The sequence below is a fragment of the Ornithorhynchus anatinus genome, chromosome 11 (assembly GCF_004115215.2).
Source record: "Ornithorhynchus anatinus isolate Pmale09 chromosome 11, mOrnAna1.pri.v4, whole genome shotgun sequence".
Classification (NCBI taxonomy): domain Eukaryota; kingdom Metazoa; phylum Chordata; class Mammalia; order Monotremata; family Ornithorhynchidae; genus Ornithorhynchus; species Ornithorhynchus anatinus.
In genome coordinates, this window is record NC_041738.1 from 25,255,721 (window position 1) to 25,526,378 (window position 270,658).

A 270,658-nucleotide genomic window follows, 5' to 3' on the forward strand; every position below is an offset into this window, starting at 1 on the left:
AGATGAGGGAACTGAGACACAGAGAAGTGAAGTGACTTGCCCAGTCACACAGCTGCCAAGTGGCAGAGCCGGGATTCTAACCCATGACCTCTGACTCCCAAGCCCAGGCTCTTTCCACTAAGCCACGCTGCTTCCCATAATCCCAGCTCTGCCACATGTCTGCTGTGTGACCTTGGGCAAGTCACTTCACTTCTCTGTGCCTCAGTTCCCTCATCTGTAAAAATGAGGATTGAGACTGTGGGACTGGGATTGTGTCCAACCTGATTATCTTGTATTTACAGCAGCACTTAGAACAGTTCTTGACACATAGTAACCACGTAACAAATTCCATTATTATTAATAGGTGAACAAGATACTCATGAAAATCTTTTAATGAAATTCTTACATCTTTATCTTGAAAATTTATCATGAACATTTTATATTCTGAGCACGAGAGCTGGTGATTTGAACTTCGGGCACACACTTCCTGCTTTGTGATGTATAACAGACCCTTCTTAGGTTATCTATAAAATTAGGCTCTCGAAAGAGCAAGAAAATGAGTTAGTTATAAATTAATGTCTTTGAGGAGTCAAACTGAAAGGGGTTTCTCTTAAATAATTTTTCTTAGCTCTTACGAGGGAAATATTGAAATATTGAAGTAATATTTAAATCCCAAATTAATTATTTTGGCAGTGCCAAAGTGCATCATTCTAATTTTGTCTCTTGGAACCATTTTGAAGGGGTGGGGCTGGTACAGAATGGCTTCTGAGGGTCAGTAATAGAGGCAGTTGCATTTCACTAATGATAATTGTGGCATTTAAGTGCCTAAGTTCCAAGCACTGAACTAAACTCTGGGGAAGAGGCAGTATAAACAGATCAAACATAGTCCCTGTTCTGCGTGGCCTCACAGTCTAGGGGAAAGGAAGAATGGTTATCTTATCTCTGTTTTTACAGATGAGTAAACTGAGGTACAGAGAAGTCGTGACTTGCCCAAAGACATCCAGCAGGTAAGTGGCGGAGTCTGGATTGGGAATCCAGTTCTCCTGACTCCCAACCCCATGCTCCTTCCACTAGACCATGCTGCTTCTCAAATGCAATCTAGAGTATTTTTGGATGTTAGGGCTCCTTTAGGAATTGCAAAATAACATGATCCTAAAACAGGTCCGTTAAATGTTTATGTGATTCAAGATTTCTAGAGGCAGTACTAAGAACTGTAATGAACTGATTTGCGACTCTTACAGCTGGAAAGGATTTGAGGTAATTTAGCTCATCCCCTCCAACTTCACCCTGGACCACAGACAGCTCATCTCAGCAGGTAATGTTACAGTGGAAAGCCAATTATTTAAACTGAGCTGCCCAATTTTGCCTAGTTTATTTGACTTTTAAGTGCCTCAAAAGAGCCCAACCCAATCCTGCTTGGCTATATGAACTTTCAGATCTCTGAATTCGTTGTGGCCAGGAAATGTATCTATTTATTGTTATAGTGTCCTCTCCCAAGTGCTTAGCACAGTGTTTGGCACACAGTAAGCGCTCTGTAAGTACCAGGAAATGAATGAATGAAGTACTCATGGGCCTAATTAGTTAAGATAATTTGTTCTCTTCAATATATCCTATTTTTAGCTTCCTTTAGCAAAATTTCACAGTCTCCTTTCAGCAACCATCCCATTAGTAGTAGGAAGAGTATTGATTGAACTCTTACTGTGTACAAAATTGTGTACTAAGGGGAAAGAATGTGTAGGTAGGAATCAGACACAGTCGCTGGCCCTCAAGGCTTCAATCTAATAATAAAAGTGAGAGAGGAGACTTGCAACAGACAAGGAGAAACGAAAGCGTAAAATCACGAAAGCAATGTAAAAGGATAAGATTAAAACCAAAAACAATAGGGAACCAGGTTTAAAAAGGCAGAGGTTTGGGTATCTCATGGCTCAGAGCTCATCACCCACCTTGTTCACCCCCAACCCCACAGCCCTTAATGTATATATCTTTCAATTATACATTATAAATCATTTACACTAACATCTGTCTCCCCCTCTAGATCGTTACGGGCAGGGAAAGCGTCCACTAATTCTCTTGGATTGTACTGTCTCACGTGATTTGTCCAGGTTTGCCATAGTAAGCGCTCAATAAATACCAGTGATTGATTGATCACCACTGCTACAGCAGCCATTAGGGCTTTCCAAATATGCTAAATTTTGTGGAGATATGCTGAGGCTGTTTCGGTCCTCTCCGCTACAATGGTGCGAGGCAGGATGGGTTGGAGGCTGAGGCATGACATGAGTGTGGGAAGAATGACGCAGTTGCCTGATGGGTGGGAAGTGGTGCTCTGCACACAGTAAGCACCCAATAATTACGACTGATTGGTTGGTTGGCTGCCGCAGTGTCCGTCCTTATCATGGTGGTGCAAAGCGGGATGGGAACAAGGCCAGACGATGATGTGAGGGAGTGGTATTTAACACCCCTCAGTACGCTTTTTTGATTCTAACCTAAATACCCCAACTTGCAGTTGAAGCCCATCTCTTCTTGCTTTCAGAGGGAGAATGACTAGTTACATTCTCTTTGTCCCAAGACCCCTTCTCATACTTCATACAGCTGTTAAATCCCCCCTCAATCCTTCAGGCTAAATAATCCCAGGCCCTTACGGCCTTTCTCCTTAAGTCTTATTGTCCGACTTTTTAATCAACCCCATGGCTCAGAATCATTTCCAACTTCTCCACTTACTTTTCCAGTTGTGAAGCTCAGGACTGGATGCGATATTCTAGTATTAGCACAGAGCCTGTTTATCCCTCATCATGCCGTTATTGGGTGTTTTCACCTCCCTAGGCAAATTCCTAGGGAAGCAGCATGGCAGAGTGGAGTCAGAAAGTCGTGGGTTATAATCCCGGCTCTGCCTCTTGTCTATGTGACCTTGGGCAGGTCACTTCAATTTGCTGGGCCTCAGTGACCTCATCTGTAAAATGGGGATTGAGACTGTGAGCCCCACGTGGGACAGGGACTGTGTCCAACCCAATTTGCTTGTATTCACCCCAGCACTTAGTACAGTGCCTGACCCACCGTAATGGCTTAACAAATTCCACAATTATTATTATGCCCTTCTTTCTGTCCTTTACTTGTTTTGAGTTACTTCTATTTACTAGGGTCACAGGATCCTTTTTTATTTTCCTGGCTGTTGGTCATCTCCCAGCTGTTGGGTGTTCTCGGTTCACAGAGCTGTTTTATTGCAGAAACTGAGAGAGATCAACTTGCCTGCATTGATAGAGTATCATAACTTTTCATACAATTCAGAAGGTCAGTGTAGGACAACCATCTATTGGTATTGTTCCACTGCTACAAATTAGCCCCATGCGTTGTCAATTTTAATGGTGAAAATGAATGTACAAATTAGGGTTGATTTTTTGTTAAATTATTTTTTAATTAGAACTAAGAGGGTGGGGCTGTTGGTGTTAATTCTGCAATGTTGACGGGCCACTCCAAATCCCCATGAGTGACCAGTTGGCCAGAACAGCATCAGGGAGTTCATTCTGCTGATAAATGATCTAGAGCAGTTTAGTAGAAGGCACAAAAATAGAACTTCCTTTTAAGTCTTCTGTAGTAACTTGAATATGTTTCTGTTTACACAACTCTCTTCACATGATTACACAATCCCCAGGTATTTTACCAGCATTAATCAACTTGCCAAAAAGCCAGCTCAATTTACTACACTCCTGTCTGTGTCCCCCATGGTAAATGTGAAGACCACCCAAAAAGCCACTGGCAGAACTGAAAGTAGAGAACAGTGATCTTGGAGTCACAAGCTAAACATTCTTTTTTTTTTTTCCAGAACTGCTCAGCAGCTGCCTTACATGGTTTATTTTTTTCCTTAGGTCTAGAAAGGTGACGTGATATAGGGTGGCTAAAGTAAAGTAATTTACCAAATCAGTTCAACAAATACCTCAAACTCAACTCTAAGAAAAGTTGATTTGGACTGTTAAGTAGGAATCCCTGAGAAGAAGGGAAGAAGGAATAGGAAGAAGGTGTGGAGTAAACCACTCCCAAGAAGTGTAACTTTATGTAGTATTCATACTGGTTACTGAATTCCAGCTCAAAGAATTTCTGAGGGAGGTAACAAAGTATGTGTATGAACTTGAAACCTTTTTAAAGGTTTTATCTGCTGCCTGAAACTAGTTCCAGTTTGGCTCTACCACTTATCTGCTCTTTGATCTTGGGCAAGTCACTGCATTTCACTGTGCCTCAGTTACCTCATCTGTTAAATGGGGATTTAGACTGTGAGTCTTATATGTCGCATGGACTATATCCAACCTGATTAGCTTGTACCTACCCCAGTGCTTAGTACAGTACCTAGCACATAGTAATTGCTTAACAAATATCATTAAAATAAAGAAAAAAACCCCAACAACCCCAAAAAAAACTTGGGTATGATAATAAAATTAGATGGCTTGATAATTGGTCAATGAGTAATGCAAATATAAGCCATTTATTTAGGTTATAACTAGAAACAAATACCATAATATTAATAATATTAGACAGTGGGACTGAATTATAGAAATCATGCAGGAAACTTGTGTTCTAGTTTCCAATTCTACCACTCATCAGCTGTAAATATTATGGTATTTCTTAAACACATACTTTATTAGACTGTGAGCCCGTCACTGGGCAGGGATTGTCTCTATCTGTTGCCGAATTGTACATTCCAAGCGCTTAGTACAGTGCTCTGCACATAGTAAGCACTCAATAAATACTATTGAATAAATGAATGAAATGTCAAGCACTGTACAAAGAGCTGAGATAGATACAACCAGATCGGGCACAGTCCCTGTCCCTCATGGAGCTCACAGTCTAATTTTAAAGATGAGGTAAAAGGCACAGAGAAGTCAAATGACTTGACCAAGGTCACAGCAGGCAAGTGGCAGAACTGGGATTAGAACCCAGGTCCTCTGACCCCAAGGCTATTTTTACTAGGTCACAGCTGTCCTCAGTAAATGCAGTCTGGAGCACTTTTGGAAATTGCAACACAAAATGACCCTAAAACAGGTGTATTAATTGTTTACGTGTTTCAAGATTTCCAGAGGCAAAACCAAGAACTGTAAAACAAAACAAAACACAACTGATCAGAGACTCTTTAGCCAAATCCCTTCCAAAGTCACAGTGGACCACCCAGACAGGAAATACTACCCCCGTGACCATGGGCAAGCCACTTAACCATTTTGTGCCTCAGTTTCCTCACCTGGCAGCATGATGGGAGAGACCAGTTCTACACATACAATGGAAACAGGAGAAAAACCATGGATAAAATTGGTAGCAGCAAAAATACAGAAAATTTACCTTGTGTGAACAGGCATTTCACCTCAGTTCCTGCCAATCAACTAGACAGGGCTCAAAGGAGTTGAATGGTGATTATAAAAAAAAAAGTCACTTAAATAATTAATAGAAAGCCTGATTGTAATTTTGGTACAAAAAACACAGCAAGGTAAAATCTAAACATTGAGGAAATCTGTGGAAATTTGATCATAGGCTCTGGACAGTGAGGATGTCTGAGAAATTGCTCTCTAGCAGCTGGGTAGCCTGGTTTTTATGTTCCTGCCCTCATCCTTTCCTCCCTTCAACTTGTTACATCAAGATGCACATTTCAGGATTGGTTGAAGCAGCTTAGTATTTTCTCAGAGAACTTTCTCAGGTCAAGGAACAACTGAATTTTCAGGGCCCAACCTGGTCTGAGGTGAACGCACAATCCTGGGAATTTGGAGGTCGGCTCACCCTCCTGAACCGCAGCTCGGTCTGGCCGTCTTGTTTAGGGATGGTGGTTCCTTTGAGGGGCGGCTAGGTATCTCTGCTTGCTTGCTCACAAGACTGTGGTCCTCTCTGGGCTCCAGCTGATGTGACAGCACCTGTCGAGGCAGCAGGTATTGGTTCTTGATTCTGTTTTTCTCTCTGCTGTGAGACAGGTGAAATAGAGAAAAATTGCACTTACATTTCATCTCCTCTGCTCAGGCTATCAGCGGAGAAGTGGCGGGAGGAGAGGAAGGTGGCTCTAGCCTGCTGAACCTGTTTGACACTTGTGTTGACTCAAACTTTTTTTTTTACTGTATTTGTTAAGTCCCTAATATGTGCCAGGCAGTGCTTTAAGCACTGGGGGAGGTACAGGACAATTGGGTTAGACACAGTCCCTGTCCCACATGGGGCTCACAGTCTTCATTCCCATTCAACAGATGAGGTAACCGAGGCCTAGAGAAGTGAAGTGACTTTCCCAAGGTCACACAGCAGACTGGTGGCAGAACCAGGATTAGAGCCCAGGTTCTTCCGACTCCCAGGCCCATGCCCTATCCACTAGTCACACTCCTTCTCAATCTTGCCCCATTGACTCTGGCTTCATGAAATTTAAGATTGGATGTGATCCACCCAGGGCTTTAAGCCTGCATCTCTGGAGGTATTTACAAAGAGAAATATCCATACTAGTGTTGCTCCAATTGATCAATAGTATTTATTGAGTGTTTGCTGTGTGCAGAGCACTGTGCTAGGTGTTGAGGAGAATACAACACATCTCCTCTATGTGATTTTAGGAAGGCTTTGAAAGTGGGGAGAGTGATGGACTGTTGAATAAAAAGGGGGAGGGAAATCCAGGCCTGAGGGAGGATGTGAGCGGGGTGTCGGTGGTGGGATAGAAGATGTCGAAATACAGAGAGTAGGTTGGCATAGTAAGCGCTCAAATAATACTACTGAATGAATGTTAGAGGAGAAGGGCGTGCCGATTGGTCTATAGTAGGACATCAGGCTGTTTCTGCCCCAGGATAATGGATCATTGCTGGTGCGTGTTGTGCAGTGAAGTACTAAATGCTGTTCAGTGACTTCAGTGATTATAAGAGATAATGGCATAAATAGCCCCAGAAATGGCTTTTAAAAAGTAGCCCCAACCTGACTTTAATGAGGCTAATGGCACTGCCTGTCAAGTAGCGTATTCCAGACTACTCTGTCCTACTGTGAGTGGTTCTCTGATTGGGTATGGAATACTTCGGTTTCCCTTGCCCTACTGCTGCAGAATCTCCAGGGTAGCTATTTTCAGGTCTTGAAATGCAGCCTAAATCTTGATGGAGAGGTTTTTTTACCTTGACATAAAGGAGCAAAGGGAGTTGGGTGGAAAAAATTTCTATTGTGCCTCACCACCCGCTTCGGCCTTCCCCACCCGTCTAATCAGTCCTCCTGGGCAGATTTAAAATACTGATTCATGCCAAGGCCCTGACATGCCTGCATGAAGGCCTAGGCTCATTTTTATTGGATCCATTATCAGAAGAGTGAGTTTCAGGGCTCTTTTCTTCCATTATGCCATTAGCGGGTCATATTTCTTTGCTGAACCATTGCCCGGTTGTAGTTAAGTTATTAAGAATTTTAAAGCTCCTTCTGTGATGCATAGTGCTTTGAAATAATTCTGTTAGTGTGATGTGGGCTGGGAGGTGTGTTTTAGGAAATTGATTTCAGGAATAAATACTTGGTTGCATGTACCAGCAGCAGAGTGCTGGCTTATGAGGTAGTGTGGTCTAGTCGATAGACCATGGGCCTGGGAGTCAGAAGGACCTGAGTTCTAATTCCAGCTCTGCCACCTGTCTGCTGTGTGACCTTGGGCAAGTCACTTCACTTCCCTGTGCCTCAGTTCCCTCATCTGTAAAAATGGGGATTGAGACTGTGAGCCCCATGTGGGATAGGAACTGTGTCCAATCTAATTTGTTAAGCACTTACTATGTGCAGAGCACTGTTCTAAGCGCTGGGGTAGACACAGGAGAATCAGGTTGTGCCACGTGGGGCTCACAGTCTTAATCCCCATTTTACAGATGAGGTAACTGAGGCACAGAGAAGTTAAGTGACTTGCCCACAGTCACACAGCTGACAAGTGGCAGAGCCGGGATTCAAACCCATGACCTCTGACTCCAAAGCCCATGCTCTTTCCACTGACCCACACTGCTTCTCAATCTGACTTGTTTGTATCGATCCAAGCACTTAAAACAGTGCCTGGCACATAGTGAGCACTTAACGAGTATTATTATTATTCTCTGCCATCAGCCTGCCTGATCTCTGAGCTATCACCTGGCACTGGGGAAGGGGTAAAAATAAGTGGACTTTTGCATTTGCACAGTCACAGTGCGGAAGCTAGAAGACATTTCCTAGTGGAACGCCTATGATGTCACACACGTTTTTCTGGTCAGGCAGCATAACGTGATGCCCTCAAAGGCAGAGCGGGAGGCTGGGTGCTCCCGCTTCCAGCCTCTACTTGTGGAACCCAGGACAGAAATCCCCAGAAATGGGACATTATCCTTTCCCCCTTTTCCCCCCTGCAACTATGGCTCTCCCGACAGCCTGATGGGAAGATGGGTTCACTTTGGGTCACGTGACTGGCTGGACCAGTAACCCCTCCATCTTGAGCCTGAGGTCTGCCTCCTCCCTGAAATACCCCAGTGGTAGAAGTGATGGTTGTGTCATAGTGGGGATGGTTGTGGAAGTAGGGGAGGGAGCGAGGGGACTACCGTCTCCCCTCGCACCAGAAACCAGGCCTGGGGTGGAGGTCGGGGACTAGCATTGGGGGGAACTGGTTGGACTATGAGGGGGCATGCTGGGTGGATTGGGCTGTGCTGGGAGGCACTGTCTAATTCGGGCTCTAAAATTTGCCTGATCTGTGACTTTGGGAAATTGATTTAACTTCTCTGTGTCTCTTTTCTCATCTGTAAAAGGGGGTTAAAATGCCTGTTCTCCCTCCATCTGAGACGGTGAGTCCTGTGTAGGACAGGGACCGTGGCCCATCTGATACTCTGAAGCCCCCCGGGCAGGGGTGATGGTGTTGTCTGGGGAGAGCCAGGTTTCGGTGATGGTGAAGAGGAGCAGTAACTGGGTGAGGAACAGGTCTAGCATGAAGAAAAGCTTTCCCATGATTGGAATCCCAAATATTATTTTTATCGTCAGAAGATCAAGACTATCAGTATTAAACTTAGAATGTATCAGTTTATTGCTATATTCTCTCAAGCGCTTAGTACAGTGCTCTGCACACAGTAAGAGCTCAATAAATACAATTGAATGAATAGTGGGTTTGCATCCCTAGCGGCATTCCTTCTGGCCACCTCCCAAAGTGATGCCTGCCCACTAAGGGTCTCTGAACCTGCCTCCCCCTAGATCTCATCCCCCACGACCCGCAACCCCAGACCTGCAGGTTTCCCTTCCCTCTGGCGTTCGGCCAGACTGAACACCTCTCTGGCCTGGGGGCCGGCCCCATTGGCCAAAAGGGCCACTATGGCCACTGAACAATTTTCATAACCGAGACCATGGTTCTGAGATTTCTCTTTATACTGGACTTGAATTCCAGCCTCTTTTTTTTTTTTTTATGGTATGCATCAGAAACTGTACTAAGTGCTGGGATAGATACAAGCTAATCAGGTTGGACACAGTCCATGTTCATTCATTCAATAGTATTTATTGAACGCTTACTATATGCAGAACACTGTACTAAGCGCTTGGAATGTCCATGTGAGGCTCACAGTCTTAATCCCCATTGTATAGAGGAGGTAATGAGGCACAGAAAAATTAAGTGACTTGTCCAAGGTCACAGAACAGACAAGAGGCAGAGCTGGGATTAAAAGCCAGGTCTTTCCGACTCCACCTTACTTCCAGCACCGACAAGGCAGTCGGTTCAGTTCCCAGCAGCAACAAGTAAAGAAGTTAAACTCTCCTCTCTGACCCTCTCCCTTCCCTCTGCCACCTCTGGAGTTGCCAAGGAGTCAACACCAAAGATCTGATCCCACCCTTCTCTGGAAGCTGCCCTGAAGTGTTAGGGTAAGGCAATGAGAAATCCTGCATTAGATGGGACAGTGGGACACTAGGCGGGCCAGTCAACTTCACTCACTAGAGAAGCGGCATGGCCTAGTGGACAGAGCACAGGCTTGGGAGTCAGAGCTTGTGGGTTCTAATCCTGGCTCCGCACTTATCAGCTGTGTGACTTTGGGCAAGTCACTTAACTTCTCTGGGCCTCAGTTCCCTCATCTGTAAAATGGGGATTTAAGACTGTGAGCCCCACGTTGGACAACCTGATTACCTTATATCAACCCCAGCCCTTAGAACAGTGCTTGGCACATAGTAAGGGCTTAATAATAATAATAATAATGTTGGTATTTGTTAAGCGCTTAGTATGTGCAGAGCACTGTTCTAAGTGCTGGGGTAAATACAGGGTCATCAGAGACCATAATAATTATTATTGTTATTATTTGGGGTTCTGCCTACAGTCCTAAGGCTGGCTCCAGTTCACTTTTGGCCAGTTTGGGTGGCACTGGAGGGACAGGACAAAACACCTCAGCTATGGTGGTTATGGCAGCGACTGCTGTTACTACTGCTGAGAAAGAGGAGAGATTCTAATTTCCACCTGTGTGCTCTTTCCCAGCATTTACTTCAGTGTGCTTTGCCACAGCACATAATAAATTCCATTCTTTATTAATAATAAATTAATATTGATTACTTCTCTTCCTCTTTATTACTATCATTATTATTACTATTATAGTACTTGCTACCGGCTATGTGCCAAGCACTGCACTAAGCAATTGGGTAAATACAAGATAATCAGATTGGACACACCCCCGTTCCACACAGGGCTCAGTCAAAGTAGGAGGGAGGAGGATTTAATCCTCATTTTACAGATGAGGTTAACTGAAGCAGAGAGTAGTTAAGTGGCTGGCATAAGGTCACACAGCAGGCAAGTAGTAGAGCTGGAATTAGAACCCAGGTCCTCTGACTCCTAGGCCTTTATTCTCTCTCTCTTTCTTTTTCCCCCTCTCTACACACACACACACACACTTTCTGTCCCTGCTTCCTTCAAGGTCCACTTAGAGCTTCCAGCGTCTTGGTCACTTTGCATTAGGGTATCCGTGCCCCACCATTTTCAAGAGAAATTCCCCCTGTCATCTCAACCCTGGAAAATAATCTCTTGGTGAATCTCTCTGCACCTTTTCACCAGAGCTTATTCGGGTCTCTCAGCCATGAAAACTGTCTCAGTGAGTCTCTCTGCACCTTTGCACGAGAGCTTCTTCCAGTCTCTTAGCCATAAAAATAGTCTCTTGGTGAATCTCTGTCTGTCTCCCCCTTTTAGACTGTAAGCCCTTTGTTGGGCAGGAATTGTCTCTATCTGTTGCTGAATTGTACATTCCAAGCACTTAGTACAGTGCTCTGCACACAGTAAGGGCTCAATAAATACGACTGAATGAATGAATGAATTAGGGTAGGAATGTCAGAGCCAGGATATCGAACACGGTTTGCCTGTCAGGTTTATGAGCTGATGGCAGGGTCACTAAAGTAATTCCTCTAGACTCTAAGATCCTTGTGGACAGGAATCTCGTTTACCAACTCTGTTATATCCTACTCTCATAAGCACTTAATGCAGTGCTCTGCACACAGTAGGTGCTTAGTAATATGATTGAATGATTGGCAGGCTGAAGTGGATCTGGAGACCCAAGGTTCCAAAAGTATTGTTTCCGCAGCCCTCACTAATGTTAGTTTGGGGCCAAGAGTTAAGTTTGCCTCATGCAGATCTGGGGAAAAAATTGCATTTTTAATAGGGAAATTCCTTACAAAGAATGTGCTTGCCCTATCCAGACACATCTTCTAGAGTTTTAGGTCTCCAAGAGAGCTAGGGGTAGAGTTTATCTACAAAATGAACTAAAAACTGACCAGATCATTCTTTAGGGGCATGGGGATGTGTAAGATGGTGCGAGGGAAAGGGAAGCAGGGAGAGGAAGAGTTTCTGAAATAATTTCCTCTTCTGTTGCTAGGGGGCAATAAATTTCCAGAAAAGACAGAGATAAACTAGACAGATGCCATGAGGTTTGATAGGTTTTTTGATTATGGAGTCTTCAGGGCACGTTCACTTGCACTGGAAAAGGCACTCACCCATTTTTGCTTCATTTGAGGTTGGAGAAACTATTAACAGCATGCTTAATGACTTTCTGAGCTGAAATCAGAAGGAACATTCTGTTTTGTTCGCTAGCCTTGTCATGTCATGTTTCAAATAGTCCAGATCTCCTCATTACTGCCAATCAAACCTGCAAATGAAAAGAAAGGAGACTAATTTTCACATATCCAGGAAAAAAAAACCCAAAACAAAACACACCAAATCAGTAGCTTCAAGAACTCTTTTTAAGGTTGTGAAACTTTAAAAACTTCTAAGCTGTCCTTCACTGACTAGCAGTATTTCTAAAAACAACTGAATGTGCACACATTCTGATCCTGTTAATGGGGAAGACATCCCCCAGGCTTAGATTGCCTGATCTGGCAAGGAAGTGTTTGCCCAGAAAAAGGGGTCTTGTGTGCAGTTTGGCTGGAAAAAGACAACATAGTTGTGAGAAGTCAAGACAGCTCTTGCTAAGTCTGCTTCCATAATAAGATTGCAGTCTTATGTGCCTCTCTAAATATTTTCAAATTTTTCAAAATATTTTCTAGCATAAAGATAAAGAAAACCCAAGTGGTAGATTTGAACTTTTTGGCTGAATGTGGTTTCTCTCGATCTCATTTTCATCATCAGCAGTGGTATTTATTGAGCGCTTTCGGTATGCAGAGCACTGTACTAAGCGCTTGGGAGAGTACAATACAAAAGAGTTGGTAGACACATTCCCTGCCCACCACAGGCTTACAACCTAGAGGAGGAGACAGACATTAATATAAATAATTTATAATTTATGGAAAGGTACATAAGTGCCAGGGAGTTGAGAGTGGGGCGAATATCAAATGCCCAAAGTTCACAGATCCATGTGCATAGATGAAAAAGAAGGGAAAGGGAGAGGGAAAAGAGGGCTTAATTGGGGAAGGGCTCTTGGAGATGTGACCTTAATAATGCTTTGAAAGTGGGGAGAGTGGTGATCTGGTGTTCATTCATTCAATCATATTTATTGAGTGCTTACTGTATGCAGAACACTGTACGAAGCACTTGAGGAGGCGGAGGGAGCGCCAGGTTAGGGGGAGGATGTGGGAAAGACAGCAGCAAGATAGACATGATTGAGGCATAGTGAGTTATAGGGCGCTTAAGGAGTGAAGTTTTCGAGTTGGGCTACATTAGGAGATCAGTGAGGTGAGGAAGGAAGAGGAAATCTGTTTGAGTGCTTTAAAGCTAAGAATAATAATAATGATGATGGTATTCATTAAGCACTTACTATGTCCCAAGCACCGTTCTAAGTACTGGGATAGATACAAAGTAATCAGATTCTCCCAAACGAGGCTCCCAGTTTTAATCCCCATTATCAGATGAGGTAACTGAGGCACAGAGAAGTTAAGCGGCTTGCCCAAGGTCATGCAGCAGACGAGTGGCGAGTCAGAATTAGAACCCACGTCCTCTGACTCCCAAGCCCATGCTCTAAGCCACATCTGTTTGATGTGGAGGTTGAAGGGCAACCAGTGGAGGTTCTTGAGGACTGAGGAGATATGGCCTGAACATTTTTTAAGGGGAATAATCCATGCAGCAGAGTGAAGTATGGACCGGAGTGGGAGAGACAGGAGGCAGGGAAGACAGGAAAAAGGCAGATGCAGTAGTCAAGATGGGATAAGTTAAGTTCTTGGATCTTTGTGGTGGCAAGTTTGGATGGAGAGGAAAGGGCTGATTTTAATGAGTTTGTGAAGGTAGAGACAGGATTTTGTGACAGACTGAATATGTGGATGGAATGAAAGAGATGAGTTGAGGAGAATACCAAGGTTATGGGCTTGTGGGAAAGGGCGGATAAAGGTATTATCTACAGTGATCGGGAAGGCAGAGTTTGAGTGGGAAGGTAAGGTAATTTGTTTTGGACATATTTAGTTTGAGGTGTCAGTGGGACATCCAGTTAGAGATGTCCTGAAGCCAGGAGGAAATGTAAGACCGTAGAGAAGGAGAGAGAAAAGGGCTGGAGATGTAGATTTGGGAATCATGCAGATATAGGATAGTAGTTGGAACATGGGAGCGAATGAGTTTTCCAAAGGAGTGGGAGAAGAGGGAGAATAGAAGGCAAACAAGAACTGAGCCTTAGGGACCCTCACTGTCAGAGGATGGGAGGCAGGGGAGGAGCATGGAAAAGAAACTGAGAAGGAGCGATCAGGGACATAGGAAGAGAACCAAGAGAAGTAGCTCGGCCCAGTAGATAGAGTACGAGCCTAGGAGTCAGAAAGACCTGAGTTCTAATCCTGACTCCGCCACTTGTATGCCATGTGACCTTGGCCAATTCATTCCACTTCTCTGGGCTTCAGTTACCTCATCCATAAAATGGGGATTAAGGCTGTGAACTCCATGTGGGACATGGACTGTGTCCAATCTGTTTATCTTGTTTGTACCGCAGCATTTAGTACAGTGCCTGATATATAATAAGCTCTTGACAAATACTATTAAACAAAAGCCAAGAGAGTTCAGTGCCAGTGAACCAAAGTTGGATAAAATTTTAAGGAGAAGGGGGTGGTCTACAGTGTCAAAGGTAGTTGAGGGGTCTAAAAGGATTAGGATGGAATAGGGGCCATCAAGTTTGGCAAGAAGAGGTCATTGATGACCTCAGAGAGGGCTGAAACTATATTGGAAGGAATCAAACAATAGTATTTATTGAGCATTTACTATGTGTGGAACATTGTGCTGTTTGGGAGAGTACAGTACAGCAGAAATACCAGGTCCATTCTCTGCCCATAAAGAGCTCACAGTCAAGAATAAAGTGAGTATTGGAGAAGAGGAAATGGAATAAGTTTGGAAAGGAATGGTAGAAGGGAGTGGGGAAAATAAATGGAGGGAGCTGTGGGGTTGAGAGGTTTTGGGTTTTTTTAGGATAGGGGTTAAGTAAGCATGTTCGAAAAAAGTGGGGTAGAAGCCATTGGAAAGTGAACAACAAGTGAAGCTCGCAGTCAAAGAGGGAAAAAGGGAGGGGGCAAGTTTTTTTGAAAGGTATGAAGGGTGGGCTGGAAATGGTAGATATTCCAGGGAAAATAGGGAGTGTTGAAGAGGGCAGAGGAGATAGGAACGGGAGAGAAGCAGGGGAGATTTTAGAGAAATAATGCCTAATGGTTTCAGTTTTTTAATGGTATTTGTTCAGTGCTTCTATGTGTCAGGCACCGCACTAAGCGCTGGGATATTCATTCCTTCATTCATTCAATCGTATTAATTGAACTCTTACTTTTTGCAGAGCACTGTGCTAAGTGCTTGGGAGAGTACAATACAACTAACAAATTCCCTGCCCTCAACAAGCTTACAGTCTAGAGGTGGGGAAGACAGACATCAAAACAAATAAATAAATTACAGATATGTACCTTAAGTGCAGTGGGGCTGGGATGGGGGAAATAACCGATATAAGATAAGGCTGGAAGCAGGCCATGTCCCACATGGGATTCACAGTCTTAATCCCCATCATACAAATAGGTAACTGAGGCACAGAAAAGTTAAATGAATTGTTCAAGGTTACACAGCAGACAAGTTAATTTCATAAATGAAGTATGTGGCCAAGTCATTAGGGGAAAGAGATGGTGGGGGGTGGAGACAGGAGGATTGAGAAGGGAGTTAAATGTCTGGAACAGCTCATGGGGGTAATGGGCATTCATTCATTCAATCATATTTATAGAACCCTTACTGTGTGCAGAGCACTGTACTAAGCTCTTGGAAAGTACAATTCGGCAACAGAGACAATCCCTACCCAACAATGGGCTCACAGTCTAGAAGGGGGAGACAGACATCAAAACAAGTGAACAGGCATCAATATAAATAAATAGAATTATAGATATATACGTATCATTAATAAAATAAGTACAATAACAAATATGTACAAATATACACAAGTGCTGTGGGCGGGGAAGGGGGTAGAGCAGAGGGAGGGAGTAGGGGCGATGGGGAGGGGAGGAGGAGCAGAGAAAAGGGGGAGGCTCAGTCTGGGAAGGCCTCCTGGAGGAGGTGAGCTCTAAGTAGGTCTTTGAAGGGAGGAAGAGAGCTAGTTTGGCAGATGTGAGGAGGGAGAGCGTTCCAGGCCAGAGGTAGGATATGGGCCAGGGGTCGACGGCCGGACAGGCGAGAAGGAGGCACAGTGAGGAGGTTAGCGGCAGAAGAGCGGAGTGTGTGGGCTGGGCTGTAGAAGGAGAGAAGAGAGGTGAGGTAGGAGGGGGCAAGGGGATGGAGAGCTCTGAAGCCAAGAGTGAAGAGTTTTTGCTTCATGTGACGGTTGATAGGCAACCACTGGAGACTTTTGAGGAGGCAGGTGACATGCCCAGAGCGTTTCTGTAGAAAGATAATCGGGGCAGCAGAGTGAAGTATAGACTGAAGCGGGGAGAGACAGGAGGTCGGGAGATCAGAAAGGAGTATAGGAGTGGATTAGGAAGAAGTATTGTGGGTGAGAGGAAAGGGCTGAATAGAAGCAGGTAAGAATGAATATATGGAGAACAAGGTCAGACAGCTTGAGGAAGTGGCTGAGGGGAGGTGAGCAGGACAACGACACTGTCCTCCCGCCCTCCGTCGCTCCACAAAATGAGTCCCCGGCAGGCTGGCGAGACCAGGATGATCCAGGGCCTCCCCTTTTCTAGAGCAGAGCCGCCGCTCTCCTCTTAGTACCCACTACCTCCAGAGACCAGTCTGACTGTGGCCTGAGGTTTCCGGCAGCAGACAATGCTGCTGTGGTGACCGGAAAGTGGCAGCAGCAGGGAAGGCCTCAACCTGGGCCCCAGGGGACTCTGCAGTCTGTTGTGGCCTGGAACGCTCGCTCCAGAAACTGGCATCACCACTCCTTAGCACGGCTTATGTGATGTCGGCTTACTGTGACCTCATGAATTCAGCAGGTCATCGATCCAGGCCCCTTACAATCCTTTAACCCAGCCTGCACTCTTTGCTCCTCTAATGCCAACCTACTCACTGTACCTCCATCTCGTCTATCTCAGCGCCGATCTCGCTCCACCTTCAAAGACATGCGGAAGACACATTTCCTGCAGAGGCCTTCCCTGACTAAGCCTTCATTCTTCTTCTCCCACTCCCTTCTGTGTTGCCCTGACTTGCTTCCTTTATTCACCATCCCTGCTCCGGTCGCACAGCCCTTACGTACGTATCTGGAACATATTTATTTATGTTAATGTCCGTCTTCCCCTCTAAACTCTAAGTGTGTTTTGGGCAGGGAAAATATCTGTTATATTGTGTTGTATTCTCCCAAATATTTAGTACAGTGCCCTGCACACAGAAAGTGCTCAATAAGTACAATTGATTCAGCTAGCCCAGCTCCTATCCCATCCATTCCCCCCAACAGGCAAACGTTCTTCTCCCCCTTCTTGTCTTACCCTTCAGACCCTGGGAATATTCTTCATTCAATAGTATTTATTGAGCGCTTACTATGTGCAGAGCACTGTACTAAGCGCTTGGAATGAACAAGTCAGCAACAGATAGAGACAGTCCCTGCCGTTTGACGGGCTCTCCCACACTATTCCATATATTGAGAGCCATCTCTCACTTCAGCCAACTAAGTGTGTCCCCCCAAAGAAACAGCGTGGCTGAGTGGAAAGAGCACTACCTTGGGAGTCAGAAGTCATGGGTTCTAAACCTGGCCTCACCACTTAGCTGTGTGACTTTGGGCAAGTCACTTAACTTCTCTGTGCCTCACTGCACTTTTCAAATGGGGATTAAGATTGTGAGCCCCATGTGAAACAACCTGTTTACCTTGTTTCTACCCCAGCGCTTAGAACAGTGCTTGGCACACAGTAAGCGCTTAACAAATACCATCATTATTATTATTATTATTATAATTATTACTGTGGACAGAATATTCTCCTGGATGCCCCAGGAAGTAACAGAGGGAGAGCAAGACGTAGCGTGGCTTGACAGAAAGAGTACGGGCCTGGGGGCTAGAAGACCTGGGTTATAATCCAGGATCTGCCATTGGCCAGATGTGTGACCTTGGGCAAGTCACTTCATTTCTCGGTGCCTTAGTTTCTTCATCTGAAAAATGGGGATTAAATACCTGTTCTCCCTCAGTCTGTGAGTCCCATGTTGGACAGGGACTGTGTCCGACCTGATATTCTTGTTTCTACCTGAGTGCTTAGAACAATGCTTGGGCCATCTTAAGCACTTAACAAATGCCTCCATTATTATTGTTATCATTATCAAGACACTGCCCTGCCCTTGAGAAGCTTTTATTATTATTACTACTACTACTAATATGACGATGGTCATAGTTAAGTACTTGTGAGGTAAGAGCTAATCAATGTGCTAAAGGCTAAGGTAGATACAGGATAGTCAGATCTCACACAGACCCTATCCCACATGGTGTAAGGGAACGAGGAACATTCAGTCCAGTGATGAGACCTAGTACATGAACACCCAGGAAGACATAAAGCTTTTAGAGAAGCAGAGTGGCTCAGTGGAAAGAGCCCAGGTTTAGGAGTCAGAGGTCATGGGTTCTAATTCCGGCTCTACCGCCTGTCAGCTTTCTGACTTTGGGCAAGTCACTTGACTTCTCAGTGCCTCAGTTACCTCATCTGTAAAATGGGGATTAAGACTGTGATCCTCACATGGGACAACCTGATTACCCTGTAACTACCCCAGCGTTTAGAACGGTGCTCGGCGCATAGTAAGCGCTTAACAAATACCAATATTATTATTATTATTATTGTGACAGAGATACACTCCCATTCCTTATAATCACCACAAAAATATATCCTGGGTCACCCCATTTGCTCCTTTCATTTGAACTCTTCCAATCCCAGATTGCCAGATTTGACTCTTGGTGTATATATAGGAATTGCCCTTCGTTTTAGTATCCATTTCAAAGTGACCAAACTTGAGAAGCAGTGTTGTCTAGTGGAAAGAACACAGGCTTGGGATCAAAAGACCTGGGTTCTAATTCCAGCTCTGTCACTTGTCTGCTGTGTCACCTTGGGGCAACTCACTTCCTTCTTGTACCTCACTTAACCTCATCTGTAAAATGGGGAATTTAGACTGTGAGCCTCATGTGGGACATGGACTGTGTCCAACCTGATTATCTTATATCTACCCCAGCACTTAGAACAGTGCCTGGCACACAGTGATTAACAAATACCATAAAACGAACAAACTAGAAAAATTGGAAAGTAAAAATGAAAGCAAAATCAAGCACAGAGAAGGAAACCATAAAAAAGATTGTTAAACTGCCGGAAGAGTCCACCCTTCCAGCCCCCAACTGCCCACAGCCTCTTTCTCCCTCCCCACCCCCATCCCCTCTCGCTTTTTGTGACTCTGGAGCTGATAGGATCTGGGGAGCAAGCAAATAACTGGGAGACCAACCTCTTCCCTGAAACAAGGTTCAGAGTAAATATGAGTGAGCTCTTTCAGGCTGACTGGGAAACAGCGTGGTCTACTGGAAAGAGCACTGGCCTGGGAGTCAGAAGGACCTGGGTTTTAATCCCATCTCTGCCATTTGTCTGCTGTGTGACCTTGGGCAAGTCCCTTTGCTTCTCTGTGCCTTACATTCAGTTCCCTCATCTATAAAATGGGGATTAAGACTGTGAGCCCCATGTGGGATAGGGACTGTGTCCAAACCGATTATCTTGTATCTACCCCAGTGCTTAGAACAGTGCTTGGCACAGAGTAAGTGCTTAATAAATACCACAATTATTATTATTACCATTATTAACCTAAAGTGCACATGCACAATTGAGAGTCCAAGGTCAGAGGGCTCTTCACTTCTTCGTCTGTTCTCTGTATGTGAGAAACTGCAGTTCCCCCTCACGCCTACCCCTTCAGCTCCCTCCTTTCCTGCCTCTGTCCTTTAACAGAATGAATATCCTTAATCCTGCCCTGGTTTCACTCTCTTGAGCCAGAGGGTACATTGATATCATGCTTTTTCCATAGCTTTGGAAAGCCACAGTTGGGCAGCAGGCAACAGTACTCCTCAAGCAATGCAGAGATGTGAGACTCTCCCCCCTGGGATATATTTTTTAATTCCCTCTCAGAGAATCACCACCATTATCTCAACTTTGAACCCCAGGATCTAAGAACTGCAAGGATTGGTCAAATCAGGGGGCCCGGTGGGTGAGTGAGAGCTCTGAGTATTTATCAGTTGTTCTCCAAGTGGCCTGATTTTCCAAGGTATCAAAGGTCCAACTCGCTAAAAGCTTTGGCTGAAGGAGAGTGTGATTTGGGTTTGCTTGTGAAATCAGATTTAAAGATCTCTACCTGACAAACCTGAAAGCCTCTGGAACTCTCAGGTCAGGGATTTGCGTTGTACTCTCCTAAGTGCTTAGTACAGTTCTCTGTAGACAGTAAGCACTCAAATAAATTTCATTGATTGCTTGACAGATTGATGGTTGAAGCTGGGCACCTCTCCAGGGCTCTCTGAATCCATCACATGTGGTCTGGTGTTTTCAGAGATGACTTTCATTCAGTCGCATTTATCGAGCCCTTACTGTGTGCAAAGCACTGTACTAAGTGCTTGGGAGAGTACAGTATCACAATAAACAGACACATTCTCTCCCCACAAAAAGCTTACAGTCTTGCATGTTAGAATGTTAAACTCCATATCCAACCTTACCACCACTTTGTGTGTCCTGGTCTCAGGAGGTAGATAGTGAGACCATCTTAGTTTTAGGTATTTCCCTTTTTAGGCAAAAATATTTACCGCCAGCGTGACCTAGTGGAAAGAACACAGGACTGAGAGTCAGGAGACCTGAGTTCTAATCCCACAGCTGCCTCTTGCCTGCTGTGTGAGCCCAGGCAAGTCATTTTAGTTCTCGGTGCTTTAGTTTCCTCATTTGTAAAAAATGGAAATAAGATCCCCTCCCTCTTAGACTGGGGGGCCCATATGGAGGGACAGAGACCGTGTCTGATCTGTTTATAGTGCCTTTATCCCAGTGTTTAGTATGCTGCATGATACATAGTAATTGCTTACAAATGTCACATTTATTATTGTTATTCACTAATTAAAACAATTTCCTTTGAGTCTTAAGCAAATATTATACCCAAAATGCCTACCACATCCTGAGTCAATGTATTTATTGAGCGCTTACTTTGCAATGGGCTCTGTACCAACTGCTTGGGAGAGGACCATACAGTTGAGATTGACAGTCCTTGCCCTCAATCTCTCCTTATGCCCAGGGTTAACTCTCTTACGAATGGTAAATATCAATTACCTCAAAGTTACAGTTAATACAGTCATCTGGTTTCATGAACTTTCAAGTTTGCAGAAGATTTATTTTGAGATCTTTAAAACCTTTTTGTATGGCCATTGAAATTTACTGCTTCAGTAACAGCAGATGTTAGATAAAGTGGTTTAAAAGTTGTTCCTATTTAAAATCATCTTCAATTATACATCCCAATGTTTTGAATATAAAAAAAAAAGGATGGGCAACAGCCTTGCCGTTTACTGTAGAGATCACATGATTCTTTTCTTTAGAACAGGCTTGGGGTAAGTTCTCTTTGTGATCATAATGAATGAGCAGAGAGGAAACTACTGAAGGAAAAGACAGCTGTTTATTGTACAATGGTTAGAATCAGCTGAGCTTCTCATTAAAATTACCCAGGGCATGTGGCTGCCTTTCCTAGAGGAATGAAACTTGAAACTCAGTACTCTGTTTTTTAAAATCTGGTAAATGCTTTGGCAGTTTAGAAAAACGAACAGCTTGCCTGAAAAACAGTGTAAATTCTGGTATTTTTCTTCAGCATTCTCAGTTACGTGTGTCTGAGAAAGGATTCTTAACCACCCAAGAGGAAAGCAAGAAACACCCACTGTGACAAAAATGAGAAAGAAAAGGAATGGGAAGATGGGTTGCTTCTGTAATCCCACGCAGTAATAGTACTTATAGTAGGAGCAGGAATGGTGTTTATTGAGTGCCTACTTTATTGAGTGCTTAAGTTTACAGTGTTTAGTGTTTAGGAAAGTACCACAGAAGCCCATACTACATTCCCTGCCCGCAAGGAGTTTATACTCTAATGGAGAAGGCAGGCAGAAAAATATTTACAAATAGTAGGAGCAGTAGAAAGAATCAGATTGGGAGTAGAATGAATAGGCCAGGGTGAAATATCGGAATAAATAATTGAATGGACCATTGAGCATGTATGCATAGGCAAGTGCTGAGGATGGTATGAATACATAACTGCTAGGGGTGTTAATAAGCATACTTTACCGTAAAAGGAAACCGCCTCAGCAGAGTGGTCTAAGGGGAAGAGCACAGGCCTGCGTGTCAGAGGATCTGCATTTTAATCCCAGCTCTTTCACTTGTCCGACCTGGGGCAAGTCACTTAACTTCTCTGTGCCTCCATTTCTTCATCTGTAAACTGGGGATTCAATGCCTGTTCTTCTGCCTATTTAACAATAATAATGATAGTTTTTTGTTAAGCGCTTACTTTGTGCCAGGTGCCGTACTAAGCGCTGGGGTGGGAACAAGGAAATTGAGTTAGACTTTCACGGCACTTATGTATTTATCTGTAATTTGATTTATTTGTATTGATGTCTGTTTATTTGTATGGATGTATGTTTCCCCCTTCTAGACTGTGAGCTCGTTGTGGGCAGGGATTGTCACTCTTTATTGTTGTATTGTACTTTCCCAAGCACTTAGTACAGTGATCAGTACAAAGTAGTGCCTAATAAATAAGATTGAATGAATGAATGATTGAATGAATGAACCCCATGTGGAGCTGGGACCATGTCTCATCTGAAGATCTTATATCCACCCCAGAGTTTAATATAATGTTTGGCACATAGTAAAAACTTAACAAATGCAATAATAATAATCACAATTATTAGACATTACCACAGGTGAGGGGATATGAACTTGATTGGGTGTCCTGAGGAAAAACTGTGAATGGGTTAACAAAATTACTGGATTGGAAATGATCAGTTAACCAACATTTGTCAAGGGAAAATTCCTGGCCATTGTCCTATCTCATTTTGACATGGCAATGTCAGTTTCATTTTTTTAGTGGTATTTATTAAGTGCTTACTATGTGCCAGGTTCTGTACTAAGTGTTGGGGTAGATACAAGATACAAGGAAGATACAAGGTTGGACACCGTCCATGTCCCACATGTGGCTCACAGTCTTAATGTCCATTTTACAGATGAGGTAACTGAGGCATGGAGAAATTAAGTTACTCGCCCAAGGTCACACAGCAGACATGTAGCAGTCTTATTGAAGGCACATCTCCTCCAAGAGGCCTTTCCTAAGCCCCCTTTCTTCTTCACCCACTCCCTTCTGCGTCGCCCTGACTTGTTCCCTTTATTCATCCCCGTTCCCAGCCCCACGGCACTTATGTATAAATCTATATTTATTTATATTAATGTCTGTCTCCCTTTCTAGACTTTTAGCTCATTGTGGGCAAGGAATGTGTCTGTTTATTGTTTTATTGTACTCCCTCAAGCACTTAGTACAGTGGTCTGCCCACAGTAAATGCTCAATAAAATCAATTGAATGCATGAATAAACAATGGTCTGACATTTCAAAGTAAGGGATTCACGTTAGAAGCAAGGAAAAACTCATATATTTAGATTGGAATGACTGGCATAAGATGTCAGCAGAAATTGAGTCATCATTTTGAAGATCTTCATGACACCTGTCTGGAATGGTTAGGTGGAACCCGCTTAGAGTCAGAGGATGGATTTAATGACCTCTGTCATTCACTCATTCTTTCTGTTCCTTAGAAAACCTCATCATTCATGCAAACCATCTTGGATCTGTAATTCATTTAATCATACTTATTGAGCACTTACTGCATGCAGACCACTGTACTAAGTGCTTGGAAAGTACAACAGCAATAAAAAGAGACATGAAACAGATTTGTGTCCCAGGACGAAATTAGAGTGAGATGTGGATGTTTAGGGTTGATTGGACAAGCACCAATCCACACTCAACAAGGGGCTCTTAAACGCTTACTGTGTGTCAAACACTGTTCTAAGCACAAGAGTAGATACAAGCTAATCAGGTTGGACACAGTCCTCGTCCTACATGGGGCTCTCAGTCTTAATCCCCATTTTACAGATGAGATAACTGAGACACAGACAAACTAGGTGACTTGCCCAAGGTCACACAGCAGGCAAGTGTTAGAGACAGGATTAGAACTCAGGTCCTTCTGACTCCCAGGCCCGTGCTCTATCCACGAGGCCATGCTGCTTCACAATAATTGAGGTATGTATTAAGTGCTTATTATGTGCCAGGCACTGTACTAAGCACTGGGGTAGATACAAGCCAATCATTGGGACACAGTCCATGTCCCACATGAGGTTTGCAGTCTTAATCCCCATTTTATAGATGAGCCAACTGAAGCGCAGAGAAGTAAAGTGACTTGCGCAAGGTCACACAGCAGGCAAGTAGGGGAGTCTAATTTAGAACCCAGGTCCTTCTGACTCACCGGCCCATGCTCTATCCACTAGGCCATGCTGCCATCTATTGAGCACTTACTATGTGCTGACCAGTTTTCTAAGCGCAATGCAATGTAACAATATAACAGACACATTCCCTGACTTAAATGAGCTTATAGTGTAGATGGGGAGACAGACATTCCTATAAATAAATCAAAATTACAGATATGGACATAAGAGCTGTGGGGCTGGTAGGGGGGATGAATAAAGGGAGCAAGTCAGGGTGACATAGAAGGGAGTTGAAGAAAGGGAAAAGAGGCCTTAATCAAGGAAGGCCTCTTGGAGGAGTTGTGCCTTCAATAAGACTTTGAAGGAGGGGAGAGTAATTGTCAGTTATGAAGAGGGAGGGCATTCCAGGCCAGAGGCAGGACTTGGGCAAGAGGTTGGTGGTGAGATAGATGGGATCAATTCCAGGAAAAACAGCAATTCACCTTTCGGCATCTCTGCTCTCTCATCTAGAGAATGGGGGGAAATAGTACTGATTGGACACATGTGCTTGTGGATTGCACTTGGAAAATGAAGAGATCCCACTGCCAGTGCTGCTAACTGTTCTCCCTCTACTGGTCCTGCTTAGTAGCCAAGCAATTCTTAGAATTCTGCTGACTTCATGCTTAAAGCTGGGCCTGCTCTGTGTTTGCAGGTGTAGTTTACCCAGATACTTATTCTAACAGGTGCCATCTCAGAACTCCTTTTGAATCTCACCCAAACCCATGCTAATTTTAAGTCTCACCAAAATCCAAGCCAAATGTGTAGCCTCTGCTGACCATAGCAGAAAAATGGGGGTAGTAATCTTGAGTCTGAGCATTGGGCTGGGGGGTCAGAGGACCTGGTTTCTAATCCCTCCTCCTCTACTTGTCTGCTCTGTGACCTTGGGAAAGTCACTTCACTTCCCTGGGCCTCATTTACCTCATCTATAAAATGGGGGTGAAGACTGTGAGCTCTCTGTGGGACAGGGACTGTATCCGACCCAATTATCTTGTATCTACCCTAGTGCTTAAAACAGTGTCTGACATATAGCAAGAACTTAAATACCATTTAAAAAAAAGTTGGGGGGGATGCCTGGACCACTTAAGGACAAAGCGAAAACATTGGCATCTCTCCCCATGAACCCTCAGCAACTGGCTTTCCTGGAACAGGCTGAGAATGGCTATTTCCGGCGGTGTTAATTCACCAAACATTTATTTTTGCACCACCACCTCTGCTAGGTCCTCCTCTGGGCTGTGAAGTGCAGCTGAAAGCGATGAAGGGAGAATCCAAAAAGTAGGCGGGTGTCTAGAGGGAATCAACCACAAGCACACTTCACTATGTTTTCCTACAGAAAGGCTTTTAGTCTGAGCGGTTATGGAAGAGAAGGGGTCCTGGAGATTCGGGAGTTATCCCCAAAGACAGGTGAGTCACGGGAGAGTTTGTCTCCATGCTGTCCCCTCTTGTTTCCCAAAAGTTTGGAAGGCGTCAGGGCCAAGACTTTATCTGAAATGTCTCAGTGTAAGTCTAATTGTGAAGTTGGCAACTCATTAAGAAGCAGCTTTCAACATTGACTGGGCTATCTCCAAACTAGACACATGCTCCTTGTGTTACCAAGTAACAGAGCCGTCCCAGCTCACGCACTGCTGATGCATTTTGCTGCTAAATGTGGTTCAGGAGAGAAGGCTCAGGGACCCGGTCCAGGCTCCAAAGCAGAAAATAATATGTAACATCTATCGTTAGGGAAACAATGGTCTGTGTTCCTGATTTAAACTGGGGCTAGGAAATAAGATTCCCTGGGACAGTCCCGGCAAGAAGCGATTGTTTTGGGAGGTTCTGAGGGTGACGGTCTTCATAACCTCTGCCTCGGTTGGTCTGAGTGGACAATGGAGGTAACGATGTTTGCCCCCTGGAGCATTCCCCAAGCTAAAAACTCAGGCATTTTGTGAAGCATGGCTGGACGGTGGCATGTAAGTGCATGTGTTACTTGTTATTTTCCACAGTTTGGGTAGGAACGTTAGGAAATGAGGAAGGAAGATTGAGATGAGGCTGTTGAACAGGCTGATTTCTGTGGAACCAAAGCCAGATGGTCTCTCCCTCTCCCCTCCCCACCTCCTCTTCAAACTTTGAGCTTCAGTTGGCATTGTGTTTTGGCTTGTTTGGGGGGATCACATCAATGAGGCGATGCCCAAGGCTACTCTTTGACAGTCATCCTGGAGTTGCTAATTCCCCTGTGATTGCAAATCACTGGAAATGGATTGATTGGAGGCTGCTTTTTTTCAGGTGCTTGCTGAGGTGGTGTGTATTAACAAAAATTAGCTGAACTATATGGCCATGCAGTTGTGAAGGTACTCTGGGATAAGAGCTTAGAAAAGCTCACGTAATTCCAAGGCAACCTGTTTTTATGCTCCCCGTGGGCAGGGAATGTGTCTGTTAATTGTTATATTGTACTCTCTCAAGCACTTAATACAGCGCTCTGCACATAGTAAGTCCTCAATAAATACAACTGAATGAATAAATTAGAGCTACCACTCCTCAAGCATTTTCAATTCACTAGAGTCTAAAGAAAAGCGGAGCCATTTGCAGAGCTTCAGGCGGGTTGGCTCTCACTACAAATCTGCTAAGGGATTCCCTCAGAGCGGCTCTCTGTCATCTATCGTCTTTGCCGATGGACTTGAATCCACTGCCAGAAAATGTGATGCACCTTTTACAGCTGCAAAATTGGGTCAGGGGGTGTTCTGCTAGCCTTTCCCTCTGTCATGCCAGCTGTCTCTCTTTGGTGCATCAGTCTGGGGTTGCTCCTTAGAATCAAGTGCGTCATGGTCCATTTCCATCTTCAGAACTGCAGAAGTGCCGACCACTCGTTTTATTCTCTGGACAGTATATTTGAAAGGCAAGAGTATGGGACTGGCATGGGGTTCTAATCCAGGCCCACCACTCACCTGCTGTGTATCCTTGGGTAAGTCACTTGGATTCTCTGTGCTTCAGTTTCCTCATCTGTAAGATGGAAATCAGTTACCTGTTCATTCATTCATTCAATAGTATTTATTGAGCGCTTACTATGTGCAGAGCACTGTACTAAGCACTTGGAATGAACAAGTCGGCAACAGATAGAGACAGTCCATGCCGTTTGACGGGCTTTCAGTCTAATCGGGGGAGACGGACAGACAAGAACGATGGCAATAAATAGAGTCAAGGGGAAGAACATCTCGTAAAAACAATGGCAACTAAATAGAATCAAGGCGATGTACATTTCATTAACAAAATAAATAGGGTAATGAAAATATATACAGTTGAGCAGACGAGTGCAGTGCTGAGGGGATGGGAAGGGAGAGGGGGAGGAGCAGAGGGAGATGGGGGGAAAAGAGGGTTAAGCTGCGGAGAGGTGAAGGGGGGTGGTAGAGGGAGTAGAGGGAGAAGGGGAGCTCAGTCTGGGAAGGCCTCTTGGAGGAGGTGAATTTTAAGTAGGGTTTTGAAGAGGGGAAGAGAATCAGTTTGGCGGAAGTGAGGAGGGAGGGCGTTCCAGGACCGCGGGAGGACGTAGCCCGGGGGTCGACGGTGGGATGGGCGAGCCCGAGGGACGGTGAGGAGGTGCGCGGCGGAGGAGCGGAGCGTGCGGGGTGGGCGGTAGAAAGAGAGAAGGGAGGAGAGGTAGGAAGGGGCAAGGTGATGTAGAGCCTTGAAGCCTAGAGTGAGGAGTTTTTGTTTGGAGCGGAGGTTGATAGGCAACCACTGGAGGTGTTTAAGAAGGGGAGTGACATGCCCAGATGGTTTCTGCAGGAAGGTGAGCCGGGCAGCAGAGTGAAGAATGGACCGGAGCGGGGCGAGAGAGGAGGAAGGGAGATCGGAGAGAAGGCTGACACAGTAGTCTAGCCGGGATATAACGAGAGCCCGTAGCAGTAAGGTAGCCGTTTGGGTGGAGAGGAAAGGGCGGATCTTGGCGATATTATCCTTCTTGGACCATAAGTCCCATGTTGGGTTGGGACTGTGAGCTCGTCTTGGGCAGAGAACGGATCTGTCGACTCTGTTATACTCTCCCGAGCACTTAGTATGGTGCTCTGAACACAGTCAGTGCTCAATAGATAGGATTGGCTGTAACCAGTCTGATTATCTTGCTTCTGCCCTGGCATGAGCGACTACCCATTGAGTGCATTCATCATCATAGGTATTTGTGCCCCTACTGTGTACTATCTTTGAGTTCATTAGTCAGTCAAATAATGGAATTTATTGAGCACTTTTGTGTGCATAGCACTAAACTAAATGCTGGGGAAAGTACAACACAAAGTATAATAAAAACATTCCCTGTCTACGAAGAGCTTACAGTCTAGAGGGGGAGACAGACATTAATATAAATTACGAATGTATATATAAGTGCTGTGAAGGAGGAGTAAGGGGGTGACGCAGAATCAGGGTGATGCAGAAGAGAGTGGGAAAAGAGGAAATGAGGGCTTTGTCAGGGAAGGCCTATTGGAAGAGATGTGCCTTCAATAAGTCTTTGAAGGTGGGCAGAGTAATTGTCTATTGAATTTGAAAAGGGAGAGCGTTCCAAGACAGAGGTAGGAGGTGGGTGAGAGAGGTCAGCAGTGAGACAGATGAGATCGAGCTACAGTAAGTAGGTTGGCATTAGAGGAGCGGAGTGTGCAGGCTGGGTTGTAGAGTAGCGAGATGAGGCCGGAGGGGACTTTAAAGCCGATAATAAGGAGTTTCTGTTTGATGCAGAGGTGAATGGGCAACCACTGGAGGGTCTTAAAGAGTGGGGAAACATGGACAGAACATTTTTTGTGGAAGAATGATCTGGGCAGCAGTGTGAATCATGGACTGGAGTAGGGAGAGACAGGAGGCAATGAGGTCAACAAGGAGGCCGATGCAGTTATCAAGGCAGGATAGGATAAGTGCTTGGATTGCCACCTCTCTACTCCCCACCCCCTCACCTCCCCTTAGCTAAGCTCCCTTTCCCCCCCACTTTTCCCTCTGCTCCTCCCCCTCTCCCTTCCCCTTCCCTCAGCACTGTGCTCATCCGCTCAATTGTATATATTTTTATTACCCTATTTATTTTGTTAATGAGATGTACATCACCTTGATTCTCTTTACTGCTATTGTTTTAATGAGATGTATATCCCCTTGACTCTATTGCTGTTGTTTTTGTCTGTCTTCCCCTTTTAGACTGTAAGCCCATCAGTGGGCAGGGACTGTCTCTATCTGTTGCTGATTTGTACATTCCAAGTGCTTAGTACAGTGCTCTGCACATAGTAAGCGCTCAGTAAATACTATTGAATGAATGATTGAATGGATTAACGTGTTAGCAATTTGGATGGAGAAGAACGGATAGATTTTAGCAGTGTAGTGAAGTGATAGACTCACTATGTGAGTTGAAAGAGAGGAGTCAAGGATAACGCCAAGATTAAGGGCTTGTGAGATGGGAAGGATGGCGGTACCGTCTACAGTGATGGGAAAGTAAGGGGGAGGACAGGGTCTGGGTGGGAAGATAAGGAGCTCTGTTTTGGACATGTTAAGTTTGAGTGACGGCAGGACATCCACCTAGAGATGCCCTGAAGGGAGGAGGAAATGCAAGACTGCAGAGAGGGAGAGAGATTAGGGCTGGTGATCTTTATTCCTGGCCCAGAAACGCCCTGCTCTGCCAATCCACTTACCGTTCTGCTCTATCTGATTCATGCTAGAAACTGCCAGGGCAATAGGAACTATTAAGCCGATGCCAAAATCAGTTGAGAGTAGCTGTTCAGGCTTTAGTTCAAAGTCCCCATCCCTTGCAGGTCATTTTCTTAATTCAAGATGCTTCTCCCCAGTGGAGAAATGCAGAGGAGTGAGGAAAATAGGACAGAGAAATCTTCCCACCCCACCAGTAGGCAAATGACTTTTACAGCTGGCAGAGGCTGCGGCGTTCATGTGGCCACCATTCTCAGAGAAGGAATTTGCATTTCCATCACTGCTCCTCACCCACCTTCTTCTCTGAGGTGCCAATGGAAATTACAGGTTTGATTTCCAAGACCATTTCCCGGTTTCTCCTGGCGGGACGTCGACTCTGGTTTCATTAGCTATCTGGGCGGTCGGGCGTGGCAAGGTGATGGAATTTTCTTATAAATTAACAAGCCAACCTCTCCCTCTGCTCGGCTTTCCCACGAACCTCCCACAACTTCCCTCTCCTCAAACGGGTCTCAGGAAGGAATGCTGGGCCTCATTCCCCCCAAACCCTACCAGAAAATTCACTTTTGGTGTCTCCCCATCATTGCAGAACCAGGTCAACAGGTGATTTGAGCCCTCCAAAGAGAAATAGATTCCTGGTCCAGAGATCGGTTCCCGTATCACTGCTAACCTTCTCAATGTACCTCGATCTCGTCCATCTCACCGCCAGCCCCTCACCCACGTCCTCCCTCTGGCCTGGAAAAGCCCTCCCTTCTCAAATCTGACAGACAATTACTCTTTCCCACTTCAAAGCCTTATTGAAGGCACATCTCCTCCAAGAGGCCTTCCCTGGCTGAACCCACCTTGCCTCTCTTCCCACTCCCTTCTGCATTGCCCTGACTCGCTCCCTTTATTCATCCTCCCTCCCAGCCCTACAGCACTTATTAATTGGCTCTGTAATTTATATGATTTATCTGTAATTTATTTATTTACACTAATTTTCTCTCCCTCTAGACTATAAGCTCATTGCGGGCAAGGAATGTGTTTTGCTGTTATACTGTACTCTCCAAATTGCTTAGTACGACTGAATGAATGAATGAATCAGGCTGCAACACAACTCTAGGAAAAGAAAAAGTCCCAAAACAGTTGTTTAGTATGAAAATTCTATCGCTTAGGTGGTGGGCCTATGCTGGGGAGGGGTTATGGTGCCCTGCCCCAACAGCCCTTACCATCTCTTGATCACCAATAGGCGGTGAAGCAGTGTGGTCTAGTGGATAGAGCACAGGCCTGGGAGTCAGAAGGACCTGGGTTCTAATCCTGATGGCACTTGTCTGCTGTGTGACCTTGGACAAGTCATCTGACTTCTCTGGGCCTCAGTTACCTCATCTGTAAAATGGGAATTAAGACTATGAGCCCCATGTGGGACAGGGACTTTGTCCAACCTAATTAGTTTGTATCTACCCTGGTGCTTAGAACAGTGCTTGACATACAGTAAGCACTTAACAAATACCAACATTATTATTATTATTTTGATCACTAGCAGCTGGTGAAGCAGCTTGTCCTAGTGGATAGAGCATGAGCCTGGAAGTCAGAAGGACCTGGCTTCTAATCCCAGTTCTGTCACTTGTCTGCTGTGTGAACTTGGGGAAGTCACGAAGTCACTTTACTTGTCTACGCCTTAGTAACTCATCTGTAAAATGGGGATTAAGACTGTGAGCCCCATGTGGAACAGGGGCTGTGTCCAACCTGATTAGCTTGTATCTACCCCAGTGCTTAGTACAGTGGCTGGTGCATAGTAAGTGCTTAACAAATACCATAAAAAAAAAAAGATGGAAGCTGGAAATTTGCAGTAGTACGTGACCACCCCCCGGCCCAGAAAGCTGTAGGGGAGATTTGGACCCTTTTCCAGGGGTTGGCTAGCCCTGTGCCCATCTTCCCTCCCTTGCCGCAACATCTTCTCACTGCCATCTTTTTCACGAGCAACAGCACTCTAGTAAGAACATTGTTAACTTTCTTCCCACAATGATCCTGGGTATCAGAAGGAAAGGAGTTTCTCCCAGGTCAGGTTTCCTTATTAGTGTTTTTGGCTGTGTCAACTACTAATGTCTGTGTCTGGAATTTATTATTATTAATGATAATAATAATTGTGGTATTTGTCAAGCGCTTCCTATGTGCCAGGCAGGGTACTAAGGTCTGGGGTGGACACAAGGAAATCGGGTTGGACACAGCCCCATTCCCACATAGAGTGCCCATTCTCAATCCCCATTTTACAGATGAGGTAACTGAAGGCCGTAGATGTGAAGTGACTTGCCCAAGGTCACAGAGCAGACAAGTGGCAGAGGGGGATTAGAACCCATGACCTATTGACTCCCAGGCCCATGCTCTATCCAATGCGCCTTGCTGCTTCTCCTAATTTGAAGGATCCCATGGGCAGGCCGGCCTGAGCAGGTATTGAGCCAAATCCTAGAGGGGGAGGTAAGGTGGGATAAGTTGGGGTCTGGGAGATTCCTATGGAGAAAGTCACAAACAGAAAACCATGTCTCAGACCAACATCTGGCCTTCAGTGGACTCAGTGTTGCCTCCACACAGCCTGTAGCACAGGTGGGACCCTCAAGCCTGGATATTAGGAAGAAGAGGGCAGCATAAGTGGGTGGAAACCAGAAGTATGCAGATCTCTTGGAATCCAATCTCCTTTAATCTAATGTTCTCTGGATGGCTCTGATTTTTGACCTGCAGTGTGCATATATATATTATATAGGCATATTATGGTATTTGTTAAGCACTTACTATGTGCCAGGCTCTATACTAAACACTGGGAAAGATACAAGATTATCATCTTGAATCCCCATTTTACAGATAAGGGAACCCGGAGACACAGAAAAGTCAAAGTAATTCTTCCAAGGTCACACAGCAGTCATGTGGCAAAGCCAGGGTTAGGACCCAGGTCCTCTGACCTCTAGACTCTGCTGCTTCTGCGTTCATTCATCAGAATGAAAATCCTGCCGGTCATCCTTCAAGGTGATTGGATCTCCTGTTTTTCTGTCTTTGTGGGTTTTTTGCAGTGCTTTTGTCCAACAAGACACTGCTCTGCTTCCTCCCCGTCCCTGCCTCTTTTTCCTTAGCCAAGCCAAAATGGAATCTTAGTTGACTTGTGAAGAAGAAGAAATATTTTGTAAAACTGACTCCAAAATAGTCAACTGTGGGGAAAGTGCCAAGCATGAGGGTCTCTGTCTGTCCCTCTGGACTATAAACTCATTGTGGGTAGGGAATGTGTCTGTTCTATTGTTGTGTTGTACTCTCCCAAGCGCTTGATACAGTGCCCTGCACATTGTATGCACTTAATAAATCCAAATGAGTGATAAAATCAGATTAGTTTCACAGTCCCTCCGAGAACTCTGAGGGGTCTGGTGGTGTTCTGGACAGATTACAGCATAGCTCAGTGGAAAGACCCCGGGCTTGGGAGTCAGAGATCATGGGTTCATATCCCGACTCTGCCACTTGTCAGCTGTGTGACTGTGGGCAAGTCACTTAACTTTTCGGTGCCTCAGTTACCTCATCTGTAAAATGGAGATTAAGACTGTGAGCCTCATGTGGGACAAACTGATTCCCCTGTATCTACCCCAGCGCTTAAAACAGTGCTCTGCACATAGTAAACGCTTAACAAATAACCCATTATTAATACAGAGGAGGCTGGATTCTTACACTTGGCTGTTGTCTGATTCCCACTCATTGAGTGGGTAAAAGGAGAATGAAAAGGCATGATTCTTTTGGCCTTTGCTGACTTGATTGATTGATTGACCCTGGTTGGAAGGCATTTTAGATGCTGGAGCCCAGAGTGGAATCATTTTGTGCAGCAATGGATCGATAAACTGATAGAGTCAGTGGATTGAATCGACTCAGCGATACTGAACTGAATCCAGGGAATGGTGGTGGCCATCAATTTCACTTCTAGTTTGCAAGCTGGGTAAGGGGAAAGATCTAACCAGATAATAGGAAACTGAAACCTTCCGAGCCAAATTCTCGATCACAGTTCAGTGTTTCCCCGCCCCTTCCCTTTTGCCCAGGACTTTAGGATCACTGGGACCAAACGGAAGGTCAGTTCAATCAGTCAGTCAAACGTATTTATTGAGTGCTTATTCTGTGCAGAGCACTGTACTAAGCACTTGGGAAAGTACAGTATAGCGGAATTGACAGACATATTCTGACCCACAAGGAACTTAGAGGATAGAGAGGTATGCAAACAAAACAAATAACTGATATGTACAGAGTGCTTTGGGGCTTCCAGGGGCTCACTGTCTTAATCCCCATTTTACAGATGAGGGAACTGAGGCACAGAGAAGTGAAGTAACTTGCCCAAGGTCACACACCAGACAAGTGGTAGAGTCAGGATTAGAACCCGGGTCCTTCTGACTACTAGGCCTTTGCTCTTCCTGCTAGACCATGCTGCTTCTCATTTTTAACTGGGGATCACCAGCTCATCCAGTGAAGGAAAACATGATGGATGAAAAGGATTGGGGTTTGGGAGGTGGAGTTCTTCCCCAGATCAACTTGGACAGCTCTGATAACTTTGGCTTCATCTTATTTAAGAGATAGAGGTTGGCCCAGATCTGCTCTGAGGCTTTTGCTCAAGTGAATACAGAAACAACACAGTGGATTGTCTAGCATATTGCTCTATTTCTCAGTCACTCTCCATTCTTTTGTCCTCTAAATATACTGTAGAAGGGGTCTGGTTGGACCCTGAAGATTGGGGATTGACATTTGAGGTAACAGAGTAGGGTTTTTTTTTTTTAACTTTCCCTGGCAACAGATGCCATCTTAAAATCTGCATTCCAGAAAGAGATAATAATGTTGGTATTTGTTAAGTGCTTACTATGTGCAGAGCACTGTTCTAAGCACTGGGGTAGATACAGGGTCATCAGGTCATCCCACGTGAGGCTCACAGTTAACCCCCATTTTACAGCTGAGGTAACTGAGGCACAGAGAAGCTAAGTGACTTGCCCACAGTCACACAGCTGACAAGTGAATTCTGCCATCATATTTACTGATTTCAGAAAATACATTCAATGGAGCATCCAGGTGCAGAGGTGAATTGGCAGGGAGGGGAGAAGAGGGGGACTTGGTTTTCCTCTTGTTGTGGGAAAGAAACATGTCTGCCAACTCTGTACTGTCCCAAATGCTTAGTACAGTGCTCAGCACATAATAAATGCTCAACAAATACCACTGATGATGAATAAATAACAAAGTATAATTTAAGGGTGGTGATGACAGCCAGGTGTGTACACAGGTGAAACTGTTGTAACCAGACAGAAGTGCTAGGCCTCTATCTCATCTCAATAATGTCAGATTTATAAGGTGTTTGCTATGTGTTAAGTGCTGGGGTAAGTATAAGATAATCAGATTGGACAGTCTCTGTTCCACATGAGGCTCATAGTCTAAGAGGGAGAACAGATATTGAATCCCCAATATCCAGATGGTGGAACTGAGGCACAGAGAAATCAAGTGGATTGCCCAGCAGGCAAATGGCCAAGTTGGGATTGAAACCCAGGTAGGAGCTCTGACCTCCTCAGTTTGTGCTTTTTCCAGTCAGGATTAGAACTTTCATTCATTCACTCAATCATATTTATCGAGTACTTACTGAGTGCAAGGCACTGTACTAAGCGCTTGGGAGAGTACAATATAAAAATACAGACACATTCCCTGCTCACAACAAGCTTAAAGCTTAGAGGGGGAGACAATTATCTATTCATTTATTCAATCGTATTTATTGAGCGCTTACTTTGTACAGGGCGCTGTACTAAGTGCTTGGAAAGTACAATTTGGCAACATAATTTATATAAATAAATAAACTACAGACTAGGTATGTTAAGTGCCGTGGGACTGGGATGGGGAATGAATAGAGGGAGCAAGTCGGGGTGACTCAGGAGAGAGCGGGAGAAGAGAAAAGGAAGGTTTAATCAGGGAAGGCCTCTTGGAGAAGATGTGCCTTCAATTAGGCTTTGAAATGGGGGAGAGTAATTGTCTCTCGGATATGAGGAGGGAGGGAGTTCCAGGCCAGAGGCAGGATGTGGGTGAGGGGTTGGCAGAGAGAACCAAAGTCCTCTGACCCTGCCGGATTATGCTCTTTCCATTAGGCCACACTGCTCCTCTGCACCTCATTTGTTGGCTGATGGAGGTTTTTTCAGGCCAGTCTAGTGCCCTGGGAAGAAAGAGTTGTTTTCCCAGAGGGACATCACGAGCCAACGGCCCCCAAAGGGGTAACAGCTGCCTGGAGTGGGTGGTTTGGACTTGGCTGTCAGGCAGGGTGGGCCTCCATCCTGTGACTCGGCAGCATCACGCCTCACAGGGTCACAGGATTTGCTCTGGAGGCTCTTCGGAAGATTCCAGGCTTGGGCCTTGGTCTTCCGCGGTGTAACCGGAGCTGCTCTGTTGAGTCTGGATGTCGCTGCCGCTGCCTCCATCGGGGAAAGGTGGGTGTCAGTGAGGGTCACTTTACCGCCACATCCGTATTTAGCCTTCTCCCCCCTGCAGGGCTGGGGGCGGAGGGGGATGGGTGCCTGGTCCCAGGCTCCGGTCCAGATTTCCTTCAGCAGCATCCAATGAGACCATCTGTGGTTAAATAGGCAGCATGGTCTAGTGGATAGAGCATGGACTTGGGTGTCAGAAGAATCTGGGTTCTAATCCCAGCTTCACCACTTGTCCGCTGTGTGACCTTGGTCAAGTCACTTCACTTCTGTGGGCCTCAGCTTCCTCATCTGTAGAATGGGGATTAAGCCTGAAAGCCCCACATGGGACACGGACTGTGTCTAATCAGCCGGTATCTACACCAGCACTTAGTAATGCCTGCCACATAGTAAGCACTTAATAAATACCATAAATAATAAGGACAAACAACCCCGTGGAGGATTTTCTTCTGTTTCAATTGTGAGGGCTTTTAAAATTTCTGCAGATGGTTGTTTGAGACACCCAAGTAGTCCGAGCGCGACTCCCTTCAGCTTCCCTGGGCTTGTGAAGTACTGTACACAGACAACTTGGTAGCCAGTTCTCTGCCCCTCTGAAGGAAGAAGAATTAGGCCTAAGGAAGAGGGGAATTGGTTTAATGAAGATTGAGAGAGATCCCGAGGATCTCACTTTCTCTCTCTTTCTCCCTTTCTTTCTCTCTCTGTGTTTCTCAGAGTAATGCATCTGGTTCTTATCTGTTTTTGTTTCTCATGCATTGCCCCAATAATTTATCTCTGAAACCTGGGGTGGTTGGCAAGGGTGACCCTTAAGAATAAATGGCAGATTGCAGCCTTCTAATGTCATCAGCAGGGACAACGGAGATCTGAATACCAATTCTAGAGAGAAACAGGAAGTGCTGCCAAATAGAAGACCAAGGACAGAGTTCGAGCTGCCAAACAGAGCCAGACACAGGATCATTTGTACAGCAAATAATTTACTCCTTTAATTTAATGAGTTGCGGGTGTCATTGGACCTGCATGGATTGATTTGCATCACGCCAATCCATTTCTCTAACTACGAAAGAGAAGCAATGTGGCCTAATGGATAGAGTATAGGCCTGGGCGGCAGAAGGACTGAGTTCTAATTCTGGTTACTTCACTTGCTGCTATGTGACCTTAGGCAAGTGTTTCCCCTCTCTGTGCCTCAGTTACCTCATCTGTAAAACAGGGATTTAGACAGTGAGTCTAATGGGGGGCATGGACTGTGTCCAACCTGATTAGACTGTGTAACAATAATAATAATAATAATTCTGGCATTTGTTAAGCACTTACCATGTGCCAGGCACTGAATTAAATGCTGTATCTACTCCAGTGCTTAGTACAGCAACTGGCACATAGAGCTTAATAAATAGCATAGACAAGAAATTTAATGACGGTGTGGTCTTAAATCTAGACCAATCAAAGGCAGGTTAGGGCTATTGTGAATGGGTCTCTGGAGGTAGGGGGATGGGGAAACCTCGCTAGAACTTTGTGTTTTCTACCGAGTCTGTTTGACAAGCAGACTCCTTGACAGCAACTCCTATCAGCAGCACAGGAAGTAGGCTACAGGGAAACTGATAACACCCAACTCAGCCGATTAAAAAAAGTGCAACACTCGGAATGCCTAGCGTAAGGCTCGATAAGAGGCTTATCTTTCTGGCTGAATTCTCCTGTGCAACCTAGCCGAGCTCCGCTGCCTCATTCCAAAAACTCCAGGTTCTCCGGGTGGTGGCGGTCATCGGAGCAAAATAAATAACCCGCATCACCGCGGCAGGAATGAGAACTTTGTACCGGACACCGGCCACGCACCTGAGCCCAGGGAGACCCCGGGGATCCGATTACGCACAGAGGTTCACGGTAAGGGCAGCTTTTTTTCCCCCTCCCCCAAACCGGTTGGAAGACTCTGCGTGAGGGAAAACCAACCTAAATCACTACCCTCTGAAACTAGTCTGCACATCTTCTCTCTTTTTCCTTCCTAGGCCATCCTGTTAGGGCAAGGGAGGGCTAGGCGAATGACCTCTGACCCTGCTTTAGAGTGTCATCTCGGGCGTCTCACTGGGTTCTGCTTGGAGTTATTAAACTAACCGGGACAGACTAGTGGATTGGAGCCAGATTTGCTGAGGGGAGTGTGCTGGAGGGGGAGGCGAGGGGAGAGGGAGGAGAAAGCCAGGTCCTCCTGCCTCTCCAGACTGAGCTCCCTGGGTGCTGTGGGACATTGGCTAAGAAAGCCCCCACTCGTCTGCTCGGGAGACTTTGGAATTCCAGGTGTGAGGCACAGAAGAGCGAGCCCTTGAATGGACATTGGTATCAGTCAATTATATTTATTGAACACTTTCTGTGTGCAGAACACTGTATTAAGCAGTCGGGACAGTACAGCATAAGACTAATCAGACACATTCCCTGCCCACTATGAGTTGTAGTCTAGAAGGGGAGACAGACATTAATATAAATAAAATACAGATATGTACGTAAGCTCTGTGAGACTGGGTAGGGGGAGATGAATAAAGGGAGCAAGTCACGGTGATGCAGAAGGGAGTGGGAGAAGAGGAAAGGAGGGTCAGGGAAAGCCTCTTGGAGGAGATGTGCCTTCGATAAGGCTTTGAAGAGGGGAAGAGTAATTGTCTGTTGGATATGAGGAGGGAGAGCTTTCCAGGCCAGAGATAGGATGTCGGGGAGAGGTTGGCAGTGAGACAGATGAGATTGAGACACAGTGAGGTTAGCATTAGGGGACCTAAGTGTGACGGCTGGGTTTTCTTGGTTCAGGTAATGATAATTGTGGTATTTGTTAAGCACTTACTCTATGAGCTGAACACTGAACTAAACACTGGGTAGAAAGATAATCATGCCTGGCCCAGCCCCTGGTCCACATAAAGGTCACAGTCTAAGTAGGAGAGAGAACAGGTATTAAATCCCCATTGTAAAGATGGTGAAACGGAGGCACAGAGAAGTTAAGTGACTTGGTCATTGCTACAGAGCAGGCAGGTGGCAGAGCCACGATTAGAACCTGAAGCAGTGTGGCCTTGTAGGTAGGACCACTGTCTCGGGAGTTCAAAGAACCTGTGTTCTAATTCTGCTCCTCCACTTGTCTCCTGTGTAACCTTGGGCAAGTCACCTCACTTCTCTGTGCTTCAGTTACCGCACTGGAAAATGAGAATTAAGACCGAGACTCTTATGTAATAATAATAATGGTGTTTGTTAAGCTCTTACTATGTGCTGAGCACTGATCTAAGCGGTGATGCTATGTTCTAAGCGCTATGTGTGACAGAGACTGTGATCAAACATATTAACTTGTATCTACACCAACACTAAATGCCTCAGAAAAAAAAAAATCCAGGTCCTCTGACTCCCAAGCCCGTACTTTTTCCATTAGGGGGAACAGCCTGTCGACAAAGCTACAGGATACGGCTTGGAGGTTGGAAATCCTGTAGGCGGTGAAATGGTCTGGATTCATTTACTTTCCCAAAGCAGAATGAGAACCAGACTTGGTTTATAGAAGAGATAGTTGGTGCTGGTTTGCATGGTAGGCAGGCAAATTTCAACCTTGTTGCTAGGCAATTTTTCATGATTTTTTTTCTTGTCAAGTGAATGAGCTCTGGAAATCTCTCCCATATAATAATGATATTAATGCTGGCTGTGTGTAAAAGTGTTGTGTTAAGTGCTGGGGTAGATACAGGTTAATCAGAGCAGCCACGATCCCCGAGGAGGAGCTCGCCGTCTAAGAGGTAGGACGAGCAGGTATAATAATAATAATAATGTTGGTATTTGTTAAGCGCTTACTATGTGCCGAGCACTGTTCTAAGCGCTGGGGTAGACATAGGGGAATCAGGTTGTCCCACGTGGGGCTCACAGTCTTGATCCCCATTTTACAGATGAGGGAATTGAGGCACAGAGAAGTTAAGTGACTTGCCCACAGTCACACAGCCGACAAGTGGCAGAGCTGGGATTCGAACTCATGAGCCCTGACTCCAAAGCCCATGCTCTTTCCACTGAGCCATGCTGCTTCTCCAATCTTAACCCCATTGTGCAGGTGAGGAAACTGAGGCCCAGAGAGATGAAGTGAGTTGCCAAAGGTCACAGAGCAGGCTGGTGGTGGAACCAAAACTTGGGTCTTCTGACCTACATCTTCTCCATTGGGCCACCGGCTCACATAAGAGCTACACCACAATAGCTAAGCATATGGGAGTATCTGTGTTCATAAAGTTGTCTCTTGTATTTAAAGTTGATGCTGTTCACAGTAGAAGGCTTTTCATCAGTCAATCAACTGTATTTATCAAGTGCTTACTGTGCGCAGAGCACTATACTAAGTGCTTGGGAGAGTACGATATGACAGAGTTGGTAGACACGTTCCCTAGCCTCAGAGAGCTCAAAGACTAGAGGGGGAGATGGACATGGATAAATAAATTATGGATATATACATAAGTACTGTGGGACTGAGGGACGGGTGAATGAAGGGAGCAAATTAGAGAGACTTAAAAGGGAGTGGGAAAAGAGGAAATGATGGCTTAGTCAGGGAAGGCCTCTTGGAGGAGATGTGTCTTCAATAAAGCTTTGAAGCAGGGGAGAGTAATTGTCTCAGTTATGAAGAGGGAGGGCATTCCAGGCCAGAGGCAGGTTGGGAGTGAGATGTTGACAGCGAGATAGTCGAGTAGGTCGACATTAAAGGAGTAAAGTGAGCGGGCTGTGTTCAAGGTAAGGTAGGTAGGGGCAAGGTGAGGTAAGGTAAGGTAGGTAAGGTAGGAGGGGGCAAGGTAAAGTAAGATAGGTAAGGTAGGAGGGGGCAAGGTAAGGTAAGGTAGGTAAGGTAGGAGGGGGCAAGGTGATTGAGTGAAAGGGTGGCTTAGAAGATTGATGCCTGACTATCAGACTCTTCTGTGCCATGTGACCATGACGACTGCCCTTTGACCTCTGGTTGCAGCCATCATTTTCAGGGTCTGGTCTTGTTTCGGAATCTGCTCCTTCAGTTCCCGCTTGTTTGAAGTTTCTTCTGAATAGGGACCACTCCCGGAATGTCTGCAGTCCTGGAGTGGATGTTGGGGGAGGAGAAGGACATCCTCTAGGTCAGGAGCAAGGAATGGTCAAGTCCCTTCTTCTCCCTGGAAGATCCCACGCCCTCAGCCTCAGTGACTACTGCTGAATTAGCCTCCTCACTGATCTCCTTGCCTCCAGCCTCTCCTCTCTCCAGTTTATACTTCACTCTGTTGTCTAGATGATTTTTCCAAAAAAAAATTGTGCACACATCTCTCTCCTCCAAAACCTCTGACTGTGGTCTATTCATCTCTATATCAAACTGAAACTCCTCATTATCGGCTTTAAAGTACTCAGCCAGCTCCTCCTACCCTTCGCTCCTCTCCCTCTACAACCCAGCCCACACCCTTCGTGGCTTTTACACCAACCTACTCACTGTACCTCTATCTCATCTCTCTCACTTTCAATCCCTTGCTCATATCTCCACTAGGAATTCCCTCTCCCATCATATCGACAGACCAGCTTCCTCCCCGTTTTCAAAATCTTACTAAAATCATATCTCCTCCATGAAGCCTTCCCTGACTAACCTCTCATCTCACCTCCTTTTTCTCCCTCCTTTCTGCATCACCCCTGCACTTAAGACCATATTCCCCATATTCTGATGCTCCCCCCACCTCAACCCCATAGCACTTATGTTCATATCCTTAAACTCTGCTCCTTCCCTAGTCTGTAACTTATTTTACTCCTGTCTTTTTTATGGTACTTGTTGAGCGCTTACTATGTGCCAGATACTGTACTAAGCTCTGGAGTGGATACAAGCAAATTGAGTTGGACCCAGTCCCTGTCCCAAGTGGTGTTCACAGTCTCAATCCCTATTTCACAGATGAGGTAACTGAGTCACAGGGAAGTGAAGTGACTTGTCCAAGGTCACACAGCAGATTCCTTCTGAGTCCTGGACCCATGCTCTATCCACTACATCATGCTGCTTCTAGAGAAACCCTGTGGTGATGGAAGTCTGGGAAGGCTGCTGCTCTGCTTCTGGGAAACAATATTTGATCAATCATTGGCATTTATTGGGTGCTTATTATGTGCAGAGCACTGTCCTAAGCACTCGGGAGAGTACAATACAACAGAATTAGAAGAAATGTTCCCTGTCTATAATGAGCTTACAGACTAGAGGGGGAGAGAAATGCTAAAATGAATACATAATTCATTTACTTTATATTTTATTTAATTTATTTACTCAGCCACATCCCAAGAGAGAAATGTCCTCCTTGTTCCACTTGGGTGAAAGATCAGTTCCTGACCAAGGTGGCTTCCTGACTCCCAGTGACCTCCATCTGCCACTCAAATAGCCCTGCCAAGGGTTTGACTAATCTCAATGTCTTTAACGAACACCAACCAGTCAATCAGAACTACTGGGACATGAGGGTCCTATTCCCACAGGTTGAATTATATTTTGGGGTGCATAAGTTCGTAGTGGCCAGGGAATGGGTCTACTAACTCTACTGCATTCCTTCATTCATTCACTTGTGTTTATTTAGCACTTACTGTGTGTAAAACACTGTACTTAGCGCTTTGGAGAGTACAATAGAACAGACACTTTCCCTGCCCACAATGAGCTTACAGTCTAGAGGGGGAGACAGATGTTAATATAAATAAGTTACAGCTATTACACTCAAGTGCTTAGTACAGTTTTCTAGACTTTAAGCTCATTATGGGCAGAGAATGTGTTTGTTGAGGGAAGTGCTCTCCCAAACACTTAGTACAGTGCTTTGCACACAGCGCTCAATAAATATGATTGAATGAATGAAAATGCTCAATATATACCCTTGATAGCAAAGCAACCAGTCCTTGGGGGTGTCAGTTTGCTAGCCAAGGTGGGGCAAAGAAACGGTGCTTATGTTAGGGGAGGCCTGGCCCCTGGAGCAAGTGGAAACTCTCTTCATTTTTCATTCATTCATTTAATCATATTGAGCATTTACTGTGTTCGGAGAACAGTAATAATAACAGTGGTATTTGTTAAGTGCTTACTTTGAGCAAAGCACTGTTCTAAGCGCTGGGGGGATACAAGGTGATCAGGTTGTCCCAGATGGGGCTCACAGTTTTAATTCTCATTTTACAGATGAGGGAACTGAGACCCAGACAAGTGAAGTGACTTGCCCAAAGTCACACAGCTGGCAAGCGGTGGAGCCGGGGATTAGAACCCATGACCTCTGACTCCCAAGCCCGGGCTCTTTCTATTAAGCACTTGGGAGAGAACCATATAACAATAAGCAGACACATTCCTTGCCCACAATGAGCTTACAGTCTAGAGGAAGAGACAGATATTAATATAAAATGTTACAGCTATGTACATAAATTACAAGTTTGATGGACTCAGATGAACTTCCACAGAACGTTGTGCGTGACATCGTTCTGTTATGTTGCCTGCCCAGTGTATCATGTACTATGTCATATGTGTCTTGGGTTCTGTTATCCATAAGAGGTACTTGGATGTTCCGCCCACACCTTAAACCTAACGTCCACAACAGAACTCTTCATCTTCGCACCCATACCCTGTCCTCCCCTGACTTTCTTGTCACTGATCGGCACGGCCATCCTTCCTGTCTCACAAACCAGTAACCTTAGCATTATTCTCCACTCATCTCTCTCATTCAACCCATATATTGTTTTCATTTTGTCATTAAATCCTGTCAGTTCAACCTTCACATTGCTAAAATCCACGTTTTCCTCTCCAACCAAACTTCTACCACATTAGTCCTACCACTGACCTGGAATGCACTCCCACTTCACCTCCGCCCCACTAACTCTCTTCCCCTCTTCAAAGCCCTATTGAGAGCTCACCTCCTCCAGGAGGCCTTCCCAGACTGAGCCCTCTCTTTCCCTCTGCCCCTTCTTCCCTCCCCATTCCCCCAATCCCTCCCTCTGCTCTACCCCTTTCCACTTCCCACAGCACTTGTGTATATTTGTATATATTATTTATTACTCTGTTTTATTAATGATGTGTATAGATCTATGATTCTATTTATCTATTTTGATGGTATTGGTGCCTTAGACTGTGAGTCCATTGTTGGGCAGGGATTGTCTCTATCTGTTGCCAAATTGTACATTCTAAGTGCTTAGTACAGTGCTCTGCACACAGTAAGCGCTCAATAAATATGATTGAATGAATGAATAATCCAACCATTTATCCTATCCAGCTCTGAGTACTGCATCAGCCTCCTTGCTGACCTCCCTGCCTCCTGTCCCTCCCCACTCCATTTGTTATGAAAATGTTCAGTCCATGTTTCCCCACTCCTCAAGGAACTCCAGTTCTTGGTTGCCCAGCCACCTCCTCATCAAACAGAACCTCATCGGCTTTAAAGCACTCGATCACCTTGCCCCCTCCTACCTTACCTCGCTGCTCTCCCAATACGACCCACCTCACATACTTCGCTCCTCTAATGCTAACCTCCTCACTGTGTCTTGATCTTGTCTATCTCATCGCCGACCTCTCGCCCACATCCTGCCACTGGCCTGGAACGCCCTCCCTCTTCATATCTGATAGACGATCACTCTCCCTACCTTGAAAGATTTTTTGAAAGCACATCTACTTTGAGACCTCATTTCCTTTTCTCCCACTCCCTTCTGTGTCGCCCTTGCACTTGGATCTGCTCCCTTAATTCACAGCACTTACGTACATACCCGTAATTTATTTATACAAATGTCTCCCCCTCTAGACTGAATGCTCACTGTGAGCATGGAACGTGCCTACCAACTCTGTTATATTTCAACTCTCCCACCTACCCAGTACAGTGCTCAGCACACGGGAAGCACTCAATAAATATGATTGATTGGGCATTCCTGGCCACTCCATTGCTATTCCAAGCATCACTGCTTCTCCCTTCCCCCTCTGGATTATTTAAAAGAAGGTGAGGGGATGAACCATTTTTTAAAATGGTATTTATTAAGTGCTTACTGTATGGCAGGCACTGTACTAGGCACTGAGGTTGGACAGAGCCCTTGTCCCATGTGGGGCTCACAATCTTAATCCCCATTTTACAGATGAGGGAACTGAGGCACAGAGAAGCTGTGATTTGCCCAAAGTCACATAGCAAATGGCAGAGCTGGGATTGGAACCCAGGTCCTTCTGACTCCCACGCCCATGCTCTACCCTGTAAGCCACACTGCTTCTTCATTGAGAGATGTGGCCTCTGGTGTTCCATTAAACACCTCCTTGAATGCTCAGAGCACACATTCCCTAACATTTGCTGCCCTCATCCTGGGCAGAAATTAGCCATTAGCTCAGACCCAATTTCTTGGCAATCTAGAAGTAGGATGAAGGCCACAAAAGGTTCTGGGTTTTATCAAGACACCTTCACCCTAGCACATCAACCCATCAGTGCTAATGATTGAGCTGTTACTGTGTGCAGAGCACTGTATGAAGCGCTTGGGAGAGCGTGACACAAGAGAGTTAGTAGATGCATTCCTTGCCCACAAAGAGCTTACAGTTGAGGAGTAAAGAGACAGATATTAAAATAAATTATGGATAAGTACATAAGTGCTGTGGCGCTGAGGGTGGGGTGAATATCAAGTGCTTAGAGGGTACAAATCCAAGTACAAGGGTGATGCAGAAGGGAGAGAGAGTAGCAAGTTATTGACTTTCAGGAGGGATCATTTCGTCTGTCGTTTGCCTCAGTCAGACCGGATGTATTCTGTCTGGATAAATGGGCATGTAGATTCCCTGATAGACCCCCCAGGACCACCGTAGGAATTACCCACTCCAGTGTTAATACCCTGTTTGGGAGTTCTTCATTATGGCTAACTAAATATCCATTTTCTCTCAGCCTGTTCCCAGTGGAGACTATACTTCTGTGCATTATAAATCCTCTTGTATTTGAAGACCATTAAATTGCCTTTATCCTTTTTCTTCTTGAGGCTAAGTGATCCCCATTCCTTGGACTACTCCTCCTTGGCCTTAGATTGCAGCCTAATAATCTTCTCTGAAGCTTTCTCAATTATTCCATGTCTTTTTAAGTTCTGGAGTCCAGGTCTGGATGGAATCATCCCTGTTTCCACATGTGGAAATCTTAGGAATCTTGCGACTGTTTGCCTTTAAAAACAGTAGTGTTCAGTTACTTTCTCACTCTGTTCATTTACCCAGCTGGAGGAAAGCAGATTTTCTTCTTGCTCATCTGTTCTGTTGTTGTTGATAAGAGTTAGATCATACTCTTTATACCCAGTGACTATTTATTCATGACCCTCTCTAAGATACTTTACAGGATAATAATCATAATGACTGTGGAGTTTAAGTGCTTCCTATGTGCCAAGCTCTGCACTAAGCGCTGGAGTATCAACTGTATATATTTTCGTTACCCTATTTATTTTGTTAATGAATTGTACATCGCCTTGATTCTATTTAGTTGCCATTGTTTTTATGAGATGTTCTTCCCCTTGACGCTGTTTAGTGCCATTGTTCTTGTCTGTCCGTCTCCCCCGATTAGACTGTAAGCCCGTCAAACGGCAGGGACTGTCTCTATCTGTTGCCGACTTGTTCATCCCAAGCACTTAGTACGGTGCTCTGCACATAGTAAGCGCTCAATAAATACTATTGAATGAATGAATGAATGAGTAGTTACAAGATAATCAGGTCCCACATGGGGCTCACAGTCTAGGAGGGAAAGCAGGTATTGAATCCCCATTTTGTAGATGAGGAAACCGAGGCACAGAAAAGTACAGTGCTCTGCAAACAGTAAGCCCTCAATAAATACGATTGAATGAATAAGTGAAGTGATTGGCCCAAGCTCACGCAGCAGACATGTGGCGGAGCTGGGATTAGAACTCAGGTATTCTGACTCCCAGGCTTGTGCTTTTTCCACTAGGCTACACTGTTTCCTGGTCCTGGCTTTGAAGGCGCTGGTATGCAAATAAACTCCAGATTCCTAAGGCAGGAAGATGAACAAAATGGGAAATACAGAAGAAATTCAATGAATTAGATCTACTGAGTCAGTCAGACAATCTTATTTATTGAGCACTTACTATGTGCAGAGCACTGTACTAAATGTTTGGGAGAAAACAATGTAACAATAAACAGACACATTCCCTGCCCACAACAAGCTAACAGTCTAGAGCCCAGCAGTGGAAAGTGCCTCCCTGAAAAGCTACCAGAAAAGTCTGCATTTCTCCAAGGAATAGTATTCACTGATTCAATCGTATTTACTCAGCGCTTATTCTGTAAGGAGCACTGTACTAAGCTCTTCGGAGAATATACAACAATAAACAGACACATTCCCTGCCCACAGTGAGCCCATAGTCTAAAAGGAAGAGACAGACACCAATATGAATAAATAAATTACAGTTAGTACCACTGTCCTTTCCTCATTCTGAATTCTCTTATTCTGGGAAATACAGAGCATGAGGTTTGGGGGTTTGCTCTCTGGTCTTAGGGGGAATGTTGAGCCTGTCATCTTCTCACGTGCTCTGTGTGTACGTATGTGCATGTGTCTGTGTCTGTCTACAGCTGGATCTTTGGGTTTGTAGAAAGGAATCCTGTAAGCGATGACGTTACTACAGAACACAAAGGATAATTGTTGTGATGTTTATTAAGCATGTACTGTGTGCCGTATGCTGTACTAAGCTCTGGGGTAGATACAAGATCATCAGATTGGACCCAATCCCCGACCTACATGGTGCTTACACGCTAAGGGGGCGGGAGAACCGGTATTTAGCATCTATTCTGTGGATGAGGCAAATGAGGCAGAGCGTAGTTAAATGACTTGCCCAGAGTGACAAAGCAGGCAGGTGGCAGAGGTGCGATTAGACCTCAGGTCCTTTGACTCCCAGGCCTGTAATCTTTCCACTAGGCTTCAAGGCTCTCCATCACCTTGCCCCTTCCTACTTCTCCTCCCTTCTCTCTTTCTACTGCCCACCCCACACGCTCCGCTCCTCTGCCACCCACCTCCTCACTGTCCCCCGTTCTTGCCTATTCCGCCGTCAACCCCTGGGCCACATCCTCCCGCGGTCCTGGAATGCCCTCCCTCCTCACCTCTGCCAAACTAATTCTCTTCCCCTCTTCAAAACCCTACTTAAAGCTTACCTCCTCCAAGAGGCCTTCCCAGACTGAGCTCCCCTTTCACCTCTGCTCCCTCTACCCCTTCCCCCCACCTCTCCACAGCTAAACCCTCTTCTCCCCCCTTTCCCTCTGCTCCTCCCCCCTCCCATCCCCTCAGCACCGTACTCGTCCGCTCAACTCGTTATTTTCATTACCCTATTTATTTTGTTAATGAGATGTACATCACCCTGATTCTATTTATTTGCTATTGTTTTAATGAGATGTTCTTCCCCTTGATTCTATGTATTGCCATTGTTCTTTTCTGCCTGTCTCCCCCGATTAGACTGTAAGCCCATCAAAGGGCATGGACTGTCTCTATCTGTTACCGATTTGTACATTCCAAGCGCTTAATACAGTGCTCTGCACATAGTAAGCGCTCAATAAATACTATTGAATGAATGAAGGAACATAGAATCTTTAGGCTGAAGTCATTCCAAGAAGTCATCTAGACCATCCCCTTGACCTCTGGGTGAGAAAGACCCTAAACCGTCTTGGGCAGACATTTTACTACTTGCGATTCTGGCAGGTTGGGACACTGGGACTCTGGAGTGACAGGCGTGTTTGGGAGTCTGGAAGAAATCCTTTAGATTAGTTGAAGGGCATGGATTATGCAGAGAACAAAATAGGGCACGAATTGATGCAAGTTGGTTTCTGTGCTAGGGTTAGCTTGCTGGTAAACTCAATTAATACGAATAATTGATTGGGCTGAAATCTTAACAAGATGCCATTGCTGAGGTGCCTGGGTAAGGAGCCGGCCAGAGACTGCCACCTGTCTTCTGTGGGACCTTGGGCAAGTCGCTTCACTTCTCCTTGTCACAGTTCTGTCATCTGTAAAATGGAGATTCAGGCTGTGCCCAACCTGATTACCTTGAATCTACCCCAGCATTTAGAACAGCGTTTGACACATAGTAAGCGCTTAGCAAATACCATTATTGTAATAATAATAATTATTAGAGAGACCAGGAACGGACACTGTCTCCTCTGTTGGTGACGGCCATGAAGAAAGGAATAAGATTGCCCTGGATCACATTTCTGCAGAACATCTTAGATTGTGAGCCTCATGTGGGATAGGGACTGTGCGCAACCTGATTAACATGTTAATTACCTTGGGGACCAGTGTGGCCTAGTGGATAGAGCAAGGGCCTGGGAGTCAGAAGGATCTGGATTCTAATTCTGGCTCCGCCTCTTGTCTGCAATGTGACCTTGGGCAAGTCAATTAACTTCTCTGTACCTCAGTTACCTCATCTGTAAATTGGGGATTAAGACTGTGAGGCCCACATGGGACAGGGATTGTGTCCAGCTGGATTTGCTTAGTACAGTGTCTGGCACAAAGTAAGAGCTTAACAAAACACGTCCAAATTGACTAGCTGGTATCTACCTCAGTGCTTAGAACAGTGTTTGACACCTAGTAAATGCTTAACAAATGCCAAAATAATAAATAAATGCCCTTACACTTTGATTTGCACCCTTTATTCACCCCTTCCTCAGCCTCACAGCACTTATGTACATAGTCATAATTTATTTATACTATTGTTTGCCTCCGCTTCTAGATAAGCTCAGTGTGGGCAGGGAAAGTGCCTACCAACTCTGTTATATTGTACTCTCACAAGCACTTAGAACAGTGCTCTGAACACAGGAAGCACTCAATAAATATGATCGATTGATTGAAATAAAAAATTTATGGTACTTAAGTGCTTACTATGTGCCAAGGACTGTCCTAAGCACTAGGGTAAATACAAGATCATTAGGTCCCACATGGAACTCACAGTCTAAGAGGGAGAGAGTGAATATTGAATTCCTCATTTTACAGTTGAGATAATAGGCCCAGAGAAGTGAAGTGACTTGCCCAAGGTGATGCAGCAGAACTGTGGCAAAATGGAGATCAGAACCCAGGTTCTTCTGGCTCCCAAGCCCATGCTCTCTCCCTTAAGTCACTTTGATTGAATGTCACTGTCACCTGGACTTGGCAGCGTTATACCCAGGAGGCTCTGTGAATTTAACATTACCATTGCTGTTGAGAACCAGGTTGGACTTCATCCTTTCTCCTCCCCCCAATCTCTATGGGGGTGGAAAATCATAGGGGATGGGTTGGGGGATGTGAGATGGGGCAGGGAGTATAGAGAGGGATGGAGACACATGTCATGGGCCCAGATATTGGGAACTTAGCCTGTGAGCCTGGGCAGGGTTGATATTATTAATGTTAATGTCTGTCTTTCCCTCTAGACCGAAAGCTCTTTGTGGTCAGGGAACGTGTCTGTTATATTGTTATATTGTACTTTCCCAAGTGCTTTAATACAGTGTTCTGCACACCATAAGCGCTCAATAAATACAATTGACCGCCTGACTGACCTGAAGTCATCCCTGCAAGACGATTGCCTCTGGCACCTCCCTTCAGCATCCTAGGGAAGCCGCATAGATCCAGCTGTATCCCCCTTGTGGGGAAACTGAGGCCATGAGATTCTGCCTCCCACGGGACCCAGAAGTGTGCAGCCGATCCTTGGACACGCTGCACCTTGCTGACAAGAGGGAAGGCCAGAATGCCGGTTGACCCTGAGCTGACCCTGAATGTCCCATAGGGGAACAGGCATGGGGGAGGGAGGAGAGGGGCAGCCGAGGCATTCGCTGGCCCAAGGATGGTGGCATTTGGCGGCTGGGCCTGAGGGGACGGAGGCGGGGCGGGGGGGGGGGTGGCCTGGACTGTCCTCGGGATGGAATGCAGTGTGAGGTGTTGTGGTTTGTTTGCAGGTCCCTGGGCCAGAAAGGGATTTGGGGCCATTGTCATTGGATTCTATTTTTACCTTCAACTGACAAGCGGGGAGAGAGCAGAGGCAGCTTCTGGACCAAGCCCCAGACCCAGCTTGGGGAGGAGGGGGTCCTGGGGGGCGGGAGGGAGGTGCCATCTCGGAGCTGTGGCTTTCTGAGCCCAACGGGGACCGAATTGGGTGTCGTCACCCCTCTGCCCGGAGAGGGGAAATTTGGGGAAAAACGGTTTTCTCACTTTTACCGAGGGCAGTGGAAGATGGCGGGGGAGGTTTGTGCATGGGATGACCTCCTCCCCCACCCCCCACCGGGAGATGGCTGCGAGCCCTGTCGATTCGTGAGATGTTTGCCCATCAACAGCCTCTCGAGAAGGAATTTTAAATGTTGCCTTGACGTCAGAGGGCCCCCAAGTAAAGCCTACCCAGGCCAAGGGCCGCCCGCCACTTGCAAACTCCACGGCGCAGGCAGAGATAACTAACCCAGGGTCCCCTTCGCCCCCGCCTGGGGAACAATGTCCTGGGCTCCGGAGGGAGGTTTCATTCTCTAGGCACCGAGCTGGCCGAGGAATGCATTCCTCCTCCCAGGGGAGAGGGAGGCGATCAGGACGATGATCCTCCAGTGATCCGCCACTGCCTGATCTTCTCTCCCAAAACCCCAAGATCATCCGGTCTCCCTCCTACCACCGCCCCCTCCCCCCGAGCACGATGTCCACAGTCACCCAGGAACCCATGGGGCCGTGGGGGTCGCCGGTGGTCGGGGGGACCCCCCTGAACACCATGGACACCAAACTGAACCTCCTGAACGAGAAGGTGGACAAGCTCTTGACTTTTCAAGAAGACGTCACGGAGAAACTGGAGAGCGTGTACCGAGGCATCGGCGACTTAGAGAGAGGGATTTACAAGCTGACCGTGTCCCAGGCGGCCTTCGACCAGCCAGGGCTTGGCCAGCGGGGCCTACGGGCCGACGGGCCCGCTTCCCGGGCCGGCCCTTCGACCGGATGCCCTGAGATCCTGGAGCTGGTGAAAGCAGTACGCCAGGATTCCCTGGAACACGGAACCAAGTTGGATGGGCTGACCAGGATGGTCACCGCTGTGGACAGAGCCATCGCCTTAGTGGCGGCCACCTTCCAGAACTCAAAAATAGTGGATTTCATCGTCCACGGCCTCGTGCCCTGGAGGAAGGGCGGTCTGATGGACGGCCCTGAGGAGGTTGGTTTGGTTTCCACTTCTCCCCGATCCCCTTCTTCCTCAGAATAATTCAGAGGGAGGAAACGAGTTCCCGATGAGGGGGTGGGGGCTGGAACTAGACTGTAAGCTCCTTGTGGGCAGGGAGTGTGTCTGTTTATTGTTCTAGTGTACTCTCCCAAGTGCTTAGTACAGTGCTCTGTACACGATAAGTGCTCTGACAGAGCTTTCTCCCAGCAAGAGGTTTCGGAGGAGCCTTGTGTCTCAAAAATGAGGTTGGATCATCTCGGCAGGGATCCCTTATGTAGAGGTAGTCGGGAGGTGTATAAGAAGTTAAGGGCTGGTAGTTTGGGGATTGTGAGCAGGTAACGTGTCTTCCAACTCTGTTGCATTGTACTCTCCCAAGTGCTCTGCACACAGTAAACGTTCAATAAATAGCATTGATTGATTAGGGGTGCAGAGGTGGGGGCCACTGTCTGTTGAAGGATTCACCACTGATATCAGATCTGTGGCAGGGGAATTCTTGCCCTTCTTCACCTTGGGTGGTTTTGAACCTGCAGTGGGTTTTATTGAGGCCTGTTGAGTGCAAGGCGCTGTACTAAGCGCTTGGAAAAATAAAATAGAAGCACAACATATGTTCCTTGCCCTGTAGGAGCTAACATTCAAAGGGTTGGGGGAATGGCGGTGCGTAGGGACCAGGAGAGAAGAGCAATCAGTCTGTGATTGGAGGAAAACACATCCTTCACCACGTGAGTTCATGCTATTTTCAACCCAACAAGGTCGACCAAAGGAAGGTCAGGCTAGACGGGGTTTCTGGGGTCAGTAGTGGGGACCAAGCTGACAAGTCTTCCCTTAGCGGTCAGCTCAGAGGTTCCTGAGGCCCGCTTATTACCAGGAATATCCCCCTCCCTGGAAGCACCCCCCCATCCCGGGTCCCGATCCCCCGCCCCTGTCCCGGTTCTGTCCTTCCGCTCTGCCCCCCGGTCTGGGGAGCCTCAGCTGCTCGGAGATATCAGAGGGCATTCCCAAAATGGCCAGGTGTCAGGGTTAACGCTGCCCAGAGAGCCAGGCACGCTGCTCTGTTGTGTTCAAGTGTTGCACAATTGAAAACACTTGTTAGCCAAAGGGCCCGAGTTAGGTGGGGAGAGAGAGAGACTCTGCCACTTCACTTGGGACCAGCTAAGCGGTCTAATCGCCCACTTAAGAACACCCAGACTTTCTGGAGCCACAGGTTCAAATCCCCGCAGAGATACCTTCTCCCGTAGCAACGGATAAGTTGGCTCCAAGCCGGGCTTTGGAAGGAATCTTTATGGAAGCCCTTCAGACCTCCCAGAAGACACACAAGGATTTTTCCCCAGGGTTTGGCTCATTTCCCTTCTCTTTTGCCATCCCTCTCGTGGGTGCTAATTGTTTTTGTAGTTTCTGCTGCTCCACCACAGAGAAAGATGCCTGAACTTGGAATGGCCCTATCCACGTGTTAGTTGATAGAGCTGTTGAGGCAAGGTGTTACCCTGGACCTTTCGGTCCAGGAACTTAATGCTGGATTCTTTTGGAAGGAGGAAGTGTAAGATAAATCAATGACCTGCTGGCCAGTCTACCCCTGGTTTTAAATTTCTCCTCGCCTTTCAATTGGGCATTTCTCTTCCACCCACCATAATGTGGCTTTTCTTCCCTTGGGTACCACAATCATGGTCATTTCCCCACCACAAATTCCTCTCTAACTCAAGTGGCCCAAGTGCCAGTGTCTCGTGGTTGCAGAAACGAATCTTTGGGAGAGAAGCCTTCCAGAAGCCTGGGGAAGAATCGGACCCCAGGGCACTTCTGTCTGGAGGATGGGACTATTTTAGCCCCCTCCTGAGCTCCCTCTTGGCTAGAATATTTGGCTCTCGTGGTCTTCAGCTGCTCTGCCTTGTTTCCCCTTTGTCTGGCAGGAGAGCCCTTGGCATTTGAACAAGGCAGGAGATGTGGTTTTAGGTGTCGGAAACAAACTAAGTCCATTCTCTGCCTGGGCGTGTGGAGAGGTGATGGATACAGCCGAGTGTCCTTGCAGGAGGAAAGTCCCGGAGAGTTGTGGGATAGCTCCGAATGGGCCGTTTCCCTCTGGGTAGCCGCTGCCTTTGTTAGCCCAAAGTTAATGAGGTGACTGTAAGTCAGTCTACCAATCGTATTTATTGAGCTCCTCCTGAGTACAGAGCTCTGTACTAAGCGCTTGGGAGAGTACCGATATAACAGACACATCTCTTGCCCACAGTAAGCTTACAGTCCAGCAGCCGGGGACAGACATCAATATAAATAAATTACAGATCGGTACATAAGTGCTGTGTGAGCTCCTCCTCCAAACTGTAAACTTCATGTGGTCAGGGAACGTGGCTGTCAGTTCTGTTGTGTTGTGTTCTCCCAACTGTTTACCACATAGTTCTGCACACAGAGAGCGTTCAGTACATACCACTGGTCGATTGATTGGCTGCAGGTCCTGTGGCCTCCTGCTAGTGAGGTGGGTGATGGAGAAAGTGGCCTAGGAGAAGCTCCTGATCGGTAAACTGGTGTATGGCTTCATCAGCTAGTCAAGGCTGCTCTGAGTCAGCACAGAGAAAGGATCTGGCTTTATTCTCCCACCCAGCCCCTAGCACTTTGTCGACACGCAATAAATACTGACTGTCACAGTCCCTGGATTCTGAAGCACAACAGGAGAAATGAGCAGGGGAAAAAGGTTGGAGTTCAGGAATTCAGGAAGATGAGATTTCATTCTAACTCCCTTCTCCTAAAAGATCAGTTGCTCTTGAAAAATTCTGCCACGTGGAAAATTGTCACTTTGAAAAAAATCCATGCCAAAGGCTCAATTTTGTCTGGGTCTACTTTCTGGTGACATTTAGATGGCATCTCTCTCTTTCTTTCTCTCTCTCCCTCATTTCTTTGGCTCACATAGCTTAAGAAAGCTTTTTTCGTTTGGTTTTTGGGACAAGAAACTGAAATGTGGAATCCTTTGAATTGAAGCGATATGAGTGAGCATGTGGTGGAGTGTGTGTGGGTGTGTGTGCGCACGCCCGTGTGCCTGTGAGTCTTAATGACATTTTCAACCCAACAAGGTCTGCCTAAAGGGCAGCCAGCAACCGGAGTTCTCATAATTCTGGCCAGTGGTTGGAGAGGGTTGGGAACTGATGATAACTCCTGTTCTTACAGGGCTGAGCGCAGGTCAGGGAGGATCTTAGTGGGGGTAAGGTGGAGGGAGGAGGGTAGAATAAACAGGGGCACCACTCAGTGAGGCCACGAGGTCTTGGTGAAGCGCAGGTCGGCAAAGGAGCGAATCTCCAATGGGGCTTTCTGGGTTTGTGGAGGCCTTGTTGGGGGGCATTAGGGCCATGCTGCTTCTGGAGCAGGGGTCTGAGAGCAGTGAAGTGGGGTTCCCCCAACCCGCCAGGCCTGGGGGATCTCGGGGGACCCTAGACGGTCGGACTTTGAGGCTGTGTTTGCCAGTCGGGCAAGGCAAGACCAGCGGGAATATTTAGGAGAAAGGATAGGGGAGGGAAGATCTATGTGGATTTGGCACCTTGTAATTCTAATCACTTATAGTTTGGCAGTGATGATTTTTATAAGGGGGCTGCAGCCAAAGAGGTGGGTGGGAGATGAAATAACCTCGTCTCCCCCACCTTTGAGAGTGGCAGGTTGGAGATAGAGGGAAAGCCTGCTTTCCCCCCGACCCCTACAGGGGCAATAGCAAGATGCCCTGCTGACACCTACTCCGCGGTGGAGGCCTCTGGGGTCTGCCACGTCTTCCCCATCTTACCCCAGTCCTGCCCAGGATGCTGTTGTATTGTACCCTCCCGTGGCTCAGTGGAAAGAGCCCGGGCTTGGGAATCAGAGGTCATGCGTTCGAATCCCTGCTCTGCCACTTGTCAGCTGTGTGACTGTGGGCAAGTCACTTCACTTCTCTGTGCCTCACTTCCCTCATCTGTAAAACGGGGATTAAGACTGTGAGCCTCACGGGGGACAACCTGATCACCCTGTACCTACCCCAGCGATTAGAACAGTGCTCTGCACATAGTAAACCCTTAATAAATACCAACATTATTATTATTATTATTATTATTATTATTACAGTGCTCTGCACACAGTAAGTGCTCAAAAAATACCATCGATTGATTGACCCTGTCCTTTCCATGGAAGTGACCCTCCCTAGCTCACTCTGACCAATCAGAGTGTCTCTCCCAAGAGACTATGTCTGCAACTGGGGAGACTGGCAACTCACAAACTGGCAAGACAGTAACCAGCCATGAGGGAAAGAGAGTTTGGGACTGGAAGGCGTCCTTTGCCTAGAGAAGCAGCATGGCCTAGCAGCAAGAGCACGGACCTGGGAGGCAGAGTATCTGCGTTCGTTTATTCATTCAATCGTATTTATTGAGCGCTTACTGTGTGCAGAGAACTGTACTAAGTACAACAAGTAGAGACAATCCCTGCCCACAATGGGCTCACAGTCTAGAAGCGGGGGAGACGGGCATCAAAACAAGTAAACAGGCATCAATAGCCTCAATATAAATAAATAGAATTATAGATTTATACACATCATTAATATAAATAATTGGAACTATAAATATGTACATATATACACAAATGCTGTGGCGGGCAGAGGAAAAGGAGGGCTTAGTCTGGGAAGGCCTCTTGGAGGAGGTGAGCCCTCAGTTAAGCTTTGAAGCGGGGAAGTGTGATTGGCAGATTTGAGGAGGGAGGGCGTTCCAGACCAGAGGTAGGACGTAGGCCGGGGGTTGCCGGAGGGACAGGAGAGAACGAGGCACAGTGAGAAGGTTAGCAGAGAGAAATGGAGTGTGCGGGCTGGGATGTAGAAGGAGAGAAGGGAGGTATGGTAAGAAGGGGCAAGGTGATTGTCAGCTTTGAAGCCAATAGCGAGGAGGTTGATGGGCAACCACTGGAGATTTTTGAGGGGTGGGGGAGTTCTAATCCCAGCTCTGCCTGTCTGCTGTGTGATCTGGGGCTAATGATTTTGCTTCTCTGTACCTCATCTGTAAGATGGGGATTAGAGATTGTGAGCCCTGTGGGGGACAGGAATTGTGTCTAACCTGATTACCTTGTATCTACTCCCAGTGCTTAGTACAGTGTCTGGCACATAGTAAACATTTAACAAATACCATGTGGAAAAAAAAAAAGCGGGTTCTCTCTCTTCCGGTCGAGTCTGAGAATTTAGCAGCAGGAGGGAGGAATCATGATCCATCTGTCCTTCCCAGTAAGCTTGACCCCTGAGCTGAACAAACCTGGTGTCCGAGTCTCGAGGACCAAGCAATCCGATCATCCTCTACCTCTGAGCTTAACACGGTGCTTGGCACAGACTAAGTGTTTAATAAATTCCCTCGTTTCATGCGGTGAAGAAGCACACGAGACCTCCGCTGACCTGTTCCTCCCAAGTGAAAACAACCAGGAAAGGGGACTTAAAAACATCGGGTTGTTCAAAGCTTCCTGGGCTTGCCTGTCCCCATTGCCATTCATTCGATTGTATTTCTTGAGCGTTTACTGTGTGCAAAGCAGCATTGCCAGGCCCTAGTGATGATCCCCACTGCCCAATTCCCTGCTCAACCCATGGCCTCCCTCATACCTGACCCTCCCCACCCCCTAGCCCATTCTCCTGTGGAGAACACCTTCCTCAACCATCTCTAACTCTCATGAGTTAGAGGAGCAGCGTGGCTCAGTGGAAAGAGCACGGGCTTGGGAGTCAGAAGTCGTAGGTTCTAATCCCAGCTCCGTCACTTGTCAGCTGTGTGACTTTGGGCAGGTCACTTAACTTCTCTGTGCCTCAGTTCCCTCATCTGTAAAATGGGGATTAAGACTGTGAGCCCCACATGAGACAACCTGATTACCTTGTGTCTCTCCCAGTGCTTAGAACAGGGCTTGGCACATAGTAAGTGCTTAACAAATACCATCATCATTATTTTTATTATGAGTCTTCTCACCCTCTCACATCTCTCTCTTTCTCCCTATCCCCACTTTCTCTTTTCCCCCACTCTTTCTCTCTCCTTCCCTCTCTCTTTTCCCCTACTCTTTCTCTCCCTCTGCCATTCCTTTCTCTTTTTCTCTTTCTCCCTCTCTCTCCCCCACTCCCAATTTCTCCACTCCTCCACTCTTTTTTTTAGACCAAGGATAAAGCGGAAGAGAAGGAGGGAAAGGCCAAACACGCCCTCAGCACAAGGGGCGTGCAAGCAGAGATCAGAAGGTCACCAGAAGGTAAGCGAGAGGGTCTGCAGTTTGCAGGAAGCACCTCTGACCCAGTGACGTCTGGGGAGGCTGGGTTGAGGTCACCAGACCCCTCAAGGATCACCAGATAAACCACCCGCCAATCTCAGGGCTCCTCAATCAGTGTAGAGTTACCCCAAATGTTGAAAATCACAGAGCACTCCTCTACCAGAAATAAATAATAATAATAATAATAATGATGGCATTTGTTAAGCACTTACTATGTGCAAAGCACTGTTTTAAGCGCTAGGGGGATACAAGGTGATCAGGTTGTCCCATTTGGGGTTCACAGTTTTAATCCCCATTTTACAGATGAGGTAACTGAAGCACAGAGAAGTGAAGTGACTTGTCCAAAGTCACACAGCTGACAAGCGGCAGAGCTGGGATTAGAACTCATGACCTCTGACTCCCAAGCCCAGTCTCTTTCCATTGAGCCACGCTGCTTCTCTACATGGCGTAGTGAATAGACTACAGTCTGGGAGTTAGAAAGTCATGGGTTCTAATCCCAGCTCCTCCACTTTTCTGTTGTGTGACCTTGGTTAAGTCACTTCACTTCTCTGAGCTTCAGTTACCTCATCTATAAAATGGGAATTGAAATTGTGAGCCCACATGAGATGGGGACTGTGTCCAAACTGATAAACTTGTATCTATCCCTGCGCTTAGTACAGTACCTGGCACAGAGAAGCAGTATGGCGTAGTGGATAGAGCACGGGCCTGGGAGTCAGAAGGTCATGGGTTCTAATCCCAACTCTGTCACTTGTCTGCTGTGTGACCATGGACGAGTCACTTCACTTCTCTGTGCCTTAGTTACCTCATCTATAAAATGGGGATTGAGACTGTGAGCCCAAGTGGGACAAGGGACTTCATCCAACCCCATTTGCTTGTGTCCATCCCAGCTGTTAGTACAGTGCCTGGCACATAGTAAGCGCTTAGCAAATACCATAATGATAATAAGGATAGTAAGCGCTTAACAAATACCACAATTATAGTGGTTACTGGCAGGCAGAAAAATGTTGCTTTAATAATGTCTGTCTCCCGGTCTAGACCGTAACCTTGTTGTGGGCTGGGGATGTGTCTGTTAATTCTGTTGTACTGCACTCTCCCAAGCAATTAGTACAGTGCTCTGCACATATATTAAGCCCTCAATAAGTATGATTGATTGATCTGCACCCATATGAGAGAGAGAAAACAGGAGATATAGCGTCACCGCTGCCGCTCTTCTCCACCACTTAGTGCCGTAGCTGAAAGCAGGATCTTTGTGGGTCTTGCTGGTCCCCTCAGGACGCTTCCTTGCAGTGGTGGAAGCCGGGAGGAAGGAGAAAGCTTAACAGCTCCCATCTCCTAGGGTCATTTTGCAGCAGTCTGACTCCTCCAGGAAACAGATCCTCCCAGTCAATCCCTTTGGGGGAGTTAACTCCAAGCCAATCAGAGGGTTTGGATTCTGTGACCTAAGTGATTCCTTCTCTTTTAATACATATAAGTGTATAATATATGTATATTCTAGTGTATAATATATGTATATTCTCATAAACACATATGAGAAACAGCATGGCCTGGTGGCTAGAGGACGGGCCTGAGTGTCAAAAGGACCTGGGTTCTATTCCCAGTCCCACCACTTGCCTGCTGTGTGACCTTGGGCAAGTCACTTAACCTCTCTGTGACTCATTTACCTTATCTGTGAAATGAGATTGAAGACTGTGAGCCCCACGAGGGACATGGACTTAGTTCAGTGCCGAAAGATAGTAAGCACTTAACAAATACCATAAAAAAAAGGGCCTCAGAAGTGTTGTGTTGGATTCTCCCGGTATTAATTCTGGAGGCTGCATGGCCTAGTGGCTGGAGCACGAGGCTGGGAGTCAGAAGGACCTGGGTTCTAATCCCCCCGCCACTTTGCTGTGTGACCTTGGACAAGCCGCTTCACTTCTCTGTGCCTCAATTACCTCATCTGCAAAATGGGGATTAATACTGGGAGCCTCATGTGAGACAGGGATTGTGCCCAACCTGATAAGCTTGTATCTACCCCCAGGGTTTAGAACAGTGCTTGACACACAGTAATCGCATTAGAGAAGCAGCGTGGCTCAGTGGAAAGAGCCCAGGCTTGGAGGCAGAGGTCATCGGTTCGAATCCTGGCTCTGCCGCTTGGCAGCTATGTGACTGTGGGCAAGTCACTTCACTTCTCTGGGCCTCAGTTCCCTCATCTGTGAAATGGGGATGAAGGCTGTGAGCTCCACGTGGGACAACCTGATTGCCCTGTATCTACCCCAGCACTTAGAACAGTGCTCTGTACATAGTAAGCGCTTAACAAATACCAAAACTATAACAAATACTATCATAATTCTATAATTATTCCACTATGAGGGGAATCTTTAGTCGGTGATTTCTATATTGTATCTCAGCGTCCCCTGGTTTCCAGAACGTGATAATGCAGTTTACAAGGTCTTCACAACTATCCCCATCTCAGAGTCAAAACTGTTTAGACTCCTCTCAGTTTTCTGTGCTGAAGGAGGGGGAGAAGTGACCGCCCGAGAGCTGCTCTGGGCCCACGGGGAAGGAGTTCGGCTGTAAATCGGTCCCGCCGTCTGGGAGTGCTGCAGTGAGAGTGCTCATCGGTGAGGGTTGCCGAACTCGACCTCGATAAATCCACTCTGGCTGTTGCAGAAAGACCTGTGTCGACTCACTTTAGAGTAGCTTTTCTGGCTCAGAAAGGGAGCAGGCAAACACAGGTGAAAATTCCATGGGTTCCCTGAGGGTAACAGTAATAATAATGTTGGTATTTGTTAAGCGCTTACTATGTGCAGAAGCACTGTTCTATATTATTGTTGGTATTTGTTAAGCGCTTATTATGTGCAGAGCACTGTTCTAAGCGCTGGGGTAGACACAGGGGAATCAGGTTATCCCACGTGGGGCTCGCAGTCTTCATCCCCCTTTTCCAGATGAGGGAACTGAGGCCCAGAGAAGTGAAGTGACTTGCCCACAGTCACACAGCTGACAAGTGGCAGAGCTGGGATTCGAACTCATGACCTCTGACTCCAAAGCCCGTGCTCTTTCCACTGAGCCACGCTGCTTCTCTAAGCGCTGGGGTAGATACAGGGTAATCAGGTTGTCTTATGTGAGGCTCACGGTTAATTCCCATTTTACAGATGAGGTGACTGAGGCACCGAGAAGCTAAGTGACTTGCCCACAGTCACACGGCTGACAGGTGGCAGAGCCGGGAGTCAAACCCATGACCCCTGATTCCGAAGCCCAGGCTCTTTCCACTGAGCCACGCTGCTTCCCCCAGTAGTAGTAATAAGTATTTATTAAGCACTTGATTGAGCACTTAACTTGGGTAGACTGGCCACTCGGGGCTCACGGGCACCTTCTACTTCTGATTCGGAGGGAAAGAGGGTGGAGAGCCCGGTTAATAATAATGATAATGATTATGGTAGTTGTTAAACGCTTACTACGTGCCAAGCACTATTCTAAGCACTGGGGTAGATACAGGGTAATGAGGTCAGACACAGTCCCTGCCCCACGTGAGGCTCACTCTCTAAATCCCCATTTTATAGGTGATAAAGGGGAGCACCCGGCTCCGGACCCCGATGCGGCAGATGGAGAAGGGACCTCTCAGGAACAGACTGGGGAAACACCCACCGCCCCCGCGCGGCCCCCTAACTGCCCCCAACTCCCAGCGGAGGCCGACAGCGAAGACGGGAGGGAGGCCGGAGAGCTCTCCGTTCCTCAGCCTGGCGTGGCAGGGGAGCCGACCGGAGGCCTTGACGACGGCCCTGCTGGCCAGGAGGCGGGAGATGGAGCGGGTCCCGGCCGGGCGGTCCCTGAGCGGACGACATCGGAGGAGGAAGCAGCCCAGATGGAGCCCGGCCCCGGCCCCATCCCCGGGCCAGCCCCATCCGGACTCTCCGGTGGGACCGGAGCAGGCCGCGGAGGGGCCCCATCCAGGTAAGAGCCCCTCTGCACCCTCGGGGGTGGGAAGATGGAGGAAAAGGTGGGGGAAGTCAGCCAACACAAATGCCACTGCAGCCTAGTCAGTGGGGTCACTCAGCTCCTCATATCCTCTCTGGGCCTTAGGTGATGGGAGGGGGTCCAAAACAGACCCCTTTCCTGGCCTGGGAGAGGTCCTGGACCTCAGTCCAGCCCTGGACCCCCATGATCCAACCCCCGGTAGCATGACCTAGTGGAGACAACTTGGTCCTGGGAGTCAGAAGGACCTGGATTAATGTTGGTATTTGTTAAGCGCTTACTATGTGCAGAGCACTGTTCTAAGCGCTGGGGTAAACACAGGGGAATCAGGTTGTCCCACGTGGGGCTCACAGTCTTCATCCACATTTTACAGATGAGGGATGATGGATTCTAATCCTGGGTCCTCCATTTCTCTTCTGTGTGACCCTGGACAAGTCACTTCACTTCTCTGGGCTTCAGTTCCCTACACAAAGGGGATTCAATGTCTGGTCTCCCTCCTGCTTAGACTGTGAACCCCACATGCGGCCTGATTATCTTGTAGCTACCCCAGTGCCTAGTTCAGTGCTTGGCACATAGAAAGCATTTAATAAATACTGTATAAAAGCAAAATTACCACAAAATCTGCAGAGCGACAGGCAGGTTTTCTCCTGATCCTTCAGTGAATCGACCCTCAATCCGACCCACAGGAAGCAGCGTGGCCCAGTGGAAAGAGCCTGGGCTTGGGAGTCAGAGGACCTGGTTTCTAATCCTTTTTTTGCCAATTGCTTGTGTGACCTGGGGAAGTCACTTAACTTCTCTGTGCCTCAGTTTCCTCAACTGTAAAGTGGGGATTCAATACCTGTTCTCCACCTATTTAGGCTGTGAACCCCTTGGGGGACAGGGACTGTATCCAAGTTAACCTGTACCGATCCCAGTGCTTAGAATAGTGTTTGACACATAGCAAGTGCTTAACAAATAGCACAAAAAACCAAAATTCCTATATCCCAGCCCCCCTACCCTTTCCCAAGGTCCAGGACCTGTCCCAGGACATCAGGTAGGGACCGTGGCTCTCTCCTGGGCCTGAAGGATCCTTTCCTTTCCAGCGGCCAAGCTGGTCCTCACACTTTTCTCCAATTTGATGGACTTTTGGGTCTGACCCAGCCCTGAGCTCGAGTTCAGGTGTTTCCGTTGGCTGTCATTCGAGCCAGAGGGAAGCGTGGGGCCCCTGGCAGAGCAGCGAGTGAACCCGACCCGGCCCGGCTCCGCACACAGGCTGCTCTGCGGGCCCTGGGCCCCGAGAGCCCCGCCTTGGCTATCCCACACGGGGCTGGGCGTTTAGGAGGGTGGGAGAGGAACGGGGCCTTCCCAGGAATCTCACCCACCCCCTTCCCGAAGACCTGGAATGCCTCATAATTACGGAACCTCCAAGAGCTGCTGGGGTCCAGCGGTCCGTGACCTTGGCATTGGCAGGAGCGATGTCACTGGGGTTGTTTTTCAGGAAAGTCTGAGGGCATCTCGATTCCTCAGTAAGAACTAAGGGAAACAGTGTGGCCTAGTGGCAATAAGAAATGATAATTATTCATTCAATAGTATTTATTGAGCGCTTATTATGTGCAGAGCACTGTACTAAGCACTTGGAATGTACAAATTGGTAACAGATAGAGACAGTCCCTGCCCTATGATGGGCTTACAGTCTAATCGGGAGAGACAGACAGACAAGAACAATAGCAACTTCTTAAGCACTTATAATGTGCCAAGCACTGTTCTAAACACTGGGGTAGATGCAAGTTAATCAGGTTGGAAACAGACCCTGACCCACATAGGGCTCACACTCTTATCCCCATTTTGCAGATGATGTAACTGAGGCATGGAGAAGTGAAGTGACTTGCCCAAGGTCACACAGCAGACATGTGGGAGAACTGAGATTAGGTCCCAGGACCTTCTGACTCCCAGGCCTGGGCTCTATCCACTAAGTCACGCTGCTTCTCATGGACCTGGTAGTCGGAAGACCCTCTTTTAATCTGGACTCCATCAACTGCCTGCGGTGTGACCTTGGGCAAGTCACTTAACTGCTCTGTGCCTCGGTTTCCTTAACTATAAAATAGGGATTTAATTCCTGTTCTTCCTCTTAGTTTGTAAGCCCCATGTGGGACAGGGACTGTTTCTGACCTAATTAACTTGTATCTATCCCAGTGCTTAGAACGGTGTGTTTGATGCATAGAAGTGCTTACAAATATTATTATTATTCATAAGAAGAAGGAAAAGGGTGCTGTGCCATGCCCACTCTCCAAGACCCCAGAGGCCTTCAGATAGTAATAATGATAATAATAATAATAATCATGGTATAAATACATTATTTACAAATAATTTACAAATACATTATTCAAATACATTTACATATAATGTATTTACAAATACATTATTAAAATAATGTTGGTATTTGTTAAGCGCTTACTATGTGCAGAGCACTGTTCTAAGTGCTGGGGGAGATACAGGGGAATCAGGTTGTCCCATGGGAGGCTCACAGTTAATCCCCATTTTACAGATGAGGGAACTGAGGCACAGAGAAGTTAAGTGACTTGCCCACAGTCACACAGCTGACAAGTGGCAGAGCCGGGATTCGAACCCATGACCTCTGACTTCCAAGCCCCGGCTCTTTCCGCTGAGCCACGCTGCTTCTCTATTTGTCAAGTGCTTACTATGTGCCAGGCACTGTACTGAGCGATGGGGTGGTTACAAACAAATCGGGTTGGGCCCCATCCTTGTCTCACGCAGGGCTCACAGTCTCAATTCCCATTTTACAGATAAGGTCACTGAGGCACCCAGAAGTAAAATGACTTGGCCAAGGTCACCCAGCAGACAAGTGGCCAGGGAATAGAAAGGGAGACCTTCTGCCTCTCAGGCCCGGGCTCCCTCCACTATGCCATGCTGCTTCCCAGGGAAATAGATTTCCCTCACTGTACTCTCCAGAGCGCTTAGTACAGTGCTTTGGACGTAGTAAGCGCTCAAAAAATACGATTGAATGAACCAACCCTGCGCTGAACTCCCCTTGACTCTATTTATTGCCATTGTTCTCGTCTGTCCGTCTCCCCCGATTAGACTGTAAGCCCGTCAAACGGCAGGGACTGTCTCTATCTGTTGCCGACTTGTTCACTCCAAGCGCTTAGTCCAGTGCTCCGCACATAGTAAGCGCTCAACAAATACTATTGAATGAATGAATGAACGCAAGGGGTCTTTGGCCGAGGTGGTTTAGCAGCAGGGCCGCGGCTTGACCAGCAGAGGGCGCTGGGAAACCGGCCCTCAGGCAGACACTGTAGGAACATTAGGCTCCTCGGGAGCGTTCACTGGGTGCAGAACACTGTTCTAAGCGCTCGGGAGAGCACTCATTCATTCAGTAGTATTTATTGAGCGCTTACTAGGTGCAGAGCACTGAGCTAAGCGCTCGGAATGGACAAATCGGCAACAGATAGAGACAGTCCCTGTCCATTGACGGGCGTACAGTCGAATCGCCCTCCAGCAGAGTTGGAAGACACAAATAGTTTGGCCTGGTGGTTAGAGCACGGGCCTAAGCGGGTCAGACAGATCCAGGTTCTAATCCCAGCTCTGCCAGTTGTCTGCTGCGTGACTGGGGGCAGGCCACTTCACTTCTCTGTGCCTCAGTTACCTCATCTGTAAAATGGGGGTTAAGGCTGTGAGCCCCATGTGGGTCATGGACTGGGTCCAAACTATTTAGCTTGTTCTGCCCCAGTGCTTAGAACAGCCCGTCAAACGGCAGGGACTGTCACTATCTGTTGCCGACTTGTTCATTCCAAGCGCTTAGTACAGTGTTCTGCACATAGTAAGCGCTCAATAAATACTACTGAATGAATGAATGACGTGCTTAACAAATGAACAGTGCTCGGCACGCAGTAAGCACTTTGCAAATACCATCATTATTATCACTAGAGAAGCAGCGTGGCTCAGTGGAAAGAGCCCGGGCTTGGGAGTCAGAGTTCATGGGTTCGACTCCTGGCTCTGCCACTTGTCAGCTGTGTGACTGTGGGCGAGTCACTTCACTTCTCTGGGCCTCAGTTCCCTCAACTGTAAAATGGGGGTGAAGACTGTGAGCCTCACGTGGGACAACCTGATTCCCCTGTATCTACCCCAGCGCTTAGAACGGTGCTCTGCACATAGTAAGCTCTTAACAAATACCAACATTATTATTATTATTATTATTAATAAATGCCATTTAAAAAAATGCACAAAGGAGCTGACAATCTAGTCTGGGGCAATCCCCTGCCTCTGAGCAGGTTTGTTCTCTCTAGCCCTTCCCCCTTACTCCTTCTCTGGCCAGTTTCCCTTGCCTGATAGGCTTTAAAAGATAGCTAGGGCTATTTGCCAGCCTAGACAGAAAGTTCCTTGAGGGCAGGGATCGTGTCTATTGTTCATTCATTCAATTGTATTTATTAAGTGTGGTTGTATTGTACTCTCCCAAGCGCTTAGTATTCATTCATTCATTCAATAGTATTTATTGAGCGCTTACTATGTGCAGAACACTGTACTAAGCGCTTGGAATGTACAAATCGGTAGCAGATAGAGACAGTCCCTGCCCTTTGACGGGCTTACAGTCTAACCGGAGGAGACAGAAAGACAAAAACAATAGCAATAAACAGAATCAAGGGGATGTACATCTCATTAACAAAATAAATAGGGTAATGAAACTATATAGCGGACGAGTACAGTGCTGAGGGGAGGGGAAGGGAGGGGGGAGGAGCAGAGGGAAAGGGGGGAAAGGAGGGCTTAGCTGAAGGGACGTGAAAGGGGGGGTAGAGGGGGAGCAGAGAGAAAAGAGGGAGCTCAGTCTGGGAAGGCCTTTTGGAGGAGGTGAACTCTAAGTAGGGTTTAGTACAGTACTTTTTTCACACAGTAAGCACTCAATAAATACGATTAATGAATGAACGAATGTCCACCAACTCTACAGAATGGTACTCCCCCCAGATGCTTAGTTCAAGTGCTCTGCACACAGTAAGAACTCAATAGATGCTATGGATTGATCGATTTGGGGGGTGTGTATTCCCACTGGGAGGCTCCTTTGGTGGGCTGAGTCTGCGATAGGTGTGGTGGTGATAAAGGTGACAGAGTGGGGTATGGGTCACCCCTCAGCAGGCTCTCTGCCTTTATCCTGCAGGATTTCCATCTGCGTCCAAGAGACGGGGACTCCCGGGGAGATGCTGGTGACCAGAGGAGAAAGCCGGGGCCCTTCCACTGGACAAATCCTTCCCCCCAAACTCCCCTCCCTGCCCGTCTCAGCAGGGGAAGATGTTAGACATCTGCAGGGGCTGACGCCCCCATAGACCTTGTCCGCCACTCCCAGGACTGTGCCTGCTAAAGCAGTAGCCAACGAGAAGCGGGGGACTCCCCTGGTGGAACAAGCCCCCCTTGGTGGCCCTGGGTCTCCTCCGCTGGAGAAGAAGCTGTCGTCTCCACCCCAGAGGCCCCCGCCAACGTGCACGCAGGCCGGGGAGACACCAGGGTCTGAGGCCGAGCCTGAGGCGGACCCCGGCCCGAGGGGGAAAGGCGAGGAGAGGGGGCCTTCCCGGGTTCCGGTGAAGAGGGGGGAAGAGTCGGGAACTGCGGCCTCGGAGCCAGGGAAGGGTCGCCAAGCCGGGAGTGCCACGTCGGAAGCGGGGCCAGCCGGGGAGACGGAAAAGGAGCCCAGCCGGACCCTCGGAAGAACCCAGGAGAGCGTGGCTGCCACGGGGAGTGGGAGCAGCGTGGTTGTGGGTAAGCCAGACCCCCGGCTGGATCCAAGGGTGCACGCCATCCAGATAATTCAGACCCCAAAATGGGGCCTGCGTAGGCCAACTACAGCAGGACCATCAGCCTCTGGGGTGGCCAAATGTCCAGTCCACTGAATTCGAAGTGCAATTTTCAGCTCACAGTCTAGAAGGGGGGGAAACAGACATCAAAACAAGTAAACAGGCATCGATAGTATCAGTGTAAATAGAATTATAGATATATACACATCATTAATATGAATAATAAATATGTATATATATACACAAGTGCTGTGGGGTGGGGAGGGGGTAAAGCAAAGAGAGCGAGTTGAAGTGATGGGGGGAGCAGAGGAAAAAGGGAGTTTAGTGTGGGAAGGAAGTGAGCCTTCAGTAGGGCTGTCCGCCATAGAGCTCACAGTCTTAATCCCCATTTTACAGGTGAGAGAAGTGAGGCCCAGAGAAGTGAAGCGATTTGCCCAAGGTCACAAAGCAGCCAAGTGGCGGAGCGATATTAGAACCCATGGCCTTCTGACTCCCAGGCCCGTGCTCTAACCACTAGGGCGTGGACTTAGTACAGTGTTCTGCACACAGCTAGCGCTCAGTAAATACAATCGATTGATTGATCGACTGACTGCGGGTCCCAGTTCTGGGTCCCAGATGATCCTCGGAATTCTGCCGTCCTCGAAGGTGGGACTCGGGTCTGAGGAGACATTTCCATCTGGGCCACGGCCCAGGGAGATGCTCCGAGGGGCTGCCTACCCGATCGCCTGCCCGGGTGGAGAGTCGGTTGGTACAGAATGGCCTCTCTCTCCCTCCTTTAGATGACAGCCCCCCGCCTCCCGCTCCTTTCGAACATCGGATCGTGAGCGTCAAGGAAGCAGCCATTACGGCGGGCTACTCGGTGTGCCAGCACGAGGTCCTGGGAGGGTAGGTGCGGTTGGCCGCCTTGGCGGTGAGACGGGACGGAGGGAGATCCGAGGGTCATCCACAGTGGGCAGAGAGAGGGTACTCTCCCGAGCGCTTAGCATTGTGCTCTTTACCCAGTAAGCGCTCAGTAAATACCATTGAATTGAATGCATGAATGGCTTGAGTGGGTGGGCAGGGTGGGGGTGTGGAAAGTGGAGGGGGGTGAGGAGAGCAGGCTGCAGTGGGGGCTCAGTTTGCTACATTTGGTTTCTATCTGCAGGGGACGCTTTGGTCAAGTCCATAAATGCATGGAGAAGTCCAGTGGTCTTACGTTGGCAGCCAATGATCATCAAAGTGAAGACAGCCAAGGACAGGGTATAAAAGCCCCGGAGGGTTATCACTTGTCTTGCTCACCGCCACAAACCTCCCCTCCCCTGTGGAGTGGTTAGAGGCATGCCTGGGACTTCAGAAGGTCATGAGTTCTAATCCCAGCTCTGCCACTTGTCTTCCTTGGAAGCACTTGACAAATACCACAGTTATTATTATTACACCTCTTGCCCCAATTTGTTCCATTCTCCACCCCAACCTATCCCTCCACTAGACTGTGGGTCCCCATAGGGGAATTTGGACTGTGTCCAACCTGATTAGCTTGTATCTGCCTCAGCGCTCAGTACAGCACCTGGCATGCGGCAACTGAGGTAGAGAAGCAGCGTGGTGTAGCGGATGGAGCCCGGGCCTGACAGTCAGAAATTCAGGGGTTCTAATCCCAGCTCTTCCACTCATCTGCTGGGTGTCCTTGGCAAGTCACTTAACTCCTCTGTGCCTCAGTTACCTCATCTGCAAAATGGGGATTGAGACAGGGAGCACTTTGTGGGACAGGGACTGATTATCTCGTATCTAACCCAGCATTTAATACAGTGCCTGGCACATAGTAAATGCTTTAACAAATACCACAGTTTTTATTAATATCATAGTAAAAGAGCTCTTTCCTCCATGAAGTCTTCTCCGTTTAACTCTCCCTGGATCTACTCACACTCTAGTTCTACTCAGCACTTCCTAGAAAGCTCAGTTCATCTCTATAAATCATGCACCCATTTTGGTTGGTTGTTCTCTGATGATGCTTTATGGCTCTGTCACTTGTGTGTCACGGCTACTTGGATTTTTGTGCGTTGGAGACGTCCTGCCTCCCTGACTAGACAGTCCACTCCTCTAGAGCGAGAGCTTCATCAAGGGCTTTCTCAGTTACAAAAGCTTCTCCAAAACAAGCTCAGTGTCCTGTTCACAGGAGATTCTCAATTGAGGCTGCTGAAGATTGGCTGGAACTGGCCTGGGTGAAAACAAGCAGTTCCTGTCACCCAACTCTCTCCATATTCATCAGGAAACACTGAAGGGAATTTACCAGTCGAGGATTTTTTACCACCCTAAGCAGATAGAAAAAGGCTCCTTTTCAGGAAAACGGGACATACTGAAAGGTCTCTGAGTTTTCCTAGAATTTTCTTTTTTTTAATGGCATTTAAGTGCTTACTGTGTGAAGATACAAGATAATCAGGTTGGACACAGTCCATGTCCCACATGGCACTCACAGGCTTAATCCCCATCTTACAGTTGAGGTAACAGCTGCAGAAAAGTTGTGGCTCACGCAATCTTACAGCAGACAGGTGGAAGAGCCAGGATTAGGATCCAGGTCCTTCTGACTCGGAGGCATGGGCACTATCCACAAGGCCACAAGCCTGGGAGTCAGAAGGACCTGGTTCTAATCTTGACTCCAAGACTTCTAGAGTATCAATCATATTTATTGAACTCTTACTATGTGCAGAGCCCTGTACTTAGTGCTTGGGAGAATACAATATAACAGAGTTGGTAGACATATTCACTGCCCACAACAGACATGCAGTCTAGAGGATATCCAGAGCGGAAGGGACCACCATCCAGTCCATCCCCCTGGCCCCAGCGGTCCGTAGGATGGGGGCGGGTAAAGGGAGCACAGGGAGAAAACCGAAAGCTCCCCTTCCTCTAGAGATGGGAGTGTGAGGAACTCCTGGCTGGGCACTGTCTGATGCTGAGTCTGGAAATTCGCCCTCTCCTTAGGAGGAAGTGAAGAACGAAATCAACATCATGAACCAGTTGAGCCACGTGAACCTGATCCAACTGTATGATGCCTTTGAGAGCAAGAACAACTTCACCTTGGTCATGGAATAGTGAGTGTCCTGGAGGACGGGGTGTGGAGGTCGGGGAGGAAATGACTGTGGAGGTGGCGAGAAGGTATCAGAAATGCCCTGGCTATGATTGCTTCCCTGGACTCAGGACCTGTAGCTAGAACAGGGCTTGGCACATAGTAAGCGCTTAACAAATACCATAATAATATAATTAGTCCAGCATTTTGTCATATTGCATATGGTGGTCCAGTGAACTATCACCGAAGCCCTCCCTGCAAGTAGCAAATGAAGGGTCTGAGTCTTCTCCTCTCGTAACCTTGACCCACCCCGAGGTGACATTTCTAGCCATCAGTGAAATTCATTCATTCAATAGTATTTATTGAGTGCTTACTATGTGCAGAGCACTGTACTAAGCGCATGAAATGCATGGCTGTTGGTGGCGACTCATCTGGTTTTATACTGACAGTTCGAGTTTCAGCTACTCTGTTCCCCGTCCTGTATAGATATGGCCGTGAACACCTTCATACTAATAATTATGGTTCTTGTTAAGCGCTTACTGTGTGCCAAGCACTGTTCTAGGAGTTGGGATAGAGACAAGTTAATCAGGTTGGACGCAGTCCCTCCTCATTAGTAGGGGCTTATGAGGTGACTGAGGCACAGAGAAGTTAAGTGACTCGCCTAAGGTCACACAGCAGACGTGGCAGGGTCAGAATTAGAACCCAGGTCCTCTGGCTCTACCCCTAAGCTATGCTGCTTTTCCATTATCCGGTATTTGAATTTTCAGTGTCCAACCCCCTCTCCGCCTCTGCCTCTGCGAAATGCATGGCTGATGGACGGGCACTCGGCATGTCAAAGTGAGAAGCAGCGTGGCATAGTGGATAGAGCACGGAACTGGGTTCAGAAGGTCATGGGTTCTAATCCCGCTTCACCATTTGCTGTGTAACCTTGGGCAAGTCACTTAATTTCTCTGGGCCTCAGTTACCTCATCTGTGAAATGGGGATTGAGATTGTAAGCCCCACATGGGACAGGGGGTGTGTCCAACATGATTTGCTCGAATCCACCCCAGCGCTTAGTACAGTGCCTGGAAAATCGTGTTTTACAAGTACGACAATTATTGTTATTATTCTATCAACAGTCCGAGTTTCATCTGGTCTGTCCCCGGTTCTGTACAGATGTGGTCCCTGACACCTTTTATATGTGATATTTGAATTTTCAGCACCCACCCCCACTCTTCCTCAGCTTCTGCCGCTGAGTGCTCCAACTCAGAAGTGGAACCCGGGCTCACAAGGATTCAGGAAGGGAGAGCAGTGACTCTGGAGCCAGAAATGAGGAGGGGAGTCAAGGTCTCCTTGAGAAACTCTCCAGCTTCTGGGGACTCGACGGACTTCCGCAGAAAGTTTGAGAGTGTTATGCAATGGGCTAGGAGTATGGCGTGTGACGTCATGTGTGTCTGGGTTTTGGGATTATTGCGGCACAGATGGCATCGCTGCCGATCCATTCCTGAAACTATTGCAGACCACCACCACCAAAAATAGCATAGCCCACTTGGAGCTGATTTGGAATCATTCAGTCTTGAAGAATCCAAGCATTTGTGAATGGCCAAAAAAAAAATAATGTGGAGTCTTGTTACCTCACTGGATATTTCACACTGAGCATGTCCCAGAGGAATTCTGATTCAGAAGAGCCGGCGGTCATCAGCTGGGCAAGGGGCACAGAAATGAGGTCGCCCCAGCTCGGGGGTTCCAGGTTTCCTGGCGATGGGGGAACAAAGGGTAACTTCTCTCCCTTCCCCGACCAGAGCTCACCGTTTTGCCCGCTTTCCCCTTCTGATATCGCAGCGTCGACGGTGGTGAACTGTTTGACCGGATCACGGATGAAAAATACCATCTCACGGAACTGGATGTCATCCTGTTCACGAGGCAGATCTGTGAGGGCATCCACTATCTCCACCAGCACTACATCCTGCACCTGGACCTCAAGGTTGGTCTTGGAACACGGGGGACCCCTGAGGCTGAGGGGCGGCTGGCTGGGGCACTTTTCCTCGCCGACAAAAAATGATAATAATTGTGGTATTTGTTAAGTGCTTATTATGTGCCAAGCATTGCACTCAGGGTTTGGTAGATAATCAAGTTGGACCCAAACCCTAACTCATACGGCACTCACAGTCTAAGTAGGAGGGAGAAAAGACACTGTGAATCCCCATTTTACAGTTAAAGAAACTGTTTCCCAAGTCATATAGCAGACAGATGACAGAGTTGGGATTAGAACCCAAGTCCTCTGCCTCCCAGGCCTGTGCTTTTTCCTCTAGGCCAAACAAAAGGACTTGAAATTGAAAGTGGAAAATGTAATGGCCACTGTTCCCTGGCCTAAAGGGGTTTCAGCCCTGCCTTTTGAGCCCTTGCCCAAGAGGAGAAAGACTGAAACTTCATGAGCTCCTTCCCAAGTCTGTGCCCAGTGGCCCATTTGGAATTTAGTTTTTCTGGAGTCCATTTTTCCTTCTCCCCGACTGATGTCTGGCAAGGAGAGCCGGGGGCTCAGGTTGAAAGGGAAGTGGGGAGCCTCTCGGTTTCCCACAGTTGCCAATCCCCACTTGAAGGTAGCCAACCAGCGAAGGACCTGCTGCGGCCTTCCCTGACTGAGCCCTCATTTCCTCTTCTTCCTCTCCCTCTGCGTCACTCTTTGCGCTTGGATTTGCTCCCTTTCTCCACCCCTCCCTCAGTCCCAAAGCACTTCGTGTAGACCTCCATAAGTGATTTATTTATATAACATCTGTCTCCCCCAGTAGACGATAAGCTCGTTGTGGGCAGGAAACATATCTCCCAATTGTTATATGCTGTCTTCAAGTGCTTAGTTACAGTGCTCGGCACATGGTAAGCCCTCAAAAAATACCATCGATTAATGATGATTGAAGAGTAGGTGGCCCGGAGGAACAGAACGGACTGTGCTTGAGGGAACGGCTGCGGGAGAGCGGATGGGGACCTTCCAGGCTCCTAGCAGGGAGGCAGGAAGCATCCCTGGGAAGCAGAAATAGCCACTCCTGATTCTCCGGGAAATCCCATCCCTCCCCCGGCCACCGGACGGAATGACCAATCCACCGTCCCTGTCTTCTTCTTCTAGCCCGAGAACATCCTGTGTGTAAATCAGACTGGAAACCAAATTAAATAATGGACTTTGGGCTGGCCAGAAGGTAAGACCCTTTAACGCCGCAGCTTTTCCAAGCGCCTGGAGCTCCGAGCTGCCTCGCTCGGGTTTAAAGATGATGGGTGTGGCTCCGGGAGGATTTGGAAGCACACACATGAGCCAAGCTCTGGGCCTACACACAGATGTCAATTTACATATGCAGATCAGGACTGGGCCCACGACATGGTATTCTGAGAAGACGGTTTTGCAATGATGAGTTGCGTTTACCGCGCTCCTTGCCAATGGATTTACTGCACTTCCAACTCACCCCACACAAGCAAGCGGGGGAAGAAATGAGATTAATTAGGCAGGGCAGCTATGGAACACATAACTCTTTTTCTGTCCTTTCCTGCTCCTCTCCCTGTCCAGACTCTGGCTGGTAATGACTTACTATGTGTCAAAGCATGTTCTAAGCCCTGGGGTAGTACAAGATACTCAGAGTGACCCAATTCCCGTCCCACATGGGCTCACGGTCTTACTCTCCATTTGCAGGTGAGAGAACAGAGGCACAGAGAAGTTAAGTGACTTGTTCATTCATTCGTTCAATTCAATAGTATTTATTGAGCGCTTACTATGTGCAGAGCACTGTACTAAGTGCTAGGAATGAACAAGTCGGCAAACAGATAGAGACGGTCCCTGCCGTTTGGCGGGCTTACAGTCTAATCAGGGGAGACGGACAGACAAGAACGATGGCAATAAATAGAGTCGAGGGGAAGAACATCTCGTAAAAACAATGGCAACTAAATAGAATCGAGGCGATGTACAATTCATTAACAAAATAAATAGGGTAAAGAAAATATATGCAGTTGAGCAGACGAGTACAGTGCTGAGGGGATGGGAGGAGAGGGGAGAGCAGAGGGAAATGGGGGGAAAAGAGGGTTAAGCTGTGAGAGGTGAAGGGGGGGTGGTAGAGGAAGGTAGAGGGAGAAGGGGAGCTCAGTCTGGGGAGTTGGAGGAGGTGAGTTTTAAGTAGGGTTTTGAAGAGGGGAAGAGAATCAGTTTGGGCGGAGGTGAGGAGGGCGTTCCGGGACTGTGGGAGGGCGTGGCCAGGGGTCGACGGCGGGATAGGCGAGACCGAGGGACGGTGAGGAGGTGGGCGGCGGAAGGAGCGGAGCGTGCGGGGTGGGCAGTAGAAAAGAGAGAAGGGAGGAGAGTAGAAGGGGCAAGGTGATGTAGAGCCTTGAAGCTAGAGTGAGGAGTTTTTGTTTGGAGCGGAGGTTGATAGGCAACCACTGGAGTGTGATTAAGAAGGGGAGTGACATGCCGCAGATGGTTTCTGCAGGAAGATGAGCCGGGCAGCGGAGTGAAGAATGGACCGGAGCGGGGTGAGAGAGGAGGAAGGGAGATCAGAGAGAAGACTGACACAGTAGTCTACCAGGATTATAACGAGAGCCCGTAGCAGTAAGGTAGCCGTTTGGGTGGAGAGGAAGGGCGGATCTTGGCGATATTGTAAAGGTGAAACCGGCAGGTCTTGGTAACAGATAGGATGTGTGGGGTGAACGAGACTTGCCCAGTGTCACGCAGCAGACAAGTGGCAGAGGTGGGATTAGAACCCAGGTCCTTCCGACTTCCAGGCCCGTGCTCTAGTCACTAGCCACGCTGCTTCTCAAAGTGGTCTCGGAGGCAGGGGCTCAGACCAAATAATCTTTGGTGGTTCCTCCCTTTCTGGGAATTCTAGGTCCACAGGCCTGGGAGTCAGAAGGTCGTGGGTTCTAATCCCAGCTCTGCACGTGTCTGCTGTGTGACCTTGAAGAAGTCACTTCACTTCTCTGGGTCTCGGTTACCTCATCTGTAAAATGAGGATAGAGACTCCGAGCCCCGAGTGGAGCAGAGACTGTGTCCAACCCATATGCTTACATCTAGCCCGTGCTTAGTACAGTGCCTGGCACATAGTGAGCGTTTTATAAATACCACAGTTATTATTATTATTATTATTACTCTTTGGGGCTGCAGAGATCAGAGCTGATTAGTGGGATGGATGAGAAACACCTGAAGTCCTCTCTCTGATCTTGCTGGCAGAGAGATTCCTCTGGCTGGGAGCTTCCTCTCCCACTGGTGGGACTGGAAGTGATGATTGGAGCAGCCATATTCCCTCCTCTTAGGATCATCCCCTTGCTAGAGTTCACTGGTCCTCAGTCCAGGGCTGTTCTTCAACCTAACCCCACCTACGGCTGGGCGGCCCTTGAGAGGTCATCTAATCCATCCCCCTGCCTTCACGTGGGGCCACAACCAAAGCTATCTCAGGCAGGTGAACACGGGTCTCTTTTGAAAGATGGTCCGAGAGCATCCAGAGGGGTGACAGACTGGTCACCCCTTCCAATTTAAAAATAATTGTGGTATTTGTTAAGTCACTTAACTTCTCTGTGCCTCAGTTACCTCATCCGTAAAATGGGGATTAACTGTGAGCCTCACGTGGGACAACCTGATTACCCCGTATCTACCCTAGCGCTTAGAACAGTGCTCTGCACATAGTAAGTGCTTAACAAATACCAACATTATTATTATTAAGTGCTTAATATGTGCCAGGTACTGTACTAAGCACTGGGGTGGATAAAAGCAAATCGAGTTGGACATAGTCCCTGTTACATGTAGGTCTCACAGTCTCAATCTCCATTTTACAGATGAGGTAACTGAGACACAGAGAAGCGAAGCGACTTGCCCAAGGCCACACAGCAGACAAGTGGCGGAGTCGGGATTAGAACCCATGACTTTCTGACTCCCAGGCCCGGGCTCTATCCATTACGCCATGCTGCTTCACTGCGGCCAAGAAGTTTATCCCTCAGTCTAATCTAAATGCCCCATGCTGCATCTTCGATCCATCCTTTAAAGCCTCCCTATCCTGGACTCCTGGCCAGAGGGGTCCAGAACCGGTCAGGCAGTTGGGAGGGATAGCCGAGGGGATCGGGCTCTCCTGGGCCCGGCCGGGTGGACTGGAGAAGTGGATTTTGGAGGCCCACCCTCTCTCTCTCAGTTCCTGCTCCCCTGAGCGGATTTCTGGGTGACTCCTGCTAAGGGGACAACGTATTCTGAGGAAGCACTTCCGCAGCTGGTGTGGGCAGAGTTGCACCTAGGCAACGGTGGAGGGTGGGCTCAGCTCTGAGACTGCACTGCCCACAGGGTAAAAAGGAAAACTAAGATGATTGCAATTCAGTGCTGCCTACTGCACAACCCTCCTCTGCTTCTTTTTTTTTTAGTGGTATCTGTTAAGCGCTTACTATGTGCCAGGCACCGTACTAAACGCTGGGGTGCTTACGACGAAATAGGGCTGGACTCAGCCACGTGGGGCTCCCAGTCTTAAACGCCATTTTTACAGATGGGGTAACTGAGGCACAAAGAAGTGATGTGATTTGCCCAAGGCTACACACAGCAGACATGTGACAGAACCGGAATTAGAGCCCATGACCTTCTGATTCCCAGGCCCATGCTCTATCCACCAGGCCATGGTGCTTCCCTGATCATCCCCAGACCTTATTATAACCTGCAGCTACCCTCTCCTCTCCTACTTGGGAAGCCACAAGGTCTAGTGGAAAGAAGCACGGGCCTGGGAGTCCAGAGGATGTGAGTTCTAATCCCAGTTCTGCCATGTGTCTGCTGTGTGACTTTGGGCAAGTTGCTTCACTTCTTTGTGCCTTAGTTTCATCATCTATAAAATGGGGATTAAGATGGGGAGCCCCATGTGGGATAGGGACTGTGTTCAACCCAATAACCTTGTATTTATTCCAGTGCTTAGAACAGTCCTTGGCATACAGTAAGCGCTTAATAAACAACTGTATATATTTCCATTAGCCTATTTATTTTGTTAATGAATTGTACATCGCCTTGATTCTATTTAGTTGCCATTGTTTTACAAGATGTTCTTCCCCTCGACTCTATTATTGCCATTGTTCTGTCTGTCCGTCTCCCCCGATTAGACTGTACGTCCGTCATACGGCAGGGACTGTCTCTATCTGTTGCCGACTTGTTCATTCCAAGCGCTTAGTACAGTGCTCTGCACATAGTAAGCGCTCAATAAATACTATTGAATGAATGAATGAATAATAAACACTATTATTATTATTATTCTTAGAAGAAAATAGACCAACGTAAAATTTCTTCTCCTTTATTGTCACAGCCCTCCTTTGTCTTGTTTTATGCCGTCGAGTTGTTCCCGACCCATAGCGACACCACAGACACATCTATCCCAGAACACCCCGCTTTCCACCTGCAATTGTTCTGGGAGTGGATCCATAGAGTTTTCCTGGTAAAAATCAGGAAGTGGTTTACCATTGCCTTCTTGCACACCGGTAAACTCAAGTCTCTGCCTTCAAGTCTCTCCCATGCTGCTGCTGCCAGCAACGGGTGAGTTTTTGACTTGTGGCAGATGGCCTTTTACTCGTTAGCCACCGCTCAAGCTAGGAATGGAATGGGTAGGCCTCTGCTTGTCTCTCCCTCTGTAGTTCTTCTTTAGGGGAAGCTAATGGCTGTCAATCCAGTCAATGTGGAACAGGCAGGAAGAAAGGCACAGGAGAAACAGGGAACCAGTCATTTCCCTCCCCCACTGGAGGATAATTACCCTTGAGCTTCAGCCGAAGCCAGAGTTTGATTGGTATTGGATGAGCCTTTCTCACGGGCCTCTGTGGTCTTTTCTGTTTGCCGGCTCTAGGTACAAGCCTCGGGAGAAGCTGAAAGTGAACTTTGGCACTCCGGAATTCTTGGCCCCTGAAGTGGTGAATTATGATTTTGTCTCCTTCCCCACGGACATGTGGAGCGTGGGAGTCATCACGTACATGCTGTGAGTAAACGGGTGGGTTGGTTCCAAGTTGGTTCCCTGTTTAATACTCTCGTGTGGGCAGGAGGGGCATCTGTCTCCCCCCGCTAGACTGTAAGCCTCCTCTGGGGCAGGGACATGTGCTAATTCTGTTGCATCGTACTCTCCCGTGCACTTAGTACAGTGGTCTGCACCTGGTAAGCGCTCAGTAATCACCATTGATTGATTGAGCTGTCCCCCTGCCTTGCACTAGATGGAGGCGGCATGAGGGGCATTTGGGCTATATACGAAGTTGAATCAATTGATTGGCCATTTATTGAGCACTTACTGGTCTCCTGAACACTGTTCTAAGCACTTGGGAGAGTACAGTTAACAGTAGACACATTCCTTCTAGACTCCGAGCTCACTGTGGCAAGAATGTATCTCGTGGCTCAGTGGAAAGAGCCTGGGCTTCGGAGTCAGGGGTCATGGGTTCGACTCCCGGCTCTGCACTGTCAACTGTGTGACTGTGGGCAAGTCACTTAACTTCTCTGTACCTCAGTTACCTCATCTGTAAAGTGGGGATTAACTGTGAGCCTCGCGTGGGACAATCTGGATTAGCCTGTATCTCCCCCAGCGTTTAGAACAGTGCTCTTCACTATGTAAGCGCTTAACAAATACCACCATTGTTATTGTCATTATTATTATTATCTGTTTGTTGTATATTGTACTCTCCAAGTGCTAGTACAGTGCTTGGCACACAAAGTGCTCATAAATACGATTGAATGAATGAATGAAAATTCCCTTCCCACAAACGAGGCTTACAGTCTAGAGGGAGCTCCAATTTCTAAACTAATCACTGGTTTGTGCCATGGTCTTTCCACACTCTCCTGTTGCCTCCCGGAAAAAACTGGGAAGTAGTTCTTACTTATCTGCTGTGTGACTTTGGATACTTCTCTTTCTGTGCCTCAGTTACCTCATCTGTAAAATGGGGATTAGATTGCGAACCCCATGTAGGGCAGGGACTATGTCCAACCCTGATTAGCTTATATCTACCCCAATGCTTAGTTAAGCGCCCGACCCCGTAGTAAGCACTTAACAAATACCACTAAAAAGAAAAGAGAGAGCATATCACCTGCCGAGAAAAGCAGACCAATAATGTTGGTATTTGTTAAGCGCTTACTATGTGCAGAGCACTGTTCTAAGTGCTGGGGTAGATACAGGGTAATCAGGTTGTCCCGTGTGGGGCTCACAGTCTTAATCCCCATTTTACAGATGAGGTAACTGAGGCACAGAGAAGTTAAGTGACTTACAGTCACACAACTGACAAGTGGTGGAGCCGGGATTCGAACCCATGACCTCTGACTCCCAAGCCCGTGCTTTTTCCACTGAGCCACGCTGCTGTCGCTCTCCCTGAGCATCACTCCCACCAATGCTGAACCTAGTGACCCATTGTACTTTGGGGATTGTGTGCAGACAGGGGCTGCTTTATACCTCGCTGGTTGCTTCCCAGAAGTCACAAAAGTTTCACTGAAACACATCAATCACATTTATTGAGCCCTTCCACTATGCAGAGCGCTGTACTAAGCGCTTGGGAGAGTATAATACGCCAGAGTTGGTAGACATGTTCCCTGCCCACGACGAGCTTATATCACAACTAAGACAAGCTGGTGCTTGAAAATTAATTGGCTTCTCAGATTCCCTCTCCCTTCCCAGGGTCATTATTTGCACTCCTGGAACCGTGAACTCTTTCTAAATTCCATTCCGCTCCCCTCCACCTTTTCCCAGGGCCTCCGAGCTTTCTCCCCTCCAGAGGGCTGTGGATTGCTCTCTGAGAGCCTCACTTCTTCTCAGGCTTTCATTATTAGCCTATTGATTTCTCCTCTCCTGCCAGGCTGATGAGGTTGCAATCCTGTCTTCCCATCAAGCCAATGGACTCTTCTCTCCCCTGCCAGGCTCAGTGGCTTGTCCCCGTTCCTGGGGGAAACGGATGCCGAGACGATGAACTTCATCGTGAACTGCAGCTGGGATTTTTGATGCCGAAGCTTTTGAAGGGCTGTCCAGAAGAGGCCAAGGACTTTGTCTCCCGGCTCCTGGTGAAGGAGAAGAGGTACTAATCCCAAGGGGCACTGGTCAGCTCGCCAAGGGGTGGGTTATATGGCGGAAGTCCTGAGGAGACCTCTGGACATTCCACTGCACCGCTGAGGCAAAAATATGTCTTTCCTCCAGAGCAGTGTATGTTGTCTCATTAAATAATAATAATAATAGTAATGTTGGTATTTGTTAAGCGCTTACTATGTGCCGAGCACTGTTCTAAGTGCTGGGGTAGACACAGGGGAATCAAGTTGTCCCACGTGGGGCTCACAGTCTTAATCCCCATTTTACAGATGAGGTAACTGAGGCACAGAGAATGTTAAGCCCACAGTCACACAACTGACAGTGGCAGAAACAGAATCGAACCCAGGACCTCTGACTCCAAAGCCTGTGCTCTTTCCACTGAGCCACGCTGCTTCTCCCACTGAGCCACACTGCTTCTCAAAGAATCCTCTTCATCGGGTCCTCTGGACCACCAAGCACTGGAAAGGGAACAGGGAAATGGAGGAAAAAATTTCAAAACCAAAGGGACAGAGGGAAATAGTCGAGAGAACAGCTGTAGAGTGAATAAGCCACAAGTCAGCAGGCTGGTTCATAAGAAGCAGCATGGTGTAATAATAATAATAATGTTGGTATTTGTTAAGCGCTTACTATGTGCAGAGCACTGTTCGAAGCGCTGGGGTAGATGCAAGGTAATCAGGTTGTCCCATGTGGGCTCACAGTCTTAATCCCCATTTTACAGATGAGGTAACTGAGGCACAGAGAAGTTAAGCGACTTACCTAAAGTCACACAGCTGACAGGTGGCAGAGCCGGGATGAACCCATGACCTCTGACCTCTGACTCCTAAGCCCATGCTCTTTCCACTGAGCCATGCTGCTTCTCGTAGCAAGATAGATCATGGACCTGAGTCAGAAGGTCTCGGGTTCTAATCCTGGTTCCGCCACTTGCTTGCTGTGTGAACTTGGGGAAATCACTTCACTTCTCTGTGCCTCAGTTACCTCATCTGGAAAATGGGGGTTGAGACTGTGAGCCCTACATGGGATAGGGACTCTCCAAGCCCTTTCTGCTTGTATCCATCCCAGGGCTTAGTACAGTGCGTGGCACATAGTAAGCACTTAAAAAATTCCATTATTGTTATTATTATAGCTCTGTGCATTTGAATAGGCAAGGTGGGAACACATATTGCCATGACTGGGTCCTTGGGTGACCCAGGTTATGAATTCTAAAGTTTGATTGGGTCTCAATGTCTGCTACTTATAAAACAAAGGCAGTAGTTGAAGGAGGATGCTGTTAGATTTCATTTCACAGGCACAATCACTTGCCACCCTTTGGGGAGAAACATGGAACGATCACTCATTATTGCTGAGGGTGAGGGCAATTTTGCTGAAGCCCCCATTAGCGTCTCAGCCTTAGACTGTGAGCTCAGCTTGTCTCTAAACTGTGAGTTTATTGTGGGCCAGGAATGTGTCTGCTGTTTTATTGTACACTCATTCATTCATTCAATAGTATTTATTGAGCGCTTATTATGTGCAGAGCACTGTACTAAGCGCTTGGAATGGACAAATCCGTAACAGATAGAGACAGTCCCTGCCCTTTGATGGGTTTACAGTCTATTCAGGGGTGACAGACAGACAAGAACAAGGGCAATAAATAGAGTCGAGGGGAAGAACATCTCATTAAAACAATAGCAAATAAATGGAATCAAGGTGATGTACATCTCATTAACAAAATAAATAGGGTAATGAAGATAAATACAGTTGAGCGGACGAGTACACATTAACAAAATAAATAGGGTAATGAAGATAAATACAGTTGAGCGGACGAGTACAGTGCTGAGGGGATGGGATGGGAGAGGGGGAGGAGCAGAGGAAAGGGGGAGAAGAGGGTTAGCTGCAGAGAGGTGAAGGTGGGTAGAGGGAGCAGAGGGAAAAGGGGAGCTCGGTCTGGGAAGCCCTCTTGGAGGAGGTGAGCTTTAAGTAGGGTTTTGAAGAGTACAGTGCCTTGCACACAGTAAGCACTCAATAAATACGTTTGAATGAATGAATTTCAGATGGAACTTTTGCAGGTTGGGAAGGATCAGGAGGATGGTTGGGGAAAGACTCTCAAGGACAAGTGTAGGAGGCACTTTGGACCATAGCCTATCAATCAATCATATTTATTGAGTGCTTACTGTGTGCAGAGCACTGTACTAAGTGCTTGGGAGAGTATAATACAACAGTAAACAGACACATTCCCATCCCACAAAGAGCTTATAATATAGAGGGGGATGGACATTAATATAAATTCATTAATTATTCATTCAATAGTATTTATTGAGCACTTACTATGTGCAGAGCACTGTACTAAGCGCTTGGAATGTACAAATCGGCAACAGATAAAGACAGTCCCTGCCCTCTGATGGGCTTACAGATATATGCATAACTACTGTGGGACTGGGAATGGGGATGAATAAAGGGAGCAAGTCAGGGAGATGCGGCAGGGAGTGGGAGAAGAGGAAAGGAGGGTTTAGTCAGGGAGGCGGGCTTAATCAGGGAAGGAGCTTCTGTGCCTGCTTTTGGATTTTCCCCTACAGCTTTCTCTATTTTTGACGCCCTAGAGTGATCTCGAGCTGATTAGTTGGGATGGAAATTAGCCTTTGATGATTTCTAGCCAGAAACACAGGATTTGAGAAACCAGAGACGCCAGCCCCAGGTAACCTCTCATCTGCTGATTAACTTCACAGTTGTAGAACGAGTGCCACGCAGTGCCTGAAACATGACTGGCTGAATAATCTAGCCTCTAAAGCCATGAAATCCAAAGTTCGTCTCAAGTCTCAGCTCCTGCTACAGAAATACATGGCTCAGAGAAAATGGAAGGTAAGACTTTTCCTCGGTAATTATGGTATTTGTCAAGCGCCAAGCACTGTTCTAAGCTCTGGGGTAGATACAAGGTAATCAGACTGGACCCAATCCCTGTCCCACATGGGGCTCACAGTCTTTATCCCCATTTTCCAGATGAGGTAACTGAGACACAGAGAAGTGAAGTGACTTGCCCAAGAGATGATCTCGATGCCACCCTTTCCAAATAATGGTGTTTCTGTAGAAAGTGGCTTGACTAAATCTGAATTGAATAACTCTTTGAGCGCTGGTAGCTGAGTAATTCTTGGTATCGTCCACTTACGAAAAACTTAAATCAAAAATGCCCCTGTGAAGCAGAAACTCTAGATGCTAAAAATATTTGTGGCATGTAAAACAGTGGTTAGTATTTACCCAGGTACATACACGTTACAAATACCAACATCAGTTTTGAACATTAGAGACATCACATTCTGAAGAAGGCAGGCCTAATTGCCTGTGACATCTTTCCTCCAAAATTTGGGAGAAAAAATATGGTCTCCCCACCCTAGTCTAGCAAATACAGCAAGGAGCTTTGCTTCTAAGTAATGTATATGGGAGTATTCTATAATCCAAATTAAAAACCATTCTCTAAACAGCACAGCTCTAAGTCATCAAAAATGCCCCAGATAATATTTAATATGGAAGACACTAAAGGCTCCTGTGACCAAAGTCTTATGCTCATATTTTCTCACTTGCCACCAATCAGCATGTTTAATTACAACATAAGACAGTGAGCGATTTCTAAACCCGGAATCAACAGTTGTTTGAACTAACCATCTGAAGTAACCCCCCATCTGATTGTTTTGCTCTTTCCCCTTAGAAGTGAAAAGGTTGACCTAAAGTACAGTGCAAACTTTCTTTCTCTCTTTCTACTTTCCTGTCACCCCAAGAAACATTTCTACGTGGTAGCTGCTGCCAACAGGCTGAAGAAGTTTCCATCATCTCCTTAAATCTTAGCCTGGCTGCCGTGGACATCTGTAATAGTTACAAGCTAGAGATGAAGTGGAGATCGAGGACCCAAGGCGCTAGCCATCTGGCCCTTGGTGGGGAGTTCCATTTCCTCCCGTGAAATGTGTAAGTAGTTTTGGTTATGGCAGCCTCACTTGACATCTAGCACACGTACGGAAAAGAACCGGCAGAAAAAAGAGCGGCCTGAGCTTTTCTCTATCGTAGAAACCGAGGCTTAAAAAAAAATTATACTTATTTTTCAAAGTATCTACTATTTGGTGATCATGCTAGGCAGGCTTTAAGGAAATAAAATTGGTGTAACGTCCCTGCTACAGGTGTGACAATCTTATGCTTCTGCTAAAAACAATATCATGTTCCATCGGAGAACACTATTCAATACTGTATCTTCCCACAGGGAGGAGTGGGGATTTCAAAGTATTTTGGTCGATTCGGGTGTTAGCCACCGATTTACTATATCACCCCTCCTGGAAAACATTACACTGGAGTAAATAGGAGATTGGTACCTCAGAGGTGGTATGTGTGGAGGGAAGTGTGCGTATGTGTGTGCAAGAGGTGTGTTTTATATTTGCTTCCCAACAGATGGCTGTCGCCACATACCCAAATACATATCTAGAGATGATCTTATATTGACCTGCTACAAATAAATGCTACTCTCAGGGGTCTGTTTTGAGTTGAAATGTAACATCCCCCCGAAATGCTATTTAACTGGACAGTTTAAAATGAATACGGCTTTGAAAATACTAATGACCAATCTTTATTTCTAAGAAGTTAACTTGCAACACAATAAAAGGATGGCCATCCTCTAACTACAGTCACTCCTTTCTAGCTTCCCAGGACTTAACGCTGGCCATAAAGTTAGGCACCTTGGGAGCAGAATTAGCTCTTTCAGGTCACTGGAGGAAATGGCAAGGGGCCTCAGGGCACTCTAGAAATGTATACTTAATTTGCAGGATACACAACACTGCCTAGTAATACTGGTATTTATTAAGCCCTTTAATAGATGCCAGATTCTGTGCTAAAGACTGGGGTAAATCCAAGGAAATTAACACAGATGTGGACCCTGTAGTCCCACAATTGAAGAAGGAGCGGTTTGAGAGTTAAAACTTTTCCTACCAAAGTGCCTATTATTATTTATTATTTGGGCGTGCCTAAGTACTGGGAAAATTTGGTTCACTCTTATTTAGTGAGGCACCTGCAATGTGAGCAACTGATTTGTTTGCACTCTACAAAAAGTTTAATTTCCTCAAACACAAACTTTAAATATTTTTCACCTTCTTCCTCACACTGCACCTCAAGTTCACTTGCACCCCAACTATCAGTTTTAAACTAAGTTTTCTTTTTTGAAACATGATAGTTGGGGTGCAAGTGAACTTGAGGTGCAGTGTAAGGAAGAAGGTGAAAAATTTTTAAAGGTTTGTGTTTGAGGAAATTAAACTTTTTGTAGAGTGCAAACAAATCAATTGCTGACAAGGCTCACAGGACAGGAAGGAAAGAATAGTCTTAGTTGAAAAATCTAAAGGTTTGCATAATTTAGGAAAGAGCACACGCCTATGAATTTGAGAATATAATTGGGATATTTAATGTATGTTTTTATACTTTTCACATCTGAGAATATAGCTGAGTTTGAGGAAGTTGGTCTCAACTCTTTCCAACTGTTTATGTATTTCATTTTTTCAAGGTTTTACTAGTCCTCATTTAAAAAAAAAAATCAAACACGAGTTGGATGAATGAAATTTTTTATTGTATTTGAAAAGCTGTTATTCTGGATTGTGAAATATAGAATCTTTCTTACTCAAGAGATAGGGAATTGTGCCTCTTAACAGGAACATATTTTCAGGCTTTCCGTGAGGTTACGTAAAAGGCCAATTTTGCAGATTCTAAAGTTCATATAAACTCAGCTGACCTACACCGTCAATTGTTCAGCTTTGGCCCATCTTGAGCTATTTTCTTCCCTGCATTCATGTATTTCCCCCAAAATAGGGGGAAAAAAACTAGACTATATATGTTATGGGCAGAAAGCCTGACTACCAACTCTGTTATAGTGCATTCTCCAAAGCGCTGAATACAACGCTCGGCACACAGTAAGTGCTCAATAAATGCCATTTAGTTTTGATTGTATGGAGTTGACACACATCTAGACCCTTATAGCATATCTACTCTAAGTAAACAAAATTAAGTGAATTTTCTTTAAAATGGAGGTCACTATTTTATTTGTTTCTAACTCTATCCCTTTCTTGAAGGACAACTATAATAGCAATGTAGAATTCAAGTTAAGATTATCTCTAGCCCAGAGCCCCTTAGCAATTTCTCACCTTCTATGAAGGCCAAACGCCATAAGGATTTTCTTAAAATGAGTGTGCTTAAATACCATTATATGTCATTATGTATATTTTTGAAGCTTAAAGAAATGACCATACTTTATCTTAGGGCTATATTTATTTGTATTTTAACAACTCTTAATTCTCCAGTTCTCCATATGGTAGCTAAAACCTTTAATGGGAACTTTTAATTCTAGAAGATAAGCTCTCTTTAGACTGTCAGCTCACTGTGGGCAGGGAACGTGCCTGTTATATTGTACTCTCTCAAGAGCTTAGTTATGGTTCCGCACACAGTGCGCTCAATAAATACGACTGATGAACATATAGAAAAATCAACTCTGCTGTGGTGATTGTCATGGGAAGTGTTGATTATTATTATTAGGGTTTTTGTGTGGGTTTTTTTTTGGTTTAAGAGGAAATTTTCCAGCCATAGCAGCCAGAGCTACACTGAACAAGGAATGCAAACCTGGGTAACCATAAACAAAATAATTTATTTCAACGCCATCTTAGTTTCAGTTCAATCAGAAGTTTATGCAATAAAAAGACATCAGCTTTCACTCCTCTTCATTCACTATGTGGGGTATTTTAAGCACTAAAATAAGGAGAGTGACTCCCACCCGCCTGCTACTTCAGAAATGGGTAATGCACAGGGCCAAGATAATTAAATTATAAAAGAGTTCCAAATTCCCTTAAAAGTCAGAGATTCTGCTTTGTGCAGAGTGCTCTAAAGACACTGCAGCCAAAAGGTGGCTGTGGGGGCTCAGAAACCACTAAGGGGTGATTTTAGCCAAACCTGCTTTCACTCTCTCAGGACTTGGGACTTTGTACTTCTTGTAAAGCAGGCTGACTTCTTAAAATGGCAATTATCAGTTTTCAAATGCTTGGAAAGGAAGTTATGTCTGCCAAAAGCAACTTGAGATTCACTGTTTTTGAGCAGAGGGGCCCGACTCATCTAAAAAAACTGACCACTGCACATTTGCTACAACCATCCAAATCAAAATGCTGAATCTTCTTCAAACCCCTGTAGCTAAGAAATGACAGAGAGAGAGAGAGAGAACTGTAGTGCAGTTTGGAAGCCCAAGTCACTCGTTTTTCATCTTTTGTGCTTTAGTCGCATTTTCTAAAATTTTCCTTTTCCATTCTTCATAGTCCTGATTCAATTCTTCACTTTTCTGTTGCTTGCTTGGAAACACTGCTTCCTTTTGTGGTTCTACAAGAAAAAAGTCTCAAATAAGGGTCCAGGGAGGGAACTCAACTATTTCTTGTAAAAATTAGTGCGACAGCCACCTTGACACAAAAAATGAATTCTGAATTTCCCATTATTTCAACCTCTCAAAAGATTAATCCAAAACCCTGTAACAATCACTCTCTAGTTATAACCATGAGTACGTGGTAGAGGCTACTGAGTGGTAGCCTCTCCCACCTAAACACTCCAGTGCTGCTTAAAAATCTTGTAGGACAAACAATAATAGTAGTAATAATAATAGTGGAATCTGTTAAGTGCTTACTATGTGTCAAGCCCTGGGCTAAGTGCTGAGGTATGTATGTAGAAGCTAATTAGGTGCCTCATCGGGCTCCCAGTCTTAGTAAGAGGAAGAACAGGTAATGAATCCCCATTTTACAGATGAGGAAATTCATGCATGAAGAAGTGAAGTAACTTGACCAAGGTCACACAGCAGGCAAGTGGCAGAGCCGGGATTAGAACCCAGGTCCTTTGATTCTCAGGCCCGTGCCCTTTCCACTAGGCCACACTGCTTCTAGAAAGCAAAAAACAAAATGCCCGCACTTGATAAAGGTTCCCTAGAGTGTTCTGTTCAAAACAGGTAGTGAAAAACATATGTTGCAGGAGAACTGAGTATACTTGCGAAATGGTTCCAACAAGTACATCTGTCACCCTCACTGCCAGTTAACCACCGCAGAATCCACGAATCTTTAACTCTTCTGAGGCTGCTCTGTTCTGCCAGCTCAGAACCGGATCCATTGCCCAAACCCATTTCAAAATGGCCACATGTCCTCCTACCTTTTTCAGGTTGTTCCGCCAGGGTCTTCTGTCTCTTGGGAGGTGGGGAGTCTGATTGGTTGTGGTCAACTTTGAGAAATAAAAGAGAATATTCCAACTCAGTCTAGCATCCTCTGAATCTCTGAGTAGGCCGAGACAATATAAGACATTTAACACCTCAATCGCTTTTCAAAACGCCCCTCTGACAGGAAGGGGACACTGGAAAAGACTGCAGAGTCATTCTTTGGTTTGATTTCTCCTGCGAGGCAAGAGAGCATATAGCGTTTTCTAGTTAAGCTCCTCAAAGGCAAGGACCTTTTGCTTGTATTCTCTCAAGTACCCAGTATAGTTTTTGATACCCAGAAGAGGCTCAACAAATACTACTCAATGTCTGAGGAACCCAAGCTTTTAAACTGCAGAGGAGTAAAAAGATGAATGAACTGCAGTTCCCACCGCTTGGCCCGGATCTGCAGAACAACGCACACTTGTAACCCAGAACACTCACTAGTAATCTGCTGTCCGATTTTCTCTAGCTGGGTACAGAGCCGATCAAAAATGGGTTTCTTCACACCAGCTGTGGTTGCCAGTTTTTTCTTATCCAGTTTTAGCTTTAGAATCCTACGACAGAATTCAAATCCAGTGTCTTTGATCAGTTAGGTTCCTAAATAATTAGATCCAGTTCTTCTTTCCCACTAATAACAAACATAAGCTGTAAGAACACAGTTTATTCTGAGGGAAGGCTAGAACATCTTCTACCTGATTACCATGTATCTCCACTCAGCCCCACAGCACTTAATCCACACATTTATTTATATTAATGTCTGTCCCATCCTATACAGACTATTACAACTATTTGGTGTTTAAAACGTAAGTTTGAGTGCTGCTGGTTAGCAAATATGAAGGCTTTTACGGGACCCAGGATCAAACCATAGCTTAGTGAGGGAAACCTCATCCACGTCAAGATTCACGTGACTATCCCACCCAAGTTGAGGGCCTAGATGAATTTATGAATGTTAAAAAGGCACCATTACCTGCAAGCTGAATAAAGAGCTGCTGTTGTGAACAAGGGCCTGGATAGATCAAGATCCACTTGCTGTGTCTGGGGAAGGCTGGATTCATACCTAGGAAAAAAATAAGGTTTGCATTATCATCGGTTCAAAAGAGTTCCAAATCTGTGATAGCCAGACATGCTACATATATTCACATGTGAATACGTGATATGATATGCGAGGGCAGACCCAGCAGGAGGGTAACCTTGGAATCTAGAATTTTTTACATATAGCATAGTTATTTGCACTCACAAACTTTCAGAAAGTGCCCATGCCAAAGACGGTTCTCCCCCTTGGCAACAGGTTTTGAGGAAATTCAAATTTTACTTAAATGAGACCAAATGACAATTACAGTTGTAACGCAGAGAATGTGGATTACACTATTAGTTCCACCTTTCTTCAGGCGCATCCATATTTTAGCCTCTGTAATGGATTTTAAGCAAACGGGTTCTTCATACTTCATACATACCTCTGTAGTATTTTACAAGCTACATTCACTGCCTCTGTGCAGCTAAATTGTACGGCGAGGTCTCTTATTCCAAGATTTGAGTTCAGGCCCAGTAAACACTCAAAAGACTTCAGGCAACTCTGGTACGCCTTCTTGTTTAAACCTGATAGCTTAACTAAGTCAGTCTTCCAAAAAGAAAACAAAGAATAAGTCAAAATTCAATATTCCCTCCTAATGCTCGATTCAGCACTTTATCCTCAATAGAAGGGGGTGGGTGGGTGGAGAGGCCTCAAGAAGGTCATATATTTATGAATTTAAATGATGTACTAGAAGCAACCACAAAGTTGAATGGGAAAAAAGAAACATACCTCACCATTTTGCCTGAAAGTTATGTCAACCCATTTCCAAATACCAATATAGGCATAAAAGGTTTGACACATCTGACCCTTTAACTTTGTTTTATTCTACTAGATTGTAAATTCCTGGTGGGCAGGGACCTCATCATCATCATATCAATGGTATTAATTGAGCACTTATGTGCCCAGCACTGTACTAAGTGTTTGGGAGAGTTGCCAGGCACATTCCCTGCCCGCAATGAGCTCTAGATACCCAGAGCAATAAAAGGCTTCATGCATCCTTTAATAATAATAATGATAATCATGTTGGTATTTGTTAAGCGCTTACTATGTGCAGAGCACTGTTCTAAGCGCTGGGGTAGATACTGGGTAATCAGGTTGCCCCACATGAAGCTCACAGTTAATCCCCATTTTACAGATGAGGTAACTGAGGCACAGAGAAGTTAAGCGCCTTGCCCACAGTCACACAGCTGACAAGTGGTAGAGCCAGGATTCAAACCCATGACCTCTGACTCCAAAGCAAAGGCTCTTTCCACTAAGCCTCGCTGCTTTTTTAAACAATTCCTTTTAGGTTTCCCTAAATACCCAAACTGAGGGTTGGCTGAATTCCTCATTTTCATGTACAAATTTACAATTCTAAATTACAAAAGAAATCTTTGATAACCAATTTACGAGTTGGCTTTTTTCCACAAAGCTAAGCCCAGCGCTTTGCACACACTAAGTGCCCAATATATATTATGGGTTGATTGATTATTCTGGAGGGGGAGGGGAGAGGAAGGCACCCAGGCCTCTCCCCACTTCTGCAAATCACTTACCCTGTCCAGCGGACACTTCATGCAAGTAGCCGCGAGGTCCAAACACATCACTGCATCGCTCGTGGCCGTAGTGTGCGCCGACAGTCCGACGCACTTCACCTGAGAAAGCCGTAGATACTCCTCAGCTTTCCTGAAGAAGAAGAAGAAAACCGCCACACTTTTGGGTGAGTTTGGCTGGAGAGACCGATGAGGGAACAAGGCCTGAGGCACTAAACCTTCAAGGCCATCCAATCGGCCTTCTGGTGGGCGGCATCTAGTCCGCGCTCGAGGCTCTCCAGGTTAGGAGGTTTAACACAATCCCTGGTCCCCCATCGCCCCTTCTCAAAATCCAGGAATTTTTATCCTCATCCAACTTAAAGTCACTCTCGCCCAGCAGGGATATTTCCGTTCCCGCCAGCCCTCCCGCCCCCGGGACACTCGTGGGGTGGCCTAGTGGAAAGATCACGGGAAAAAAATGGGATGATTACTCAGTACTGCTGGTGGGAGGGCGATTTTGCTAAAACCACCCCCAACTCTCCTACCATTTCAAGCAGAACAGTGCTTGGCACATAGTAAGCGCTTAACAAATACCATTATTATTACTGTCAATAATAATAATGTTGGTATTTGTTAAGCGCTATTTGCAGAGCACTGTTCTAAGCGCTGGGGTAGATACAGGGTAATCAGGTTGTCCCACGTGAGGCTCCCAGTCTTCATCCTCATTTTACAGATGAGGGAACTGAGGCCCAGAGAAGTGAAGTGACTTGCCCACAGTCACACAGCTGACAGGTGGCAGAGCCGGGATTCGAACCTGTGACCTCTGACTCCCAAGCCCGGGCTCGTTCCACTGAGCCACGCCGCTTCTCTACTTAACTTCTCTGTGCCTCAGTTACCTTATCTGCAAAATGGCGATTAAGTCTGTGAGCCCCACGTGGGACGGCCTGATTATCTTGTATCTACCCCAGTGTTTAGAACAGTTCTTGGCACATACAAACAGGCTAAACCTGTTGCCAAGGGGAGAACCATCTTCGGCATTGGCACTTTCTGAAAGTTTATGAGTGCAAATAACTATTCTATAAGTAAAAAATTCTAGATTCCAAGGTTACCCATATATCACATATTCATATGTGAATATATGTAGCATACCTGCCCATCACAGATTTGGAACCCCTTGGCACATAGAAACCCCTCTTAACAAATACCATTATTATTATTCTATTAATGTCGGTTTCCCCTTCTAATAATAATGTTGGTATTTGTTAAGCGCTTCCTATGTGCAGAGGACTGTTCTGAGCACTGGGGGAGATACAGGGTCATCAGGTTGTCCGTCGTGAGGCTCACAATCTTAATCCCCATTTGACAGATGAGGGAACTGAGGCCCAGAGAAGTGAAGTGACTTGCCCACAGTCACAGAGCTGCCAAGTGGCAAAGCTGGGATTCGAACCCATTCATTCATTCATTCATTCATTCAATAGTATTTATTGAGCGCTTACTATGTGCAGAGCACTGTACTAAGCGCTTGGGATGAACAAGTCGGCAAACAGATAGAGACAGTCCCTGCCGTTTGACGGGCTTACGGTCTAATCGGGGGAGACGGACAGACGAGAACGATGGCAATAAATAGAGTCAGGGGGAAGAACATCTCGTAAAAACCGATGGCAACTAAATAGAATCGAGGCGATGTACAATTCATTAACAAAATAAATAGGGTAACGAAAATATATACAGTCGAGCGGACGAGTACAGTGCTGTGGGGATGGGAAGGGAGAGGGGGAGGAGCAGAGGGAAAAGGGGAAAAAGAGGGTTAAGCTGCGGAGAGGTAAAGGGGGATGGCAGAGGGAGTAGAGGGAGAAGAGGAGCTCAGTCTGGGAAGGCCTCTTGGAGGAGGTGAGTTTGAAGTAGGGTTTTGAAGAGGGGAAGAGAATCAGTTTGGCGGAGGTGAGGAGGGAGGGCGTTCCGGGACCGCGGGAGGACGTGGCCCGGGGGTCGACGGTGGGATGGGCGAGCCCGAGGGACGGTGACGAGGTGGGTGGCAGAGGAGCGGAGCGTGTGGGGTGGGCGGTGGAAAGAGAGAAGGTAGGAAGGGGCAAGGTGATGTAGAGCCTTGAAGCCTAGAGTGAGGAGTTTCTGTTTGGAGCGGAGGTCGATAGGCAACCACTGGAGTTGTTTAAGAAGGGGAGTGACAGGCCCAGATGGTTTCTGCAGGAAGATGAACCCATGACCTCTGACTCCCAAGCCCCTGCTCTTTCCTCTGAGCCACGCTGCTTCTCTTCTAGACTGTAAATTCACTGTGGGCAGGGAATATGTCTGTTACATCGCTATGTTGTACAATCCCAAGCGTTTAGTACAGTGCTCTCTGCCCAGAGAAGGCGCTCAATAAATAGGATTGACTGAATTCCCCTCTCCCTTGGTCCCTCCCCGGGTGACCCCGGCCTGGCTCCCCAAACCGTCATGGCCTAGGGGATAGAGTCCGGGCGTCGGAAGGTCTTGGGTTCTAATCCCGGCTCTGCCACTTGTCTCCGGTGTGACCTTGGGCAAGTCACTTGACTTCTCTGTGCCTCAGTTCCCTCATCTGTAAAATGGGGACTGAGACTGTGAGCCCGAAGTGGGGCAGTTACTATGTCCGACCCGATTTCTTTGTATCCACCCCAGCGCTTAGTACAGTGCCTGGCACATAGTAAGCGCTTAACACATGCCATAATCATTCATTCATTCTATTACTTTTACATCTTTTGCTCTCTCCCCTCTTCTAGACTGTGAGCCTGTTGTGGGCAGGGAATGTCTCTTTGTTGCTGAACTGTACTTTCCAAGCGTTTAACAATAACAATAATAATTACGGTATTTGTTGAGCGCTTAACTATGTGCCAGGTACTGTACTGAGCGCTGGGGCGGACACCAGCAGATCGGGTTGGGGGTGGCTCAGGGGAAAGAGCCTGGGCTTGGGAGTCAGAGGTCATGGGTTCGACTCCCAGCTCCGCCAAGCGTCAGCTGTGTGACTGGGGGCAAGTCACTTCGCTTCTCTGGGCCTCAGTTCCCCCATCTGTAAAATGGGGACGAACTGTGAGCCTCACGTGGGACAACCTGATGACCCTGTATCTACCCCCAGCGCTTAGAACAGTGCTCTGCACAGAGTCAGCGCTTAACAAATACCGACATTATTATTCCAGGGTGCGGGACCCTGCGCTGAGCGCTGGGAGAGTCCGAGGGGGGGAAGCCCCTGCCCCTCCTGCCCCCCCCCCGCCCCGCTCCGCTCACCTGAGCACGGGGGGGTCGGCGATGCCCGCGCGCAGCCCGAGGCGCGCGACCAGACCGCTCTCCATGGCACCGCCGACCGGCTCGCGCCCGCCGCGCGCGCGCGCGCGCTCCCACCGCTCCCGCCGACCAATCAGCTTCCGACCCCGCCCTCCAGCCCCGCCGCCATTGGCTGCCGCACAGCCCCGCCGCCATTGGCTGCCGCCCTCCCCCGCCGCTCCTCCCTCGGCGCCTGCGCACCTCGGGGCCCCAGGTTCGGCGTCCCCCCCCGTCCCCTTCGGCGATTGGCTGCGGCGGCCGTCCATCAGCCCCGAGGGCGGCGGCGCCGGCCAATGGGCGCGCGGGCTGGGCGCCGGCCAATGGGCGGCGCGTGGGGGGCGGGGCGGCGCGCGGGCCGCAGCGTCAGCTGACGGGCGCGGGGCTGGGGCCGCTTGCCGCAGGCTCCGGGGAGTCGCCATGGTGAGTGGCCCGCGGGGCGACCGGGGCGGAGGCCGAGGGGACACCGGACGACGACCGGGTCTCGCCCCGCACCAGGCCGGGCCTCCTCCCCGACTCCCGGCCTCCCCTCAGGCGGGGGGGGGGGGCGCCTTGAAACCCCACCCCCCCTCAGGCGGGGGGGGCGCCTTGAAACCCCACCCCCTCAGGCGGGGGGGGGCGCCTTGAAACCCCCACCCTCCCCCTCAGGCAGGGGGCGCCTTGAAACCCCCACCCTCTCCCTCAGGCAGGGGGCGCTTTGAAACCCCCACTTTTCCCCTCAGGCAGGGCGGCCGCCTTGAAACCTCCACTCTCCCCCTCAGGCAGGACGGGCTCCTTGAAACCCCCACTCTCTCCTCAGGTGTGTGTGGGGGGGGGGCTCCTTGAAACCCCGCACCCTCCCCTCAGGCGGGGGGCGTCTTGAAACCCCCATTCCCCCCTCAAGGCCCCCCCAACACTTCCCCTTTTATCCCATTGATAAATCCTATTTATTGAGCGCTTACTGTCTGCAGAGCACTGGACTAAGCGCTTCCCCCTTTTTTGGCGGAGGGATTCAGTCATTCATTCAATAGTATTTATTGAGCGCTTACTATGTGCAGAGCGCTCACCTAAGCGCTTCCCCCTTTTTGGGGGGAGGGATTCATTCAATAGTATTTATTGAGCGCTTACTGTGTGCAGAGCACTGTACTAAGCGCTTTCCCCTTTTTTGGAGGAGGGATTCATTCATTCAATAGTATTTATTGAGCGCTTTCTATGTGTAGAGCACTGTACTAAGCGCTTCCCCCTTTTTTGGAGGGATTCATTCAGTAGTATTTGTTGAGCGCTTCCTGTTTGCAGAGCACTGTACTAAGCGCTTCCCCCTTTTTTGGAGGGATTCATTCAGTAGTATTTGTTGAGCGCTTCCTGTTTGCAGAGCACTGTACTAAGCGCTTCCCCCTTTTTTGGAGGGGGGAATTGCATTCATTCAATAGTATTTATTGAGCGCTTCCTATGTGCAGAGCACTGTACTAAGCGCTTCCCCCTTTTTTGGAGGAGGGATTCAGTCATTCAATAGTATTTATTGAGCGCTTTCTATGTGTAGAGCACTGTACTAAGCGCTTCCCCCTATTTTGGAGGAGGGATTCAGTCATTCAATAGTATTTATAGAGCGCTTACTGTGTGCAGAGCACTGTACTAAGCGCTTCCCCCTTTTTTGAGGAGGGATTCAGCCATTCAATAGTATTTATTGAGCACTTAGTGTGCAGAGCACTGTACTGAGCGCTTGGAGTGGACAAATCGGTATGGTCCCGGAAGGACCGGCCCTGCTTTTTATATTCCTTTTCAAAAGAACAACCAAAAAATGGAGGTGAATAGGAAGGGCCCCGTAGCGATAAGCGCTCTAATGGATGGACCGATTCGACTGTAATAATAAAATTGATGTTGGTATTTGTTAAGCGCTTACTATGTGCAGAGCACAGTTCTAAGCGCTGGGGGAGAGACAGGGGAATCAGGTTGTCCCACGTGAGGCTCACGGTTAATCCCCATTTTACAGACGAGGTAACTGAGGCCCAGAGAAGTGAAGTGACTTGCCCAAGTCACACAGCTGACAAGTGGCAGAGCTGGGATATAAACCCGTCATTGGGCAGGGATGGTCCCTCTCTGTTGCCCAATTGTCCATTCCAAGCGCTTAGCACAGTGCTCTGCACATAGCGCTCAATAAATATTATTGAATGATGGAAGAGGCCCTGATCCGTGCGACTGGGCGTTTCTCTAATGCTACGGGTTTCTAGATCGATGCCCTTCTCTAATTCTACTTATTTATAATCATGTTGGTATTTGTTAAGCGCTGACTCTGTGCAGAGCACTGTTCTAAGTGCTGGGGGAGACACAGGGTGATCAGGTTGCCCCCCGTGAGGCTCACAGTTAATCCCCATTTGACAGATGAGCTCACTGAGGCCCAGAGAAGTGAAGTGACTCGCCCACAGCCACCCAGCTGCCAAGTGGCAGAGCCGGGATTCGAACCCATGACCTCGGACTCCCGTACCCAGGCTCTTTCCACTGAGCCATGCTGCTGCTTTATAGATCGATGCCTTTCTCTAATCCTACTTATTTATATATCGAGGCCTTTGGGCTGGTTTTGATGTCCTTTCTCCCTCCCAGTAGTGTCAGCCCGTTCATTCATTTAATCGTATTTATTGAGCGCTTGCTGTGTGCGGAGCACTGTACTAAGCGCTTGGAAAGTAGCATTCAGTGTAGTTTGGCTTTCTCTAATTCTACTTATTTATATATCGATGCCTGTTGGCTGGTTTTGTTGTCTTTCTCCCTCCCAGTAGTGTCGGCCCGTTCATTCAGTCGTATTGACTGAGCGCTTGCTGTGTGCGGAGCACTGTACTAAGCGCTTGGAAAGAAGCATTCACTGTTATGTGGTTTTCTGTAATTCTACTTATTTATATCGCCTCTTTGCTGGTTTTGATGTCTCCCTTCCAGACTGTCAGCCTGTTCATTCATTGAATCCTATTTACTGAGCGCTTTCTCTGGGCAGAGCACTGTACTAAGCGCTTGGAAAGTAGCATTCAGCGTTGTTTGGATTTCTCTAATTCTACTTATTTATATATCGATGGCTCTTTGCTGGTTTTGATGTCTTTCTCCCTCCCAGTAGTGTCGGCCCGTTCATTCAGTCAGATTGACTGAGCGCTTACCCTGTGCGGAGCACTGTACTAAGCGCTTGGAAAGTAGCCTTCAGCGTTGTGTGGCTTTCTGTAATTCTACTTATTTATATCGATGCCTCTTGCTGGTTTTGATGTCTCCCTCCCAGACTGTCAGCCTGTTCATTGAATCGTATTGACTGAGCGCTTACTCTGTGCGCAACATTGTACTAAGCGTTTGGAAAGTAGCCTTCAGCGTTGTGTGGATTTCTCTAATTCTGCTTATTTATATATCGATGCCTGTTGGCTGGTTTTGATGTCCTTCTCCCTCCCAGAGTGTCAGCCCGTTCATTTAATCGTATTTACTGAGCGCTTGCTGTGTGCGGAGCACTGTACTAAGCGCTTGGAAAGTAGCATTCAGCGTTGTTTGGATTTCCGTAATTCTGCTTATTTATATCAATGCCTGTTGACTGGTTTTGATGTCTCTCTTCCTTCCCTCCCCCCGGAGTGTCAGTCCGTTCATTCATTCAGTCGTATTTACTGAGCGCTTACTCTCTGCAGAGCACTGTACTAAGCGTTTGGAAAGTGCCGTTCAGCGTTGTTTGGATTTCTATAATTCTGCTTATTTATATTGATGCCTGTTTATTTGTTTTGATGTCTCTCTCTCCCCCCCCCCCCCGTAAGCCTCCTCATTCAGTCATATTTATTGAGCGCTTACCGTGTGCAGAGCACTGTACTAAGCGCTTGAAAAGTACCATACGGCATTGTTTGGATTTCTGTGATTCTACTTATTTATATCGATGCCTGTTTACTTGTTTTGATGTCTTTCCCCCCCAAGGCTGTAAACCCATTCACTCAGTCGTATTTACTGAACACTTGACTCTGTGCAGAGCACTGTACTAAGCGCTTGAAAAGTACCATTCAGCATTGTTTGGATTTCTGTAATTCTACTTATGTCGATACCTGTTTACTTTGATATCTGTCTCCCTCCCCACCCCCCTGCACCTGTAAGCCCATTCTTATATTCAGTCATGTTTATTGAGCACTTAGTGGGTGCAGAACACTGTACTAAGCGCTTGGAAAGTACCATTCAGCATTGTTTGGATTTCTATAATTCTCCTTATATCAAGGCCCGTTTACTTGTTTTGATGTCTCTCCCGCCTCCCCCCCAAACACTCCCAGACTGTAAGCCCGTTCATTCCTTCAGTCGTATTTACTGTGCACTTACTGTGTGCAGAGCATTGTACTAAGCGCTTGGAAAGTACCATTCAGTATTGTTTGGATTCCTGCAGTTCTACTTATTTATATCGATGCCTGTTTACTTGTTTTGATGTCCGTCTCTCTCCCCACCAGGCAGTAAGCCCCTTCATTCTTTCAATCGTATTTATTGAGCCCTTATTCTGTGCGGAGCTCTGTACTAAGCGCTTGGAAAGTACAATTCAGCAATAAAGAGACAATCCCCGCCTACACCGGGTTTAGTCTTGAAGAGGGGAGACAGACAACAAAACAAGTGAACAGGCATCGTTATAAATAAATAGAATTATAGATATATGCACTGCCGTTGTGGGCAGGGATTGTCTCTCTCTTTTTTTGCTGTATTGTACTTTCCAAGCGCTTAGTACGGTGCCGTGCACGCAGTAAGCGCTCAATAAATACGATTTTTGAATGAATGAGTGAATGTGAAGGAGGGGGAGTGTGGGTGTGTGAAAATCAAACAGCTACTGTCAGTCAATGGGAGGTGTTTAGGGAGCGCCTGCTGTTGGGGAGCGCCTTGCTAAATGTTTGAAAGAGCCCGGTGTAATTAGTAATCCTGCTGCCTGCCCTCAGGGAAACTGTAGTCTAGCAGGGGAGACAGTTATTAAAGGGAATTAAGAGTAGGAGAAAGCAATAAAGTAAGCAAGAGATGTGTGTGGCACAGGGGTGGTGAGTATTTAATTAGGTGACAGGAAAGTGTTGCTTAGAACGGAGATTAGAAATTAATTGGGAAAGGCCTCCAGGAGGAGGTGTGATTGTAGAAAGACGTTGAAGATGGGGAAATAATAATAATGTTGGTATTTGTTAAGCGCTTACTAGGTGCAGAGCACTGTTCTAAGCGCCGGGGGAGATACAGGGTAATCAGGTTGTCCCACGTGAGGCTCACAGTTAATCCCCATTTTACAGATGAGGTAACTGAGGCCCAGTGAAGTGACTTGCCCACAATCACACAGCTGACAAGTGACAGAGCCGGGAGTCGAACCCATGACCTCTGACTCCGAAGCCTAGGCTCTTTCCACTGAGCCCATTGGATAAGCGGCAGGGTGTGGTTGGTGGAGCACGGGCCTGGGAGTCAGAAGATCATGGTTGCATTCATTCAGTGGTATTTATTGAGCGCTCACTGTGTGCAGAGCACAGTACTAAGTGCTTAGAAAGTACGATTCAGCAACAGAGACAATCCCCGCCCACACAGGCTCACGGTCTAGAATGGGGGAGACAGACAACAATAGAAAAATACAGGACGCTTCACACATCTGTGTGTTATTCCAATTCCGGCTCCCCCACTTGCCTGCGGTGTGACCTTGGGCAAGTCACTTCACTTCTCCGGGCCTCAGTTCCCCCATCTATAAAATGGGGATTAAGACTGTGAGCCCCACGTGGGACCGGAACTGTGTCCAGCCTGATTGCCTTATATCTACCCCAGCTTTTAGAACAGTGCTTGGCACACAGTAAGCGTGTAACAAATATTACAATTATATAAATTCCATGCCCGGGGGCAAGTGGTTGTCAGTGAGAAAGAGGAAGGGGAGGCACAGCGAGTAAATTGGGTCGAGAGAAACGGAATGCAAGCTGTGATGTGGGGAAAAGAGTGGCCGAATAGAAGGGAAGAAGCCGATGGAGTTCCTTAAAACCAGTGGTTAGGAGTTTCTACCTGATGTGGAGAGGAATGGGCGAGCTTTGGCTCTCTTTGAGTAAGATTTGTGCAGAAGAGTTTTTGAGAAAAATGACCTGGGCAGCAGAATGAAGGGTGGATGGGGAGGGGGGAGAAACTGGAGGTGGGGCGATTAGCGAGGAGGCTGGGGCAGTAGTCGGGTGGGATATGGCAGATGCCTGGACCGGACTGTTGGAATGGAGAGGAAAGGATGGGTTGTGGGTAAAGAGCAAGGGCCTGGTAGTCAGAGCTCCTGGGTCTTAATCCCTGCTCCACCACCTACCTGCTGTGACCTTGGGCTAGTCAGTTAACTTTTCTGAGCCTCAGTGCCCTCATCTGCAGAATGGGAATTCAGTACCTGTTCTCCCTCCCCTTTAGCCCTACTTGGGACCCCCGAATATCTTGTTTCTACCCCGGTGCTAAGTACAGTGCTTGGCACATGGTAAGCGCTTAAATACCACTAGTATTATTATTGATAATACTACCAAAGGTTATTTGACCCACACTTGTTTCTCAGTAGTGCAGACACGAGAGAGACAATTAGGCGGGGAATTTCTGCCCATAATTAACCTACCCTCCCAAATTGAACCATTCTATAATGGGTCAGGTTTTGGTCCCACTCTGTTCAAATGACTTGTAGGCATAATTGAACATCATCAATAACTCAGTTCTCTTTTTCATGAAGTCCGCGCACCTTTACCTAGAAATAAGTTCCACTCTGAGTTGTTAGTGCTATGTCATTTTATTTTAATACTCTTTAATGTTATTTGACACTGTAATGTCTTTTTCTTATATGTCACAATGCACGTTGATAAACATGCTTCTGAAGGGACACAACCCGTAACGATCGAGATGAAGACTTTACAGTTTTGACTTTCTCGTTCTGTTGGTCACTTATGTATTAATATTTGACAAAACTCCCAATTGGCATATAGGATGTACATTAGAGTAGTTTTCTTTGGACTTTGAGATTAAGGATCACTTAATTATGGTATTTAAATGCTCACTTTGGGCCAAGCACTTTAACAAGTGCTGGGGAAGATACAAGATAACCACGTCCCACATGGGGCTCACAGTCTTAAGTAGGAGGAAGAACAGATATTGAATCTCCATTAGGCAGGTGAGGTAACTGAGGCCTAGAGAAGTTAAAGACTTTCCCAAGGTCACATAGGCAAGAAAGTGGATGAGTCAGGATTAGAACTCAGGTCCTCTAACTCCTGGGCCTGTGCTCTTTCCATTAGGCTAAACCGCTTCTCCAAGATCACTCGTAAAAAATAATTTGAAGAATTAGAGGTGTCTCTATTAACCCGAGCTGAAAAGTGGATTAGAATATTAATTTATCTTAATATTTCAGGGTGCGCATCATCTTCTAACTTAGTATGGTTAGAGGAAAATCAAGGATGCTCCTCACTCCCTGAGAAGTTAGTAACCATCTTATATTTTTAGTGAATGAAATGTTTAGATGTTGTTATTCTGTGAAATGCTCTGATGACAAGCGCTTCAGAAATACCAAGACAGAAGCTTAGAGCCAGATGGGCTGAGATTGTGCTGATGGAGTGATTATAGGATGCACAAGCATCTGTCCAGGGGAGAGCCTAAGAAAGACTTTCTCAGGCAGTCAGCTCTTCATCACCCTGCTTTCATGTGCTCATAAAACTTCCAGATGTCAGGAAATTGTCATTATCTCCAAAAATGTGATAGTATTGATTAAGCGCTCAATATGTGTAAAGTAATGTACTAAGCGCTGGGAAAAAATACACAGCTGGGAATAAGAGGAGAGCCCCTTGAAGGCTCCCAATCTAGGACTATAAGGGGGGAAGAGTGATCTGGAGACAGGTGTGTAATAAAGACAAAACTCAGAAATATTAATTATGGTATTTATTAAGCATTTACTGAGTACCAGGTACTGTACTAGGTGGATACAAGCTAATCGAGTTAGAGTCCCTGTTCCACGTGGGGCTCATGGTCTCAATCCCCGTTTTACAGATGAAGTAACTGAAGCACAGGGAAGTCAAGTGATTTGCCAAGGTCACATAGCAGACAAGTGGAGGAGCCTGGATTAGAACTCAGGTCCTCCTGACTCCCAGGCCCTTGCTCCATCCACTATGCCACGCTGCTATGGCTAGAGGAGTGACAATTCAGGCTTCTTGTGGGTCAGGGACCAAAGCACACCTGTGGATACAGCGGCTGCCAGCCTTCCTGAGGTTTCGCGGCGGCTTCGTGCCGCGGGTGCCTTTCTCTTTCCTGCCGGAGAGGTGCAGGACAGGGTGGGACGGCGTCTCCTCGGTGGCGCAGAGGAGAGCCGGGACGGGTTTCTGGGGAGGCGGGGCGGCTGCCCGTGAGGAGGGTGAGACGCTGGAGTCGCCGTTGTCCTGCACACCATAAGCCTGTCGGGAACAGGGGCCTCGGGGGGCTGCAGGCGGGAGGTGCCAGTTCCCATTTGGGTACAGTGGATAGGGGCTCAGGATGCTCAGTGGCTGTTTCTGTCCCTGCAAATGTGGATCATAAGCCGAGCGTCCTGGTTGTGTTCAGTCGATCTATCCATGGTATTTATTGGATGCTTAATAATGGTGTTTGTTAAGCACTTAGTATGTGCTAGGCACTGGGGAGCGTACAAGTAAATCGGGTTGGACAGTCCCTGTCCCACATGGGGCTCACAGTCTTAATCCCCATTTTACAGATGAGGTAACTGAAGCACAGAGAAGTTGACTGGCCCAGGGTCATACAGCAGACAAGCGATGGAGCTGGGATTAAAATTTATGACCTTCTGACTTCCAGACCCATTCTCTATCCACTACTCCAAAATAATAATAACTGTGGTATCTGTTAAGCACTTACTGTGTGGCACTGGATTACGCTGCTTACCGTGTGCAGAGCGCTGTACTAAAACTTGGGAGAGAACAGTAGAATAGAGTTGGTAGACACTTTCCCTGATCAACAGGAGCTTTTGGTGCAGAGGGTTGTATTGGTGAAAGCCATTATTCATTGTCTTTTAACAGTTATGGGGTATGGGTTATATAGGATCAGTAATCAAGCACTTACTATGTGCAAGGCACTGGGAAATTACAATAAACAGACATGGTCTCTGGCCTCAAGGAGTTTAATTGGACATTAAACTGATTTGGAATTTCAGAGACAATATGCTAGCTTTTTATGGCGAAGGCATGTTGAGAAGGGAATAGAGAGCAGAATGTGAAATTGTTTAAATACTTTTATCAATTTCATATTGGTAGCAATGATATGGATCCCAAGTATATAGTCTCTTGTCAATACGATCTATTTGACTCTTCTCCCTCTGTTTCATTCCTTTTCACAACTTTCTCTTTAGCTTTGAGTAGCAAAATCTGGAAAAAGGTAGCTAGACTCGTGGATTTGAACTCTGTCACGGAATTTCAGGAATATCAAAGGTCGCGCAATAATTTCCCGTGTGGCAAACCAGTGTGGGATAGCTGTTACTGGAACAATGGAATGGCGTTCCAAGAATAAAGAGAGCCACCTGGTTGAGCACACTAGAAAGTAATCCCCTTTCCCCCCGAATCTGGCTTTCCATGTGACCGTAGTTTATACTTCCAAACTAGCTGGGTAGAGCAAAGAAGTGTGTTTCTAGAATTTGCCGTGGAAATGATCAAGAAGCAGCTGTGTTGCCCTACCTAGGATCATTTTGTTCAAAACAGTTTGGCCCCAAAAGTTAATCGGGTGGGAACTTTTCTCCTTTCAAAATGTACCTAGTGTAAAATCGGATCTCAAATGATCCATGTCTTCGAACCATACAGAGTGACCTGTCTTTTTCCGTGGTCTGGATGAGGAAGGCTGTTTCCAAATGATCAATTTGCGTTAAGAATGATTCGAGTTGACAGGCTGGCCGTATTCTTATTAGAGCGAATGGCAGACGTGAACAATACCGGAGCCTGCTTCGGGGCGGATCTGCCGCAAGAATGTAGACTCAGTGTCTGAGAGAAATGCGTCTACCTGTGGATTTTACAGTTCTTCCTGAGCCATCTTAGTGCGGGTTTAAATCCAGGGAACGTTGGCGTAGCTTTGTGTCCAGGAGTTGTTGGCAAAGCGACAGTGCATAATGGGGATTACTCAGAGCATCGCGGCTGAGAATATCTAGATGAGGTGCTCAGGCTTGGAGAGAAATCTCTCTTGGACAAGAATCGAGTGATAAAGAAGATTTTTAATCTAGACACACTCTGCTTTTTTCAGCCTACAACACAGCAGTCGCCTCAGGATGAGCAAGAGAAGCTCCTGGATGAAGCCATTCAGGCTGTGAAGGTCCAGTCGTTCCAGATGAAACGATGCTTGGTAAGCTGTTTGGCGGAATACTGTTTTTTGCAGCTCTGATGTACCTGAGTTTAATCCGATTGTCCGTTTATCTAATGTTGCTGTTTCTGGTGCATCCGATCGATTCTGAAGGTGGGATTCTTCGGACTGTCCTGCCTTCCTCTGGGTTGGAAAGGCAGGATTCTAGCCAATAAAATGTTGTCAGATTGCTTTATTTACTTTTTGCTGGATAAATCCCAAAGTATTTTCTCGATTACAGTTGGGGATCTTGCAGATATTTTCATGTAAAAAGAATATCACCCCTCTCCTCAAAGATCTCCCCCGGTTACCTGTCAACCTCCGTATCAAACAAAAACTCCTCACTTTTGGCTTTAAAGCTCTCTGTCACCTTGCCCCTTCTCCCCTCACCTCCCTTCTCTCCTTCTACATCCCAGCCTGCACACTCTGCTTCTCAGGTGCTTACCTTCTCACTGTGCCTCCATCTCACCTGTCCCATGTCCTACCTCCTCAAATCCGCTAAACGATCATTCTTCCTCCCTTCAAAGCCCTACTGCAGGTGCATCTCCTCCAGGAGGCCTTCCAAGACTAAACCCCGTTTTCCTCGTTTCCTCTTCCTTTCTGGTCACCTCGACTCACTCCCTTTGTTCTCTCCCCCCCGCCCCCCAGCACTTATGTATATATTTATAATTCTGTTAATTTATATTGATGCCTGTTGACTTGTTTTAATGCCTGTCTCCCGCGCTCTAGAGTGTAAGCCTGGTGTGGGCAGGGATTGTCTCTATTGCTGAATTGTACTTTCCAAGTGCTTACTTAGTACAGTGCTCTGCCCATAGTAAGCGCTCAATAAATACGATTGAATGAATGTGTGTGTGTGTGAGATTTAGGATAATAATAATTGTGTATTTAAGCACTTACTATGTACCCAGCAATGTACTAAGTACTGGAGTTGATACAGGACAATCAGGTCTCCCCATGGAGTTCACAGTCTAACTAGAAGAACAAGTATTCCCCATTTTGGAGATGTAAGAACTGAAGCACAGAGGAGTTAAGTGACTCGCCCAAAGTCGTGCAGCAGTGAAGTCAGGGGGGCTGGGACTAGAACTCAGGTCCTCTGACTCTAAGGCCCCTGCCTCTGCTCTTTCAGCTGGCCAAGCTACTTCTCATGTATCCGTCAATCAGTCATTTATTGAGCACTTACTGTGTGCAGAGCATTGTACTAAGTGCTTGGGAGAGTACAATATGACAGTATAACAGATTTGGCAGACACAATCCATGCCCACAACAAGCTTACAGTCTAGCGGTAGTGAAAGCTGTAAATTGCTGAGAGCTGCGAAGGTGATTTTCTAGATCTCCAGTGAGAGAACATTGTACCCTTTTGACTTATCCTCATTTCTGCCTATTCGTTGCATAATCCTCAATTCCTACTTGTACAACACGCCATAGAATTTAATAAAATTATCTTAGTGTTACACACTCCACTTTTTTCTCCCATATGTCATGGTCTCTGCATTGCTGAGTCTCTTACATTTCAAGGGTACACCTGATTATAAAACAAAATTGGTAGGAGTGGGTTTCTTTTGGTGGTACTTCCTCTCCCCTTTATTTCTGTATAGGATCTGATAGAACTAGGTTTTTTAACCTCTCCAATGCTGCGATACTGCTCATAAGGTTTGAGGGGTGGAACTGAGTGTAGTAATTTCCACTGAGAGACTGGAATCTGCTGTAGGGCCACAGTGCTGTCTTTACTCTATCCCAAGTAAATGCACGAAGCATCTTATCAATATTCTTTTCTTGAAAATATAAAGTGTTGTTGATCAGTCAGTGGTATTAATTGAGCACATAGTGTGTGCAGAGCACTGTATTGAGCGCTTGAGAGCGTATCATACGGCAGAGTTGGTAGACATGTTTGTTTCCTGCCCACCTGCTGGTGTATTGTTCTTAGTTCTTAAATATTATTGGAGAAAGCTAGTTCACAGAGAGGGGGAAAAAAAGAATGCTTACATTCTATAAAATCTTTATCTTTTTCAAGTGAGTGACTTCTCATAAATTTGCTTAAATCGTTTGCGTCAGCTGCCAGTGCTTGTAGGAATGTATTTCCCTGAATTGTAACGTACAGTTGAAAAGCATAGAGCTGTTCTCTGATGCTGAGAGCTGTGAAGATGATTTTCTTGATCTCCGATGAGAGAGAATCCTACCTTTTGACAGGCCGTTTTAGGGCATCGCTTTGGAATAATTGATTTGTCAACTCTCTCTCGAGTGGAGGTAAAATGTGAATTGGAGGGCCCCTAGGGGTTAGGTAGATGAGGGTTAGAACAGGAAACTTGGGAGTACTTGGGTATATTTAAGAAGACCTCTTAATCTCTATAGCCCTCCTCAGGAATTTTGCATAAATTGTCCTGAGTAGAGATGGAGGAGCCGGAGCAAGATGTATTCCACCAGCAGGGGAAGAAGGCAAAATCATTTAAAATTAATTTAAACGGATTAAGAAAATGAGTCTTATTAATTTGTGTCAACGGTCCTCCTTTCAAGTAGTACATAAAATGTAATTACATAACTTCACACTTTGGAAGTGTAATTAAATTCACATTAGTCCTCACTATTGATTCTTCTCTTTTTTCACTCTAGGACAAGAACAAGCTCATGGATGCTCTAAAACATGCCTCTAATATGCTCGGTGAACTCCGGACTTCCATGTTGTCGCCAAAGAGCTATTATGAACTTTGTATCTTTTGAAAAGCTAATGGTTGAGTGATTGGGACCATAATTCCCATTTGACAAGACATCTCCATCTCCCTTGCATCTCTGCTCTTTCACTTTCCCAAAGTTAGGTTGATGGCCAATTTCTTATTCAAAAGGAAATTAGATATGTTAAGTGGAAAAGAAGTCACTAGTGCATTAGCGTCATTTCTGATTTCCAGACTTACCATATAAGTTCCAAAATTTTGTACTTATTTTTCAAGGTCTTAAAGCTATGTTCAATTTGGGAAATTCTTCCTTAGTAAGATTCTTAGTCTGTATTTATTAAGACATAAAGTTTCTTTAGAAATTGTGCACAGAGCTTTAACCCTACAGATCTCCTCTAACTGGCTTTTGTTTCTTAAACCTAGAATTACATTGAGGATCCTGTAATTTGATTTTTAAGTGAGGAAAGCCTAATCAAGGTAGCTTCATTAAGTCACGTTCTAATGTCGTCAAAACAGCTCCTGCCTAATGCTGGGATTGGGTTCTCTTTCTTTGTAATCCTTAATTATATGATAAAAGATATGGCTATTTCTGATGAACTGCACTACCTAGAGGTCTATTTGACAGATGAGTTTGCCAAAGGAAGGAAAGTGGCAGACCTCTATGAACTTGTTCAGTACGCTGGAAACATTATCCCAAGACTGTAAGTAAATAAGAATTGTAGAGGTTATTTTCAGAAAATGGCTCGCATCAGTTTCAGGTGTCACTTTGACCGTCTAGAGCACTTGTTGATGATAGTAATACGTACAGCTCTGGTATTCGTTAAGCAGCTGCTGTGTGTGTGCTTAATGAATACCAGAGCTGTACTTATTACTATCATTGAACACTGTTATAAGCACTGGGGTAGGTACAAGATGGGTCGATCCCAGTCCTTGTACCGCATGGAGCTTATAGTCAAAGTAGGAGGGAGAATAGGCATTAAACCCCCATTTTACTGTTGAGGAAACTGAGGCATAGACAAATTAGGTAACTTGGCCAGGGTCACACTGTAGGGGCATGGCAGAGCCGGGATTAGAACCCAAGTCCTCTGACTCCCCGGCCCATGGTTTTTCCACTAGGCCGTGCTGCTCCTCGGAAAGAAGGTCTCTCCTCATTGCTTTTAGCCCAGTAAGGTTATATAATTCAAATTAGTTTTGAGGATATCAGCATTATTGCTTTCCTAAGTTTTTGAAAATCCATTGAACTTGAGCATCTAATTATTGTTATTTTATACTGTAGTTATTCTCGAGAGGTCTTAACTTGCCAAAAGTACATTTTGGAAATAGTTAAACATTGATATGATGGTAATAGGCTTTTAATGCCATGAAAATTGCTTCTTTGGCAGAATAGTTCAAACTATGGCCAGCTAAATATTTCCTAGGGTTAACGTAAATCCAAGACCCATACTCTTTTATACCCAGTATTGTAAGAAAGCTAAACTTGACCCTCTCGGTTGCTTTGCGGTTACCTCTTTAAAAGGTCGATGCTCTCAAGTTTTCTCTTCCTTGAGTTTTGCCTGCTGTTTGGTGATTTGCCAAGGATCTGTGATGGTGACCTGTCCATTGGAATATTTGACAGCTAGTTTCTAAATGTTGAATAATTACATATTTTTTAAAAAAACATGAAATTGGGAAGGGAAACCTTTACTCAAAGCTTTGGTTCAATTTGTATTATTTAAAAGGAACATTTTAAAATTAGATATATATCATTGCTGACAGGTATCTGGGAATACTAGATGGAAATGAATTAAAATATGTGATAGAAGTGAAGTGCACTCCAGGATGCAATAATGCTATGATGTGATTAATGGCTACTTAGCCAAATACCTATCCGAAGCTTACTTTTTTTGGTAGTGTAGTGCTGTAGTCTTTCATTGAATTAACTTAGCATTCCGTGTCTATTTCATGATATGATTTCCTTTTCCTTTTACCTATTGGGCTGAAAAAATAAACTGCAGCACTAAATCCCCAAATCAGTGGTGGGAGATTGGTTTTCGGTCCTGTTTATCACTCCAGTATGACAAGGTTCCACCGTGGATGCTAATCAGTAAAAAGGCTGAGATTTAAAAATTCTTAATGTTGATTTTTAATCTTATCCATGTATTTTTCTCCTAGCTATCTGCTGATAACAGTAGGCGTTGTTTACGTCAAGTCATTTCCTCAGTCCAGGAAAGATATTTTGAAAGACTTGGTGGAAATGTGCCGCGGTGTACAGCATCCTTTAAGGGGTCTGTTTCTCCGAAACTACCTTCTTCAGTGTACCAGAAACATCTTGCCAGACGAAGGAGAACCTACCGAGTAAGAGAAACAAGTGTTTTTCTTGGAACTGTTTGTTTTCATTGCATTAAAGGGCCAGGTTCTGGAAAGGCTTTCCATTTGTCTGGTTGTCATCTTTATAGGATAATCTACCGAGAATAAACTGAGACTGTTAATAAAGAACTCTGTTCTCTCAGGGATTGAGATATGGACTTCCCAGAGGTGGAGAAGAGCCTCTGACTAGCCTTGCTGTGCTTTTTGCCGAGTTTCAGCCACTGAATTGCCTCGCTATCAGGAGATCCCTCAACTTTGGGGCAGCATAATCCTAAATCGGCTGCCCTGCTAGAGAGCGATGCACTCTCTGGGCTGGAAATGTCCATCAGTCAATCAGTGGTATTCTTTGAGCCCTTGCTCTGTGCAGAGCACTGTACTAAGCACTTGGAAGAGTACAATACAAGAGAATATGTGGTCACGTTCCCGGCCCAAAAATGAGCAGGAGCTAATTCCACCTTCCCTAGCCCTTTACCTGGGGTACAGGTGAAGAGGGCGCATATAGTCATCTCCTTTCCCCTGCTACAGGGTGATGGAAGATACCATCTGCACTGGGAGAGTGAACTCAAATGCCTTTCTTCTTTTTCCCCACTTCTGTCCTGCTTTGACTCTGTTGTCCCATCATTTGTAAGCTACTCGAGGGCAGGGAACGTATGTGCTGCTTCTGCTGAACTCTCTCAGTGCTTAGTTCCACGCTGAACAAATATCATAAATTGATGGCTTAAGAAACTCCCCCAAAGGCTGAAACTGCCAAACCAAGAAGTGGTTGATCCCTAACTTTTTTTTTTGGTGGGGGTCAGGAATTACAACCTGGACTACTCAGTGGGAAGGCCATCTTGTTACAATAGATCTTTGCTTTGAAACAGTACTGAGCATTTAATTCAGCCCTTCACATTTTTGCCCTTAAGGGATAGTAAAATTGACCCTGGCCATCTCTCAAGTGCCTGCTGAATTGTTTGTTTTTGCTAAGAACTGTGTGCTCTTTTGAATTACTAGCCTGTTTGAGTCTCTGGTCACTTCTCCCGAAAACTGCCATAGCTACTCAAAGTAATTTGAAAACCACATTAATTGGGAGGGGTGGGGCGGGGCGGGGGGGAATTGGAGAGAGAGAAAGAAAAGCATGGGGAGGGGTTTTAAAAGTGTATTGCTAACATCATTCAACTGTAAAGCTTTTTTACTATTTAATTTCAGTGAAGAGACAACTGGAGACATCAGTGATTCCATGGACTTTGTTCTGCTAAACTTTGCAGAAATGAATAAACTCTGGGTGCGAATGCAACACCAAGGACATAGTCGGGATCGAGAAAAGAGAGAGCGGGAAAGACAGGAGCTGAGAATTTTAGTGGGAACAAATTTGGTCCGCCTCAGCCAATTGGAAGGTGTAAATGTGGAGAGATACAAACAGGTTACATTTCTTTTTATTTTTCTACCTTTAAAATTGTATTTTATATAGGATGAAGTGTAAAATGCAGTCCCATCTTTTCCTTGAAAAGCACCTACATTGCAAAGCATGACAATTTATTTTTCTATAAATCTGAGATAGTTTGGTCTGTTCTCATTGTCTAGAAATCTTATGGGGGGGGGGAACTTGTTCTAGCTAGAAAGCCTGTGGAGTCTCACCTGTAAACTCCTCCTGGCTCACTCAGTAAAGCGTATGGGTGAGTTTTAAGAGGCAAGAATGGCTTCATTTCTGCCTGAAGCAATTGCTATGAATTCCAAATTTGAACCCCCCCCTCCCCAAGTTTGTTCAGTCGTATTTATTGAGCGCTTACTGTGTGCTAATACTAAGCGCTGGTAAAGTACAATTTAACAGTAGAGTCAGTCCCTGCCCACAACGGGCTTACAGGCTAGAAGCGGGGAGACAGGCATCAGTAGCGTTCAGTTCTGGGGCCCACAGCGGTTAGGAATTCCAGATGCATCCACAACCTACTCGGAGCTGGGTAGGGGCCGCCGGGGGCGAGCACTTCTGCCATTGGCTGGAGTTAATCATTTGGAGGATTGGGTCTGATCCCAGCCATATGCTTTCCCCGGGCTTAAAGAGAGCGAGGAAAAACATCTGGGCATTTTAGTGTTCATTTTTCATAAGATAGTTTGCGAGTTCTTGTTGATAGATTGCAGAGCTCCTAAGGATTTTGAAAGAAATGCCATAATGTCTTCTGTACCCTTCTCATCGCGTCAGATCGTCTTGACTGGCATTTTGGAGCAAGTTGTGAACTGCAGGGATGCTTTGGCTCAAGAATATCTCATGGAGTGCATTATCCAGGTGAGACGTAGGAACGTTGGAAGCTTGAAATTTGTCCCATCGACACCCTTCGGTAGTGACCATGATTTTATAGAAGAAATACTCTTTCCTTGCAGCGCTCTCCTAGTCTGGCTACTCCTCTTTAGTCCCTTTCACTGGCTTTTCTTCCCAGGTTACCCCCCCAACAGGATATCCAAGCCTCTGTTCTGGGACGTGCTTAAGAAGTTGATCCGCTAATGGCTTTAGATACGATCTCTTTGCAGATGACTCTGACCTCTCTTGCTAGCCTGGACCTCCTAACTCCTCTGCAGTCTGACATTTCTTCTTGCCTTCGGAAAACGTCTCCACACAGATGATATTTGTTTATTATGACAGTCAACACCACCATCTTTCCTGTCAAAGGCCACAGGCATATTAACCTTATCACCTCGCTCTCTGAAAGGACTCTCCTCCCGCACTGGTGTTCCCCAACACTCGGACTTGGAAGGCAGTCAGAGATGGGGTAGACGGATTTATTGGCCAGCTAGCGGGCCTTGGGGTTGAATGGAAGAAGCAGGCCGACCACATAAACTGCCCCCTCGGACCACCAGCAGCCAGCCAGCAGGATAGAAGAGCAGGCCCACCCAGAGAGCAGTTCACAACCTCAGTACCCCCCCGCCCCCCCCAACACCATCTTTGTTGTGCATGCAACACTTCACCTTCACATCTTGCCACTGAGCACATCCTCATCTCAGGTCTTCCTTCTGCAGGTAGGGTCTTAGTGATTTCAGGCATTAAGCCTCATTGTCCCCCTGTTAAGAGCTCTGCAAAGCAGTCTTTTACACCTTGTGTCTCCACTTGTGGAGATGAGTAGGCCTGGGCCTTCCCTCAGGCCAGGATTTGGGGAAGGGTCTCTCAACCCACCAGAGTGATCAGCTTCCTGTCGACTCTCAGCTCGGGCAGGTGTCCTCACAACATTCTGGACTGCCTGTGATGACTTCCTCAGGTATTAGCGAGGGCTTTTCTGAGTGTTCAGTTCCACCTTTGAGGTCTTCAAGGTCTTTTCCTGTGAGAAAATGGGCAGCGCGCGTGCGCGCGCACACACAGCCACTCACCCGTTCCCTTTGGGGATGGTCTACACTGTCTTTCAGATGTCACGTTCAGTCTGCTGCTAATCCTCTCTATTTTTCCTCTATAACATGCCTCGTTCAAATGGCGACCACCTGGTTCAGGCACTTGTCGTATTCCAGCCTCCTCACTGATCTCCCTATTTCAAGCTCTGCTCCTTTTCAGTCCTTACTTCAGTCTGCCTGCATGTCATTCAATTTTTACATTCATGTACATTTATGTATTTTTCTAGTTATATTTACCTGATGTCTGCTATTAATTACAGCAATCAATCATTGGTATTTCTTGAGCTCTTACTATGTGCAGAACACTGCACTAAGCGCTTCGGAGGGTACGATACGGTGTTTCATGCTCCCCTCATTCTGTCATATTTCTTTCATTCAGTCGTATTTATTGAGCACTTACTGTGTGCAGAGCACTGTACTAAGCGCCTGTGAACGGTTTGTGTCTGTCAATCTCCCGTGTTAGACTGTACACTCCCTGAGGGGAAGGGTGCTTACTCTTACTCTTAGTAGCAGTGACAGTTGTGGTGTTTGTTAAGCGCTTACTCTGTGTCAAGCACTGTTGTAAGCACTGGGTTAGATATAAGTTAATCGGGTTGGACGCAGTCCCTATCCCTTTCGGGGCTCACAGTCTAGGTGGGAGAATGGTTATCGAACCCCCATTTATCAGATGAGGAAACCAAGGCACAGAGGAATTGAAGTGATTTGCCCAAGGTCCCACAGCAACCAAGTAGCAGGGTGGGGATTAAAACCCAGGGCCTTTGATTCCCAGGTCTGTGCTCTTTCCACTAGGCCATGCTGAATTATCTACATTATTAACCTGAAATAGAGGTTGGTTGGGTCTGAAAGGTTTTTTGGAGATGAGTGATGGTTAGACTAGAGAAAGCTAAGGAAAGCCCTATAGTCAGAGTTGTCCCCAGCTCCTTGCCTCTCCCAAATTCTCCTGTGCTCCCTCCGGGCCACCGGAAGCCTTTTGCCTTGTAGATTTGGTAATCTTATGAGCCGTGATAAGTCTTATAAGGGATTCATCTCATTTTTGAGCTGCTTAGTAACGAAAGATCTGTGACTTTCAGGTTTTCCCTGATGAGTTTCACCTCCAGACCCTGAACCCTTTCCTGCGGGCCTGTGCCGAGTTGCATCAAAATGTAAATGTGAAAAACATCATCATTGCTTTAATTGATCGGTGAGTATGGTCATTATTCCAGTCACCTTTTTTCTGCATCGGAGAACCAGCTTCTCTGGATTTAGAACAATATCAGGTCTGCCCATACGATTGTGTTCTAAGTCCAGAAGGTAGAAAATGAATCAGTCCAAAGGAAATCTGGTTTTCATTTAAAAAGAGAATGTGAGTCCCAGATCCCTTTGAACCATTAAACATAATAATAAAAATTGTGGTATTTAAGTGCTTACAATGTGCCAGGCACTGTACTAAGCACTGGGGTAGATACAAGATAAATGAGTTGGACATAGCCCCTGTCCCACATAGGGCTCCTAGTCTTAACTGAGACACAGAGAAGTGAAGTGACTTGCCCAAGGTCATGCAGTAGACACGTGGCGGAGCTGGGATTAGAACCCAGGTCCTTCTGACTCCCAAGCCCGCGCTCTTTCCACTAAGCCACACTGCTTCTCGTGCTTTACACTGCTTCTACCAAACTTCCCCATGCCCCCAGATTCAGTGACCAAGATTGGTCTAAGATTTGGGAAGGAGGAAGGGAAGCAGTTTGAGCAGATCTTACGCAACTTAGCCCATCACCCCTTCCTTAACCGACTTGTCTCGAGCCTCAAACGAGGCCCTGGGAAAATGTTTTTTGTTTGGACTACGGCTTTCACCAAGAAGATGTTAGTAAGAATTAATTCCAGTGCTAAGTAAGAAGAGTTAAGAAAGCTGTGATGTAATTACAGTTTTACTGTTTGCCCAGAGCCAAATGTCAAACCAGTTCAATGGGCCATTTTTGAAGACATCTTTAATTATATGTTCAATTTCTGATTTAGAGGTTGGTGAAAACTATGAAACTTGCTCAGGCCTGCTCCAAGTGTGAGCTCAGAAATCAAACTTGTTTTAGGACAGAGCTCCCAAAAGCTACCTTTTTCCTTTAAAAACACACTCATCCATGCTTGTTTTTTCCTTTACGAGTTTTTTTTTGGGTAGTATTTAAGTGCCAGGCACTATATTAAGCGCTAGGGTAGATACATGGTAATCAGGTTGGACACAATCTGTCCCATGTGCAGCTCACAGTCTTAATCCCCATTTTACAGATGAGGTAACTGAGGCACAGAGAAGTGAAATGACTTGCCCAGGGCCACTGCAGACAAGTGGTGGGTCTAGGATTAGAACCCAGGTCCTTCCGATTCCCAGGCCTGTGCTCTATTCACTAAGCCACTTGTATCTATAGTTACCATGCCAGAAGTTAGCAGGATAACCCTTTTATTGCAGTTACAGCCATGTTCTTTACCAGTATAAATTCACAAGTCAAGAAATAATTTGTTTCTGAAAAGAGTTGGAAATTTAAGAAGTGAAGCTGACATGGTGCACTTTCCTTGGATTTTAATCAGGTAGCCCAAACTACAAACATAGCTCTCGATCTTGTAGGAAATCAGTAAATTAATTGAATTTAGCTGGATTTAGTGTGATTGGTTACTGCAGCCTTTTTAGAATAGAATGGACACCTGGCTGGGAGAGCTCATTAGAAGATGCGGGAGTTGAAGCAGAGAGGAAGTATAACCTAATCATATATAGGGTGTTGAGCAAAGTAGCGTAGAAATCCCTTCCAAGAGCAGACACTCAGAGCTGATTATTCTAGAGTTGTACCAAATGCAACCTTTCCTTTCCTTTTGGTATGACATATGTGACCTTTAGAGCTTCTTGACCTTCTTGAGATTTAAAATAGTTTAAAAAACTATAGATAATAGAAGCCCTCCATATTCATCCATTAAAAATTGGGTTTTAAACTGCTTACAGCAGTTTGATTGGAGTGCTATTCCTTTGATTTGGCTTGTTTCCCTAACGCTATCTTTGTGATTTTTTTTTTAATGGCATTTGTTTGATATTTGATATTCGCCCCAAACCCAGAACACTGAAGTACATATATTTAAATTATATATTATAAACTGCTTATTTGTTCACAGTAATGTCTGCCTCCCACTCTAGACTGTAAATTCATTAAGGGCAGTGAACGTGTCTGGTAATTCTGTTGTATTGTACTCTCCCAAGTGCTTAGGGCAGTGCTCTGCACATTGTAAGCACTTGATAAATACCACTCATTGATTTTTGCTAAGTGCTTACTTTGTGCCAGGCACTGCACTAAGTACTGGAGTAGAGAAGCAGCGTGGCTCAGTGGAAAGTGCCCGGGCTTGGGAGTCAGAGGTCATGGGTTCGAATCTCGGCTCTGCCACTTGTCAGCTGTGTGACTGTGGGCGAGTCACTTCACTTCTCTGTGCCTGTTACCTCACCTGTAAAATAATATAAATAGGGATTAAGACTGTGAACCTCATGTGGGACAGCCTGATTACCCTGTATATCCCAGTGCTTAGAACAGCGCTCTGCACATAGTAAACACTTAACAAATACCAACATTATTATTATAAAGCCAACCAGGTTGGACCCACTCCTTGTCCCACATCGGTTCACAGTCTTAATCCCCATTTTACAGAGGCGGTAGCTGAGGCACAGAGAAGTTAAGTGACTTGCCCAAGGTCACACAGCTGACAAGTGGCAGAGGCAGGATTAGATATAGTTTGTTTCCCCTTTCAACTCGGGAGCCTTAATAGTAATAATAATAATAGTAGGGAATGTCACTGTTTATTGTTGTATTGTACTTTCCCAAGCACTTAAGACAGTGCTCTGCACACAGTAAGCACTTAGTGAATACAATTGAATGAATAGTATTTAATTCATTCATTCATTCATTCAATAGTATTTATTGAGCGCTTACTATGTGCAGAGCACTGTACTAAGCGCTTGGGATGAACAAGTCGGCAACAGATAGAGACAGTCCCTGCCGTTTGACGGGCTTACAGTCTAATCGGGGGAGACGGACAGACAAGAACAATGGCACTAAACAGCGTCAAGGGGAAGAACATCTCGTAAAAACAATGGCAACTAAATAGAATCGAGGCGATGTACAATTCATTAACAAAATAAATAGGGTAACGAAAATATATACAGTTGAGCAGACGAGTACGGTGCTGTGGGGATGGGAAGGGAGAGGTGGAGGAGCAGAGGGAAAAGGGGAAAATGAGGCTTTAGCTGCGGAGAGGTAAAGGGGGGATGGCAGAGGGAGTAGAGGGGGAAGAGGAGCTCAGTCTGGGAAGGCCTCTTGGAGGAGGTGATTTTTAAGTAAAGTTTTGAAGAGGGTAAGAGAATCAGTTTGGCGGAGGTGAGGAGGGAGGGCGTTCCAGGACCGCGGGAGGACGTGACCCAGGGGTCGACGGCGGGATAGGCGAGACCGAGGGACGGCGAGGAGGTGGGCGGCAGAGGAGCGGAGCGTGCGGGGTGGGCGGTAGAAAGAGAGAAGGGAGGAGAGGTAGGAAGGGGCAAGGTGATGGAGAGCCTCGAAGCCTAGAGTGAGGAGTTTTTGTTTGGAGCGGAGGTCGATAGGCAACCACTGGAGTTGTTTAAGAAGGGGAGTGACATGCCCAGATCGTTTCTGCAGGAAGATGAGCCGGGCAGCGGAGTGAAGAATAGACCGGAGCGGGGCGAGAGAGGAGGAAGGGAGGTCAGAGAGAAGGCTGACACAGTAGTCTAGCCGGGATATAACGAGAGCCCGTAATAGTGAGGTAGCCGTTTGGGTGGAGAGGAAAGGGCGGATCTTGGCGATATCGTAGAGGTGAAACCGGCAGGTCTCGGTAACGGATAGGATGTGTGGGGTGAACGAGAGGGACGAGTCAAGGATGACACCGAGATTGCGGGCCTGCGGGACGGGAAGGATGGTCGTGCCATCCACGGTGATGGAGAAGTCTGGGAGCGGACCGGGCTTGGGAGGGAAGATGAGGAGCTCAGTCTTGCTCATGTTGAGTTTTAGGTGGCGGGCCGACATCCAGGTGGAGACGTCCCGGAGGCAGGAGGAGATGCGAGCTTTAAGCATGTACTATGTGCCAAGTACTGTACTAAACACTAAGACAGGTACAAGGTAATCAGGTCCTACCTGGGGGGTCTAAGTAGGAGAGAGAACCAGTATATTAAATCCCCCTTTTGCAGATGAGGTAACTGAGGCACAGAGAAGAGTGACTTGCCCATGGTCACACAGCAGGTCCATTGTGGATCTGAGACTAGAACCCAGGCACATGCTCTTTCCACTTAGAAATATTGAAATAACCAGGCACCCCATCCTTATTTGCTACTTTGTCCATTCTTATATATTATAAATGGTGAAAACCTGCCAGGGTTTCTGTTAGATTTTTTTCTCAAGACTGTGACAGTTTTGCCCTTTTAGAGTGGAAAGCTTTCTTGGCAGAACTCTTCGTCAAATAGAATATTGTATAGACAGAAGAGTCCAATTAAGAATTGAATTTTCCAGTGTAGCTTTTTTTTTAGGGTTTAAAATGCAGAACACTCAGAGGTGTGTGTTATACCCATTAAAGAATGGCAGTAATTGATCCCTGCTTTCCAGAAGCTTTCAGTCTTCTGGAGACAGGCACACCTAACAGTCAAGAAAAATATTTATGGCATATAAAGTACACTTTAGAGGTGTATTGTCATGATTGTTGATAATCTAGAACTTAGATTGTTTTGCCTGTTAGACTTCTAAAGCTGCAAGAAAGCAGTGCCTTTGTCTAGCAGTGGAAGCATTTCCTGTTTCCTAATTTTTTTTTCCTCCAGTTCCAGAGCTTTAAATAAAAATTTCCCCCCCCTTTATAGATTAGCTTTATTTGCGCATCGTGAAGATGGACCTGGAATTCCAGCCGACATTAAGCTTTTTGACATATTTTCTCAGCAAGTGGCTACTGTAATTCAGGTATGTGCAATTATTTCTCTTAAGCTCTTAAAATATCCCTTTGACGCTTTCATTTTTCTAGTAGACGATTATGGTCCTGCTTATATTTAGAATAACTTTTATGGTGTTCTCAAAATTCCAGTCCAGACAAGATATGCCTTCAGAGGATGTGGTGTCTTTGCAAGTGTCTCTCATTAACCTGGCCATGAAGTGCTATCCAGATCGAGTGGACTATGTTGATAAAGTGCTTGAAACAACTGTGGAAATATTTAATAAGCTAAATCTAGAACAGTAAGTGGAAATGCACATTTTTTCTAGCAGACTATGTCAGCACTTCTGATTCCTAGAGTCAGTCTTTTAGACTGATGTATTCAGGATCTTCTTGGTCTCTGATTTAAAAAAGCATGTTTGATTCACAGACCTTGGTACAGTGCACGAGACAAGAAATAATTGTATGAAATGGTAGTTTGTGATTCAACAGCAATGTGAATGGATTTTTCTTCCAGATCTCTCCTTGATAGACTAGTAAAGAAAATGTTTGCACTGTTTACGGTTTTACATTGCATGAGATTGTTTTTTATGTGTCGTCTAGCGGATCTTGAACATTTTTTCCTGGCTTTTTAAACCAAAGTAACTCGTTTTATTAGATTTTGGATAAATATAAACATTTATGTCTTAACTTTACATCAAGATTGAACTACTTATGTATTTGAAAACTTTTGTGGGGGCAAATTTGATGAATCAGTTTTTGGAAGTAATCTCGATCCTTCAGCAATGATCCCTAATACTAAGCTATTCAGAAGAGTTCTATGAAAAGCACCTTCACACTCTCTATTTTGTTTATCTCATTTAATCTTTTATCATATATTGCATTTTAGTATTGCTACAAGCAGTGCTGTTTCAAAGGAGCTAACAAGACTGTTAAAGATACCTGTAGACACCTACAACAACATCTTAACAGTTCTGAAATTAAAGCATTTCCATCCACTCTTCGAATACTTCGACTACGAGTCCAGAAAAAGTATGAGCTGTTACGTCCTTAGTAATGTGCTGGATTATAACACTGAAATTGTCTCTCAAGACCAGGTGAGAAATTCCGAGCTTAAAAATACTTGTGTATTTGACTGGATTTCTGGTCATTTTAAAATTAGAAACTTAAAAAGAAATGGCGTGGCCCACAATTTTGCAGAGGAATATGAGTCTTTTGATCTGTGATAGGTTTTCTAGAGGGTTCTTGGGACCAGGTTATTGAAGTTGGGGTGTGTGGAACGGTCAGTCTGTTGTATGCAGAGCACTGAGTTAAGCTCTTGGGAGGCCACCGTAGAATTAGTAGGCAAGAAAACCCCTCTCCAGCTATAACTTCCTATCCTACCTCCTTTCCGTGCCAAACTGCCCTCGCCATCCCAGAGACCTCTGACCTCTAGGCTCCCTCCACTTATCCCAGGCTATTATGCCACAATGTGATTCATTCGGTCAACCGTACTCTGTACCTAACCCTCTCAACTCTACCCTCTCAATGCACAAATGCCCGCCCTCAACTTTTACTTCTTGTGCCAAACTCAGCTTCCTCACCCCTGTCCGTTTGTCAATCTTACATCACCAGCCCCCAGCCCTGAATCACCTCAACAGGACATTTCCTCCTCTCCTGCGCTTGTGCGGTTGGTGGAAATTCAGGTGTTAGATTTACTTCGGCCACTTAAAATTCATCCTTATTTGCTATAACTACCTTCTCTTCCACTCAGCAACACTTCTCCCCCGGTGACTTCCATGCCCATTGTCCCCAGCAATTATTCCAGACCTTTAACTCTCCCTTTCCATCCCCCCCTCCTGCCCTTCCCCCTTTTTTTGACAAAAATGAAATCAGGCTTGAATACCCCCCCAAATCTCCCACCCACTTCCATATCTACTCTCATTCGTCCCTGCTGTTTCTCCCGAGAGGATCTCCTGCCTGCTGTCATAATCTACTCCTTCCATCTGCAGTCCTCACCTTCTAAAACAACTTTTCTTTCCACTGTTACTGCAATTTTTCAACCACTCACTCTGACAGTTCCTTCCCCTCCATCTGTAAACCTGCCCATGCTTCCCTTATTCTTAAAAAAAAAAAAAAAAAAAAGTAGGCCCCCCCCCCCCCCCGCACCATCCAGCTATCTCTGATTCCATTTTTGTCTACATTTTGTGAATGTGTTGTTTACACACCTTACCTCCAATTCCTCTCCTCCAGCTCCCTCTCCTTGACTCTCTGGCTCTCACCCTCTTCAGTCTTCTGAGGCTGCACGCTCCAAAATCACTGGTGACCTCCTTCTTACCAAATATAATGGACTATACTTTTTTTTTTAATTTGTTAAGCGCTTACTATGTGCCAGGCACTATACTGAGCACTGGGGTAGGTACAAGATAATCAAGTTGGACATAATCCCTGTCCCACCGTCTTAATCTCACAGTCTTAATCTCCATTTTACAGATGAGGTAACTGAGGCCCAGAAAAGTTTAGTGACTTGGCTAAGCTCCAACAGTAGAACAGTGGGGGAACCGGAATTAGAACCCAAGTCCTCTGATTCCCAGGCCCATGCTCTCTCCAGTAGGCTACACATCCTAATGCATTCTACTGTCTCCTACTCCTCCTAATTCTCTCAGATGCATTTGACACCCTGGATCACCCCCTTATCGTGGAAACCCTAACCTTGTTCTTGCTGACACAGTTCTCTTTTGGTTCTCCTCCTTCCTCCCTATCTGATCCTTCTCAGTCTCTTTTGTCGGCTCTTCTTTTGCCTTGTATTCCCAACTGTGATATCTCAGTTCTGGACCTCCTTCTCTTCTCAGTTTCCACTCCCTTCCTTGGGGAACTCATCCGCTTCATGGCTTCAACTACCGCCTCTCTGCAGATGACTCCCAAGTCTATTTTGCTAGCCCTGATCGCTCCTCTTCTGTGCAGTCTCACCTTTTCTCCTGCCTCCTGGCCATCTCTACATGGATGTCCTGCTGGCAGTGGAAGCACAGTATATCCAAAAGTAATAGTAATGATGTTAAGCGCTTACTGTGTGCAGAGCACTGTATTAAGGACTAGGGAAGAACAATAAAGATGAACATTAAACATGGTCCCTGTCTTTCAAGGAGCTGACTGAATACCCCATCTTCCTCCAAACCCTCTCCTACACCTAACCGTTTCATCCCAACGCCAGCACGCTCCCTGTATCTCAAGCCCCGTAACCATGACGTTATCTGACTCTTCACTTTCTTTCAAGCCTCTCCTCCAGGCCACGTCCAATTAATTTTTAATTACCCCTAACTGCAGCTTTCATGCCCCCCGAGGATTTAAGTGCTCACAACTCCCTGCAGCACTTTTAAACAGATCTTCTACTCTATTACCTCTGTTTCCTAATCAATCAATTAACGGTATTCATTGAGCGCTTTCTGTGGGCAGAATACTGTAATAAGTGCTTGGGGGAGGGGAGTACAATACAACAGAGTTGGAAGACGTTCCCTGCCCATAAGGGTCTCCCTTAATAGATTGTATGCTCCTTCAGGGCAAGGACCATGACTGTTAATTCTCACATACTCTCCCAAATGCCGAGTTTGAGTCCTCGGTGAATGTTACTGATTCCCCACCCTCACAGAGTTTACAATTAAGTTTTGTTCCAGTGATTTAACTTTATAGACATTTTTTGGTTAGGTCCTCTAGGGCTAGTGGTTCTAATTATTTCAGTTTTGGTTTTTTTGGACCCTGTTTCCTCACAGGTTGATGCGATCATGAACTTGGTATCCACGCTGATTCAGGACCAGCCAGATCAACCCGCAGAAGATCCTGATCCTGAGGACTTTGCTGATGAACAGAGCCTTGTCGGAAGGTTCATTCATCTCCTGCGGTCAGATGACCCCGATCAGCAGTACTTGGTATGATATAAGACTTAGGAAACACATTCAGTGACCTTTAGAGCTGTTTCGGGCCGAGGAATCAAGTGTCTTAATTCATTAAACTGAATTTTAAGTAGTTCATGAGTAGGGCAAGCATTCCACTGTTGTTAAACGGTTTAACGGATCAAAAGTTATTTATCTTCTAATTTAAACATGTAATTTATATGTGAATGTCTACTGCCGTGCCCAACTTGGAAACATTTAGAATCCCATCAGTAGGAAGGACTGAGTGATATGGGTTATGATTGTCATGGGAAACTCTTGCTTCAGGGCACTAGATTTACTTTGGTGACCTAAAAAAATTAATGCAGCTTCAAAAGGTAAGCAGGAAAATTGGCTCATGAAAGTTAAAAAAAAAAAACCCCAAAAACCAAAAAACAAATTATCAGGAAATTGGTAGCGAGGGTGCTTGTAGACAGATTCTTGACCAGTTATTCTCCATGTTCACTGAGGATGGGGTAATGTTCTTCAAGCAGGAGAGCTTTTGATTGAGGTAAAGGAGAACTTAGCTCTCCGAGTAACAAAATCTTTGAATGAGTTGCCCACAGAGGATGTGAGGCCTCCATCTCCCGAGATCTTTCAAGGAAAGAATAGATACCCGTGTGTTATGGTAGCATTATATGGTATTTATTGAACACCTATGCCATGCAGAGCACAGTACTAAGCCCCTGGGGGAGTGCAATACACTAGAATTGGTAGACACATTTCTTGTCCACAATGAGCTTATAGTCCGTGTCCTGGGTGGTGAGAAGGGAGCGGGATCAGATCTCTAAGGTGCCAGGTCTAAGAGTCTGTTTTTTTCCTCATCCTAGCTCTTATTTCTACACCTGTCCTGAGTTGTTTGAGGAGTCACTAAAATTTCACTTATTGGTAATTTAAACCCATTTATTCAATTACCAAGAAGTGGAGCTTATTCCTTTCCTTAAATTTAAATGTTTTTATCATTTTCCAGGTCCTATAAAAAAATGAATGGTATTGGTTAAGCGCTTACTATGTGCCAGGCACTCTGCCAAGTGCTGGGATACAGTCCCTGTCCCACATAAGATTCACAGTCTTAAATCCTCATTTTACAGATGAGGTAACTGAGCTAGAGAGAAGTTAAATAAATACCCATCCCTACATTTCCCCCTCATATATGATGGAAATATCTGGTTCTGATACAGAAGTTGCATTAAGAAGAGCTGAATTTGAAATGACTGGTGTCAGTGTAGACAGTGTTGTATCAATTTGGGTATTATGATTATTCTTTCCTGCTTCGGAGGCATAAAGATAGAGAATTGAAGAGCTGCCCTCTTTTTCTCGTTGAGAGTTTTGAAGAAGTTATAAGAATTTGCCTTTGAAGGATCAACTAAAGAGCTTATTCTGGTCAGGGATCATCTGTCTTTATTGCTGTATTGTACTTTCCCCAGCACTTAAGAAAGTGCTTTGCACATAGTAATAATAATAATAATAATGTTGGTATTTAAGCGCTTACTATGTGCAGAGCACTGTTCTAAGTGCTGGGGTAGATACAGGGTAATCAGGTTGTCCCACGTGAGGCTCACAGTCTTAATCCCCATTTTACAGATGAGGTAACTGAGGCCCAGAGAAGTGAATAACAATAATAATAATGTTGGTATTTGTTAAGCGCTTACTATGTGCAGAGCACTGTTCTAAGCGCTGGGGTAAACACAGGGGAATCAGGTTGTCCCACGTGGGGCTCACAGTCTTAATCCCCATTTTACAGATGAGGGAACTGAGGCCCAGAGAAGTTAAGTGACTTGCCCACAGTCACACAGCTGACAAGTGGCAGAGCTGGGATTCGAACTCATGAGCCCTGACTCCAAAGCCCATGCTCTTTCCACTGCGCCACGCTGCTTCTCCCTTGCCCACAGCCACACAGCTGACAAGTGGCAGAGCTGGGATTCGAACCCATGGCCTCTGACTCCCAAGCCCGGGCTCTTTCCACTGAGCCACGCTGCTTAGCACTCAGTAAATGCAATTGAATGAATACTTAACTCTTGGACTTTGGAACATTGCTTGCTTTGTCTGTAACACTTGAATCAGTCAACCAATGATATTTGAGCACTTACTGTCCCAAGTGCTTAGTACAGTGCTTTGCACACAGTAAGCACTCACAGTTGAATGAATTAGTGTGCAGAGCACTGTACTAAGTGCTTTGTGAGAGAGTACAATCCCTGCCCCCGGGAACTGTCTAGAGCAGGGACCTTGGCCATGAAAATTCTCTTCTTGAAACTTGGGTTATCAATTTTTATTCTTTTTTTGGAGATGGGCCGGTTCAGCAGCCTTGCCTTCTTCAGCCCAAATTTTCCACTGAGGGGGAAATATAGGGATGGGTATTCTGCTTGATAGCAGACTTGAAGTCTTTGTGAACTGGAATATCAAGCAGGACAATTTGAAAATGCCCTGCTGGAGTTCTTCCTTTTGGTTTTTTTTTTTTTTTTAAGAAAAACGGACAACATTTTTTTAAAAACTAATTCTCAATCTTGTTTTCCCACTTGGGTAATTGTGGTTGGTGAGCACAAAGCAGGATGCGTAGCCCTATTTGACATTTTTAAAAAGTCACAAGAGCTGGGAGATCTGTCCACTGTGCCTTTTTCTCTGAATTTCCAAAAACAGGACATGGTTTCTGAATTTAGGGCATACCCGCACCTATTCATTCCCATTCATTCAATAGTATTTATTGAACGCTTACTATGTGCAGAGCACTGTACTAAGCGCTTGGAATGTACAATTCGGCAACAGATAGAGACGATCCCTGCCCAAAGACGGGCTCACAGTCCATTCAGAGTGTTATTTTTGATAGTTGTCAGAGGAAAAACAAAGGTGAGATTACTTAAAGTACAAGGAAAGACAATGCAGTCGGAAAGAAACTTGCCTGTTTTCCCTCCCCTAGTAGAAATTGTGGTATTAGGAGCATTTTAGCACTATCCAATTGTTTTGACTCATTCAAGGGGAGTTTCAGACTACAAGCTGCCCATTTACTTCAATTTCAGAGAAGCAGCATGGCTCACTGGAAAGAGCACGGGCTTTGGAGTCAGAGGTCATGGGTTCGAACCCCGGCTCTACCACTTGTTAGCTGTGTGACTTTGAGCAAGTCACTTAACTTCTCGGTGCCTCAGTTACCTCATCTGTAAAATGGGGATTAAGACTGTGAGCCCCACGTGGGACAACCTGATTCCCCTGTGTCTACCCCAGCGCTTAGAACAGTGCTCGGCACATAGTAAGCGCTTAACAAATACCAACATTAATTTCTGTCTCTATATGGACTTTTAGGTCTGAGGCACATTCTCACGTGTTTCTGGTAGAAGAGGACAAAACCTAATTCTACCTGCCAAATATCCTGTGTTGATTACTTTTTGCCATATCCCTATTAATTTCACATTGGATTTATGAAGGGTTTTTGTTCTTACAAACTGGTGTGGAGGAAGAAGGAGTCTGAGTTCTTGTTTGCCATCAGTGTAATGAGAGTTGAGCTATCCGGAACACAAATGATAATAATAATAATGGATGGTATTAAGTGCTTACTTATGTGCCAAGCATTGTCCTAAGCGCTGAGGTAGATAAAGGGTAACCAGGTTGTCCCATGCGGGGCTCATAGTCTCAATCGCCATTTTACAGATGAGGTAACTGAGGCACAGAGAAGTGAAGTGACTTGCCCAAAGTCACACAGCTGATCAGTGGCGGAGCCGGGATTAAAACCCATGACCTCTGACTCCCAAGCCAGTGCTCTTTCCACTAAGCCATGCTGCTTCTCAGTCTGCTTTTGAACTTTGCAGCTGAGAACTCATAGTATCCATGTAGCAAATGTCCAGTGAAATAAGGATGGGAAGAATCCTGTGCCTTGAGAGCAAGAAAACTACTTACTGTAAAGCTTCACTGTAGTTTAGCTATTGGTTTCCCCACAGTCTTTCACCTGTTGTACTATTCATTCATTCAATCGTATTTATTGAGCGCTTTCTCTGTGCAGAGGACTGTACTAAGTGCTTGGAAAGTACAGTTCAGCAACAAATAGAGACAATCCCTACCCAGCGACGGGCTCACAGTCTAGAAGGCTGGGGGACAGACAACAAAACAAAACACTTTTTCTTGTTTTCCAGTTAAGTGGAGCAGTGCTATCTTATAGCTCTGTAGGGTGAGCTGGATCATCCGGAAAAACTACTGGTCAGGTGTTTAACAGTCATGTAATGTCAATCAATGGTATTTATCACACACTTACTGTGTGCAAAGCACTGTACCAAGTGCTTGGGGGGGGACAATACAGCAGGGTTGGTAGACACGCTTCCTGCTTACAATGAGCCTGCGGTCCAGAGGGAGAAATCTAAGCCCCCCTTCTCAGCTCCCCCTCCCTTCCACGTCACCTCAACTCGCTTTCTTTTCCCTTACCCCCGACCCGCAGCACTGACATATATATGTATATATCTATAATTCTATTTATATTGATCCCTTTTCACTTGTTTTGATGCATATATACAATTCTATTTATATTGATATCTGTGTATTTATTCAAATGGGGTTGAAGACTTTGAGCCCCACGTGGGACAAACCGATTACCCTGTATCTCCCCCAGGGCTTAGAACAGTGCTCTGCACATAGTAAGCGCTTAACAAATACCAACATTATTATTATTATTATCTACCTTCTGTGCCCCTTAATGAGGAAAAGATTGACATGCCTCCCCAGGACTTAAAGCGTAACTCTCTTATGGAATTTTCACTTGTTGCAGATTTTAAACACAGCACGGAAACATTTTGGAGCAGGTGGGAACCAACGCATTCGCTTCACGCTGCCACCTCTAGTATTTGCAGCATATCAACTGGCTTTTCGCTACAAGGAGAATTCCAAAGTGGTGGGTTTTTTTTTTAAATTTCCCTCTAGGTTTATTAATGCCTTTCCAGAAATTGGGTGAGGTTGGTTTCTAGATCTAATTATTACATGTTGCCAGAAATATTAAATGCAGACATCAAGAAATGTAATACTAGGTCACTGCAAATCATGATTTTCTTTTGTCGACTTTTAATATTTTACTTTCAAAAATTGGGTAACTTTTATGGACATAACTATCCATGCTTTTTGTTTTAAAATTTGGATTTCTTTTTTCTTTGCGCTAATTACGTGTTGCAGAAAGTGTTTGAAAGCACTCTTTAGTTCCTGAAACAGAACAATTGAAGCCAGAGTATTTTTAGGGCCAAGTTATCGAGAAAATTTGCTCGCGTGTGCAACACTAGTTGGATTTAATTCTAGTAATTTAGTGGCTAGTGAGTGGAAGGCAATCTGCTAGAAGTCAGAACTCACCCATGCTGGACAGCAGCGGCACGGGGGAGAGTCGAGGGCAGAGACTCGAGTTAACTGCGCGGAAGGTGGTAATGGTAAACCACTTCCGGATTTTTACCAGGAAAACTCTATGGATCCACTACCGGAACGATTGCAGATGGAGAGTGGGTCGTTCTGGGAGAGATGTGTCCGTAGTGTCTCTGTGGGTCAGAAACGACTCGATGGCATAAGACAAGCCAAGACAATTTAGTCCTTAATAGACATTTTGCATGAGTGGAGCAAAATTTGGATTTAAGATTCTAGGTTCCTGACATTGGGCAATCAAGATGAATTTGAAAACCAGTTTTAAAAACTGAAGCAAGCTTGTTCAACACTAAGGCCAGACCAGATGGTAATCAGTTGCACCTTTGTCTTAAGTTTATAGTTTTGTTATGTGTGACAGACTTGTAAGGTTTCTCCTTCAAGGGTCCTATATTTAAGCAGAGTTTCGTATGGTGATGAGCAGATTTTTTTTCCTAAACAAATGGAACCAGTGTTATTGAAATGTATGATTTTTAGAGAATATTAGCCAAGAATGATCAGACAACCTGCAAATATGAGTAGGGTGGTATTGGTGAAATTAAGGGTAATCAATGGTATTTATTGAACACAGTATACGTGGAGCATTATACTATAAACACTTGGGAGAGTACAATTGAGTTGGATAATATTTGGAAGAAGCCTTTAGAATTAAATTTCTGGGTTGAAATTTCTTTTAAGGTACTAAGTAACTGAAATGTTGGCTGTTACTTTGGCAAAACGATGTCGTTCATCACTGATTAGGTTGCTTAGTCCTGATATGAGACTTAACTGGAGAAACTTTGTCATTTTTCAAGGATGACAAATGGGAAAAGAAATGCCAGAAGATCTTCTCCTTTGCTCATCAGACCATCAGCGCACTGATCAAAGCCGAGCTGGCAGAGTTGCCGCTACGTCTTTTTCTTCAAGGAGCTCTGGCAGCTGGGGAAATTGGCTTTGAAAACCACGAAACGGTGGCATATGAGTTTATGTCCCAGGTATCAGAATCACTGCTCGTCTTTTTAGCATGGAAAAAAAAAATAAACTTTTACCAGTTCAGTTTTCCTGGAATCAGTTTTGCTCCTGATTTGTCTTATAGGAGCATTTTGTCTCTTCCACCCCTAAATTGGATCTCCCTTCTATCCTGGGATGAGGATTCGGGAATATTTTGACACTATGTTGATTTGTTGAGAAAGGAAGAATAGGATGTATTCATTTTCTGTCCTGAAGGGTCATATAACCAGTTCCCTAGCACTTCGGTGGGATTTTAAGACTGGGTTTCTTGTTCCACTCTATAGACTTTGGAGCTTATAAGAATTTTGGGTAGTGAGAGGGAACGAGGAATCATTTTCTGCTGAAATCCACCCATCTGATTATTTTTAAACCATTCTATCTGAAAATGGATTGTCAGTTCCTCGAAGATGAAAAAGTATAAAAGCCCCTTTAATATGTCTTCATTTCTGATGTAGATGTTAATGGTTTCCACTAATAGCAAGGAGAGTCTGAGCAATTTATAAAAATGCAGATAGCACTGGAAAGAAGCCATGTGTGTGAGAAGGCTAAAATTGTAAAGGGGTTTTTTTATTTCCTCATTTAGGCTTTTTCTCTGTATGAAGACGAAATTAGTGATTCCAAAGCCCAGCTGGCTGCCATCACCTTGATCATCGGGACATTTGAGAGGATGAAGTGCTTCAGCGAAGAGAACCACGAACCTTTGAGGACTCAGTGCGCATTGGCAGCCTCCAAACTTCTTAAGAAACCCGATCAAGGCCGGGCAGTAAGCACCTGTGCGCATCTCTTCTGGTCTGGGCGAAACACGGACACGAATGGAGAGGAGGTGAGAGTCGGGGGCAGACGGTGCTGCCCTTGTTAGTGGTGAATTTATTTTGAAACGATGGCTTGGTCCCCTGCACTTGATCCTCCCCCCAGGAGAGCAAGCAGTGGAAAAAAGATTGGCATGGACTAGTCTGGCGGAGAGGACCCAGAAGAGGAGAGAAGCTCAGCAGTGGCAGATCCAATTACTCTAAGGGCGGCCCCCTTTGAGAGAACTTTTATTTTGGAAACCATTGCAATACAACCATCTTGTTACAGATAATAATTATGGTACTTGTTAAGTGCTTACTATGTGCCAAGCGCTGTTCTAAGTGCTGGGGAAGACACAAGGTAATCAGGTTGGACACAGGACAGGGACTGTCCACGTGGGGCTCACGGTCTTAATCGCCGTTTTACAGATGAGGTAACTGAGGCCCAGGGACGTTAAATGACTTGCCCAAGGTCACACAGCAGACAAGCGGCAGAGCCGAGATTAGAACCCACATCCTCTGACTCCCAAGCCCGAGCTCTTGCCACAGACCTACGACCAATCATTAGTTTTTGTCAGTTTTGTAGAAATCGAAAACAGTTACATACATGACATCAGAACAGAATGCTGTCCTCTGAGGCGGAACTAGTTCCCTGGCTTCCCTGGAAACATTTAAGAAGTGAATTTTTCTGCTATTTACTTTTGTGTACCTGTCTGCCCAGCCCAGGATTGACTCTCTTTGGTTTCCCTTGCTTTTCCTTGTAGCTCCACGGAGGCAAGAGGGTAATGGAGTGCCTGAAGAAAGCTCTAAAGATAGCCAACCAGTGCATGGACCCCTCACTGCAAGTTCAGCTTTTTATAGAGATTCTGAACAGATATATCTATTTTTATGAAAAGGAAAATGATGCGGTAAGTGAACTAACGAAGAGGAGGAGTTGTGATCCTGTAGAATAGGCCCCCGTCTTATGCGGAACGGGTACACTATTGACCCCTAATGTGGAAGTGCTGTGGTAGAGGGAAAGGGAAATACTTCATTCAAGTGCCTTCATCCCCCTCCCTCCAACAAGATGAAATGGGGGAGGGGTGAGAATATTTTCCGACGAGCATGAAGCTGGCAATTTGAGGACAGTGTGTTGAATTCAAAAGCTGGATTCTCCCGAGCCTTCAAATTACAAGCTCCTTGGAGGCAGTGCCATGTATTTTGCTTCTGTAGTACCTTCCGTAGGGCTCAATAGAAAGCTCTGCACACAGCAGACACTCAAATACCATCCATTTGGATTTACAGGGCACCAATGTAATCACTAGTCCCTGCACAAATCAGCTCAAGAGTTTCTAAATTATTTTTTAAAAAAGAAACTAAATTTCAGTTCTGGTCCTCTAGCAAGTTAAAATCTTTATATTTCTAGAGTTAGGCCACTTGAGTGACTACCTAAGTCTTTTCAAGTGCATCTATCAGGCAGAACAACAAAGTGGAAAACAAAAGCCTTCCTATTCTGACCAATAGTATTTCAGATAATCATGATGGGACATTTGAAAAACACAAAATCCTTTGTAAATACTCACTGCTCTAGCAGTGTTGTCTGCCTTCTTTCTCACCTATATGTTTTCAGAAAACAACTTTCAAGTGCTTTATCCCAGAGACCAAGCTTATAGACAATTTGAATTTCTCAGATTTGCAGATATGCAGGTTATCGAAGCCTTATGTCTCTCGCTAAAAACTGGATTTGTTTTTTCAGAGTAAGGTCAAAATCTTCAATTTTCTGGGACTTCTCCTGGGTAATATGCATTTATAGGTCATCGACATGCAAATAAGGTTATCCTGAACTGTAAAATAGTAATAATAGTAATTATGGTACTTGTTCAATGCTTATTGCACTGTTCTGAGCACTGGAATAGATCCAAGTTAAATAGGTTGAACACAGTCCCCTGTCCCACATGGGGCTCACAGTCTTAATCCCCATTTTCCAGGTGAGGGAACTGAGATCCAGGGAAGTGAAGTGATGTATACAAGGTCACACAGCAGAGAAGTGGCCGAGCTGGGATTAGAACTCAGGTCCTTCCGACTTCCCATGCCTGTGCTCTGTCCACTAAGCCACACTGCTTCTCCCTGGAGAGAAGTATTGGCAACTGAGAAAACCCGTGCTGCACGGAGAGGTTGTAGCTTAATCATTTCTATGCTATCTGCCTCCATGAGCCACTTTGTTTTCCTGAAATGGAAGAGCTGCTACTCTCTATGTAAATCTCACAAATGTGCCGAAGCCTCCTGAGTCGTCTTATAAATAGTTCATGAAATTCCTTAATTTGCATTCCACTCCTGTTCGTAGCAGGGGTTTATACCGAGCACCCTCTTGATTATTTTAAACATTTCTGGTGGCACGGTCCAGATTGGAGTAAAAACTCTTAACTCATTCCAAGTTCTGTCATCACTGGGTTCATATTAACTCTCGAAGTAGCCTGTAGGATGATGATTAGTTTCCTATTTATCAAGATCATTAACTGATTCAGCCCAGCCCAGGGTCAGAGAAGCAGCGTGGCTTAGTGGAAAGAGCCTGGGCTTGGGAGTCAGCGGTCATGAGTTCGAATCCCAGCTCTGCCACTTGTCAGCTGTGTGACTGTGGGCAGGTCACTTCACTTCTCTGTGCATCAGTTCCCTCATCTGTAAAATGGGGATTAACTGTGAGCCTCACGTGGGACAACCTGATGACCCTGTATCTCCCCCAGTGCTTGGAACAGTGCTCTGCACATAGTGAGCGCTTAACAAATAGCAACATTATTATTAAATGGAGGGTTGAGAAACATTCCCTTGACTTGGCACCATTGGACAACCTAAGCCCTCAGATTACATTTTCAGATAGGCCAATGGAAAAACAGCAATCAGTCGAGCCGAGCAACTAGAAAATCTTTCACTGCTCCCCCGCCACTTGGACCCGGCTAGGTTGTGTACCGGTCACACAGTTCCTCTCTCTTCTTGCAGGTGACAATTCAGGTTTTGAATCAGCTCATCCAGAAGATACGAGAAGACCTTCCAAACCTGGAATCCAGTGAAGAAACAGAACAGATAAACAAACATTTTCATAATACGCTGGAACATTTGCGTTTGCGGAGGGAATCACCAGAATCTGAGGGTCCAATTTATGAAGGTCTTGTCCTTTAAAGATGAAAACACATACCCTGTATTTACTCCTTTCCATTTACATTCGGTATGTTTGTTTATTATACTAGATTTTCTTTTTCCCCATAGATTGTGCCTTTCAGGAATGTTTCCTTCTTTATTTGTGATGTGTTTTGCCCAGTACCTCCAGACACTCACCTTTACGAACTAATTCAGTTAGATGGTTCAGGTTTGACCAGCACCTGCCAAAAGCGGCGCTGAAAATAGCACGATCGATCTGTTTCTTTTAAATTCCTCGGACCCGTGAGGTTCTTCTCTCTTTCTTTTGTTTTATTTTCCCCTCCATTGTTGTGGCTTCTGTAATTTTCTTTGGCCCCAAGGAGTACTAACCAGGAAAATTATAGCGCTATCCGTCTGTAGTCTATCTTGATTTTTTTTTTTCTTACAGGATATTTGATTTTGGGGGACACTGTTGTTCGTTGAACTCTGCTTGAGCTTTTTCTTTAAATGCAGGACAAGGCATTGTAATATTTTCCCTAAAACTAGAATATATTAATGCATGTTTGAGAGTTTTAAAGCACCATGGTCAAAAACAGAAGTTTATATTTTGCATATTTAGGCTCTAAAATTCATTGAGGGCCTGTTCTGTTCACAGGGCATATTTATCAAGATAATTTTGTTTCAGATAGTATAAAATAGAGAATTTGTGACATATAGTTTATGTATAACCTTCATTATTGTAAATTTAGGGAAAAAATGCATTACACAAGTATGATTTTGCACCAGTGAAACAATAAAGTTGCTATTAACAAGTACTTTTAGTTTCCCTTTTTACTCTCCTGTGCTTTTCTGTTAAAAAAAAAAAAAACAACCACAAACTATTAGAGAATTTAATTACTCTAGGATGGAGATGGAGAGATCTGGTCTTGGGCCCATCAAATAGTAATCAATCAGTGGTATTTATTGAGTGCTGACTGTGTGCAGAGTGCTGTAAGTGCTTGGGAGAGGACACTACAACAGATTTCGTAGACACATGTTCCCTGCACCAAGGAGCTTACGATCTAAATGAGAGACTTACTAACCATCAGTCATTGGTATTGAGCACTTACTTTGTGCAGAGCACTGTACTAAGTGCTTGGGAGAGTACAAATCAGCAGAATTGGTAGGCATGTTCCCTACCGACAAGGCACTTAGAGTCCAGAGGGGAAGACAGACGATAAAATAGAAATAAATAATAGATATTCATTGATTGTTGTATTTATTGAGTGCTTACTACGTGAAGAGCACTGTACTAAGCACTTGGGAAAGTACAATACAGTAATAAAGAGAGACAGTCCCTGCCCATAATGAACTCACAGTCGTGGGGAGGGGGAAGACAGACAATATAAATAAATAAAATTATAGATATCTACATAAGTGCTATGGGTTGGGGAGGGAGGGGAAGAGCAAAGGGAGCGAGTCAGGGTGACCTGGAAGGGAGTGGGAGATGAGGAAAAGCAGGGCTTAGTCTGGGAAGGCCTCTTGGCGGAGATGTGCCTTCAGTAAGACTTTGAAGAGGGAGAGAGGAATTATCTGGTGCATTTGAGGAGGGAGGGCCTTCCAGGCCAGAAGTAGGACGTGGGCCAGGGGTTGGCGGTGAGACGGGTGAGATCGAGGCACAGTGAGAAGGTTAGCACCAGAAGAGCGAAGTGTGTGGGTTTGTAGAAACAGAGAAGGGAGGTGAGATAGGAGGGGGCAAGATGATGGAGAGATTTAATGCCAATGGTGAGGAGGTTTTATTTGATATGGAGGTGGATGGGCAAGTACTCAAGTGCAATGAGGCTGAGAGCGGGGTGAACATCTAGTGCTCTAGTGTTTTGTATGTTCAGGGGGAGAGAGTTCCAGGCCAGAGGAAGGCCAGATAGATGAGATGGAGGTACCGTGAATAGGTTGGCATTGGAGGAGCGAAGAGTGTGGGCTGGGTTGTAGTAGGAAATCAGCGAGGTAAGATAGGAGGGGGCAAGCTGAGTGTTTTAAAACTGAAGTTAAAGGATTTTCCCTTCAATGTGGAGAGGGACGGTCAAGCACCGGAGGTTTTTGTGGAGTGGGGAGACGTGAACTGAATGTCTTTGGAAAAAATGATCCAGAAAGTAGAGTGAAATGTGGACTGGTGTGGGGAGAGACAGGAGGCAGGGAGGTCAGTGAGGAGGCTGATGCAGGAGTCAAGGTGTGGGGTAGGGTAAGTGCTGGGATTTTGTATGGAGAGGAAAGAATGGATTTTAGCAGTGTGAAGGTAAAACTAACTGGAATAGGTTGGCCGATTGACTGTGTGGGTTGAATAAGAGATAAATTGAGGAAAATAAGATTACGGATGTGTGAAGCAGGGAGAATAGTAGGATTGCCTATAGTGATGGGGAAAATAGGACAGCAATTGGATGTGAAGATGAGCAGGTTCGTTTTGGACATGTTTAGTTTGAGATGTCGTTTGGGCACCAAGTAGAGATGTTTTGCAGGCAGGAGGAAATGTGAGACTTTGGAGAAGGAGGAAGATCATGCTAGATCTGGGGGTCATCTGCATAGAGTTGGTAGTTGAAGCCATGGGAGCAAACGAGTTCTCCAAGGGAGTGGGCACAAATGGAGAATAGAAGGAGAACCAGAACTGAGTTTTGAGGAAAACCAAGAATGGATGCATAATGTGTTTGGGTGAATAACTTGTGGGAAGGGAATGTGTCCACCGACTCTGTTCTGTTGTACTCTCCCAAACAGCGTGGCTCAGCGGAAAGAGCCCAGGCTTGGGAGTCAGAGGTCATGGGTTCAAATCCCGGCTCTGCCACTTGTCAGCTGTTTGACTACGGGCGAGTCACTTCACTTCTCTGTGCCTCAGTTACCTCATCTGTAAAATGGGGATTAACTGTGAGCCTCACGTGGGACAACCTGATTACCCTTTACCCCAGCGCTTAGAACAGTGCTCTGCACATAGTAAGCACTTAAATACCGACATTTATTTTTATTTTATTTTTACAGTGCTCTGCACAGAGTAAGCGCTCAGTGGGTACGATTGATAACCGCAGTGTGAATTTCTTCATAGGACTTTAAGTCTCCTCTCTTGCATCATTTTGGTTTAGCAGGTTAATGCTTTTATACCAACAACCCTCATCCAGGCAGTGGAGGCTCAGTGATAATCACTCACAGATAGACCAGATTCTTAAGAATTTGTGCTAAGGGTAGAATCAGAGACACATCTGGAGAGTGATATGATCAGATGAGGTTTCTCACTCTCAAATAGGGGATCATTAACGCCGTGCAGAATAGTCGGGTTGCATTTTTTGAGGTTGCAAATAATTTGTGGCCCGTCCTTATTCTGCTGCTTCATCAGAAAATAACATTCCCCAGAATAATAATAATAATGATGATGGTCTTTGTTAAGCACTGTCTATAGCACAGTGCCTGGCATAAGCGCTGGGGTGGATACAAGCAAATCGAGTTGTACACAGTCCCGGTCGCACATGGGCTCACAGTCTCAATCAGTCGTATTTTGCAGATGAGGTATGGGTGACTTGCCCAAGGTCACGCAGCAGACAAGTGGCGGAGCCAGGATCAGAACCCATGACCTATCGTGAAACTTCTCCAGTGTCGCCCCTCCTGGTTTAAGCCTACAGAAACAATTAATCGTGGGGCTCAAATGACCGTTTGTCCTAGAAACTTTTATCCACTTGAGGCATTATAATCCATTAGCTTTTTTCACACTAGCTTCGAGTGTCTCTTCAAAAGGACAGCGCCTTCACTGTTTAGAGCCGCGGTTAGAGGAATGAACCCTGCTGAAAGCGAGGGAGAGAGGGGTCGGAGGTTAACCTAATAGTCTGATTCTGACAGTCAAATCCCAACAGCATACAATGGTTCGAAAGGGGCTGGGGCATAAAATACACAATGCGCTGCAATTAGTCTTTCATCTGAAGCCCCGGAAACACACGACAAACATAATTATGCTTAATGTAAGCCTCAGAGACCAAAGAACAGAGTAAATCCAATCCGTAATGGCTGTCGGCTGGGATGCGGAGAGGTGAGGATTGGCCTAGGGAAAATGTCAGCAATTTGGACCGCCTTTCATTTAGCCTGCAAATAAACACTTGCGTCGTTCAGAGGGTGTAATTGGCCATGGTTTGAGAACAAGGGAGTTGGGCTAGAGGCATGCATCATTCATAATTAAATCCCTATTGGAAAGGCCTCTTTGAATCCTGTGGAAAATGAAGTCTCAATGTTCTCTGCAGTTCGGTTATTCTCTCCTGTGCTGAGGTGAAAGCAGAGTATGGTAAACTCTTTTGTTCTGTGGTAAGAAAACAGATGCCGTGTTCCATCCATGGCTTGAAAAACTAGTCACACAGAAGTAAGTAGGCCATAATTCAGAGGAAATTATTTCTGTATATACTGTAGTCAAAGAACATCGGTACTTGCAGGAAGGGTAGGAGGCATTTCACGTGAAGCATTAAATATTTCTAATAAGTGAATTTGTGAAAGGGATCAGAATCAGATTCATTCAATTCTATTTACTGAACGTTGTGTGCAGACCACTGTACTAATTTGTAAATAAAATTCAGTGAGAGCTGTGAAGAACGCAGGAAGGACCCTGAGAAATCGTCTTCCTTAGAGAAGCAGCGTAGCTCGGTGGAAAGAGCCCGGGCTTGGGGGTCCGGGGTCATGGGTTCGAATCCTGGCTCTGCCACTTGTCGGCTGTGTGACTGGGCAAGTCACTTCACTTCTCTGTGCCTCAGTTACCTCATCTGTAAAATGGGGATTGAGACTGTGAGCCTCACGTGGGACAACCTGATTGCCCTGTAATCGGCGCTTAGAACAGTGCTGTGCACATAGTAAGCGCTTAACAAATACCAACATTATTATTATTGTTCTTTCTTGGGGCAGAAACCCAGTGAAATCACTCCAGACGGTACAAATCAGTCTTATTTTTTAAAGTTCCAGAAAAGAGAGTTGTACAGTCTTCTTTGGGAAGCCAGTTTAGATGCGTTTGAGTGCTGTCTGAGCAGTGCATGCTGTATGTAGTTTGACATTGCTTCTCTTCTTGCTGACAACCTCCTCTCCCCGAGATGAACCTTTTAATTTTCTTCATCTCTTCTCCCTCTTCTCCTACCTCCAGTTCCCCACGCGACCCCTACCAATAACTGACCCTGCCTTAAGCAACTCTTTTATGTTCTCACCACTGCAGTCCCTGTCCCTTTGTAAAATAGTATTTGTTAAACACAAGTTGTTGTGAGAAGCGCTGTTTTAAGCACTGGGATAGATACTCTCTGAGAAGCTGCGTGGCTCAGTGGAAAGAGCCCGGGCTTGGGACTCAGAGGTCATGGGTTCGAATCCCTGCTCTGTCGCTTGCCAGCTGTGAGACTCCGGGCAAGTCACTTAACTTCTCTGTGCCTCAGTTCCCTCATCTGGAAAATGGGGATTAAGACTGTGAGCCCCACGTGGGACAACCCAATCACCTTGTGTACCCCCGCCAGCGCTTAGAACAGTGTTTGGCACGTAGTAAGCGCTTAACAAATACCACCATTATTATTATTATTATCAAAAAGATCGGACCCAGTCACTCTCTCTCACGGGGCTCACAGTCTAACGGGGAGGGATCCTGTGTAGCCTGAGCTACCAGGACCTCCCAAGGTCAAAAAGATGAAGCAGCGATTCAGAAGGACGTGGGTTCTAATCCTGGTTCCGCCACGGATCAGCTGCGTCACCTTGGGCGACTCACTTAACTTCTCTGGGCCTCTGTCACCTCATCCGTGAAATGGGGATTAAGACTCTGAGCCCCATATGGGACATGGCCTGGCTCCAGCCTGATGAGCTTGTAGCTACACGAACGCTTAGTACGGTGCCTGGCACAGAGAGCTTAAGAAATACCATATTAAAAAAAAAACAAACACGAGACGGGATCAGGAGTCCGTTTCGGATCTGTTGCCGATTTGTACATTCCAAGCGCTTAGTACAGTGCTCTGCACATAGTAAGCGCTCAAAGCAGCGTGGCTCAGTGGAAAGAGCCTGAGCTTCGGAGTCAGAGGTCATGAGTTCGACTCCCGGCTCTGCCACTTGTCAGCTGTGCGACTGTGGGCAAGTCACTTCACTTCTCCGTGCCTGTTTCCTCATCTGTAAAATGGGGATTAACTGTGAGCCTCACGTGAGACGACCTGATTCCCCTGTATCTACCCCAGCGCTTAGAACAGTGCCCTGCACATAGTAAGCGTTTAACAAATACCAACATTATTTATTATTATTAAATACTATTGAATAAATGAATGAATGAGAAGGTCTAGTGGGCCAACCTATGTTCTGACACTTTCTCTCGGCCCTGGTCCTCTCCCTTCCTGCCCCACGCTTTTAGGAGTCAAGTCACGGGGCTCGGAGGGAAGACGGTAAGGGATCCGTGCAGTCAAAAAAGGCTAGATGGATTCAACCTCGGGTGGATTCAACTCTGAAGGTACGTTCCCTGGGGCAAACCGGGCGAGCAGCAGTGATCCAGGATTCGAGTCAGAGGATGGATAGATAGACTTATGCGGCGTGGCTCAGTGGAAAGAGCCCGGGCTTGGGAGTCAGAGGTCATGGGTTCGACTCCCCGCTCTGCCACTCGTCAGCTGTGTGACTGTGGGCGAGTCACTTCACTTCTCCGGGCCTGTTACCTCATCTGTAAAATGGGGATTAACTGTGAGCCTCACGTGGGACGAGCTGATTACCCTGTATCTATCCCAGTGCTTAGAACGGCGCTCTGCACATAGTAAGCGCTTAACAAATACCAACATTATCATTATTATGCTGTCAAGTCGTCTCCGACCCACAGCGACTTCATGGACACACGCATCCCTCCCAGAACGCCCCACCTCCATCTGCAATCGTTCAGGTAGTGGATCCGTGGAGTTTTCTTGGGAAAAATCCAGAAGTGGCTCCCCGTCGCCGCCTTCCCTACGGTAAACTCGAGTCTCCGCCCTCGACTCTCTCCCGTGCCGCTGCTGCCCAGCTCGGGGGAGTTCTGACTTGTAGCCGATGGGCCTTCCACTCGCTAGCTACTGCCCAAACTAGGAATGGAATGGGTAGGTCTCTGTTGACTCTCCCTCCTGTAGCCGAGACTGGTAGGGTCCTGGAAACTCTCCAGGTGCCATCCTGAGCGGAGAGTCAGAGGACCTGATTCCTAATCTGCGGTTCTGTCCGATGCCTGATCTGTGACTTTGGGCAAAATCACTTCACTTGTCTGTCCCTCGGTTTCCTTATCTGTGAAATGGGAATTAAATGCCCGTTCTCCCCGCTACACTGGGAACCCCATGTGGGAGAGGAATTCTGATCGACCCAATTATCTTGCATTTACACCACTGGTAATAATAATGTTGGTATTTGTTAAGCGCTTACTATGTGCAGAGCATTGTTCTAACCGCTGGGCGAGATCCAGAGTCCTCAGGTTGTCCCGCGTGCTTGGCACATAGTAAATGCTCAGTGGAAAGAGCCCGGGCTTGGGAGTCAGCAGAGGTCATGGGTTCGACTCCCGGTCTGCCACTCGTCAGCTGTGTGACTGTGAGCAAGTCCCTTAACTTCTCCGTGCCTCAGTTACCTCATCTGTAAAGTGGGGATTAACCGTGAGCCTCACGTGGGACAACCTGATTACCCTGTGTCTACCCCAGTGCTTAGAACAGTGCTCTGCACATAGCCCTTAAAAAATACCAACATTATTATTATTATCATTAATAAATACTATCATTATTGTTATTATTAAGAGCTTCAGACAAGTAGGTGCAAGTCAGAACAGCAGGATGCAGGGGTAAGGTGTAGCAGAGAAGGAAGGGAAGAAGCAGAAAATAAAAGGTAAAAAATTTATCAGTGTGAGAAGAGGGGATGACAGGAAGCATTGCAATAATAGTAGTCTATTACTATGTGCAGAGCACTGTACTAAGCGCTTGGAATGTACAAATCGGTAACAGATAGAGACAGTCCCTGCCCTTTGACGGGCTTACAGTCTAATCAGTGTGGCTCAGTGGAAAGAGCATGGGCTTTGGAGTCAGAGGTCATGAGTTCGAATCCCAGATCTGCCACTTGTCTGCTGTGTGACTGTGGGCAAGTCACTTAACTTCTCTGTGCCTCAGTTCCCTCATCTGTAAAATGGGGATGAAGACTGTGAGCCCCACATGGGACAACCTGATTCCCCTGTGTCTACCCCGGCGCTTAGAACAGTGCTCTGCATATAGTAAGCGCTTAACAAATACCAAGATTATCATTATTATTAACTGGGAGAGACGGACAGACAAGAACAATGGCAATAAATAGAATCAAGATTATTTACAGATGAAGGACCTGAGGCACAGAGAATGGCTTTTCTTAAGCACTTCCTATGTGCCAGACATTGTACAAAGCACTAGGGTAAAAACAAGATAAGCAAGTTCGACACAGTCCCTGTCAATTCATTAATCCAAAATCTTAGAACGAGTCGTCTACAATCGATGCCTAGAATTCCTTAACTCCCATTCTCTCCTAGACCCCCTCCAATCTGGCTTCCGTCCCCTCCACTCTACCGAGACTGCTCTCTCTAAGGTCACCCATGACCTCCTTCTTGCCAAATCCAATGGCTCCTACTCCATTCTGATCCTCCTTGACCTCTCTGCTGCCTTTGACACTGTCGACCATCCCCTCCTCCTCCGTACCTTATCTCACCTTGGCTTCACGGACTCTGTCCTCTCCTGGTTCTCCTCTTACCTCTCTGGCCGATCATTCTCGGTCTCCTACGCTGGAGCCTCCTCCCCCTCCCATCCTTTAACTGTTGGAGTTCCTCAAGGGTCAGTTCTTGGCCCTCTTCTGTTCTCCATTTACACTCACTCCCTCGGCGAACTCATCCGCTCTCACGGCTTTGACTACCATCTCTACGCAGATGACACGCAGATCTACATCTCCGCCCCTGTCCTCTCCCCCTCCCTTCAGGCTCGCATCTCCTCCTGCCTCCGGGACGTCTCCACCTGGATGTCTGCCCGCCACCTAAAACTCAACATGAGCAAGACTGAGCTCCTCATCTTCCCTCCCAAGCCCGGTCCGCTCCCAGACTCTCCGTCACCGTGGATGGCACGACCATCCTTCCCGTCCCGCAGGCCCGCAATCTCGGTGTCATCCTTGACTCGTCCCTCTCGTTCACCCCACACATCCTATCCGTTACCAAGACCTGCCGGTTTCACCTCTACAATATCGCCAAGATCCGCCCTTTCCTCTCCACCCAAACGGCTACCTTACTGTTACGGGCTCTCGTTATATCCCGGCTAGACTACTGTGTCAGCCTTCTCTCTGACCTCCCTTCCTCCTCTCTCGCCCCGCTCCGGTCTATTCTTCACTCCGCTGCCCGGCTCATCTTCCTGCAGAAACGATCTGGGCCTGTCACTCCCCTTCTTAAACAACTCCAGTGGTTGCCTATCGACCTCCGCTCCAAACAAAAACTCCTCACTCTAGGCTTCAAGGCTCTCCATCACCTTGCCCCTTCCTACCTCTCCTCCCTTCTCTCTTTCTACCGCCCACCCCGCACGCTCCGCTCCTCTGCCGCCCACCTCCTCGCCGTCCCTCGGTCTCGCCTATCCCGCCGTCGACCCCTGGGTCACGTCCTCCTGCGGTCCTGGAACGCTCTCCCTCCTCACCTCCGCCAAACTGATTCTCTTTCCCTCTTCAAAACCTTACTTAAAAATCACCTCCTCCAAGAGGCCTTCCCAGACTGAGCTCCTCTTCCCCCTCTACTCCCTCTGCCATCCCCCCTTTACCTCTCCGCAGCTAAAGCCTCATTTTCCCCTTTTCCCTCTGCTCCTCCACCTCTCCCTTCCCATCCCCACAGCACTGTACCCGTCCGCTCAACTGTATATATCTTCGTTACCTTATTTATTTTGTTAATGAATTGTACATCGCCTTGATTCTATTTAGTTGCCATCGGTTTTTACGAGATGTTCTTCCCCTTGACGCTGTTTAGTGCCATTGTTCTCGTCTGTCCGTCTCCCCCGATTAGACTGTAAGCCCGTCAAACGGCAGGGACTGTCTCTATCTGTTGCCGACTTGTTCATCCCAAGCGCTTAGTACAGTGCTCTGCACATAGTAAGCGCTCAATAAATACTATTGAATGAATTAATACAATCGTATTTATTGAGCGCCTACTGTTCAGAGCACGGTACTAAGCGCTTGAGGAAGTACAATATAACAGACACATTGGGGCTCACAGTTTTAATTCCCATTTTACAGATGAGGTAAGTGAGGCACAGAGAAGTGACTTGCCCGAGGTCACACAACAGACAGTGGTAGAGCCGGAATTAGAACCCAGGTACTTTGATTTCCGGGCCCTTCCTCTCTTTCCTAGAGGAGCAGCGTGGCCTAGTGGATCGAGCGTGCGTCTGGGAGTCAGAAGATCATGGGTTCTGATCATCTGTGTGACCTTGGGCAAATCACTTCACCTCTCTGTGCCTCAGGTCCTTCATCTGTAAAATGGGGATAAAGACTGTGAGCCCCACGTGGGCCAGGGATTGTGTCCAACTCGAATACCTTGTAAATATCCCAGTGCTTAGAACAGTGCCCGGCACATAGTGAGCGCTTAACAAATATCGTAATTATTATTTCCTAGGCCCGTGTTCTTTTCAGTAGGCCATGCTGCTTCTCCATTTGTATATAAGTGTCTACTATGTGCTAAATGCTGTACTGAGCACTGGCATAGATACTAGATATCACAGTCTAAGGAGGGAGAACAGATAATTTTGTTTTTTAAGCGTTTACTATGTGCCAGGCGCTGTACAAAGCACTGGGGTGGGAAGCAGCGGGGCTCAGTGGAAAGAGCCCGGGCTTTGGAGTCAGCGGTCATGGGTTCGAATTCTGGCCCTGCCATTTGTCGGCTGTGTGACTGTGGGCCAGTCACTTCACTTCTCTGTGCCTCAGTTCCCTCATCTGTAAAATGGGGATGAAGACTGTGAGCCTCACTTGGGACATCCTGATTACCCTGTATCTACCCCAGCGCTTAGAATAGTGCTCTGCACATAGTAAGCGCTTAACAAATACGCACATTATTACAAGCAAATTGGGTTGGACGCAGTCCCTCTCGCACATGGGGCCGACCGTTTTAATCCCCATTTTACAGATGAGGTAACTGAGGCTCCGAGAGGTGAAGTGACTTGCCTAAGGTCACACAGCAGATAGGCAGAGCCGGGATTAAAATCCAGGTCCGTCTATAATGATGTTGGTATTTGTTAAGCGCTTACTATGTGCAGAGCACTGTTCTAAGCGCTGGGATCGATACAGGGTAATCAGGTTGTCCCACTTGAGGCTCACAGTTAATCCCCATTTTACAGATGAGGTAACCGAGGCACAGAGAAGTGAAGTGACTTGCCCACGGTCACGCAGCTGACGAGGGGCGGGGCCGGGATTCGAACCCATGACCTCTGGCTCCCAAGCCCGGGCTCTTTCCACTGAGCCACGCTGCTTCATGCCGCTCGTCGTGACGTCGAATTATACTACCACTGATTGATTTACGCAGAAGTCGAAGGCAGCCCATGGTCATGAATTCACTCATTCCCATGTTGAACACTCCTCTCTGCTGCCAAAAACTTTAGTCTACCTTCTCTAATCTCACCTGCTGCCATCGGACATCAGTGGCCGTGGGAGAACCGCTTGTCGCCAAGGTGAGGAGCAGCATGGTGTAGTGCATTGCGCCCGGGCTCGGGAGTCAGAAGGTTATGAGTTCTAATCCCTGCTCTGCCATTTCATTCAATAGTATTTATTGAGCGTTTACTAAGTGCAGAGCACTGTACTAAGCGCTTGGAATGGACAAATCGGCAACAGATAGAGACAGTCCCTGCCCACTGACGGGCTTACGGTCTAATCGGGGGAGACGGACAGACAAAAACAATAGCAATAAATGGAATCGAGGGGATGTACATCTCATTGAAACAATAGCAATAAATAGAATCGAGGTGATGGACATCTCATTAACTAAATAAATAGGGTAATAAAAAATATATACAAACGAACGGATGAGCACAGTGCTGAGGGGAAGGGAGAGGGGGAGGAGCAGAGGGAAAGAGGGGGAAAAGGGGGCTTAGCTGAGGGGAGGTGAAGGGGGGGCAGAGAGGGAGCAGAGGGAAAAGGGGCAGCTCAGTCTGGGAAGGCCTCTTGGAGGAGGTGAGCTCTCAGTAGGGCTTTGAAGAGAGGAAGAGAATGAGTTTGGCGGAGGTGAGGAGGGAGGGCGTTCCAGGACCGCGGGAGGACGTGGCCCGGGGGTCGACGGCGGGATGGGCGAGAACGGGGGACGGTGAGGAGGTGGGCGGCGGAGGAGCGGAGCGTGCGGGGTGGTGTCACCCGTCGCCGGGGACAAGTTCATAAGGTACGTGGTGGCATTTTCTGGTTCCGCGACAGGGCAGGTGGTGCAGGGATGAGGGACTCCCGTTGCCTTGAACCAGGTCGAGTTGTCATAAAGATGGCCTATGAGGGGGTACCCACCCCCCCCATTCAATGGGGCATGCCCACAAACCCATTTGTCTGCTATGTGACCTTGGGCAAGTCACTTCACCTCTCTGGGCCTCAGTTACCTCATCTGTAAAATGAGGATTGAGACCGTGAGCACTATGGGGGACAGGGACTCTGTCCAACCCCGTTTGCTTGTGTCTACCCCAGCACTTAGTACAGTGCCCACCACATAGTAAGCGCTTAAGAAATCTTTTCATTCAATAGAATTTATTGAGCGCTTACTATGTGCAGAGCACTGTACTAAGCGCTTGGAATGAACAAGTCGGCAACAGATAGAGACAGTCCCTGCCTTTGACGGGCTTACGGTCTAATTGAGGGAGATGGACAGACAAGAACGATGGCAATAAATAGAGTCGAGGGGAAGAACATCTCGTAAAAACAATGGCAACTAAATAGAATCGAGGCGATGTACATTTCATTAACAAAATAAATAGGGTAATGAAAATATATACAGTTGAGCGGACGAGTACAGTGCTGAGGGGAGGGCAAGGGAGAGGGGGAGGAGCAGAAGGAGATGGGGGGAACGAGGGTTAAGCTGCAGAGAGGTGAAGGGGGGCGGTAGAGGGAGTAGAGGGAGAAGGGGAGCTCAGTCTGGGAAGGCCTCTTGGAGGAGGTGAGTTTTAAGTAGGGTTTTAAAGAGGGGAAGAGAATCAGTTTGGTGGAGGTGAGGAGGGAGGGCGTTCCGGAACCGCGGGAGGCCCGGGCGTCGACGGCGGGATAGGCAAGACCGAGGGAGGGTGAGGAGGTGGGCGGCGGAGGAGCGGAGCGTGTGGGGTGGGCAGTAGAAAGAGAGAAGGGAGGAGAGGTAGGAAGGGGCAAGGTGACGGAGAGCCTCGAAGCCTAGAGTGAGGAGTTTCTGTTTGGAGCGGAGGTCGATAGGCAACCACTGGAGTTGTTTAAGAAGGGGAGTGACAGGCCCAGATCGTTTCTGCAGGAAGATGAGCCGGGCAGCGGAGTGAAGAATAGACCGGAGCGGGGCGAGAGAGGAGGAAGGGAGGTCAGAGAGAAGGCCGACACAGTAGTCTAGCCGGGATATAACGAGAGCCCATAACAGTAAGGTAGCCGTTTGGGTGGAGAGGAAAGGGCGGATCTTGGCGATATAGTAAAGGTGAGACCGGCAGGTCTCGGTAACGGATAAGGATGCGTGGGGTGAACGAGAGAGACGAGTCAAGGATGACACCGAGATCGCGGGCCCGAGAGACGGGAAGGATGGTCGTGCCATCCACGGTGATAGAGAAGTCTGGGAGAGGACCGGGTTTGGGAGGGAAGATGAGGAGCTCGGTCTTGTTCACGTTGAGTTTTAGGTGGCGGGCCGACATCCAGGTGGAGACGTCCCGGAGGCGGGAGGAGACGCGAGCCTGAAGGGAGGGGGAGAGGACAGGGGCGGAGATGTAGATCTGCGTGTCATCTGCGTAGAGACGGTAGTCGAAGCCGTGAGAGCGAATGAGTTCACCGAGGGAGTGAGTGTAAATGGAGAACAGAAGAGGGCCGAGAACTGACCCTTGAGGAACTCCAACAGTTAAAGGATGGGAGGGGGAGGAGGCGCCGGCGAAGGAGAGCGAGAATGACCGGCCAGAGAGGTAAGAGGAGAACCGGGAGAGGACGGAGTCCGTGAAGCCGAGCCAAGCCAAGCCAAAACAAATCTTGTTTTGTCTTATGCTGTCAAGTCGTTTCCGACCCATAGAGATGCCCCACCTCCATCTGCAATCGTTAAGGTAGTGGATCCAGAGAGTTTCCTCATTAAAAACACGAAAGTGGTTTACCGTCGCCTCCTTCCGCGTAGTCAACTTGAATTTCCACCCTCGACTCTCTCCCTTGCCGCTGCTGCCCAGCACGGGTGAGTTTTGACTTGTAGCAGGTGGCCTTCCACTCGCTAGCCACTGGCCAAGCTGGGAATGGAATAGACAGGCCTCTGCTCGACCCTCCCTCCCGTAGCCGAGACCGGTAGAAGACTGGAAACTCTCCAGGTACCATCCTGATTGTGGGCTTAACAGATACCACAGTTATTATTATTCCAAGTAATGTCTATAATTTGGACTTTGAAAATTTTGTAAGTCCAGACGGCCATTTGGTAAGAAGATGTTATTTTCTAAGTGAATAACGAGAAGCAGTGTGGCCTGGTGGATAGAGTACAGGCCTCGGAGTCAGAAAGACCTAGTTCTAATCGTGGCTCCACTACTTGCCAGCTGCGTAACCTTGGGCAAGTCGCCTAACTTTTCTGTGCCTCAGCAGCAGCGTGGCTTAGTGGAAAGAGCATGGGTTTAGGAGTCAGAGGACCTGGGTTCTAATCCTGGCTCCACCACTTGTCTGCTGTGTGATCTGGGGCAAGGCGCTTAACTTCTCTGTGCCTCAGTTATCTCATATGTAAGATGGGGATTAAGGTTGTGAGCCCCACGTGGGACAACCTGATTACCTTCTATCTACCCCGGGGCTTAGAACAGTGATGGGCACCTAGTAAGCATTTAACAAATCCCATAGTTGTTATTATCACTAAAATGGGAATTAAAACTGAGCCCCATGTGGGACATGGACCGTGTCCAACTTGATTAGCTTGTAACTACCTCAGTTCATAGTACAGTGGTAAGCGGTTGTTTTGTCGTCAGACTGCTTGTTTTATGTTCTGTTTTGTTTTGCTGTCCGTCTCCCCCGTTTAGACTGTGAGCCAGTTATTGGGCAGGGATTGTCTCTGTTGCCGAACTGTACATTTCAAGCACAAGCACAGTGCCCTGCACATGGTAAGCACTCAATAAATATGATTGAATGAATGAATGAATGAAATACCATTAAAAAACAAAACAGAAAATAATCCCAGTCTGTCGCCAAGCCCAGCAGAATAATAATGTACAACAGCTGATAAATCATCAGCGTGGCTCAGTGGAAAAGAGCCTGGGCTTCGGAGTCAGGAGTCATGAGTTCGACTCCCGGCTCTGCCACTCGTCAGCCGTGTGACTGCGGGCAAGTCTCACTTAACTCCTCTGTGCCTCAGTTACCTCATCTGTACAATGGGGATTAACTGTGAGCCTCACGTGGGACAACCTGATTACCCTGTATCTACCCCAGCGCTTAGAACAGTGCTCTGCACATAGTAAGCGCTGACCAAATACCAACATCATTATTATTATTATCTCAAGCTACCTTCTAAACAATAAAGTTCATTCATTCAATAGCATTTATTGAGCGCTTACTATGTGCAGAGCACTGCACTAAGCTCTTGGAATGTACAATTCGGCAACAGATAGAGACAATCCCTGTTAAATTTTTTATTTAAACATATATCACATTTTATCACTCCAAAAGAAATTTCAGTGGCCCAGTGGCAAGAGTCCAGGCTTGGGAGGGAATCCCAACTCTGCCACTTGTCAGCTGTGTGACTGTGGGCAAATCACTTAACTTCTCTGTGCCTCAGTTCCCTCATCTGTAAAATGGGGATGAAGACCGTGAGCCTCACGTGGGACAACCTGTTCACCCTGTATCTCCCCCAGCGCTTAGAACAGTGCTCTGCACGTAGTAAGCACTTAACAAATACCAACATTATTATTATTATTATGAAATATAAGGGCAGGCACATGTGGGAAAAATAATATGAACGTGATCCTTTAGAAAATTTGAATCTTACAATTGGATATTTCCCCAGGGTGTAGGATGGTATTTTTTTGAATTAATTGTATTTTCTCCATCCAGTTTGTCTAGCCTCTCAGGGTCACGCCTGGAGAGTTTCCAGTCCTCTACCAGTCTCGTCTACGGGAGGGAGTGTCAAGCAGAGGCCTGTCCGTTCCATTCCTAGCTTGGCCAGTGGCTAGCGAGTGGAAGGCCGTCGGCTACGAGTCAAAGCTCCCCTGTGCTGGGCAGCAGCGGCACGGGAGAGAGTCGAGGGTGGAAATTCAAGTTGACTACGCGGAAGGAGGCGATGGTAAACCGCTTCTGGATTTTTACCAAGAAAACTCTCTGGATCCACTGCCAGAATGATTGGAGATGGAGGTGGGGCGTTGTGGGACAATTGTGTCCGTAGCGTCACTATGGGTCGGAGACGACTCGACCGCATAAGACAAGTTTGTCTAGTCGTCTTCACTGTAAGCTCATTATGGACAGGGAGGACACTGTATATTCATTCAATGGTATTTATTGAGCACTTACTATGTGCAGAGCACTGTATTAAGCTCTTGGAATGTACAAATCGGTAACAGATAGAGACAGACCCTGCCCTTTGACGGGCTTACGGTCTAATCAGGGAAGACGGACAGACAAGAACAGTGGCAAAAAATAGAATCGAGGGGATGAATATCTCATTAAAACAGTAGCAAATAAATAGAATCAAGTATACCAACCAAGATAGTATACCAACTCTGTCATATCGTACTCTCCCAAACGTTTAGTGCAGTGCTCTGAGAACAGTAAGCACTCAATAAATATGATTGATAGTTTAACTGTATGGTGTCTCTTGCAATATCTCTGTTGCATTTAGGATATCATTGCTCAGAGAGACCGACTGGTTCCTTGGCTAATATTATAATTAAGGTAAGAGTGGCTGACGATTACTGAGGGAAAAAGAGGATGAACACCTAAAAATTATTGTGATATTTGTTAAGCAGCGGGGCTCAGTGGAAAGAGCACGGGCTTGGGAGTCAGAGGTCATGGGTTTGAATCCTGGCTTTGCCACTTGTCAGCTGTGTGACTGTGGGCAAGGCACTTCACTTCTCTGTGCCTCAGTTACCTCATCTGTAAAATGGGGATTAAGACTGTGAGCTTCATGTGGGACAACCTGATGACCCTGTATCACCCCCAGCGCTTAGAACAGTGCTCTGCACATAGTAAGCGCTTAACAAATACCAACATTACTATTATTATTATTAAGCGCTTACTATGTGCCAGCCACTGTAGGGGAATACTAGCAGATCAGTTAGACACACAGTCCCTGTCCCTCATCAGGCTCACAGTCTTAATCCCCATTTTACAGACGAGGTAACTGAGGCTCAGGGAAGGAACTTGTCTGAGATCACACAGCAGACAAGAGGTGGAGCCGGGATTAGAACCCAGGTCCTTCTGACTCTCAGACCTGTGCTGTATCTTTTTGTTTTGTTCTTTTTTTTGTCACTAAAGTCTTCGTCTGAATACCAATTTCCATTTCTGCCCAAGGACACTGCTGCATCTCTATATAGGCTCTTTGAAACAGATTCTACTCAGAGAGTAAGGAGGTGAGCAGATAACAATATTAGGGCAAACTAAAAGGAAGAATTGAGAGTTCTGTCCTGATGCTTCCTAGTATCTAAATCGGGTTTTTTTAACAGTATTTTTTAAGCGTTTACTATGTGCCAGACACTCTACTAAGCAATGGGGGTAGATACAAGACGATCAGGTTGGACACATTCACCGTTCCAAGTGGGGCTCACCATCTTAATCCCCATTTTACAGATGAAGGAACCGAGGCACCGAGAAGTTAATCAATTAATCGATTGTATCTGTTGAGTGCTTACTATGTGCAGAGCACTCTTCTAAATGCTTGGGGCTGCCCTCCCCATCGCCCTGACTCGCTCCCTTTGCTCTCCCCCCCACCCCCCTCATGGAACTTGTGTATCTATGTACATATTTATAATTCTATTTATTTATATTAATGAGTATAAATCTATAATTCTATTTATTGATATTGATGCCTATTTACTTGTTTTGATCCCTGTCTCCCCCCTTATAGACTCTGAGTTCCTTGTGGACAGGGATTGTCTCTATTTGCTGCTGAACTGTACTTTCCAAGTATTTAATACAGTGCTCTGCACACAGTAACTGCTCAATAAATATTATTTAATGAATGAATGAATACATTAGTATTAGCAGACACATTCCCTGCCCAAAATGAGCTTACAGTCTAGAAGGACCTGAAGTGACTTGCCCAATGTCATAAAGCAGACAAGTGGCAGAGCTGGGATTAGAACCCAGGTCTTTCCGACTGGCAGGCCCGGGCTCTATCCATAATAATGTTGGTATTTGTTAAGCACTTACTACGTGCAGAGCACTGTTCTAAGCTCTGGATTAGACGCTGTCTTCAGGCAGGACCGAACCCAAGCCATCCTGGACAGCTGACGGACTGTAGTCTTTCAATCCGCCGTTTCCTTCTAAATCACTGTCTTCTCCTACTGCACACCAGCTTGCATACATCGTTCCTCTCAAGTCTCTTCTCCAGATGACCACTTTTTAACACACGTCCTCCCCTTCTGCCTGGACTCCCTCCTGCTTCACGTAATAATAATAATAATAATGTTGGTATTTGTTAAGCGCTTACTATGTGCCGAGCACTGTTCTAAGCGCTGGGGTAGACATAGGGGAATCAGGTTGTCCCACGTGGGGCTCACAGTCTTAATCCCCATTTTACAGATGAGGGAACTGAGGCACAGAGAAGTTAAGTGACTTGCCCACAGTCACACAGCCGACAAGTGGCAGAGCTGGGATTCGAACTCATGAGCCCTGACTCCAAAGCCCGTGCTCTTTCCACTGAGCCACGCTGCTTCTCTATTTATTAAGCGTTTACTATGTGCCACGCTCTGTTCTAAGCGTTGAGGTAGATACAAGGTAATCAGGTTGTCCCACATGGGGCTCACGGTCTTAATCTCCATTTACAGATGAGGGAACTGAGGCACAAAGAAGTAAAGTGGCTTGCCCAAAGTGGTGGAGCCGGGATCAGAAACCACGTCCTGTGACTCCCAAGCCCGTGCTCTTTCCACTGAGCCACACTGCTTCTCTGGGAAGCTTCTCAACTTTCTTATCAGTCGGTGTTTTTCTCTAGGTCACTAACAGAGAGAGTGTGTGTGTGTGTGTTTGGAAGAAGAGAGTCTCACAAAATCAAAGCACAATCATCTGATTTTGCTGTTCAGCTCAGATGTAAGCGGCCATTATCTCTGGCCTGGTTGACTTGGTTCTCCAGCTGCTCAAACTTTACATCCTGCCATCGCGGATGACAATCAGCCTCTTGTTGTCTGTGTAGCACGGCTTCCTCGGGCGAGGTTTCGGCAGTCCCGAGTTCGTTTAATTCGATTTTAAATGAACAGCGGGCAGGATGTACTGGCTGTGTTTCCAGGTCTGGACTTCTGGAAGAATCAGTGAGGCAGAGAGAGACGCCGGTTCTGGTTGCAGCTGCCGTCTCTGGGCCTTGGGGCGGCTGCCCCCGCATCTGTCCTCAGGGACCCCCACAGCTTCCTCCTCCTGGCTTTGTGATGACAAGGAGTGTCGAAGCCCCATCCTTCCACTTGGATTTGTACCCTTTATTCACCCCACTTCAGCCCCACAGCACTCGTGTACCTATCTAATTTATTTAAAAGTCTGTCTCCTCCTTTAGAATGTAATTTTTCTTTTAATGGTATTTGTTAACTGCTTACTATGCGCCAATCACTGTGCTAAGCATTGGGGTGTGTTGCTTTATGCTGTCGAGCCGTCTCCGGCCCGTAATGACTCCGTGGACACATCTCTCCCACAAAGCCCCTCTCTCCATCTGCCATCGTTCTGGTAGTGGATCCGTGGAGTTTTCTTGGTAAAAATCCAGAAGTGGCTTACCGTCGCCGCCTTCCGCACGGTAAACTCGAGTCTCCGCGCTCGACTCTCTCCCGTGCCGCTGCTGCCCAGCACGGGGGAGTTTCGACTTGTAGCCGACGGCCTTCCACTCGCTAGCCACTGGCCAAGCTAGGAATGGAGCGGGTAGGCCTCTGCTTGACTCTCCCTCCCGAAGTTGAGACTAGTGGAGTACTGGAAACTCTCCAGGTGCCATTCTGAGAGGGGCAGCGCTGGGGTAGAAGCGCGCTAGAGAAGCAACACGGTATAGTGGATAGAGTGTAGGTCTTGGAGTCAGAAGGTCATGAGTTCTAATCCTAACTCCACCATTTGTCTGCTGTGTGAACTTGAGCAAGTCACTTCTTTGGGTCCCAGTTCCCTCTTCTGTAAAATGGGGATTGAGACTGTGAGCCCCACGTGTGACAATCTGATTACCTTGTATCTGCCCCAGCACATAGATCAGTGCTTGGCACATAGTAAGCCCTTAACAGATACCATAATAATTATTATCATTTATTATGTCGACATAGGACTCTCAGAAGCAGTGTGGTTTAGTGGCAAGAGCCCAGGCTTCGGAGCCAGAGGACAAGGGTTCTAATCCTGACTCTGCCACTTGTCTGCTATGTGACCTTGGGCAAGTCATTTAACTTCTCTGTGCCTCAGTTACCTCATCTGTAAAATGGGGATTAAGACTGTGAGCCCCACGTGGGAAATCCTGACTACCTTCTCTCTACCCCAGTGCTTAATACAATGCGCATAGTACATAGTAAGTGCTTAAAAATACCATAATTATTATTATTATGAATCTTTATTTTACAGATAAGGTAACTGACACAGAGAAGTTAAGCGACTTGGAAGAACAGAGCATCATTCTTGTACTTGGATTTGTACCCTTTATTCCTCCCACTGCATCTCCACAGCACTTATGTACCTGTCTGTAATTTATTTAAATGTCTGTCTCCCTCTGTAGAATGTGTTTTTTTAAAAATGTTATTTGTTAAGCATGTGTCAGCAAGGAGCCTGATGCAGTAGTCAAGGTGGGTTGAGTCCTGGTTAGAGAGGAATGGGTGCATTTAGTGATGTTGTAACAGTTGGATCAACTGAATTTGGTGGCGGATTAAGTGTGTGAGTTGAATGAGAGTGATGAATCGAGGAAAATGCCAAGGTTACGGACCTGTGAAGAAGAGAGGATGGTGTCGCTGTCTACAGTGATGAGAAAGTTAGGGAGAATGGGTGGGAATATGAGGAATTGTTTTTTGGATACATCAAGTTTGAGACTGCAGAGGAGGAGAGAGATCAGGGCTGGAGATGTAGATTTGGGAATCATCTACATAGACATAGTAGCCGAAGCCATGGAGCGAGTGAGTTCTCCAAAGGAGTGGGGGTAGAAGGAGAATAGAGGGGACTCGGACCTGAGTCTTGAGGGATAGCCAAAGTTAGAGGGTGGGAGACAGAGGAGGAGCCCACGAAAGAGACTGAGTGGCCACAGAGATAGGAGAACCAAGAGGGGACAGTGGCAATGAAGCCAAGGTTGGATAACGTTTCCAGGAGAGGGGGATGGTCGACAGACTCAAAGGCCGCTGAGAGGTCGAGGAAGATTAGGATGGAGTAGAGGCCTCTGGATTTGTCAAGCAGGAGATCCCTAGTGACCTTTGAGAGGGTAGTTTCTGTGGAGTGAAGGGGCGGAAGCCAGATTGGAGGGGATCAAGGAGAAAATTGGAGGAGGGGAAGCAGAGGCAATGAATGAAGAAAACTTGCTCAAGGAGTTTGGAGATGAATGGTAAAAGGGAATTGAGGTTATTAACTGGAGAGAGCCATGGGGTCAAGGGAGGGTTTTTTTTTAAGGATAGGGGAGACATGAGCATGTTTGAAAGCAGTGGGGAAGGATTCATTAGAGAGTAAACAGTTGAAGATAGCCATCAGGTAGGGAAGAGAGGAGGAGGCAAGCGTTTCTATAAGATGTGAAGGGATGGAGTCGGAGGTGCCGGGGAGGGGGGTGGATTTTTGAGAGATCAGAGATCTCCTCTGGAGATCCTGCTGGAAAAGATGGGAGACCTGAAGAGGGGCAGGAGGAGGGAGGGACTGGAGAAGAACACAGGAGATTTTAGAGAGATTGAGCCTGATGGTTTCAATTTTCTCGTTAAAGTACATTCATTCATTCAATAGTATTTATTGAGTGCTTACGATGTGCAGAGCACTCTACTAAGCCCTTGGAATGTACTATTTGGCAACAATTACATGGCCAGGTCATTAGGAGTTTGCAGCCTGGAGAGGCAGAAGCATTCATTCAATAGTATTTATTGAGCGCTTACTATGTGCAGAGCACTGTACTAAGCGCTTGGAATGTACAAATCGGCAACAGATAGAGACAGTCCCTGCCCTTTGACGGGCGCACAGTCTAATCGGGGGGAGATGGGCAGACAAGATGGCCTGTGGATTCAGGATGAGACCTGTCTTTACTTTAGTCAAGGGGATCCCAAAGATTCAGGCCCCCAAATCTGAGGGTTGCAGGAAGACGGCCAGGTTTGCCTCCCCACTCTTCTCATTCTCCCCCAGCCCCTGGAGAATCTGTATCTCCGACCCCAGGTCCTCTGAGATCCCCCCGGGGCAGTGTCTTGAACTCTCCCAGGGAGGAGTTTTCCATAAAGCTCTGCTCCATAATTTAATAGGCATAGCTGGAAAGGGGTCTCTTTTCTCCTCATCCCCATCCTACAGCCTTCAAGATGGGTCTAATATCTAGATACCATTTGCCAAGCTCTTTCCATTGTTTTTTTTTAAATGGTATTTGTTACGCGCTTACTATGTGCCAGGTGCTGTACTAAGTCCTGGAGTAGACACAAGCTAATCAGGGTGGACACAAACCGTGTCTCATGTGGCACTCACAAGTCTTAATCCTTCAATCAATTAATCAATTGTATTTATTGAGCGCTTACTATGTGCAGAGCACTGGACTAAGCACTTGGGAGAGTTGGTAACAGAGTTGGAAGACACATTCCCTGCCCACAGTGAGCTTACAGTCTAGAAGATGAATTTAGCCTAGGGGAAAGACCCCGGACCTGGGAGTCAGAGGACTTGGGTTCTAATCCCGGCTCTGTCACTTACCTGCTGTGGGACCTTGGGCAAGTCAGCTAACTTCTCAGTGCCTCAGTTTCCCTTATTTGCAAAATGGGCATTCGATACCCATTCTCCCTCTTACTTAGCTTTCGAGCCCCACTTGGGGCCTGATTATCTTGTGTCTACCCCGGTTCTTGGCACATAGTTATGCTGTCTCTCTGACTTGAAGAGGAGCCCCCATCTCCCTCAGCAGGAGCCTCCCCCACCTCACCGTCCACCCCTCTCCCCCTGCTCAGGGGCAGCAGCGGTCTCGACGTCTTTCTGGTCCAAGGCCTCTGCCTGCATCTCCTGGGCACTCTCCTTTACAGATGAAGAGACTGAGGTACAGACGAGTTAAGTGATTTGCCCAGGACAAGTGGTGGACCAGGTTTAGAACCCAGGTCTTCCGACTCCCAGACCTGTGCTCTTTCCACTAGGCTGCCTGACTTCTCTAGCCAGTTCCTGTCTAGGCAGTGGGGCCTTAGACTCAATCCATCAGTCAATCAATAGTACTTGGATTCTTACTATGTGCACAGCACTGTACTAACCATCTGGGAGATTACAATTGATTCAGTAAACATGATTCCTGCCCTCAGGGAATTTACAATCTAGCGGGGGGGGGGGGGGGGGGGACAGAAGCTAAAATACATTATAAGTAGGGGAAGCAATTGAGTAAAGATCTGTCCGCAAGTTCTTGGTGGAGTGTGTACCAAAGTGCTTAGTGGAAAGGGACTGAAATACATAAGTTTTACAGTTGATGCAGGGAATAGGATGGGGAGATGAGAGATTAATCAGGGAAGATCCCAGCTCTGCCACTTGTCAGGTGTGTGAGTGTGGGCAAGTCACTTAACTTCTCTGTGCCTCAGTTACCTCATCTGTAAAATGGGGATTAAGACTGTGAGCCTCACACGGGACAACTTGATCTACCCCAGCGCTTAGAACAGTGCTCTGCACATAGTAAGCGCTTAACAAATACATTATTATTACTTAGCAGATTCAGACCCAAGTGTATAGGTGATACAAAAAGTGGGGAGAGTTGGAAAAGGAGCCGAGAGATTAATCAGGGAAGGCTTCCTAGAAGAGTTATTATTTGAGAAGGGCTTTGAAGATGTGGAGGAAGGGTGAGGTGATGGTGGTCTGGTGGCTGTGAAGAAGGAGGGAATTTCAGGCAGGAGAGAGATGATGGAAAAAGGACTGATGGTGAGAGTGATGAGGCTGAGGCACAGGAAATAGATTGGTTTTAGAGGAGGGAAGTGTGCAGTCTGGGTTGTAGTGGGAGAGGAGAGAGATCAGGGAAGAGGGGAGAGCTGATTGAGTGGCTTAAAGCTGATGGTGAGGACTTTCTGTTTGATGAGAAGATGAATGAAAAACCATTGGAGGTTTTTAAGGAGTAGAGGGATATGTATAGAACAATTTGTTAGAAAAATCTGGGTAGCAGAGTGAAGTATGCACTGGGGAAGGTGTGGAGGAAAGGAGGTCAGCGAGGAAGCTGATGCAGTAATTATTAATGGGAGGATAAATGGTTGGATCAGCATGGTAGCAGTTTGGATGGAAAAGGAGTGGATTCTAGAGATTTTGTGAAGGTAGAACTGACCTGATTAGGTGCCAGACTGAATGTGTGGGTTGAATGAGAGAGATGAGTCAAGGTGAATACCAAGGTTGTGGGGTATGAAATGAGGAGGGTCGTGGTGTTGTCTTCTGTGATGGAAAGCTATAGTGGGGAGAGATTGTGGGATGGAAGATGAGGAGTTCTGTTTTGGGCATGTTTTGGGCATGTGGAACATCCAAGTAAAGATGTCCTGAAGACAGGAGGAAATGCAAGACCGCAGGGAAGGAGAGAGGTCAGGGCTGAAGAGGTACATTTGGGGTACAACTGCAGAGATTGTAGCTGAAGGCTTTGGAGCGAATGAGTTCTCCAACATTTAGATGGAGAATAGAAGGGGACCCAGAACTGAGCCTTGAGGGACTCCCTCTGGCCTGGAACTCCCTCCCACTTCACGTCCGAAGGACCACCACTCTCCCCACCTTCAAAAAGCTCCTAAAATCACGTTTCCTCCAAGAGGGCTCCCTCGGCTAAGTCCTCGTTTCCCTTACTCCCTCTCCCTCCTGCGTCACCCCTGCACTTGGATCTGTACCTCTTAAGCACTTGATGGTAATAATAATAATAATGATAATAATTATGATATTTGTTAAGCACTTACTATGTGCCAGGCACTGTGCTAAGCGCTGGGGTAAATACAAGGAAATCAGGTTGGACACTGTCCCTGTCCCATGGGGGGCTCACATTCTCAATCCCTATTTTACAGATGAGTATCTGAGGCACAGAGAAGTAAAGTGACTTGACCTAGGTCACACAGCAGAAAAGTGGAGGGGCCGGGACTAGAACCCATGACGTCCTGAGTCCCAGGCCCGTGCTCTGTCCACTACGCCATGCTGCTTTTGATATTCACCTTATCCTCCACCCCACAGCACTTACGTACATGTCTGTAATTTATATTGTCTTTCTCCCCCTCTAGACTGTAAGCTCCTTCTGGGCAGGGAACATGTCTATCAACTCCGTTATACTGTCCTCTCCCAAGCACTGAGTACAATGGTCTGCCCTCAGTAAGCACTCAGTAAATGCAATTGATTGATGAATTGATTGGAGACTGTCTGCAAATTGCTACCCGGAAAAATGGTTTTTAGGGAGGCGTGGTCTCTTTCGGGTGACCGCCCATAAAGGACATTTAAGAGTGGATAGGGTAAAATAATTAAACAAAGCAGAACTTCTGCATCCTGAATGAAAATGGCAGCAGACATGGTACTTGAAAACCGAAGGAGAGAAGCAACATAATCTGTAACAGGTAATGCTGTGTAATTGTGCGGAAGAGTCGCGGCAAACCGTGGTCTAGATGGGAAGATTGAGACTTAATAGGGCTTGATATCTGAATACAATAGACTGTGGTTCCCATAGCAACAAAATTATTTTTCAGAAAAAATACCTGATCTGTCGAGGCGTTGGACTAAACAGTTTCATGGATCCATTCCCCAAGCCCCCTCCCAAAAGATGGTTCCAAATGAAACTAAGTGCTCCTGAAATTATGTGAATCCAGAGGGTTGAACATTAAAGGTGGAAATGAAAGACTTGTATATTAATCCAAGTTTATTAGAACTAGTTCTCAGACTGCCAAGAAAATCACTTGCCTGGGAAAAAAAAAGAGATAATGTCTAGTTTTCTTCGGGGAAGAAAGGTGATGGGTGAAGGTGGGCCAGAGACCGAGAGGAGAATGAGACAAAGATTAATTGAGAAAAGAGAAGACTGATTACCTGCAAAGAGACTTTTTAATTGCTAAATGGTTGCCTTAGATCAGCCCTGCGGAGAGGAAGAAGAAATTTTTGTTGCTCAAGAGCCTCTGGAGAAATAACTTGTTGCTTTAGTCCAAACCCTCGGGAATAGGGCAACCCTCCCCACCCCCCACAACTAGGCCCCAACCCAAGCCTGTAACCCCCGCCCCATCTGATGACTCAGAAAGAATTATAATAATAATGACAATAATAATAATTGTGGTATTTGTTAAGCAATTACTACATGCCCAGCACTGTTCTAAGAACTGGGGTAGATACAAGACAGTCTAAGTAGGAGGGAGAACAGCTTTCGAAGCTCCATTTTGCAGATGAGGGAACCGAGGCACAGAAAAGTTAAAATGATTTACCCAAGGTCACAAAGCAGACAAATAGCGGTGCTGGGATTAGAACCCAGATCTTCTGACTCCCAGGCCCATGCTCTTTCCCCTAGGCCATGCTGGTTCTCAAGAGTAGTAATAAATAATAATAAATACAAGACCCCTCACCTCTAGAACTTAACTTGCTCTAGAAACTCTGGCAACTGACGATGTAGAGGAAGAGAAAGAGATGAGGATGACTGACCTGTGGGCAGAGAATGTGTTTGTTTATTGTTGTACTCTCTCAAGGGCTTAGTACAGTGTTCTGCCCACAGTAAGCACTCAGTAGATACGACTGAATGAAGAAATGAATGAAGGGGGGTGAACTTCACTGAGGATGGTTAAAGGGGCCCAGAAATCTCCTCTGACATTTGGTCCCATTTCAGGAACATGGTCATTTACTTTGAAACCTTTGGAAATCATGTTCAAAATATGTTTCACTCAGATGTGATGGCTGAGCATTGATGTCCAGCCAGTTTTTGTCAGGAATAGCCACTGGGCTTTGTTTTTCTCTGTCACTGGGGAGGATCTAAAGGGAACTTGTGTTCTCATGAAGGAGAGTGAGAGGTGAGGGACTTAACAAATTATGGCACTGATAAAATCCTGTAAGTGCTGGGGTAGATAAAATGTTAAGATATAGACACAATCCTGTCCCCCAAAAGTACTTAAGTGCTTACTATGGGCCAAGCACCGTTCTGAGTGCTGGGGTAGATACAAGTTAATCAAATTGGACACAATCCCTGTCCCATATGGGGCTCACACTCATCCCCATTTTACAGATGAGGTAAAGGAGGTACAGAGAAGTTAAGTGACTTGCCTAAGGTCACACAGCAGTCATGTGGCAGAGCTGGGATTAGAACCTAAGTCCTTCTGACTCTCAGGCCCGTGCTTTGTCCACTAAGCCTCGATGCTGAGGAAACGGAGACCCAGAGACTTATCCAGGGTTTCACAGCAGGTGGAGTTGGGACTTGAACCCAAGCCTGCTTAGTTTTAGGCCCGTGCTCTTTCCATTAGGTCCTGATAGTGCTAGGAGAGTCTAAGAGTATGTATGTGTGCACACATGTGTAGAAGGAACAGGGTGGGCTATGTTTGGATTGAATCTGTTCTGGCTCCAGGTAATCTGTCAGTGATTCACTAATTTAGCCACAATTTGGAATCAATTCCACCAAAACACTCGTCTCACAGGCATTTTTGTGGACACACGCACACACACACATTCACACCCTCTCTCTCCCTCTCTCTTACACACAGGGAATGAGCCAGGGAAGAAGTCATAAAACCCCACCATCCCAGGTAAATTCCCCAGTTTGAAAATCTGTGCAGAGACTTGCTCGAAGGCCTCTTGACTTGAGTAACCTTTCTCCCTCTTGAATCAAGTGGGCTCTCAGACGAGAGTGTCTGTGGATGATCGAAATAGAAGCCTTAGGTAAATCAATTCCTCAAGTGGGGAAGGAAGTGACGCAGGCTGGGGAAGGACCCTGATCTAAAAGTCTTAACCTGCAGACGAACTGGATGGGCAAAGCCGTCTCAGACCGTTTCCCGTTAAGAGGATTTTTAAAAGGAGAGCTTAGAAATTGGCCCCGAATTTCAAATAAATCTGAGTTTTGGAAAAACACAAATCTAAAGGTGCCTAGTGAGGATCAGTGTGGCCTAGTGGAAAGAACATGAGCCTGGGAGTCAGAGTACCCGGGTCCTAATTTCGCCTGCTCTGGAACCTTGCATAGGTCACTTAACCTCTCTGCTTCAGTTTTCCCATCTCTAAAATGGAAATTCAGTGCCTGTTCTCCCCTCTGCTTAGACTGTAAACCCCATGTGCGACCGGGACTGTGTTCAACCTGATTAACTAGTACCTACCCCAGCATTTAGAACAGTGCTTAATGCATAGAAAGGGCTTATAATGCCATAGCATTGGTGAATCATTTCTATTTTTAAACAAAGCAGATAAATCCTAAAGTTTGAATGTCACTGAGAGGAGGTTTGGTGTTATGTTTTTACACTGCTCAACCTTGCTTAAATATTCAAGAATCGAAATTCAGTATCGGGATGAGAGAGAGACTTTACCAGCGCAATAAGCTTAATTGTCATCTTCAGAACCGGGGCCATTAACTCTGTAGGGGGAATCCTCTCCCCCGGAGGTGTTTAAGAGCATGATAGATATTCCTCTACAAGAAATGGTTTAGGCAGAGGTTTCTTCCCGCTAGCTTCCAGAATTCCACTATTTAAGGAATGCTGTCGAAGACAATTGATCCCCACTTGAAGAATGTCAGCCCTTGCCCAGGAAAAGCTGGGAGAGAAAAGATAGTGGATAATAATCAGTAGCTCATCGTGGGCAGGGATTGTCACTCTTTAGGTCACGGGTTCTAATCCCTGCTCTGCCACTTATCAGCTGTGTGACTTTGGGCAATTCACTTAACTTCTCTGTGCCTCGATTACCTCATCTGTAAAATGGGGATTAAGACAGTGAGCCTCATGTGTGGACAACCTGTACCTTGTATCTACCCCAGTGCTTAGAACGGTGCTTGGCACATAATAAGCGCTTAACAAATGCCATCATTATTATTGTTATTTATTGTTGTACTGTACTTTCCCAAATGCTTAGTACTCTGCACACAGTGAATGCTTAATAAATATGATTGAATGAATAGCATTTATTAAGTGCCCATTGTGTTCAGAGCACTGCACTAAATAATAATAATAATGATTATGGTATTTTTTAAGCCCTTACTATGTGCAGAGCACTGTTCTAAGCGCTGGGATAGATACAGGATAATCAGATTGTCCCACGTGGGGCTCACATTTTTTAATCCCCATTTTTACAGATGAGGTAACTGAGGCCCAGAGAAGTTAAGTGACTTGCTCAAGGTTATACAGCAGACAAGTGGCGGAGTCGGAATTAGAACCCATGACCTCTGACTCCCAAGCCCATGCTCTTTCCACTAAGCCACACTGCTTCTATAGCTTGGAAGAGAGCTTTAAGGAGCTTCAATCTCTTGAAGATTAGCACTGTGAAGACGATCACTTCCCGGGGAAAGCTGGGTCCTGTTGTACTGTACTCGCCCAAGCCATTAGTTCAGTCCTCTGCACAGTAAGTGCTCAATAAATATGATTGACTGACCGGAAAAATATGAGTTCTAGTGCTAACGGACTCAGCTTCACTTTCGGGGGCCTCAGTTTCCTCCTTTGGAAAATGGGTCTAAGGGTAAGTTAGGGAAACAGCATGGCCTAGGGGAAAGGGCACGGGCCTGGGAGTCAGAGAACCTGGACTCTAATTCTAGCTCCACCATTTATCTGCTGTGTGACCTCGGGCAAGTCACCTCACTTCTCTGTGCCTAAGTTCCTTCATCTGCAAAGTGGGGATTCAATACCAGTTCTCATTTCCACTTAGAATGTGAGCCCCACGTGGGACCTGCTAATTTTGTATTTACCCCAGTGCTTATTACAGTGCCTGGCATGCAGTAAACATTTAACAAATACCATAATTATTATACCTCTCCCTTCCTAGAGGCTTGGTAAGAGATAAATTAGACTGTAAGCCCATCAATGGGCAGGGACTGTCTCTATCTGTTGCTGATTTGTACATTCCAAGCGCTTAGTACAGTGCTCTGCACATAGTGAGCGCTCAATAAATACTATTGAATGAATGAATGAATAAATAATGTGTGGTTTTTGTGTGCTAAGTACTAGCGTAAGTAAATTGCAATCAAATGAGACATATTCCCTGTCTCACAAGGGTTGCACAATATAAGGGAGGGAGGACAGATATTTAATTGCCATTTTAGAGATAATGAAATTGGGGCCCAGAGAAGTCAAGTGATTTGTCCAAGGTCACACAATAGGAAAGTCTTGTGCTGTTTCCATTAAGCTAATTTAAAAAAATGACAAGCCCTTTGAACAGTTCTGGGGCTGAGGCATGGTATCAGAAAACCATTTTGAGATGAGCCATTTTCTTAAATCAGGTAAAGTCTAGAGAGAGCACTGAAGAAATATCCCACGGGGAAGAGATCAGGCTGTGTCAGAACTTCTTATAGGTTAATTTGTCACTGTCTCGGTTGGGTGAGTTCTCTTGCCCAGAGCTGGTTATCTTGAGGACAGGCCATGAAATCAAAGGCGAAAGATGAAACAGAAGCAGCGGAAGTACCACCGTGGAGATACCGGTGAAGGAGAGACTGCATTTGAAGGGAAATGTGAGTTAAGGAAGCTGCCTTGAGTGCACTGAAGTGTTACGAAGGTAGTCGCTGTGAAGACTGATACAAAGGAACTGGGATGGTTTAGCCTGGATCAGGGAGGTTGGCCAGAATAACCGAAGATCTTCAGGTAGAGTAGCAGTATAGTCTAGTGGAAAGAGCAGGGGCCTGGAAGCCAGAGGACCTGGGTTCTAATCCTACCTCTGCTACTTGTCTACTGTGAGACCTTGGGCAAATCACTTCACTTCTCTATGCCTCATTTACCTCATCTGTAAAATGAGGATTAAGACTGTGTCCCCCATGTGGGACAGGCACTGTGTCCATCCTGATTAGCTTGTATTCACCCCAAGGCTTAGTAGAGTGCCTGGCAACACAGTAAGCGCTTAACAAATAATAATTATGATGTTGGTATTTGTTAAGCGCTTACTATGTGCAGAGCCCTGTTCTAAGCGCTGGGGTAGATTCAGGGTAACCAGGTTGTCCCACGTGAGGCTCACAATCTCATCCCCATTTTACAGATGATGTAGCTGAGGCACAGAGAAGTTAAGTGACTTGCCCACAGTCACACAGCTGACAAGTGACAAAGCTAGGATTTGAACCCATGACCTCTGACTCCCAAGTCCGGGCTCTTTCCACTGAGCCACGCTGCTTCCCATAATAATGTTGGTACCAGTGGAAAGAAAGAAAAAAGATGCACGATGGGTTATTGGCAGATTATCAAATCAATCCTCAATAAAATTCTCTTCCCACTCTCTACGAGCGGGTCTCCGCTCTCAACTCCACCCTCTCTACTCATCTCGACTCTCTCGCCCCCCTTTCCCTCCGCCGCTCTCGCTCCACTAACCCACAGCCCTGGATCACCTCCTCCGTCCGCCTCCTACGCTCCTATGCTCGAGCTGCTGAGCGCTGCTGGCGAAAGTCCAAGCACCAAGCCGACCTCACACACTTCAAATTTATCCTTTCCTGCCTTAACTCTGCCCTCTCCTCCGCCAGGCAAAACTTCTTCTCCTCCCTCATCAACACCCATGCCCGTCACCCCCGCCGATTGTTCCGGACCTTTAACTCTCTCCTTAGGCCCCCTGTTCCTCCCCCTCCCCCATCTCTCACCCCCAATGATCTGGCCACCTATTTCCTCACGAAAATCAACACGATCAGGTCTGAGCTCCCCAAAGTCACCCCTCCGCCTCTCCCCTCCCCCCCAACAACCCCCTCCCCTACTTTCCCATCCTTCCCAGCAGTATCCTCAGAGGAGATCCCCTCCCTCCTCGCAAGTGCCACCCCCTCGACCTGCGCCTCGGACCCCATTCCCTCTCACCTTCTTAAAATCATCGCCCCTGCCCTCCTCCCTTCCTTAACTTCTATTTTTAACCACTCAATCTCCAAGGGCTCCTTCCCCTCTGCCTTCAAACATGCCCACGTCTCCCCCATCCTAAAAAAACCCACTCTCGACCCCACTTCCCCCTCCAGTTATCGTCCTATCTCCCTACTACCCTTCCTTTCCAAAATCCTAGAACGAGTCGTCTACAATCGATGCCTAGAATTCCTTAACTCCCATTCTCTCCTAGACCCCCTCCGATCTGGCTTCCGTCCCCTCCACTCTACCGAGACTGCTCTCTCTAAGGTCACCCATGACCTCCTTCTTGCCAGATCCAATGGCTCCTACTCCATTCTGATCCTCCTTGACCTCTCTGCTGCCTTTGACACTGTCGACCATCCCCTCCTCCTCCATACCTTATCTCACCTTGGCTTCACGGACTCTGTCCTCTCCTGGTTCTCTTCTTACCTCTCTGGCCGATCATTCTCGGTCTCCTACGCTAGAGCCTCCTCCCCCTCCCATCCTTTAACTGTTGGAGTTCCTCAAGGGTCAGTTCTTGGCCCTCTTCTGTTCTCCATTTACACTCACTCCCTCGGTGAACTCATCCGCTCTCACGGCTTTGACTACCATCTCTACGCAGATGACACGCAGATCTACATCTCCGCCCCTGTCCTCTCCCCCTCCCTTCGGGCTCGCATCTCCTCCTGCCTCCGGGACGTCTCCACCTGGATGTCGGCCCGCCACCTAAAACTCAACATGAGCAAGACTGAGCTCCTCATCTTCCCTCCCAAACCCGGTCCGCTCCCAGACTTCTCTATCACCGTGGATGGCACGACCATCCTTCCCGTCCCGCAGGCCCGCAATCTCGGTGTCATCCTTGACTCGTCCCTCTCGTTCACCCCACACATCCTATCCGTTACCAAGACCTGCCGGTTTCACCTCTACAATATCGCCAAGATCCGCCCTTTCCTCTCCACCCAAACGGCTACCTTACTATTACGGGCTCTCGTTATATCCCGGCTAGACTACTGTGTCAGCCTTCTCTCTGACCTCCCTTCCTCCTCTCTCACCCCGCTCCGGTCTATTCTTCACTCCGCTGCCCGGCTCATCTTCCTGCAGAAACGATCTGGGCCTGTCACTCCCCTTCTTAAACAACTCCAGTGGTTGCCTATCGACCTCCGCTCCAAACAAAAACTCCTCACTCTAGGCTTTAAGGCTCTCCATCACCTTGCCCCTTCCTACCTCTCCTCCCTTCTCTCTTTCTACCGCCCACCCCGCACGCTCCGCTCCTCTGCCGCCCACCTCCTCACCGTCCCTCGGTCTCGCCTATCCCGCCGTCGACCCCTGGGTCACGTCCTCCCGCGGTCCTGGAACGCCCTCCCTCCTCACCTCCACCAAACTGATTCTCTTTCCCTCTTCAAAACCTTACTTAAAAATCACCTCCTCCAAGAGGCGTTCCCAGACTGAGCTCCTCTTCCCCCTCTACTCCCTCTGCCATCCCCCCTTTACCTCTCCGCAGCTAAAGCCTCATTTTCCCCTTTTCCCTCTGCTCCTCCACCTCTCCCTTCCCATCCCCACGGCACTGTACCCGTCCGCTCGACTGTATATATTTTCGTTACCCTATTTATTTTGTTAATGAATTGTACATCGCCTTGATTCTATTTAGTTGCCATCGGTTTTTACGAGATGTTCTTCCTCTTGACGCTGTTTAGTGCCATTGTTCTCGTCTGTCCGTCTCCCCCGATTAGACTGTAAGCCCGTCAAACGGCAGGGACTGTCTCTATCTGTTGCCGACTTGTTCATCCCAAGCGCTTAGTACAGTGCTCTGCACATAGTAAGCGCTCAATAAATACTATTGAATGAATGAATGAATATTCTTGTTAATTTTCCAAATTCCTTGAATTTTACCTCAAAAACTTTGCCTCCAACTACTTAAAAACTGAAGTATGGCTCTGATTTTGCACTCTTTTGGAACTCTTATTTCCCCTCACGGTTTTGCACTCTTTAGCTGTTGCTATCCTCTGCTCACCTGATTGTCTTAACCCCAGCAGCGAATAGTACTAACAATAATGATACTAACAGTGGTATTTGTTACACATTTACTGTGCATCAAACACTGTTCTAAGCATTGGGATAGATACAGGATCATTCATTCATTCAATCTCATTTATTGAGCGCTTACTGTGTGCAGAGCACTGTACTAAGCGCTTGGAAAGTACAATTCATCAATAACTGTACTTCAGGTCAGGTCAGGTACATCAGGTCAGACACGGTTTCTGCCACACCTAGGGCTCAGAGTCTAAGGAAGAGGGAGAACAGGGAGTGAACTTCCATTTTACTGATGAGGAAACTGAGGCACAGAGAAGTACTTTGCCCAAAATCACACAACAGACAAGTGGCAGAGCCAGGAATAGAACCCAGGTCCTCTGACTTCCAGATCTGTGCTCTTTCCACTAAGCCACACTGCCCCTCAAGCAGTTATCACGGTGCTTGCCACATAATGAGCCCTTAGCAATACCTGAATTTTCACTATTACTCCTAATATTATCATTATCATCTCCCCTCCTATCGTGCAGGAAGATTTAGCGACCAGCCAGACATTCATTTCATACCAGCACTCTCACTATTATCAAATCTACAGGCAGTTCAAACACAGTGGGTTGCAAGGGCTGAAGATAAACCTATCAGGGAAATTGAATCTGTGGTTGGAACGCCAGGCTGGACATAAAAGAGATGGATGTTTCCAAAAATTCAGTATTTCCAATTTTCTGATGAGGTCCCAGTAAACTTTTCCAAGTGAATAGCAGGAAATATCCAGGCTCACGAATTTTCCTCTCCGTGAGCCTCCTAGTAGTTGAGGAGCTGGTTAAGTTTTAGATACATATTTCCTAGAGAAATAATAGCTGTGGGAATTAAGTGCTTACTAGTTATTAAGCACTGAGGTAGTTATGAGATAATCAGGTCCTACATAGGGCTCACAATCTAAGTAGGAGGGAGAACAGGTACCGAATCCCCATTTTGCTGATGAGGAAACTGAGCCACAGAGAAGTGATGACTTGCCGGAAGTCACACAACAGAAAAGTGGCAGAGTCAGGATTAGAACCCAGGTCCTCTGACTCTCAGGCCAATGCTCTTTCCACTAGGCCACACTGCTTTCCATAGCAAATTGTATTTTAACACACAGGGCTTACCCAAAATATGAGTCCACTGAGTCACTATTAGGAGTTTCAACTTTGGCTTGGGAACAAGCAAAGCTTTATTTCAGGCTGGCTTTGTGTGCGATAGGGATAGGTGGGATAGTATAGATGAAAAGGATGGAAAGGGTCAGTCTGCCCCTTTCTTCAGGAAAATGTCTCAGTCATCTAAGAGTGACAATCATCTATTCCTTTTTTTAAGGAGCAGTGGAAAAAGAAACATTTTTTAAGGTGTTTTTTAAGCATTTCTCTGTGTCACTGTTCTAAATGCTGGGGTTGGTACAAGTTAATTAGTCGGACACAGTCCCTGTCCCATGTGGGACTTACAGTCTAAGCATGGTTCTTCTCTGGATCATAATGGGGAAGTTGTCAGAAAAGGCTCTTCCTTCCCTGTTTAATACTTTAAGTGCTTACTGTGTGCCAGGCATTGTACTAAGCCCTGGGGTGGATACAAACAAATCGGGTTGGACACAGTCCCTGTCCCACGTGGGGCTCACAGTCTCCATTCCCATTTTACAGGTGAGGTGACTGAGGCACAGAGAAGTGAAGCGACTTGCCCAAAGTCACACAGCAGATAAGTGGCAGAGTCAAGATTAGAACCCATGACCTTCTGACTGCCAGGCCCCTGCTCAATCCACTCCACCACACTGCTGTTTGAGGCAGAGACATCCTCCAAATCTCGAGGGGTCACCTCGCTGCAAAACCTGTAAGGGATGCTACTCTCAAGTCAAATTGCTTAAACTCTCCTTATAGGGAAGAAGTGTCTCCCTCTCCCCGACACCCTCCTCCTGCCCCCCTACCCCATCCCGAGTTGGACACAAAATGGGAATTCCTTTCCCAACCTGTCATCTCTAATCTGGACTTCTTTGCCTTCTGAGTGACAGCTTTCTTTGCTCCGTCTATGGTGTTGTATTTGTTAATTATCTTGTGTTCTATGAGAAGGGAAGAATATACTCCCCAAAGAAGACAGGCTCCTGATTACCTTGGCAACAGAGTTCTTTGAATTAAATCAATCATATTTTTGGAGGGCATATGGTGCACTGCATTAAAAGCTCAGGAGAGGACACTATGATAGAGGTGGTAGACAAGTTCCCTGCCCACCTGACTGTATTAGGGATGCTAAGGTTGATGACCTAATGATAACGGAGGACTGCAAAATAATTACATGGATTTTGTTCATTGTAGTGGTGAATTCAGTAGTTTAGATTTTGTAAAACAGTCAGCTACTCTGTTCAATTGGCAGCTGTCCTGATCAATTCTAGCTCAGAGATATTTCTCTTTAACTGCATCCCTTTGGGAAACTAATATTTGTTGGGTGGAATATTGATCCTCGAACTGTATGAAGGGGTGGAACTCATTCAAGGTGGTGTGAGTTAGCATTGTTACCTATTATTCCCTAATGGGAAGAAATTGGCTTTCGTCGTATGAATCGCAGGGCCAAACCTATGAGATTCATTCAGTAGTATTTATTGAGCGCTTACTATGTGCAGAGCACTGTACTAAGCACTTGGAATGTAGAAATCGGTAACAGAGACAGTCCCTGCCCTTTGACGGGCGCACAGTCTAATCGGGGATCATCAGCTGTTGATATGAGATCATCAGCTGTTGGTCTAGAGCAAGTCCAATCATTCTTTTTACATAAATTAGCAATTGGAGTGTACTTCTACATCAGCAAACTTTGCTTGGGTGTGGTGTGGTGGGGGGGAGGGAGGTATCTGTCCAGCTATCTAAGGTTTGTTCTCCAATAGCAAGTGCAACGAAGACTCGTCGGGAAAATCAGGACCAAAGTCTGCATTTACCTAAAATATCCAAGTGGGTGTTTGGATGTTTGCTAAGATTGAGGAAGTGCAAACCCACCAAATTTGACACCCTCCCTGTCTCACATGGGGCTCACAGTCTATTCATTCATTCAATAGTATTTATTGAGCGCTTACTATGTGCAGAGCACTGTACTAAGCGCTTGGAATGTACAAATCGGTAACAGATAGAGACAGTCCCTGCTCTATGACGGGCTTACAGTCTAATCGGGAGAGATGGACAGACAAGAACAATAGGGGTGGAATGATAAAGACAGTTTGTAGCAGGGAGAAGCGGAAGGAAATAAGGCCTTCTGCCCCTAACTAGCAATCAACTATTACTTGTATTGTTGTCACTAATTTACTTGCATTTTTTCCTCTCTCTTGCTTTTCCCTGTTGATTAGCCCTTTTTTCTTTTGATTGTGAGTCCCTTAAGAGCCAAGGACCATGTCACAATTAATGGCTTTGCACACAGTAAGCACGTGATAAATACGATAAATAGAGAAGCAGCGTGGCTCAGTGGAAAGAGCACGGGCTTTGGAGTCAGGGCTCATGAGTTCGAATCCCAGCTCTGCCACTTGTCGGCTGTGTGACTGTGGGCAAGTCACTTAACTTCTCTGTGCCTCAGTTCCCTCATCTGTAAAATGGGGATTAAGACTGTGAGCCCCACGTGGGACAACCTGATTCCCCTATGTCTACCCCAGCGCTTAGAACAGTGCTCGGCACATAGTAAGCGCTTAACAAATACCAACATTATTATTATTATTATTACGATTGACAGAATTAGTGAATATCCACTGGTTGACTCTCTCTCCCTATTTGACAGTTTGAGAAACTCTAGTTTAAATGTACAAAAAGGTATGTTCCTGTGAAGTTGGGGTATTTAGATTTCAGTATAGGGGAAATTCTGGATGTAGGAGAGATTTCTGGATCTTTTTCAGCCAATTCCTTGAAGGAAAGGATCGTGTCTACCAAATCAGTTTTCCTCTATCAAGTGCTTAGTACAGTGCTCTGTACACAGTATAGACTCAATAAATGCTATTGATTCTGCCCCTGATTGATGGAGAAGCAGCATGATGTAATGGATAAAGCATGAACCTGGGAGTCAGAAGGTCATGGGTTCTAATCCCACATCTTCCACCTGTCTGCTGCGTGACCTTGGGTAAGTCTCTTAACTTTTCTGGGCCTCAGTTCCCTCATCTCTAAAATGGGATTAAGGCTGTGAGCCCCATGTGGAACAGGAACTGTGTCCAACCTGATTTGTTTATGCCCACCCCAGTGCTTAGTACAGGGCCTGGCACATAGTAAGTGCTTAACAAACACCACTATTATTATTATAGCACTATTTTAATTACCACCTATTTATTCTTTCCAAGCAGAGAAGAAGTACTTAATAAATACTATCGCTACTATCCTTGGGAGGGCTCTGGCCCATCTCAGGAATAAACTGATTCATTCTTTCCCTTTACTAGAGATCTTTTCTAGCCAAATGACATCTCAGAGTGGATAGATGCTAGGGGAGTTGGCATCCACAATCGTGTTTCAAAATACCTGTCTGTCATCCCAACTTCAGCGAATGAGTCAAGGCAAGACTCGTGTCAAGTTATTTGGTGACAGTGTCAATCCCAGGCCTATTCTCTGAGGAGGCAGAAATAGACTAGGGGAAGAGGCTGAGAGAGTTGAGAATCCAACTATTAATTAATCAAAAGAGAACCAGCGTGACCTAGTGGTAAAAGTAGCGGCCTCGGAGGACCTGGGTTCTTGATTTTGGAAAGTCTTTTTGCACTTCTGATCCTTCTTTCCACGGTTAAGTCCTGCTGTTGGTTCAATGGAAAAAGCAGAACTCTGGGTTCTAGTCCTGGTTCTACCTGTAGCTGTCTCACTGGGTCAAAGCCTGCACGTACACTTTGCCATCAAGAGCTTAGCACAGTGCTCTGCACACAATAAGCGCTCAATAAATATGATCGAATGAATACACTGCAATCACTCTAGAAGCAGCATGACCTAGTGGACAGAGCACTTGAGAGTTAGAACCTTCTGGGTTCTAATACCAGTTCCCCCTTTCGCTTCCTGTATGACGTTGGGCAAGTCACTTCGTTCCTCTGTAGTTTGGTTACCTCATCTGTAAAATGGGGGTTAATATTCATTCATTCAATCTTATTTATTGAGCGCTTACTGTGTGCAGAGCACTGTACTAAGTGCTTGAGAAAGTAAAATACAACAATAAAGAGAGACCATCCCTGCCCACAATGAGTTCACAGTATAGAGGAGGGGAGACAGACATCATTGCAAATAAACAGGCATCAATATAAATAAATAAAGTGACAGAAATAAACATTAGGGCTGTGGGGCGGGGAGAAGGGGGAAGAGCAAAGGGAGTAGAAGGGAGTGGGAGATGAGGAAAAGTGGGGCTTAGTCTGGGAAGGCTTCTTAGAGGAGATATGCCTTCAAAAAGGCTTTGAGGGCAGTGGAGAGTAATTGGCAGATTTGAGAAGGGATGGCGTTCCATGGCCAGAGGTGGGACGTGGGCCGGGGTTTGGCGTTGAGACAGGCGAGTTGGAGGCACAGTGAGAAGATTAGCACCAGAGGAATGAAGTGTGTGGGCTGGGTTGTAGAAGGAGAGAAACGAGGTGAGGTAAGAAGGGGTGAGGTGAAGGAGTGCTTTAAAGCTAATGGTGAGGAGTTTTTGTTTGATATGGAGGTGGATAGGCTACAAATGGAGATTTTTGAGGTGGTGGGTGACATGCCCTGAATGTTTCTGTAGAAAGATAATCCGGGCAGCAGGGTGAAGTATTGACCGGAGTGGGGAGATGCAGGAGGTTGGGCCGTCAGCAAGGAGGCTGATGCACTAATCTAGGCAGGATAAGATGAGTGATTGAACTAATGTGGTAGCAGGATGGAGAGGAAAGGGCAGATCTTGGTGATGTTGTGAAGGTGAGACCGGCAGGAATTGGTGACGGATTGGATACGTGGGTTGAATGAGAGAGCTGAGTCAAGGATAACGTCAAGTTTATGGGCTTGTAAGATGGAAAGGATGGTGGTCGTCTACGGTGACGGGAAAGTCCAGGAGAGGACAGGGTTTGGGTAGGAAGATGAGGAGCCCTGTTTTGGACATGTTAAGTTTGAGGTGATGGGAGGACATCCAAGAAGAGATGTCTTGAAGGCCGGAGGAGATGCGAGCCCGGAGAGAGGGAGAGAGATCAGGAGAGGAGATGCAGATTTGGGTATCATCCACATAACAATTGTAGTCGAAGCTGTGGGAGCGAATGAATTCTCCAAGGGAATGAGTGTGAATGGAGAATAGAAGAGGACAGAGAACTGAAGGGATCCTTGAGGGACCCCCATCATTAGGAGGTGGGAGGCAGAGGAGGAGTCTGCAAAAGAGACTGGAATGAATGGCCAGAGAGAGAAGAGGAGAACCAGGAGAGGACAGAGTCAGTGAAGCCAAGGTTGGATAAAGTATCCAGGAGAAGGGGATGGTCGACATTGTCACAGGCAGCTGAGAGGTCAAGGAGGATTAGGATAGAGTAGGAGGCGTTGGATTTGGCAAGAAGGCGATCACTGATGACCTTTGAGAGAACGGTTTCAGGGGAGTGAAAAGGATCAGAGCCAGAGTGGAGTCCTCCAGGAGACAATTGGAGGAGAGCAATTTGAGACAGCAGGTGTAGATGACCCGCTATATGGGGGACATAGACTGTGTCCAATCTGATTAGCTTGTATTTACCCTAGTGCTTAGAACAGTGCCTGCCACATAGTAAGCACTTAACAAATACCATAAAAAAAATCACTTGTCCTCTGTGTGACAGGCAGCAGGAGCATGATTGGCAGGATAAGAGAGCACTTCTTAGACTAACTCCTTATTTCCCCTACTCCCTCTCCCTCCTGTGTCACCCTGGACTTGGATTTTCTCCCTTTATTCACCTCACTCTCAGTGCCACAGCACTTTTGTATATATCTATAATTAATTTTCAGGTCTGTCTCCCCCTTTAGATTGTAAGCTCCTTCTGGGCAGGAAACATCTCTCCCCAATCTGTTATATTGTCATCTCCCAACCACTTTATACAGTACTCTGCACACAGTAAGCACTCAGTAAAATATGACACTGATTGATCAGTACTGCTGGACAAGCCAATAGTATTATAATCAATTCCTTATGCAAATTTTCCTCCCCAGTTTCTTTCCCTCCCTCTCTCTCCTTGTTTCTATATTTGTTTGCCATATTATAGAAAGTGCCCACGGGAATCTATGAAGTCACACCCTGGTCCCAAGATAACTGTTCAGATACGAAACCTGTCAAATGGATGGGCTGAGGAAACTGGCTAAATCAGCTCAGGATAATGACTCCAGAACTATTCCCCTTGGAGAAGAGAAAACACACAGAGAACACTAAATTGGTATTTATTCTCAGGAATGATTCTTTCTCTGCCAATCAGAGCCTCCATCTTTTACCAGTGGGATTTCCAGGAACTAACTCTCCTGTGCTGGAAATGGGGACCTGAGTTTGAGGAAGGTATCTTGCTTTTAAAAGTCAGGCACCCAACTTCAAACGAGAACGAAAGGGAAGTTTTAGGAAGCTGCATTACCTACCCTAACACCAACCGCTGTTTGCTGCTGCATCATCGGTAAATTCAATTTGTAGATGTTTACGGTGGGGAGATGGTTCACTTTGTCATCCCAGGCCAGCTGAGTGCGCGGATTCCTTTCCCTTCAAAGATGCCTCTTCTTTGATATAATGATGGGTAATGACCGACTGCATCCCGGCACCTGCCACAATCACGGCTTCCTTTCTCGTGCCTGATTGCAAACGAAAGCCAGCTTTGGAGCTCGGCAATGGACAGGCTTCTGGGCAGAAACTGCAGCTGTGTTAGAGGGTGAGTGGAAAAAGATGGATGGGGAGAGCTGTTCTCATCTGCCTTTGAACCCCCAAACTGGGCTCAGGGTCTGTGGTGGTCACTCAGGGTGAGGGAAGGGCTCCCCGGGTGATGGACTCTTAAATGTCCCTTTCTAAGGAGAGTTGAACTGAGCAGCTCCTAATGCCTTTTAATGGCATGAACTTGTATCTGAGACACTCGGAGGGAAGGATCGGGAAGGGCACTGTAGGACTGGAAAGTTGCGGGGAAGAGGACCCAGAGGCATTTTGGAAGAGGAGGGGCTCTTTTTCTGTCAACTTCACTTAGCCAGTCTTGGAAGGATAGTGTTAGGCTCAATCAATCAATCAATCAATTAATTGTGCTGAGGGATTGAGGGAGGGATGATATAGGGTGCAAATGTGTCTGCTTAATTGTTATAGTGTACTCTCCCAAGCGCTTAGTACAGTGCTCTGCACACGGTAAGCGCTCAATGCATACCTTATTGTTGCTGTTGGGGGCTATAGATTGAACCTAAAGAAGAGACAAAAGAGAGTAATGAGCATCCTCTGAGGAGATTAGGGGGTCGGTTGCCCTCGGCTAAGAGATATAATTGGTGAACTATGGATCTCCATTCTAGTCTTAGAAGGGAAGGGGACCATAATACCTATAAAAAAGGCAAAGTGAGATTGACAAAGTGGGAGTTATATGGACAGGGCAGTCAAAATCCCATGTGTGCACTTCTTATAGAATGTGTTTTGTCTTGATTTGGCAGGGAAATGATTGCACTGGGGACTTGAGGAGTAGCAGGATGGAATTCAGTAAAGTATTCCTGGTTTTGCACCTGGCTTGGGCTCTGCTCACTAACACCAACAGATTCCCATATAATCACCCTCAAAAATCCCATCAGCTTCCAACTGGACAGCCAGGCAATGACTGTTTCCTCCTCAGTACTATCAATTGCAGCTAAAATTTGAGTTTTCCCATTGGCTTCAGGGAAGACTTTCTCAAAATGATTAATTTGGTGTGAAATGTGCATTTTAGATTTTTCTCCAGAAACAAACTGGATGGAGGAATGTTAATGGAAGAATCTTGGGGTTCCTGGAAAAATAGGTTCTTTTCTTCTCCTTTAGTCATGTACTCTTCCTCTAGCACACCAACTCAAATCAGGGATCTAAAGCTTGATTCTTATAGCTTAAAGCTCTGGAAGTGATGGACAATTTCCCATTTTAAGGAATCATCTGCAAGCTACTTCTCCTTCACCATTCCGCCCACTACCTGACCATCCAGATTGTGGTTTTGATGGGGCAGGGAGCTCTGGGAATTGGGCAGAACATCCTTGTTCTTAATGTCAGTGACAAAGTTGGCAGAGGTGAAAAATCAAAATTTTCCAAAGTTGGACTCCTTGAAAGAGAGATAGAAACACACTGTGTGTGTGTGGGGGGGGGGGGGGGGTAGGGAATGTCATGGGGGGACACTTTTGTTCCAGTGGGAAAGCCCCAAGTGAATGGATTTTAAAAATCACAGTTCCACCAAGAGGCCCAACCCAACTAAGCTCTTATTTCCCTTACTCTCCCTTGGGCATCACCCTTGCCCTTGGATTTATTGACCTCACCCTTAGCCCTACAGCACTTGTGTACATATCTGCAATTTATTTTAATGTTCATCTCCCCCTCTAGACTGTGAGCTCTTTGTGGGCAGGGAACGGGTCTACCGACTCTATTATATCATACTTTCCCAAGCTTTTAGTACAGTGCTCTGCACACAGTAAATGTCCAATAATTACCATTGATTTGTTGACTGATTCTGACCTCCATCCACTCTACCAGGCTATCCTGCATCCTTCATGATACAACTGAGTTCCTTCAGTTCTTTCAAAATAATTTAGGTATGAAGAAACAATTATCATCCTTGACTTATTTAATGTTCCTGCTATTTAACTAATTCCTTAATAATAATGATGGTATTTGTTAATGCTTACTATGTAGCAAGCACTGTTCTAGGCACTGGGGTAGATACAAGTTAATCAGGTTATACAGAGTCCCTGTCCCACATGGAACTCACAGACTCAATCCCCATTTTATAGATGTGGTAACTGAGGCCTGGAAGTGACTTGCCCAAGGTCACAGAGCAGACAAGTGGCAGAGCCAGGATTAGAACCCACAATCTACTGACTCCCAGGCCCATGCTCTATCCAATACACCACTGTATTAAATGCTGGAGCAGATACAAGGTAATCAGGTTGAAAACAGCCCCTTTCCCACGCAGGGCTCAAATTGTTAATTCTTTCATTCAATAGTATTTATTGAATGCTTACTATGTGCAGAGCACTGTCCTAATTGCTTGGAATGTACAATTCAGCAATAGAGACGATCCCTGCCCAATGACAGGCTCACAGTCTAATCGGGGGAAACAGACGGATAAAAACAAGACAACATAATCACGATAAACAGAATCAAGGGGATGGACACCTCATTAACAAAATAAATACGGTAATAAAAATATATATGAGCACAGTGCTGAGGGGAGGGGAAGGGAGATGGGGAGGAGCAGAGGGAAAGGGGGCTTAGCTGAGGGGAGGTGAAGGGTGGAAGCGGGGAGGGAGCAGAGGGTGGAGGGGCAGCAGAGAGGGAGCAGAGGGAAAAGGGGTAGCTCAGTCTGTTAATGAAGAGATGAATTATAGTTCAGTTATCTTGCCAAGCAGTTGAGGTTTGAAGTTTGGAACCAAATTTCTGTTGTGTTCCCAGGGCTGGAGGATTAGGTGGGATGTGCTGTTTCAGCACCTTTCAGTGCCTTTCTCCTAGTAAACTCTTGCCAGTACGGGTGGTCAATTTCTCCTCTGGTCTCCCTGAGGAGAGAAGTCAAAGAGAAGTCAAGGAGAGTCGTGGGCTGGGCAGGTGTAGGCCCCAGTCTCCATGGATTACCTGTTTCTGGGATTTCAATGAAACTGGGAAATTCAAGATGGAGAAGCAGTGTGGTCTAATGGGTAAAGCAGGGACCTGGGAGCCAAAGGACCGGAGCATGAGCCTAAGTGTCCTTGGGCAAGTGTCCCGGGGCTATGGGGAGGGCAGTCCCAAGCATTTAGAAGATTGCTCTGCACATAGTACTCAACAAATTCAGTCGATTAATTAACTTCTTGGTGCCTCTGTTCCTTCAACTGTAAATGGGAATTAAGATGGTGAGCCCCACGAGGAACAGAGAATGTGTCCAACCCGATCATCTTGTATCTACCCCATTGCATAGTAGAGTGCCTGGCACAAAGTAAATGCTTAACAAATACTGTTAAAAAAACAGATTTTTAGGAAGCATCAGGACAGAACTCCTAATTCTTCAGGTTAGTTTGCCCTAATATTGTTATCTGCTCATCTCCTCACTCTGACTGGATAGAATCTATTTCAAAGAGCCTGTATAGAGATGCAGCAGTGTCCTTGGGCAGAAAGGGAAGTCGGTATCCAGATCAAGACTTAAGTGACAAAAAACCCCCCAAAGAACAAACTGTTCTACAGGAACAGAGTCCTCTCTCCCCATGATCAATAAAGGGCAACTTTTCCTAGTAAATCCATGGAACCTCAGAGCAGGCAGGGCTGTGCAGGGGTTATCTGATCTAACCTGAACCATCCAGCAGAGAGAGAGAGATGATTGTCTGGTCTTTCGGAAAAGATCTCCTGCCATCCTGGTAGCCCATCAGCCAAGAAGCAGCATGGCCTAGAGGATACAGCACAGGTCTGAGAGTCAGAAGGACCTGGGTTCTAATCCCAGTTCCACCACTTGTTTGCTGTGTGATCTCAGTGAAGTCCCTTCTCTGAGCCTCAGTTACCTCATCTGTAAAATGGGGATTAAGACTGTGAGCCTGATGTGGGACAGGGACTATGTGTCTAACTCATTTGCTGGTATTCCCCTACAGTGGCTGACACATAGTAAGCGCTTAACAAATTCATTCATTCATTCATTCAGTAGTATTTATTGAGCGCTTACTATGTGCAGAACACTGTACTAAGCTATTGGAATGTACAGTTCGGCAACAGATAGAGACAATCCCTGCCCACTGACGGGGTTACAGTCTAATCGGGGAAGACACACAGATAAAAACAATAGCAATAAATAGAATCGAGTGGATGTACATCTCAAATACCACAGTTATTACTAGGTGTTCATTTTCGTTTACTCTCGGTAATCATCAGCCACTGTTACTGTAATTATAATATTTGCCAAGGAACCTGACAGTTTCTCTGAGCAATGATATCCTATACCCAACAGAGATATTGCAAGAGACACTATACAAACTATCAATCAATCACATTCACTGAGCGCTTACTGTTTGCAGAGCACTGTAGTAAGCATTTGGGAGAGTACGATATAACAGAGTTGGTATACAGTGTCCCTGTCCATAATGAGCTTAGAGTGTAGAAGACTAGACAAATTTGTTGTCTGATGCTGTCGAGTCGTCTCTGACCCATAGCGACGCCATGGACACAACTCTCCCAGAACGCCCCACCTCTATCTGCGATCATTCTGGTAGTGTATCAAAAGATAATCAAATAATAACTACTATCATTTTTAGTGGATGCTGTTGATAATGCGAAGATTGAATAGCCTGAGGAGGAGATGAATTGAGATTGGGAGAAGGAAAACAGGAACCCAAAGTTTATTTTTCAGTGAGGCTAGCCTTTGCCCTCAAAGTGTTCACTGGTTAATGTGTTACTCTTTGCTCCCTCTCAGTGAGGGAGGGAAGGCTTTGCCATTTATGACCCTTTCCTAAGAGAGTACAGAACACCCACTGGAAGACAGAAATCTGGCTAGATGATTCTGGCAACCCCCCAATCAATCAGTCACTCAGAAGTATTTATTGAGCACTTACTGTGTGTAGAACTTACTGTAGGTAGAACTAAGCACTTGGGAGAGTACAGTATAACAGAGTGGATAGATACGTTCCCTGTTTCCAAGGATTTTACAGTCTAGAGGGGGAGACAGGAATGAATAAAAATAAGCAAGGGATGGAAATGTATATAAAATCCTGAAGGGCTGAGGGAGGCGGGGAAAGGGATGCAAATCTAATTGCAACTATCCTGGAGTCTTCAGTAAAACTGTTCAAGAGACCTACTGGAAGGAGTGAGAGACACTACCCCCAAAGAAGCAGGCTGAAGGAGTTTGGTGAGATTAGCCTGAGGGAAACAGACTTGAAGAGAAGAAGGAGGTATGTCTAGCCAGGGTAGTGGAAGGAATCAGATTGACCTTCACCACCCATTGGAGGTCCACTTGAAAATATGGATTTTCTAGATTTGCTTCTTTTCTCTGGGTCTTACTTTGACTCCAGTTGAGGAATTACTAGACACCAGAACCCATCAAGCACTACACTTTTATATTCTCTGGGGATGGCATAGGTGAGTATCACCTGAGGAAGAGGAGGATTGAAGGATGAAGCAATGTGGCCTAGAGGACAGAGCACACGGTTGGGAGTCAGAAGGACCTGGGTTCTAATCCCTGACACTTGTCTGCTGGGGGACCTTGGGCAAGTCACTTCACTCCTCTGTATTTCAGTTACCCCATCTATAAAATGCAGATTAAGACTGTGAGCCCCACGTGGGACATGGACTGTGTAAAACCTGATTAGCTTGTATCTATCTCAGTGCTTAGTATAGTGCCTGGCACATAGCACTGAACAAATATCATAAATAATAGAGGCTCCACACCTTCAACCTCCACTCCTACAACTGACATTTGCTTGTCCCAATTTCCCCCACGGTCTCTTCCACGACTGTTGTTTTCCCACCTGGAAACCCAACTCGTCCTGCTGAGGGATTTCAAGGCGTGGGATTTTAGCTTTTGTCTCCTTGTCTATCTCCCGGAAGTTTCCCTCTTGTCTGTAAGCTCATTGCCGACAGGTGACGTGTCTACCAACTCTGCTGTATTGTACTTTCCTGAGCACTTAGTACAGTGCTCTGCACATAGTAAGCACTCAGTAAATACCATTGATTGATTCTGCTCAGAAAGAGTCTCTCCCTTCTTGATTGCAGTGCCTCAGGGTTATCTGTCTGCGATCGTTGCCTCCAACCTTTCAGCTGAGGCTTGGTTTTGTTTTATCTTTAAAATGTTTCATCTGTCCTTCCTTGTTTTCAGTTGCGCAATTTTTGCTCACCGTATAACAACTATCTGGATATTCTGCTGGTATCTATTCTTCCTCACATGTCTCATGCAGTTTGGCTGTGTTGAGGTGAGCGTGACTTTATTACTAGGCCTTGGTTTGTTTTAGGACTTGGTTTAAGGAGTTCATTGTTTATTATGTGATCCCTTCCTGCTGTTCAATTTTGAACTTAGCCCAGAGTGATGCTGATGAAACTGCTCAAGGAGTTGGATATAGTGTCTGGAGGTAGGCATGGGAATCCAAATCTTACAACCGAACAGAAGTTTATTTCTTTTTTTGTTCACTACTTACTATGTGCCAAACACCATCCTAAGTACTGAGGTAGATACAAGGTAATCGGGTGGGACGCCATCCATGTTCCACATACGGCTCATAGTCTTAATCCTCATTTTACAGTTGAAGTAACTGAGACACAGAGAAGTGAAGTGAATTGCCCCAGATCACACAGCAGACAGGGGAAGCAGACTGGCTCAGTGGAAAGAGCCCGGGCTTAGGAATCCAAGGTCATGGGTTCTAATCCCAGCTCTGCTGCTTGTCAGCTGTGTGACTTTGGGCAAGTCACTTAACTTCTCTGTGCCTCAGTTACCTCATCTGTAAAATGGGAATTAAGACTGTGAGCCCCACGTGGGACAACCTGATCACCTTGTATACCCCCCCAGTGCTTAGAACAGTGCTTCACACATAGTAAGTGCTTAGCAAATGCCATAATCATTATTATTATTATTAAATGGGGGAACCAGGATTAGAAACCAGGTCACTTGACTCCCAGGCCCCTGCTCTTTCCACTAGACATCAGTGCTTCTCATTTGGCATCATTTAGTTCTGTAGCACTCCGCCTGACTGTAAACTCCTCAAGGGCGGGGATTGCATCTTACACCTCTATTGTAAATTTCCAAGTACAGTGCTCTGCACAGAGTAGGTGAACAATAAATACTAGTGATCAACTGAGCTGAAACTCTGTATCACTCTGCCACTACATTCTATCTGAAAGTCTCGCAAATGATATTCTGGCCCTCCTTTAGACTATTAACTCATCCTCTAGACTGTAAGTTCATTGTGGGCAAGGAATATGTTTGTTATATTGTTGCATTGTAGTCTCCCAAGCGCTTAGTACAGTGCTCTGCATATAGTAAGCACTCAACAAATACGACTGATTGATGGAGTCAGTTTTCTCTTTTCTCCTTGTTCATCGATGCCACAAAAGTCTGTGGTCTGTAGAATTATTTTTCCACAGGCCTAGACTTTTCCTCTAGACTCTAAGCTCCCTCTAGACTGTAAGCTCATTGTGGTCGGGAAACGTGTCTAGCAACTCTCTTATATTGTACTCTCCTAAGCGTTTAGTATAGTGCTTTGCATGCAGAAAGTTTTCAAGAAATATGATTGATTAATAGCAAAGTTCCCTGAGGACAGGATCTCTGTGCCTTTCAAGCCGATTAAACATCACGGACATACTCACATAAAATCCACTCACGGTCCATACAAACACTCTTGTTTGGAGGGCTTCAGAATACAGCAGTTCCCAAACACTTGGAGTCTGAGACTGTCATATTAAAAGACGGTTTATAAAGGATCTAGCTCCTGGGTTTCCACTAGGCATAAATATATTACCTGGTTAAAAGAATTTTTTTTACAGTGGTGATCTCTCTTGTTCTACTCTTATCTTTTCAGCAAAGCTACATTAGCTCTATGGAGAGAATGAGAAATAGATCTTACCAGCTACAGATTTCCTGCAGAAATGAATATATTATATATATTCAAAATATTAACAATACATATTTATATTATATGTATATTTACATAGCTATTATTCTCTGCAAGATAGGATAACACATGTAAAACAGTATTTAAAATTCAGTTTACTTTGGACCTGGAATAATGCTTCATTAGAAGGGTTGTGATGCCCCCTCATGGCAACTTGAATCCCCAGAAAAACTTTTTTTTGGAAAGCCCAGCTGTATATTTGGAAATTATCTGGAAAATCAAGACCGTAGGTGTTTTTGGTTGGAATTACCTAGAAAATGACCTCAAGTTTCCCACTTTACCAGCATGTGTCACTATAGGCAATTCATTTAGGTAACTGAGGTCAAACATTACACTTTCCCCTAATTATTCAGTTATATTCTTTGGACAAAAATACCTATCGACATGGATAAAAGAGGCCAAAGAATATATTTTTAATGACTCAGTTGCTTGGGAAACATATATGTGTCGACTGACCTTTTGGATATATAGGACCAACCCTCGAAATGTTATTATTTTGATAATCATTTCACTATCCAAAGAACTCTTTATTTCTGAAGTCTTAAGACTGCATCTTTGTTACTTCATTTTGTCCTTAGAATCAGGGCCCTTATTCTTTCCATTTTACAAATGGTGACGGCTACCATTTCATGTGGCATAGTGTCACATGCGACGTCTTACTACACTGAGACTTCAGAAATATTTGTAGTGGGAATGGAAGCTGCTTTGGCGAGGAGGGGGAAAATCATTTCATTTTTGGGGAAAGTCTACAGTTTGGAAAAATCCACAGCTCGGTAGGTGAGCTAATTTGATTAAAGGTCCTCAAATCCGAGAGTCCAAAATTTCTTAATAATTCATTTAATGGGTTTAGGACCCTATTGGAAATGAGAAGGGGCGTATAATCAAGAACGGGGGTATTTAGTGAGTCCGCTTGGGAGCATACAAAACAATAGAGTTAGTACACAGGAAACCTGCCCAAAAGGACCTTACAGTCTAGAAAGGAAATCAGACATTAAAATAAATTACAGATAAAGGAATAGCCAAAAATAATTCAAATAAAAATGCAGTCCAGATTCTATTAAAATCTGATTTCTAACAGTGAAATTTCCATTTACTCTCCTTTGTAGTTTTTTCTCCTCCATGATTGGGGGGAAGTAAATACGATGATATAAACAATGATGATTAGCAGTAAAATGAAGCAAGATGGAGAATGAAAACAGTAAAATGGTTTTTATAAATAAAATAACCTCCATTTGATATTTTTTATAAATAAAATAGTCTCCACAGTTGAGGCTAATTGGAGAGGGAGGCTGAACATGAATTTTTTTTTTGGTATTTGTTAAGCGCTTACTATGTGCAGAGCACTGTTCTAAGCGCTGGGGTAGATACAGGGTAATCAGGTTGTCCCACTTGAGGCTCACAGTTAATCCCCATTTTCCAGATGAGGGAACTGAGGCACAGAGAAGTAAAGTGACTTGCTCACAGTCACACAGCTGGCAAGTGTCAGAGCTGAGATTCAAACTCATGACCTCTGACTCCCAAGCCCGTGCTCTTTCCACTGAGCCACACTGTAAAACAGGGCAGTTTCCCTGAAGGAGAGTTAATCATTAAACCTTCACTAACGAGCTTAAAGAAAATAGGCCCAATTTCCCAGAGCAGTGCTCTTTCCAACAGAAGGCAGAAAGTCGCCATCCTCCACAGCTCTCTCTTGTCCCTCCACCTCCCCTGCCTCTCTCCGTTGTCATTTCTTAGTACAGTGTTTTGCACACAGTAAGCGCTCAATGAATATGATTGAATGTATGAATCAATCTCTTCTGTGTTGTCTAACTAGAAGGGGCTCCCAGCACCCTCTTTCCCCAGACAGTGGTCTTTGGCCACTACACAATCTTAATAATAATAATAACGATAATTGTTGAGTGCTTGGTACATGCCAGGGACTGCACTGAGTGCTGGTGTGAATCAGGTTGGACACAGTCCCAGTCCCACAGAGGGCTCAGAATCTTAATCCTCATTTTACAGTTGAGGTCACTGAGGACCGGAGAAGGAAAGGGACTTGCCTAAGGTCACGCGGCAGACAGGTGGAGGGGCTGGAATTAGAACCCGGATCCTTTTGACTCCCAGGCTCTATCCTTGACTCCTGTGCCTTGAAGTTTTGCTTCCCCTACTGTCAGTCCAGCCTTGGACAATCAGTCAGTCAGTCAATCCATAGTATTTATCAAGCACCTACTGTTTGTAGAGCGTAGTACCCAGTGCTGGGGAGGCGACGATAGAGTAGACAAGGTCCCATACCCAGCAAGCCAGGGCCCGTTGCCCAGGAGAGGAGCTGGCCACTAATGCCATTGCGATTCCCTTTGGCTCCAGGCTGGGAAAGACTCAGACAGTGGTGGCAACTGGAAGCCGCTCCAATTTTTAGAGACTCTGCAGCTGGGATTGCTGATGTGATTTCTGTGAATGCTGAATTGATTCTAGAGAAACCTGAAACCCTTCTTCTCTAGCCCCGGCACTCTTACCTCTTTTGCTGCATTTATCATCATCACTGTCTTTATAGTCTTATATTTGAGTCTTTCTCGTGGGTCGATCACACCCTCTCCCTCCCTTACTCTTCTGTTGTGAGCTCCTTGGGGGCCAGCGACTAATTGTCATCCGGATAATCTTCCCAGTGCTTAGTGCAGTGTTTTGCATTCACTCATTTAATCATACTTATTGAGCACTTACTGTGTGCAGAGCACTGTATTAAGTGCTTGGGAGAGTACAATAGAAGGATAGACTGATTCTTTGCCCTCTGTGAGCTTACAGTCTAGAGGGGGAGACAGACATTAATATAAATAAATAAATAAATTACGGATATGTAAAGAAGTGTTGTGGGGCTGGGAGAGGGAATGAATAAAGGGAGCAAGTCAGAGTGACACAGAAGGGAGTGGGAGAAGAAGAAAGGAAGGCTTAGTCAGGGAAGGCTACTTGGAGGAGATGTGCCTTCAGTAAGCGCGTGGGAGAGTACAATACAAAAACAAACAGGCACATTCTCTGCCCATAATGATCTTACAGTCTAGAAGGGGAGACACACATTAATATAAATAAATAAACAAATAAATAACAGATATCTACATAGGTGCTGTGGCACTGTGAGCTGGAATGATTGAAGGGAACAAGTCAGGGAGATGCAGAATGGGGAGGAAGAAGAGGAAAGGATGGTTTAGTCAGGGAAGGCCTCTTGGAAGGGATGTGCCTTCAGTAAGGCTTTGAAAAGGGTGAGAGTAATTGTCTGTCGGATACGAGGAAGGAGGGCATTTCAGGCCAGAGGTAGGAAATGGGTGAGAGGTCGGCAGTGAGACAGGTGAGATCGAGGTAGAGTGAGAAAGCATGAATGGTCAAGTGTGCAGGCTGGGTTGCAAAGAAGAGTAGCGACGTGAGGTAGTGACTGGGTCGTCCAAGTGGATTCCCTCGTTTTCCAGGCCTCCGACCCAATAGGGTTTTAATGAATCTTGGGAAAAAAACCCACATGCCTATCGGTTGGCCTCTCCAAATTCATCTTCCAGGATGATATCTCCTCTTTTCCTTCCTCCTTTCTGTATTTTAGGGTATGTCCTCTCAGTTATATATTAGCTTCTTGAAAGCAAGAATCATGTTTGCTAATTCTATTGTCCTATTTAAGCCCCCAAGTACAGTGCTCTTCCTTCACCTGCATATCTGACCCTATCCCTTAACACCTTATCAAAGCTCTCCCTAACCATCATCTTCAACTGTTCTCTCTCTAAGGCTTCTTACCCACTGATTTCGAACATGCCCATTCATTCAATAGTATTTATTGAGCAGTTACTATGTGCAGAGCACTGTACTAAGCACTTGGAATGTACAATTTGGCAACACATAGAGACAATTTCTGCCCTTTGATGGGCTTACAGTCTAATCATATCTCCCCTATCCTAAAAAAACCCTTTCTGGACCCCATAGCTCCCTCCAGTTATTGCCCCAGCTCCCTTCTCTCATTAGAGAAGCAGCATGGCTCAGTGAAAAGAGCAGGGGCTGGGGAGTCAGAGGTCACGGGTTCAAATCCCGGCTCTGCTGCTTGTCAGCTGTGTGACTTTGGGCAAGTCACTTAACTTCTCTGTGCCTCAGTTACCTCATCTGTAAAATGGGCATTAAGACTGTGAGCCCCACGTGGGACAATCTGATCAGCTTGCTTCCTCCCCAGCACTTAGAGCAGTGCTTTGCACATAATAAGTGCTTAACAAATGCCATTATTATTATTATCATCATTCCTCTCCAAACTCCTTGAGTGAGTTGCCTACACCCATGACCTCAAATTCCTCTTCTCCAATTTTCTCCCTGACCCCCTCCAATTTGGCTTCCGTCTCCTCCACTCTGTAGAAACCACCCTCTCAAAGGTCACAGATGATCTCCTTCTTGCCAGATCCAATGGTCTCTACTCCATCCTAATCCTCCTCGACCTCTCAGCTGCCTTTGACACTGTGGATCACCCCCTTCTCCTAAAAACGTTATCCATCCTTGACTTCACTGACCATCCTCTCCTGGTTCTCCTCATTTCTCTGGCCATTCATTCCAGTCTCCTTCATGGACTCTTTCTCTGCCTCCCACCCCCTAACTGTGTAGGGGAGTCCTTCAAGGTTCAGTTTGGGTTCCCTTATATTCTCCCTCTCCGTCCCCTCACTTGGAGAACTCATTCTCTCCATGGCCCCAACTACCACCTCTATGAGGATGACACCCAAATTTACATCTCCAGCCCTGCAGATCTCTCTCCTTTCCTCCAGGCTCACATAAATGGTGGCATTTGTTAAGCGCTCACTATGTGCAAAGCACTGTTCTGAGCACTGGGGGGATACAAGCAGATCAGGTTGTCCCACGTGGGGCTCACAGTTTTCATCCCCATTTTACAGACGAGGTAACGGAGGCACAGAGACGTTAAGTGACTTGCCCAAGGTCACACGGCTGATAAGTGGCGGAGGCGGAATTCAAACCCATGACTTCGGACTCCCGAGCCCGGGTTCTTTCCGCTGAGCCAAGCTGCTTCTCAATCTCCTCCTGCCTTCAAAGCATCACTACTCCAATGTCCTGCCATCACCTCAAACATGTCAAAAACAGAACTCCTTATCTTCCTACCCAAATCTTCCCTTCCCTCACTGCAGACAGCACAACCAACCTTCCTGTCTCACAAGCTCATAACCTTGACCTTTTCCTTGACTCCCCTCTCTCATTCCTGCCACTGAATCCTCTCAGTTCCATCTTCACGTGGCTAAAATCCACCCTTTCCTCTCCTTCCAAACCGCTACCATGTTAATCGCAGCACTTAACCAATGCTGCCTTGTTTACTGCATCAGACTCCTTGCTGGCCTCCCAGCCTCTTGTCTCTCCCCACTCCAGTCCATACCTCACTCTGTGGCCCGGATCATTTTTCTACAAAAACATTCAGTCCATCATCCCCTCCCTCCTCAAGAACCTGCTATGGTTGCTCATCCACCTCCGTATCAAACAAAAACTCCTCACCATTGACTTTTAAAGACTCAGTCACCATGCCCCCTGCTACCTCACCTTGCTACTCTTCTACTACAACCCAGTCCGCACAATTGGCTCCTTTAATGCTAGCTTTCTCACTGTACTTCCATTCTGTGGATCTCATTCATTCATTCAATCGTATTTACTGAGCGCTTACTGGGTGCAGAGCACTCTACTAAGCGTTTGAAAAGTACAATTCAGCAATAGAGACAATCCCTGCCCACACCAGGCTTACCTCACCCACGTCCTGCCACTGCCCTGGAATGTCCCTCGTCTTCATATCCGAAAGACAATTACTCCCCTTGTCTTCAAAGCCTTATTGAAGGCACATCTCCTCCAAGAGGACTTCCCTGATTAAGCCCTCTTTTCCTTCTCTTACACTCCTTTCCGCATCTCCCTAACTTGCTTCCTTTACTCATCATAATTCATCCTAGTTATTATTATTATCCCCCCTCCCAGCCCCACAGTACTTATGTTCATAGCCGTAAATTTATTTATATTAATGTTCATCTCCCCCACTAGACTGTAAGCTCACTGTGGTCAAGGAATCTTTCATATTGGTATATTGAACTCTCCCAAGTGCTTTATACCGTGCTCTGCACACAGTAAGCGCTTAATGAATACAATTCATTGATTGATCTGGATTAAGGGGTGATGACTAGCCGGGACTACGTGGCACTATTCTCTATTTTGTTATTTTTATCATTGTCATTATTATATCTGTTAAATGCTATGTGTCAAGCACAGTGGTAGGTACAAGTTAATTTGGACACAGTCCCGGTCCCACAGGGAGCTCACAATCTAAGTGTGTGTGGGGGGAACAGGTATTTAATCCTCATTCTAAAGGTTGGGGAAACTGAGGCAGAGAGAAGTTAAGTGACTTGCCCAAAGTCACACAGCAGCGATTGGCAGAACAGGGATGAGGACCCAGATCCCCCGATGCTTAGGTATATGCTCTCTGCACTAGGCCATGCTGCTTCTCTGGGTCCATTTTACTGCTCTTCGGGAATTCATTCATTCATTTGTATGTATTGAGCACTTACTGTGTGCAGAGCGCTGTACTAAGTGCTTGGGAAAGTGCATTACAGACAGTCCCTCCATACAGTGAACTCACATGTCTAAACAGAAACCATTACTCTAAGCCAAGACCCTGCGTTATTAAACATATTTTGTTTAGATGCGGTCACCCCTTGCGTGCCATGTGGTGCCCACCCCCCGTATTTCCCCATATTTCCCTATATTGGGAAGCAGCGTGGCTCAGTGGAAAGAGCCCGGGCTTGGGAGTCAGAGGTCATGGGTTCTAATCCCTGCTCTGTCACTTGTCTGCTGTGTGACTTTGGGCAAGACACTTAACTTCTCTGTGCCTCAGTTCCCTCATCTGTAAAATGGGGATTAAGACTGTGAGCCCCACATGGGACAACCTGATCACCTCGTATCCCCCCAGCGCTTAGAACAGTGCTTTGCACATAGTAAGCGCTTAACAAATGCCATCATTATTATTATATTTTTCTCCTAGAACTCTGTGTTCTGTTTACCCTGATCTTGCCAGATGCATCCCATCCCTCCTTTCCAGAACAAGTCCCCAGCTTGGAGCAAAGCGGGTGGTACAGTGGGTAGAGCCTGGGCCTGCCTTGAGTCTAATCCCTGTTCGGTGTGCCCTTGGGCAGGTCACTTCACTTCTCTGTGCCTCAGTGACTTCATCTGCAAAATGGGGATGAAGACTCTGAGCCCCACCTGGGACATGGAAAGCAGCATGGTGTAGTGGCTAGAGCACTAGCCTGGGAGTCAGAAGGTCATGGGTTCTAATCCCGACTCTGCCGTAGGGCAAGTCACTTCACTTCTCTGTGCCTCAGTTACCTCATCTGTACAATGGGGATTAAGACTGTGAGCCCCATGTAGGTCAGGGACTGTGTCCAACCCGATTTGATTGTTTCTACCCCAGCCCTTAGTATAGTGTCTATCATATAGTAAATGCTTAGCAAATATTATTATTATATGGACTATGTCTAATCTGATTAGCTTGAATCTACCCCCCAGTGATTAGTATAATACCTGGCACATAGTGAGACCTTAACATATATATAAATATATTTTTATATATATATATGTAATTTTACTTATTTATATTGATATCTGTTTATTTGTATTGATGTCCATTTCCCCTTCTTCCCCCTCCCCTCTCCCCCCCTCCGTGTTGTGGGCAGCGACTGTTTCTCTTTATTTCTGTATTGCACTTTCCCAAGTACTTAGTACAGTGCTCTGCACAGAGTAAGCGCTCAATAAATATGACTGAATGAATGAATAAAAAAAAAGCACTGCCCTGAGTCACTTTTTATTTGAATTTGAGAAACAGTGTAGCTCAGTGGAAAACACATGGGCTTGGGAGTGAGAGGACATGGGTTCGAATCTTGACTCCGCCGCTTGTCAGCTGTGTGACTTTGGGCAAGTCACTTCACTTCTCTGGGCCTGAGTTACCTCATCTGCCAAATGGGAATGAAGATTGTGAGCCTCGTGTGGGACAACCTGATCACCTTCTATCTCCCCCAGTTCTTAGAACAGTGCTTGGCACATAGTAAGCGCTTAACAAATGCCACTATCATCATCATCATCATCAGTAAAATGGGGATGAAGACTGTGAGCCCCACGTGGGACAACCTGATCACCTCGTATCCCTTGTATCCCCCCAGTCGCTTAGAACAGTGCTTTGCACATAGTAAGCGTTTGACAAATACCACCATCATCATTATTATTAGTTTGGCTACTTTCTCTCCACTCTCCCGATGCGATGTGTTGTCAGTCCCGGCTCCGCCACTTTTCTGCTGTGTGACCTTGGGTGAGTCACTTCACTTCCCTGGGCCTCAGTTCCCTCGTCTGTAAAATGGAGATGGAGACTGGGAGTCCCACGTGGGACAGGCACTGCCTCCATTGGCTTGTACCCACCGCAGCGCTTAGTACAGGGCCTGGCACGCAGTAAGCGCAACCTGATTACTCTGTATCTACCCTAGTGCTCAGAACAGTGCTTGGCACATAGTAAGCGCTGAACAGACACCTTTGATTATTAAGAAATACCACCGTTAATTCTTCTTTTTCTATAATTATGACGATTATTGGGTATATCTCCTCGATTCTATTTATCTTGATGAAGTTGTCATGTTGCATCCTGACTCAGTGAAAAGAGCACAGGCTGGGGAGTCAGAGGTCATGGGTTCGAATCCATGACCACTCCGCCACTTGTCAGCGGTGTGACGGTGGGCAAGTCACTTCACTTCTCTGTGCCTCAGTGACCTCATCTGTAAAATGGGGTTGAAGACTGTGCACTTCACGTGGGACAACCCGATTACCCTATATCTCCCCCAGCGCTTAGAACAGTGCTCTGCACATAGTCAGCGCTTAACAAATACCGACATTATTATTATCATTATTCCCCCGCATCTCCCCCAGTGCTTAGAACGGTGCTCTGCACAGAGTCAGCGCTTAACAAATACCCACATTATTATTATTATTATTATTAACTTGTATCTCCCCCAGCGCTTAGAACGGTGCTCTGCACATAGCGCTTAACAAATACCGACATTATTATTATTATTATTATTATTATTCCCCTGTATCTCCCCCAGGGCTTAGAACGGTGCTCTGCACATAGTCAGGGCTTAACAAATACCAACATTTTTATCATTCCCCTGTCTCTCCCCCAGCGCTTAGAACAGTGCTCTGCACAAAGTCAGCGCTTAACAAATACCAACATTATTATTATTCTTCCCCTGCATCTCCCCCAGCGCTTAGAACAGTGCTCTGCACGGATTCAGCGCTTAACAAATACCGACATCATTATTATTATTCCTATCTCTCCTAGTCAGCGCTCGATAAATCGTCCATTCCAAGCGCTGAGCCCAGTGCTCTGCACAGAGTCAGCGCTCAAGAAATACTATGGAATGAATGAAAGAAGGGCCGGACGCAGGCGTGACGTGGCGCCTGGCGGCCGGCAGGGGGCGCCCGGGCGGCGCCGCCGCCGGCCCCGGCTCTCCCCTCCTTGCCACGCCCCCCAGGACCGGAGAGCCAATGGGAGCGCAGGGAGGTGATGACGTCGAGGGAGTGGGCGGAGCCCGCGGAAATTTGAACTGGCGGCAGGAGCGGCCGGCGGGCGGGAGCGAGCGGCGATGAGCTGCGGGTCGATGTCCGGGATGCCGCCCGCCGTGCTGCCCAAGCCCGCCCACTCCGGTTGGTAGCCCCTCCGCTTCTCCCTTGGGACCCCCCAACCCCGGCGTCGCCCCCCGGGTCCAGGACTGCCCCCCCAACTTGGACCCCCCCCCCCCAGGACCCCGAGACCCCTGCATCCCGGACCCCCCGAGATCTCCAGGGTCCCCTGCCCCCGGACCCCCAAGACCCCTGGATCTAGGACCCCCCCCCCGGATCTCCAGGACCATCCCCCCCAAAGGCCCTGCCCCCGGGCCCCCCAGGACCCCAGCATCCCAGATACCCCGGGGACCCTCAGCATCCTCCAGGACCCCCACCTGGGCCGATCCCGGACCCCCCGAGATCTCCAGGACCCCCCCCGCCCCGAGGACCTCCCCCACTCGGGCCCCCTAGATCCCGGGCCCCCCGAGATCTCCAGGATCTCCCCCCCACCCCCAGGACCTGCCCCCGGATCCCCAAGACCCCTGCATCCCGGACCCCCCAAGGTCCCCGGGATCCTCTCCCACCCCGGACCTCCTCCCCGGACCCCCAAGACCCCTGGATCCCGAAACCCCCAGGACTCCCCGCAACGACCTCCCCTCGGACCCCCAAGACCTAGATCCCGGACCCCCAAGACCCCAGCATCCCAGACCCCCCTGAGGACCCCCAGCATCCTCCAGGACCCCCACTTGGGCCCTCAAGACCCCTGGATCCCGGACCCTCCGGGATCTCCAGGACCCCCCCCCCCCGACCTTCCCCCGACCCCCCCAGGATCCCCCCTAAGACCCCTGGATCCCAGACCTCCCGGAACCCTCAGGACCCCCATCTCGGGACCTCAAAATCCCTGGATCTCTGACCTCCCGGGACCCCCAGCATTTCCCAGGGCCCCCACCCCCCCCCACCCCGGGCCCTCACGACTCCTGGATCCCAGACTCCCTGGACCACCAAGACCCCAGCATCCCGGACCCCCCCCCCCGGGGACCCCCAGGACCATCCCAACACCTCCCCCCGGACCCCTAAGACCCTTGGATCCCGGACCCCCAGGACTCCTCCCCTTCAGGGTCCCAAGACCCCTGGATCCCAAACCCCCTACAGGACCCTCAGGACCCCTGCTCCCAGGCCCCCAAGACCCCAGCATCCCGGACCCGCCCCGGGGACCCCCAACATCCCTCAGGACCTCTCACCTGGGCCCCCAAGACCCCCGGATCCTGGACCTCCAGGACCTCCCCGCCCCGGACATCCCCCCCGGTCTCCAAGACTCCTGGATCCCGAACTCCCTACGGGATCCCCATAACCCCTGCCCCATGGCCCCCAAGACTCCAGCATCCCAGACCCCCCCAGGGGACCTGCAGCATCCTCCAGGACCCCCACCTGGGCCCCCAAGACCCCTGGATCCCAGACCCCCAGGACTTCCCCTTGGGCCCTCAAGACCCTGGATCCCGGGCCCCCCACAGGACCCCCAGGATCCCCGCCCCTGGGCCCCCAAGACTCCAGCATCCCAGACCCCCCGGGACGCACGGCGTCCTCCAGGACCCCCACCTGGGCTCCCAGGACCCCTGGATCCTGGACCCCCCCAGGACCCCCAAGACTCCAGGACTTCCAGGACCCTCCCCCCGCCAGCAGGGTCGGGGCAGAAAGGGGCACAGCTTTCCCCGCAGCAGTCCCAGAACCCCAGTCCCTCTCGACCTATAGACCTGTCTTTATATATATGTATTACAAATGACTGACATTTATCTCACTCTTTGTCTCCCCTTCTAGGCTGTGAAAGCTTTTAGGTAGGGAAGGTGACCGCCAACTCTTATATTGTACTTTCCCAAGCGCTTAGTACAGAGCTCTGTACGTAGAGCTCAAAAAATACCATTGATTGAGGAACCTCCCCCTCTAACCAACCGCCTCTGTTCGCTGCCCTTAACCTGGTCTGTTAGATACCCACAGCCCCTGCCTACCAGGGGCTTCCAGCCTTTAACCAATGAGTAATTATTTCTTGAGCTCCTCCAGTGTGCAGAGCAGTCAATTGTATTTATTGAGTGCTTACTGTGTGCAGAACACTCTACTAAGCACTTGGAAGAGTACAACATAACAGAGTTGGTAGTCACGTTCCCAGCCCGTAGTGAATTTCCAGTCTGGAGGGGTCAGTTGGATTTATTGAGCGCTTACTATGTGCAGAGCTCTGTACTAAACTCTTGGGAAAGCAAGAGTTTGTGGACCCATCCTCCGCCGTCAAGGATCTTGCAGTCTAGCTTAGAGATGATAAGAGAGGTGGGCAGTGGGCCTTGTTGTCACTGTGTTATTGTAAATAATAATTGTCGTATTTAAGTGTTTACTCTGTGCCAAGCACCGTATCAAGCGCTGGGTTAGATTCAAGATAATCAAGTAGGAAGTTGGCTAGAGCACGGGCCTGGGAATCAGAAGGTTCTAATCCCGGCTCCGCCACGTCTGCTCTGTGGCCTTGGTCAAGTCACTTCACTTCTCTCTGCCTCAGTTACCCCATCTGTAAAATGGGGATTGAGACAGTGAGCTCAAGTAGGACAGGGACTGCGTCCAACCTGATTTGTTTGTATCCACCCCAGCCCTTAGTACAGTGTCTGGCACAGAGTAAGCGCTTAACAAACAGTGCAATTATTACTGTTATTATTATTATCAAGTTGGACACAACCCCTGCCCCACATGGAAGTCCCAGGTTATGGGGAAGGGAGAACAGGTATCTTATCCCCATTTTTACAGAAGCGGCAGCTGAGGCACAAAGAATTTAAGTGACTTGCCCATGGTCACAAAGGCAAGAGAAAGAGTCGGGATTAGAACCCAGGTCCCCTGACGGCTGTGAAGAATAGTGCTTGGCACACAGGAAGCACTTAACAAATATCATCATTATTATTATTATTGTAATCATTAATAACCAGGCCAAGGACATTTGTAATTGCAAAGTACCCAGGGTTAAGGGTAAAGATTTTGGATGAGAAACCGGTAGGGGTCAGAGGGAAGAATCCAGATCGAAAGAGATGTTTTTGTTTTAAAACCCGATTTCAGTTTTGGACAGGATCAAATCTGCTCAACTGTATATATTTCCATTACCCTATTTATTTTGTTAATGGAATGTACATCGCCTTGATTCTATTTATTTGCTATTGTTGTAATGAGATGTTCAGCCCCTTGACTCTATTTATTGCTATTGTTCTATGTCTGTCCGTCTCCCCCGATTAGACTGTAAGCCCGTCAAAGGGCAGGGATTGTCTCTATCTGTTACCGATTTGTCCATTCCAAGCGCTTAGTACAGTGCTCTGCACATAGTAAGTGCTCAATAAATACTATTGAATGAATGAATGAACCTGGGACCAGAGGTAAAGGGAGCCCAAGTGTACTTCTGTCACCCTTGTTAGTTTTTATGAGTGGGAGTATGTGGAGAAACAAGCATTTGGAAATGTTTAGGGAGTTGACTGTGCTAATTTTGGGTTCTTCTAGACTTGTTCCAAGATGAAGATGCGTGCAGTGACTACGGCAGTCCCGATAAACCAGGGACCATTTTACAAAGATTTGTTCCATCCGGGAATGTGCTTTTTCCGGACATCTTTCAGACCAATCAACTTTTGTTCTATGAGCGGTTCAAAGCCTATCAGGATTACATCCTAGGTAAGTCGCCCCTTAGCAGCTAACGCTGGCTTGGTTGTTTCTAGTAGTTTATGAATTTACAGGGCGTAATTTGGTTTTCTTTCTGTCCCGTCCTTCAACTGGGGTCTGGGGTGGGCCGGCAGTCAAAAGGATCTGGAAACGTCCCCGTGTTAGTTTGATTATGGCATCTTATAGCGATGGGGGCGATAGGCGTTTTGAGTGGCTGGCTGGTGGGGCAGGGGCTCCATCTTTAATATCGATTCTTATCTTAAGTGTTTAATTTGCTTGTAGCTGACTGCAAAGCCTCCGAGGTAAGGGAATTCACAGCTGAATACTTGGAGAAGGTCCTCGAACCATCTGGATGGCAGGCAATCTGGCGCACTAATGTGTTCGAGGTGCTAGTTGAGGTAAATTGAATTCAGTTAAGACATTTATCTCCAGTTAAAAGCACTTCACTTCAGACCATTATATCCAAAGTACTTATTTTTAATTAAAGTTTATGAGCTGATTGAAAATAGCGTGTTTATGACATCTAATTGTGATGATGGGGCGGGGGGGAAATACCTAGGGCAAATTTTCAAGGCAACTTTCGGTAACGTCTGTGGTTGAAATTTCAGAGTCCCCTTGACAAGGTGACCGGGGCCATAACCTATGAAGTGTAGGCGTTTACGTTTGTTAATGTTGTCTAGTTGTGAAGTCATCAGCAGAGTTAGTTAATTTTCATCTTTGTAATTGTAGCACGCTAAGTATTTTAAACTGAATTGGCGGTATGGATTCAGACTTCTTTTTTGCCTAGCAAATCGTCATTTGTGTGGTCAATCTCTTGGTAATGTCCCCCAGCGCAGGAAGTAAAACTTTCTTATTTTTCAATTGGCTGAGGCTTTAATGTTAAATTTGCAGTCTGATTAAATCTGTGAATTTTTTCTCATCGTGTTGGTGAGTTGGACCACAAAAAAAACCAACTTGTTAAATTATGGTGTTGAACTGATAGTGTGAAAACAAGTACCTACTAACGGCTCCTCTCAGATAGTGTCACTACAGTCCTATGCGGAAGGCAACGAGTAGTAACGTTTTATCTTCGTTAGGCTTCCAAATATGATGAATTTAAGTTTAGCCCAACATATTCAAGTAAATACTTTGGGAAAATCTTTTTCTTTATTTTATTTCCATCTTTGCTTCTAGTAGATTATTTCATTTTTTAGAGACAAATAATTTAAAAAGTATTCTATCTGGCCAATTTTATTCTTTTCTCTCCCAGTTCAGATGACACCCACATCTTATTTAAAGAGACGTTCTGATGCATTCAAATGAAATGTGTGGCTCGTTTTCCCCCTCAAGTGCATCCAACCTGATTAACTTGTATTTCAGGGAAGCTGCGTGGCTTAGTGGAAAGAGCTCAGGCTTGGGAGTCAGAGATCGGGGGTTCGAATCCCAGCTCTGCCTCTTGTCAGCTGTGTGACTCTGGACAAGTCACTAAACTTCTCTGTGCCTCAGTTACCTCATCTGTAAAATGGGGATTAAGACCGAGGGGCCCCAAGTGGGACACCCTGATAACCTTGTGTCTATTCCAGCGCTTAGAATAGTATTTGGCACATAGTAAGCCGCTTAACAAATACCATCATTATTATTGTTATTATTATTACTCCAGCCCTTAGAACAGTGTTTGGCGCATAGTAAGTGCTTAACAAGTACCATAATTATTATTGAATAGTTATGGTAATTGTTCAAGCATTTGGGATAGTGCGTTCTGGAATTCTAAATACATAGGGTTTTGGGGAAAATTTAGGCAAGAAAATGCAGAATTGATTGAGGGCTGGTATTGGGCCAATGCATTTTTTTCAATCCCGTAAGAAATGCCTGCTCCATCTTTCTCAGTTTGATTTTTTTATATCTCAATCTGTCCCCAAGGGAGTGTGGCCTTTCCTGATTTCCAAACTTTTCAGCTGTTGAGCAGTGTGTCTTAGAGCCCTCTTGAGGTTCTCTGTAGCAGTGATTATTCAAAAGAATGGTAAAATCTTGCATAAAACTACCGTTGATGTCTTGGAAAACACATAAGCCAAACCATGTCACCCAATCAGTAGGAATTAAGAGTTAGCTTCTCGAGAGGTCATTTTTTTTCCAAACGTTAAAGAATAGTTCAGTGACTAATATAATACAGCACTCTGCACAAAGTAAATGCTTAATAAATGCCACAGACTGATTTTCATAAGTTCAAAGCCAAAGCTAAAACGATATAAAAAGAAAAGTTTTTCTTAATCAAATCTGAAGTTCATTAATGCAGAAACACCGTTAGGGGATTTTTATATAGTTCTGAGTATGTTCCAGATGGGGGTAATTGGAGCAGAACAACTTTCACTTCCCGAATTGTATGGCTTTAGACAATTTTGGTTTAATAAAGTAAAGTCAGTCTAGTCAGTAAGTCAGTTAAGGTCATGGGTTCTAATTCCGGCTCTGCCACTTGTCTGCTCTGTGGTCTTTGACAAGTCATTTCACTTCTCTGGGCCTCAGTTACCTCATCTGTAAAGTGGGGATTAAGACTGTGAGCTCTATATGCTGTTTGTATCCGCCTCAGCGCTTAGTACAGTGCCAGGCACACAGTAAGTGCTTAACAAATGCCATAATTATTATTATTATTACTTCTAATAATAAGGTGCTTCCATTCACTGCCAGCCATCCTGCATCCCATTCTTACAGATAGGAGGACCGTGGAACTATATAGTACATGATTATCTGGTGCCGAAACGAAACATGGAGGGATCGGGTTATTACTCAAGGAGGAAAACCAGCTTTACCAAAAACCATTCCTATTTTTGTGTTTCTGGCACTATTTTGAGACCTCAGCGACCATAATAAACAAGGCAATTCTTGTTTTATTCAAGATGTGGGTGGTAGAATCTCAATACTAGTTTGAGACATCAGCGACCATACTAAATGAGAGAATCCTTGTTTTATTTAAGAAGTGGGTGGTAGAATCTCAACACTATTTCGAGACATCAGTGACCACACTCGACAAGAGAGTTCTTGTTTTATTCAAGAAGTGGTTGGTAGAATCTCAGCTGTGATGTATCAAAACTGCAACACAAAGCAGTGTCTTATAAGATTCTTCTGTCTTTTTAAATACATCAGTGTGTATCTGGAAATCTGTTAACAGCGAATTTGGTTTAGTTGGTGAGAACAGTAAACTTTGACACCTAGGAAGCTATTATACGTTTTTCACAGTCCTTAGTATGAATATCCATTTAAGAAGAACTTGTTATTTTATATTTCGACCAGGGCAGCAACTTTCACAGATTCTGATCAGTTGCTGTTGATTTTGGGGACACAAAACTGCTATCGTGGTACGTGTCAAATTTCATGACGTTTGGAAATTTGTATCCGATTTTGTGCTCCTAAAATCTGCAAAAATTGATTTTTCTATAATGGTTTCAGCCACGGAGAGGGAAGAATCACATTTTATCCATGTTCCCTCTGTTGGAATGAGCTGCCTGAGGTTAGGAGAGAGATAGTTATCTACCCTGGGCTAAAAATAGAGAATCTGTGGAAGAGCAGGGGGGATTGAGGAATGTCCAGCTGCTGGGCTTCTCTGGCTCTTAGCCGGCCCAGCCCTGCCTAAGCAGGCTGCAGGGGCTGAGAGAAGAAAACCTCATTTGGGGTTCAGTGTGGGTGTGGTTAGATGTGGTGTACGCATATGCTTGTGTACAATGCATATACTTGTATATGCGGATGTAAAAAAAAAAAGTCTCTGAGCACCAAAATGAGAGAGGAAAAATATACCGGTGGCATTCTTTCTTTGGACCTGGGTTTTAGTGTTTAAAATGTAATTGTTAGTGATGGAGTCTCACTGGAGGAGCTCGTCATGTATTTTGGGTTAGACGTTCTGGCAGAATATTTTCCTTTAAAAACTTGGAAGCATCCAGTTACTTGGGAAATTTTAAAATCAGAAAACCTATCGGCTGTTTTCTGAAAGCCCAAGAGGGCACAATATTTGGTTTTTGGCATTTGCTTTTTTATCTATCTTTCTAATAAATACCTTTGAGTAAAGGAAAAGGATCTGGAGTGCCTTCTGTGTGCAGAGCAGTGTACTAGGCTTTGGGAGAGTACAATGATAGGAGACGAAACAATCCCTGCTCCTGAAGAAACCAAGGATTAGGCATCTTGTCTTTCACATATTAATGCTAATTTCCTATAGTCCCATTATGGGAAATGTATGTGCATTGTCAAATGCAATCATTTTGTGTGTTTCTGGAAAACAGAATAAACAAGTCTCCTTGCCTTCTCTTTTAGGTCACAAATGTGGACTTTTCATCACTGAAGGCAGAGGTGAAACTTAGTGACCCGTATCTCTGTGAGCCCCGGGTCGGTACTTTCACTTCTGAGTGTATGAAAGAGCTGTTGGATCTAAAGGAGCATCAGTTGCCACTGCAAGAGCTGTGGGTGGTGTTTGATGATTCAGGAGAGTTTGATCAGACAGCGCTTGCAATAGAGCACGTCAGGTAAAAGACAAACGGGTAGATTTTTGTTGGTATCCCGAGAAATCGCCCTGGCTCTGGCTGCCCAGGGTAGTATCTAAGCCCGAAGTCCAAGATGGCAAATCAATCATTGTAATTTTAAAAAGGTTTCTTGTCGTGCAGCAATTTTTAGCCCAGAGTGAGAGAGGCGACAATCGTCCAAGAAATAAATTTGAACAACTGAGACATTTCTATACTATTAGAAACAGAGGAGGTGGTTATTAAATATTGAAGCTGAAGCAGCTGAAGAAAGAAGAGCCTATTTGGACGGTTATGCCTCAGTTAGCACTCATAATTGGCTCCAGGAAAATAGAGTAAGCAAAAGAGCACAAAATGCAGGATGGTTTCCAGTAGGAATTAATGCACAGGGAGTTCTCCTGTAGCATGGGTGTCATGTCCTTGAAAAACCTTGTGTTATGGTGAAATCACATTATAATAACCACCGAATGAATGGAAATTATTGGGTTAGGGGTTAGATGGTGTAAAGACATCAAAATGATTGACATTTTAAAATATAAATTTGTATATTATTATTCTCTCCCCTGCGCCTGTCTCTCGTCCCTAACGAATGCTTTTCCACCTTGGCCACTTGGCCATTTGGGTGTAGGAAATAGTAGAAATTTGCAAAAACAAACCCAAAATGCTGTTTGGTACAATTCAGAAAGGCTGAGGGAGTGGCTGGGAAGTTTATCAGCATCTCACACGGACTAAAGCTGCATGTTTGGACACCACCATTTCCTCCTTTTTTGCTTTTCTAATGGTATTTACTAAGTGCTTATTATGTGTCAAGCGGTGTTCGTCCTTCCTCAGGCTACGTGTGCCAATTGCAGATTGTGTCATACCAGAAAGACCTCTGTTGTGGGAAGAGTGTTCCCTAATTCTTCCATTGGGTTATATCCAGATCGTCTAATAACAACATGTCATTTCAGGGAATATTGTAAAATACATTAGTGGAGTCCCAAGATCCCCAAAGATCAAATTGAAATCATTATATTAGAGCATAGTAAATACAGTTAAATTGTAACTTAAATATGAAGCAATGCTAAGATATTTTGAATTAGATGATTTTTGTGTACATTTTGTGCAGTACTTAATACAGTAGTCATTGCTCCTTGTTTTAGTGTCTTCCAGCACCAGCCTCTTCCTTACACCCTCTTTTTTATCTGAAACTCCCTTCCCCTTCAAGTTTGGGAGACATTTGGCTTCTCCATCTTCAAAGTCTTTCTGAAATCACATCTCCAGGAAGCCTTCTCTGATTAATTTCTCATTGTGTCCATCCAGTAACCCCCCAACTATCCCTTCAACACTTCATGCCACCTAGCATTTGGGTACCTTTCTCACTCCTCCATAATGCTTGTGAATATATCTTTAAACTCTTTAATAATAATGATAATTAATAGTAATTATTATTATGGTATTTAAGTGCTTACTGAATGCGGGCACTGTACTAAGCACCGGGTTGGACACAAGCAAATCAGGATGGACACAGTCCTGTGAAAGAGCACGGGCTTTGGAGTCAGAGGTCTTGGGTTCGAATCCCGGCTCTGCCACTTGTCAGCTGTGTGACTCTGGGCAAGTCACTTAACATCTCTGTGCCTCGGTTACCTCATCTGTAAAATGGGGCTGAAGACTGTGAGCCTCACATGGGACAACCTGATTCCCCTGTGTCTACCCCAGCACTTAGAACAGTGCTCTGCACATAGTAAGCGCTTAACAAATACCAACATTATTATTATTATTACCTGGGGCTCACATTCTCTTTCTCCATTTTATGGATGAGGTAACTGAATTACAGAGAAGTGAAGTGATTTGCCCAAGTTCACACAGCAGACTAGTGGCAGAGCAGAGATTAGAACCCATGACCTTCTGCTGTCCAGGCCTGTGCTCTATCCATTGTACCACACTGCTCCTCTTTACTTCCTCCTGATTTATTTTAGTGTCAGTCTCCCTGTGAGATTTCTAGGGCAGGGATGTATCTACTATTTCTATAGTAGACCCCCTAGTGCTTAGTACCTTGTTTGGTGTTCGGCCTGAGCTCAGTAAATATTTTGGATGAACTTTCAGAGGGTTATTTTTCACATAACAACAACGATGTTGGTATTTGTTAAGCGCTTACTATGTGCAGAGCACTGTTCTAAGCACTGGGGTAGATCCAGGGTAATCAGATTGTCCCACGTGAGGCTCACAGTTAATCCCCATTTTACAGATGAGGTAACTGAGGCACATAGAAGTGAAGTGACTCACCCACAGTCACACAGCTGACAAGTGGCAGAGGTGGGATTCGAACCCATGACCTCTGACTCCCAAGCCTGTGCTCTTTCCACTGAGCCATGCTGCTTCTCTAATATAGCAAAGACAATGCTCTCCATGCCTAATGGAAATAGGCTTTAATGACTAAACCAAGGTAAACTGCAGGAGAGTGCTAATAACAATACCGGGTATCGAATCATATAGACCTATCAAGAAAAGGGCCTGTTAAGGAGAGTTTTATAGTGTAGATGGATATGCATTTAAGGGTTCAAAATGCCTTGAAAAAATGACTATTTTTTCACCTTGCAAGAATAACCAGATACTCTTTCAGTATGTTTGATGTGCTGTATATTATTTATTGCAGAATGTATTAGGTGAATATTAAGTATTACAAGGAATTTCAACCTGTTTTAGAATCTACCCTTGGTGCCCCAGGACTTCTATCACCTGAAGACTTCTAACCCTCACTCCGCATTATCCCACCCCCAGGCACAAAATGACCAAGTCCTTCTGGTTGAGTAGAGAGTAACAGACATCTTCAGCTGTTCACTCTCTAATAGCTTCTTCCCCACTGCCGTCAAACAAGTCCATGTCTCCCTTATCCTAAAAAACCCCTCCCCTGACCCCATGGCTCCCTCCAGTAATCACCCTATCTCCCTCCTACCCGTCCTCTCCAAACTCCTTGAGGGAGTCGTCTACACCCGCTCTCTCAAATTCCTCTCCTCCAATTCTCTCCTGGACCCCCTCCAACCTGGCTTCCATCCCCTTCTCTCCACAGAAACCACCCTCTCAAAGGTCACCACTGGCCTCCTTCTTGCCAAATCCAATGGTCTCTACTCCATCCTAATCCTCCTCGACCTCTCAGCTCCCTTTGTCACTGTGGACCACACCCTTCTCTGGAGATGTCATCCATTCTTGTCTTCACTGACTCTGTCCTCCCCTGGTTCTCCTCTTTTCTCTCTCACCGTTCATTCTCAGTCTCCTTCGTGGGCTCCTCCTCTCCTAATCAACCCCTAATTGTGTGGGTCCCTCCAGGAGCACCTCTGGGTCCCCTTCTATTCTCCATCTCTACACACTCCCTTGGAGAACTCATTCGCTCTCATGGCTTCAACTACCGTCTCTATGCAGATGATACCCAAATCTACGTCTCCTCGTCTGATCTCTCTCCATCTCTCCAGTCTTGCATCTTCTCCCGTCTTCAAGACATCTCTATTTAGATGTCCTCCTGTCATCTCAAACTTAACATGTCTAAAATAGAGCTCCTTAACTTTCCACCCAAACCCTGACCTTTGCCTGACTTTCCCATCACTGTAGGCGGCACCGCCATCCCTCCCATCTCACGAGCCCATAACCTTGGAGTTATCCTTGACTCTTCTCTCTCATTCAATCCGCCACCAAATCCTGTCGCTCCTACCTTCACCACTAAAATCCGCCCTTACCTCTCCAACCAAACTTCCACCACGATAATACAGTCACTCATCTTATCCCACCTAGATTACTGCATCAGCCTCCTTGCTGACCTCCCAACCTCCCACTTTAGTCCATACTTCACTCTGTCGCTCGGATCATCTTTCTACAAAAACGTTCAGGACATGTCATCCACCCTTCAAAAAATTCCAGTGGTTGCCCATCCACCTCTGTATCAAACAAAAGCTCACATTTGGCTTTAAAGCACTCCAGTACCTTGCACCCTCCTACCTCACCTCACTTCACCTCCTTCTACAGCCCAGCCTGCATACTTCGCTCCTCTAGTGCAAACCTTCTCACTGTGCCCAATCTCCCCTCTCTTGCTGCCGACCCCTGCCCCACTTTCTGCCTCTGGCCTGGAACACCCTCCCTCCTCAAATCCACCAGACAATCACTCTCCCCTGCTTCCGAGCCCTGTTGACGGCACATCTCCTCCAAGAGGCCTTCCCAGACTAAGCCCCACTTTTCCTCATCTCCTACTCTCTTCACCTCCCTGACTTGCTTCCTTTGCTCTTCCCTCTCCAGCCCCACAGCACTTAATGTGTATATCTGCAATTTTATTTATGTGTACTGATGTCTTTCTCCCCTCCTCTAAACTGTGAGCTCATTGGAGGCTGGGAATATCACTGTTTATTGTTGCATTGTACTTTCCCCAGTGCTTAGTACAGTGCTCTGCACACAGTAAGCGCTTAATAAATAGATTTGAATGAATACTAGCAGCCGTTGGAGGCAAGTGTCACTAGAAAGCAGCTCTGGTCTGACTCAAATCCTCCCGATAAACTGCTCCTGCTGCTTACTTCTGGGTTTTCGGATGTCCCGTTGGGTGCCGTTAACTAAAGTTATATTCCCTATAGTTCTTTGAATTACCTTTAGGGACTGTGAATTCTTGGTTCAAAAACGTCTAACCGTCCCGTGACATTCAGTATGTTGTCTGTGATTATGGCTTTTTGGGGGTTTTCTCAGAAGAAATGATCAGAATATAATGTTGTAAACCAAGCTGAAGCTTGTTCAGTTATGCCCCATCTTCGGCCCTTGTGTTCTTAGTTGGAACTTAATGGTGGTGTATTATTTGTAGGGGTCACCATAATGTTCCAGGGAATTTGGTGATGGCTCCTCTTGTAGTTTTGGAGAAGCTGCTTTTTGTTTCTAAGGTGACTGGGCCCCTGTAAAATCTAGGTACAGCTTCCATGAATCTTATTTTATAGGGAATTTTAGTTCCAATCCTGCTTTTAAACAAAGCACCTGAAAAATGCGCTCTGGAGAAAAATTTTAGGAGGACTTTGAAAACTGGGAGACCCGTAGTTGGAGGATTTGAAGGACAAGGAACAGTATAAGTGGTTGATGGGCAGGAACAGGCCCAGTTAGAAGACGATCTTGGGAGGAATGAAGATTAAAGAGTGTATAGTGGTTTGAGAGCTGATATGTAAGATAGTGGAATCTGGATAGAGCCTTGAATCCAAGTTGTAAGTTCTGCTTGATGTGGAGGGAATTACGGCTGGAGTAGCAGTGCAAAACATGTGGCAATATTTGATTTAAGAAGTAGTAAAGTGGCTAAATTTTGGGTCCCCCTCCTGCTGAGAAGTAGCATGACGTAGTGGCTAGAGCATGGGCTTGGGAATCAGAAGGTCAGGGGTTCCAATTCCAGCTCCGCCATTTGTCCGCTGTGTGACCTTGGGCAAGTCACTTCACTTCTCTGTGCCTCAGTTATCTCATCTATAAAATGGAGAGCGAGACTGAGCCCAGTGTGGGTCAGGGACCGTGTCCAATCCAGTTGGCTTGTATCCACCCTAGTGCTTAGTGTGGAGTCAGACATGTAGTAAGCGCTTAACAAATGCCATAATTATTATTGTTATTAGCCTTGTTTGCACACAAAAAGGACAGATAATCTCAATATTTCTCTGTAGGATGTTGATCCAATAAAGTTAGTTTTTAAAGTGGTTGCTTTGTGCCCAGCATTGACCTAGCAACTTGATAGATATAAGATGGTCAGATAAGACATGGTCCCTGTCCCACATGGGGTTTGCAGGCTGAGGGAAGAACATGTATGTAATTTCTATTTTGTAGATGGGGAAATTGAAGGCCAGAGAAGTTAAGTGACTTAACCAAGGTCACACAGCAGGCGAGGGGCAGAGCTGGGATTAGAGCCCAGTTTACCTGATTCCCAGTCCTGTGCACTCTGAAGGGAGAAAGAGAGAATGGAAGGAGGGTTTGCATGTCATCCGAAAACTGGTGAGACTCTATCATTTCAGTTACACTTGGGGTTGAAAAGATACTTAGTAATAATAATCGTGGTGTTTGTTAAGCGCTATGGGCTAGGCACTTTTCCAAGTGCTGGGGTAGATACAAGGTTAATTGGGTGGACACAGTCCCTGTCCCACGTGGAGCTCACAGTCTTAATCCCCATTTGACAGACAAGGAAACTGAGGCACAGAGAAGTTAAATGATTTACTCAAGGTCACACAACAGACAAGTGGCAGAGCCTGCATTAGAACCCATCCTTCTGGTTCCCACACCTATGCTCTTTCCTCTAGGCCATGTTGCTCCGAAGAGGGAACCTGCCATCTGCTTCCTTCCCCTCTAGGCCAAATACCGCAGATATCACAGTCATTGTTATTGTTATCATTATTATCTACTTAGCCTAAATTTGTTTACACAAAGTCCCCTTTAGCTGAATAGGATATAAAAGATAGCACCTTGAAGACTTAGTCCTTATTTACCTCTGTAAGCAAAAAATCTAATTCAAAATCTTTCATTATAGATAGCCATTTACATTCTTGTTTAGTCACGTATTCTTATGTCTTCTATCAGTTTGAAAAATGTATTTATATGTTTTTTTTAATCTTGAGAGCGTATTAAAGCTCCTTACATTTTTCTTGAGGGCAAACTATTCTTTGTTTAATGCTCTTTCGTTTAACACTTTATTTTCAGGGAACCGAACGAAGGGGCTAACCGGCTCATAGCAGAAACCGGTTCTGTAGTAGACGAGTCCCTCTGAAGTAGGCATCGCCAGCCTGTGGCCCTCAATCCATCCCTGGCTCTTCTTGGAGCCAAATGTAGCTTTCGAGCAGGGTCGTGGACTAAAGAGGGGCTCCCCTTGAACACCCCACAAGGCACTGTGCCGCAACGGCAAACAACAGTGCATGGAGCTTCTGGGGTTCACCGGCCCATTACAGAGGGGGGAGTCAGCAACAGGTAGCCAGCCCGGGGTCCTCCACCAGGCAGGGTGGCTCAGTGCCTATCGTCCCCGGCCCCCTGAAGACTCTGGGAGCAGGTGGGGATGGAGCCATGCCCCTTGGACTCCCTACCCATCTTGTGTTATTTGGAACAGGGGGTGGTCCTTGCCCTTTTCTGACCAGGAAAGAAGGTCCTGTCCCTTCTGCGGAAGGAAACACTTCTTACTCTGGACAATCCCGTAGCCTCGGAAGCCCTTCTAAACTTGGAGGGGAGGAAGTAGATCTTCATAATAATAATGGTATTTGTTAAGTACTTATTATCTGCCAAATACTGTTTTAACCACTGGATACATACAAGTTAATCAGGTTGGACACAGTCCCTGTCCCACATTAGGCTCACACTCTTAATCTAGAGAAGCAGCGTGGCTCAGTGGAAAGAACCCGGGCTTGGGAGTCAGAGGTCATGGGTTTGAATCCCCACTCTGCCACTTGTCAGCTGTGTGACTGTGGGCAAGTTACTTAACTTCTCTCTGCCTCAGTTACCTCATCTGTAAAATGGGGATGAAGATTGTGAGCCTTATGTGGGACAACCTGATTACCCTGTATCTACCCCATTGCTTAGGACAGTGCTCTGTACATAGTAAGCGCTTAACAAATACCAACATTATTACTATTATTTTTTCAGATGAGTTAACTGAGACACAGAGAAGTTAAGTGACTTGCCCTAGGTCACACAGCAGTCAAGTGGTAGAGCCGGGATTAGAACCCATGACTTTCTGACTCCCAGGCCCGTGCTCTATCCTACTACACCATGCTGCTTCATTTGGCAACTTGTCCAGAGACGGCGGCTGAGGGCAGGGACAAGGGCAGAAGGAGGATTTAAGAAATTCTCCTGGCAGCTCCTTCTCCTCTTCCCTTTCCCTCCTTCCCTCCTCTTCCTTCCTTTCTCCCCTTTCCCTCCTCCCCTTACTCCTCCCTCATTCCTCCTTCTTTCTCCCTCCTCCCTGCCCCCTTTCTTTCTTCCTCTCCTTCTTTCTCCCTCCTCTCCCACTCTCCTTTTCCCTCTCCTCTTCCCCGCTGGCAGTGACACTTGTGTCTAGGAAACAACTGGGTGATGCAACGACATCATGCCATATCATGTGACACAGTGACATCATGCCATTTGGGAGGCTCACAAATTGTATGATTGGCTCTTTGTACACCGACTGCTCCCAGTTCGTTTGGCTCTTCTACCCAAAAAGACCCCTGCTGTAAAGACTGCATGGTGGGGACATTTTTGGTCCTTGGGCCCTGATAGCTACACTTTTCCAAGTTTGAGTCTAAACTGGCTCGAGATTAGATCTTTGCTGTACAGGGCACATGCGTACTGTTTAGTAGAGCACTTTTTTCTCATGAGGAACTGTTGCATATTAAGTTATTTGATTTCTGGGAAGGAGATTTTCTTCCATATTGGACAAAAAATGAGGCATGATTCGAACTCCCCAAGGCAAGGCATTTTCCTATGTTGCACTCTTTAGAGCAACTAGTCTGCTGTAAAATAAGTTTTAAGCATGTAGGTGAGATAGAAGAAGGGGAAAAGAAGGGGGAGGAGGTGATGAGAGTTTCTTCATTGGGAAATTATTCTTTAATTTGTGCTAAATCACATCACCCGGCATCTATTTTTTTTAATGAAACTAATGCATTATGGATATGGCATACCAGCAGATGAAATATCTGCAAACTAATGTATGCACTTATTCTGTTGGGAGAACATAAATTTTAGAAAGGTACTTTACTGGTGCAGAATGCATTTATAACCCCTAATTCTGCCTGCTGCTGAAACTAGTAATTTGAAGCTGTGGATTTTTCAGCAAGATGTTATTTAGCTGAAGGAACAGATATAGTTGAAACATTTGACTAGAAAGTAGCGAGGGTTTAACCCCTAATTCTTCCTGCTGCTGAAACTAGTAATTTGAAGCTGTGGATTTTTCAACAAGATGTTATTTAGCTGAAGGAACAGATATAGTTGAAACATTTGACTAAAAAGTAGCGAGGGTTTATTCTTCAGTTTCTAGGATCTCAGAGACTTCTGGATCATATTTAGAATACCTTATTTTTATTGTTGATAGTGATTTGATACATTCTCAAACCCAGTTAGTGATTGTATTTTAATGATAAAACTTTGTGTTAAGGTTTTTCTACGAGAATATTTGGAGGAGTTGGGATGAAGAGGAAGAGGATGAATATGACTATTTTGTTAGATGCGTCGAACCTCGACTGAGACTGTAAGTGCCTCATTTCTATTCTTGTAGAGATGGTTTATCCCCTGTGCCTCCTTGTTGGAAGAACGTTTGTAGCATAACTTTATATGAAATAATGGACATTTTTATACAGGTGACGTGAAATTGAATATTCTGCTTAAAAGCCATATGCTGCCAAACAGCTGTTATATTTCTTACAGAAATTGCTATCAGAAAGACGCAAAATGAACATGAAACTTAATGGACTGCTCCATATTTTCTTGTAGCTTCTTTGGAAATATGGTTTTGAGCCATCCTCTAGATGGTGCTCTAAAACCAGATATCTTGCTTCAATTTCAAGAGCTGTTATTTAACAAGGGATAAATAAAAAAGAACAAAACTAGGATTTTGGAGCTTAAGAAAACAGAAACTGGGAGATATTTAAAAGCTGGGTGGTTGTTTGGTGGCATGAGATGCACATGGTATCAATTTTCATAGACCCTAACGTGTATCGGATGTGTCTTATTCCATTATTTGGAATGTTTAAAAAGTTTTGCGACTTAGTGCATAGAGCACGGGCCTCGAAGTCAGAAGGACCTGAGTTCTAATCCTGACTCTGCCACTTGTCTGCTGAGGCAGATCACTTCACTGCACTGTGCCTCAGTTTCCTCATCTGTAAAATGGAGACTAAGACTGTGAACCCCATGTGGGACATGAACCGTGTCCAACCTTATTAACTCGAATCTTCCCCAGCACTTAATACAGTGCCTGGCACATAGTAAGTGCTTAACAAATATCACGAAAAAAATATGTGGATAAGAGAGAGGGAAGACTTAGTACTGTTCTTCTAAGGTTAGAACACTGTAACATTTAGCATTGCATTTTCTAAATCAGTTGTGATTCCTTTCCAGCTTTTCAACTGTCTTCCCTTGGTGTATGTAAAATGTCAGAATTATAGTCAGTCTGAAAACTCTTCAGGTTTAATAAGAGTCCTCTGGAATGATGATGTTTGGCTTAGACTGAGGGGAAATGTAATGACACTTCAGTACCTTTGATGCCATGCGCACCTGGGACATTTGATCTTGGAAAAGAGTAGCCACATTTACCAACTTTGAATGAGAGCTAACAACAAAAAAAAATTTCCATACATGCCTCTATAAAGCACCAGCAGATGGTAAGGCAGAAGGGAGGAATTGTTTTCTGTCAGACAGGAGAAACTTCGCTACTGATGAAGGAACTGGAATGGCAGCAAATGCCGACAGACACTTTAAGGAAGTCTCTGAAGGGCTCAGATGGGAGTGGAACTCTCATTAGGGAAAACTCAAAGGGAACCAAAGTACACCATCTTTATTTTGCAGTGTATAGTAAATATTTTTCCTTGTTAATTCACAACATCATTCTTCAAAGCTTGCGTCTCTTGAAAAGCACAGATGTTTTGTTCTTTTGCTCCTCCAATTTCTGAAGTAACAGATACAAGCGATAGGGATATACTATCTAATTTGGATGCCTGAGATGTTAATGTTTACTCAAAAGTTGACTTTTAATTCTTCACATTTTGATAATCTTTGGAACAATCAGTTTTTATCACTGCCGTTGGCGAAGTATACTTGGGCCTAACTTTAAATTCTGATGAATCAGTCCAAAAACTTTTTTTTTTGCTTTGGGAGTTTCATATCATCTATTGATTTGATCATTTTTCATTAATTTGAACAACAATATTTGAAACTGTGAGATTTTTAGTATCATTGAAATTTTCACCAAAATTCAGTATGTATCTGGGTTTAGATAGTTTGGTTTAGATCAGTGGTTTTCAATAAGCAAACCACTCAGGCTTTGCAAACCAACTCTTACCACCAGAGGCTCTCAGACCCAAAGGAGTCTGAGACCGTTGTTAGATTCGGAACAGAAAATTTAAAAAAAACACAACACTTTTGGGAATAAAGCAAACTTGAACGTTAAACAACCCTTTTGGTATAAATAAACTTTTATTTAAAACAAACAAATAAGCAGATTGCCCTCATTGTTCATTCATCCATTAAATTGTATTTATGGAGCTCTTACTGTGTGCAGAGCACTGTACTAAGTGCTTGGGAAAGTACAGTACAACAATAAACAGACACTTTCCCTGCCTACAATGAGTTTACAGTCCCTTAATAAGTCAATACGTAGAAGAGAAGCAGTGTGGCCTAATGAATAGAGCACGGGCTGGGGAGTCAGAAGAAATTGGGGTCTAATCCCATTTCCTCCACTTGTCTCCTGAGTGGCCTTGGGCAAGTCACTAAACTTCTCTGTGCCTCGGTCACCTTATCTGTAAAACGGGGATTGGGATTGAGACTGAGCCCCATGTGAGACATGGACTGTGTCCAATCTGATTAACTTGCCTCTATCCCAGAACTTAGTACTGAGCCTGGCACCTAGCACTTAAAATAAAAAATAGTACTTGTTAAATAAAAAAACAGAGAGTAGTTCTACCTAAGGACATGTAGAAACTAATGTTCTGGGATGTATTGCTTGTATTAGGACTTCTAGTTTAAAAGCACTGCTCATATTCTTGATTATTTTTAGAGCACGACTAACTTTAAAAATTACCCACATATATTATTTAGCCAGCGAAGCACAGACTTCTATTTCATGAGTGTTAATCTAAAGACAAAACATTGTGAAATTTTGTTTGGTAGTATTTCTGGCTAGGGATATCATATACTTCTATTTTAAAGCCTTATACATTAGTTTTAAATCTAATGTGTGTGGGCAATATTTGCCTTGTGATGTCCAAAATTAGACAAGCTATTCTAGATCGCTTTTTGAAACAACAGCGGTCCCAAAAGAGCGACATCATTTATCGTTGGGGCCTTGGCCAGAGAGGGAATTGATTCCATGCCCTGAGTGAAACTAGATTTCCTGATACGATCAGGAGAGGTTGCCGCTGCTCAAAAGACGCAGGGCTCTGCTGACTGCCACCCAACCAAGGGCTTTTATTCCTCACTGAATGATCCTCTGAAGGCGACTGGCATTTCCCCCACTAATCCCAGGCAAGGAGGGTCTTTTGAATGTACCGTTCGCTATCGAGGATCTTCTACTAAGTGCTAAGATGCACCGGCTGCTAAAGTCACAATGTATCTTCAGGCCACGGCACTGACCTGATTGCTGTCACATAGACTGCTGCAGGAAAAGAACTCCAAGACCTCTATTCCATTTTCAAATACCTTTCAGAAGTATTTGACACCATTAAGCAGCTCAGGACTCTGGAGATTAGTTTAGAAAATTTGGGGCCCGGGAGACATTCATCAGAATTTTGAGATCGTTCCTCAGCCCGTGGCTTGTCTTTTTAGATTTGGAGATTGCCAGTAGGGTAAAGCAGTGCTACGTAGTAGTATCGTTCCCTTTATTCTATGCAGCCATTCTGGAGGTTTTTAAATTTTTATTAAGCTCCCCGGATGGTGGCGTAGAATCGGTTTCAGATCCTCATGGAAGGAAATTGGATGGTGAACCGGAGAGTCAGCCTGATGCTCCGGTTGGCCGTGACTGAAGAAAACCAAAGTGAAGCGCCTCCCAGTACCGCGAAAACCCTACACACCAAAGTTCTTCACTGACAATATGGACCTTAATCCGGCCGGGACCTTTTAAGCACACCGAGCCACAATGCGAGGATCGACAGGGGTAGAATATTTAATCAGGATGGCTAGCATGACCTCTGGGTGGCTGTCAGCCGAGCAGCAACATGGAATCAGATTTCAGACCAGACCGCACATCTGTAGAGCTATGGTGTTATCATCCCTTCTCTGCAGTTGGCAGATCTAGACCCACTTCATACTCCTCCTCCAACTTCTTGACCAGGTTCATGGGCATCACTGATAAGGCTGTTCTCAACATCAAGCGGAAAGATCAAAAATGAGTCCCGGAACCACAGTCATTCTACCACTGTTGAAGCCATATTCACCTCCACACAGCTTTCTGGGTTGGGTATATGAGGAAAGGGTGGCAGGCAGATTCCCAAATAAATGCAGTGTGGAGCACCGAAAGGAGGGAACCGAAAGCAAGGGAAACAGAAGAAATGCTTTAAGGTGGCATTAAGACTGAGCCTAGGCCACGTGGCATCATGGGAATGCTAAAAGGAGTGTTTCTCTTCAAGCAGCATCTTTGAGGGTTTTGTGAGACAGAGCAGACACTTTAACTGTGCCATGGAATGACAAAGCTATAGTCTTTGTGCATACATGTTGCAGTTGGGACCGTCAGCTTTTCATTTATCTCCATAGATGAACTTCAGTGTCAGTGGTGTCTCTGTGAATTTGAAGCCTAATCCTTCAACAATAAGTCTTTCCCCACTGTAACGGAGAAGAGGCCTGCTGTGAGGGCCAGTCTTTCTCAACCTTCCCTGTGCCTACCATGCCTCAGACTGTGACGAAGCTGGTGTCGGAATATGCTTCTGAATCACCAGGAGACGGCCAACTCATCACATCTGAGCATCATCGAGGGTCCTTGAGAGAGAGTCATCCAGGAGCTTATGCAAGTGGATGATGGGTTGAATGCATAGGTGATTATAAACTGCTTTGCAGAGCCACTAAGGCTCTAGGGAAGAAAAATAAGCCCAAAGAAGATGGAGTTTATAATAATAATAATATATGGTATTTGTTACGCGCTTACTATGCGCCAGGCGCTGTACAAAGCCTGGGGGTAGATACAAGCTAATTGGGTAGGACACAGTCCCTGTCTCACTTAGGGCTCACAGTCTTAATCCCCATTTTACAGATGAAGTAACTGAGGCACAAAGAAGTGAAGTGACTTCCCCAAGGTCACATAGCAGACAAGTGGTGGAGCCAACATTAGAACCCAGGTCCTTCTGACTCCCAGACCTGTGCTCTATCCCCTAGGCCACGCTGCTTCTGAATTTATGTGCTAGTTTGCCTCAGAAGTCCATTTACCCACCCGGATTTTCATTGGCCATCCCGGATGTGAAAATAGCAGGTAAATGGTGGAGCGGGGATTAGAACGTAGGTCCTGTGACTCCCAGGCCCATGCCCTTGCCACTGGGCCATGCTGTTTGTGCATAGGGAAAACCTGTGTTATGGCAGAACTGAGTATATTCCTTCTTCCTGAAAAGGCTTCTTTTTGCTTTCACACAAAGTATACAACTCTCCCATTTGATGCATATTTAGGTCCTTCGACCCTGTACTGGGATTTTGTGATTTTTTTTTTTTATGCAGGTTTAAGGCGGATTTTATACTCTGCTGCTTCAGTTTGGTGGTCTGAGGAATTGTCTTTTGGCTCTTAAGCATTCAGCTTTATTCTGGCAACACTAGCTTTTTAATGTAGCTTTGGGCCAAATGGGGTTTGTGCTTCAACTATACTTTTATGTATGTACATAACTAAGAAAATATGTCCTAGAAAACTGCATAAATATAAAGTGGTTCTAAAGGAATGGCCAGCAATTAACTCTTATTTTTTGACTAAAATTTTTCTTAACTTCAGCAGGAAATTTCACTGCTTTTCTCATCTGAGTCTTAGAGGGCCATGTTTTCCAAATTCTGAATTTCTCATAAAAGTGTTTGATGCTTCCAGGGATACTGTGGCTAAATTATAAAGAATGAATCTACAAACTCTTAATAGCTTAGATGGTAACCGCAAACTAGTCTACAAAAACAGAAAACCTGGGCTTTGTCTCTTTTATCTAACTCCTTCTTCCTCCCTCCCTCCCTCTCTCTTCCATAGCAGTAATGGTATGTCATAGCACGTAACAAATACCATATATAAGTAATGGTACTAATGGCTTACTGTGTGTAGAACACTGTACTGAGCAGAGGAGAGAATCCACAGTTAGGAATTGGGCATGGGCCCTTGTCCCTCAGGGGGCTAATAATATAAAAATCTTCTCACCTCCTACTGTTCCAATGCTTCGTTGTTCCTAACTTTTAAGATCTGATGCAAAAGAGAGAAATTTGGCTTTTTTAAGTAAAGGAATATTAGGAATAATTTGTAGGATGAATGAATTATGGAGCCCCTATTATAATTTTGAGTGTACAGCCCTACCCTTATAAACAAATTAGTATTACTATGGTATTTGTTGTTATTGTGGTATTTAAGCGCTTACTCTGTTCTGAGCACTGAGGTGGATACAAATTAATTACATCAGACCCGGCCTCTGTCTCACATGGGGCTCACATTCTAAGTAGGAGGGAGGTCAGGTATTTAATCCCGATTTTACAGATGAGGAAACCGATACGCAGAGAGGTGAAATGACATGCCCAAGGTCACGCAGCAGGTCTTTCTAAATTAGGATCTAAGATTATAATGGGGCAGATATGCTTAGTACTAGAGGGGTAGGCTAGATTTATAGAGGCCTCTTCCAGAGCTACAATTCTATAACTGGGATTTTTAAAGATTTGCTTTTTTTAAAAAAATTTTGAAAATATTTTGGGTACCTTATTTTGCTGACATACTTAGCCCTTGTGATTGGTGCCTTTTTTTTCTCTGAAATGAGAATGGGGTGAAGAGGAAAGTTTATTTTTAAATATCACAATTTTTTTCTTTAATAATTCAGTGGGCCCTCTGCAGAATGTGGGATAGACTTGGTTTCTGCTTATGTTCTTAGATGGCACAAACATCTGAGCCAAAACTGAATAACCAAAAAACTTTTATCCTGGGGGGATTTAACAGTGATGAACATATTCTTTAATCCTCAACCAAAATGTAATTATAATAATTAGAAATGAGTAGCATGTTGTTGAGGTCTGAAATTGAAAACAACTCTCATAATGTGTCTTTCAGGACTGGGTGGGCCAGTTTTTCACTGTACCTTTAAGTGACTGAAAAGTATTTAACGTCAATTCTGCGTTTCGACTTGCAGGCATTATGACATTCTTGAAGATCGGGTTCCCTCAGGACTCATTGTGGACTACCGTAATCTTCTATCTCAGTGTGAGGAAGTCTATAGGAAGTTTCTAAATCTGAGAAGCAGTTTGGGCAGCGATTCTGACTCTGAGCTGGAAAACGTCTCCATGGTAGAAGGATTGAGGTTATATTCTGAGATCGAACAGCTGAAGCAAAAGCTAAAACTAATTGAGAACCCCTTGCTGAGGTATCATGGGTCTTTGTTGTTCTTAGCCAGACCGGTAATACCAGATGTTTTTGTTTCGAATTGAGAATTGACCGCTTTATTTGGTATGTTTAAGATACGTGTTTGGTTATCAGAAGCAAACTGGACTCCAAGCAAAAGGAACACGTCCTACGGGCGGAAAGATCACCCATGTTGTCTCGACTTCCATGATGGTTAGCCTGCTCCGGTCTCTGCTCAGGGATCGGCTTTATCAGGAGTCTTGTGAAGAAGAAATAGAAATCCAGGTACGATGGAGAAGAGTTCCTGACTGCTCTTCATGGCTCTGGCCCTTAGATTCGTTGGGCTTTTTTCATGTCACCTGGAGAAAAAGTTTACACTTTTATGCATTCGGAGAAAAGTCTTACATTTTTATGCATTCACTGACAGTTTGTTGTTGTTGTCTTATGCTGTCGGGTCATGTCCGACCCATAGCGACGCCATAGACACATCTCTACCACTACTGCCCATTTTCACCTGCAATCATTCTGGTAGTGTATCCATAGAGTTTTCTTAGGAAAGTTACAAGCCAAAATTTCCAAAATCTTGGAAAGTCTTCTTCTAGCCTTCCACTCTCAAACCATAATCTCTCTGAGCTGGTTTTCTGGCAAGTGATTGTTTATCCTCTGGGATTGAATGTTCTTTAATCATAACCCAATTACTGGATGCCGAGAGGGTACTGTGTTCAAGTGCTATCCAGGAGCTATTCTTAAATGCAGTGGAGTGCAGTGTTACTATTTTCTATTTGAACTCTGGAAGCAAACAGGGCCATTTTGGGTGTGCACTGATATCAGTTTGTAATCTTATTTTTCTTTCCAGTTCCATAGTGATCCACTGTCAGCTATAAATGCCTGCTTTGAAGGAGACACCGTCATTATTTGCCCGGGTCATTATGTGGTAAATGGCATATTCTCCATTACTGACTCTATCGAATTAGAAGGTAAATGTGGAAGATCATGTTACTAACTTGTATGCATGACAGACTTGAGTACCAAGACCAGTAATCAACAGTTTTCTAGGTGTCAGGTGTGAGTTGAGTGCCTATCCCTGTAATTTATGTTTTATCTGGCTCCTTGCTAGTTTGTAAATTTCTTGAAGCCCAGGATCATCGCTACTTATTCTTTTTATACTTTTACAAGTGCTTAGCACAGTGCTCTGCACACTCGTTTAGAGCTTACTCTGTGCCAAGCACTGTATTAAGCACCAGGGTAGATAGAAAATAATCAGGTCAGCCATAGTGTATACTGTTGGTTGATTAAACACTCAGATGTGAACTTGAAAAAGATTCTGCCTAGCAAAGTGTATACAAATTCTAGAACCAGTTCTTATGAGAATCTAGGCGTGTGCTTTACTTAGAGGTTGGGATTATTTTTGAACTTGCTACAGCATGGAGTGACTGGAAAAAGTGGGACTGAAAGTCAGGACACCAGGATTTCAGTTCCACTTTTGCCAGTGTTTTTTACAGGGTGATCTCTGGCAAGTCATTTAATCTCTCTGAGTATCAGTGACCCTATGCCTCATGAGAAGGAGTGTCGTGATGACAACTGAGATGACTGATATGAAAGTGCTTTGGTGAAAAAAAAAATATATGAATTTAAGATATCATGGCCCTTCATACTCTTGCACCGAGGATTCACACATGACTTTTGGCATTGCCTACCTAGCTTGGGCCATTGAAATATTTAATGTCCACTTGAAGTGGTACTAAACAAACCCTGATGATTGGCGTATTGTTTATGAAGCTTTCCGGCAAATCACACATTTTGCACTGTTTCCAAGTGAAGTACTCCTAAAAAAAATGCAACGTTGAAAGTGCCTATTAAAAGTAACTCTGCAGTATTCACAGACTTATCTTGGATTTGGAGGGACTTCTAAATTTAGGTTACTTTACAGCTCTTCATCTTCAGCATACTTCTATAATGTGTCAGATAAGATGCACCTGTTCAACTATTTACCCAAACAGCTTTAAGTTAGCAATAAAACTTGTAATGCAAGAAACTGTATATCATTTTAGGGCTTCTACAGCTGTTCACAAAATGCTTAAGCTGTGTTTTTATCTCTATCTTGTCAAAACTTCTTAATGGAAGGAAGGCTGGGAGTTTAATTTCCTGCTGTTCACCACTATGTAGTTTTACCCCCTTTTTTGTTTTATGTGTGTAATTTTTGCTCTCTTCCTCCTCTCTTCCGTTTGATTTATAAAGATGTGTGTGTATAAATAACATATATACAGGATAAATGATGGCAATAAAAACACTTTATTCTTGGGCGTATTGAAAATAACATTGATACCCTGGATTGTGTGGTGGCTGAGGAACTTCTTCCTGGGTTGGTGAAGAAATTAGGATGTAATTGCTAGAGTATCATAAATAACCCTACAGAATCCAAATAAAGGCTTTTAGATAATGGATGCAGGTAGATGAGAGTAGAAGAGGCGGATTTACGACTACTGGGCATTTCTGAGAATTGGTGATCAGATGATTTCTGCCTGGTGAATAATATGGGTAATTATTTACGTTAGAAGTGTTAGACTTAGTTGGTACCTACCTCTAACTTTAACTCGCACTGGTGCTTTCCTATCTTGATTTAAGATATGAGTTCAGGATAGAAGCCTGGTACGTTTGAATTCTTGAATGTCTCATGTGCATAAAATAATTTTTCCCCAAATAAGGCAATTTTCTTGAAATCCTATTGTATTAATAGAATGCAAACAAGGCCAAGGGGCAGACTTAAGAATGAAGTGCTTTTCTGGATTCTGAAAAACTTTTCCTCGCCTACACTTGGCTTCCAGCAATGCGTTTATTTACAGATTCACTACCCAATTCAGGAACAGAGTGAGGTTTTGTGCTCATAGCCTTGTCTTTCTGAACCTCCTGGTTGAAATAAAAGGCAGGCCAGTGCTCTAGCACACTTGAAGATTCTTTTAGTCTATTGTCTCAGAGACTGTATTTTATCAATTTTTCTAGAGGTTGCCAGGCATCGCTGAAAGAAAAAAAAGTCCTAGGGAAATTAGAACTGTTGCAAATGGAAAGGCACAATTCAGAATTGAAAGGAAGTGGTCTTATAGGAAGCATCTGGAGACCAGAGAATTGTAGGATCATGTAAGAACATAAGCCATGTCATTCCTTGATCAAACTTAATTATAGCCCATCTAACCCAGTATTCTCTTTCCAACGGTAACAGCAGGGTCAAGGAGGAAGAATGTGTTGGTTCCTATCACTCAACATAACCGTTTTTTCCCTCTTTAGGTTATGGACTCCCAGATGATATTGTAATAGAGAAACGGGGGAAAGGAGACAATTTTGTAGAATGTACAGGTGCCAGTATTAAAATCTCAAATGTGAAGTTTGTTCAGCATGAGTCGGTGGAAGGAATCTTGAGTAAGTTATCTAAGCCTTTTTGCTTACTGTTTGAGGTTGGAGGCGGCATTGCTGAAAAACTGAAGGTGAAGCTGGTGAAGTTTTGGGACTTGATTGTTCTTTTAGAAATCATTTTCAAGACTTTATGAAGACGCGGTGTGAAAAGTTACGGGAATTGCATGTATCACTGATTATTAGAAAGGGAATTGCTGCATAAGGGAAGGCAATTTTTTTCCTTAAGGAAAAATGACTGCACATCACTCTTGTATAACTGTTTTGTCACTTCAGAAGTGTTTTAAAAGGTATCGCTAAGTGAAATTGGAATAAGAAAGTAAAAGTGGTAAGCATAAGATGTCGCAGTTATGTGACGGATTTTTAGTTTAAAAATTTGCAGTCTGAAAAAAGATACTAATTTTTTCTCATAAGTGGAGTAAATGAAGCAAACCCTATAAGCCATGGATTTTTTTGGTATTTGGTATTCTGAGTGAGAGTTCAGGAACTTTGTAAAATACGGTTGAGAAATAATAGATCCATAATGAATTTTCCCTGCACATACGTTCACTGACCATCGTTTCCTTTATACATAAAAGGACTAGTTTTGTAAGCTTGGGTAATCTGTTGTCTTTCCTGTAATTTACTGAAAAATTTTTGTTTTTAGAAATTCTTTCCCCTAGAACTGACTTTTTTTTAGCTCTGCGCTCTATTATTTTCTGAATCATTGTGAAAGGCCTGAGATCTCTTTCTCCTTCCCCCATCTAAAACTCAGAAACAAAATACCCAATTATTAATTTTGCTGACCACCACATCATTCTTAGAAAAATGCTGCTTGTAGAAGAGTGGATTTTTAAAGAAGCGCTTCTTAAGACAATTAGTGAATACCAGACTAAAAATGAACACCTATAATTACTTTGACTTGTTGGGAATTTTTAAAATTAAAGGCAAAATTATATCCCTAGTATTTTGAGCAAGTGTTTCACCATACATTTATAACTCATTTTGGAATTTAGATCGAGTGATGTACTTTAATTAACAGCTAGCTAATTCAATACCGTTGTACCATGCTACATTTGAGAAGTCACTGTAACGTCTAATGTAGTTGACCTGAGATGAATATTTTCCATCACAGGTGTTCACCGTGGCAAAACTACTTTGGAAAACTGTGTGCTACAGTGTGAGACTACAGGAGTTACAGTTCGAACATCAGCAGAATTACTAATGAAGAACTCAGATTTATATGGTGCTAAGGTACAGCTTTATTCGGTCTGCATACCAAACCGAATCCACAGAGATTGAACCCATCGAGTCGATCAAATGGATCAGTGGATTGTCCCCTCAAACCACATTTCCTGAATCCTCCCCTTCCCTTCTATCCTGGTCCAGTCAGGCATTCATTGTATTCTGGCTAAATACACCGGTCTCCTTACCTTCAGACTTCCTTGTCCGCACTTCTTTGTGCTGCCTGGATCACCTCTGTAAAACATTGTTCTGTACCCGTTTCTCCATTCCATCAAAGCTTCAGTGGTTTCCTGTGGTTTTCCACATCAAGCAGAAAGTTCAGGCTTTAAGTCATTCCATCAGTTCCCTTTTCTTTTATTTATTCTCTTCTCCCTTAACACTCCATCTCACACTGAAAGAAAGAAGGTGAGTCAGTCAACCAGTGATATTTAGTGAGTATTTACTGTGTGTAGAGCACTGTACTAAGCACTTGGGACAGGACAATGCAGTAGAGTTGGCAGACATGTTCCCTGCTCTCTAGGAGCTTACAGTCTAGTCGGGGAGACAGGCATTTAAAAAAATTACAGATATGAGAAGCGGTGGAGTATAAGGATATGTACATAAATGCTGTGGGGCTGGGGATGGGGTGAATATCCAAATGGTTAGAAAGTACAGGCACAAGGGCATAAGCAACACAAAAGGGAAGGCGTATAGTACGGGTGAAAGAGGTTGGTCAGGGAAAGCATCTCAGAAGAGATATAATTTTAGTAGAGCTTTGAAGATGGGGAGAGTGGTGGTCTGGTTATAAATCAGGAGGAAGTCCTAGGCCCGGGGGTGGATGTGAACAAGGAGCTGGTTTTGAGAGAGATGAGATTGAGCAAAGCCAGTAGGATGATGTTCGTGGAGCAAAGTGTGCCGGTTGAGCGGTAGTAGGGGATTAGCAAGATTTGGGGATGCCAGGGGTGAGAACTGGTACTTTAAAGCTGAAACAAGTAGCTTCTGACTGATGTGGAGATAGATTGGCAACCAGTGGCGATTTTTGAGAAAGTGGGGTGACATGCGCAGAATAACTTTTTAGCAAAATGATCCAGGCAGCAGAGCAACGTATGGACTGGAGTAAGGAGAGACTAGAGTCAGGAAGGCCAGCGAGGTGCTGTTACAGTAGTCAAGCTGGGATATGCTAAGGTCTTGGTCAATTGCGGTGGCGGGGAGGATTCTGGAGACGTTGTGAAGGTAGAACCGACAGGACTTGGTGACAGACTGAATGTGCCAGTTGAATGAGAGAGATGAGTCGACGATAATGCCAAGATTATGGACTTGTGAGACAGGTCGGGTGGGGATCGTCTATAGTGATGGGAAAGTCTTCGTGGGCGGGGAGAGAACATTTGGATGGGAAGACAGGAGTTCTCTTTAGAATATGTTAAATTTTGAGATGTTGGTGGGATATCCCAGCAGTTATCCTGAAGGCAGAAGGAAATGTGAGACTGCAGAGAAGGGCTGGAGATGTAGATTTGGTTTAGAGATGGTAGTAGAAGTCATGGGAGCAAATGAGTTCTCCAAGGGAGTGGGTGAAGTTGGAGAATAGAAGAGGGCCCAGAACTGAGCCTTGAGAGACTCCCGTAGTAAAGGTGAACGGAGGAGGGACCTGCTAGACTCCTGCCTCGGATCCCTTTGTCATGGCCTTCTCCCTCCTGGAGGTCCCCCTTCTTCAAATCTGCCAGACCACCGCTCTCCCCATCTTTGAAGTCCTTCTGCTCTGCCGCCAGCTCATTGGTCTAGGGTATGAGTCTAGCTTAGGGTGTGAGAGGTCCTGGGTTCAAATCCTCCAGCACTTTGTACGGTGCTTAGTACTGAGCGCTGGGGGAGATACGAGATAATCAGGTTGTCCCACGTGGGGCTCATAGTCTTAATTCTCATTTTACAAATGAGGCACAGAGAAGTGACGTGCCCAAGGTCACACACAGACAAGTGGTGGAACGGGATTAGAACCAAGTTCTCTGACTCCCAAGCCCATGTTCTTGCCACTAGGCCATGCTGCTTTTCTTTCCCCAGGTCCATATCCTCTCTATTATCACCTAAGAACTTATGCATTCACAACAATCCATAGCCCATTTATAACTATTTATTTGCATATTCTATTAAAGCACTTCTTTCTCTCTGGAAATTATTTTATGTCTTTTCCCACTGTTAGATGCTAAATTACTGGAAGTCAGAGATTATATCTGACATCTATGGTATTCTCTCAAGCCCTGTGTTACGATGCTTTGCACCCAGTAGGTGCTTAATAAATAGTACTGATTGATTAATCCCAAAGTGCGAAAGCATAATAAGAAATCTTCAAACAACTGTAACTTTAAGGAGAATCACCTAAATATCTTAAAGCTGGTAGCTTCCACTGATAAACATGGCTTTTGAAAGCCAAATATTTGAATTGAGCTCTTTTTTTAGTACAAAACTTCTATAAATAATAATAGTAACTATGGTATCTTGCACTTACTACATCTCAAGCACTATATTAAATGCTGGAGTAGAGACAATATAAGCAGATGTGACATAATCCCTTTCCCATATGGGTCTCACAGTCTTAAGAGAGAGGGAAAGCAGATGTCCCATTTTTACAGATGAGGAAATTGGTGAACAGAGAAGCTGAATGACTTGCCAAACATCACACAGAACGGCAGGGGCAGAACCAGTATTAGAACCCAGGGGTCCTGGCTCCCGGTTCCGTGTTCTTTCCACTAGACCCTGCAGTTTCTGTGGGGCACAAGATATTTTTGCTGAACCATGCTCAACAATCCTAATCCAAATGTTTCTTGGAGCTCTGTTAAAATATGTAGTGGTACATTTTGGGGTCCAAAACTATTTAATTTCCAATTTTTAGTTTTTCCTGAACATCGTGAATGAGTTTCAAGCCCTTTGTTCTCTCTCACTGAGACAGTGGTGGAATGAACAGTTGCTTTTTGTATTTGAAAGAAAATAAGGGTCTCTTCAGTCACTATTTGATTTGCCCTGAATGAGAGAAATTGAAATAACAGCATCAAATATTAAAGTGGTTAGCCTCGGTTCTGTACACAGAGGGGAGGTGAAACTTTATCTTAACCAACTGGAAGCAGAAAATTTTGAAATCTTGATCATTAAGTTACCTAATAAGCCTGTTTGGTAAAGTACTTTATATACATTTACAAAGTGCCAGAGAAAAGCTAAATAGAAGAATAAACCCGGGCTTTGTTCTAATTTGTTACATTTCTGTGGAAACATTTTCGACTGTAACTTACAGGGTGCTGGGGTAGAAATATACCCAGGGAGCGTGTGTACCCTGAGTGACAATGGAATACATCACTGCAAGGAAGGAATCCTAATTAAGGTACGTGCCAGTCGACATGTGATCTGTCATAGGATTAGACTGATTGCATCTACCAACTAGCTAGGATTGATTGAATTCCTTTGTTTTACATTCTATTGCTTTTTGGTTTTAGTAAGCATTTAGCAGACAAAAATCTTTAATCCTGTCATTGGTTGATGATAGACATTTTCACAGTTTGGCAAGTTAGTCTTGCTTGCCAGAACCTTTCAGATAAAGTGGGAAAATGCTACTTGTCAGGCTTTGAAGAGTATTTAGGATGCAAGATATTTCAATTCTTCTGAAGTGATGAGGGTTTTTGAAGAGTTTAGCAAGAACCTTCTTGTTCTCTACAAAGTTGCTAACAGGATGGGAAAACATTACTTGTCAATCTCCTCAGCGTACAAATCGAGTTTTTATGCCTTTAGCTTTATCTTTAGTAGAGTATGGGAAATAATGAAGAGAAAATATTAAAGCAGAGAGTGTTGGATGTTAACGTTCCTTAAAACATTTGTTCTCAATCTCACAGGACTTCTTAAATGAACATTATGATGTGCCCAAAATAACCATGGTGAATAATGTCATCCATAACAATGAAGGCTACGGCGTGGTCTTGGTGAAACCTACAATTTTCTCTGACTTGCAGGAGAGTGCTCAAAATGGATCCGAAGGTATTAATTCCATGTATTAATTCCATGCTCGGTGACTTTTTTTTTTTTTTTTTTACAATGACACATACACAGCTTTCTGAAGCTGTGGAAGGTGGTTTCAATTTTATACTTCAGTTCTTCTCCGTGTACCTACCTGGCTCTAGGGAAGGAGTGGAGTAAAGGTAGAGTAGTAGCAGTGGAAATTTGGCTCCTTCCAGCATGGAACCATTTTTACAGGCTTGTCTGAAAGAAAATTGCCCCGACACGGTGAATTTTATGCTGGTGAAGATGAAACTGGAGAAGAAACAGCGTGGCCTAGCGGATAGAGCACGGGCCAGGTAGTCAGAAGGACTGATTTCTAATCCCCGCTCCGCCACTTGATTGCTGTGTGACCTAGGGCGAGTTACTTCATTTCTCTGGGCCTCAGTTGCTTCATCTGTGACGTGGATATTAAGACTGTGAGCCCCATGTGGGATATGGACTGTGTCCAACCTGATGAGTGTGTATCTACCCCAGTGCTTAGTATTCATTCATTTATTCAATAGTATTTATTGAGCGCTTACTATGTGCAGAGCACTGTACTAAGCGGTTGGAATGGACAAATCGGCAATAGAGACAGTCCCTGCCGTTTGACGGGCTTAGAGTGGCTGGCACACTGTAAGGGCTTAACAAATACAACTATGAGAAGCAACATGGTGTAGTGGATAGGTTACGGGCCTGGGTGTCAGAAGGTCATGGGGTTCTAATCCTGGCTCATCCACTTGTCTGCTGTGTGACCTTGGGCAAGTCACTTCACATCTCTGGGCCTGTTACCTTATCTGTAAAATGGGGATTGAGACTGTGAGCCCTACGTGGGACAGGGACTGTGTCCAACCCGATTTACTTGTATGCAACCTAGCGCTTAGTACAGTGTGCCTCGTACATAGTAAGCACTTAAATGCCATAATTATTATAATTCTTAAATATCATTTTTTTTTAAAAAAGAAGGGAGCTTAGTAAGTTGGGTGGGGGGGGAAATAAGCGTCACAGGTGTTTAGATTTCTCCAGGCCACTAGTTGCATAGTGAACTTGAGCGCGCAATTGACGTGTCAGTACTCCTTGTTCTCTAAGTAAACCTCTCTGCTCCTATAGTGGTGGGTAGAGATTAGGTTTTGAAGAGGACGTAGGTATTAGTACAGTGCTAAGTGCTTAATACGGTGCTCTGCACACAGTAAGCAATCAATAATTATGACTGAATGAATGAATAAAGCTGATTGAATGAATGAAGGGACCAAGGAGAAGGACCTAATGGGCCAAAGCAATAGAGAAGCTTTGTCGAAGTCATGGATGAGAGAGGGAAAAACTAGTAATTGGTTAAAAACAAGACTAACAATTGGACATTAGGGGAGGAATCTTAAATACGAAATGTAGAAAGCACTTGCTTTTCTCACAAACAGCCGGAAAAAGAGAAAAAGTATAGCTGAGAAAGTGTACTGACTGTACTTGCCGCCTTTTTAATTAATGAATTCATTCATTCAATAGTATTTATTGAGTGCTTACTATGTGCAGAGCACTGTACTAAGCGCTTGGAATGTACAAATCAGTAACACATAGAGACAGTCTCTGCCCTTTGACAGGCTTACAGTCTAAATGTGAAGCGTTCTCCATCAGCTCATCTCTTAGTCCTCTAGATTGTAAACTCCTTATGGTTAGGGAACATGTCTACCAACTCTGTTATATCGCAGTCTCCCAAGCGCTTAGTAATAATGTTGGTATTTGTAAAGTGCTTACTATGTGCAGACCACTGTTCTAAGCACTGGGGTAGATAGAGGGTAAACAGGTTGTCCCACGTGAGGCTCACAGTTAATCCCCATTTTACAGATGAGGTAACTGAGGCATAGAGAAGTTGTGACTTGCCCATAGTCACACAGCTGCCAAGTGGCAGAGTCAGGATTCGAACCCATGCCCTCTGATTCCCAAGCCCGGGCTCTTTCCACTGAGCCACGCTGCTAGCTCTGCACACAGTAAGCGCTCAATAAATATACGATTGATTGGTGATTTTTTTTTCTTGTATAGAAAATAAAGCAGCGGCAGTTCTGACAAGTGGCCAGACAGAGGATGTTGTCAGGGGAGCACATGAAGAGCTAAGTCTCTACGTCTTTGGTGAAACAGAGCCCTCAACGAGGCCGGACCCCACTGAGCAAGAGGAGGGCAACTCTGAGATCGTCAACGAACTGGTCGCCGCCTCCAACAAAAAGGGCCAGCTGAAGAAGAAGAGGTTGAGCGAACTGGGGATCACGGAGGCAGACGATAACTTAATGTCCCAGGAGATGTTCGTTTCTATTGTGGGGAATCAGTTCAAGTGGAACGGGAAAGGCAGCTTCGGCACGTTCCTTTTCTGACTGCTCCAGCTTTGAACATTGCTACGGTAGCCCCAATTTGCACACGTGACTATATTAATCATTGCTCTGCTTCATGCTTTGCATTTTGACCTTTTTTCCTTGCTCGAATTGAAATTCAATTCAGGAATATTTATAGGCATTGCACACGAACATTTTCCTTTTGTAGCAGAGGCGGTTGAACTAAAATACATTTTTAACAGCAACAAAAAAATGGGGTGTTTGCCTACCTGAAAGGGCCTTGCTTTCCTAGTCATGTACTTCATTTTAATTCTCTGTTACATTTCTAATGGGTGATACTTTAAAGTCTGGGCACTGAAAGTAGGGGAGAGATTATGAGGGACATTGCGCCGAAAAGAGTCCCAGCCGGACATTGGCTAACATGTTCCTGCGTGGGACCTCTTTACTCCAGTTACAGTGAATCAGATTCCCAGACTTAGAACTTGACTTGTCTTTAGAAGAAGAAAAAGCATATTAAAAAGTCACTTTTATAATTAAGAAACTACCAACTATTTAAGGTATTATTGAGAACTTGAAGTGGGGAGGGAGTGGACATTTTTATGCTTGTTTTTGTTGAAAACATAACACAAGTCTGCATCAAAACATAAGGTGGCATGAAGAACTTCCCCCCTAGGGCTGAATGTAACTGATGAATAATATATTGCTTTTCTTTCACCGTGTTGGTATTTTGACGGAATTGCACCTCCATTTTTTCTCCAAGAAAAGAATGAATTTACATACTTGTACGATCTACATTCTCATGATAGTCTTATGGTAAAACCAAACTTTTAAGAATAATGCAAATTAAAAAAAATGCATGTATTATGTATTGATTAAAACTGCAGGAAAAAATGTTGAACTTGAATTCTGTGAGGCCTTTAAAACTATTTACAAGAACTATGAAGGTGAAAACCCATCGATTTAAAAACTGTCAACTCTACTCATTAGGGGTTAAGAAAATGTCCTGCGTTTTTTCATTTCTTGTGCCCTTTCACTTAGTGACCTCTTAGTAGTCTTAGTTCTCTTTTTTAATGCTCTGATTCTTTTTTTCTAGTGCCAAAATGTTTATGCATGATCATGTGGATGTTAAAACATGATTTTTATGTTTGTTTCACTGCCAAGTGACTTCTGAAAACAAATTACTTTGATTAGGGTATACTGATGAATTGTGTAGCCTTAACAAAATAATTTTGAAGTCAGCTATCAGCACTTTGGATTTTCAGTAATCGGTTTCTCAAAGCAACATCGTAAGTCAAAATGTTTCAAGTTGGAACCAGTTTTTCACAATACTGTAATAAATAGAGGATTGATTCCTGAACCGAAGTTGAACAATTATTTGTGACAAAATTGTGCAAAATTTTGTACCCAGTTATGGATGAGCAATGTAAATCTCTTAGAGTATTCATATTGTCAGAGGTTCCATGCTAGAATAGTTGACTTTTACTGCACATAAAGGACAGTGGATGTGTTGACTCTCCCTGGTGATTCAGTCTGGTGATCAGGTACAGCTCCTTCGCCATCTCCCCCTTACTCTTTAAACTTTCTTACTCTTTCTCCTCCCCGAACCACATCAGCCTCCTTGGTGACCTACCTGCCTCTCCTCTCTCCCCTCTGCAGTCCATACTTGGATGACTTTTCCAAAAAAATCATTCTGCGAGTGTCTCCCTACTACTTCTCAAAAACCCTAGAATGGTTGTCCATCCAACTCCGCCTTCAAAAAAAAACCTCCACATCATCTGATTCGAGGCACTTAAACAGCTCTCTCCTAGTTATTTATATTCGCTCCTCTCCCACTACAAGCCAGCCTATAAACTTTGCTCCTCTAACCTATCCTACTCACTGCCCTCCTCTCTCACAACACCTGCCATCAACTCCTTACTCACATCCTACCTCCTGTCTGGATCCACAGATCACTACTTTCCCCATCTTCAAAGCTCTACTGACATATCTCCTCCATGGAGCCTTCCATGAGTAGGCTGTCATCCCACCACCTTATTTTCCCTCCCTAATGCACTTAATTCCACCCTCTCAGCATTTAGAAACCCAATCCCACTTCCACAGCACTTAGGTAAATATACGTACATACACGGCTGGATACCTTCCAACAGTTATTGCTGATGATTACCTCATCTACAACCCTTAAACTTCCCTGAACTCACCACGACCCCTCAAATCCCAATCCAGTCCTTCCCTCCCAAAACACCTCCTCCTCCCCTTCCTCCATCAAACCACTCCCCCTGTACCAGCCCCCGTCAGCTCACTCTCATCTTCCCTACTCCTCATGCTGTCCCCTCCCTCTTCACATCCCTCCTCACGGTCTCGGCCAAGTGCGGTCTGCGGAACCTCTGCTCCATCATGGAGAACCTTCCCTTCATCCTTGACCTGTTCCTGACCCAGTCACTGCTCCTCCTTGCCATTACTGAAATCTGGCTGTCCCCAGATGAAACAGCCTCCCCTACTGCTCTCTCTAAAGGGGACTCATCACCCACTCGGCTAGACTCACTGAGAAAGGAGGAGGTATCGGCTTCCTTCTCGTGCCCCAGTGCTGCTTTCGCACTATTCCCTCTCCCCCATCCCTTTCTTTCCCTTCCTTCGAACAACCACCTCCACCACCCGCTCCAAGTTCTAGTGGTCTAACATCTGTCAGGCCCCAACTCCGGGTTTTTGAACCATTTTGATCCCTTTCTCTTCCTTCTTTCTTTCTCCATCCTTACACTGATCCCTGGGGACTTAAATATCCACAGAGATGTTCCCGCTGACCCTTTTTCTACCTGCTTTCTGTCACTCCTCAACTCCCCCTGACCTCCTGCTCCACCTCACCTCACCTCACCCACTCACTAATCTGGACACACACTCGATCTCATCATCTCTAGCTCTGGCACAATCTCTACCCTCACCAATTCTGAAATCTCTCTATCTGACCACAACCTCTTCACCTGCCTACTCTCTCTCACAAATCTCCATCCGACAAATCTGTGCTGTTCCCCAAAGAGACCTCCTATCTTTTGACCTATCCAATTTTCTCCTATCATCCTGCCCCATTTAGCCTCCATTCCCAAACTACATTCCCTTGATGACCAAACTAATGCTCTCAACACTACCTACCCTCTTTACTGAACTCAAATCACTCTCCCATGCCTTCATCATTCATTCGTTCATTCAATAGTATTTATTGAGCGCTTACTATGTGCAGAGCACTGTACTAAGTGCTTGGGATGAACAAGTCGGCAACAGATAGAGACAGTCCCTGCCGTTTGACGGGCTTACAGTCTAATCGGGGGAGACGGACAGACGAGAACAATGGCAATAAACTGCGTCAAGGGGAAGAACATCTCGTAAAAACGATGGCAACTAAATAGAATCAAGGCGATGTACAATTCATTAACAAAATAAATAGGGTAACGAAAATATATACAGTCGAGCGGACGAGTACAGTGCTGTGGGGATGGGAAGGGAGAGGTGGAGGAGCAGAGGGAAAAGGGGAAAATGAGGCTTTAGCTGCGGAGAGGTAAAGGGGGGATGGCAGAGGGAGTAGAGGGGGAAGAGGAGCTCAGTCTGGGAAGGCCTCTTGGAGGAGGTGATTTTTAAGTAAGGTTTTGAAGAGGGAAAGAGAATCAGTTTGGCGGAGGTGAGGAGGGAGGGCGTTCCAGGACCGCGGGAGGACGTGACCCAGGGGTCGACGGCGGGATAGGCGAGACCGAGGGACGGCGAGGAGGTGGGCGGCGGAGGAGCGGAGCGTGCGGGGTGGGCGGTAGAAAGAGAGAAGGGAGGAGAGGTAGGAGGGGGCAAGGTGACGGAGAGCCTCGAAACCTAGAGTGAGGAGTTTTTGTTTGGAGCGGAGGTCGATAGGCAACCACTGGAGTTGTTTAAGAAGGGGAGTGACATGCCCAGATCGTTTCTGCGGGAAGATGAGCCGGGCAGCGGAGTGAAGAATAGACCGGAGCGGGGCTAGAGAGGAGGAAGGGAGGTCAGAGAGAAGGCTGACACAGTAGTCTAGCCGGGATATAACGAGAGCCCGTAATAGTAAGGTAGCCGTTTGGGTGGAGAGGAAAGGACGGATCTTGGCGATATTGTAGAGGTGAAACCGGCAGGTCTCGGTAACGGATAGGATGTGTGGGGTGAACGAGAGGGACGAGTCAAGGATGACACCGAGATTGCGGGCCTGCGGGACGGGAAGGATGGTCGTGCCATCCACGGTGATGGAGAAGTCTGGGAGCGGACCGGGCTTGGGAGGGAAGATGAGGAGCTCAGTCTTGCTCATGTTGAGTTTTAGGTGGCGGGCCGACATCCAGCTTCATCGATCTCATACCACTAACACAGCCCTGGATAACTTCCACAGTCTGCTTCCTTCCCTCTTGTGCACGAGGCTCAGAGTGCCACTGGCAGAAAACTAGATATCGGGCCGACTTTCCCAGCTTGTCTTCCCACAACTGCCACTTTCTCCACTTCCTAAGCACTTACGTGCATTTAACTTCCTGTAAAACTTATGTACCTATGTACATACCCCCATTTCCTTCCTCCTATTTATTATTAATAATAATAATTGTGGTACTTAAGTGCTTATTATGTGCCAAGCTCTGTAGTAAGTGCTGGTATGATCCAGTGCACTCAGATCATACACAGTTCCTTCCCTCATGGGGCTCACAGTCTAAGGGGGAGAACAGGTACTTAATCCTGAATTTACAGATGAGGAAACTGAGGCCCAGAGAAGTTAAGTGACTTTTCCCAAGGTCATACTGCAGTAGCAATGGTAGTGAGTGTTCACTCTGCAGAGCACTGTAACAAGTACTTGAAAGAGGACTGGAGAGTAAGTTAGACATGATTCTTCTCCCCCAACTCCCCAGAGGAGCTTAAAATCTATCGGGGAGACAAATGTTAAAGTAAATTTTGGGTAAGAGAAGAAGATATGTATGGAAGTGTGGGGTTGGGGACATGGGGTCAGAACCTACGTGAGAAACAGTGTTGCCTAGAGCACAGGCCTGGGAGTCAAAAGGACCTAAGTTCTGATCCTAGCTCCTCCATTTGTCCGCTGTGTGACCTTGGACAAGTCACTTAACTTCTCTGGGCCTCAATTACCTCATCTGTAAAATGGGGACTGAGATTGTGAACCCCATGTGAGACAGGGACTGTATCCAAGGACTGTATCCAACCCAATTTGCTTATACCCATCCCAACACTTAGTACAGTACCTGGCACATAGTAAGGGCTTAACAAATGCCACAATTATTTTTTGGAAGCAGCGTGGCTTAGTGGATGGAGCACAAGCCTGGGAGTCAGAAGGACCTGGGTTCTAATTCCGGCTCCTCCACATGTCTGCTGGGCAAGTAGCTTGTCCTTGGGTAAGTCGCTTAACCTCTCTGTGCCTAATTAATCACATCTGTAAAATGGGGATAAGAACGTGAGCCCCATGTGGGACAAGGACTGTGTCCAACATGATTAACTTGTATCTACCCCAGAGTTTAGAATAGTGGTTGGCACATAGTAAGCACTTAACAGGTACCATTATTATTGCTCTTATTAGTATTACTATATGCTTGGTGATACAGACTCAAGTGCTTGGGTGAGTTATTTCACCAATGTAAATGAAGGCAAGGATCATACTTGCTAACTATATTCTCTCCCAAGCCCTTAATTCAATTCAATTCAATTGTATGTGAAAATGTAGGTTTCTTTATTACTTTCTGCACTTTCCACTGCCAAGGGCAATTAGGGTATGGTTTTCCAATCCCTCCTATATTCTTTTCCTTAGGACAGAAAGATGAGTGTACTTTCCATTTTTAGTAGAATTAGTTTCCTCAAATTTCGCTGCAGCTCAAAACCCAAGACCTTTGGGTACAGCTAAATATCATAGATAGTTGACTGACAGTGCTTTAGACATTGAAACATCTAATCATCGAAAGGTAAATAATAATATGGGGAGTTGATTAATCCAATCATCTAGCTTTAATATGCTTATTGGGGGATTTATTAAGTGAATTTCAGTTTTTGATGCAGTATAGTCAGTGGCACAAGCTTATCAATAGTTGATCATCTGTTCTTGGATTGTGGTTTTACCAAGCATAGATTCTCCCTCCTACTTAGACTGTGAGCCCCATGTGGGACCTGATTATCTTGTATATACTCTGGTGCTTAGGTGCTTGGCACATAGTAAACTCTTAGTTTACTCACCATAGTAAACCACAATTATAGTTCCTCTCTGCACTAAAGATCTGAATATTTCAGCCTCTTGAGCCTCGTAAAACTGTGTGCAAAGTTTTCACATAGAGTGAACCTTGTATAGATAATGATGATGTTTGTAGTGAGTAACTTTGATATAAAACATGGAAAGATATTCCCAGGGCATATTTACAGTCATACTGTCTCATCCTTTATGTAATTGTAGCTTCATATAGAATTTCCTCAGGTTCTATACTTGGTCTGTCTCGGTGACTTTTTTGTATGAGGTGTGTCTTTTTCCTTCTCTTGTCAGTAATACTTTTGATACTGTACATTTGCATTTTACAAGAGCTGTTTGATCCAAGCACATCATTTTTTTTAAATAACTGATGGAGAATTTTGAAGGAAATATATGCAATAATTTAAGTGCAGAGGAGGTATGTAAAATGTATTCTTAACTTTCTTCCTACAGTACACCTGTGATTCATTAACTGTGATCCTGGTAACATTCATCTTTCAAAAGATTATTTTCACTAAATTCTAACCTCAGATGATGAGAGTGTCACTGTGAATTAGAATACTAATCACCCAGTTGCAGATTAATTGTCCATACACCTGTCATTAATACTACCCTGAACAGAGATCATCTGAGCATCAGGTGTGTGTGTAACCTAAGCTATCAATTTCCTGTAATTGTAGGCAGAAGTCCTAAAATCATTCTCATTCCTTTCTGACTTCCTGAAGGCTGTGTCGGGTAGCAGGGATCCCTTTTTTTTTTCCTCTCCCCACTATACTTCATTTCCTTTGATTCACTAAGTTGGCTGGAGAACTCGCCCCAGGCATTTTCTAGAAGAAATCGTATGTCTCAACAGGTACTAAGCCTGGATTTCATGTGGAGCCCGTAAGCAACTTGTTAGGTGAAAGTCTCTTTTCAAAGAGGGGAAATGTGGATTTGACCAATTGGCAAATGCAAAATTTCCTGTAACTAACAATTTCTAAATCCTAACAGTGATGAGGAATGACAGTTTTATATTTTATTCTGTTCAACTGGGGGCAAAATTACAAATCTTTTTATCATTTGAATTCTTTGGCCTTTTTTTCCACTGTGTAGAACACATATTTATTTTCATGCCAAGGGTCTGATTTACTGTAGGAAATTGTAGTAGTATAATTAGAATTTTTGTTTTATTTTGAGGAGGCAGAAAGCATTGCAGGAAGAGTATTTCTTTTGTGAAATATTTTGCACTAAAAAGTTGACTTTTTAAGTCATAATGTCCTACTGGTTAATTTTATCCCTCGCTATTTTCGTAGAAAGATTTCTAGGCACTAACCTGTTCTATTTGGTTGCTGGCTTTATTTTGAATCTTACTGGCTCACTGGGAATTAATCAAAACTGTTTTGCCTTTTCTGTTCACCTCTTGGAGCATCAAATCAGCTGCTTGGATGACAAGTAGTTCTGAAGCAACTGAATGCATTTCAGAGTCTTAGCTCTACAGAATACCTCCAGGTCTATATTGCAGTGGATGCATCCTCACCAAATCCATCACTAAGAAAAGCTCGCTTGGTAGTAATGATGATGATTCTGGTATTTGTTAAACGCTTACTGTGTGCCAAACACTGTTCTAAGCACTAGGGTAGATATAAGATAATCAGTTTGTCCCATGTGGGGCTCACAGTCTTAATTCTGGCTCTGCCACTTGTCTGCTGTGTGACCTTGGGCAAGTCACTTAACTTCTCTGTGCCTCAGTTACTGTAAACTGTGGATTAAGACCGCGATAGCCTTTAGACAAAATCCCCAAACATCATTCATTCATTCACTCGTATTCATTGAGCGCTTAGTGCGTGCACAGCACTGTACCAAGTGCTTGGAAAGTACAATTCAGCAACAGATAAGAGACAATCCCTACCCAACAATGGGCTCACAGTCCAGAAGCGGGGAGATAGACAACAAAACAAAGCAAGTAAACAGGCATCAATAGTGTCAGTATAAATAAAAAGAATTATAGATATATGCACATCATTTATAAAATAAATAGAATTATTGAAAATATATACACAAATGCTGTAGGTGGGGAGGGGGTAGAGCAGAGGGAGGGAGTTGGGGTGACGGGGAGGGGAGGAGGAGCAGAGGAAAAGGGGGGCTTAGTCTGGGAAGGCCTCCTGGAGGAGGTGAGCTCTCAGTAGGGGAGGCCACTCCAGGGAAGCTGCCAGAGAGACCAAAAGTGTGTTCCATCCCAGCTTCTATGATATGGCTTGTCTTGGAGTCCAGAAAAGGCCTTCAATTCCCTCCACTGCATGAGCAAGTCCAGCATTACCTCCTCCCCGCCCTGCCATGGCATAGTGGATAGAGCACGGGCTTGGGAGTCAGAAGGTCATGGTTTCCGATCCCAACCCCACCACCTTTCTGCTGTGTGACCTTGGGCAAGTCACTTCACTTCTCTGGGCCTCAGTTACCTCATCTGTAAAATGGGGATTGAGACTGTGAGCCTCACGTGGGACAAGGACTGCACTGAACCCAATTTGCTTGTAATCACCGCAGCACTTAGTAAGCCCTTAACAAATACCACTATTATTATTATTAATAACTAGCCGCTGAGAGCCCTGAGAAACAGGTCTGCACCCCAGAAAACAGCCTCTGCACCAGGGCCCCTGAAGCTGCCTTTCTGTCTGCTTTGTCTTGTTACTTTTGAGTCCCGGTTCTTGTTCAAGTGACTCTCTCTGTGCTCCTCTCACTTTTATTAAAACTCCTTTCTGGAGAGGATTACTTCTCTCCCAATTTAGATCTTGTAATAAAAAGGAACCATCTCAGTCGGGGCCCGAGATAACAGTGTGATTTAGAGCTGTGATGGGACCACCCTGGTTTATTAAAAATGAGGAAAAACACCGCAGATGAACACATCTGAATGAGCAGTCTATTTTTGAGAGGCCGCCTCAGCCTGATTTTCAACTCAGACTTTAAAAAAAAAGTAAAAAAAAAAGTTAGTTCTGGTAGGATAGTAATTTTGGGGGCTTAGATTTTTTTTTTAATAAGCGGCGGCAGCTAAGACAGAAGATAAATTAACCGCAGTCCTGAGCCTGGAGTGATTCAGGTCCGAGGGGAACGGAGAAATGAAATACAGTGGAAATTAATATCTGAATAAGCAAGCTTCTGGGCCGCGCTCACCTTGATGATGTTACTTCTCCGGGTTCCGCTCGGCTGCTGATTAGAGATGCTCTATGGAGTGAATTCAAATGCCCATTTAGCCTTTCAACTCAATCTGCCACCATTTGGCAGGAATAATATTTCCAGGGGAGAGAGCTGTTGGTGAGCATGTTATGCAGCTGTGTATTGTTAACTCCATTCATTAAGCCCTTACCATGTGCTAAGCGCTAGGGCTCCCTGACCTGCAGGGAGCTCACGATTTAAAGGTCGGGGGAAGAGGGAGGACACAGTGAGAAGGAAAAAAAAAACCAGTAAGTTTAGCAAAAACAACAGCTTAACAACAAGAAGACTGGAAGTATATTACCTCTGGAAGGAGTAGTCCTGAAACCTTTCCTCCTCCACAGGGTGGGGGCGGGGGATGTTGGGTGTGTTTTGTCTGCGTTTGGTTGGGGAGAGGGGAAGGGGAAGAAGCAGCAGCAGCAGCATGATCTAGTGGATAGAGCACACGGGTCCAGGAGTCAGAAAGACCTGGGCTCTAAACTCATCTCCTCCACCTATCTGCTAGGTGACCTTGGGCTAGTCACTTCACTTGGCTGTGCCTCAGTCACCTCATCTGTAAAATGGGGATTAAGACTGTGAGTCACATGTGGGATATGGACTGTGTCCTACCTGATTAGCCTGTGTCTATTCCAGCACTTAATACAGTGCCTGGTGCGTAGTAAGTCCTTAACAAATACCCTGGGGGGAAAAAAAGGAGGAAGGGAGAAAGATACCCTGTTGGAGAACCATTGAGTTCCGTCATCTAAGGCGTTTCTCTTGGTACGATATCTTTTATTGCAAATTTCCCTGGCTATAATAATAATGTTGGTATTTGTTAAGCGCTTACTATGTGCAGAGCACTGTTCTAAGCGCTTGGGAAGATACAGGGTAATCAAGTTGTCCCACGTGAGGCTCACAGTTAATCCCCATTTTTACAGATGAGGTAACCGAGGCACAGAGAAGTTAAGTGACTTGCCCACAGTCACACAGCTGCCAAGTGGCGGAGCTGGAATTTGAACCCATGACCTCTGACTCCCAAGCCCGGGCTCTGTCCACTGAGCTAAAGCTCTCCCTTGTTTTCCTCTTCTCATTCATCCATCCCATTCAGAATCAATCGGTGGCATTTATTGAGCACTTACTGTGGGCAGAGCACTGTACTAAGCACTTGGGAGAATACCATACATCAGTGCTGGTAGACAGATTCCCTGCCCACAAGTAATTTACAGTCTAGAGGGGGAGACAGACATTAATGTAGACGAATTACAGATGTGTAGGTAGAAGCGTTAGAAAGGTTGCGGCATACGGCAGAGGACAGGATGTTCTGGAGTCGCTGTGAATTGGAAACGACTCGACGGCACTTAATGATAAGAATAATACAAATGCTGTGGGGCTGAAGGTAGGGTGGATGTCAAGTGCTTAACAGGGACACATCCAAGAGCATAGGGAAATGGTGCAGAAGGGAGAGGGAGCAGGGGAAAAGAGGGCTTAGTGTAATCAGCCACAACCTGAGAGAGTTGGTAGGTTACTCCTCGGTGGGACTGGGCAGGCCTTGTTAATGTCTAAATTGTGTCTCCACCAGGTTTTAAGTGAGTTGTAGGGATCCAGGATTCTCCAGGATTATTTCTGTTGTCCCCAGAGACCCGAGTGTGCGTTGGGGTATGGCGCAGGCACTGACATTCTTCAGCTCTGGACTGCTCTCCATAGGCAAGAGGGATCTTGGATCTTTGGGAAGCAGCATGGCATAGTGGGTAGAGCATGGACCTGGGAGTCAGAAGGTTGTGGGTTCTAATTCCAGCTCTGCCACTTGCCTGCTGGGTGACCTTGGGCAAGACACGTAACCTCTCTGGGCCTCAGTTACCTCATCTGGAAAATGGGGTTTGAGGCTGTGAGCCCCATATGGGGCGGGGAATACGTCCAACCTGGTCTGCTTGTATCCACCCTAGTGTTTAGTACAGTGCCTGACAAAAAGTTAAGCACTTAACAAATACCATTATTATTATTACTGTCCCAAGTGCTCAGGACAGTGCTCTGCACATAGTAAGCACTCAGTGCCATTGATTTATTGATGTCCCTGGAGTGGGATTTCATTTCCGGTGAGCCCCACGTGAGACAGGGACCATGTCCAATCTGCTTATCTTTTATCTCTCCCAGCGCTTAGAACTGTGTTTCGCATAAAGTAAGGGTTTAACAAATAGCACAGTTAGTATTGTTAAAATATAGTCCTGGCTGGACCTTTCTAAGTCACTTCTCCGTGTCAGCAGAGGATGCTGTTTGAGCTCCTAATTCCCCTTCCCTTTCAGAACCAGCTGGAGTGTGGTGCAAAGTGAGATGCAACACAACTTCCTGTCATGTTCCCTGGCAGTGAATCAGTAAATCATATTTATTGAGCACTTGCTGTGTGCAGAGCACTGTACTAAGTGCTTGGAAGTACAATACAGCAAGAAAGAGAGACAATCCCTGCCCACAGTGGGCTTTCAGTCTCGGGGGGCAGTGACAGACATCAAAACAAGTAAACTGGCGTCAATATAAATAAATAGAATTACAGATATATACATGTATACATAAGTGCTGTGGGACAGGGAGAGGGGAGGGAAAAGCAAAGGGAGCGAGCCAAGGTGACACAGAAGGGAGGGGGAGCTGAGGAAGAGGGGCCTTAGTCTGGGAAAAATAATAATAAAGCCATGTGTTAAATGCTTACTATGTGCAGGCACTGTATTAAGTGCTGTGATGGGTACAGACAAATCGGGTTGGACACAGTCCCTGTCCCACGTGGGGCTCACGGTCTTGATCCCGATTTTACAGATGAGAACTGAGGACCAGAGAAGTGAAGTGACTTGCCCAAAGTCTGACAGCAAACAAGTGGCAGAACTGGGATTAGAACCCAGGTCCTTCTGACTCCCAGGCCTGTGCTCTATCCACTAGACTATGTTGCAGACTTACTGACTGCTTACTGCAGAGTACTGTACTAAGCACTTGGGAGGGAACAATGTAACAGACACATTCCCTGTCCACAAAGAGCTTACAGTCTAGAAGGGGAGACAGACATTAATATAAGCAAATAAATTACAGGTACGGACATAAGTGCCGTGGGGCCAGGAGGAAGTTGAGCTGCCAAATCTCACTCATCTTTGGGGGCAGAGGAGAGCAGAGTAGGCCTGAAGCGAGTTGAACGGCTCAAGCTTTTGTTGCTGGACGTGACCAAGGAAGGTTTTCAACTGGGTGCTATATTCCCGGAGAAAACGTCAACTTCCAAATAGCTCAGGCTTTCACGGACAAAAGGGTTTGCAGTGTTGGCTCCATCCTGGTTATACCGCTGCAAATAGCCCCGATTTGGCTCCCGCCTGCTCCTAGCTCCAGCGAGGAATTCCGATCGCTCCCTTTGGTGGCCGTGAGTGGTTTCAGAGTCGGGGCAGGAGCACTGCTTCGCTTGCTTACCCCAGAACTGGGGCAATGTGCCTGCCCGGTGGGTGGCTAAGCTTTCTCTGGGGGGAAATTGGGGGTAAGGCAGAGGGGGAGGAGAGCCAGGAGCAGCACCTCTCCGTGGTTAGGAGTGACCTTGCTGCGGTCTTGGCCTCAGCCTTGACTCAGCCCTGGGACTAACCACCTCACTCCTCCCTTCCTCCAGCCCCCTGCCTTCTCCCCTTTCTTTTCTCCCAAACAGCGTGGCTCAGTGGAAAGAGCACAGGCTTGGGAGTCAGAGGTCATGGGTTTGAATCCCGGCTCTGCCGCTTGTCAGCTGTGTGACTGTGGGCAAGTCACTTAACTTCTCTGAGCCTCAGTTACCTCATCTGTAAAATGGGGATTAAGATTGTGAGCCTCACGTGGGACAACCTGATGACGCTGTATCTACCCCGGCGCTTAGAACAGTGCTCTGCACATAGTAAGCGCTAAACAAATACCAACGTTAATTAATTAGATTGGAAGTTCATTATGGGCAGGAAACATTTCCTCTGATTCTGTTGGACTGTACTCTCCCAAGCCCTTAGTACAGCTCGTTGTGGGCAGAGAATGTCTGTTTATTGTTATACTGTACTCTCCCAAACACTTAATACAGTTCTCTGCACACAGTAAGCATTCAATAAATTCAATTGAATGAATGGATAAAGTTCCCCGCACATAGTAAGTGCTCAATAAATATCACTGATTGATTTAAGTTTTAAAGTCCCTGAATCATAGTTGCTGGGATAGGGGGCCTGCTATAAGTTATGGTCAATCAATCAATCAATCAGTGATAGTTTTGGAATGCTTATAGTGTGCAGAGCACTGTACTAAGCGCTTGGGAAAGTGCAGTGCAATAGAGCTGGTAAACACGATCTGTGCTCCTCCCCTTCTACTTAGACTGTGAGCTCCATGTGGGACAGGGTCTGTGACTGACATATGTACTCCAGAACTTAGATCTGTTCTTGATATAGAGTAGTCACTTAACAAATGCCTTAATAATAATAACAATAAAGATAATGCAGTTATTAGTCAAGACGGGGGAGACAGACAATAAAATGAATTACAGAGGGGAAATGGCAGAGTATAAAGTTAGAGAAGCAGCATGGTATGGTGGATAGAGCACAGGCCTCGGGGGCAGAAAGTCGTGGGTTCTATTCCCTGCTCCTCCACTTGTCTTCTGTGTGACTGTGGGCAAGTCACTTCATTTCTCTGTGCCTCGGTTACCCCATCTGGAAAATGAGGATTGAGACTGTGAGCCCCACATGGGACGGGGACTGTGTCCAACTCAATTTGCTTGTATCCACCCCAGTGCGTAGTACAGTGTCTGGCACGAAATAAGCACATCTTTTAAAAGATGGGATTCATGGGACAGTTGGGTCACTCCACCTGAGGGCAAGGGCCAAAGATACACTACTATTAATAATTGTGGTATTTTTAAGTGCTTGTTCTGTGCCAGGCACTGTACTAAGTGCAGGGTAGATATGAGGTGATCAGGTTGGCTACAGTCCCTATCCCACGTGGGGCTCGTAGTCTTAATCCCCATTTTACAGATGAAGTGACTGAGGCACAGAGAAGTGAAGTGACTTGCTCAAGGCCACCCAGCAGACAAGTGGTGGAGCTGGGATTCAAACCCAGGGCCTTCTGACTTTCAGACCACGCTCTATCCACTAGAACACTCTGTTTCTCTAGATGTACCCTACTTACTGCTGTAGTAGACAAGACTGTGGATGGGATAAATGGTAAGGGAACTGTGTCCTACTGGATTTGCTTGTATCTACCCCAGCAATTTAGTACAGTGCCTGGCACTTAGCGTTTAACAAATACCGTCATTATTATTAATCTGGCTTCCCATTAGTTTCCCTTGCCTTATTCAACCGGCCATACATAACAAGCTAGGGAGAAAATAGTCACACATCTTGGAGCATGCAAAACACATCTCTAATGCAGCTCTTCCCATTGATTAGAATCTATTTGCATTTATTTTCCAGGGGGAGAGTGGCTTTCCTTCCTCTGATGGCAGCGGGGAGTCCACACAGAGCATCTCTGTATCACCCATGATGACATTTAAGGAAAATTAGCTGAAAGGCAGTGGCCTTCCCAACCCCAGCCCCTTCCAAATTACCTACACTAGATGCCCTTCATACAGTTGGAATCAGCCAAGGTCTCTGTACGGAGCAAAGGAGATTTGAGGGGTAGGATTGGTTCCTTCTGACAACCTCCTCTGCCGTGTGCCTGATGAAAAGGCCAGCAGGGAGGAGTGGAGGTGCTCGGGAGAGAGATTCTCTAGTCTAGGCTGTGAGATGAAAGCTGGCTTTGTAGTTATACAGCAGCTTTCATCAAAGTGACTCAGAAAGCTTTTGAAAACATTAACTCATTAAGCCAGTCCTTGGCCCTGTGAGGTTGTCAGGAGTGCTCATCCCGTCGTCACCATCACCATCTCCAACACCATCATTAATGTTCTCTTCAGATAATAATGCTATTTGGTCATACTACATTATGTTAAGTTCCCTTCTGTGTGTTGCTCTGACAAGTGCTTAAAAGAGTGAAATTGGAAAACCCAGGCTTCTGTTGGCTGCCTAAACCAGCTGCAGTGAATACAGAATTCTATTTTAGAGGCCGGAGAAGAGGGAGTGGAAAGAGAAAGGGGAGTGGAAAACAGTGAAAAGGGGAGTGAAAAACAGTGAAAAGAGGCACTTTTGGGCCTCTCAGTTTTTTTGTGGTGTATGTTTTCATGCCTCCATATATTGATTGGTCTCGTTGGCCCCACGGATATGTTATGGAGCAAAGGACAACACAGATAATGGCCAGAAAACACACTCTGTGCCCCTCAGGAAAGGGTGATCCAAGATGACTAACTACAGATCTGTGAGTTTGAGCTGTGGGAGTGTTGTCCCTATTTGTTAAGTGCTTACTGTGTTCCAAGCACTGTTCTAAGCACTAGCGTAGATACAAACTAATCAGGTTGGACACGGTTCCCGTCCCACATGGGGCTCACAGTCGTGATCTCCATTTTACAGCTGAGGTAGCTGAGGCACAGAAAAATTAAGTGACTTGCCCAAGGTCACATAGGTGGCAGAGCCGGGATCAGAACCCATGTCCTCCGACTCTCAGGAGGGTGCTTTTTCCACTAGGCCACAATTCTCAATCTGAGGATGAAGTTGCCACAGAAAAGAGTCTTGTTCTAGATCATGCAGCTGACATTGGTCAAAAGAGAATGAAAACCCAAGAGTCTGCTCTCCATGGACTCTTGTCAGTCTGCCCTAGGAAGCTGGGTCGGTTCAATCTGATATGGCATGATGGTTAGAGCATAGGCCTGGGATTCAGAAGGTCATGGGTTCTAATTCTGGATTCACCACTTGTCTGCTGTGTGATCTTGGGTAAGTCTTGAGATCTTGAGATAACCTCTTCTCTTCCCTCACGAATAGCCTTAACAATCTTCAGCTCCTAGGGCTCATCCTTCTCTGTGCCTCAGTTTCCTCATCTGTACAATGAGGACTGAGATTGTGAACCCCATGTGAGACATCTGTAAAATGGGGATTGAGGCTGTGAGTCCCACATGGGACGGGGTCTGTGTCCCCATTTGTCTGTATCCAAGCCAGAGCTTAGTACAGTGCCTGGCACGTAAGTGCTTAACAAGTACAACAATCATTATTATTATTATTATTATTATTATTATTACTAAGTGCTCCCAGCTGTTAGTTTCATATCTGAGAAGTAGGGAAATGTGATGTGTCAACAGTGCTGGGACTGTGCAAACCTTGTGCTTTCTCACATGTGCAGTGGCTTCTGACAGAAGTTGACTACTGGGTGTCTAAGTCCTAGGCGGCTGGGTCATCTAAGTCCTAGGTGGCCGGGTCATCTAATGATAATAATTGTGGTATTTGTTAAGCGCTTACTACGTGCCAAGCACTGTAGGAAGCATTGGGGTGAATACAAGCAAATCAGTAAATATAAGCAATTCCCGCGTAGAGCTCACAGTTTCAATCCTCATTTTACAGATGAGGTAACTGTGGCTCAGAGAACAATAACAATAATGATACTTATGGTATTTATTAAGCGCTTACTATGTGCCAAGCACTATTCTAAGTGCTGGGGTGTATATAAGCAAATCGGGTTGGACGCAGTCCTTGTCCCACGTGGGGGTCACAGTCTCAATCCCCACTTTACAGATGAGGGATCTGAGGCACAGAGAAGGATGAGCCCTGGGGGCTGAAGATTGTTAAGCCTACTAGTGAGGAAAGAAAAGAGGTTAGGATATGGGAAGTGGGCAGGGTTTCAACTCACATGAGGTGGATCACTGGGGGTTTCGTGTCATGACATGGCTTGGAGGAGTTGAGTGGAAGGGAGAGAGACCATTAGGTTGGCAGGGGACTTCACGGTTGGAAATTCCAGAGGTAGAAGGTGGAGGAGAAATATGAGGAGATAAGAGATGGAAGGGAGGAAAGGAGAATGACTGGGAGAAAGACAAAAAAAATTCCATGGGTCTCTTCTAGTTTAAAATCATTATAAACAAAAGGGTTACCAAGAAAAACGTTTTGCATCCTTGAGCCCAGGTGTCTGCCTGAGTGGAAAAAAAAAGATAGTAAACAACCAGAGGTTACAATTGAAGGAAATAGTTCAAAGCAGTATTATATACTTTTCATTGGTGAATTAACTTACACTGACAAATTTAAGTTAACTTTAAACAGATCAGTGCAATAAGCTCAGGACTGCAAAGTTCTTTTCCTCAAAAAATGTTTCAAACAGGGTTAGAACTGTAAGCACTCAGAAATATAAAATCTCAGGCTCTTAATGCCATGACAGATCCTGTAACCTAATACAACCTGAAGTACCAACTTTGTTTCATGAATATAGTCATTGCAGATATAATTCTGCTCCTACCCATAGCCATTACTAATTTTGAGGCTCACATTCCCAATTAAATCTTACTTTGAGGGCTTAAATGACCAGAACATTTTTTTCCCTCTCCAGGAATATATGGGAGACTACCTTTGACACTTCTGGAAAGAGAGAGGCTCTTTAGGCAGAGAGCTGAAAGAGAGAAGAGAAAAAGTCACATCTGGGATAGGGAAAGGGAACTAATAAGAATTTCAACTCTGTCTCAGCCATCTCTGAGCAGCTGACCTCCATTCATTCATTCATTCATTCATTCATTCATTCATTCATTCATTCATTCATTCATTCATTCAATCATATTTATTGAGCCCTTTCTGTGTGCAAAGCCCTGTACTGATTTCCGGCAACAGCATTATTGGAGAATCTTGCCTTAGTTCCCCTCTCTACCAATTTCACAAACCAGGAGTCAACGATTATGTTATATTTTGGAGCAAAAATTATGAATTATGGCTTTTATCACTTGATGTGCTAAACAGTGAAGCAGAGACAAGATTATCAGATTGGGCACAGTCTCTGGGCCACATGAGACTCAATTTATCTTATAGCCACTTTACAAATGAAGAAACTGAGGCCTGGAGTTAAAGGACCTTCCCAGGGTTACCAAGTAGGTTAGTGGCAGAGCTGGGGACTCCTTTTGGACCTCCTGAATTTCAGATGTGTTTTTCCCAACTGGAAATAGTTGTGCAAGACAAAAATTAAAACAATTGCATGCCCAGGGGTGTTGGGGAGGGGGGTGTATTGCCAAAATGAAGTCCTATTAAGAATCACATCCTAGGTGTCTAACATCCATAATCCCTTACCCAGTTGGACTATTTATGGAATTTTACAATGGGCAAAAATAATTTTTTCTGTCACTTGATTTTGATGACTAGTCTTCCAGTGCCATTTTTGGGGGGAAGAAATGAAGTTAAACATTAGAATTTTACAAGAACCTTCACAGATTGAATAATGTTTAAATGAAATGGTTTTAATCCACATACTCTAGATCCAAATAAGAAGGTATTTGGTTCATTTAACATTCCCCCAAAGTTCCAGGCCTACTAGGTACAATTTAATTCCTTTCCCATCAGTTCAAAAAAAAGTCATTATGTTGAGAGCAAATTGCATTGCTTTTTTTATAAACAGGTTTTTGTTACCGAAACTACCTTAAGCATCAACTTTGAATTCAGAGAGAGAGAGGTGGTTCGAATTGAAGGGGATCATATTCTAGAATGGCCCAGCCCCAATCCAGGCTGCCTTTTCACCCATCCTTGTGGCTAAGGGCGGCTGTAAATGTATTCTACTCTCTCTGCTTCTAAGACCCTAAGTGCAACTTTATCTAGAGGAGATTCTGAACAGTTCAGAGCACTTATGACTCCAGACTTCAGGATTGACCTTTCCAGGAAAAGTCAAGACTAGCAGGCCAGGAGGAATTGAGTAGAAGTAATTGCTTTACAGTCAGAGTTTTTGTTTTTAGTAAAAAAAAAAAAAGGCACATTAATGATAGACTTTAGACCAGCAACTATCAATTTTTTCAATGGTGTTTGTTAAGCACTTACTTTGAGCCGAGCACGGTACTAGGCACTGGGGTCTTGTCTTATGCTGTTGAGTCGTCTCTGGCCCGTAGTGACTCCATCTCTCTCCGAATGCCCGCCCCCCACCACGCCCCACCCCCCTCCATCTGCCATTGTTCTTGTAGTGGATCCATAGAGTTTTTCGGTAAAAATATGGAAGTGGTTTACCAATTTCCTCCTTCTGCACAGTAAACTTAAATCTCTGCCCTCATCTCTCTCCCATGCCGCTGCTGCTCAGCACAAGGGAGCTTTGACTTGTAGCAGACTGCTTTCTACTCACTAGCCACTGCCCAAGCTAGGGATGGAATGGGTAGGCCTCTGCTTGACGCTCCCTCCTGTAGTCGAGACTGGTAGACTACTGGAAACTCTTGGATGCGACCCCGAGAAGGGGGGCACTGGGGTAGATAGAAGATATTCAGTAGGACACAGTTCATGTTGCATAGGGAGTTCACAGTCTCAATCCTCATTTTACAGATGAAGTAACTGAGGCACAGGGAAGTTAAGTGACTTGCCCAAGGTCACAGAGCAGACAAGTGGTGGAGCTGAGTTTACACTCCCTTGGTCCATGCTCTTTTCACTAAGCCACAGTGATTATCATAAATTCCTAATTACCAATCCAGCAGTGGTGTTTGAGCGTTTACTGTGTGCAGAGGACTGTATTAAGTGCTTGGGAGAGTACAGTGCAATCGAGTTGGTAGAAACAGTCTCTGCCCACAACAAGTTTACAGTCTAGAGGGCACAGCAGAAAAGTGGAAGAGCCCAAATTAGAACTCATGACCGTCCAATTCCCAGTCCTGTTCTCTATCCACTGTGTCATGCTGCTTCATCTGGTAGGGATGAGCCCACTACCCCAGAAGAGGGATCAGAGAATTCAGGCTCTGCTGGCTTTAGGCTGGACCTGGACTCTTTAGGCCTGAATACCACTGTTCTGGGTCTCACCTCATGTTTGGATGGCCTGTGGCTAGGCTATGCTGATATATTTTGCCCTACAAAAACTTAACTGATCTGTGATTGTGCTTTTTTATCTAGAAATTAACCAAAATAGCAAATGAGCCCTTTTTTTCGGTCAAGAACAGGAAGTTTGAAAATTCAAGTGTTTAGGTTTTCGTAGAACAAAGTGACCGTTGACCTTCGCCTCCTTCCCGAAAGATTTTCCAAGGACGGTAGACAGGGTCAGTGATTGTGTCTCAAGGCTTCATCGATTCCCTCTTCCTTGGGGATGCCCTTCCAATAAGCTATCCCCTGGAGCTGTATCGATTAATTAATCATAACATTCATTAAATGCTTTCTGTTTGCTAAACACTGTGCTAGGAACACGGTTATTAAATTGGACACAGTTCACATCCCACATAGGACTCACAGTCTATGTTATCCTTATTTTCCACATGAGAAATGCTGAGGCACAGAAAAGGTACATGACTTGTTCAAGGTCAGTGGCAGAACTGGGACTGGAACCCAGCTCTCCCAGTTCCCAGTCTCGGGCACTTTCCACTAGACTGCTCTGTTTCTTTGTGTGCAAAGTGCAAAGCACCATTGGAGCCAAAGGGAGCTTCCTGAGGGAAAACCAAGAGAATCAGTCAGTCAGTCATATTTATTAAGCCCTTTCTGTGTGCAGAGCAGAGAGGGAGGCAGAAACAAAATCCCCAGCCCCTGCTGAATCTCTAGCACTGTCTGGGGCTGAAACGGAAACGTTCCAAGACTGTGACCGTCTCGTTGACAGGGAGAAATGTAGGAAGGGGGAGAGGAGGGTGGCTGAAGCGTGCAAGTCAACAGGCAGAGAAGTGCCAACCCAAAAGCCCGCCTTGCCTGGGGCCACTCTGACATTTAGCACACCGGCAGGGTGGTGGCCAGAGGCGCTGCCAGCTCTTTGAGTGAATAACAATCCGTGTAAATATTCCGTGAGCATCGGAGACTTGTGCAGGAGGGGAGAGGGCCGTCTTTCTCATAGAAACCTACAACATCTCGGCACAGGCCCTGCCTGGTTTCAGCTTCCCTCGTCAGCCATCAGACAGCCTGGGCTGAGACCATTTCTCCCCTTCCTCTGCCTGAATCATCTCCCAAGGAGTCTGTGCCCCAGCACAGTCATGTAACAACCACCTAATGCTCAGCTGAGGAACCTTTCTAGGAATAGGGCCTGGAATCCCATTATCCAGTTGAGTAGAGGGGAAAATTGATTTTGGAGGTTGTAATTAATATAACTTACTAGGAAAACAAGTGATCTGGAGAAGCTAACCATTGCATCCCCAAAGAGGCCCTGCCTTCTAATATAACCCAGTAGAAAGTGATGTAAAGTTTTCAAATGCTTAAGGATAGGATTTCCCCTCCACATCCTGGGCAAGGCTTATGTGGTCCCTGGAAGTTTTATTTTGGGCCAGTAGATTGAACAGAAAGTAACAATTGCCCAACCTGGGTCAGAACAGTGGCTCATCTCATCATCATTAATGGCAACTATTGAGCGCTTACTCTGTGCACAGCACTAGACTAAACTACTTGGGAGAGTGCAGTGCAACAGAGAAGGCAGACACATTCCCCGCTTACAGTGAGCTTATAGTTAAGAGACAGTGAGCTGTCTCCCAATTATGGTTAGAGTATGCTTGGAGAAACTATGCGATATTTTCCTTCCTCGTCATCCATACTAATTGTTATGGAAGTGTCATCTAATATCCCAAAGTTTTCCATCACTTCCCTAACCTTTCTAACAACTCATTATATGGACTATCCTTTCACAAATTTTATCCACACCTTTGTTGAACCTGCTATTAATTTCTGCCTGCCCAATTTCCAGAGGTTTTGAATTCCATTAACTTACCACCTTTTGGGTGAAGAAGTGATTCACTGGCCTTATTTTGAGGATATTTCTCTCAAGTTCCAGTTGGTGTTCCTTCATCATGGTGTGGGATTTGATGCATAACACTGTGGCCTAGTGGAAAGAGTATGAGCCTGGAGGTTATAGGTCCTGGTTTCTAATCCTGGTTCTGCCTCTTACCTGCTATGTTACCCTGGGGAAGGCTCTTCCTTTAATTTTTTTTAAAAATGGTATTTGTTAAGCGCTTACTATGTCCCAGACACTCTTCTAAGCTCTGAGGTAGATGCAAGGTAATAAAGTTGGACACAGTCCCTGTCCTTCCTGGGGCTCACAGTCTTAATCCTCATTTTAGAGATGAGGTATACTGAGGCCCAGAGAAGTGAAGTGACTTGCCCAAGATCATACAACAGACAAGTGGTAGAAATGGGATTAGAACCCACAACCTTCTGACTCCCAGGCCCGGGCTATATCCACAAGGCCACGCTGCTTTATGTAACTTCTTTGCCACAGTTCCCTCATCTCCAAAATGGGGATTCAATATCTGTTATCCCTCCTACTTAGACTACGAGCTTCATGTGAGACATAATTATCTTGTATCTGCCCCTGCACTTAGTAGAGCATTTTGTCATATACTAAGCACTCAAGAAATACCACTAAGATTACTATTATTATTATTACTACTACTATTATTATCTTATTTAGTCTGCATTCAGGCTTCCAATCTTCATGGTTCTGTAAACGTCAATCATGCCTTCTCTCAGCCTTCACCTTTCCAGATTGAAGATTTCTAGTCTTTTCAGTCTAGATTTAGATTTATTTCTGGAATTTATTAAATGCCCACTCTCGGCCAAACACTTTGCTCAGGTTTGGGGTAGAAGCAGTATCAAAAGAGCCAAAGTGTCAATTTGAATATGGAGTGAAAAGGAGGCATCATTTTTATGGCAGTTGGGAAGAGGTAGGATGCAGGCTTCAAAGCATTAACAAACTGGCGACACCATTTTGGATCTCTTCAGCCCAGACTGGGGAAACTCAGATTTTGTCTGAGATCCGGATTAAGCGAGCCTAGGAGTTGAAGAGAAAATATTGTGGGTGTGATTATCTCGATTGCCTCCATGAAATTGCCCCCTACTCACAGTGTGATTGGATCAGATAAGGTCCCTGACCCCAACGAGATTCACATTCTAAGTACACTTCACATTCTAAGTACACTCAGCTCTCTTAGAATATAGAGGTTTGTGTTCTTGTTGATGTGTTCTACTTCCACTTCTGCCAAATGCTTGCTGTGTGAGCTTGGGCAAGTCTTTAACTTCTCTGTGCCTCAGTTCTCCTTTCTCCCTTCTACTTAGATGGTGAGCCCCATTTGGGACAGGGACTGCGTCCAACCTAATTAACTTGCATCTACCCCAGTGCTTAGAACAGTGTTTGACACATAGTAAATGCTTAACAAATGCCATTAATAAAAACAAAAACAAAATTTCAGACTTTAGTGTTGGCACTTTGACTAACATTGAACACACACTCAACGTGCTTTCTTCCAACTTCATATTTTGTTCCACCCGGTTAGACACATGCTGTCAGAAGAATGTCCCATAATTCGTTAATGGTGTTCTAACCAAATGCGTAGTGAAGGTACAAGTAATGGGTGATATTCAGGGTTGATATGCATGGCCTAGGAGTGGTAGCCTTGGCTACATTATTTGCCATGAAACCTTCTACCTTTCTGAATCTTTTCCCCCCTTATAAAGTGGGAGAAATGAAAGATTAATGAATTCTCTGATGTCACTGCAGCAACAGGTTTGGAGTTTGGGTACACTCTGAATTAATATAGTATTATCAATAGTATAAGTTATTGACTCATATATATATGTACACATATATATAGTAAGTGCTTAGCAAATATCATTATATATATGTCTGTGTATATATATATATATATATATATATATATATGTATATATACACACACATACACACACATATATAATGATACTTGTTAAGCACTTACTACATGCCAGGCACTGTACTAAGCCCTGGGATGGATGCAAGCAAACCAGGTTGGACAAGGTCCCTGTTTCACACAGGATTTACAGTCTCAATCTCCATTTTACAGATGAGGTAACTGAGGCCCAGTGAAGTGAAGTGACTTGCTTAAGGTCACACAGTAGACACATGGCGGAGCTGGGATTAGAACCCGTGATAATAATAATAATAATGATAATATTATGGTATTTGTTCAGTGCTTACTATGTGCCAGGCACTAGTAAGCGCTGGGGTGGGTACAAGCAAATCAGTTGGACAGAGTCCCTGTCCCACGTGGGGCTCACAGTCTCAATCTCCATTTTATAGATGAGGTAACTGAGGCCAGAGAAGCAAAGTGACTTGCCCAAGGTCACACAGCAGAAAACTGACAAAGTCAGGGTGAGAACCCAGGTCCTTCTGACATCCCAGGCTAGGCCAGGCTGATCTTCTTCCCAAAAGTGTGGCTGAAGACTATTCTCTTTCTCCTACCATTGCAATTTATCAGCAAAACAATCTAATGGTTGTCTCCTGGATCAAGAACCTCAACTCCCCAGGAGCCTGAGAGACTGTGTCTCTGGATGAAGTTTAATTCCTCCAGTGTGGATTCAACCAGTTTGATTACGGACCTTTCCTGGATTATTCACACTGTGCTGTATGGTAGTTAAGTAAGGCAGTAAATGAAGTTGTTTTGACTTTTTTATTGCATTTTTCCACTGAATCAATAAGGAGTTTGAAAAAAAAATACGCAGTTGAACATCGATTTTTTTTCTTCCCATAAGGCATATAAAGTACCTGTATTTTTCCTTTTAATGATAAATCAATTCCAACACCTTAATGTAAGGGAGTTTGGAGAGCTGAGCTCTTATACTTTAAGGATTTTACTTTGCTATCCCCAAATCCTTGTGTTTAAAATGCTTAAGTCATTTGTGATTGATAGAGGGCATTAGTGAGGGAAGCTGGAATCTTTTTGATTTATTCTGTTTACCCTGAAAGCAGCTTTCTTGGTTGTCTTTGGTTAATTATGACAAACAAATTACTGCAGGAAAAGGAGGGGTTAAAATATTTTTTTTCATTAAGAGGATGGATGGGGCAGGGTCTAATGTCTAATTCTGGATTCTTATGGGCCTAGATGATGATCAGAGGATATCATATAATATACATTTTCCAAGAGAAATCTAGCTAGGGCGTAAGTGGGGAGAGGACAGCAGAGACCACTGGAGGAGACTTTCAAGATCTGTTCCCTTGTAATTATCTTCAACAGGAAAATGAGCTGAGGGCCTTGGACTCCTGAGAAATTTTGGGTTTCCTGGAAACTAGGGCATTCTAAAGTCCAGGTGCTAGAAGGAGTTTCCAGAAGCAGCATTCTCCTCGTGGTAAAAGTGTCCAGAGAAAGTCATTCCTAACCCTGAGCACTTGGGTATATTTGTACTTGGATTTTCATTTGTATCTTCAATTACTCATTCTACTCCTTCACCACAATTAAAGTTCTTCCTAATTATATCCACACTACATCTCCCCTGTTAGAATGTGAGCCCTCAAAGAGCTGGCTTTTTTTTTTTAATGGTACCTTTTTATGGTTAAGAGCTTATTATGTGCCAGGCACTGTATTACGCACTGGGGTAGGTACAACATAGTCTGGTTGGTTATAGTCCCTGTTTCCATATGGGGTTCAAAGTCCAAGTTGGAGGAGGAAAATGTAATCACCTGAAGCAAAGAAGAGGTAAATGATTTGCCCATCGTCACTCGGCAGGTGAGTGGTGGAGTGGGATTAGAATCCAAGTCCTCTGATATCGAAGCTGTTCTCTTTCCACTAGGTGACACTACTTCTGCTGTACTCTCCTAAGTATTTAGCCCAGTGCTTAGACCAGAAGGTCAGAGCAGGTGTTCAATAAATACCATACCAATAAATACCTTATTGTTACAACCCTTCAGTTTCTTGACAGTTCTTATAAGCAGGTCCATTTTACATCTTTTCTAATCTCTTTTGCCCCAGTGAAGATGGAGATCTGGTTGACATTCTTTTTTAAGGTTTGAGTTAGGTATGTACCTTCCTGGTCTCTATTTTTCTGCCTTCTTTTCCTTGGAGGGCAAATCCTAGGTCCCACTGTTAGCCCATTTACAGAAGAAGGAAAAGGGAAGGAAAGACCAACAGGAATAACAGCAGCTTTCTCTTTTGTGGTTGAGTACACTTGGCTGCTACCTCTGGTTGCTGCCTTTAACAGTTGGTTTCATGCTCTAGCCACTCTCCAGGTATTACCCAATTTGTCATTATTATTTCAGCGATAATGGAGCGGCCATCGGGAAAAGAGGAAGCAGGCACCAGCTTTTATAGTTGATTAAATGCTTAAAAAAAAAAGGTTTGGTTTGGCTTTTCCCTTGCTTACCCACTTCTGTGCGAAACAGCACTTGATTCTAGTTCCTGCTCTTGGCACAGATGGGTGGTTGCTGCTGGTTACCTAAGAAAGGCTGTCTCCTTTCGTCACATACGCACTTGTTCTAATTAAATAACCAGGTTAACATATGTTGTAGTGTAAACATTCAAAAACAGATTGGAAAGTATACAATTTTTCTTACTCATATGCGTTTGAAGTTACCCTGACTTCTGACTTGTATAGACATTTTTTTTTTTAAAGAACTGCTTGGAAGGAGACATGACCAGAATGAAGGAGAGAAGTTGAAAAGTGAATTACTGTCTCCACTCTTATTATTCCAGGGCAATTTTCATGCGCTTGAAGCTTAAATATGAGTGTGTGTCCTTTTGTGGCTGATAAAATTACCCAGAATTAATGTTCAAGATCAAAATTGCTGCTTGGATAACAGGGGAATGTCATGCTCATGAGGTGTCATTGCACATGTACTCATATTTGTTTTTAGTCAAGATATTAAACTAAAAAAATTCCCAAAGCAAGCAATGTGCCTTTCAAAGCAGATAATGAAACCTGCCATTTTTGATTTACCAGAATTGCATTTTTTTCCATTCCCTCATCTCTGATGTGAAGTGGATAATCCTCGGAAGGCAAAAGGATAATATGAATGAAATTTGGTCATTTTCCTAACTTGAGCCCTTCTTGCTATGAGCTTCTTCACTTGTTCAGAATTTTGTCATGTACCTCCACTGCGTCGGGATAATTGAAGTTTTACTCTAATTGCCACAGTGCACAATTTTACAGCAATTTAGTGGGAAAACAATTCCGAGTTTGTGCATTTCTTTATCATCCGGAATGGGCCAGATGACAAGACTGAGAATGGTTGTAAATTTTAATTATGGTTTAGGACAGAAACTTGAATAACTGGGGGACAGCAGAAAGGCAAGGCAGATTGGGACGGTCACAATAGGCAGCAATCGGGGGAAACGGCAAGGATTAGAATAAAGAAGGCTGAACACATTTTACAACATTAGCATGCAGGCCTCATTTGGTTGAACTTTCTGACTGAGGTTTGATCTCCAGGGCTAAGAAAAAAGCCCAGAAAGGCAAGAGGCAAACTTCTGAAAGATTAGAAGATGAAAAAGAATTAAAGAAAGCACGACAATGGACATCCAAGAGAGTAGGCCTCATTTTAAGTGAATACAGGAGAACAGGATGATGCCATTTGAGGTAGCTCAAAAGTCTTGGGCAATATAACCTCCCGTAGTGGTGACAGAAAAGACTAAAGAAAACAAGTCCTTGGCCTAGAAAATAGATCCCTGTAAATTATTTTCAAGAGACTCAGAAGTCTGGGAAATACAGCAGCCCTAGGGAAACAAAGTTAATAAACATTTTAGCAGTACAAGAAAGGAAACCAAATGGAGTTTAGGAATTCTAAAGCGCAGTGGTCCTATATTTAAAGGTATGTTCTCCAAGGTCACAGGTAATGGATCGGGGGAGAACTTTCAAAGCTTTTTTTAAAGGCAAGGAATCTCCAAAGTGAATTTAAGGAAGTAGATTAGCCGAGCTGCAGCTAACCAAGGAGGAAATTTTTCAATTCATAGGGTCGATTGTCTCCCACTTAGAGGAGGTAGATGCCTTGAGGCTGGAACCATGGGCAGCTATTTGCTTTAGGCAGGGCTGAGAATTTTGACTGTTGACCTTCAGTAAGAGATCTGTGGCAAAAAGCAAGCTGCTCAGTGACTTATTAAACTGAGTAAGAAATCATCCAGCATCCACACTAATGCTGTAGTTACTTTGGCCATAATGGGTCCCGCACGTTGAAAAATCTTTTTGTGCACTTGGCCAAGTGGGCAAAAGCCCGGTAAGTTGGTGGCATTCTGTGCCTCAGTGAGAACACAGTGGTAGGACGAGAGGGTTGTGGCAGCACTTTCTTCAATCCCTCTTCTCAGCTTCTTGGTCCTGGGGTCTCAAGAACAAGGCTATTCATCTTGTGAAGGGAAAGAGAAGGGAAAGATATGAGAAGCAGCGTGGCTCAGTGGAAAGAGCACGGGCTTTGGAGTCAGAGGTCATGAGTTTGAATCCCAGCTCTGCCACTTGTCAGCTGGGTGACTGTGGGCAAGTCACTTCACTTCTCTGTGCCTCAGTTACCTCATCTGTAAAATGGGGATTAAGACTGTGAGCCCCATGTGGGACAACCTGTTTCCCCCGTGTCTACCCCAGCACTTAGAACAGTCCTCTGCACATAGTAAGCACTTATAAATGCCAACATTATTATTATTATCAAAATGTCCTTAGAGTTCGGTGCTCAAGAAGTCAAACTTTGCCTCTCTGACCTTGAAAGCATATGTAAACTCCAAACACAAGAATCATATTTTGAAGACTATTTTCTGGACTCTGCTCAGGAGGCTGTGAGCTCATTGTGGGCAAGGAATGTGTCCATTTATTGTCATATTTTACTCTCCCAAGTGCTTAGTACAGTGCTTTGCACATAGTAAGCAATCAATAAATATGATTGAATGAATGAAAGAATGACCGGTTTTAGACCAAGTTTGCTTTTAGACCTCCACCTCTAATTCAACTAACGATTCCCCTTACAGACTATCACTTCTTCGAACTTTTCAATGTTATAATTTATTGTATATCATCATCGATGGGATTTATTGAGCACTTACTATGTGTGGAGCCCTGCACTAAGCATTTGTGAAAGCACACTGCAACAGAGCCGTCACATGTTCCCTACCCACAGCGAGCTTTCAGTCTAGAAGGAAAAACAAACCCTTCAAACAGTTGAATTTTCTGTGAGCACCTTGTGAGCAGGGGTCATGTCTACCAATTGAATCGTACCTTCCCAAGCACTTAATACAGTGCTCTGCACACAGAAAGCGCTCAGTAAATATTAACCAATCAGTGGTGTTAATTGAGGGCTTACTGTGTGCAGTTCACTGTACTAAGTGCTAGGGAGAGTATAATGAAACTGAGTTACTATTGATTGATTTATGAGTCTCTGGTTCTGAAAGAGCATGGGACAGGGCTGTTTGTTAGTCATGTCATTCTCATAGGAAAGAGAAGGAAATCTGGCAGTTTCTCCCATGGTCAAGTTCAAATGAGACTTGAAGCCTTTGAGGAACTCCATCCACCTCTTGCCACCCAGAATCAGGCAAATAGAGCAACATTCTGACTCGTCCTTGAATGATCAGAAGGCTGACCACTGAATGATCAGAAGACCATCCCCCAAATGGCCACTGAATCATTTTGAGAAGCAGTGTGGCCTAATGGACAGAGCACGGTCCTGGGAGAAGACCTGGGTTCTAATACCAGCTCCACCTTTTTCCTGCTGTGTGACCTTAGGCAAGTCACTTCACTTCTCTGAACCTCAGTTCCAGCATCTGCAACAGGAGATTCAATCCCCATTCTCCCTCCTCCTTACACTGTGAACCCGATGTGGGACCTGATTATCTTGTATCTACTCCAGTGCTTATTACAGTACTTAGTAAGAGCTTAATAAGTACCACAGATATGATCAGAAAGTCATCCCCAAAATGATCATTTAAAAAAATGCTACAATTCTTCTTGAGCTATGTAACCCTTCATCTGCTCTCTACTGAGGCAGAATGTTTTCATATTGCACCTCATGCCATTTTTCAAGGGTTGTGTGTGTTTCAATAATGCCTTCTTGTCGGGATATTGTTTCAAATCATAAAGGAAAACCCCAACATCCCATGGCATTTCATCAGTGCAAAATGTTTCTTTTTTTTTTACAACTCGTCTCCTGACCTACACAACTGAGCTCGCTCCTCTTCCCCAGTAAATGCAAGGGTCCAGCGTATGTGCTCATCTTATAGCTGCAACTCTCTAGCTTGGGAATCGGGGTTTTGACTTCTGAGAAGTGCATAAAGAAACCATTTATTCAGTATAAATGTATCTTTTCTCCCCTGGAAAATCAGAAAAAATGAGAAGCAGCATGGCCTAGGGGATAGAGCAAGGGCTGGGTATCAGGAGGACCTTGGTCTTAATCTTGGCTCTGCCACTTGTCTGATGTGTGGCCTTGGGCAAGTCACCTCACTTCTCAGGGCCTCAGTTCCCTCATGAGTAAAATGGGGATCGAGACTGAAAGCCCCACAAAGGACAGGGACTGAGTCCAACCTGATTAGCTTGGATCTACCCCAGAGCTTAGCACAGGGCCTGGCATGTAGTAAGGGCTTAATAAGTATCATAAAAAAATGGTGGTGGTAAAATAGAAAGAAACTGCTCTTTGCCAGGTCAGTTTGGCCCATCATTAGTCCTTTCTGTTCTGCACCCCCTAAAATCTTCAGCACCCTCTAAGATTCTCTAGACAGTAAGCTCATTGCGGCTAGGGAGTTTGTCTACCAATACCGTGATGAGAAAGGCATTTGTTAAGCGCTTACTTTGTGCCAGGGACTGTACTAAGCACTGGAGTGGATACAAGGAAATTGGGTTGGACACAGTCTCTGTCCCATGTGGGACTCAAAGTCTCACTCCCCATTTTACAGATGAGATAACCGAGGCACAGAGAAGTGAAGCGACTTGCCCCGGTTGATACAGCAGACAAGTGGCAGAGCTGGGATTAGAACCCTTGACCATTTGACTCCCAGGCCTGTGCTTTCCCAAGTGCTTAGTACCGTGCTCTGCACACAGTAAACACTCAAATATCATTGATTGATTGACTGATGCCACCCACTCTGAGGGCCAGGCCCAGCCCCTCCAGGGGCTGCTGAGTTTGGATGATTCGACAAGAATGAGATCAAAATGGACCTCGAGAAGGATGGAAGTGACAGGAGAGGGCACACATAATGAAGGAAAATTACATATTGATCAGAGAGACCCAAAGAGATTTCAATGGAGAGAAATAATAGAGAGGAAAGGGCCGAACTCTCCTGAAGATAGACCAGTGTTAGACCAGAATGGGAAACAGCTGGCAAACATTTTAATCACAGGAAAGCAGCCGACTCTGCCTCCTGCAAGAGTGAAGCACTTAATCAAGGCATGTTGCCTTTGTTTATCAGTGGAAGTGAGATATGATTGGGCTAACGAGACGGAGAGCAGCCTAGCGGAGCATGAAGCAACTTCTGCTCTTGATAAGTGAGACAGGCGGCCTTAGAGCTGTTGGATCAGCCAGCCATCTACCCCACAGCTCTAATTGATCTGAACAAGCAGAGTGGCCAAACGAGGGAAGAGGGAAGGGAGGAAAGGAGACAAAATCGCCGCTGCGGACACCACAGCCAAGTACAGCTGCAGGGCGATGAGGTCTGGGAATGGTGCTTTTTTGTTCTGCTTCCATTCATTGGTGGTAATAATAATGATGATATTTGTTAAGTGCGTACTATGTGCCAGACACTGTACTAATCGCTGGGGTGGATACGAGCAAATTGAGTTGGACAGAGTCCCTGTCCCATATGGGGCTCACGGTCTCATTTTCCAGATGAGGTCACTGAGGCACAGAGAAGTGAAGTGACTTACTCAAGGTCACCCAGCAGACAAATGTCAGGGTGGGATTAGAACCCAAGACATTCTGACTCCCAGGGCAGTGCCACGAATACCTGTGATATTCACTGAATCTCTGCTAAGAATTTGAGAGAGTACGATGTAAGCGAAACCCATGTTTCCTGTCCTCTTTGAGGTATCAGAGGAATTTATTATTGTACTAGTGGCTTGGGCAGGGCCACTTAGCACATACTTGCCCCTGCCAGTCATGTCCCCATTGGGGCTTGGAGTATAATGGGAAGGTGGGCAGGGGTATAGTACCTTGCCAGGAGCAAGTGTAGTTTTGACCCACGTAGCAGTGGGTAAAACCAGAACTAGAACCCAGGGTTTCTGATTTCCAGAACATTGCTCTTTTCACTAGATTAACAGGCTAAAATAGATAGTAGTCTGTATATGAAAAGATCTACACCTCCAGCACTCATCTTTCTTCTCCTCTGTGGTCTCACATTTCTTCCCGTCTTCAGGACATCCAACTTGACATGTCCAAAACAGAACTCCTTATCTTCCTACCCAAACCTGCCCACCCTGTGACTTTCCCATCACTATAGACAGCCCCACCATGCCACAGGTCTTATAGATTTGGGGTTATCCTCGTCTCATCTCTCTTATTCAACCCAAATATTCCATCCATCACCAAATCCTGTCTGTTCAACATTCACAGCATCACTAAAATCTGCCTTTTCCTCTCCATGCACTTATCCTATCTCACCTTGATTACCGCATCAGACTCCTCGCTGACCTCCCTGCCCTCTGTCTCTCCACACTCCAGGCCATACTTTACGCTGCTGCCCGGATCATTTTTTACATTCAGTCCATATTTTCTCACTCTTCAAGAACTTCCAGTGGTTGCCCATCCAACTTTGCATTTTAAAGCACTCAACCACCTTTCCCCCTCTTACCTTATCTCCCTGACTACCTACTGTGACCCATTTGACTCACTTCTCTCCTTTAATGCCAACCTACCCTCTGTAGCAATAATAGTAATTATGGCACTTGTTAAGTGCTTGATATGTGCCAAGCAGTATTCTAAGCTCTGGAGAAGATACAAGTTAATCAGATTGGGCACAATCCCTGTCCCACATGGGCTCACACACTTAATCCCCATTTTACAGATGAGGTAAATGAGGCAAAGTGAAGTTAAATGACTTGCCCAAGGTCACACAGCAGTCAAGTGGTGGACCAGGTCCTTCAGGTTCCCAGGCCTATGCTCTATCCACTAGGCCATACTGCTTCCTATACCTCAGATTGTACCTTAGTCTCATCTATCTCAGTGCCAACCTCTTGCCCACATCCTGCCTCTGGCCTGGAATAATCTTCTTTATATTCGACCATCACTTTCCCCTTCTTCAAATCCTTACTGAAAGCGTATCTCCAAGAGGTCTTTCCCAACTAAAGCCACGTTTCCTCTTCTCCCACTCCCTTCTGTGTCACCCTTGCACTTGAATTTACACCCTTTATTCACCCCACCTTCAGCCCCACAACACTTATATACTTATCCGTAATTTAATGTCTGTCTCCCCTCTAGACTGTAAGCTCATTGTAGGCAGGGAACGGGTCTACCAACACAGTTATATTCTACTCTTCCAAGCGCTTATTACAGTGCTCTGCATACAGTAAATTTTCAATAAATGTTATTGATTGAAGATGAAATACCTGAATAAATAATTTAGTTGCATTTATTGAGCACTTACTGTGTACTAAGCACTGTACTAAATGCTCGGGAGAATATAATATAGCAATAAAAAGACGGATTCCCTGCCAACAATGAGCTCACAGTCTAATGGGGGAGACAGACATTAATATACATACATAAATTACAGATATATACATATGAACATACATCAAGTGTATATGTATGCATATGTGTTGAGGATGGGTATAAGTAGATAAGTGGTAAGGAGAGTGACTGGGTTGATGTGATTTGGGGTATTGAGAATTAGTTGGGGAAGGTTTCCTGTAGGAAGTTAGATTTTAGATGGAATCTGAAGGTGGGAGGGATATATTGTGCCCTATTTAGTGGAAATGTGGAGTTTCAAGCACAGGGAGTGAGATTGAGGTATCATTAGGCCCTGGGGGACTATTTCTCTACTCTCTCTAAATGGCAAGGGGGACTCCAAGACTCAATTTTCCTGTATTCTCATGACTCTCTGACCCCTTTCTTCGTCCCATATCCTCTCCCAGGAACAAGTCTGTTTGAGCCTGTCACAGGGTTAGGCAAATCCTCCTCTAGATTGTCAGTTCCTTGTGGGAAAGGAACATGATTTCCAACTCTGTTGCACTGTACTCTCCCAAATGCTTAATTCAGTGTTGTGCACACAGTAAGTGCTCAATAAATATGATTGGCTGATTGGGCACCCATCTGTGCTTGTTGCTTGCCTGATTGATGCCCCCTGAATTTAAATTATGTCAGAAAGGTCTAATGGAAGTGTTTGCCTGACTATGGAGTAGCAAATGGGGAGTAGGAAAGTGGGAGAAAAAGTCAAATGGAAAACAGATTATTTAAGCGACTCAGAAAGGAAGTTTACAGGCATGAACTTGTTTGCCCTTCATTGTACTTCCATTATTTCCTTACTCATTCCTTTAATCTCTCTGGGTGGTCAGAATCTGGTAGCAACCCCTCTTATCTCCCGTCTCTCTTTGCTAAATGAATAGATCTGAGCTCCTGGCTTAACCAAAAGTAAAATAAAATTTAAAAATCAACATTTGAATGATGCCATTTAGAAAATTAAATCTGTGTTTAAATCCCCAAATCTTCCAAAATACACACAAAAATCAAAGTTGTTTCTCCTTTATTTTTAGCCCAACACTTTGCATGTGCTTGGATCTGAGAAGTAATTGAATGAGCGAGGGAAACTTTGAAGATCTATTATTTGGCATTTAAAGATCTATTTCCTTGTGGTTTTAATAACGTTCAGCTTGAGTTCTTCTTTGCCAGAAATAGGCGACGGGATTTAGTGCTGCTCAGGATTAGCTGCTTTGGAATGTCAAGGCCCGTCCCGTTTCCTTCTTTCAGGAGGCATGATGGGAGATGAAGTGACTATTATCGCCTTAAGAACTCTAGTCAGACATGTCGTCTTCCACTTGCAGCAGGGCACGGCTTGCACTGGGAAGACATGTGTTTCATTTGTTCAGCTATCAGGCTGAACTAAGCACCCATCTCATCTGAGATGCAGTCACTTTTTTTCCCCGTATGAAAGAGAATCTCTTTCTCCCCATAAAATGCAATTGCGTATAAATACTTCATGTCGTCTGCACTGAAAATTTTAGCAGCAGGACTTAATGCGGCCTGTTGCCGTAGCAACAGTTCAAGGAGGCGATTTTGAATTTGTTATTCTGTGGCGGAAGAAACTCTGGTTCTTTGCCGTTTCCCTGACGGGGAACGGGTACCGAGGTTTTGAGCGGGTGGGTAGGAAAGGGAGAGGGGTGTTCAGAAGACATCTGGATTTACAAAAGGAAATCGGTTTACTAAACAATCATTTTCAAAGACCACCTGTCCAAAAGACTACATTTTTGTGGAACTCTGACTGGTCTTTTATAAGCAAGTGTTACTGTATTTAAACCCTGACAGAGTCACAGGGTAAAACAGACTATTGTTTCAATTGCAAGACACAGCTGCAGTGTGTGAAGAGTTTTTGTTCAATGTTCATCTCTCTGAGTTGTAAACATTGCTTTGGGTCTGACCATTGAGATTTAAAGTATTAAATACCTGAGAGATTGGCAAAGGAAAGCAAAATCTGAGATAGATCAAAAGCTTCCAATTAAATGGGAGCAAGGGCACTGAGAGACGATCATGAGAAGAGAGCTCTTCTGGCTCACTTTTCCACTTCCTCACAAGATCACTTCCGTTTTAATCTCCGGTTTATTGAGAATTAACTTGTGCAGGAATTGGGTTGGGGAACTTGGCATAACACAAAGGAGACTGTTCCTACTCTCAAAAGGCTTCTGTTCCAACCAGGATGATCATCGACTGCACTAGAGAATTCAGGACGTCCTTTTGCTGACCTCTCCCTGGAATCTCAATGCATTTTTCTAAGTGTCCAGGCTGAAACTGGACTGCCTGGTGTGAAACCAAGCAAATGGACTACCCTAACTCCAACTGATATAAATGCCAAGTTGAGTCCAGGGAAAGGGAAGAAAAAGTAGGCAGTTGGTAAGATGTACAGATTTTGCCTAACGATACGAGCTTCTGGAAAGTGTTTTGCAAGCTCTCTCCTAAATATGGGCTGATTACCTGAGAAGGTTTCAATAAATAAGCGGGATTTATTGAGCACTTATGTGTGCAGAGCACTCGACTAAGCTTTTGGAAGACTATAACAGAACAGAGTCAGGAGGCAGGTTCTCTGCCCACAAGAGCCAACAGTTTAGAAGGGAGACAAACATTAACATGAACAAATATATCATGGATATGTCTAAAAATGTCATGAAGCTGAGAGTGTGGATGAGTATCAGGAGCTTAAAGGGTACAGATCCACAACTCAGAAAAGAGAAGGAGTAGTGGAAAAGAGGGCTAAATTGGGGAAGGCCTCTTAGAGGAGATGTGACTTTAAAAAGGCTTCGAAGGTGGGGAGAGTGGTGATGTGTCTTAACTGGAGGGGAAGGGAGTGCCAAGCCCAGGGGAGAATGTGGGCAGTGGTGACATAGATAAGGTCGAGGTACAGTGGGTAGGTTGGTGATAGAGGACCAAAGTATGCAGGCAGGGTTGTAGTAGGTAATCAGAGAGGTTAGCGGGTAAACTAATTAAATGCTTTAAAGCCGATGGTAAGTAGTTTCTGATTGATGTGGATGAGCAGATACTGGAAGCCCATGAGGAGTGGGAAGATATGGACTGAACGTTTTTTAGAAAGATGATCTGGGCAGCAGAGTGAAGTATGGACTGGAGTGGAGAGGGAAAAGAGGAAAGGATATCTGCAAGGAGGCTGACTCAGTAATCAAGACACAGATGTTTGGATTAATATGTTAACAGTTTGGATGGAGAGGAAGGGGTGGATTTTAGTGATGCTGTGAAGGTAGAATTGACACGATTTGGCAATATATTGAGTATGAGGGTTGAATGAGAGAGATGAGTCAAGGACAATGACAAGGTTATGGAAGGCAGCTGAGAAGTTCTCGTTATATCCCGGCTAGACTACTGTGTCAGCCTTCTCTCTGACCTCCCTTCCTCCTCTCTCGCCCCGCTCCGGTCTATTCTTCACTCCGCTGCCCGGCTCATCTTCCCGCAGAAACGATCTGGGCATGTCACTCCCCTTCTTAAACAACTCCAGTGGTTGCCTATCGACCTCCGCTCCAAACAAAAACTCCTCACTCTAGGCTTCGAGGCTCTCCATCACCTTGCCCCTTCCTACCTCTCCTCCCTTCTCTCTTTCTACCACCCACCCCTCACACTCCGCTCCTCTGCCGCCCACCTCCTCACCGTCCCTCGGTCTCGCCCATCCCGCCGTCGACCCCTGGGTCACGTCCTCCCGCGGTCCCGGAACGCCCTCCCTCCTCACCTCCGCCAAACTGATTCTCTTCCCCTCTTCAAAACCCTACTTAAAACTCACCTCCTCCGAGAGGCGTTCCCAGACTGAGCTCCTCTTCTCCCTCTACTCCCTCTGCCATCCCCCCTTTACCTCTCCGCAGCTAAACCCTCTTTTTCCCCTTTTCCCTCTGCTCCTCCACCTCTCCCTTCCCATCCCCACAGCACTGTACTCGTCCGCTCGACCGTATATATTTTTGTTACCCTATTTATTTTGTTAATGAATTGTACATCGCCTCGATTCTATTTAGTTGCCATTGTTTTTACGAGATGTTCTTCCCCTTGACTCTGTTTATTGCCATTGTTCTCGTCTGTCCGTCTCCCCCGATTAGACTGTAAGCCCGTCAGACGGCAGGGACTGTCTCTATCTGTTGCCGACTTGTTCATCCCAAGCGCTTAGTACAGTGCTCTGCACATAGTAAGCGCTCAATAAATACTATTGAATGAATGAATGAAAAGAAGTTGAAGAGGTTTAGGATGGTGTAGATGCATTGGATTTGGCAAGAAGGAAGTCAATTAGGAACCTTAGAGAGGGCTTTTAGAGATTGATGGGGGAGGAAGCCCGATTGGAAGGGGTCAGGAGAGAATTGTAGGACATGAGGATAGTGGCAGTGGGTGTTGACACTTTGGTCAAAGAGTTTAGAGAGGAATGGTAGGAGGGAGATTGGGCAATAAATGGAGGGAGCCAGGAGGACAAGAGAGCATTTTGTTTTAAGGTTAAGGGCTACATGAGCATGTTTGAAAGCATCGGAGAAGAAGCCATTGAAGAGTGAACAGTTGAAGATGGCAGGAAGGGAGGCGCAAATGTTTTGATAAGGTGTGGAGGGATGGGGTCAGAGGCACAGGTGGAGAGGGTGGATTTTGACGAGAAGTGGGAGATCTTTTCTAGAGATACTGCGAAGAAGTATGGGAGAGTCGAAGAAGGGGGTGGAGGAAGGAGGGCTGGATTGGAGTCAGAGAGATTTTAGGGAGATCACTCCTCAGAGTTTTAATTTTCTCAGTAAAGTACATGGCCAGGTCATTAGGGGCAAGAGATGGAGAAGGTGTCGGTTGGGGGTGGGGGGATTTAGGGGGGAGCAGCAGGGGCAGTGGTTTGAGGAGGGAGTTAAGCATAGAGTTGTGCCAAGGTGGCAAAGTCACTGGATTCATTCCCTCAGTTTTTTGGGTGGGGAGGGCAGCTGTAGCCAACTGGAAAATGACCAGAGACTTCTGGCAGAGACAAGATGGTGGTGGTGACCAGAGACAGGATGAGGAACTCTCCTTCAGTGGGCACTGAAGACCAAACACGAGTGCGAATCGGTTTCTTTTGCCCCAGCTTCAAGGCCATTTAAGAAGGAACTTCCCGCCCCAGCCTAGAATACCACAAATGTCGGTTAGCTGCTTTCCAGGCAGCTCTGCTTGCTTAAACCACCGAGTTCCACTGCAGTGGCATCTGATCGTGGCCGACAGCAGTAGGGCTTGGGTAGTCGCAGGAGATATGCACCATCGGTCCTTGGCTCTGGAGCTCCAACCCCCAGCCCACTTCCCTAAGCTGCTGGGTGGTTCAGGGCATGAGGGTTAGGCTCCCTCTCACTCCTCAGGCCCCTCTGCCCACTGAGGATAATAATAATAATAATAATCATATTAGTTATTGAGTGCTTACTATATGGCAAGCACAGTACTAAGAGCTGGGGCTAGACACAAGATAATCAGGTTCCACAGGAGCTCACGGTCTAAGGAGGAGGGAGACAGGTATTGAGCCCCCATTCTGTAGATGAGGGAACTGAGGCACAGGAACGTTAAGTGATTTGCCCAGGGACACATAGCAAGCAAGTGGCAGAGCTGGGATTAGTATGTAGGTCCTCTGACTCCAGGCCTGTGCTCTTTCCGTTAGGTTATACTGTTTCCCAGAATGGCAGCAGTAGAGAAGGAGGAAGAGGAGGAGAGGAAGGAGGAGAAAGAAGCATTCCTGCAATCATTTCTTTTGCCACCTTTTCATCTCCTTTTTGTTTTCTTTTTCCCCCCCTCCTTTCTTCTTATAATGATAATTATATGGTACTTGTCAAGCACTTACTATCATGCCAAGCACCGTTCTAAGCTGTGGGGTAGATACTAGTGAATTAGCTTGGGCACAGTCCCTGTCCCACATGGGACTCAATCTTCAGTGTGGCTCAGTGGAAAGAGCCCGGGCTAGGGGGTCAGAGGTCATGGGTTCAAATCCCGGCTCAGCCACTTGTCAGTTGTGTGACTATGGGCAAGTCACTTGACTTCTTTGTGCCTCAGTTACCTCATCTGTAATATGGAGATTAACTGTGAGCCTCATGTGGGACAACCTGATTATGCTGTATCTCCCCCAGCACTTAGAACAGTGTTCTGCAGATAGTAAGCGCTTAACAAATACCAACGTTATTATTATTATTCACCCCCATTTTACAGATGAGGGAACTGAGGCACAGAGAAGTGAAAGGACTTGCCCAAGGTCACACAGCAGACAAGAGGCAGAGCTGGGATTAGAACCCAGGTCCTTCTGCCTCCCAGGCTCTATCCACTAAGCCACAAGGGTTCTTTTCCCTCCTCACTCCCCTGTTTCACCTCCCTCCTTCTTTACTTCCCCATCCTCCTTCTTCCTTCCCTATTCTACCTCGACACTCCCTGCCAGCCTAGTTCCCCCTACCCCTACCCAGTGGGCATCCAGGTTGAGGATGGAGCCTCAAGCTGCAGCCTTGCCCATCAGCAGTCCTCGGCCAGTTCTCCGAGGGAGCAGTGGGCTGCTCTTCGAACCGTGATTGCATTCTTCGGCATGTCACAAGGGGGATGGCGAGGCCGCCATGTCTGCAGCATAGCCTAGTGGGTAGAGCACAGGCCTGGGAGTCAGAAGGACCTGGGTTCTAATGCCGGCTCTGCCGCTTGTCTGCTGTGGGACCTTGGACAAATCACTTCTCTTCTCTGGGCCTCGGTTACCTCATCTGTAAAATCAGGATCAAGATTGTGAGCTGCATGGAAGATAGGGACTGTGTCCCACCTTATTTGCTTGTACCCATCCCGGCACTAAGTACAGTGCCTGGCACATAGTAAACACTTAACAAATACCATTATTATTATTATTATTATTATTAGAAACTGGCACTGGCAGGGCTGGCTTGCCCTCCAGTCGGGGCATAGCAAAGGGAAATGGAGAAGCTGGAGTGAAGTAAGTGGGAGAGGGTCAGCACAAGGGGATTCGGGCTCTGAATCAGCAGTGCCCTGAGGTGTTAAATTGCTTTGTGACCTTGGGACAGCTTTCCGTCACCTTCTCCATGTTGGGCTTGAGAGATTCACTGTTTTTTGGAAACTAGCCCCCACTCATTGTGGAGTGAGTTTCTCTTCTGCCTGCTGGCTTTTAGCAAGAAGCTGCATTTAACACTCTCAGGTGATGGACATCTCCCTCGGAAGGTAAGGTAACCTCGCTTGGGGTTTTTATAGGATCTGTTGTCTTGTAACCGTAACTGGTTCTGACATGTATTCCCTGTATTCTTGCCCTCCGCATCTCATCTTCAATGGAAAGTTGCTTTTGTCTTTGAATTAAACATGGTTTCTTCTGTCTCGTTTTGATGCTGAACATGGTTCTTAACATTTTCCTGAATCCTGGGCTGTGTTGCTTCTGACAGGGCCTGACACAAACGATGACAAAGTGGAGGGAGAAAAGAGGAGAAGGAAGAGCAGCAGAGCACGATGTGAGAGAAGTGGGCCAAAGAGAGAGAGTTTTGGGGGACGACCCCTCCCCCCCCCAGTTACTTAGGAGCTGTTTGGTTTGAGAGCCACAGAGGGCCATTATGGCTTGCTGGACCTAACTCTGCCATCAGGCAAAACAGTTTGAGCAGTACCTTTGCCATTCTCTTCCTGCTGACATAGAAAGGGACCAGGGGACATCTTTGGGGCCGTTCTAGTCACCTAGATTTTCTTGCTTCCCCTCACAGCTGGACTGAAAATTCCTCCACTAGACTGTAAGCTCCTTGAGGGCAGGGAGCTTAATACAGTATTCTGCACATAGTATGCACTCACTAAATACCACTGATTGATTGATTGGCCTTCTGATCCGAAGGCTCAGTCGGAGCTATTCTG

At 45.6% G+C, this 270,658-nt stretch overlaps 4 protein-coding genes and 1 long non-coding RNA gene across 5 annotated transcripts; 3 read left to right on the forward strand and 2 right to left on the reverse strand.

Moving 5' to 3' along the window:
* Positions 1-38,090: 38,090 nt before the first annotated feature.
* MYLK3 (myosin light chain kinase 3) lies at positions 38,091-85,516 on the forward strand. Its single transcript, XM_029075376.2, is given in 18 exon segments — positions 38,091-38,219; positions 51,434-52,388; positions 58,502-58,592; positions 62,150-62,540; positions 67,708-68,303; positions 69,118-69,223; positions 69,483-69,546; positions 69,548-69,577; positions 71,291-71,400; positions 73,198-73,339; positions 74,477-74,519; positions 74,522-74,546; positions 79,182-79,310; positions 81,221-81,296; positions 81,298-81,327; positions 81,329-81,375; positions 84,083-84,215; positions 85,127-85,516. Coding segments are annotated over 17 exon segments (2,577 nt in total). The 5' UTR covers positions 38,091-38,219; positions 51,434-51,884; the 3' UTR covers positions 85,187-85,516.
* A 2,478-nt stretch (positions 85,517-87,994) lies between these two features.
* ORC6 (origin recognition complex subunit 6) lies at positions 87,995-95,519 on the reverse strand. Its single transcript, XM_001521000.5, has 7 exons — positions 95,425-95,519; positions 92,191-92,320; positions 91,041-91,204; positions 90,554-90,643; positions 90,028-90,140; positions 89,544-89,612; positions 87,995-88,733 (listed from the first exon to the last, which is right to left on the reverse strand). The coding sequence occupies exons 1-7, from the start codon at positions 95,487-95,489 to the stop codon at positions 88,606-88,608; spliced, it is 759 nt and encodes a 252-aa protein (XP_001521050.3). The 5' UTR covers positions 95,490-95,519; the 3' UTR covers positions 87,995-88,605.
* Positions 95,520-95,808: 289 nt separating this feature from the next.
* Positions 95,809-134,990, forward strand: VPS35 (VPS35 retromer complex component). The gene is made up of 17 exons (XM_029075461.1): positions 95,809-95,880; positions 105,631-105,729; positions 108,334-108,430; positions 108,970-109,093; positions 110,544-110,726; positions 111,927-112,140; positions 112,915-112,998; positions 115,160-115,269; positions 119,944-120,040; positions 120,162-120,310; positions 120,898-121,105; positions 123,755-123,910; positions 128,658-128,780; positions 130,081-130,260; positions 130,860-131,099; positions 131,829-131,972; positions 134,038-134,990. The coding sequence occupies exons 1-17, from the start codon at positions 95,878-95,880 to the stop codon at positions 134,215-134,217; spliced, it is 2,391 nt and encodes a 796-aa protein (XP_028931294.1). The 5' UTR covers positions 95,809-95,877; the 3' UTR covers positions 134,218-134,990.
* Positions 134,991-193,829: 58,839 nt separating this feature from the next.
* On the forward strand, positions 193,830-230,473 carry SHCBP1 (SHC binding and spindle associated 1). The gene is made up of 13 exons (XM_029074423.2): positions 193,830-193,933; positions 197,348-197,515; positions 197,786-197,901; positions 201,779-201,987; positions 211,064-211,156; positions 217,956-218,186; positions 218,281-218,449; positions 219,021-219,141; positions 221,447-221,578; positions 222,684-222,802; positions 226,050-226,136; positions 226,642-226,783; positions 228,818-230,473. The coding sequence occupies exons 1-13, from the start codon at positions 193,873-193,875 to the stop codon at positions 229,141-229,143; spliced, it is 1,974 nt and encodes a 657-aa protein (XP_028930256.1). The 5' UTR covers positions 193,830-193,872; the 3' UTR covers positions 229,144-230,473.
* On the reverse strand, positions 218,234-238,552 carry LOC114814963. Its single transcript, XR_003762753.2, has 3 exons — positions 238,460-238,552; positions 222,982-223,184; positions 218,234-218,523 (listed from the first exon to the last, which is right to left on the reverse strand). It is a non-coding gene; the product is annotated as an uncharacterized LOC114814963 (long non-coding RNA).
* Positions 238,553-270,658: the final 32,106 nt, after the last annotated feature.

Excerpts from the sequence above, each read along its gene's own strand:
- ORC6 (XM_001521000.5), bottom strand. The coding sequence starts at position 95,489 with ATGGAGAGCGGTCTGGTCGCGCGCCTCGGGCTGCGCGCGGGCATCGCC. Across the intron at positions 91,205-92,190 it reads TGAAGTGTCCGCTGGACAGG|ACTGACTTAGTTAAGCTATC; the intron begins GTAAGTGATTTG and ends TCTTTTTGGAAG. Across the intron at positions 90,644-91,040 it reads GCTTGTAAAATACTACAGAG|GTATGAATCCAGCCTTCCCC; the intron begins GTATGTATGAAG and ends TTTTTTTCCTAG.
- VPS35 (XM_029075461.1), top strand. Across the intron at positions 109,094-110,543 it reads GGAAACATTATCCCAAGACT|CTATCTGCTGATAACAGTAG; the intron begins GTAAGTAAATAA and ends TTTTTCTCCTAG. Across the intron at positions 130,261-130,859 it reads CATATGAGTTTATGTCCCAG|GCTTTTTCTCTGTATGAAGA; the intron begins GTATCAGAATCA and ends TTCCTCATTTAG.
- SHCBP1 (XM_029074423.2), top strand. The coding sequence starts at position 193,873 with ATGAGCTGCGGGTCGATGTCCGGGATGCCGCCCGCCGTGCTGCCCAAG. Across the intron at positions 197,516-197,785 it reads CTATCAGGATTACATCCTAG|CTGACTGCAAAGCCTCCGAG; the intron begins GTAAGTCGCCCC and ends ATTTGCTTGTAG. Across the intron at positions 222,803-226,049 it reads CAGATTTATATGGTGCTAAG|GGTGCTGGGGTAGAAATATA; the intron begins GTACAGCTTTAT and ends TGTAACTTACAG.